This window comes from Zonotrichia leucophrys, chromosome 1 (genome assembly GCF_028769735.1).
Source record: "Zonotrichia leucophrys gambelii isolate GWCS_2022_RI chromosome 1, RI_Zleu_2.0, whole genome shotgun sequence".
Lineage (NCBI taxonomy): Eukaryota > Metazoa > Chordata > Aves > Passeriformes > Passerellidae > Zonotrichia > Zonotrichia leucophrys.
Genome location: NC_088169.1, coordinates 73,378,331 through 73,666,688, shown reverse-complemented (window position 1 = coordinate 73,666,688; position 288,358 = coordinate 73,378,331). Strand labels below are relative to the sequence as shown.

General features: G+C 42.4%; 4 protein-coding genes across 7 annotated transcripts; 2 read left to right on the top strand and 2 right to left on the bottom strand.

Moving 5' to 3' along the window:
• The first annotated feature begins 69,219 nt into the window (after nucleotides 1–69,219).
• Nucleotides 69,220–113,320, top strand: ZC3H12C (zinc finger CCCH-type containing 12C). Of its 3 annotated transcripts, none has more exons than XM_064717934.1 (6): nucleotides 69,220–69,251; nucleotides 89,472–90,238; nucleotides 101,515–101,654; nucleotides 104,335–104,569; nucleotides 105,449–105,555; nucleotides 106,300–113,320. In XM_064717934.1, exons 2-6 carry the CDS (start codon nucleotides 89,544–89,546, stop codon nucleotides 107,697–107,699), a joined length of 2,577 nt encoding a protein of 858 aa, XP_064574004.1. In that variant the 5' UTR covers nucleotides 69,220–69,251; nucleotides 89,472–89,543; the 3' UTR covers nucleotides 107,700–113,320. The 3 variants fall into 3 exon arrangements, with proteins under 3 accessions (XP_064574004.1, XP_064573996.1, XP_064573986.1); XM_064717926.1 differs by lacking the exon at nucleotides 69,220–69,251 and adding an exon at nucleotides 69,438–69,557; XM_064717916.1 differs by lacking the exon at nucleotides 69,220–69,251 and adding an exon at nucleotides 70,046–70,358.
• A 7,372-nt stretch (nucleotides 113,321–120,692) lies between these two features.
• RDX (radixin) lies at nucleotides 120,693–165,202 on the bottom strand. The gene is made up of 15 exons (XM_064717905.1): nucleotides 164,973–165,202; nucleotides 156,790–156,861; nucleotides 148,002–148,085; nucleotides 143,005–143,100; nucleotides 141,417–141,691; nucleotides 140,096–140,179; nucleotides 139,506–139,652; nucleotides 137,937–138,033; nucleotides 137,155–137,318; nucleotides 136,409–136,539; nucleotides 134,159–134,319; nucleotides 133,109–133,201; nucleotides 132,027–132,269; nucleotides 130,887–131,047; nucleotides 120,693–121,390 (listed from the first exon to the last, which is right to left on the bottom strand). The coding sequence occupies exons 2-15, from the start codon at nucleotides 156,799–156,801 to the stop codon at nucleotides 121,354–121,356; spliced, it is 1,785 nt and encodes a 594-aa protein (XP_064573975.1). The 5' UTR covers nucleotides 156,802–156,861; nucleotides 164,973–165,202; the 3' UTR covers nucleotides 120,693–121,353.
• A 19,751-nt stretch (nucleotides 165,203–184,953) lies between these two features.
• Nucleotides 184,954–197,604, top strand: FDX1 (ferredoxin 1). The gene is made up of 4 exons (XM_064717892.1): nucleotides 184,954–185,232; nucleotides 190,870–190,994; nucleotides 193,829–193,958; nucleotides 197,350–197,604. Exons 1-4 carry the CDS (start codon nucleotides 185,063–185,065, stop codon nucleotides 197,462–197,464), a joined length of 540 nt encoding a protein of 179 aa, XP_064573962.1. The 5' UTR covers nucleotides 184,954–185,062; the 3' UTR covers nucleotides 197,465–197,604.
• A 30,651-nt stretch (nucleotides 197,605–228,255) lies between these two features.
• On the bottom strand, nucleotides 228,256–287,039 carry ARHGAP20 (Rho GTPase activating protein 20). 2 transcript variants are annotated; one of them, XM_064717881.1, is made up of 15 exons: nucleotides 267,214–267,348; nucleotides 265,897–266,046; nucleotides 259,080–259,250; nucleotides 253,871–254,020; nucleotides 252,010–252,051; nucleotides 251,025–251,109; nucleotides 248,336–248,413; nucleotides 244,802–244,868; nucleotides 242,698–242,880; nucleotides 238,396–238,574; nucleotides 235,307–235,468; nucleotides 234,221–234,330; nucleotides 233,795–233,984; nucleotides 233,233–233,344; nucleotides 228,256–231,631 (listed from the first exon to the last, which is right to left on the bottom strand). In XM_064717881.1, exons 4-15 carry the CDS (start codon nucleotides 253,972–253,974, stop codon nucleotides 230,613–230,615), a joined length of 2,331 nt encoding a protein of 776 aa, XP_064573951.1. In that variant the 5' UTR covers nucleotides 253,975–254,020; nucleotides 259,080–259,250; nucleotides 265,897–266,046; nucleotides 267,214–267,348; the 3' UTR covers nucleotides 228,256–230,612. The 2 variants fall into 2 exon arrangements, with proteins under 2 accessions (XP_064573951.1, XP_064573941.1); XM_064717871.1 differs by lacking the exons at nucleotides 265,897–266,046; nucleotides 267,214–267,348 and adding exons at nucleotides 276,864–276,949; nucleotides 286,847–287,039 and having other exon boundaries at nucleotides 228,257–231,631.
• Between the last annotated feature and the right edge of the window lie 1,319 nt (nucleotides 287,040–288,358).

Sequence of the window (288,358 nt, the reverse complement as noted above, 5' to 3'; positions counted from 1 at the left end):
GCTGTGCTGGACCTTGCAGGGGCAATCCTAAGGATGTGAACCACAGATGCCTAAACAAGCATCTGGACCCTAGAAGCAAAGAGGACAAAGATGAGAAAGGGAGCAAACAGGCGGTGAGCAGTGAGTTTGTGGCAGAGTCAAGGTTTACCGAGCAATCTGATTGCTGTTCCTTCACCCCCCCCCCCCCCCCCCCCCCCCCCCCCGCCTCTCCTGGCTAATTTCACAGCCCAAATGAAATTGCCGGCGAGAAAAGCAGTGCAAGCGTGCACAATGCACTGTGATTAGAAACAGCACTGCTGGGGAGAGGAGCATCAGATCAACCAAGCAGAAGTTTTCTGTGTATTCCCTCTGCCTTTTCTCCTGAGAGGTGCTTGCCTTTTATTCTCGGCTCCTTTGCTTTCCGTTCTGTTGTTGCAGCTTCCACCTCCTCTGTAAAACGTAAAGTGTAGCCCCTGTCAGTGTGATGGAGGCAAAGCGAGCTGATGTTCCTTCTGCTCCTAGGAGGATAAAAATGCCACAGCACTGATTCTGCATGGCAGGGAGGGGACATTGCAGCTCTCAACAGCCAAAAGAAGTAATACAGTTACTGACATTTTAGTTACCCCTGCAAGGGTACGCATATTCAACAGCGCTGTGCAGCCAGCAGTGTCTGGATAGTCAGTGGGGAAAACAGGTGGAATTTGTTTAGATTAAAAAAAGCACTTTGTTAGATTAAAAAGCACTAAAAAGGTTGAAAAACACAACCTGCTCCTGTTCTGTTAAGGTTCCAAATTCCTCTTTTTGGGGGACAGGAGAGCAAGAACTTAGAAGACCAGGATTTGTGTATTTAACCCATTCAGCCTGGTGATGGATGAGCTATGTTTCCAAGCAGACTTTCAGAAGCTGCAACCACATCAGTGGATTGTCTGTATATTAATCCCCAATAAATATTTTCAGGATGAGTGGCACAGTTCAGACATTATGAAGAGGGACAACACTCTGTGAAGCACTAAGAAGTAAGAAAGCAAGCAGATACAGCATAAGATGCAATTAAAGACAGCTTTGAAAAGAAGAGAGACCTTAGAAGCCAGGGTTACTTTTGCCTGCAGTAAGGGAAGATTAACAATGAACATAGATTGCTCAAATGAATCATATCATAAAGGATGCCCTGAATGTCTTGTGATGGATGGCTAGACAGAATTTAGTGCCATGAACACTGGTGATTGAACTGGCATACAAAACAGGTAGGAAGGAGGTTTCGGTCAGAGAAGGGCACAGGCAGCATCTGTCAGTAGGAGGGCAGAACTCTCCTCCTGGAGAAGAGCCACAGCCTCCAACCTGTGATACTGGGGAGAGAAACCAAAGAAAAGAGAACAGCCAATGCTTGGACAAGGGCAGCCACGTCAGGCTGCACAGAGACTGATGGATGTGCTCAGGAGGAATCTTTATCACCTGGAGCTTCACCATGGGTAGCTGCAGTTATATTGGATTAGGAGCTTGCTCAAGACTGCTTTTCTGCCCTGTGGTGTGCTCAACCCAAACAACATTTTGAATTTGCAGTTTGGGTAGAAGCCTGAGCATTCCACACTGACTCACTGTAGACAGAGATAAAACTATAAATAGGTACTTTGTATATAATAATGCTTTCCTGATACAGCAGCGGCTCTTCAGTCTACTGGCTAAGGTAGCAGAGTTTGCTACCTGGCACCTGATAAATGCTATATCTGTGTCCCTGGGGCATCTGCCACTAAGTAAATTCAGTGCAAGCTGTTCAAACTTTGCTAGGCAGTGAGCGAATGTCATATAGGGCTGGCTGGCTGGACCAGAGCAGCCACAGAGGTTCAGAAACCTCCCACTCCCTCCACATGCCTCTACCAGCCCCACCAGCCCCAGCTGTGTTCCTCTCTCATGCCTCTAGACCATGAAAAGTCTAGTTGGTCCACTGGGAAAAAAGTCACAGTCTCTGAAATTGGTAAATTCTAAAGAAAACAAGAAGAAAAAAATAGCAAACCTTTTCCTGCACTGGTGATAGGCACAATCTGAGGGGGAAAAAACCCAAAAAAAAACAACAAAAAGCCCTCCAAAAAAGAAACAACAGAAAAAACCAAACCAACAATAACAAAAAAAAACCAACAAAAAACCCAAAGCCCAAAAACACAACCTAAAGCAAAACCAACAACAAGAAAACAAACAGAAAGCTAGTGCCTCTCATTATCCTCCTTGCTGGATAGAAGAAAAAGTAATTAAAAAAGCAGCAGGAGAATGGGGTGTGACACAAAATTGCACTGCACAAAACATGGTCCCTTTTTTCTTCTTTTTACCAGATTTTTTATATGTTTTCAAGTCCTACACAGCAGAAGCTGCAGGGTAAAAAGTCAAATAACTCCTAGACTTGGGACCAGTGTTTCTGCAAGTGTGAAGAAATGGTGACATTCCCAGCTGCACCAGGACTGCTCTTCCCCTTCTGACTGCAGCATAACCTGTTGGTGAGAGGGAGGGAGGGAGGGAGGGAGGAAGGAAGGAAGGAAGGAAGGAAGGAAGGAAGGAAGGAAGGAAGGAAGGAAGGAAGGAAGGAAGGAAGGAAGGAAGGAAGGAAGGAAGGAAGGAAGGAAGGAAGGAAGGAAGGAAGGAAGGAAGGAAGGAAGGAAGGAAGGGAGGGAGGGAGGGAGGGAGGAAGTTAGTTCTGTACTAAAGACATGGGAACTGTGTGTTAAACTGTATCATAAATACACCAGTAAATAGCATGATTATTATCAACCCATGGCCAAATGTTCTATGAATAACAGTAAAAATTTACCAGTTAAATATGGCTGCTTCAATTTCCCTGTTAAAAACTGTCACATACACTGGAAATGTATGACCAAAGTCTCACTGTGATCCTGTAACACATGTGAACTCATCTCTTCAAATCAGTCCTCAGTCTGATACAGGCTTCCCTTCAAGATTTGACTCTTTGTCACATGTGCTGTATCAAAGGTATGAAACAAAAGAGCAGCTGGAAAGAAATGTAAAGTCTGAAAACTTCACTCTGAAAAGCAACTCTACCAGACTACACATTCCTATATTCAGCTGATCTGCATCTATGTCAGTCAGATCCTCTCTCAAGTGATTAAAACAAGCTCTCGCTCACAGAAGAGCTGACACAGCCCATAAAAATATTTACATAATGCAGAAAGAGAAGAATTTCTTCATTATGCTACTGCTGTGATTAAGACTGCAATAGGAGCTGACCACTCAAATATTCTCCTCCAGATAATTAAGGTCTGAGACTTGATTATGATTAAGAGGGCCTTTTATTTTATATATATCAGGGCTATGCAGCAGCACAGGAGCTGCTTTCCAGGTATCACTCCAGGCCACTATCTTTTCCACAGAAGCAAAAATGTCCACCTTCCTCACTGGAAAAACAGCAGTGCTGGCACAGGCAAACATGCAGCAAACAGTCTCACACAGATCATAAGTCTTTATTTGTCTTCAGCTCTGCTTGGCAGAGCAAGTGGATTTCACAGCTTTAAAAGCCCTTTGCATCAGTTATCATTTATAGCCCTGGATGTATTTACAGGTTTCCTGACTCCTTCTGTGCACACTTTAAATGAATTTATTCCTGCGCTTCTTCCTTTCTTTCCTTTAACTCCTCCCCAAATCTTCCCCTTCAGCAAGGTTCTCCTGAGGAGACACCCATTTTGGGGGAGAAACCCTTGTCTGATTTTATGAGCATATTTTGAAAGCATACACAGTCTCTGCAAGTATTAGTGTGTCCACCATGTCCTATTTTAGTGGCATTTTGATGCTTAGAACTGGGCTACCTCATTGGCTTTTGGAAGCCTAATATGGAGTCTGAATTTCAAGCTTGTGAATCATGTAAATATATCTCTTAGTAGATTTCACTGGGATCTGAAATAAAGTCCCAGAAGTGTGGTCAGATTAGGATAGGATAGGAATAGAATAGAATAGAATAGAATAGAATAGAATAGAATAGAATAGAATAGAATAGATCAAAAAAGACCTTTAGCACCATCTACTCCAACCATTAAGCCAAGTCCCACAAAACCATGTCCCTCAGTGCCACATCTAGGTATCTTTTAAATACCTCCAGGGATGGTGACTCAAACACTTCTCTGGCAGCCTGTTCCAATCCTTGGCACACCGTTCTGTGAAGGAATTTTCCCCTGCTATCCAATTAAAACCTCCTCTGATGGAACTTGAGGCTGTTTTCCCTTCTCTTATTGCCTGGCAGAAGAGGCTGACCCCACCTGGCTGCACCCTCCTGTCAGGCAGCTGCAGAGAGTGCTGAGGTCCCCCTGAGCCTCCTTTTCTCCAGGCTGAGCACCCCCAGCTCCCTCAGCTGCCCCTCACAGCACTTGTGCTCCAGACCCTTCCCCAGCTCCGCTGCCCTTCCCTGGACACGCTCCAGCCCCTCAATGTCTCTCTGGCACTGAGGGGCCCAGAACTGAGCACAGGATTGGAGCTGTGGCCTCAGCAGTGCTGGGTACAGGGGGACGGTCCCTGCCCTGCTCCTGCTGGCCACACCATTGCTGGCCCCAGCCAGGATGCTCAGCAGAAGTATAATAGATAATATTTTAGCTTGGTCTCATTTCTAGGTTTGAGTTGTTTAACTGTAGCAGCAAAACACTGCAGTAGGGCCTCTGTGAGCCTCCTAGCTATAAAAAACCCTAGATGATATCTATTAGTGTTGCTATAGAGCCAGAGTAGCATTTTAGGATTTAAAGAGATAGGTGATATCACAGATATTTTCTGTCTGCCCTAGAAAGAGATATGGACAATAGGGCACTGGAGCACATTTCCAGGTATGGGAAGGTTTAGGGACACAGGGCTCAAGAACATGCTGATGCCTCTTTGCTGGCCTTGGGGTTTTACTACAACTATTTGGCAGCACCTTATGCTGAGGAAAGATAAAACGCCAGGATTCAGGAGATGGGTTTCCCACCAAGAGAGGCTGTGGAGATTTGCTGAACACATACACAAATCCAGCCTTAACAACATGCTGCCTACTTCTCAACATCAGAAGAGAGACCCTAGTCAGCTGTGGCAGAGCTGCACACCCAAGTAATTCCCTGGGAACACTGTTCTAAAGTAAGCACTTTAGAGTAATCAGACAGAAGAGAAAGAAGGATACAAGAGATGAGAAAGGTCACTGTGTGTGTCAAAACCAGTGCTTTTTTACACACAGGATTTGCACGTCCCAGAAACTGACAATGTCTAATAAGACAACCCAAAGACTGATCAGGGGACTGAAGCAGTCCTTGAACTTTTAATTACCCATCACAGAGGTAGATCCTTTCAGCTCCATGGCAAACATAACTGTCCTTTTTCTCATACTGCAGTAAGGCTGAGCTTAATACTCTGGCTGCTGAATTACTTTATTTGGCTTTGTTGCTTTTACATTGTCAAGACTTTATTTCTGTTCAGCAGCACATGCTCTTCGCCTTGTTGCACGCTGTACTAATCAAGCTTTTATTATGTATTTTTAGATCCTCCCCACAGTGTGCAAAGATCTGCGGGGCTCTTTTAGCTCAGAATATCAATAAAGCTTATTGCCAATGTTCCTGGTAGAGGTACTGCATCTACTTACCCTGGTCGTCCCTTGGAAAAATTAAATTGTTGCAGTGTAAGTGCAAGGTTCAAGGTCCACTGCATATGAAAATAGAATTGATTACTCCCAATGAAGAGAGGCTTGCAGCTCTTAAGAACATTATACGATAAATGTGTTGGCACACACTATGCATTTGGCATGCTAAGTAGTTTAGTGAACTACTCTCTGCAGCATATTTTAATGAAATGCTGACAGTTTGGCATCTTATTGGATAACTGCATTCAGTGGCATTGGTCACAAATGGAAGGCATGCAAAATACTCTGGAAGGTGGCAGCTCCTCCGCGACTTTTTGCTCTGTGTCATTACACTCCTGGAATTTATCAGAGTCAGCAATTAGAAATCAATAGTGAGCCCATGGTTTCCCCCCAGTTCACATCTAGAAACTTCTGCCTCTAAGCAACCCTACCCAAAAAAAAAAAAAGAAAGGGTGCAAAGTATTTTCCTAGAGAACTTGTCTTTATCTGCCAAAGGGATGCCATTAGCATCCTATGTTAGACAAGGTGTGAGAAAGAACAAGTTACTGATGGAGGGCCTCTCTGATGGCTGGTGCACAGGGCAACGTGGCCAAAAATGTGTGGGGCCACAAGAGCCATTCCTGCATTCCTGACTCCAGCAATCCCTGAGACATGGACAACACTGGGACTGGTTCTACTGATCCACTTCCTTTCTGTCTCGTTTTGTTGGGATTTTTTTTTTCTGTGCTTGAGGAGAGGGTTTACTTATGACAACAATATTTTAAAAAACCTTTAATCACAGGTGGGATTTTTTTTTTTTAGCTGAAATAGTTTCACAGTAGAAGTAATCAACTTTACAGAGAGTTTTTCCTATCTTATATCCTCACCTGCTCCTAATCCTATCATTACCTGAGGTTTTCTTCTAGAATAATGCTTTTCTTTCATCCCCTGCGTAAAGACCATAAACAAATAAACTGATAGCGCCTCACTCTCCCAGGGCGGCAACTCCCTTAGCGAGTCTGGAGACGTGGCCCTGATTCCTTATATTCCTGGTGCCACCCAGTGTTGAGAGGCTGGAAGTGGCCCTGCAAGGGCGCTCACTTGGGAAGTCACAGCCGACTGGCGCCTGTGGCACATGTCCCCCAGCCAGGACCTCGGTGCCACCTGTTGTGACCAGGCACTGAAGGCCAGAATCTTAAACCATCTTCATTCACACACAGCATGACTTCAGCTTCCTCCAGGCCTTTCCAGATAGTTCTTCTGCTCAGGTTCTTCTCTTTCCCTGATTAGTACTAAAAGGCAGAGGAAACTTTTCACTAGTGTGTTTCAAGGCTCTTGTTCCCAAATATTAAGGAGGACATATTATCTATCTCTTCAACAATGATTTTGGAGATCAGTCACCCCAGACACACTGTAACCCCACTGTGATTACCACACTACTCAAGAGGAGTAGTGTGGTACCTCCATCACACCGTCCAGAGCTGAGATGTGGGTCAGTGCATGTACATTTTACAGTATTGTGCTGAGTCACTAGAAGAAAGTTTTTTCTTTCTTTAGTGATCAATTGATGGCTTGTTGCTTTAAAGTATGAGATAATTATCTGACCTAAGAGAGGAATATAAGCATCTCTAAGATTAATACTGCCTACTTCCCAGATCCAAAATCTAACTTTTCCCCACCTTTATTTTCCTTTTTTTTCATATGGATCTCAGGTCTTTTAGTGGCTATGGTCTGCCTTCATGGGCCAGGGAATGTGGCAGGCCATGATGTTCAATAGCATTTAACCACCCTGTGACCAGCCAGACCCCACCCTCGCTCCTTTGTCAAAGGATTCCTGCTCCTCGCTCAGAGTCACAGAATATCCTGAGCTGGAAGGCACCCACACCCTGCTCCTGAGAGTGTTGTCCAAATGCTTCTCAAACTCTAGCAGGCTTAGTGCTGTGTGCACTTCCCTTGGAGAGTCTGCCCAACCACCCTCTGGGTGAAAAACCTTTCCTTCATATCCAACCTAACACCCACAAGACACGGATCAACTGTCTCAAGGTAGCTACAGAGGTAAAAACCAAGCTGGGGCTTCTGGACCACAGAAAGTGATTTCTTCTTGGTTTGCCAGGGCAATTTAAGTCTCCTTTCATGCGCACTTTGTGGTCATACTTTGGCCATAGATCCCCATTCTGCTAGTTATCAAAAAATCTCTTTCCTAGGTCTTCACAGAACAATCACAGAATTGTTACTGCTGAAGGAGCACATGGCTTTGTCCCATATCTGTTTTACTCTTTTAGAGACTGTTACATAGTGGTGACAGAAGTTAGAGCAGCTCTTTTACTGTGTTTCACAATTCTTGTTCCCTATTTCGTTTATACTGATTTTGACACAAGCCTGCCTCAGCAGTAACTCACTGCAGTGCCACCAGGCATTCTGACAGCATATATAAGCCTAGATTTGCCATCCAAAACCCCAGGCAAATGAACAGTCATGGGTTACAAGGAGTGGTTTTGACTGAAATGCCTTACATGCAGTTTGTTAATGTGTGGACACTGGCATAAACTCTCAGTTGCAGAAAGGCCTTTTCCAGTCCTGGCTCCCAGAAGGATGCCATCAGCAGTACAAAGCAGCAATAATTCAATCAGCCCGCCAGTCTATAAGTGCATTGCATAACCAGGTAAACAAACAAGTACTGGGCACCCTGAAACACTGTAGATATTTTCCCCTTGTCAGGCCAAGCTGTTCCAGAAAATCAATAGGGGGTATAGGAAAGGTCACCACTGCCTGGATTAATCTCATCAAAATGCAACAGCCAAACTACAGTGGCTCCCTGAGAACAGAAGGGCATGGTCTTTCAGGAAACAAACACAAAATTATAAAGATGCAATAAACCAATATTTAAGCATAAATACTATAAACTAAGTAAATGTTGTAGAAAAGAAGGATATTGGAAGCATTGGTCTTTTTTCTTGGTTTCTTACAGCTGCAGAGGTCTCTATTCTCTTTTGATATGTAGGAGTTCTGGAAGAAAACACTGATCTAACCTGATGGATACAAGCATGGGTGTAAAGTAATAGCTTCTCCCTCAGGAGAAGGACCTGGGGGCATGGTTGATGTGAAGCTCAACATGAACCTGCAATATACACTCACAGCCCAGAAAGTCAAATGTTTCCTGGTCTGCTTCAACAGATACATGGCCAGCAGGGTGAGGAAGCTGATACTCTCCCTCTGCTCTCTGGAGAGCCCACCTGGAGTATTGTGCCCATCTCTGGGACCACCAGCATAAGGAACACATGGACCTGTTGGACAAAATCCAGAGGATGGACACAAAAATGATCAGAGAAACAGAACTCTCTCCAATGAGAAAAGGCTGAGAGAGTTGAGGCTGTTCACATGGAGAAGAAAAGGCTCCTACCTTCAAGCAGCCTTCCCGGACCCAAACGGGACTCACAGGAGAAATGAAGAGGTTCTTTTTGCAAAGACATGTTAGGATGAAGGATGATGTCTCTACTCTGAATAGTGTAGGTTTGTATTAGATATTAGCAGGAAATTATTCACTGTCTAAGTGGTGAGGCACTAGCACAGATTGCCTGGAGAAGGCGTGGATGCCCCATCTCTGAAAGTAAGTGTTCAAGGCCAGGTTGGATGTGACTGAGCAATCAGTCTAGTGGAAGGCATCCCTACCCATGGCAGGAGTGTTGCAAATAAATTGTATTTTAGGTCTCTACAACCCATACCATTCTGTGATTCTTTGAGCTAAAACCAAGGCAGCAGGAGTGCTCAGTACATCTTTGTTACCTTGTTAAACATATGGATTTAAAGAAAAAAGGTTATGGTAGCAACAGCCAAAGTCTTTAACAACTCTATAACTATGAAAACAGGAGTTAGTAAGAGTAAATATGGCCAAGCAGATGGCTTTTATTTAGGAAACTAAATGAGATCCCACCACAGTCTCTTTATTAGCATCATTATATAAGTAAACAAGTAATTAACAGAAAATTACTGGAGTAGACAGTAAGCACCTGAGGATAAATTGCTCTAAGTGACAAATAACTTCCACAGAGACACATTAAATTAATTGAGGTGATTGGGTTACTCAGACAGAGAGGAGGGGAGTGCTAGATTGTAATTTTGACTTGGGACAGAGGTGTTTTGACCCTGTTGCCCTGTGATTGTCTGTCAGACTGAGGTGTTTTCAGCAGTACTCACTGAAACACTGATGGTATTTGAATAAAGTGCTTGTATGAAACTTCTGAAGTTTCCATATGGGGAAATTCTTGGTCCATACTGAGTAACTGCTAAGTTGCTTGGTGCCCTTGGCAGCAGGGGCTCACTTGCTTTTGGCAGCCTGCAGGAGGGAGGCAGCACTATGCATGTCTGTGCTGGCTAATGACCCCCTGCAGAAAAACTCACAGAGCTTTTAGGCTCACTAATTGTTGCACTTTCTCTGTCTGGAACCGTGGGGTGCTAAGCATGTCCCAAGCTACCTATGCACCAGCTGTGTAGCTCTGATTGACACCATCTAGAAAGACCTGAGCTGGCCAGCCTCAGGAACAGCCACTTATTCTGTTCTTCAGGGCAAAGTAGTGTGCAGTCACTTAGATTTGTGCAGTCACTTAAGACCAAACGTGGAGAAATATTAGCTATGCTGTAAATCCCAATGACAAAATAAATATGTACCCAAGTATAATAACTTAAATACAATCTGTGTTCTCTTGAAATTATCTGCTCTTTGAAAAGGTATTGCATTTTGCCATCAAAAAAAAAAATATCTACATGGAGAAACCAAAAATGCCCTAAGGGAAGGAAAAGGATCATTGGTCAGTGGTAAATGCAGAGAGACAATAATTCAGATTATAACAGAGGAGGGAAAGAGTTTCACTTTCTTCCTGATCTGTTCTTAATATGCCAAAATGAATTAACAGAGTCTTTAGATATATGAAGTACTTAAGACCTTATTTCTCCTTCTTAAGAGAGAAAGATTACTGAGGAGATGCAGCCAGGGGAGCATGCCACACTGAGACAATAACCTTTGCTAAAATACTTCGAAGAACAGAACTATAGCTTGGACTCTGTCCATTGAAAATGAAAGATTAAAGGTTTATTGCCCATTATAACTGCATGGTAAGAAAACAGAAGAACTTGTGTTGATATTCACATGGCTAAAAAATTATTTGCAGAGTTAGAATTTGAGACTTCTCTGAGTTTTATGGTAGTGAAGACAAATCTATATGGCTAAAGACCAAGCATAGCTCTTAGGTCTCCAGATGTGTAAATAAGTTGCACTCACAATTTATCAGATTAATATCTCAATTTGGCATATACATTTTGCTGATTTCATTTGGAAAACTTTGCAAAACTTTAGGTAGTGTTGTAAAGCACAATATCAGTGAGGAGTCAGGAGAGAAAATACTCACAATTAAATAAACTTCTGAACAAGCTCTGAAAGGTTTGCATCGCAGACTCCACAAGATCTTTCAGAAATGGCACCTAAGTCTTTCTGTTTGAGCTCTTCTCTTCTACTGCTTGAGAGGTGCCTCAAGGCACACAAATACATGAACTACTTCATTACCTGTGTGCACTTTCAGTCTCCCAAAAGCAAGGTGCCACACATCAGATGCAGGTTTGTTTAACTTCATCTTCTAACCTTAACCAAAGGAGGCAAGAGACTCTAGAATTCAAATGTGTCTTCTGTGCCCACCACGTAACTTTCACACAACCTCCCTGTACAGCTGTGTACTGCAAACCTCTACTTTCCTTCTGCAGAGGATGCCCCTAGACAGAGGAAGCATCTGCAGTTGCTTTGGCTTGCTTTCAGCATTTTGAACCAAATCCTGTCATTGTTTAGCACACATCCATTGTCTGCAGCACTTGGGACTGCAGTGTCTGGTGGCCTGAGGCAGAATTTCTAATTTGTCAAAAAAACATTCGGCATAAGCACCATATGATAATTAATCAATGGTCATTAAACCAAGAGATAGCCAGGATGTCTTTGATCTTGATTAAAGCCTCTTCATGGTGTTTTAATCACAGTATTGCAATGCCAGGATTTCCTATTATTTAAAACAAATGTTGTGCCTTGCAAAATGCTTTACAGTGGGTGTTTTTCCAGATTCCTGAGAATCCTAATGATTCCTAATGATTCTTTCTCTCTCTCAATGACAAAATGAAAGCAGCCCTGGGATTAAAATAGTACCTAGATCAGGAGTCTCATGAATGTCAAATGCAATGTTTTGGTTTGGTTTAAGCTTTGGTCCAGACATCAGGGAGCATTACTGCACCAGAACATTCACTCCCCAGAAAATGCAACAAGACAAGGATCTCTGCAATAATAAGACATAAAGTAAAATAAGAAAATAAAAGAAGGGAAGGAGAGAAACAAAATCTACCACCTCGGGGAGAAATAAAAAAGATCCGATTTTCCAGAAGTGCAATATCATGATTTAAAGCACAATGATTTTGAAGCCTATACTGACATTGAATTGAGTAGGATTTTAATTTTTTTATGAGGAAAATAAAGTGTTATCCTGCTGCATGTTTCAATGTTTTGAACATCAGGCTCTAAGGTTCATTTTCAAGACACATCTGGGTATCCTCAGTGATACTTAGGTATAAAACTTTGACTGAAATAACCAACAGTGAAGGGAAAGGAAAAGAAGCTCAACAGCTGTAGTGACTACTCAGCACTCTCAAAGGCTGGTGGGAGTAACAGGGGCCTGAGAACTGTGGTTTTTGAGCCCAACTCCCGACTGATGAGGACAGGGAATATTTAAGATGTCCATGGTGCATGGAGAAAGAGGTGGGTTGCTCAAGAAAGCAGAGGGTATTTCCCTTTAGGAGGCCTTATGTTCCCACAACAAAACATGAACACAGACGCATATGAGTTAATAATCCTGCATTTCTAAGTCAAAGCAGTTGCTCTTCATCAAGGGATAAAACATATCCATGAGACCAACTTTAGATCATAATCTGTCATGGCATGCTGGTACTCGCTACGTTTCTAAGACGGCATAGCAAAGTAAGCTGTAACTGCAGTGGTAAGCTAAGGGTAAGATTTAGAAACATATCAAAACATAGATATATATATACTTTCTACACATAAACTTTCACTTTCAGACGTTCTTTTTTTTTTTTCTTTTCCAAGCCTTCCCTGTTCTAGTTTTTGTTTTGGCACAACAGCATCTGAATTTTCCGGGTTAACCTCACACCCATGTCTCTCACATACATCATACCATCTTCAGCACTTCTTGACATTGTAGCAGCATTACTTTACAGCTTAAAGCTTCCACTTGGTTACTACCCAAAGCAATCCTCCTGAGTAAGCCCAAGCATAGTAACTCTACAGAAATGCCATGAATTCAAGCCAAACATTTTTCTAACAAGCAAAATCGCTTTAATCTTTTCTTGGTAAAACTACACCTGCTGCAAATGTCATCCTATTCACAATTCATTCACTTATTTTGGATGATATGGGCCTTACAAGCACCTAGTTTCTTCCAGTTGTATTTTTGCTGAAAACCTGAGCTGAAAACCTTTTAAGGGCTGACATCTACAATGACCCCATTTCAAGAAATGGTTATTTCAGTCAGCTAATTTGTATTTGTCATGTGCTAGTTTTGTCTGGGATGGAATTAATTTTTGCTTTACCTACTAAACTGCCCTTGTATGAACTCAGGAGTTTTCTTCACTTTTATTCTTCCAGTTCTGTCCCCCATCCTGACATGGAGGGAGCAAGTGAGTGGCTGTGTGATGCTTAGCTGCCAGCTAGGTTCAAACCATAACAACCCTTTTTGGCTCCCAATGTGGGGCTCGAAGGGTTCAAGATAATGGCAGTTCTGTTTGGAATGTGCTAGACTGAATTTATCACTGTTCTTGCTGTTCAGCTATTAATTGACAGACTCCGGTGCTTGCCATGGGGCTTGCTTGCCAGGCTGTAAATTAGAGCCTAGTGCTCCTTGGTGGCTGCTTTTTTGCTTTCACTGCTTTCTGTAGAGCTGTGCTGCTCATCATCAGCAGGAAACCTCTAGAGCAGTGCAGGAAAGCCTTGCAAGGAGCAGTGCAAGTGCAGCAGTGACCCGGCCTGAGCTGACTTTGGTGCCCAATTAACTCCATGCAACACATCATCCTCTTGTCTTGAGTGACTGCCGAAATAGAGGGAACCCAAACTCACAGACTAAATTAACACAGTGGACATTTGTGCATACTCTACATGCATTTTGCAGGGGTGTCCATAGACCAGGGGAGGGAGATCTGTGTATCAAAGGATGGGAAGGCAGGTGGGCTGTTACTAAGGATGTGTTGGATAGTGAGGGACATGAGCATGACATAAATGGTATGGGTGGAGAATGTGCTGATTCTGGCTGGAATAGAATTATTTTTTCATAGCTGGTGTGGAGCTATGTTTTGCATTTGTGCTGCAAACAGTGTTGATACCACAGGGTTGCTTATGAGCAGAGTTTAAAATAAAGTCAAGTTTCTGTCTCTCACCTCACCCTACCAAGAGGATGCTAGGGGTGCACAAGGAGGCTGGAGGGACCTGATGGATATCCCATACCATACAGCATCATACTCAGCATATAATATCTAGGGGAAGAAGAGGGAAGGGAGGACATTCACAGTGATGGCATTTGTCTCCTCAAGTCACTGTCACATGTGATGGAGCCCTGGAGATGCTGAACACCTGCCTGACCATGGGGAGTGGTGAATGAAAGCCTTGCTTTGCATTGCTTGTGTGGTTTCTGCTTTACTATTAAAATGTCTTTATCTCAACCCACAAACTTTCTCACTTTTACTTTTCCAATTCTCTCTCCAATCCCAACATGGGGGGAGGGGGTGAGTGGTTTTGTGGGACTTGGCTGCTGCCTGAGGTTAAACCACAACATGTTGCCACACAAATCATTCCCCACAGTATTGCTTTGGTGGTAAAATAAAGTGGCAGTTTCTAACAAGATCAGGAGAAGAGATAGTAAACTACATAATCTCTTTCCTCTGAAGGGGCTGAGACCTTTTGGAAGTACTTGTTTTAATATATCACCAGGACTAAATAACTTTGCTTGAAAACCCTGTCGGAAGAATTCTTCCTACTTGACTCTAGCCACATGAACATGGACAAAAGGATTGTTTAGGCAAGAATGATTTGAGTAAATACAAATTACATAAAAATGACAGGTCCTTCAGCTGAAGTGCTCATTGGCTACTACATGTGCTGCTTGGAATAGTGATAGGGGACTTAACATGATAGCTTAGAATATTTTCCTAGTCTTAAAATTTGGTACTGTGATGAAATTACATTAATAAGGCAATTGTCAGTTTAATGTAAACAGAGACAATGGTCTCCTAGATAGTATAATTTATGTTACAGACCCAGACTTTACACTTGTTTTTTGATAAAGAAGCAGGCAAAACATATCTAGTAACATCTGCTACTCTGTTTTCAGAATCCCTTGATGCAAAGAGCTTATTTAATATGATGCATTGTAATGCCAGTATCCATGGTTCTTAGCAGGATTTAGAGGTTCAAACACTGAAACTAAAAACTCCACAGGGAATTTTACCTTTCCAATGTCTTCTTTTGATGAGCTGGTTGGTTGGCTTAAAAAAAAATCAAGAAAAGGAAGAAAAGAATGAAGCTTAAATACAAGGTTTGGAAAAATTTAAACCCTAAATGATAAATCAAGCAAGTGCTTCAATAGAGTAACATAGACATATGTTCAAAGAGAACATGATAATGCTGTGGTTTTGTTTCAAGCTCAGCATTCTTCCTTTCTCAGCCATGCAGTTGTATAAAGTCGATACTGGCAGCTTTTCAGCGCTGTTTCTTTTAAGGTGCTTTCAGTGACAAACTGGCAGCTCCTCTGCTTTTCCTAAGGAGCCTGGAGATGCCTTTTCTCTGATTTTGGCTGACAGGTACAGCAGATCCCATTCTGGCAGAAGGTATTAGAAGTGGTGGTTGTTCTGCCAGAGGGTACCTGTGAGTCCTGGCACCAGGAATGGATCTCAGCAGCCAGGTCTGCTCGTGCCTTCCACTGCCCACCTGCCCGGGGCTGGGCACTGGCCACTCCGCACGTGGGTATGGAGCTCCAAAGTGAAGTGCATTGGGGGCAAGCCTAAGGAGCACAGCACAAAGCCCAATCACCCAGATGGACTGGCCAGAGCTCTGGAGAGAAGCATGAGCTGAGCTGGGGGCTGTGGCAGCTTGCCTGCTCGGTGAGGCTGAACAGGGCTGCAAGGAGCAAGATCCTCGCTGTCCAACAGCTCAACGCCTGTGTTACTGCGTGAGAGAAAAGTGTTGGACAGTCACTGCTTGCCCAGGGACTGCAGACCCTGGACCCTGCTTACACATGTCCTTGGCTCACTGTATGCCTCTGCCTGCTCATTTGAGACAGCACTCTCATCACCATGCTCAGCTTCATCCCAGGACTTTTCCTCCTGCTCAGAACACGCTTCCCATGGGTAGGGTGCTCTGCCTGGACAGACAGGGTCCAGCTGTCGTTCTGCTCTGCTGAATTTACAAATGCCTCATGTTTAATTCACCTGCTCCTCTCCCTCAGGTACTGAGAAATTTTCTTTTATTTCTTTCTGAGTCGCGTAAGAGGAAATAAAGTAAAACCTTGTGCTGCGGTGACTGGGGCATGAGCTGTGCCTGAGGAGGCAAGGTTTGGACAAACATTGTACCTTCTGTCTTTTTAGCAGGAGCCAAAGTAGAATTTTCCACATTCGGAGCTGTAGCTTGATCTGACTACACACAGTGTTACAGGATACGGACACTGTGTCCCCTGTGGAGCATCCCAGGCACTCTGAGGCAAGGCACCAGCCAGCTGCACCTCAGGAAACAGAGGATTCCCTATCCTCTCCCCAGCAGGCAGGAGGGGACCTAAGAGACAGCGGGGAATAGAGGCAGGTCCCTGCTTGAGGTGGCAGGCAAATCCCCTTCCTCTCCTTCCCAGGTGCCCCTGTGGAACAGGTATGAGGCTCTGTAAACCAGGGCCCAGGAAAATGATAAGGTACATGAAGGAAAATCTTGGGGATAGCCTAGAGTTAGTCAGCTTGGTTTAAGGGATACAATGGGAAGAGACAACAGTGCCATAGCAGAGCCATACCTGCCCCTCAGCCTGTTCCTCCAACACAAGAATAAAACTCTATGTCAGTGTTAGAGCAGAGAACACATGGGGTGTGGGGTAATTCAGCATGTTTGGACTGCAGTGCTCCACAGGCTGTGACCTTGGCCTTCATTTCAATGGGAAACTCCTTTTCCATTTCCCCCCAGCACAACATCTCCTGCATTGGTCAGATTTTCCTTGGATGAACCTGGTGAAGATAAAGACTGGCCACACCTTATACTGCTGGATGATGACATCTCCATCCTTGGAGTCATTGAACACTCAGTTGGCCATGGCTGATGCTGGCCATACTCACCTGTTGGAGGTCATCAGGACAGTCTGAGATGGGGCTATTTCATCCATCCATCCATCCATCCATCCATCCATCCATCCATCCATCCATGGCTTCATGCAGAGCTGCCACAGACGACTATAGTGGCACTTTAAAGGTAATTGCAGGATGTAGGTCAAGGTGTGCCAGAACAGGCTGACAGACTGGGAAATGCCTGAGCCTAGTCCATCACCTATTTCAAGGCCTTTCTTTGTAACCAGGGATGAGTTAAAGAGGAGAAAAGAAGAGGGGAGGATGGAACTTTTTATAATCCATCAGATTTCACCCAAGAGGAAACTAAATTCTTCCAATCTCACCCTAGGCAGACAACTTTGGTTTTACTAATACATCAAAACTTCCACTTCTTGCTTTGTTACAGATTCCCACCAAAACATAAAGCCATAAATCACAGAGCAGTGGGATGATTGATTTCCCTTAATGAAGCGAGACAGGAGGAGGAGAGGTAAATCATACAGATGGGCTTGATTTGCTGCTACAAAAGTGATGTCCCAGCCTGCATACACAGACAAAATGTACAACTTCCAGTTCTCTCTGCACCATTGCAGCTCAGTCCTGTTATTTACAGCACTCCTATAATCACTGCTGCTCAAACATCCTGCTGATACACCACAATTACTGCCAGTTCTTTTGCTCAGAGGAAACCTTTCTGTTCTGTGGAGGAGGGAAGAATCTCTAATGTCATTGCTAGTGCTCACCTACACAGGTCTCTGCTCAGTGTTACAACTTGCATGGTAGACCACACCTCCTTGTCCCAAAACTGATGGTGCTGGAATGAGATGTGGTCCTGAAGACCTGGTACCAGCAGCACCCATTTGTTTATATGAGCTGAGAAGGGATCATCAGAGTTCCCTCCACTGCAGCTGAGGATGTAAACTTCTGTCTGAAATCCCACTTGTCATCTTCTGAAGCCCTTGGGGGCCAATTCTCTGCACCCAAGACCCCTGAGCCCAGCTCTGATACAGCCCTTGTGGCTGTGGGGCTGTGGCTTGGGCTGCTGTGGCTATCAGAGTTCCCAGGAAGCCCTGGAACATCTGCAGAACAGAGCTGGGAAAGACTACAAAGGTGACACCACAGGCACACAGGGCAGTGGAGATGGCATCACTACCAGCTCAAGGGTTTGTGAGAAAAGCCCTACCACAGGAAGGTACAAAACTTTCAAGAAGCAAAAAGGGAGGTGAAATAAGGAAACTTGACACCATGGAGGATGTGCCCGGGGCTACAGAGCCCAGTTCTTCCCCTGAGGTGGTGGCTGTGCAGCAGCAAAGGGGTGAGTGCTCTGTGGGGTTGGTAGCTCCCTGTGTTCGTCTGGGCTCATCGTGTTCAAGCTTTGTTCTGCACAGGTCTGTGTGTCCTGCTTGCAGCACCTCCTTGCACATGCAAACCCCAGGGGAGGCTCATTTCCCTCTGGAGCTCCTGAGCTAAGCACCACAAACCAGGCACAAACAAGGCTGCTCCCAGGGAGAAAACAGGCACAGCAAAGTTTAGGATCTGAGTCATGCAGTACGAGCCTAGCCATAGCAGCTGGTGAACTGCATGGGTGAAAAGTGCTCCAGAGAAAGCAGAAGAAACATTTACAGTGCCAGGAGAGCACTAAAGTCAGGACTTATTGAGTTGTTGGCAATGGGCTTTGTGGAGAGTTGAAGCTACATTGACTACTAAAAATGATGAAGGGAAGGCTTGGAGAGAAACCTGCAGGTCTAGAAAAAGGAAAGCTGGATTTTAAATTAGAGACTGAATTACTAAAGAATTGATGCAGAAACACATGTGCCTCTGCAGCAGAGGTCCTCATCCCCACCCATGGGGGTGCAAGCCCTGGCAGGATGTGAGATGGCTTACAAGAACTAATGAAGCAGACACTTGAGATCAGGATCCAGCTTGGCAACAAGCACCTGTGAGTGCCAAGAGAGACTAAGTGGCATGGATCTGCATCTTTGGTTTGTCAGAGGATGACTGAGTATTTGGAAGAGCTGTCCAGGCAGTGGTTTGCAGCCCTCCAAGATTCCAGGGGGAATATTAATGCCTGGGCAAGGGAAAGGAGGTGGGTGGTCTGATCCCAGGCTGGCTCATGGCAGCCACCAGCTTCTTCTTTCCCCTCTGACTTCTCCTCAGCAAAGCCCTGGACCCCTGACCCTCCTCATGTCCCCGGCCACCGCTGGCACAGAGCTGCTGCTGAGGAGAGGCAGTAGCAGGTTTGACTGCAGTCAGAGCCTGGCACAAGCCAGAGCTGCATGGTGGCTGCTGGGACCACGTGTGGATATTGCAGGAGTGGTGGGACTTGCAAGAGCCCTGGGAATGGCTGGGAGTGATCACAACCCGACTGCAGCACTGTTAAACTCATCCCAGTGTTGGCAGCACTGGGAGAAGAAGCTGTGGGAGAACAACAGCTCCCCCTGCAGAGGACTGCAGAGGCACTGTTGCTCCCCCTAACACAGTGCAGGTGTTCAGTTTGGAAGGAGAAAAAGCTGAGCAAGGACTGGAGGGGGTGGTTTTAATCAAGAAAGCAGGTACTGAATACAAGAGCAGTTCTCATCCAGGAGGCACCAAGACACCAATCCTAATGCTGAGGCTCAGAACTGAACCTGCAGTGATGGATGAATTGGTACCAACTGCTAGGGCAATTACTGAACCTGTAAATCAGCAGCATTTGACTCAGCTCTAGCTTAAGAGCAAAATCATTCTGGCAGAACAATTTTACCAGGAGCAGATAGCTAGAAGACATAAAGAGAAAGAATAAGGTCTGTGAAACAATCCAAGCAGCAACAATGTCACTAATTTTGTGCTCCACAGAAAAGAAGGTTAATGGAGAAAACCCATATTTCTAATTTGAGACAAAGGCCAGAAATTTTGTAGAACATTGGAGGTAGAAACAGAAAGGGAATTTCAGAAGACCATGGAGGTGAGGACTTAAGGTGAAAACATAACTGCTGGCAGAGGGGCAAACTTCAGAGCCTTTTAAGAATACCAACACGAATTAACTAAACCACAAGAGCTGGAAAAGGAAAAACTGTAAAGCCTGACCCAAAAAAAGACCTGATGCCTGTAAGGATGCCCACCTGCTCAAAACCTCCAGCTACTCCTGCCCAGACCCATCCATACTTTATGTCAGGCAACCAGAAACTGAAGCACCAGTCACAACAAATTTAATGCAAATAGTCCCCAGTAAGATATGTCCTCAATCTTAGTTCAAGGTATGAGAAAATGTGCCCATGGGGGCTGGAGTGAGCAGGGCAATCTCTGCTCTGGAGCTGGGGCACATTCTGGTTTCCTTCTGAACTGGCCTGGGTGTCTGCAGGGCTGTTTCTCTCACATTTTCTCACTCCTCTCTCTGGCTGCAGTTATGCAGCATTTTTCCCCTTCTTAAATACATTATTCCAGAGGCAATTTCAAAAAAAAAAGTGCCATTTCTGCCTCTGCACATGGTGTTTGCTTTGCCTCTATCCACCATAATCTCTTTTGAACATGTAAATGGGCGTGTATCTTGAGCGCATAGAAAAGTGTGGTGTACCCATCCTGTTGCAGCATGAAGAATCCAGTGAGCCACAGTAGTGGCTATAGTGGCATATATTTTAGCAGGTCCACACTTTCCTGTGTCTGGGAACCATCCACAGAAGTCATTTTAATCTGTCACTTCATGGGAAGGGCTCAGAAGCCTGAGATTATCCCTGGCTATCTCCATGCTGTCAGTAAGCTGTTCACAGCCGCTCTCACCCTGTCAAAGGCTATCCTGTCTCAAGCCTGGCCGTGTGCTTTCTGCTTCAATATGATGTGTGAACCACTTCTTGTACTGAAGAGCAGCTCCACCACTGATTAACAAAAATTAAATTATAACATTCAGTGTGCATTTATCCTGCTGTGGTTGCTGGAGTATTTCTAAATGGGCAAACGTCCCTGTGATTGTGTCATTTGGGTCTCATAATGCTGCAGGCTGGACAAGGTATAAATATGCAGGAGCTGCTCCATTTCACTGTTGCATGGATACTAAGCAGATGGATGGATGAACAAAACTCTTTCTTGGAGAGGACTGCCTTTGTCAGTACAGACTGCACCCTTCTCCCTCAGTTCTGCACCCAGCTTGGGGAAAAAAAAGGTGAATACCATATTTAAACACTGTTGCATTTTTCTGAGCAGAGTGATAGGACTAACTGCTTGGTGCTCTACTTCCCTTTCTGCAATGGCACATTCTGTGTCCCACTGGATGATGATCCCTTCTGGTGCACAGAAAGACACTCTGTCCCCACTTGCCTGCCTGCCTCTTCTGAAAAAAATGGGTACAGCCAACACATGTGCCCAAATAATACCACAAACCACACCAGCAGAGGAGTGTTTGGGCAAAACCAGTGCAATCCCAAAGGAAATGCATTCTAAGAAGACAGAAATTTGGCCAAGATAGATGGTGATTTTTCTAACTACAGACCCCATGATAGTGCAGGTCACCACTCAGAGTGATCAGGACAAGCATCCTGAGGGAGCTCTGCCAGGGAGAACGAGAGCAGATTGTGCTCCCATGGCCAGATTAGCCCCAGAATTCAGGTGCTGCCTCCCTAGGAATCAGCAGGAACTCAGGGAAGGTATCCAGCTCAGTTTCAGCTCTAAGTACATGCTCCATGGCCTGGGTGTCTTCATCAGCATCCCCCATCCCACAGATGTGACTGAGAAGGTCTTACTGTTCACAAAACTGTGAAGCTCAAGCAAAGGAGTGAGCAGGCAGTTATTTTTCCACCAGGGACAAGTGTTTCTTTTAAGGAGGGGGAAATTGACCTTTTTGCAAAGTTCTTACTTCAAAAAAAAAAAAAAAACCACAGATGGGCAATCACCAACCCTATGACATTTAACAAGGCCAGGTGCTGAATTCTGCACCTAGGATGAGGCAACTCTGGTTGTGGGTATGGATTGGGGAATGAGAGGCTGCAGAGAAGCACTGTGGAAAGAGACCTGGGGGCCCCTTTTGGCAAATTGAACAGGATCCAGCAGTGTCCTGGTGTTGTAGTGTGTTGTTAAGTTTCTTGTGTTATTCCCCCAATTTATGTATTGTTCTCCCCTATTATGTGTAAAATGGTTTCGTTCCCCCAGTTTTTCCCGCCAGTGCTAGCCTGTCAGCTAAGTTGCTATAGTAACCGCTATTCATAGTTGCCGATATGTAATTGCTCCTCCCCTGGTTTCCCTCATAAGTGAAAGTTGTTTCCTCCCTGGGCCCAGTCAATCACCCCCTTTCTCCTCCCAGGTTTCGAGAACCTTCTCCTCTCTGGAGATGGTGGTTGGCTGGGGTCCCAGGACACCTCCTTTACCTTTTGATTATTGGTCTCCATGGAGTGTCAGTTCTGTGAAGTTCATCCCCTCACCTTTCCCGATTGGTTCCGCCTGTACCCACCCCCCTCCTTTATAATCCTGTTTCACCCCCTATGGAAAAACTTCTTCCCGGTTGGTTTCCCCGCGTTTGGATCCCGCAACACCTTCAATAAACCGATGTTTAACCCCGGGGAAATGGTCAGCTCCGTTCCTCCCCAATACCAGCGGTGTACGCCAGTCCGCAGCCAGCACAGCCCGAGGCCATCAGACGCCGAAGGGTGCTGGCCAGGAATTGCAGAGGGGCGTTGGCCTTTCACCCTCAGCTAGTCGGACTCTAAACTTTGGGCCACATATGCCCCCCTCTGCAAGATCCTGGCAGCCAGGAGGGCCAGCCCTGTCCTGGGGGCATCAGGCACAGCATGGCCAGCTGGGCAAGGGAGGGGATTGTCCTGCTCTGCTCTGCTCTGGGGCAGCCTCACCTCCAGTGCTGAGGGCAGTTCTGGGTGCCACATCACTACTGACTCACCATCACTCCTTTGGTTTCTTCCCTTGCCTACATGCAAACATGCTAAGTCCTTGCTCTTAACTCATATGCACTTACAGACCATTAGAGATCCAGGACTTCCAGCTGTGGAATTCTGAGTTCATCTATGCAGATGCTATTCCTCCTACAAGGAAAATGAGAAGTGCACCTGGGAGCTGGCTTGTCTGAAACCCACCAGCAAGAATCAAATCACTCTAAGGCAGGTAATTAATTATGGCTCATTCCCAATGGCAGGGAATTATTATCATATTCTGGAGTTGCAGTTGTCCCTTAATCTCCTTTTCTGCTGAAGATGTGAGGAATTTGTGTGCAATAAACACTTTCAGAAACTATTTGCTTCAGTTTAAAGCAATGAATGCTCAAAACACTGGTATTGAGCTGTTTATGAACAGACAGAAAGGCACAAGAGACATTACTATAATAAATATTCAGCAGGTGTCTGTGGAATAGAAGTATACATACGCAAAATTGCTCAGTTTTATGGTTATATTAGAAGGGACAAGCGAGTGCAAATCCTTTTCTTTATATTGCTTCTGAGGGAATTTCTTTTTAAAAATTCAGTTCTTCTCTTTCTTCTCCAGTTTTCAGTCTGGCAGCTCCCAGGGGATGCAGGGCCATGGCCCATGAGTCCAGCAGAGTCTGGCACTGGCACTGGGAACCAGGCACCAGTCTCACACCGGCTCCTTCCCCGACCCCCTTTGCAGGGGCTGCTCTGCCCTGGGGGGCACACGGGGGCATATGACACCCCAGAGAAAATCCAGCCTCTGGAGATCAAACGGAGCCAGCAGGGCTAGAAATGCAGTGTGGTTCTGCCTTAATACTTGGTGTGGCTTCAAATCTGGGCATCTGGGCATCTGCCATGCCCACATCACACAGATCTCTGCATCACAGATCCCTTTCTTCCTAAGCATTAATCATGTGGAAACTACTGAAGGGCAAATGAGTGGGGAGTGCCATGGCTGTGTAAAACTGCAGACAGCTCCAGACGTGGGTCCTTTCCCTCTCCCAGCCTCTTAGGCCTTGGTTATGCAGAATAATCACAACAGTTTCTTTTCCAGATGCCTCTATGAACTTAAGCCCAGACAGCTATTCCAAATTCTGCAGTGAAATGTGAGGAAGTGGTAAATCCCATACCCACTGTGTGCACAGGGGAGGAGAGTGGCACTGAGCAGGGCACAGTGGCCTGTGAAGGACAGCCCAGCCCTGCTGCAATTCACTCCTGTGTGCCTGCCCTGATCACTGCTCAGTCACTGCACCCTCAAATAGTCATGGGTAACCCCTAACCCCAGGGAACCAAATCTCTGGCAGGACCACTTTTTCAGCAGACAGGGGAAACAAACAAACAAAACAAACAATGTCACCTGCACTTTCATCTTTCAAGTTCACTGATCTCAAAAATTAACTAGGCCTTTCCTCTACCTATTGCTTGTGCTAACAGAAGACACTAACTGACCTTGCAGCTCTTTTTCAGAAGTTCAACAATTACTCACTGTAAGTGTTCCTGGAACATGCACTTGCTGTCTTTCCAGAAATCTGCACATCTTCTTGCTTGTATGGAGTAATACTACTGCTACAAACTCTGCAGAGCCAGGAAATATCCAGTGTGTCCTTCTCGCTCAGACTAAAACTGTTTCATTTCTGTCCCATGTGGGGCCAGTTTCATAATCAGCAAGTACGTTTTTCTACTTCTTAAACCATAGTTTCAGGAACGCAGTCAATGTTCAAAGCCCTAATTTGACAGCGGTACCCTGCAGTATAGTCTTTCTTTTCCAAAGCTGTCAGAAAATGTCTGTAATTCCAAGGAAGGGAGATGACCTCAGTAACACTTGAAATGTGCCATGCTGCAGACAGATCTGTCAGTACTTCAGAGAAGTAGCTGGTCAGTTTTATGAGGCTAACTCCAGTAATATGATTCCCAAAATATACATCAGTAAAGGAGAATTCTGTTTTAAAATGCAGACATAGAGCAAAATCAGAATCACAAAATAATTTGCACTGCAGTGCACCTGTGCTGGTCATGTAGTCCAGTGTCTACTCAAAGCAAAGACCACTTCAAAATAACATTAGGTGGTTCAGGGCTTTCCAAGGGGTATTTGTAGTGAGTAACTTTGGTCTCCTATCCTCTGGCCCTGAAACTGCTGTTCCTCATTCTGCCTAGCACCTCTGCAGATACAGGAGCACAATTTCTCCTCCCTCCCCTCCTCTCAATAACCAGAGCGAAGCACGGTCTCAAGCTGCTCTCAGCAGTACTCCCACGGCCCGCTAGACGGTGCCGTCCTACAGGACTAAACCCCTCACTGTCGGGATACAGCTCAGCATTTTCCCAGAGGATGCCCCGCCTGTGCCCGGGGGACCGGCGCTGTGCTGCGGGAGCAGCGCCCGGGGCCGCAGCAGGGGGGATCTGCATCCCTCCTCCTCAGCCCGGAGATGCCCGAATCCCGAATCCCACCCGTGAGACCTGCAGGAATGCCCCGCTCAGTCCCGAATGGATGCGGCCAGGCACGTGTCCTTCCTTGCAGAGTGACAAGTCACGACAAAGAAGGCACACCAGAGTGGCAAGTCACACCAGATGAGCAAAATTTCCAGGTGTACTTCCTCACCCAGATGCACCTGCATGAGCACAACCACTCCCAAAGCCGGCAGAGCACAAAGCCCTTGGAGGGTGCAGAGCTCAGCCCTGTGTGCAGTCCGGCCCTCAACCCAGGAATGCCCAACATTTCCACCTGCTACTCACCTCCTGATGTCTTGTCCCATCTCCCCTTGTGAAATGAGGGGCTCCTCTTCCCCACAGAGCACCAGGCTCCAGGGTAAGGAAAGGGTTTCACATCATCCTGACAGCATCTCAGAGTTGCAAGCACGTGAAACTTCGTTATCAAAGTGGTTATCACTTCATGGCAGGTATTTCCCACTTTGCACCAAATGAGCAAGTTGAGAGGTACCGCAGCCCTGCCCAAATTAAGGCCCTTGGCTCCCTTCTCCCTGAACCTGACTGTTTGGAGGGGCTGTGTTTTTTGGGATTTACCACATCTCCTTTTCAATGGCAAGTGGCTGTGCAACTGCCACAAGGCATCCCTAGAGATGTGCTGCCCTGGGAAAGCGTCACCGAGGCAGAGAGCACATCCAAGGAGGAAAACACAAGGGTTAGTCACCCAAATTGCTACTCCCATGAGGCACAGGTAATTTCTAGACCCTCAGAAGAGGTGCCAGCATCACTGCCAGTGAAATCTGAAGCAGGAATTAGGGAGTAATTTCCAAGAAAATGCTGCAGTTTACTCATTGGATTATCTCTTTTTGCTCGTATTTGTCACTCTGAGAAAATACTTACCGTTCACAGAAAGCTTCATCAAGTTACATTGCATTTGTATGCTTTTATGTGATGTGAAGGTCCTGTCTTGCATTTCTACAACCATGCAATTTACAGAAATGAGCAGGCTCTGAATGTTATGCTCTATACCACTATCCCAGTTGGAGTGACTTACTCCCTCACCCAAAACTCCAAGGTTTGCTTGGTTGTTTTTAACGTGGCACAAGCAAACTGAGATGGAAACACAATGAGTTAGAACATGGGGCTCAATCTCAACATCAGATCTTCACAGTAGTTTCAGGAAAAAAACCCTTTTAAGCCTCTTCCACTCCAGATTAAAATGTCACCTCGTGTCTAAGGAGGAGCCAGCAGAGCCTCAGACAAGGCACAGTCACCTAATGCAGTTCCCAGATGGGGCACCAACAAGGCTGTGTTTCCTTACTTCAACCAAAATGTTCCTCTTTCCCATTCTTTCTTTCTAATTTTCCTTAGTCTAGGAGCAGCCACAACCAAGATACTCCAGGCTTCTCTGTGAACCAACCCTACAAGAAATGGTGTAGCAGGACACACAGCTCTCAAGGCAGAGGAAGAAGAAAACCCTTTTGCTCAGCTGAGGAGCTATCAGTTCACATCCCCTTGGGCAGATGATTCAAAGTGAACTTGGGCCTCACCCAGAAGAGTTCAGAGACTGTAAATAGGAAACCACCTCATCATCAGCCCCAAAACTGCTTTTCGGGGAAACTATTTTGCAATTGGGTCATACTCACTAATGGCCTGGTGATGACCAACACTGTGCTGTTGCAAATGAAGCATTCACCAAAAGCAGTTCACCCAGTGCTACTGACAGGTCCAAACAGAAGATCAGGGCCTGAGGCTTTGTTTAAAATCAAAACTTTCTGTAATTTAATGGAATTCAATTAACAAAGCAAATTAATTAAACTAGTGCAAATGCCTGAGTAGGCTATCTAAATCTGCTGTGCCTTAAGGCTTATTTACAAACAGTTTTGTGCTGCATTGACCATTCCTGTATAGCTTCTTTATATCAGTGTAACTCATCTGTGGAGACACCTCATTATATCACACCGGGGGATGCCCTGATTTAGCCAGAGCAATTTCCAAACAGAGTTAGTGAAAACAATACAAGCATTGTGTGCGTGAATTCAAACAACTACCCAACTGATTTAAGATAAACTGAGTTTCAATAAAGTTAAGCTGTCCCTACGATATTGTGTTGGTTGTAAACCACTGCATATGCTTTCATCTTCTCCAGAGGAGAAACAAATGGTCTCATTAGTAAATGAGGCTGTAGGACAAGACGTGCTCTGAGCTGCCATGAGCAGGCTCTGAATGCAGCTGATGTGTTAGCTGAAGATGACTGTCATCAGCACAGCGTGCTCACAGCACAAATGTACTGAGAACACGGCCAGTCCTGCATGCTCCCGATTTTAAATCATCCTCATACTCAAACCACTTGCAGTTTGTTGCTGAGAGGCATTATCATCAAGCAGCAGCACCTCTTATCTTCCCTCCTCTGGGGCATTGCTCCACCATCACATGCTAATAGCCATAATCCACTTTTCATCCAGCACAACCAGGTAGCAAGATTAATGCAGAATCTTGTCTGCTTTAATGCTCTCACCTTCTCCCAGCACAGCCACAAGCTAAATGTGCCTGAGTGGTTTTGGCACCAGAGCTATGAGATTGTCTTCTTAACCATCACGTGACTGCAATTCCCAGGGAGAGACCTGCCTACAGTGCAGGGCTGCATAGCTGTGTGGTTTCTATCTTGGTCCTGCTCCTATTCCTTGGTCCTCCTGACCCTATGGTCCTAACCCTTTCTGTGACTTGGCTGCTCTTCTGCCTCGCTCTCTCTCCTGTTTGTGAAAGTCACAAATGTTTTGGGGCAGGAACCAACACTTCAGAGGTTTTCAAGGCTCAGCTGGATGAAGCCCTGAGCAGCCTGGTCTGATCTTAGAGCCAGCCTGCTGTGAGCAGGAGGTTGGAGCAGAGACCTCCCCAGCTCCCTCCCAGCGTGAGCCATCCTGTGGTGCTGTGATTCACAGCAAGCTGCACATAGAATCAGTGTGAGTCTGGGAGAAATGGTATGGAAAATGCTTCAATGAACAAATCTTTTTGGTTGTCACATCATCCCTACTACAAGAGAAAAAAGTATTTTCTCTATTCTTAAATATATGGAATTCATCAAATTAAAAGGGAAAGTCTACCTGAATATTCAACAAAGTATTTATCACATGGAGTGCTTTGGGAAACAATAGTAAATGAAAAATAAATTCTGTTGTCTGGGAGTCCAGGCCAAAACTTACAGCCTTGTCTGTAAAAGTTTTAACTTGTCAGTACAAAACCAGGAAAATTAAAAAACAGCTACTTTGGCTAAGTGTAGATTAGGCCATGGAAGTTTGAAACCAAACCAATATAAATGAAACCATTATGAAGGTCCAAGGTTAGCTCCTGTATACAGCCCCCTTCTTAACACAATCAATTAATTTCCTCTGAAGACTGAGAAGAATAGTATCAGTAACCACAGCAACACTGAAACGCAAGTATCATTTTTAGCTCCATAATGTAGGCTGCACAAAATAAGAGAACACATTTTGAAAGTTTTCATCACAACCTACTGTAGTTTTTCAGGGATTTATATTAATAACAAAACATGTATCTGGGGTTTTTCAAATCATTCTTAAAATTTGCAGAGGCAGATGATTGGTTTATACTATTGTAGCACAGTGAGGGAGTCAATGAAGCCTTGGCTTTTCTGCCTCCTGTGGCATTTTTCTCAGCACTGAGGAGATAAATTTGGTCACCTACCCTCAGGCTTTCTGGACACAAAACCGATTTTGAAACCTCTGTTGCAAACCATGGAAGAGACCCAAATGGTCATTTTGAGCCCAGTGGATCTCAAATATCCAAATCAGTGGCTTCTCTCCTGCAGCTGGAGGACAGCCTAGGCTCATGCATGAGAGCTTGTCCTATGAGCCCTGCAGCATCAGGAAATGTTGAGTCAGCCCTCAGCACTGGGGGCCTCTGCACCAGGTCCCCATAGTGCCTGGGGCATGGCTGGCCCTGCCCAGGACAGCACCCACCTGAGAGGAGCCTTGACAGCAGGATGCTCTCTACACCCCAGGTGCACCAACACATTGGACACACTCTGGGAGGTCAATGTGAGCCTTGAGAGGCATTATAACCCTTCATTCAGAGGGGTACAGGCCACCAGAGAAGTTTGCAGCACAAAGCTCCATCTTGAGAGGAGCTGCAGAGGTGATGGAGTCCTACAGTTCCAGAGGCACCCTTACAGGGCTCTTCTCTGTCATGAGATATGGGATTTATCAATACACACTTCTTATTGAGACACCTGGACAGCTCAACTTTTAGAATTACTGTATTAACCTTCAGGAGCCTAAATAGAAGCCAATAATTTATCAGCAGTCCTGGCTAACCATGTAGGTCCCAGGACACTGTGGTGAATTTGACACCCATCAATGTGGAGGATCAAAAGGAGGATCTAGGGAACTACAAGCCTGTCAGCCTAGCCTCGGTGCTGTGGAAGGTCATGGAACAGATTGTCCTGAGTGCCATCACGTGTCACATTCAGGACAACAAGAGGATCAGTACCAGACAGCATCAGTTTGTGAAAGGTAAGTCCTCCTTTAGCGAACTTCTACTGCAAAGTGACTTTTACTGCTTAGTGGATAAGGGAAAATCTATGACTGTTGTCTACCTCGACTTCAGTAAAGCCTTTAAAACTGCTTCCATCAGCATTCTCCTGGAGAAGCTGGCTGTTTGTGGCTTAGATGCATGCACTGTTCAATGGGTAAAAAAACTACCTGGATGGCCAAATGCAGAGGGTGGTGCTGAATGGAGTTATGTCCAGCTGGGGGGCTGATCACTAGTGGCATTCTCCGGGGATCAGATTTACAGACAGCTCTGTTAAACTTCGTCATTGATGACCTGAATCAAGAGCTCCCTCTGTCAGTTTGCAGATGTCACCACATTAGACAGGAGAGTTGATTTGCTGGAAGGCAGTAAGGCTCAGCACAGGGAATGAGGTTCAGCAAAGACAAGTGCTGGGTCCCACACTTCAGTCACAACAGCCCTGGGCAGTGCTGCAGGCTGGGGGCAGTGCCTGGGAAACTGCCCAGTGGAAAATGACCCGGGGGTGCTGGTCAACAGCAGCTGAACATGATCCAGAGTGTGCCCAGGTGGCCCAGAAGGCCGATGGCATCCTGGCCTGGATCAGCCAGGTGTGGCCAGCAGGAGCAGGGCAGGGACCGTCCCCCTGTACCCAGCACTGCTGAGGCCACAGCTCCAATCCTGTGCTCAGTTCTGGGCCCCTCAGTGCCAGAGAGACATTGAGGGGCTGGAGCGTGTCCAGGGAAGGGCAGCGGAGCTGGGGAAGGGTCTGGAGCACAAGTGCTGTGAGGGGCAGCTGAGGGAGCTGGGGGTGCTCAGCCTGGAGAAAAGGAGGCTCAGGGGGACCTCAGCACTCTCTGCAGCTGCCTGACAGGAGGGTGCAGCCAGGTGGGGTCAGGCTCTTCTGCCAGGAAACAAGTGATAGGATGAGAGGAAATGGCCTCAGGTTGCACAAGGGGAGGTTTAGATTGGATAGTTCGAAAAATTCCTTCATGAAAAGGGTTGTTGAGCTCTGGAACAGGTTGCCCAGGGAAGCAGTGGTATCACCATCCCTGGAGGTATTTAAAAGATACCTAGATGTGGCACTTAGGGACATGCTGGACGTGGCAGTGTTAGTTTTATGGTTGGACTTGATGATATTAAAGTCTTTTCCAACCTAAATAATTCTATGATTCTGTGGATTCTATGGAAAGATTCTTTTTTTAGCCAAATACATTAGAAGAAAAAAATAGAAACACCAGTCTTCACAGTGCAGAATCACTTTTGATGAAAGACTTGACAGGAAAAGAAGAAACTGAATGAAATCCTGTGAGGTCCTGACATGCTGCTGCTTTTATGCAACTAAGAGTCATTTGTTTCATTTATCACATGTCACTCTAGAAGGAAACGCTATTACATAAAAGTACAGCTATGAACTTCCTCAAAATACTTGTCTGATACCATCCCACCTCCAGTAAGAGCTTTAATAACTCCCACAAAGATTTGAAAGTCTTTGAATACCTCTTGATCCATGTCTTCATTTTTCCTTAGCTTTAAATGAGTTATTAATCCATGAGCAAATGTGTTCTTTGATCCTTGGCAAGTTATTATCTTTGAAGAGTCTTTAGTGTTGCTTTGTTGTTCCTGAAAGCCTTCTGGAAACCCAAGTATATGAACCAGATTGCCTTACACACCGTGATAATTTTTTAAGGATGATCTTACCTCAATCTTGAACCACAGCAGTTTGAAGGTGGGTTTTTTGTTAGTCTTCCTGGTATTGAGTGATCATGCATTTGTTCAAATCTGTGGTATTGTCAGACAATTCTTATATCACCTGTGAACACTTCACCCTTTCATTTGTTTCCTTTCAAATCTAATAGTTATATTGTTTTTTGTTGCTTTAGGGTTTTTTTTTAATTGACCATTGTGGCTTTGACTGTAGGATTTTAACTCCAGGCATGTGCATAGCTCCATTTTCAGTCTGGAGCTTCTGTTCCACCTGCCTTTTCTCTGACTAGCTCATCTGTGGTATATATGTATATATATACAAGATATACCAATATATTATAATATATACCAATATATTATTATTGGTGTGTATGTATATATATATATATAATATATATACCAATATATTGTATATATATACTGTATATATATATATACACAATATAAAATCATACTGCCCATACTTCATTTATATAAACAAGCCCATGAAGCCCATGTACCTCATTCTTATTGGGTTTCCTGCATTCTCATCATTGTACTCATTCTATCTATCCATCCCAGGCTAAAGTATATATATAGTCATAAAACTGCATTTTTGGTATTTAGATCTGGAGCTTTTATGCATGGCAACTGCATTTTGAGTCAGTCATTTAAACTAATTACCTGATTAGACTGTGTGTCTTCTTTAATATACAGATGCACTGTTAGAGCTGGGCAGCCACTCTTTCCTTTTTTTTTTTAATAATAATATTTTTTTCCTAATTGCTACAATATCCCAACAATTGTTGTTTTCCTTTATGGTTCTGAGGTGTCTGCTATGTCAACTTTCAAATGTAAAAGCAAACATAACTCTTCCATAATTTCAGCTTTTAGACTTCTAGTATTTCAGGGAAGCACACCCCCCTTGATACAGTTATCTCTGTGTGTCTCTATTGTGTGTGTGTGTCTGTCTGTGTGTCTGTGTGGGTCTGTGTGTGTGTGGTGACATGCACATGCACCTTGTTCTAACAGGAATTTTTTCCTCAGAATAACCTTCACTGTTTCTCTCCTGAGCTATCAGCCTCAACACTGCCACTCATCTGAAGATGTTGCTTTTCATGCCTTTCTACCAGAGGACATGCTTTTCAGACATTTTTTCCAGATGCTATAGCTCTTTGCTTTCTCACAGTTATTTATTTATTTTCCATAAAACTTTTCCCACTTTGAATATCACCTTCATTTCTAGCATTACTTAATGTAGAACCCACATTTTCAAAAGATTCCTGTGTGTGTCAACTCTGCATGATAATCTTTCCCTCATTTCCTAAATCACAACCTGAGAGTGATTTTCAGGCTTTCTGTGCTGACATGTGACACTGGGAGCATTTCAGCAAAGACAGCCATGGGAAAAGGCAGACCACTGTGCAGCTACTCCTTAAAAGTTAGTTACAGATCTACAAGATCTCCCACTGTTGCATTTGGCTGGCATCAAAAACACAGGTATCTACATGCTGGACAATTAAAGCATCTTCCATTTTTACTTTCCTCTTCCCATCCATGAGGAGAAATTTCCCAGGCACTCCCAAATGGAGTATCTCTGGTAGAAGTGGTCTACCAATGGGATAATTTCCCTCTCTGGCAGCTTGCTGCCTTTCTGCCATTCAAGTGTTTTCTCTGCAGCAATCTCTGTAGCTGGCCTAGAGGTAAGATTTTTTTATTATTTGCATCAAGGTCTTGATGATGAACGGGTGTTTTTTATTACTTCCAGGTTAGTTTTCTTTTTTCCCTCTTAGCCTCACTAGAGAGTAGTTTGTACTGAACTAAGCCCATTTTCACAAATGGAAGACTTCTCTCCTCTGATAAACTAGGATGCTCAGGGGGATGTAAATCTGCAATACAGTGAAAGTCAAACTATATCAATTATGTGTTATCCTACAGAAGACTGTTCAAGTACCGAACAAAGAGAATATGACAAAGCCCTAGAAGTGTTTATCAGATTTGAGAGATTGTATAATAGCAAGAGGTGGTGAACAGTAGGTAGGTAGCATTTATGCATGTCTTGTGAATCATAAGCTTCTTCAAAGCAGGGTTTAACACAAGAAAGTTATACCGAAAGTACACTCTGCTTGTCTTCAGAAGCAGGGAAGGGGTTTTCTTCAAACAGACAGCTACAGACCCTTTTATTTCATCAAAGATATGTCAAGGGAAAGAAGACAAGAGGCACAATTACTGAAAAACATTTTGAAAATTAATAGCAAAAACATATTTTGGACCTAACAGGCAGAGAGATGCAGTATTTTATCAAGATAGTGTTAGGATGTGTTGAGTTTGGGAAGTTCATCCCCACAAACAAAGTCTCTGATAAGAAAAAAGATGCAGGAATGTCCCTGGTGGGTGCAGGCTGGTGGAGCACTTGTCACCCCCATGCCATGCTGGGGCTTGTGCTCATGTGCCAGGGCAGGACATGAGACCCAGAGGGAGGCTTCGCTCTGACTTTGGCAGACAGTGTCTGCTCCTAATCAGCCTGTACAAAGGGGATGCCTACAAACAGGTTAGTCTCTCTTTGTGAAACTGGCTCCTTGATGATTAAAAAAAAAAAGCTCCAGTGTTGCAAATACGAAATTATAAGGGAACAGCAATTACACTCCCCTCACTGTAGCCCAAAGCAGGGAGGAAAGTTATTTCATTTTTCTTCTGGAGTTCATGTCTGCAATTCTGGGGAAATGGTGAAGCTCTGGACTGGTTTGATCAAAGCCTGCCTACACTGTCAAACTTGAAAATAATTCATGAAGTGTAAGAGACTGAAACCTGTCATAAAGTATGCTGTAATGGTACACTATTTTAAAGATGTTGGCTATATTCTTTATAGCAGCACTTGGAAATAGGCATATCCTTTAATTGCTTAGCAGCTGCCAGTTTAACGCTTAAAACATGATTTAATTCACTGAATCAATGAATCAATTCCTTGTGCTTCCATGTGCTTCCAAGGGATGTGCTCATTGAAATGCCTGGCAAAACATTTCTGTGACCTCTTAGTTCACATCACGATGAAAATTCCACAAGTAAGCTGAAACTTTAGGTTCGGTTAAGTGGTGCACTCTGAGTAACAGCAGACAAATCCACTAAATCATCTCTGAATCTCTTAATATTAATGTCTCTTCCACCAAATCTCAATTGCATACTCTGATCTCAATGTGAAACATCGGGATCAATGTCCACATTTTAAAATTAATGTGGGATTAATGTCCACGTTTTAAAAAGCAGATGCTGATTCTGGTGACCTTGGTATCTGAGGATGAGCTTGAGAAATTTGACATGAAGCTGGATAGAGGATCTGATTTGCACATGGCACAGAGCCTCCAACTCCAAAAATCAGAGAAATTCTTCTTGACTTTTCTGATCCAAGTCTAATCCTCGAGTAGTTGTTTCTGATTGATTGTTCTGCATTGTCACTTTTATTGCTGGATGGGTTACAGGCAGTGGGAAAAGGAAAGCTCAAGAGAAGAGAGCAGCCTGCTTTTACCTACCAGCCCATAAAGTCTCTCAAAATCTTCCAAATCACATCAACCCTTTCAATTTCTGTTCACTCAGGAGACAGCAGAGTCTCTTCATACCTTAGGGCAGGACACTGCCACATCTCCAAGGTGTTCTGTGCCAAATATACCCATCAGCCATGACCTCAGGTGTGCAAGGGAATGTCATCTAATGGGAGTGCTCAGCTCTCAGTGTTGTAGAAGTAGTGCCTGTCTATGGGCTTTGAGACAAGCAGCTCTCTGAGGATGACCCATCATCAAAGGAGAACAAAGCTCTCCCACAAAAACTGACACTGGCATTGAAAAGGTGACGTTCCCATCAGTTACTAGCAGCAAAAAGATGTGTTTAAAAGAATCAGTGTCTGATGGAGCTCTCAGACTTACACATCAAAATAAGAAGGCTAAATTATAGGCTCTATGTCTTTCTGTGTAAGATACTTTTTGGAGTCATCAGTGGTGAGTTTCTTCCTGTGCTGGTTTCAGCTGGGGTAGAGTTAATTTCCTTGACAGTGGATCTGTTTTGGATTTGTGCTGAACAGAGTGCTGATAATGTCAAGATAATTTTATTATTGCTGAGCAGCGCTTACACAGAGCCAAGGCCTTTTCTGCTTTTGTACTGCCATGCTGAGGAGGGAGCTGTGAGGTTGAGAGGGCACACAGCCAGGACAGGTGACTCCAAGTGACCAAAGGACATTCCAGACCATCTGACATCATGCTGTGTGTATCAACTGGGGACAAGAAGGAAGGGATGTTTGGAGTGATGACTTTTGTCTTCCCAAGTCACTGCTACACTTAGTGGGTCCCTGCTCTCCCAAGGATGCCTGAGCACCTGCCTGCCCATGGGAAGCAGTGAATTAATCCCTTGTTTTTCTTTGCATGTGTGTGTGGCTTTTGCTTCCTCTTTTAAACTGTCTTAACCTCAACCCACAAGTCTTTTATCTTTTACCATTCCAATTTTCTCCTGAATCTCACCAGTAGGGGCGTGAGTAAGAAGCTGCATGTGGCTTGGCTGCTGTCTGGGGTTACACCATAATAATTCATCTCATTAAAGGAAATCTTAAGTCTTGAATATGAGACTGTAGCATAAGCAGCTTTTATCATCTTAATATAACAACTCTATTCTCTGATCCTGATAAGACACAGCTTGTAAATACAAGCCCCCTGCTTCTTTTGTTTTGAGATAATCAGATTTCTTAGTGAGGCATTTGGAAAACTGAATTATTTTTGTTGATCATAACTGCAAATTTATGCAGTTCAAATTCAGTAGAACTGAGATGAGAAGAGGAAGTGCGCAAAAAATGTTGCAAACATACCTATCAAAAGGGAGATAATTTTCTCCCATAGGTTGAATTTTACATATTCATTGAAAAGGAGCAAAGAAATAATTCTGTAATAAAAGACTTTTTGGCACAAGATAAAGGGGACAAATATAAAAACAAATCTTGAAATTCCAAGTCTATATATATTTAAATCTGACTGGTGTTGCTTGTCAGAGCCAAACTTAATATTTAAGGTCAAAAGAAAACTTGTACAGAAAATACTTTCTAAGCCAAAATAGCTCATTAATCTGATTGATTGAAAAAATAGCTTGGGAAGCGAGAAGTGTGCCTTTTGCTCCTAAACTTAAGATCAGTACATTTAGCAGTCAATGTTTCTGGAGTTTTAGTTTGATTGAATGAAAGGAATTGATTTTTCAGAGGTTGAGAGTTGGCACATTTGTCAAATCCAGCAATTTTTGTCAAGGTGTTTACTTAGGAAATAAGATGTCTTAAGTGATTTGTCAGCTCTGAAGGATACTGGCCAATATCTGCATTTTAAAATTTGATCATTTCAATGACTCCTAAAATGCTTTGTAACCATAATAAAACTTATTGCCCAGTTGTTAACAATCACCCATTTTTTTGTATTTCTGTTATGTTTTCCTATTTAAAACAGTAATCCTGGGTTTATAAAAGGCAACTCAAGGTGGAAAATCAAGGTTCTTGGTGCTATCATAAAAAAGCCAAAGGCTCATATGATTGAAAATCAAGGTCCTTTTAGGAGATTCAAATCTCACTCTAAAATCAAAGCTGATGATCAAAATACAGTCCATTACATATGATTCATTGAAATGGAAAGTAAGTGTTAAAATCACACTTACAGAAAAGCTAATATCAGGTAGAATAAAGAATTGTAAGCTTTCTGCCTTTTGGCAAATTTTCACTGTCAAACTCAGTCTTCAGAGGTACCAAAGTCCAATCCAACCCCTCCACTAGCACCTCTAACACTAAGATCATTTTATTTGAAGTCCTGGAATGCAAGAGACAGGCACAAGTAATGAAACACAATTAAGGGAACTGCAGAAATGAGTGGCAGTGATTGATAATATTATGCACAGTGGTACTTGTCAGTCTCAAATTCTGGTCTAGATGAAATGAGTAATATAATAGGCTGAGTAACCTGCTATACCATGTGGAAATTAGTAACCCAACCAGCATTAGTTACTCAGTGCACAGACAGAAAGACATAGAACTTGAAATGGTCTTTCCAGGTCTCTCCATTCATTAAGACAATTTTAAATGTCAAGCTTATTACTCAAGCCTCAATTTTACTGACAAAAGACCTTTACTTGAAATCATAGCAGACACAGCAATTTTCTAAGTACAGAGCAAAAGGTTCCAGAGTAATACTCCTACAGCTTTTGGACTTTTGAGGTATTCATGTCACATAACTTCAGCTCTCTGAAAGTGAGGTATCTAGCCTCAGGTACAGATTAAGTTTCCTCTAGCCAAGGAGGAAGTGAATTACCTTTTGAAATGTCTTCCTCTGCCTCTCTGGCCATAGATGGAGGCTATTCAAATGCTTAGCCTGGACCTTACTTTTGTATGACTGGAGTTAGTCTGCCATGGCTTCAGGGCCCTGCTGGCACAGACCCCACACAGAGGGTCTTTGCAGTGTGAAGAAAATGTTCCAGGTGATGTGGTGTCCTTGTGACATTGATTTCTCTAGCATGTTAGCAGTATATGAAGGGTATCTGTCACTAATCAGTCAGCATTTTGGGGTACCTCATCTCCTATATTTGGGACTTCACAAAACACCATGTTGCCAACACTGACTTTTCAGCTGTTAGCAGCAGACAGAAATAACAATGTAATGGAAAAACTGGGTTTAGAACAACTTTTTGTTGGAAGAAACCAAGTTTCAGACTTAATAATATGAAGCGTAATCAACCTAGCAAGATAGACGAGACATATAGTAGTGAAATCATTTTGCTCAAAACAGTGCTTTGGTAACTTCTACTTTTTAAATATTGTCACAAACAAATCTATGGATGTTAGTCAATTTATCGTTCTCTGTGGTTAGAGATTACTGCCTGGGAAATTTCTGCAATATCTTAGCATGATTTCACAGTATTAAATAATTATTCAATATGAATGAATGCTCTTCATTACTGCCAGCAACCCTGAACATTGTTTTGCCTAAGTAAAGAATAAAAGTTCTGGTCTATATTCAGTTATTTTTGCCCCATTTGTTCAAAGGTAAGGAACTTGCACTCTACAGACTTAATTACCAGGGCTTTAGCAATACTGATGGGTCCAAAAGGCCTGGAGAAATTCTCTTTTCCACTCTTTTCACAGGTGCAGGGAACTCTCAAAGTAGATAGTGCCTGCAGCTCTCAAGCAGGAGACTCTTAGGTAAACTTTCCCTCACGTCAGCTCTTCTCCCCTGACCTACTCTCCTTTCCCATAGCATATTAACCAGTTGAGTCTTCAATACCCCAACCCAGTTTGACCTGGAAGGCATCTGCCTCTTACTCCACGTGCTGCAAAACTGAGCTGCCAAGGAGGAACAGCAAAATAGAAGGAGAGAAAGAGGAGGCATGTCAAGGAGTTGTTCAAGAGATTGATGACTCCACTAAATTCACTCTTGCTGTAATCCCACAACCTGTAATAAACTGCAAAGACAAACTCACTCCAAAGCCCTTGGGCTCTCATAAATTGTCTTCTAAGGGCCAAAACCAAAGGCTATGGAAAAGAATTAATCTCCTCTCCATGACTTTAATGATCTTCAAATGACCTTGGCATAATTTCTTCTGCTTCTCATCTTTTCTTCTCTATTTTCCTTCTGCTGCAAAATTTTACAGGCTCAAATATGCTGTGAATTATGACAACCAGCTACAGAAATCTAATTCTTCAAGTGTCTCTATTATGCTTTGCCAGATAATCCGTCTGTGCAAATCAGCCTTAAAACAAGAATTCAGTCCTGCTGAAATTAAGCTGAGAGGAAACAGAAAGGAACTACCTCTTGAAATGTAGGTCTGCTACTGAATTTTAAAAAGATATGGCCATTATCTCGGTTAGTCTGTTCCATCTGTGACACTCTCCTATAAATAATACTGTTCTCTGTGGGTGTAGATGTCTTCATAAATCTGGTGCAAGCTGACCATGTCAAGTTTTAGCTACAAATGTTAAAATTCTTTATTCATCTATTGAACCAGCCCCAAGTGCCACTTTCTATTATTATTTCAAATTTAGAGTGTCTGGACCAGGCTCATAAGTGAGTTAAAAGCTAAGTCACTTTCCACATTCCTCCTGCCTTGGGGGACATGATAGTTGATGCATTCAGAATGCATCCAGCTGATTTGTATTATCCAGGCAACCAAGAGGCATGGTAATGATGTTGACCTAGTACAGCTGGGAACTTTGCTATGAATTAACCAAACCAAGATAAGAAGTGCTGCCTTTTTTCCCAATCTCCTGTGCTGAAAAACAAGAGAAAAAAATAATATTTCTGGTTTTCCTTAGCATAATATTTATACTTCCATAGTTCCCATTTACAGATGCTATATACAGGCAGAAAGACAAAGGAAAGCTCAGGAAAGGCTAAAGCTAGAGAGAAGCATGGGATAAAAAAAAAAGTTAAACTCTTTCAAAGAGACATAAATCACCTCATGGGTGAATACACTGAAGGTGTGCCAGCAGGAAACCTGGGGAAGATGAGGTCTCTCAAGAGCAGGTGAGGTCTTGGCTGAGGCCTGCTCATCCCCATCATCCATAAGTACTTACTGGATAAACATGTTTCAGGGATGCCATAGTTTATTTTCCCTTAGGTAAGAGGACAAGTAGGTGACCTGTAGGGAGCCATCCAGCTCTGGTTTTTTTCCAGCTATAATTCTCAGTCGCATAGGAAACTGGCACAAGAAAAGGGGCCAGGGTGTCCAATATCACACCTGGGTTCCCATATGGTAATTTGGAGCGTAGTGTGTCCCACAGCACCCCCAGCTCTGACACTGCTAGAGAAACATCTCTTTATAAAGGTATTGATTCTGATTCCATTTAAAACAAACAGCACCTGGTTTCCTATGCTTTTCCATTTAATCTAACAAGTAATTGTTAAAGTGGCTTCTTCAATATAGTGTGAAAGATTTCTCTGCCTGAAAGCTGTTAAATACTGCAGCTGATTTACAATGAAAGGCAAGAGTAGAAAGCAAGTTTTGTTGCACTGATTTCTAAGCAGATAATAAGGCTTGTGTCCTATGACCAGGCTGAGAGTTTGCAGCCTTGAGAACTAAGGTTCACTCCAGAAATAAACTGCTGGATTTCCTGTTCTGCTGTACCCAGGTAAATATTTAGCAATTGCACTGAATTCAACAGAGGTTGTAGTTAACCTAAATAATCTGCAGAGATGATCGTATGTGGCCCGAAGTTCAGAATCCGACTAGCTGAGGGCGAAAGGCCGACGCCCCTCTGCAATTCCTGGCCAGCACCCTTCCGGCGTCTGATGGCCTCGGGCTGTGCTGGCTGCGGACTGGCGTACCTCGCTGGTATAGGAGAGGAACGGAACTGTCCATTTCCCGGGGGTTAAACATCGGTTTATTGACGGTGATGCCGCATTCAAAACACCGGGAAACCATCCGGGAAAAAGTTTTTTTCAAAGGGGTGAAAACAGGATTATAAAGCAAGGGGGGTGGGTACAGACAGAGCCAATCAGGAAAGGTGAGGGGATGAACTTCACAGAACTGACACTCCATGGAGACCAATAATCAAAAGGTAAAGGAGGTGTCCTGGGACCCCAGCCAACCACCATCTCTAGAGAGGAGAAGGTTCTCGAAACCTGGGAGGAGGAAGGGAGTGATTGACTGGACAGGGAGGAAACAACTTTCACTTATAAGGGAAACCAGGGGAGAAGCAATTATATATCGGCAACTATGAATAGCAGTTGCTATAGCAACTTAGCTGACAGGCTAGCAGTGGCGGGAAAAACTGGGAGAACGAAACCATTTTACACATAATAGGGGAGAACAATACATAAATTGGGGGAATAACACAAGAAACTTAACAACACACTACCACATCATCCATGATAGAGCATCTTCTGTAATGGATGGAAGTGCACTTCAGTAATTTCCTTGTTTTTGAAGGACTATGGGATCAGGCCTTTGTACTCTTCCAGAGTCAGGAACTGGCCAGGAGAGTTAAACTCAGATTTTATGCTCAGGATGTTGCACACAGCATGTATACTGCACCCCAGACACCTGTAATACAAATCTTGTTCTCTTAACAGTGAAAAACTGACCTTTTACTACCTCCTGTACAAAAAATAATGAATCATTTAATAAATTGTTGTTATTAGGGTTACCTGTCAAACAGGTAACAGAAAATGACTGAGAACTGGGGTTCTTTTGGCTTTGCATCCTATTTCATTCCAGCTATTCAGCGTGTGCCCTTGCATACCAGCTGAAGGAGGAACTGTTGCATGGTGTAGGAGCAGTGAAGTGTTGTTTGTTAAAGGGGACACAATAATCCCTGGAGGAATCAGCATAATGTCATGTACTTAATGACCTTGCTTTACTCTAAGTCCTCCCTGACTGATCTCCCTGATTGGCTTGGCAAGTGAACAAGGCAGTGAGTGGTTCTATGCTTCATCTCAACAAAACCTAGGTGGATTCTCTGGAAGGCTTCAATGAAGGGGTTGAGGACTTTTTATCCTCCAGGATAGCCCTTTTATCTCAGTCCTCTCAGGCTGAAGTAATTACCAAGTTTCTGATCCCCATTCTACTATTAATGGGAATTTATCTGCACCCCCAAAGCTGCCAGCTACAGTCAGCAGGCTGGGACAAAGGGCAAATGGGCAGCACAAGCCAGCACCTCTGTTACCCTGTTACCAGTACCTGAGAGAGCAGCCTAAAGCTAGCCCATCTTTAGCCCTGTATGGCCCTTACACCTCAGGCTGCTTGATAGCCAGTTTTTCAGGCAAACCAAAGCCATGACAGGCCCTCAAGAAGGGACTCTGTGAAATAAAACTTACGTGCTATGCATAATCTTTTGGACTACAAATTCATATTATTCAGGCTTTGTAAGTAAACAGAGAATGTCAGCCACTCAATTATGATTCTGCATCAACTCCTGAGCAGACAGTGCTTTAGGGATTGCCACTCAGTAGGTGAAACAGTATTGTTCACTAAGTTTAGTGGGAAATGACACTACGTTTTTCATTTGCTTACAGCACAAGTACATGGTGAACACTGCAATTGCCATTTCTCACTAATTATGTGGAAAAACCCACTGAGGGAAAAAGAAACCCTTGCTATATCTTTTAGCTTACAGGATAAGCACATTAAAGGCAAATGTACATTTCCATAAATAGATTGAATATTTTCTCCATCCGTATAAAAGCAGAACTATTACCAGAAAATTGCTTTTTGCCCTCAATTTCTCTGAAGAAAGAAAAGGAAGGTTACATTCAGGGCAAGGTACTGAGTCAGAGCACAGAGCATGGGAAATCATGCCCAAGGCATTGCCGCTGAGGCAAAGCTGCTGGTAGATAAGGTTGATTGAACAGGAAAACCAGCGAGGATATGCTCACATCTCTGGTTCCTACAGTATGTGGGTGAAGGCTGTTTTGGGTTTGTGTCCAGGAGGTTACACCAGAAATGTCAGTAGTTCTGCTTCAGAAAGAAGATTAAAAATAATATTAATTAAGGTTTTAGCTATGTTATTAACTTCTTCCTGTAATTTCTAGAATGAAATGTTCAGTTCCCCTCTCTTGCCTATTGTTTCTACAAATTAGTTCTGGGTATCACTGCAAGTAATGACCACAGGAGCATTCAGAGGTGTTATATGCAAGGAAAGTTCAGCCCTGCTGCTGGAACTGACCCACCAGGAGAGGAGTTCAGCTAATGAGAAGTTAGGTTTCATAACGGGGCAAAAATGATTTGTATTCTCTTTCTAGGGCTCACCCATTTTACATTTCGTTTTTACAATCCTCTTAACCAAAAAAACCTAAATGCATAATAAATTATAGTCTGATTTTTAAAACTTTTATTTTATGTACTAATTTTTGGCATATTTGAGGGATATATTTTGCAGAAGATGTGTGATGAGCACTGTTTTTATGCACTATTAGTTAGTGGAAAAGAAACATCCTGACATCTTTGGCTCCAACCACCACTGTTCCCTTCAAATCATGGCACTTCCTAAATTATTTTTGAGTTTATCCTAATGGTCTTTCAGGCCTAGATAGCAGGATGAAGTATAAAATGGACTCAGAGCAAGCCCATGCAGGACACCAAATAACAGCACTTCTAATCCTGACATATCCAGGCAAAAATGTCTGCAACAGGCTGACAGCAGTCATCACCAAAGACACGAGGAAAACCATATTTTTCTATGCATTTTAATTACTCTCAGGAAAGAAAATCCCAGTCCTGGACCAATTTTAAACTAACATAAGCACTTGCCATAGACAATCCCACTAGTGAGTTGGGAAGGCAGAGATGTCACAAATACCTTGATGCTGCTCCTTAATGCTCTTTTTTTTCTGCACAGAACTACAAAACTGTTCCTTGAGTCCCTCATTCTCAGCCCTGCTCCTCTGACCCTCTTAAAATACATTTTCCTGCATTTTTTGCCTTTTCCCCTCCGCCCTTTCGAATTTGCCTAAAGTCTGGGAATGGGGTCCCAGTCCATTCTCAGCTGTGGCTGAATTCTATGTTTCCAGCTGCCAAGCTGTTATCTGAACTCCAGCCCATTTCCAGCTCAAAGCTTGGTGCCAGCAGTCAGATGAGGGACCTTGGCCTTTAGGACAAATTAATCCAATTTCTAGCTTTTACTTTGCAGGAGTAAAGTATGGAGACACCAGCGGGCAGTGGGAAGGCAGGGCCGGAAGAAAAAATAAGTGTTTTAAAGAAAAAAGCAGCAAGTTGAGTGGGGAAGAGGGTAGGGAGGGGGGGTGTAGGAATCTAAGTCACAACTTTTCAAAAACTAATGTTAGCAATTTTGTGAACATCTTTCCAATCCTTAACCCTACCCTGCCTCCCTTGGGTTGCTGCCCTTCAAAATAATTACTTTACAAAGGCTACAAGGAGCTAGTCCCTGCTGAGTAAGAGGGATGGACAATCGGATGGGGAGTGTTCACAAGGAATACAGAGAGATGCAGCTCAGAGCCGTGGTGTCTTGTGGGACAGGAGAGATAAAAACTTCAGATCCCTGCTCCTCCATCCCATGCTTCATCTTGGGACAAGGTGCTTCAAAGATGTGATTAGTGGCATCTTGTTCTGGCTCCTGCAATTCTCTGCTGGCACATCTGACCTTTAATTTGGAAAGGTAACATCCAGCCTGGCCTCCTACCTTGCTGACACCTGCTACATATTTTCACTGGGAAAACAGAGTGATTCCTGGTCTCATTAGTACAGTATATAGCTGGGGTGACCCATGGGACAAGCTAGATGGATATCTTGGGAATGGTGACTCCTAATTAAAAGCTCATCTTGAAAGGGGTTTCCATATTTGTGAGTCTGCAGTTAGTTTGGTATTTATTTAGCTGCTAGCATGTGTGAGTTCCTCTGACATTAAACAAGCTCCAGCACACTTAGGGCTTGAAATAGACCTTCCTCAGAGCATGGCACTGCCTTTAATCTTGAGGAAGCTGGATTATGCCTGGCTATGGGACAAGTCCAGAATGCCCCCCAGAAGGGAACATCATTTTCCACCACACACCACCCCAGAACAGCAGGAGCAGGTGCCCAGGAGGCTCATGCTAGGGGTGTAGGGGCTTTCAGGGGATGTTGTCCATGGACCAGGCACTGTACTGGGAGGGCAGGCAGTACAGGATAGAGCACAGTCACAAAGCAAACACACTGTCACTTGTAACAAACAAGTGTTGCTGTCTTTAAGCTTCCTGAGACCCATGTAAGAGCTCTGGTGTATGGGACATCTCAGCTGGGGCTGTGCTCTGGGATCAGGGACAGCCTTTGGGACAGCAGGGATGGAGCAGCAGGCTGTATTCTTCTAGTCAGGCTCTGTGTGAAAAGTACTGCAGGAGAGACCAAAAGGACTCCTTGGATGCAGAAAGAGCTGCTTTTTTGGGATGGTAGCACACTGCCTAATTTTTTAAGAGGGCCTACAAAATGCTTTTCTTTATGTCAAAGAGAGTAAAAAAAGAGTCACAGTAGGTGAGAAAGACTCACACCTACAGGAATTGAAGCTTTCACATGATTTGCAATAGAGTAATATGTGCCTGTGATAACAAGGCTATTTTTCTCCTATCATTTATTTTAAGGAGGGCTTATATACCATCCACTTACTTCTCCATGCTTTCTGAGTGTTACTTATGCTGAGCATGAAAGAAAATTAAGATAGAAAAAGAAATGGCCGAGATTATTTAAATACTGGGCTTCACTTCATGAATTGTGCTTAGGCAGTCCTGAGCCAGGTTTTCTGAGGATCTCACAGCCTTTTCGCAATATATGCTCTATCTCAAAGCATACTTTCTAAACTTAATACTTTCTAAACCTAATACTTTCTAAACTCACATGACAGAGAATAATTATAGACAATTAATAAATACAGACGATGAGGCTCATGTGACTATCTGTTACAGCACACCTGTACAGTTAAATAGAACGTCTCAGGGACTCTTGTCTGACCAACTGACTATCTCACCCCAGCTGGTTTGCAAATAACTGCAATGAGCCTGTGATAACTTTGTTTTAGTTTAATGCAATACCCATTAGCATTTGAAGTGAACAAGGCTCTTCCCACAGCCACTAGTGCGAATCCTCTGTGATCAGTCATTTTCCCCTTAAATGTCAATATCATAATTCAATGCTTTCTCTGGACAGAAAAACACATCAGCATTTCATAAAGCCTGGCACAAAATTACCAAGCAGAGGGGAAAAATAATTCTCTATCAAAATTGTTCATGGTAAAACCACATTCCTCAAATATGAAAAAAAATATGGCAAAATAGAACAATTTTTCAAGGTATCTGTTAAGTACTGCACTTCTTGAGAAGGAAAAGTAAAAACTAGCAAATCAACAGGTGCAGAACATCACATGGAATGGGTTAGTAATGCCACCCTCCCTGATACTGCATAGCTATCAGAGCATAGTGAAAAAAAACATTTTAAAACATACCTTTGATCACTATTCAATAAATAAATTAGGATTTTAAAGATGAATATGCAGAAAGCATTTAATCTTGTTTTTTATATGTGTAAGTGTATATACATATATATATATATAAAGCCTCCTGCAAGCAATAGCTGGAAGTCTTAAAAACACACAAGCACCAGATGGAGTTATCACAGTTTGCAATAATGGAAATAAAACTTAAAAAAAAGACAAAACTCTAAAAAGGCTCCATTTCCTACACATCCCCTCAACAGAGCAGTGAAGTATGAGTGCCATCAGGCCAGCAATGAATAGTGAGAAATTGCACTATGAATCTCCTCCCTCAGCTGAACCAGGTACATCCAAAGTAAAGACTTTTTGACATCTGCTCAGTATAAAATGTTATTTCACGTGCAAGCACCAGCACAGAACTGTCAGAGGTTTTATCAATTTTTTAGTACACATTATGGTATCCCAGTGTTGGAAAACCAGACCTGGGAACCACAGGGAAAGAAGAGAGTTATTTGTCACCAATGTTATTGTTCCCAGATTAATTTTGGTATCCTCATAAGTTTTATCTATAGAGCACCAGTAATCACTTACAATTTTCACCTTTTTATAAACATAAACATTCTGTCCCTGATTAAATACTTAAATAATATGCTCACACAAAACTTCATTTTCAGTGACTACAGTTATAATTTTACAGTTATAAACTGTACTCCAGAAGTCCACAAATATATTTACAGAGGTTCTTTTGAGGGCTTCCTTGAATTCTTTCTTGTAGGCTTCTGGAGAAAAGCAGTGATATAAGTTTGAATCAGAATAATGAGAATCCATACCAAGACAAGCAAATGTGAGGATGAGTCATTGAAAAACTGGATCCAGTGAGCAACCTGAGAGCTTTGTAGGTGAACAAAAAGAAATAACCTCACATATTTCTGTATGATTTTAGGATAGCTGGAAAAGTAGAGACTAAAATGCACCAGAGTTAGGAGTGATCCTGAAGACAACAGATTCCCTTTCAGACTCCTTGGAAGCCTCATGGATGGTTCAAGAGTGGGAGGAGAGACATGTTAGCCTTCTTCCAAACACATAACTCTCACTCAGACAAACAATAAATCACCCTAGAGAAGGAAACATTTGTTTATTCTCAATTAAAAAGTATTACTCTCAAGGTAAGACATCATTTCAATCAAATTTAATTAATCCTCAAAATAAGAACTGATATGGGAAGAGTTGTTGAGACATTTAAGGTAAGGACCTGGCATTTTCCTAATACAGAAGATTGTCAAAAAGGGCAGGTGGATGATACCAATTAATTACAATGCAAATATACATGCAGTAATACTAGAAGGTGATATGAAAATGCTTTAACAGAAAATGAGGCAAGAACAGAAATGAGCAAGTTTGGTTCAGGCTCGCTGCAAGCTCTTCTTGGATAACAGGATACAAATTTAACTTTATGCAAACCATTATTGGAGTATCATCATCCTGCAACTGTAGCCTTCAGCAACACATTTGGAGAAGCCTATAAAGAGGCTTCCTTCATGCAGCAATATGTCTAGAGCCAGTCCTAATACAAATTATGCTAATTTTTTGGCAAGACACCTATAAATTGTTATAAAGATGGCTAAGCTGAGCCTGGGCTACAAGCATCTACTCTTTGGTTAGAAATGCCTCTTGCAGGAGCAGGTGAGACTAAACTCAAGGCCTGGCTGATGTCAGGCAACTATCTCTTACTTTAAAGTCTCGCTGCTCCCTACTAAAAAGCAGCAAGTATGCGACCAAATGATTCCCTTTTGAGTAAGACCTGGATGAGGCAAAGATCTTGTGATTTCTTTATAGTACTTGGTTCCCTCTCACGTGACAAGTTTGTTCCAGGAACACACAGCTCTATCTCTAACAGGTTATGGCTCTAAGAAGCAGCCTGAGGATTTGTGTTCTCCATGGTTGGGAGTAATTCTCCTGCTCAATAAACAGGCACAGTTTGGTTGCCAACCAAAAGCCAAGGAATCAAAGTGAACATAAATCTCATGCAGGACACCTAGGCAGCAGCTCCCTGAGCACAGTCCTGAAGCAGCACTGTTAGCTGTGGCAAAAGCCACCAACCAACATGAGCTAAAATCCAATCTGTTTAATGTTGCCATCAAGCAATTCCTCCCAAACCCAACAAGAGGATCCTCCAGCATCACATAAATCTGGAACACCATTTCTCCCATCTATCCCAGGAACAGAGCAGCTCTGTGCCCATCCCTTCAAAAAACATCAAGGCAGATTTACCTCCAGTAAGACAAATCCATTGAGGATATTGCAACAGAAGCCTGTCCGAAACTGGGCAGCATTTCTTTAAATTAGAAATACAAGTACTCAGGTGCCAAGGCAGATATACAGCCCGGCTCTTTCTGCTTCCCCAGCTCCTGCTGCTTCATTAATTGTATTAATGGTGTTTCATTACCAAGCTGTGTCACTCCCTAGGACAAAGTCTGGCTATTTCTGGTATATGATGGAACCTTCACTACGAGCTGTTGAGCTCTTTCATGTATGATCAATAAACAATTGTTGAACTCCATAACCCTTTGAAGTTGAGGACATGCTTGATAGCCAGTCCATGTTGTGCGATACATCTAAGGTGTATTGCTCTTGGGGCCATTGGCACAGTGAGCAGCATGGACTCATAGCTCTTCCCAGAATAGAACCCCTCAGAAGTGTTCCTTTTCATTTGAAGAGCTGCCACAAGCTGTGAGGCAGACGAACCTTCCCCCTGCTGTGCATGTTTATGTATAAATGTAAATCTTTCTTACCTTTCATCTGTGAAAACTGAAACTTTACCAAATGTTCTCGTTTACTGAAAACCCACATGCTGGGGGTTTTCAGAGAAGTAGCTTTCTGTCTAGCATTACGTACATTCCTCTAGACCTGTGCTAAATCAATCCTGTGTTTTAATAAACAATTGCACTATTATTTTTACATGAACCATGAAGGCAATCAGTATATATCGTAGGTAATGTGTTCTATACACAGTCAAATGCAGAAATACTTTTGGGGACTTGAAGATATTTGAAAGATTAATCATCCCTTTTTAGGGCAGGCCTAACATGGGACAAGGATATTTGGGTTAGGAAAGGATTTCTGAGCATTTTTTTCACCTCTGCCTAAGATGCCACCTTTTCAAATCATGTTTTACGTAAGTAATTTTGACAAATTGCCCACAGAGTAATCAAGCCAGCCAGCTAATTCTGCAGTAGGACATACTGAAACATCAAATTGGAAACGATTATGCCTCTCTAAGGTGTTCAGCTTTTCACACCATTATTTTTAAATAGATGGCAAGAATTCATCCTCCAACAGTGCGCCCAAACAATAAGAAATCTTCTGCTAACACAGAATCAACCCTACTAAGTGTCACTCTGCCTGAACATCAATAGCCTGCAGCACTCAAACCAGCTACAGACTGGGATAAACATCAAGTAAAAGCAATAGTGGTTACTAAAATTACCCTGACATTTGACAAGAAAATAAAAAATCACCAGGATCAGGGCCTTTTCCACATCCTACCTCTCAAATGCTAGGTGGTGAGCTTTAGTTTCAGTTTGTTTTTCATGGTGCTTCTCAAGAGATGTCCTTTAACACAGGTCACCTACAGCACAGTTGCCTTTAAATTCTGAGAAGTACTGGTGACATGCTTGATAATTGCTATTATATATTACTTGGAAGAAGTCAAAATCAGGGAGATTGACTATAAAATTGCTCAAAATTGATCCAAAGCTGTAGAGTTTACAGTATGCAAGCTTGTGTTTGTGAAGTCTATGCTACAAGACCCAAAGAGCCTTCCCTCATTCCTCAGTCCTCTGGGGAAGAAGCAAATTGCAAATTATTTTCCCACCTGAAAATAATTTTCAGGAACTGAGAAAAATTCTCCACCCCTAATCAGGATAAGCAGTGTTTGCATCAACTGGAAAAAAAATTAAAAAAAAAAACAAAACCAACCAAACCACCAGAGTTTAAAATAGATTTCAGTTCAGTTTTGATGATTTGGGGCTTTTTCATCATCAGTTTCAGTAGAAAAGTCACTTTCAAATGAGAAAAATGGAACTGTCTACATGTAAATCTTGAAATCTCTCATTTCATATGTCCAAAACCAATGGTTGGTCAGATCACATGCCTCTGACTGTGGCACTACTTTATCTTGTTCTAAGTTAGGTGTGCTATGGAGGGGGCAGAGATCCTATCTTCATTCCCTGTACAATACCCAGAACAAGTCCTTGTTGTACAACTATTAACAAGTGTAGCAATAATACAAACAATAAATAATAATTGAATAACTGGAAGAAACAGGTTGTCCTTTATGTCAGCAAGTAATGATAAATGTAAAGCCTTACAAAGACAAAACCCATACCCCAAAGGCCAGGGAGAAATGTAGAAGCAGTTGTACATCACAATGAGCCAGCAGTGCCCTGGCAGCCAGGAGGGCCAGCCCTGTCCTGTGGGCATCAGGCACAGCATGGCCAGCTGGGCAAGGGAGGGGATTGGCCTGCTCTGCTCTGCTCTGGGGCGGCCTCACCTCCAGTGCTGGGGGCAGTTCTGGGTGCCACAACATAAAAAAGACATTAAACTATAGGAGAGTGTCCAAAGGAGGGCAACAAGGATAGAGAAAGGGCCTTTGAGGGAAAGCCCCCCCTCACATCTGAGGTCACTTGGTGTTCAACCTGGAGAAGAAGAGACTGAGGAGAGACTTGAAGTCTGCAGCCTCTTCTTGAGGGGAAGACATTGGTCTTTTCTCTGAGGGAACCTCAGTTTCAGACCTGAGGGAATGGCCTGCAGCTGTGTCAGAGGAGGTTCAGGTTGGGTAGTAGGAGAAGGTTCTTCACCCAGAGGGTGGTTGGGCACTTCCACACCAGGGAAGTGGTCACAGCACCAGCCTGACAGAGTTCAAGGAGCATTTGGACAATGCTCTCAGGCACATGGTGTGACTCTTGAGGATGGTGCTGTGCAGGGCCAGAAGTTGGACTCCACGATTCTTTTCCGTCCCTTCAAACTTAGAATATTCCGTGAATCTGTATTTCTATGAATAAACTGATTCTGATTTGCTGATGACTTAATTTTAAAATTATATCAAGTAGCAGTAACGATAGTAAGAGATCACTGCAAGAGAGATTTGTTCATGAATAGCAATATGAATACAAAGCACTATGGTGCCAGCAGAAAATCTTAAATATTATTAGATAATACCACTAAGCAGAAAGTATTCTATCAAGATGTTGATTCATCTTTAATTTCAGAATCACAAAACCAAAGAATTCTCCATTTTTTTACATAACAGCCTTCAGTCCATGTGTCAGGTCCCATAGCTGTGACCCATCCAGGGTCTGCATCAAAACAACTGATCAAAAAGCTTATTCCAGTAGAATGTGCCCTAGGGATCCGGAGGTGCAAGGACAGTTTATTAGGGAAAAATTCATTCGTCTCTGTCTTCACAAAGACAAGTATGTCCTATCTTTCCTCTCAGACGACTTGGAACCCAGAATATTAAAGTAGCAGGAGCTAAATACGATGTTTCTAGATGAATAAACACAGGAAACAGCACATTAAATAAATTTTCTATCTTCAGTCTTAGTTTCTATCCTTGAAATTTTGATGATTTCTCTAAACCAATGACAATCACCTGAAATTCAGAATCGCAGGTTACATATGCCTTATGTTCATTATTAGTATCATAATGCTATTAAACTTAGGGTAGGATCAAAGTAGCATGGATTTATCCCAAATGCTCTTTGCAGATACTCTTGCATTCTCCCACAGTCCTAACATCAGTCTGGTCATTTGTATTTCATTTTCCTTTGTATTTTATTTGACTTCAGACAATTCACTCGAAGTTTGTTCTGTAATTCTCACAAAACTGTTCTGAGTTTCATATAGATTGATTGACAGATGAAAAAGTAGAAGATTCAGAAGCAATTATGCTCCATCATAGGATGTACTATAGTAATAAGGATGTTTTTAAAAGAACTAATATTTAAGCTGTTTATAAAAATAGAACTGAAAAGAGTAATATTTCAGAACACTTAACTAAATGGACCATATTTTTAGATGAAATTGCTTTTCAGATATATGAAAAAAAATCCTCTCAGTATTCCTCCCTCACATGTTAATTTGAATATTTACTCCAGAACATCAAGAATGAAGGTGATACCTTCTTAAACCTGCAATAAAGACAATAAAAGAGAACTTCTGGCATCTTGCTTTTGCATGCACCCTTCTTAAAGCAATGTAGACATAAAACACCAAGAAAGAGTCAGCACTCTTTTGCTGCTGTGGTGCCTGCTGATTACAATACTCTCCTACCAGGCCTTGTGGCTCACTGGTATGCAGTGCTCAGCTTCACAGCAAATACTGCCTGAAGTAGGCAATGCAGAGCTGCCTGTACTGCGTTTGCTCCAGTGGTGATGTAATTGGAGAGGGCTTTTCCCCTGATTGAATTCCCAACCCACCCTCGTAAAAGATAGGCTGAAGTTCTTGCAGAGGAGGTTTGATATCATGCAGTCTCTCATCCACCACATGCTTAGTTTCATGGATACTTAAAAAAAGAAAAAAATCTTTCTCAAATTCAAAGCCATGAAAATGCAGGCAGGCCATACGCCATCAAGTGCAGGCACATGCAGCAAAGCCTGCCAAAATTGATCCCGACTGAAGGCCAAAACAGTTAAGAAGGACGAACAAACACGCTGGAAAGGAGATACCATCAAAAGAATTGCAATTAGAGGAGAAAAAATCTTGCGAACCCAAAGAGAAAGGCTTACAAACACTCTGGAAAGGAGATAGGTTCAAATGAAATGCAACTGACAAAACCAGAGAATAGGGAATTTTAGTGTCTTCAAAAAACGGGCTGTGAGGAAAGCTGCTGCATTGCAAAGGACCCTAACATGCCAAAACTAAGCTCACAGATGTTGCAAAAGCAGGGGAAAAAGTCACGGAGGATGACACAACTTAGGGGGGAAGATATGAGGGACATGGTATTGATACTTAAAAAAAAGAAAAAAATCTTTCCCAAAGTCAAAGCCATGAAAATGCAGGCAGGCCATACGCCATCAAGTGCAGGCACATGCAGCAAAGCTTGCCAAAATGGATCCCCACTGAAGGCCAAAACAAATTAGAAGGACTTGCAAACACGCTGGAATGGAGATACCATCAAAGGAATTGCACTTGGAGGAGAAAAAAAGAAAATTTCGGAAATTTAGTGACTCTAAGGAAATGGCCCGGCAGGATATCAGGTGCAGTGCAAAGGACCAAAACATGCCAAAACTAAGCTCACAGATGTTGCAAAAGCAGGGGAAAAAGTCAGGGAGGAAGACACAACTTAGGGGGGAAGATATGAGGGACATGGCATGGACACTTCATAAAACAAGAAAAAAAAGGAAAAAATCTTTCCAAAGTCAAAGCCATCAAAAGGCATGGCATGCCATCAAGGCCAGGGATATGCACCCAAGATTCCTCTATTGGTCCCCATTGAAATCGCAAGATTCCTTTTCCCTTCCCGAAAGGAAATGAAATTTTCTTTTTGGGAAGGGAAAAGGAATCTTGCGAACCCAAAGAGAAAGGCTTACAAACACTCTGGAAAGGAGATAGGTTCAAATGAAATGCAATTGAAAAAACCAGAGAATCGGGAATTTTAGTGTCTTCAAAAAACGGGCTGTGAGGAAAGCTGCTGCATTGCAAAGGACCCTAACATGCCAAAACTAAGCTCACAGATGTTGCAAAAGCAGGGGAAAAAGTCAGGGAGGATGACACAACTTAGGGGGGAAGATATGAGGGACATGGTATTGATACTTAAAAAAAAGAAAAAAATCTTTCCCAAAGCCAAAGCCATCAAAATTAAGGCAGGCCATACGCCATAAAGTATAGGCCCAAGCAGCAACGCTTGCCAAAATTGATCCCGACTGAAGGCCAAAACAGTTAAGAAGGACGAACAAACACGCTGGAAAGGAGAGACCATCAAAAGAATTGCAATTAGAGGAGAAAAAAAAGAAAATTTGGGATATTTAGTGACTCTTAGGAAAATGGCCGGGATTATATCAGGTGCAGTGCAAAGGACCAAAGCATGCCAAAACTAAGCTCAGAGATGTTGCAAAAGCAGGGGCAAAAGTCAAGGAGGAAGACAAAACAGTGAGGGCAAGATATGAGGGACATGGCATGGATACTTAAAAAAAGAAGAAAAAAATCTTTCTCAAAGTCAAAGCCATGAAAATGCAGGCAGTCCATACGCCATCAAGTGCAGGCACATGCAGCAAAGCTTGCCAAAATGGATCCTGTTGCCTTCTTATACAAGGCAGGCGGCCTGGTTTCAGGAAACAGCACGGCGACCCATTTCCCCAGGGTCGCTCGGGCCTAAGAAACACGCGGACACCAATATGGTGGAGGATCAAAGGCCTTTATTCTCTCTTCCCGTGGGGTTTTATAGTCTAAGGGGCTTCTACGTCAGGTGGGGGTCTGTCTTTACCATCTATGGTTAGTAGGGGATGGAAAGTTACCTGGGCAAGTGGAAAGTTACTGGAATTCGGTTTAGGGGGCTACATTCTTATGTTAATTTTCTTATCTAAGGGGGCAGGGGCCCTGTCTTCCCGTAACATCACGAGATCTTCCGAACGCCAGGCCCTATCTGCTACATCTCCCCCCCCTTTTTCACAAATGAATGAGGTAGTCATACACTGAAATGAGGTATAAGGTTGCAGTTCAATAAGGAAAAGGGGGTTTGGTACGTCTGAGTAAGTTTTCGCCAGTCAAGGTTAGGACTTGTGGCTGGCAGTGTTCCCTGGTTGGATTCGCCGGCCAATGAACAGTATGTTGGCCCGTTCCAGGCGGGCCTGAACGAATGAGACCAGCTTGTTCATCAGGCAAGGTCCGAAGGTAACCGCTAGAAGCAGCAATGCCAGTGGACCTATTAGGGTAGAAATCAGAGTGGTTAGCCATGGTGATTGATTGAACCAGGACTCGAACCAGCCCTGTTGGGCTTCCCTGTCCTTCTGCCTCTGAGCCAGTCTGTTTCGGAGTTCTGCCATGGAGTCTCTCACGACTCCTGTGTGGTCTGCATAGAAACAGCACTCCTCTCTCAAGGCGGCACACAGGCCCCCTTGCTGCATGAACAGGAGATCCAGACCTCGCCTGTTCTGCAAGACCACTTCCGAGAGAGAGGAGACTGACTTCTCCAGGAAGGAGATGGATTTCTCGATCCTTTGCAGGTCCTCATCGATGGTCATTTGCAGCTGGGACAGTCCTTTGTGCTGTGTCGCTAGGGCTGAGACACCCATCACCGTTCCTGCTGCTCCTAGCCCGAGCAGCATTGCGATAGTTACACCTGTTAGTATTTCTCTTTTGTGGAGCCGGCTGGGTTCTTCAAAAAGGTGGTACACTTCTTCGTCTGAGTGGTACAGGACCCTAGGAACAATCAGAACTTGGACACAAAAGTCGTTAGAGTCATCAAATTTGGCAAGAGACACACAGGGACTCACTCCAGATTGCTGGCAAACCCACATCCCAGGTGCGGATGGGACTACCCACTTATTGTTTTTCCTGTTAGGCTTGACAACTTTGGTGCAGACGTTGCCTTTCCGCCTAGCTAGTGTTGCATTGCCAAAGCATCTGCCCTGGCCTGTGACCTGACTCAGGGTGATTCCTTTCCGAGGGGTTTCCCATCTGCACTGGTGAGGGGCATCAGCTGTGGAGTAACTGAAGGGAGTGTTTAAAGCAATTCCTTCATAAAAGGGAGGTTTGACATCATAGCAAAGCCAGCAGGATTCGGTTAGGTTAGGGTTGGATTCATTCAGGGATATAAAAGTAGCTTCTAACATACGAAGTATTGGGTCTGAGTCCGATCTGGCTGCGCGGTCTGTCTGAAAGACTTCCGCATGGCCGGTTGGGACTTTGCTAACTCTAGTGGGTAGGGTTTTAGGGTAGGTTGCGTTTTTCCTTTCGGCACGCTTTTAATCACTTTGTTTGGTCCGACCGCTCGGCCATTGCACCGTAAGCGGGGATGCAAAATTGACCGCTCTCTGTGAGGGCACAGGGCACGAGGGTCTCCTGCCCCCTGGGGGTCGCCGTGGCTGGGCCGCTGCATCGGGGTGTCTTACCGCAGCTCCTACAGATCTCTCTCGGGCGTGCCCGGAGCAAGGATGCTGCCAGGGAAAGCTGTGCCGGCTGGGGACAGCTCGCTGAGTTGCTGCTTTTCCCCAGAAGCCTGGGCTAACGTGGTCGTCCCGCCACCCCTGTTTAAATAGAATCCGCCCTGCCCCATCAAAAAGCATGCGGCTTATTCGCGTAATATCAAAAGTGAGCAGATCATTATTGTTAGAAAGGTCGTCCACAAACGTGGGTACTACAGCTGAATCGACCCCTCTTTCTGAAATCGCTTTGACTTCCCCTGGGTTAACTGGGGTATATGCCCCCCGTTGGTTTCCCTGCGCTCCGGCAACCCCCACCGGGAAAGCGTTCATGGAGGCTGCCAGTGTTTGGCTTCTACACGTTGCTTTTACTTTTCCCCAGTCGGTGAGCCCGTGTTGTGACCGTTTCCCGATATTGTTTAAAGCTTTATTCGGTTTCGCTCGAAACCGTATTAATTCTGCTCTCTCGGTTTCCGAATCCCAGCCGGGCTCGGTCCGACCCCGCTCCTCCCTTCGGGGGTGGTGCCGTTCCTTCTCCCTGCGCTCCCCCCGCCTGCTGCTGGGAGAGGTCCTTGCCCTATAAGGACCTAATTTGAATAGAACGCTCCGATTGGTCTCCCGCTCCACTGCAGGGGCCGCCCCTTCTCCCCCCTCGCCCGTGCATGTGTTGCCAAGCAGACTGACTGCATCTCCGCCCCCCGCCTCTTCCCTTCCGCCCTTGCCATGTGGTTCGGCGCCATCTTCAAACCCATACGGCGGCGGCGAGTCCCCGCCGGTCCCGGCGGGGTCTGACAATCTGGCCGCACTCCGCGCCCCCTCTGCCTGTCCCCGGCAGAAGAACTGCGCGTGCCGCTCTGTCTCCCGCGCTGGGCTGGCGGCCGGCGGGGAAGGGACGCATAGAGAAACCGCGGATTTTTTGGAAGGTTCCGCGGGGGGGCTGGGACCCGGCGGGCTCCGCGAGAGGGTCGGGGGGTCCCATGGGGGCTCCGGGGGGTCCCCTGGGGGCTCTGGGGGGTCTGGGCTCAGGCTCGGGAAGGGGTGGAACGCTCCCGGTCCCGGCATATTCCCGCATTCAATCCGATCACTCTCAGACACTGTGTGCGTCGCGGCCCTCGCCCCCCGCTTTACTGCAAGAAATAAACGTATACGCGCGACTTTCCACGTCTCCTGTTCTTCTAATGCCTTGCGTAGGGCCTCTTCTCCTTTCCCCCACGCTTTGAGGCTTTTATCACTGCCTGAGGACTTAGTATCCTCTGCTAAGGCGGCAGTGTGCTTCTCCCGCACTTCCCAATAAAATATATTTACCGGACGTTCAATCGTCCCGAGCTCTAGGAGCCTTGCAATAGCAAGATTAGAATTCCTGAGCTCACACTTAATTTTACATTCTATCCTAAACTGTGCATGCATATCTGATACGACCTTTGCATAGGATTCCATGTTCCTTGCTGGTCCGGGGCGTCCCCCACGCTGCAGTCGGAACCGGCCGCTGACAGCCGCTGCTTCCTGTCCAGGCGAATCCCGTTCCCCGGGCGCTGATCGGCTTCCCGGGGTTTCGGCACCAGAATGTTGCCTTCTGATACAAGGCAGGCGGCCTGGTTTCAGGAAACAGCACGGCGACCCATTTCCCCAGGGTCGCTCGGGCCTAAGAAACACGCGGACACCAATATGGTGGAGGATCAAAGGCCTTTATTCTCTCTTCCCGTGGGGTTTTATAGTCTAAGGGGCTTCTACGTCAGGTGGGGGTCTGTCTTTACCATCTATGGTTAGTAGGGGATGGAAAGTTACCTGGGCAAGTGGAAAGTTACTGGAATCCGGTTTAGGGGGCTACATTCCTATGTTAATTTTCTTATCTAAGGGGGCAGGGGCCCTGTCTTCCCGTAACATCACGAGATCTTCCGAACGCCAGGCCCTATCTGCTACAGGATCCCCACTGAAGGCCAAAACAAATTAGAAGGACTTGCAAACACGGTGGAGTGGAGATACCATCAAAGGAATTGCACTTGGAGGAGAAAAAAAGAAAATTTCGGAAATTTAGTGACTCTAAGGAAGTGTCATAATGCTTTTAATCTTCGGGTACGATCAAAGTAGCATGGATTTATCCCAAATGCTCTTTGCAGATACTCTTGCATTCTCCCACAGTCCTAACATCAGTCTGGTCATTTGTATTTCATTTTCCTTTGTATTTTATTTGACTTCAGACAATTCACTCGAAGTTTGTTCTGTAATTCTCACAAAACTGTTCTGAGTTTCATATAGATTGATTGACAGATGAAAAAGTAGAAGATTCAGAAGCAATTATGCTCCATCATAGGATGTACTATAGTAATAAGGATGTTTTTAAAAGAACTAATATTTAAGCTGTTTATAAAAATAGAAATGAAAAGAGTAATATTTCAGAACACTTAACTAAATGGACCATATTTTTAGATGAAATTGCTTTTCAGATATATGAAAAAAAATCCTCTCAGTATTCCTCCCTCACATGTTAATTTGAATATTTACTCCAGAACTTCAAGAATGAAGGTGATACCTTCTTAAACCTGCAATAAAGACAATAAAAGAGCACTTCTGGCATCTTGCTTTTGCATGCACCCTTTTTAAAGCAATGTCGACATAAAACACCAAGAAAGAGTCAGCACTCTTTTGCTGCTGTGGTGCCTGCTGATTTCAATACTCTCCTACCAGGCCTTGTGGCTCACTGGTATGCAGTGCTCAGCTTCACAGCAAATACTGCCTGAAGTAAGCAATGCAGAGCCGCCTGTACTGCGTTTGCTCCAGTGGTGATATAATTGGAGAGGGCTTTTCCTCTGATCGAGTTCCCCACCCGCCCTCCTAAAAGATAAGCTGAGGTTCTCGCAGAGGAGCTTTGATATCATGCAGTCTCTCATCCACCACGTGCTTAGTTTCAAGTTCCGTATTATGAGAACTGTGTGAACCAGCTGAAAGGATCAAAAGAGGAACAAAAAGGATGAGCTGGAAATAAACAGTGTTTAAAGAAATAGCAACTAGTTTAGCCTTTACAGGATGAGAAGCAACAATGAAAAAATAAGGGTAAACGGCACGACAGAGAGGAAAGGAATAAATTGCACTCCATCCTTGTTCTACAGATGAGACAGTGTAGAATTTTCAATACAGATGAGACATTAGGAGTGTCTTTCTATCTCAGATGGGTCTACAGGCCCATCTGTAGACAAACAAAGAACAATCCACATCTCCACTTCTTCTAGTAGAAACTCAGAAGCTTACCGTATATGTAGATTTATACCTATAGATACGAACAATTAGATAATTAATCCCAGGATAATTATTTGAAAGGCATTTCCCAGGGAAACTGTGAAGACAGTGCAGACCAGTCAGTACTAGAGAATTTTTGTTACAGAGTATATGGTGTCTCCATCAACACACATTATCTAGGAGTAGGACAAACACCTTCATTGCTAATTAACATGGAGATGATCCTGCTGTGGACTATAATGATGGGCCAAATAACATCTCTTCTCATACTACTTTCTATGATTTCTGTGATTCTGCTTATAATCACAAAATCATAGAACGGTTTGGGTGGGAAGGGACCTTAAACACCATCTACTTCAAATCCCTCTGCTGTGGGAAGGACACCTTCCACCAGACCAGGTTCCATCAAACCTCACCTTGAACACCTCCAAGGATGGGACATCCACAAATTCTCTGGGCAACATGTGCCACTGCCTGACCACTGTCACAGTAAAGAACATACAAAGGAGGCCAGGAATGGGAGAAAAAGGCTCCAAAAGAGACTCAAAGACTGGAGCAGAGTGAAGATAAGTGTCTAAAGTCAATATTGCCCCCCAGCTAAAATACAGACACTGGAAACTCTTCTGTTGGTTCAAAAATTGTTAAAGAAATCAAAGTGAAACAAAGTCTGACAACATGGATGCTCAGTCCCAACTATCACAGCATTTCTATCTCAAATATAATGAATTAAAAAATATAGAGACAATTCAATTGTCTTGAATTTGCTTGCTTAAAGGTCTTCATTCAAAACAAAAGGGCAGAAAATTATAAAAATGGAGGGAATAAAGAAAGTACAGATTCTCATCTCCAAGGAGATGAGGTCTAAAGAACAGCAATCATTATGAGAGAAGATATTACTGCTTTCTTATTAATGATATGCAAATCCACTAAGAAAATGGTAGCATGTTGTTAGCAGCTTTTGAGCAAATTGCACAGTTCCTTAAAAAAACCACTTATTTTCACTGCAACCAAAAGCCATTTGGTTCATTTGTGGTAACTGTTATGTTCATTTCTGAGCCATTATGAAACAGAACTTTATAGGAAATAACACTAACCCCACTCCAGGAAAACAAAAAAAAAAGCACAAGCATTGGTGTTTGAGGGGGTTTTTTCATCAGTAAGATCAGATTTCACCAGAATGAAGGAAACAAAATGGTATCACTTCACCTTAAAGAAACACTAACTTCTCACTATACTGAAGCATAAAACTTATAATAAAAATACTATCTGGTGAAGCAGCAGAACATGACTAAGAGCCATATTGGTTGCAGAAGAACAGAAATTCCTCTGTAATTCTCTGCCAATTTTTGCCAGTTGTGAAGAAAATAAAACATTTGAGTATCTGAAAATTATCTCCCAAGTGCTCTTTCATTTGAATCTTTAGCATTTAAAATATTTTCAGATAAACTAAAGGAAATTTCAGTGAAAATTTCTTCCTAATCAAGGACTCAAAACCCCAATTAAAGATGGAAGCACAATTTTTTTTTAGTAAACAGAAATTCTGTATAATGAAGGAACACTAAACTGCTGAATATTTTAAGGTTTTTGTTTCAAAATTTGAAATGCCGTAGCAACTACTTTTGCTTGAATTTTCTTCATTGCTTCAAAATACAAGTAACCAATACTAACTACATGGTATGTACATTTTACACTCCCATATCCTCCTCTCCTTAATCACTAAACCCCAGCATGACAGTCACAACAGATGAAGTATATGGGTAAATAAAGACCTCCTTAACTGTTTTTTTACTGCTGGATTACTCCATCACCCTCTACCAGTGATCTCCACAGGTATGAAGAATGCCTGGCATGCTCCCTCTGTCTGTACAGTCTCACAGTTTCCCAGTGAGCTGCTGCTTGAGGTGACTTACACCCTGCCTGGTCTCCAGAAGCCAAGACATACACACCCTACTCATTGGAGGCCTGCTTCATATTCCTGTCAGTCAGTCTTTTTCAAGCATCAAATTCATACTTTCCTGTGTTCTGCAGTGAAGAAGAATCCCATGTTAGTTTTCACTCATACCACTAGATATGACGACAATGGATACTTCTCCTTCTTGCTGATGCTCTGAAAATTTTGATAACAGTGAGCATGACCCCTGCCCTGACCCACTTCAGGGATGCCCTGTGATATCTCCCAGCTGCAGAAAGTAGTTTTGCATCTGCCTAAAAAGGCACAGCAAGGGAATTTCTTCACTCTTTCTCCCCCTCCCCCAGCATTATTAACACTTTTTGTGGCCTTAAAGTGCCTTAAGAGCTTGCTTGGCTTTATCAGGATGCAGGAGAAGGTGATAATGGAGTCAGGCATCTGTCCATGCTTGACTGTGTCCAAGAATGTGAGAAGCAATCTCTTATTATTTTTTTTTCTTTTTCTCTTTTTTTTTCCTTTTTTCTTTTTTTAGTTTACTTTAAAAAAATTACATATCAAAAGCAGATTCCCGCCTCCTGCTTATTCTTTTGATCACTTCTCAGGCTGTGTCTCCTGCAGTGCTGTAAGGTTGTAGAAGCACAAACCCACAAAATTCAAAGGGTGTCACACACTCCTCAGTCAGCAGGCAAATTAACAACAAAGTAAGAATGCTCACACTGGGGCACGTGTCTAAGTCCAGCCCACAATCTCTCTCTGATAGTGGCCAGATGAAGATTCCTTTTGCCAAACATAGGGATTAAACAAATGTATAAAGGCTCAAGCAAGGCTGGAGGTTGGGGCTGCCTTAGGGACATACTGAAACACAGGTACCTACACCTTAGATTTCACAGATCTAGCTGGATTTTTATTCCATGGGCATATACATCTGCATTCTGAAAAATAAGATAGTTTCAGGGAATTCCCCCTTTTCTATGGGTGAAAACTGCATCTGACAATTTTATTTTATGCTCCAGAGCTCCAATATAAAGACAGAGGAAATATGTTGTGGAAGACCTGTGTTCCAGTTGACATGACTTTTTGCAGCTGCAGGGAGCCTGGAGCACTGGGCTTTGTGCTTTTCTGAGCCCTAACCCTACATGTAACTCTAACGATGGGCAGAGCAGTAAAGCAGTGATGGGATGAGGCTGGGCCCAAGCAGAAAGGCGTGTAGGCAGCCATGTTGTGGCAGTTCTGTGTTCCCCTTGGCATGCCTTTTCCAGCTGCAGTGTGCTTGGAGCCCTGGGCTTTGCAGTTTTCTGAACCCTAACCCTAGGCATAACCCTAAACCTAGGCTGAACAGTAAAAGCAGCCATGGCTTGAAGCTGGTTCCAAGCAGAAAGGTGTGGAGGGACCCATGTTGTGGCAGTTGTGTGTTCCCCTTCGCATGACTTTGCAGCTGCATTTGCTTGGAGCTCTGATGTTTTTGGTTTGTTGAACCCTAACCCTAGGAGGAGCAGTAAAAACTGTTGTAATCTTCGCTGCAGTGTTGTTCTTGCCTCTCTGCTGGGGCTGTTCTCCATTCTCTGCAGCACAGTCCTTCCTGTCTTCTCAGGGGCTCCCCTTGGGCTCTTCTCCATTCTCTGCAGCACAGTCCTTCCTGTCTTCTCAGGGGCTGCTCCTGGGCTCTCGACCCACCCCTATTTATTTCAGTTACCTTCACGAGCTACAGCTGCTGCCCAACTAAGGACCCTGCAGCTGCACCTCGTTTGGAGCAACTCGGACCCACACAGGTCTTACAATACAACATATATTCAGGCCCCCACATTTCCCCCCTTTTCTTTTAACAATTATACAATTACAATATGCATACAGTCCCAGCTCTCAGGCTGCCACAGCTCTTGGCTGTCTTTAGATGTTCCAAGGCTCTTTTCCTTAAAGGCCATATTCTTACAGCTTTCTGCTGCTACAGCTCCTTAATTCAAAGGCCATATTATATTCTACAGTCCCAGCTCTCAGGCTGCCACAGCTCTCGGCTGTCCGAGGGATTCCATACCTTCTCTCAATGTTTGGCTGTGTGTTCTTCCTCACACGGGGCCACCAGTTGTTGTAATCTTCGCTGCAGTGTTGTTCTTGCCTCTCTGCTGGGGCTGTTCTCCATTCTCTGCAGCACAGTCCTTCCTGTCTTCTCAGGGGCTCCTCCTGGGCTCTCAACCCACCCCTATTTATTTCAATTACCTTCACGAGCTACAGCTGCTGCCCAACTAAGGACCCTGCAGCTGTAGCTCGTTTGGAGCAACTCGGACCCACACAGGTCTTACAATACAACATATATTCAGGCCCCCACATTGACACACACAGATCTTACAATACAACATATATTCAGGCCCCCACAAAAAACAGCCTTGGGCAGAGACTGGAGCCAGGCAGCAAGGTGTGGAGGGAGCCATGCTGCGGCAGTCCTGTGCTCTCCTTGGCACGCGTTTGCAGGTGAAGTGGGCATGGAGCTCTGGGCTTTGTGGTTTTCTGAACCCTAACCCTAGGTGGAGCTGTAAAAGTAGCCCTGGGCTGAGCATGGTGTCAAGCAGAACCGTGTGGAGGGTGCCATGTTGTGGCAGTCCTGTGTTGTGACAAATACTCATTTCCTGGGGTTTGTGCCATCCATGGTTTAGAGATCTGTTTCATACCCTCTCTTGGCTGTGTCATTTTCAGGCTAAATCTGTCTGTTCAGCCACACTTCATGGAAAATATGTCCCAAATCCCTGATTATCCATATTACTTTTTTCTGGTTCTACTATATCTCTTCTGAGATGCGAAGGCAAGAACTGCTTGTGGCATTAAAACCTGGAGCATCATAAATAAGGGCATAATGATACTGTATGTTTCCTATTCTTATCTTAATATGTATTTCTTTCAGCCACATTGACATTTTCAATACAATTCAAATATCCTTGGCCTTACATGAAGTCAATGGTTCTTCATTTTAGAATTTCATTTTTATGACCTTGAGAAATCCAGTATTATAGAGAAATTTTGTCACCTTTTTCCCCACCTGTTTCTTCCCCATCACCAATGAATATGTGCATCAGCACAGGTACATGGGCAATACATGCTCTGTGTAGAAAAGCACACTATTAATCTTTCAGAAAAAAAATCATTACAGAAAGAAAATTCTCATTCTCTGACAGGATAAAATGACTGTACAGTTGAGAAGCTGTCCTTAAGGTGAAAAAGAGTAGGTTTAAACTTTTGATGGGCATTCATTTTACAAGCTCAGCAAATAAAGTATTTAGCATTGGCATCTATTGCAATAGCTTTTTTTATGCCCAAAACAGACAGGAGTCTACTCTGACAGAGATTCTGATTTAAGGCTATAAATCAGAATATAGTTTTCTAAAAGTTTTCTAAAAACTTTTTTCAAAGTTTTTAGAAAAAAGTAATACCTACTTAGAAAACACGATCAGGAAAAAAACCCAGAAAACCTATCAGGAATGTTGGCCATTGAACAGAGCTGCCAAGTAAACAAATGCCAATTATTCTTGAGATAAGCTATTTATTTTAAACTGAAATGTAGAACTGAATGGAAATTTTTAAATTTACAACATTTTTCAAAACTAAATCATGCTTAAAAATAAATAACATAGTACAGTTCACATTAAAAATTTTTATGGGTTCCTGTCAGCGCAGATCAGTGAATTTGAGATTACATGCATCAGATCGGTCTGGAACACAGAACTGAGTAATTTTTTCTGGAATATGACTAGAGAATCTCAGATTTATGTTAAAATTTTGTATAGTTTATGTAGAACATGTCTGAACAGATTGACAACATTCATCTAAATAATTTTTATTGCATGTTTGACTCAGGTGTAATTATAATAGTTATCTCAGCAGTAAAATGCAATGTAACTCATCAGTTCGTGTCTATTGTGGGCTACCAAAAAAACCAGAAAAGCTTTGGTCTTTAACTGCACAGAAAGAAAAAAGGGACAAAATATTCCTTTGTCCTTCAGAGAACAGAGAGACGACCAGGGATCTGACTTAAAAAGAAAACAGAATGTACAATGGGACTGGATAAAGAAACAATGATTAATGAGAAGCCTCAGATTATATGTAATCACAGAAAAATAGGTCTGTAACAGAGCTTGATTAGTCACTTAGTCCATCCTCCAACTCCAATGCCGGATCAATAGTACTTAGTATTTGTCCAGTACATACTTAAAGACATCCGGTAACAGAGACACCATTACACCCTGCGATATAAAGCTGTGCCTCACTAATGTTACCATTAGAAAAGCTTTTCCTCCTTGATGCAATTTAAGTCCATTACATCTTACCCCACCTACCAAGAATAGATGATTCCCCTTCTCTTTGCAAGGGCCTTTTAAGTCTATGAAGAGTCTTAGCATGTTTGTCTTCTGCCTCCTTTTGTCTAGCCTGAACAACTCCAGCTTCCTCAGCCTTCCCAGTCCTCTGCCCACCCGGCACTGACTCCTGTTGGCTCATATAGTACTTGAGCTGTGGTGCACAAAATTAGCCCTTCCACTGATGTCCTACCAATATTGCATAGAGCCCACAGATTTCTCCCCACATCTATACCTTTCTGGAATGTTTACCATTTTTGCCAGGAAAACACATCACTGACTCATACTCAGCTTCTGGCTTACCGAAGACTCCAGATTCCTTTCTGGAAGATTTCTTTTTAACCCCTTGTTTGTTTTCTGAATTTGTGCCATTTTTTATACCTACGTATGCTCACTGCTTTTGTTCTCCCAGCCTGTGTCTTATGTTTTCTAGATCAGTTTTCTACATGTCAAAATCCCAATCCCCTCTTCCAGCATGCCTGTGATTTCTCACAAAACTGAACAGAACTGGACTGAGATTCCTACAGGATCCTACCTGGTAAGCTCATTTTGACAACCACTATTGATACCTAGTCAACAGGCAAGGTTATCTACCTAGTTAAGACCCAGCTCCATAGCAGCTGCACACAGACTATGCTCCCCTAGCTTTTTATCAGAATGCCAAAGTGCAATACCAAACAATGAAACACTACATTTTTGCATGACTCAGTTGCTGTGGTAACATAAATTAACAAAATGTACATTGTTGTAGCAGCTTTGTCATATAAGTACGTAAGCTTTTCCACACAAATAATGGCAGAAGCAGCACAAGATTCTCAGATGAAAAAATATCAGGATAAAAAAGGTAAAAAAGGTAAAAAAGGTAAAAAAATGCCAGGTGAAGGCTAAACAAAGGGCTGACAAACCACCTGGATATTTCAAGGATGTCAGTTTGGAATCAGGAACCATAATGGTGGTTCAGTGGAAGGAAAGGATAAGTGTCTACCTACGAAAGGTAGACATTCAAACAACCAATGCAGAAAGCCAACAAAAAATACACTTAATGTTCAGGATCTTCAAGTAAAGCATCTTCTTATTTAAGAAGATGAAAGCAACAGGCACTGATACTGATGACATTATACTGAAATCAGTTATCTGCTCTGGCATATCTGATATCTCAAGCACAAGGTGGATCAAGAGAGTTTGGGGGGTTGCCTTAGAAGCAGGTTGCTGTGGATAGAAGCACAATACACAGGTTTCCCAGCCTGAGAGGGTGAGGAGTAGGTTCAATTAGAAGGGCTGGCCAGTGCACTGGACAACTGAAGGAATTAAAGAGCCATTCCCTGTCTGAGGCAGAAAATATTCAAATAATGGAAAATGGCTAAAGTGCACAACAATTGAGAAGGCAAAGGAATTCTGAAAAGATGAATGTGCATTTCTTACACTAAAAAGAGAGATAACTGATGTAGAGCTGTTAATGGAAGTTTGACTTGATAGAGATTGACAAGGAAGACAAGGGAAATCAGTTAACACATACAGGCGATCAGTTTTAGAAAAAGTATCATTTATAAACTTCTGCTAGTCTATATTACATTGTAGTTATGCCAATACAAATTCTGGAAACAAAGGAAGTTCTGGTTTCCAAAGGGGGCAGCTGCTCCCACTTTCCCTTTTCTTGCTTTTAAGTACTGACTAATCCTGTGAGTATGTTCTCATTTACTAACAACTTTTTATTTCATTAGCTGACCAGGAAAGTGTTGTGAAAGTCCCAAAGAAGCCATGGAAATCCTGAGTTTCAGCAAAACCTGAAGGACAGTGATGTAGGAATGACTGGGGACATACAATGGGGAAGGAAGAAAGAGATGTGGGAAGTTCTGAAGGCATATAAATCCCCAGCCTCTGACTGTCCTACCCCGAGAAAGTCTTTTAACACTTACAATCCCTCCTTCATAAGAACTATTACCATATCGCGGGTGTGTGGTCACGGAACAGAAAAATCCTGGTTTCTGACTCCCAAGTCAGAATCCTGTTTCTATTTTAATTGAGAAGCAAGTTGTTTCCTAAGGCAATAAGGAGGAAATGAGGTTTTACCAATGAGCAGTGCAGTGACATCAAGCAGCTCTCTTCATTTTGATTAGCCCTCCCATTTGAGCAGACGTAACTCATGGCTATGAGTGTGGTGTTTTCATCACTCACAATGTACTGCAGGTTTACAGAATCACAAGACCTTCTAAACAGGAGATGAGGTCAAAAAGACCCTTTAGACAAACTCAGGAGGAGCTATAGTATACTAAGAAAAAGAATTTAATGTGAAATTCTCGTGATTTTAAGTAGTTTCAAAATCAATTCCATATTGCTCTGTTCCTTCTTATTCTGATAATTGAGAATCATTTTCTCCAGTACTGCAGTGCTTTTAACTGACTCATATGCTTCTCAATCAACAGCAAAGGCTTCCATAATAAGCAGCAAAGTCGCACTACAAGTGTCTCATTCTTTCATCTTGCTTTCACCAATTTCCCCTATTAAATTAATATTCACAGTCCCATTTGGACACCACTCTGGCTCTGAAACAGCATCAGCATATGGGACTGAGGGAACAAGCATTTTGATTTCTTAACTAGAGGCCTCAAATTCCTTTCATACAGCTAAGTAAACTAACCAGGGGTGAGAGGTGGCCTTTTGCATCATGAACTGAACCCTCCAAACTCGTGCCTAGGATGGGGATGAGATCCATAGAAAAATTCAACTGACTTTGTAATGAATGACTCAAACAAACAAAATCATGACGTCCTTCTACAGACTATGTCAGCTCTAAGAGGGAGGGTTTGTGGAAACATACAGGAAAGAAACATAGCCCTGTGCCTCCACAGTCTTTTGTTGAGACAAATCTATCGCATTGTTTTGAAAAAATAATCCCTTCAAAGTGGCACGTTGGGCTCACATTTCTGTGTAGAATTTGTGTAAATCGGATGTAAATTTTTTTTAAATTAGCCCATTTTTTGGTGGGTACCAGAAGAGGTTTTTATAAATTCCAATAGTAGAACAGCAGTGGGTAACAATTATATATATATACATATAAATATATATATATATACACACACACAGACACATTTGCAGCCTGTGAGTAGCAATGGCTGTATGTCTTATCTTGTATACGATATGCTCCATCAGCTACAAGCCGTAATCACAACACCAGACTTTCATTCATATCTTCTAAGCAGCTCCTGGCGCTCAGCCGCCTCGGCAGAAGCACAGAAGGCTGGGTGGGATGGTGAGAGGTAGATTACTTCAACTGCATAAAAGTAACTGCGGGGTGGGAGGAAACATCTCGTAATTAGAACACGGGACGGAAATTAAGGTCTCTACCAGCTCTGTTACAAAGGGAGTTCGTGATCCTTGGCGGAAAGCTTTCCGACCGCCCTCTCTCCACCTGCACAGCCGGGGCGGTGGGGCACAGGGACACTTGCACAGCGAGCGCCCGTGAGCACCGGGAGGTTTTCTCCGATGGCGGCAGGACCTTTGCGGGGCCGGAGGACCAGCTGCCCAGGCCGCGCCGCCCAGGCCCTCCCCGCTGGCCCCAGCCGGTAACGTAGCGGCGTTTGGGGAGGGGGGCACCGCGGCAACCTTGGCAATTCCCGGCGGGAACCCACGGCGCGGGGGGTGAGCCGCGTCTCTCACCCACCGAGGCCGGCCCGGGCGGTTCCCCCGCCGGGTTTCGCGGCGCTCCGGCACCGGGTGCCCCCCGTCCGTCCGCCCCGGCCGTGGCCGGCGAGAGGCGGCCCGGCGGGGCCCCGGGGGATGCGGGCGGCGGCGCCGCGGCGGGTGAGGTGAAGGCGACCTTGCCGCCGCTCCTCCCGCCCGCAGCGACGGCTGCCGGCGGGCCGCAGGTGGGTGGGTGGCTGCCGGGCCGCGGGGCTCGGCGGCACCGGGCGGGCCCGGTGATGGCGGCGGGGAGCGCCGGGCCGAGGCTGCCGCGCTCCCGCCCCGGCGCCGCCCATTGCCGGGGCCGGGCGTCGCGGCCCCGTGTTGACACACGCGCCGGCCCTGCCCCCGGCGCCTCCCCGAGGTCGTCCCGGTGGAGGTCGCCCGGGCGGCGGAGGCCGCGGCGCGGCGGCGTTTCCCGGTGAGGGAGGAGACAGCCCCGGCCCTCTGCCCCGAGGGGCCGGCGGGGTCGCCCCTCGCCTCGGCAGGCCCCGTACCTCCGGAAAGTTTTCCCCGACCTGTTCGCTGCCGACCCCGGCAGGAGCCGCTGGCCGGGGCGGCCGTGCCCCCTTGGCAGCGCCGGGCTGGCCCCGCCCGCGGCCGTGCCGGAGCTGCGGCCCGCCCGGGGACACGCGTACCCGCCCGCACCGGGAGCCTGACAAGGAATTTTAAACTTGTTTCAGGTACTCTACCTACCCTGCCGTTCCCCTGCTTCTAACTTTTGAGGTTGTTTTTGTGGCTGTTTTGTTTTTAATAATTCTGTGAGGAGGGTGTAGATTTATTTCCTCCGCTTTGTGTGAGAGGACAGGCTGCATAATTTGGCTTTCTCTAACCGAACCGCAATATCTGTTGGTTTCACCATTCTCAGATCTGGCTGTGGCTTCTAAGCAGTAATTTCTCGTAAGAATTAATTTTCAATCACCTGTGTGTTTGGGACGTAATTCTGCAGGCATGTCTGAGTAGCGCCGGGCGTGTAGGGTTGTATTTGTGGAGCGGTGACGCTGTTTTATAATGCCCCGGGGGAGGAAACTCCGCCGGGCTGCGCTTGTGCCGCTCCTTCTGCAGCCGGACCTGGCTCTGGCTTGGTGCATCTGACAGGGCGAAATAAGCGATGGTGTTGCCAAAAGTTGGGTTAAGTAAATGCATCCCGCTGAACGGCAGGCTACATTTCTTGAACAACAGATGTATTGAAATGTCGTGTTTACTGTGTCTTGTCCTCTTGATCTGTGTTTGCAAAGCAGAGACATAACTCATAGTTGCAGCTCTTAGGGTTATGCAATTAACAACATACTTAAGATAGCAGTAGCACGGTCTTTTGATCTGGAAGGAAAATAAACCATTGAAGTATGTCTGGGTTTTCAAACTGGCAGGGTACTTCCTCTTCCACTGTCTCCTTACTATGTAGCATTTGCCTATATAGCAGGCCAGTGAGCTGACAATAAGACTTCTTCAAGGATTATATTAGATATATCTTAGTGAACTGAATTTTTTAGCTGGTAGTGCTCCAGGGTGATACTACACTTCAACAGGGTGTAATCTGTCATTAATGAATCTGAACTCAAGCATGCTGGCATTTTAAAGAGAAATTGTTATATCAGTGTAAAACACATATGCAACAATTTTAGGGAATTAGGGGGAAAATTTTACATTTTCTCTGTCCCTCCTCCCTCTTCTTTATTTATTAGACCACTTACTCTTGAAAATTTGAAAACTTACTTTTTGTTTTTTCCTGATTGGTGCAGTTGAACCAATTCAAAGTATTTCATCTCTCTGCAAATCTTACCATGGTTATTACACCTTTATTACTACACCAGACTTCTGGGCAGCAGTCACCCAGGGGAGCTGCAATCACCATTACCATCTGCAGTCCTTTTTAAAAGGCAGTTATGATTTATAAGATCCTGATAGACAGAACTCCACTAACAGTATTTTTACACATCTGCAAATCAAAACACGCATTGAAAAATATTGTCTTAAAATGTGAATGCAGAGAAGTGGAGTTTATTGAAGGTATGCAATTTAAAAACAAACCTCATACTCTCAACCTGACAGAGCATGAAGGGATTATCCAGACTTGACTCATCTGTGCAGATTGTGCATTTCATGCTGACTGCTGTGCTGAACAACATTGCTGCAGTGATTTCACTGCCTGCTTCTCTGGGTTGTACCAACCTTTAAAAACACTGTTGGTGTTCCAGAGCTGTGGATACTTTTGAGGAAAACTAGGCTTGCAGTTGGTGAGACTTGAAAATATTGGAGATGCAGTTAGATATTTGGTGAAACCTGTTGACTGGATATTTACTGCTCAGTTTTACATAGGTAAATCAAAAACCTTACGAAATTTTATTTTGTGAGGTCTTACACATGCTACATGCAGTTGAAAGCACTCTTTAAGCAAGCTGGAGAAAAAGCAGTTCAAAGTCAGTGTGAAGTAAAATGAGGAACTTATTTGGCTCAGGTCAGTTTTTGTTGTACTTAGAAATGGCTACAGCTAAGCAACTCCATTTGGTAGAAAAGAGATGTATGATTTAGTTTGACTTCTTTCATTACAGGAGTCATAAAATCTTGTTCAGTATTTTCTGCATCATCTCCCTAACTTCTATCTTAAGCCAGTTATTAAAAAATTTCTGCCCAGAACTAAAGAGTCTGTTATTTCCCCCCCCCCCCAATTGTCCTTTATTTATTTTTTAATTAAAACAGAACATAATCTGGATTTTGGTAGCCTCAGCATCCAATGATCAATCTCTTCATAATCTCGATTTTAAATAATTCTTAAAAACTTAAATGCTTCAGAGGGAGTAACAGTAGTAAATAATGAGGAGAGAGATTTATAGTAACTTGGAGGAAGAGTAGAAAACGTGCGATGTAAAACTTCTGCTTTTCCTCTTCTGTAAATATTATTCTGCTGCTTTTGCTGTTCTCTGAAGCAATGTCTCACATGTAGCTAGGTAGCCATAGATAAGAGTTTTTCTAAGTTATTCAAGAGACATTTCATCATTCAGTCATTTCCATAGTGTTTGTTGCCATGGGAGCTAGCCAGCGGCCTTATTAGTGATCAAGGTGATTACACCTTGCTTTTTCACCTGGGGTACTGAAAACTGAGCTACTGTAAGAAACAGATGTTGTACAAAAACTGCAGTGAGTTGTTTCTATGAAGAGGCTGAGCCATTTCTGTCCTCGGACTGAAGTTGTAGAGTGATGCTTTATATCTCTTATCATATAAAGTTATGTGTGAAATGCCTCGTGTCTCCAAACTTGCTAAATATTTACAATAAATGTACTACTTCTACCATATGGTTGAATCAAGAAACCCATTAATTGAACAAGCCCAGATTTTTATGCTTGAAAGAATTGACACTTCGTTTTAATTGCTAAATTATATGTTAAAAGTAGACTATAAAAAAACCAGAGGTGAGATGGTGTCATAAGAATAATTTTTCTTACTTCCTGGCCTCAAAGTGTAGTTATTTTCTGTTAGAAAATAGATAGAAAATCAATTGTAATCTGCTCATAATTGCTTTCCTGGTAGAGTTATGAAGCATTTCACTCCCTCTTCTTCCCTTCTCCCCCACTCCTTTTTCTTCATCCTTCTTTTTTTTTTTTTTTTTTTTTTTTTCTCACTGTATGTATTTTTTCCTCTGTGTATCTTGTGGAATAGGCAGATCTCCAGAGCTAGAGGGGACTTTTCATTGAAAAGTTCTTCATCTTTAAATGTTTTTGTATAACAGCTTGAGGCTCTGTCAAAAAGCATGTTCCTTACCGAGTTGTTTAGTAGTGAGTAGAACTTGACAAAGGTTTTCATAACCTTGGGGATTTCTGCTTAGATGAACCAGGCATTTCTCTTTTACCTATCAGGATTGATTACTTAAGGTTAGATCACATGTCTTATGTAAAAAGCTTAGCTTGCACTGCCAAAAATCCAAATTGTGTTTTCCTTAGCATGGAGTGCTGGGCTTAACATTTGACACTGACTTTTCACATTCTGCTAGAGTGTTGTACTGCCCATTAAAGAATTATTTTAGGGCTTTGGTAAACTCAAGCTCCATTCATTCTTGAGTTATAGCTGCAAAATGAGAATGCTTTGAGAGCATACCTCAAGTTTAAGACTGGCACCTCTACTCTCCCAACTCAAAAGGTCCAGACGAGTTGTTTTCAAAGTTTCCCCTGAGGAGTAACATAGCTCACCCTCTGCAACTGTGAGATTCATCATTCTTCCAGGCTTATGTCATAGTGAGCACCAGACTACCTCTCCTGATGAGCTGACCATTTAAAGGTAATATTTGCTTGATTTATTATACCAGTGTAACACTTTAAAATTTGACATACATCATCCTCCTCCCTGAGAGTGTGGGTGTCTATTTATATATTTATATGTGCATGTGTGTGTGTACACATGTAGATGGATACAGAATAGAATGCTAGACCATCTCAGGTTCTGCTGTCCTTTAAATGTAGAAACCTTCTGTGTGCTCATAAATGTAGCTCCCAATATCTCTGTTTTAGACCAAAGTGATTTGGTTCTAAATTCTTTCAGGATAAAGGTGTTCTTTGCATAAAATTTCTGCAGTATTATACAAAGTATTTAAAATGTATTCTTGCTTAAAATTACAGTTTTCTTCAGGGTGGATAATGAGGAAACTAAAGCTTTGTTAAGAAGGAGGGGATTTTACTTTATGCGAGGTTGGTATTTTGAGAAAAGAGTGGGTAGAGAGGAGGGAGGGGCAAGTCATTCAATGGATGGGAGTGCAGAAAAGTTTAATGGATGTTATTAATCCTCCCAATGGAAGAAATAGAGTAGCTTCTTTTGGTATGAAAGGAATGTCTTGGGAGGAGGTTGAAAGTTGCTGAGGAGTGCCAGAGATTGGAGAATCAGAGAAGCTGGAGGTGTTCAGTAAATGTGACACAGGTTATTGCAAATACCTGAAAAGCATTTTCCTTGCTGTGTGTAGGTAAAGTTCAGAGTCTAGGGAGCATCTTAAAGAGTAAAATCCTTGAGCCCTTTACTGCTTGACAGAAACTCACATGATAATTCCTAAATGACCATTTGTGTGAGCCATGCTCTCCTATGAGCTGTAAAAAGTAACGTGCTAAGTTGTGAAATCAATGAATCAGTCCCATGAAACTTTGAAGTTTTGTGATGAACTGAAAATTTCAGTGTTGCTATGACTTAGACCTTTTATCTTAGGATTAATTAAATTTGGTGGTTTGGCAGAGATTGTCTGGAAAAGGGACAGATTGCCTGTCTTTTGGCAGAAGCTACTTTCCAAGTCTACTTTTGTTCTTTAAACTGTTAACGTAAGTAGCTGGTATCTCATTCTTCATCTCTCTGCTCTCATAGTTACCATTATAGTTGGTGCCTTGAGTCTCAACAGGTCTCTTCAATCCTTTGTTATCTGTAAAGCTAATATTTGAATTGATGAGATTCGATACATGGCTTCATTATTGATGAGGGACAGTTCTGTTATAAGAAGTGCCATAAACATTCGCATGGAGATCTCAACTTTATCTTAGTGGAGAGCCTTAGAGCCTCATAGCTTGCAGCAACATCCCCTAAGGCTTTTCCACCTTAAAACATTCAACTGCTTTGGAAACCTCAGATAATTTTTGCTTCAGCAATAATTCTAATACATGCTATTTGTAATGCCAGATACACCTCTGGAAATGGTTTGTTCTGGCTAGGGAAGGACTGTGATGTGCAAGTGCCCAGGGCTGTGCAGCTGGGTTCACAAGTCTCTGTAGCAGCTGCTTCTGGGGTTTGTACTGCCATTCTTGCTGCGTTGCCAGCTAGGCTTTTGCCATCCTTGCCGAGCTGGGAGTTGGTCTCATTAGAGTTACTGGAACTGCCACTGTTGGGATTACAGTCTGGGTTTCTTGAAGTTGTTGAGCATGTACAGCCCATGCTTTCTGGTGAAAGATTAAAATCAGAGTCTTCTGCTTCAGCTACTGTTTCCCCAGCCACTTGTTCACTTCTCTTTTCATAGTTTTTTACTGTAGCTGTTATGTGGAAGAAAATAACACCTGGTATCATGCATGCATTGATGGGATTCTCATCTGGTTCTAGCAAGAGTCTGTGTGGCTCTTAAGTAGTGCTCACTTCCTGGAGCTTGACCTTACTGCCAGGACTCATTCAAAGTCATGAGTTTTGTGTAGTATAAGTGAAACTTGGTAAATCATCCTTGCCTCATCATTTAGGAGAAGCTAAACTACAGATCTCACTGAGATTTTGTGTGTGTTTGCATTGTGAAATTATGCAGCCAGTTTTTTTCAGGAGTGAGAATAATTGTTCTTTGATAAGTTTTAATGGTGTTGGTAGAGTGCATGGTCTCTCCCTAAGGTTTTGTACAGTATTTGGTGGTAGTCTGCCATCTGATTTGTTCATAAAACTGGCCGCTCCAAGTTTTAGAAGGCTGTGGTAGGACTATAATTCACATGTAATGCCTTGATAAATTTTGGACATTAGTATTTTACAAATCAGTTTGGTTCTGATAAATACATATGTTGCAAGAGACACCTCAGATAAGCAAACTCATTAGTGTGAAATAAGCATTATCATGTTAAAGTTGATCTTTATTGCTACTTCTGTGAGCAGTTTGAATTGTTCATCTGCAGCTTGAATGCACTTATCATTGTGCCTGTGAGATCTCTGATGAGAAGATGTTTGTAGTGGGCAGACTGAAAACAGACACCTCCAGTGGGCATTGTAAATAGGGTTTAGTACATCTGCTGACATGAGATCCTTTTGTGGACTGTAAAGCCTCGTCCCTTGATGAGTGTAAGATGATGTTGCAGAAATAGATAATAAGGCTAAATAGGGCATATTAGCAAGAGGATCACCATTGGGCTAAGTGTAGTGATCATTAACCTTTTTGGCACTGGTGAGGTTGTATTTGGAGCATTGAGCCCAGTTTTGATCTCTAAAGGGCAAGAGAAAACATTGCCTTACAGGGACCAGTCTAGTGGGGGGCAACCAGGTCGACTGGGGGCTGGAGTACATTGTGTAACAAGGAGAGACACTGAGAGAGCTGAGTTTGTTCAGCCTTAAGAAAAGACAAAAGGGCATCTTGTTGCCATCTCCAGCTCTGTAACTTGTTTGGAGAAGACAGAGTACTCTGTGTGGAGGCATGCAACAAAAGGACAAGAGGCCGCAGTTGGCAAGGTATAGTGAGAAATTCTGGCTGAAGAGGAAGAAAAATGTCGCCATGAGAATACTTACACGCTGGGGCAGGTGTTTGGGGAAGTTGTGGAGTCTCCAGCCTTGAAAATGCTCAAAAGGAAAAGACACAGAGCAACCTACTGCAGCTGATCCTGTATTAAGTGGGGGTTTGTTGGACTAGTTGACCTCCAGAGGTTCCTTCCAAACTAAATTATTTAATACTAAATGTTAAAGCATCACCAGTTCTGAATAAAGTATTCCCATTTGCATGTCTTTATCAGTTCTAACTTCATGACAAGGACTTGGAAAAACAAAGTATGAGCACTGGGGGCTCAGAAGGGCTCAAAATGTTAGCCTAATTAAATAAATGTGTGCATGAATTCACAGGTCTAAAATCTAGCTGGCTTTTCAACCAAATACAAGAAAATTTGGTCAGCAGTATTAATTACTACTTTAAAAGCTGCAAACTTCTGAGCCCAGGATGACTCTGAGACTACAAATAGCTGGAAAAATTATATGAAGTCACAGACACAGTTTGTCTCTTTCTGATGTATTAGGTTATTAAACATGAGCAAGCTGTTTTATTAACGTGTAAGATACTAGGATTTCAAAGCCTGTATGTAGCTCAGTGTGGAGACTTTCTGATGGTCTTTCCTGAGTTCAGGAATACAGTAAATCTGAAGAAAAGCTATACTTAAATAACAGGTAATAAGATAGACCTCTGTGCAGCTCTTTTCTTTCATTCCAAGAATCCAAGTTCATTTGGAACTTTGATTTGCAGCTACAGTAACCCACTTTTTGTAAGATGTGGCTATTGTTGCCACTTGTGAGGTCTGTTAAAAGCTTCCTCAGAAGGTAAGAAACAGCTATGTGCCAAGTGTGTCTTTACAAACCACATGATCATCTCCGTCTTCTCTGATTCTTAGCTTACTAAATCTGGGTAAAACATTGAACCTTAACATGTTCTCTGACTCTTTCATCCCAGTAGAGACTAAATGGCAAGGCTGAAAGTCGTGCAGAAAATCCGCTGCTGGCAGCTCTCTTGCAGAAGGCTCCAGGCCAAAAAGACAACTGCAGCCGTGTGGTACAGGCATAGGAATTGTGTCTCAAATAAGCATAACACTGTGAAGCCATTTAGGGCGACACAGAGTCCAACCAACACCTTGAACTGTGTCCAGGAACCCTGGAGATTATGGGGCTCCATTGCCAGCAACATGGCCTGAAACACAACCTGGCCATGTCTCTAGACAGTTTGAGAAGCCTCTTTTTCCTCTGACAAACCTTTCAAATTCTTAACAATAGTCTGTGGCAGAGATAAAAGATATTAAGTTGACTAGCTAAGTGTATTTAAATGAAGAGAATACTTTTTTTCACATAACCATGTTAGTTTTGTAAGAGGATTTTCTTCTGACAGAACAAATTTGAATAAAAGTACTTTGCTAAGCATGATGGTATACACTTTGTACAGTTGTAGGCATTGTCTGGCCACCCAGTATTGTCACAGGGAAAGTTAATTAGACAGTTCAAATTTTCCTGCTCAGAAAGCATCCAGACAACGTGACTCTTTCTGGAGGTGGGAGGAGATCAAATCTGACATGTATGTACTGGTGGAAACTTTTTTTCCCTTGAATACTTTGTAGCTTTGTGTCTCCTTCAATTCATAAATAATAAAACTAAAAAATAAAAAAGCAGTTGCAATCTTTAAGTGAGCGCTGTTCCCCCATTTGTTGCAGAAATAGACAGTGCATTTCACACTTTATGAGATGGTGTTGATGAGAGCAGTTGTCCAACAGCCACCTTAGTGTGTAGAAAGGGGTTTCAGTGCTTTCTGGCTTGCAAACCCCTGAATACTTTCCAGCAGAGCTTTGTGTCTATTCCCAAAAAACCCCCCAAGAATTTCTGGCCATGTGACTTACTGTCCTTGGAAACAAGACTTCTGGGATTGTCCCTCTGTGTGCATGCTCTGGTGTGCTTGTGCAGGTGTGGTTACAGTGGCTTGTATGTTTGTGCTGGAGTTTAACCACGTTTGGATTGGAGCATCCACTTAAAGATGGGAAATCCTTGAGCCTGCTGTATGTCATTGTGCAGGAGGCAGCCTGGTTGTATGAGCAGGGGTTGTGTAGCAGGCCAGGGGAGGTGATCCTTCCCCTCTGCTTGGCACTGGTGAGATAAATCTGAGCCCTCCAGCAGAAGAGAGACGAGGAGTTATGGAGCAAGTCTAATGAAGGGCCAGAAAGATGAAGGGAGGAGAGCATCTCCTCTAAGAGGGAAGGCTGAGAGAGCTGGGACTGTTCTGCCTGGAGAAGAGACTTGTGGGTTTCTTATCAATGCATGTAAATACCTGAAGGATGTGTGCAAAGCAAACAGAGCCAGCCTCTTTTCACTGGTGCCCATGGACAGGACCAGAAGCAGTGGGCACAGACTATTCCTTCTGAACATTAGGAAATGCACTTTTTCTGTGAGGATGACCAAGCACTGGCAGCTGCCCAGGGAGGTTGTGGAGTGTCCATTCTTGGAGGTGTTCAGATGCTGTCTGGGGACAGCACCTGGCTCTTGGTAGCCCTGCTGGAGCAGGGGAGTTGGACCTGATGTCCTATAGAGGTCTCTTCCAACTTCAGGGATTCTGTGACGCTGTGAAAGGAGCGCATCTTAGGAATCCATGCCTACAGTGAATATCTGTAAGTAACAGTACTGAGGAAATCATCATCCTCCTAGGTAAACAGTGGAGGGGGTTTTTGTCACATCATCAAAACTATTTAATTTTAAAATAAAAATATGCTTCAGAAAATGTATTTCATTTCAGGTGCTACATCTCAGTGTGGTAGTGAGGGTGATGCCAGTGCTTTTTGGCGTCACAGAATGCTGCTTTATGCTTTCTGTGTAGCTGGCTGGTGTGGCTCAAGCCTCTTGGGCTCCTTATGTAGGCACACTGTGCAGCTGCAGGCTGGTGCTTTGTCATGTTGTGATGAACAACTCATGGTCACTGCCTTTGTCTGCCAACAGAAAAATGAAGACTGGATCTGTTTCACCCGTGGTTAGCAAAAAAAGTAATTGCTATGTATGATAACACTTGGGGTTTTGTACTTCTCTTCAACACCTCAGAGGACATCCTGATAAATGTTGCAGTGGTTTGCTCAGGTCTTGCATGCAGCCAATATACCAGTGACCTAATGGGATTATACCAGAAACTGTAGACATTCTGGCCTTCTTTAAGATGATGCCCTGCTGGAAAATGCATCTCTGCTTTTTTAATTTTCAGGATAACTAAAGAGAAATGAGTCTTTTTTCAAAGAGTTAAAGAACTCTTCAACACTTTGTGTTAATGCATTTGAAAGTGCATATTTTTCTGCAGAGCAATTGCACTGCATTTGAAAATACGATCGAAGCTTATTTTAAAATATGGTGATTTTGAAAGGTTAGTCATTCTCTAGGCAAAACATTACTCATCTTTATCATAATATCAGTTCTTTTTTTGAATTCTAGGCGTTCTTCACGGGTCATTTAATTCAGTCCTTTGTATGGCTGTAGAGTGGTGCTTTTTTGTCTGGTTTTGACTGTGAGTAGATCCAGTTTAGAGCACCACTTACCACTCCTCAAAACTAGGCGATCTTCTTCCAAGTGTTCTATTTAAGATAGTCTATCTCTTCATATAACTTGAAAGGAATTTTTTTTTTACATTGCCACCTTGTAATTTTAAAAATAAGCATCTCCCTTGCAGCTCCCAAGTCCAACATTAAAAATAAGTTTTTCACCTTTTTTTGGGCTGAGTTTTGTCTGTAGCCTATAACCTTAATTTCTACTTCATAAATGCAGTGGTACATGATTGATTTAACTTCTGCAGTGTGTTCTTGCAAAGAACATAATTTATTACAGGAGGCTTAGCACAAAGTTGTAAAATAAAAGATAATTAAACATGTTAATGGGACAAATTGTCTTTCTAATTACTGCAATAATACCACTGGAGTTACAGAATGACAGAATGACCATTTTGTATGCTTACATAAAATAATTTCTCTTTAAATAAGGCTTTGCTTTGAATGTTTGAAACAACAAGTTTTGGCTGGAGCTAGCAGCTTTTTTGGAGGGTTTTTAGAGGGTTTTTTCTGCTTTATAGTATTGCTTCCCTAATATATTCAGCCTCTGCTATCTAAATTTCCCAGCTGCTCCAGCTCTCCCTCCTTTGGTCTCTCTGGCCCTTCCATGTGTACTTTTCACACCACACTGGGCAGTGGGGGGGAGGATAAAGGGGATGCTCTCCTTCCCACCCCTCACCCAAACCAAGAGACAGCCTGGTCTGTGTCTCTCTGTAGCATCCCATCCCCTTCTGCTGTGCCATTCTGAAATCTCCTTCCACCACAGAGACTCCAAGCCCATCACCTCCAAGCAATTCAGGATTTTGTGCTGGCCTGCTGTTTAATCAAGTGGTACTAAGGACCTGATGAGCACTGTACAAAACGTCCCATACCTAGCAGCCGCAAATACAGGTTTTTATAGCTTACTCATCTTGCAAGACCAGAAATTTGAAGGAGCTGTTACATTTGCTGTGTCTGGATTTAATTTACTACCTCTTTGTATTTTGAGTATCATAATAGGAAGCTGTTGAACTCATTATTGGATTTGGAGGTTTTAGCACAAAAAGTGGAACTTGCTTTGTCCCTTTGTGCTGTGTGCCTTGTGCTTGCTTTGTACTTTCTGGTGATGCTGTTAGGCACATCTGCCTTTCACAGATGTGATGGCACAGCCGCAGGTGAGCTCATCATTCCCACAAGGAAGCCTCATGTACTTGATAAGCTTTAGTATGAATGCTTTTCTGTCATCACAAGCATGATTTAATAGGATGATCTGACACCTTGTAAACCTTCAACAACCCAACTTCTTTTAGGGAAGAGCTGAGAAGATGCTTCCAGAAGAGGCATCTGGTTTAAGTAACTGATGATGTGCACACAATAGAATTAGAAAAAGTCTTCCTAATTCACCCAACTCTAGCTTACTAGAATATCTTTTGTAAATTTAACAATATAATGTAAGTCTTCAGATTGCATCCATTCTCATTTTGGTCATAGTGCTGCAGAATGGTGTTTGTGTGAACTTTAATCTGCTACTAAAGTTTATCCCTGATTCCTTGAAGACATGCACTTGGTGTGTGGAGATTTTGGGGGCACATGAAACAGGGGGGTATTCTTATTGCTACTGTAAAAGACGTAGAGGGGCAGGTCTGTGCAAGTGAATGTCTTACAGCATTGTTTTTAAGGCAGTTTTCTAAGCTGGGTAATACACTTGCAGTAGTTGTGGTTGTAGAGCCACAAGTACAGCACTTCTATGCCAGAAAGTTCTCTGTTATAGATGTATATAAAGGGTATCATATGTGTCTCTGCAAAGCATGCATCTCTGTATTGCAGAAGAAATGCCTGGCTCTGATCAGGGAGATAACAAATGACTAGCCAAGTGATCCTGTTTGCATTTAAGTGCAGTTCTTGGACATAGGTGAACTGGACTGGCTTCAAATTTTGCCTACAGAAGTTTTAATATGCTTAACATTATCCAATACCGTCAACTGAGGTAATCTAAATACCACAGCAGGGACTGATTAGCTTTTTCAGATCACTGCTTTTATTCGCTGTTTGCAAAGAGGCTTAATCCAGTGCTGGGGATCAGGCGTCCCACTGTGCTCGTGGGTAGCTTTCTCTCAGTCTTTGTGTTCACAGTGGCAGAAATTAGTGTGGAGTCTCCTCCTGTCTCCGACTTAAAAGCTCCAAAATTGTGGTGTTAGTAGTTGTTTTTAGGAGTGTTTAATGGACAGTGTGGAGAAACTATAGTTGGGGTTTCTTCTTTGAAGTTTAATATCTGGGCACCTGATAAGTGCATCAGTGTAATAGCATGACACTATGTAATTTCATTTACTGTGTTGAATTGTTTTAATTTCACATAGAGCTTGGAAAGTTACTTGAAACAGTTCTAACAAACCTAGTCTCATTCTTCCCTTCTGTTAAATCACAGTAGATATTTCCCAGCAGTTTGCCTGTCCTCATAAGCAGAGGAGGACAGCTGCCTCTGTGGTTCTCATTGTTGCTTTTAGTCATGTAATGATGCTGAAGTTCAGTAAATACGCTTTTCTAGTAATCATTTAGATGAACATTTGCAAATGCAGAATCTCTTCCTTCTGTGTGTTGACCTGTCTTCAGCTGAAGTTATCAGCAGTGGCAAATTCTTATTTGAAAGTCCACAGTGCACTACCTTTTTTTATCAAGCATCAAACCTTGCTACAATTATGTTGCTAAATGTTTGTGCTGGGCAATGGAAATGTTGGGCAGTGAGGGAGATGTGGACTGGAGTTTGTGTTGCTTCTGTGGATTGCTTCAGTTGAAAATAAAAACAATAAAGAGTTGGCTATAGCCTAGCTCCAGACTTCTCTTGAAATATTCTGTCATCGAGAAGAGATGGAAAGATCTTGGCATCTAGAACAGATCTGTGAAAAAATAAAAGAGGAAAGAAGTTGTGTTGCAAACAAATGTAAGGGAGTCCAGAACAAAAGAGTGGTTTGTAGTTCCTTTCTGTCAAGTGCTCTAATGTTTCAACTGCTTAAAAATATCCATTATTCCATATATTAATATTATGTGGTTTTAGTTTAAAGGCTTTCACCCACTCCATTGAAATTACCCACAAGTACTCTTACAGTTGTGTGCAAATGCAAGTTTGTTGCAATTATTGACTAATGTAGAAAAGGGTCAGAAAATTCAGAAAGCAGTTTCTGAATGCATTTCAGTGTTTAGTGTGGGCTCCTTTCGTACCTCCTTGTGCTTTATACCACTATGATTAATTTTGCTAACAAGAAAAGGGGACTACAATAGCTCCTGATAGATTTATTTTTCTTTAATATTTTTCCTGACAAAGAACATTTTGTTTCCATAATAAAAGGGGTTATATTCCTTCAGACTGATATATTTTAATAGAAACTCACAATTTTTACTACTTAAAAAATAATTCTTTTCTTTGTTTCATGAATTAGAAACAATGAGGAGAAGCTGAAGTCTGCCCAAGCCAGGTGTTTCTTGTTGGCAGCCTGCTCCCTAATGACTCTGGCTCTCATACAGCAGCTGCCTGCTAGTCTCTTTTGTATGGCCTATTGTTGCTGCACACCCCTCGTTAATACACATGCTGCCCGGGGCAGACCCTGAGAATGACATCAACTTGCTTATCTTAGAAACCTCGGAACCTGATGCAGGATGGGGAGGTTGCCTTGCATCTGCCCAGCCAACTAATTGTGAGCTCTGCCGGCCGTGATTGGCTCCGCGGCCGCTCAGTAGTAGGTTAAGCAAAGACATCGCGGGTCCATCTGTTCGTCCATTCATTGTTCTGTTTGCTTGCCTGAAGTCTGCAGCTGAAATCGTGTTAAGGAGTTGCTTCTGGAGCAGCTAAGAGAAACCAATGTCTGTGTGTTTTCCAGCCAACGTGAGTATGGGGGCTTCTCTCTGCACAAGCGGGACGGTTCACCCTTCTGGCATTGCAGCCTTATCAATTTGCTTTTGGACAACAAGCTAGCCTGCATGTCGGCTGAGATTTGCACACTTTGGGTGTCTCTTGGAAAAAGAGGGATAGACAAACAGTTATGCACTAAGATTAGGTATATTAAAGAGCATTGTAACACTGCATTCTGTTAAGGAACTTTTGAAAGCATCAGTAATGGTGCATTTCCCAGAATTTGAAAATGGTAGGAGTAGCCATCAACAGAATGAATTCTCTAGTCCATTGGGGGAGAAGGAGAGGTTTCAACTTCTAAGTTAAAGGCATTTACCCTTTTTTGCAAATAAGCTGTTATTTAAATTGTGAGTAGTAGAAAAAGCTCTTAGAAAGAAAACCAGAATTAGGCACCTTTTTCATTATACCACACTGTGGGTGAAATTTGCCATGTTTGTGGAAGTAGGAAGAGCTCCATTATAGGCTATCTGAAGAGACTGACATGTAAGATTGAGCATGAGAGTGCTCTCAGATACAGTCAAAGGTTTTAAGTTTTTAAAACCAGTTATCAGTATGTCAGATCTAGTCCGGCTGTTTTTATAAAGTTTCTAATCTGTTTTGTTTTATATTTTGAGTTCAGATGTTAGGCTGAAGAACAAACACTGTGTGCTCACACATGAGCTTATGTTCCAAGGATCCTGTAAAAAAAAAAAGTCCAAAACAAAGACCTTCATATATCAGTTGAGAGGGAAAGAGAGCATATAAAAGGGTTAAAAAGAGGTTTGCATTTCTACCACATGCCCTATTGTGTGAACATATGCATGAGTCTATTGAAAGTTTTCAGAAGATGGGCAGGCCACCAGTTGCTGGTCTCCTGCAGTTCCAGTAGACATCTGTTGCCCCAGAGCATTAACCAATCTGTTCAATGGGACATCCCTCCTTTGTTGGATAGAATGATGCAGACAACAGCACTCGCTCAAATACAATGGTAATTAAATACATAGAAACTACAGCAGTAGGTATTTATTACATATTCATTATTTTATTTGCATTGTTGCAGTATCTTTATCATTTGGATAACAGATACGTTCTTTTTTTCTCTTTTCTGATCAACTCTGCACTTCTGTTTGTGACAAGCAGTGTTTCAACAAAATGATTTCAATATTTTACATTTTGTGTTCAGGAGACTTAGAAAAAGTCCACCTGTGTGAAAACATATTGAACTCTTTCCTTGTAGACTGTATCTTCAGAAACTTGTTGATGGTCTTTTGCAAATACACATTTTCTGTTATACTGTGCCACATGACACTACTTTACTCTGTTATTTTCCTCTGTGAACTAAATTTGCATAAAATGACTTTTTATGCTCAACTGTAAGTGGAAAGTATTCTGAATACACAGTAAAAGATTAGGTGATCTACTAGTCCACGTCCCTTTGAGAAATATTTCTGTTTTGTGTGGAGATGAACTGATGGGCTGATTGTTGCTAATGGTTAGTGGAAAATAGTGACAACTTCTAAGAAATGATAAAATATTATACTTCTACAATGAAGTGCTCATGTGGATTGCTATATTTATACCTGATAAATGTATGTGCAGTACTTTAAGCCTTTAACAGTGAACACAGTGTCAGATACTGTCATTTCAAATGGGCTACAGTTAAAACTTATGTTATCATAGGTATGTCTAAATTGGGAGTTACCTGTTTGATTAACTGTTTCATAAATACAAATTGTTTTACTGAGCTGTGGTGAGCATAACAAAAAAGGAAAGACATTCATGACTGTTATTTTTGGGATGATTTTTGTTTGTTTATCTTTCATTTAAATCAATTCATAGATGCTTTTCTTAGCTATTTTGAGTTGTATCAGTCAGCATACTTTAAAACCATATGTGTGTAATAAAAGCTCCTTGTGAATAAAGAATTCTTAGCTGCTGTTGCTCCTTAGATAAATGTGATCTTTTCTGGTTTTCATGAGCTCCGTTGTCCTTTATATAGGTACACTAGTGTTTATTTGGAATACAAATTCATTCAAATTGACTGCCTGGCGTGTTGCTCTTCACTAACCAAACCAAGACAAAATAATCAGCAGCATTCAATAGTGACATCTGATTTTCATGGTTCTAGTCAGTGAATCTCATAAAGGACATCATGATGGGAGCTCCAAGTGTAATGTTTCTAAGACATGCTACTGACAACAAATACGATATACAAAGTTTCCAGGCGCTGTAAAAATTTTTCTGTAAATAAGTCCAGTTTGCATGCAGATTTTAGGCCAAATGCCAGGAAAAGTGTACTGCTTATGCAAAATTATTTAAGAAATATTTAGCTTTGAATTTACAGTACAAGTACAATTTTAACTATGCTTTTAAAGCGATAGTATAATGACTATATATTATCTGTGGGAGATGTTAAAGCTCCTTCTATTATTCTGTTCTTTAAATAGTTTCTGAAAAACAGTAGAGTTCTTTGGAAAACAAGCAATTATATATTGAAGAATGATGGAGATTGACAGGAAAATTAAAGCACATAGATGTGAGGCTGATTATGTATATATTCCTAACAATGGACCAAGCTCAGGCTACGGTCATTTTTCATATGCAGTTGATGTGCAAATCATCTAAAGTATGTTTCGTATAATGCCTGATCTTCAGATACATTCATATGCTAGTGACTTCTTTGAATTGCACTGGAGGGTGTTATGATTGTAGTTGCTGTAAAGCACTTAAACTTCAAGAAAGAAGTGATTGGAGAATGACTTAAGTATTATTTTAACTAACACTAAAAAAAAAAAAAAAACTTCTTTCTAATCTATGCACTTCAGGCTTTTGGTATTTGATGCTGTTAATATGCAAACTCTTCTTCCCCCCCTTCTAAAAAAACCCTCCCTTCAGTTTTAGTTCAATACTAAAATGACATTTCACAGTACACGGATTTAGGCAGTGACCCATTATCTCCCTGTATTCTGCAGCAGCGGTACATGAGCCAGCTCAACTTTTCAGTCCAGCTTAAAAGTATTGCCCATTAACTAGACTTCCTCGAGTCAGAGCAGATTGTGGGGTTGGTGGAACAATGATGTCGGGGCTTCCAGATTGGTTTGGCAGCTGCATTGTTCTCCGAGGGGAAACCAGACACACTTAAGTCCCGCTCTCTTTCATGGGCTTTTGTTCATACCAAATTATTCTTTGGCTGTGCTAGTATTCATGATGGTATGTTAAAGGAGCGCATCCTAGCAACTAGAGGCTGGTTGCTAGGCAGCCTGGCTTCCAATAGGGGCTGCTTGTTTGCGATTTGTTTTAATTTTTGTGTGTGGGGTGTGTGTGTCAGTCCTGTGAAAGCCCCAGTGTTGGTTTTTTAACTGTATCTTTTTATTGGAATATTGTGATTTCTTACTACCTCTGTGCTATCAAGTGTATTATCTTAGTTAATAAATCACCGTGTGAAAAGGTCCATTTCCTAAATTCTTGTTGTCTTTTATCTCCGGGTTGCTAGAAATCCTTTACATTAAGAGAAGGCAATATTCATTAATACACTGCCTGAGAATTACAGCCCTACTGCCTTCTAACAAGATAAGATCTAAATAAAACTGTTTTCTTCCTTATCGACCTTGCTGTGATTGAGATGTTGGAGATGAAAGCACTGATGATAGATATGATCTCTTTATGTTAACTAGAAATGTTCAGGTAAAGTAAGATTTTTGTGGCCCAGAATGCTCTACCACAATGGTGATGTCTTGGTGCTCCCTGCCTATAGAATTTACTTTTACTGAGCCATGGATTGGACTGTTTGTTTGATTCTCTCTAATCTTAAACCTGGATTAATTGCTCTGGTGCACACTCTCAAATCTTTATTGCAAGAAGAGGAAAGTACACTGTATATTAAAAATACCACGCCAGTCTTAAATTCTCACCTGTAAGGGGATGGGAGAGTTAATGTATTTGCTGACAGAAATTTTAAGTTCAAGTGAAGTCCTTTGTCTCTATATCTTGCTTTATATTCTGTCTTACAAGATGGAAGTGTGAAAGAACTCTTTGTTTCATAGTCTTTCCTTAATTTAAATTCTTCTTTTTCATGGTAACCTTGCAGTACAATTGGTCCATATGGTCCATTTTTATTTATGAGAAATAATTTATGTTTCATTTTCTTTATTGAAGCAGTTAGCAAAGATTGCTGTTTCAAAGAACAAAGTAAGGGAAAGAGGTAACAATCTGCCTTTAAATGTAGGTTGTTGAAGTAATGTTTGTGATAAAATGGGTAACTAACCTCTGTATAACTATGGCTATGCAAAATTCCTCAAGAAAATCTGATATGGCGAGTATATGAAGTCCAGAAAATTGCAACTTCTTTCTTCCATTCTTCCTAAACGACTCATATTTATACATGCATAGTTTTGATTTATCTAAAGGCTTGCAAAAATCTAATGCAGGAGCTGAAACCAGCTTTTGGCTTTGTTGCCTTGTTGGCTTGATGAATGGTCTGTTGGAATTAGTGCAAAGACTTCCATTGGCTTTATGGGCCATTAGATCAATCCACGTCCCTAAATGCTGTATGTGTTAGTAGTACAACACTCTGTTGAGAGCAGTTAGTCTTTCTTGACTTAATTATTACTTTATAAGGGAATTCAGAAATAGTTTGAGTATATTCAGTTGAGCTTGATAGTGTCTTTCAGGGCCAATAAGTTTGTATTTAATCATGCTTTCTGTTACTAATAAGCCAGAGAATCTTGCACTATTATAATTTCTTTCTGTTCAACATACTGTAAGGTATTTAGTTTGAAAACCTTTTCTAGAGTATTTTATAGTCACTTTGTTGTTGTTTTTGTTGTTACAACATAGTCTTATGCTAGAAGAAATATCTCATTATTTTTAAATAGTTACTTTACTCCTGTCTCTACATAACAGTAGGTAAACTTGGAGTCTTTGGTTTCATATTCTTTCATAAATCCATTTCTAGAAATGTATATGTAAAACATTTGATACATTCAGATGACAGGTGGTTAGTTATTTATCCTCTTAGTAGAGATATTCCTTAGAAAGTTTTTTCCACAAAAAGCCTTCCATGTTTAAAAAAAGAAAGAAGTTCTATTTCTCAGCTGCAAGAGAATAAATGCGGTTTTGAGGAAGCAGCAAGAAAATAGAAAACAAGTAATGCGTGTAACCAGTTGCAACATTTTTGTTTTCTCTTTAGGAATACGGAACACTTTATATTCAGGAATACAAGAAAAACAGCAAAGTGGAGTCAAGTGCATGCAGCAGCTTCATGGGCTTGAAGGATCATCTGGGGCATGACTTAGGCCACCTTTATGTGGGGAGCACTGGCACACAAATAAATGCAATTGTACCTTGGTCGATGGCGGAGAAGCCAACAATGGATAAGGTTAATTCTAGGAAAGAAGACAGAGAAAAGGAGACATCTGAAGAGACTTCTGGAAGCTCCAGCTGTGACTCCGAAGAAAGCACAAATTCTGATAATGATTCAGAGAGACTGAATAATTCTGCATCGGAGTCACATTTATTGCCTAAGACTCATCGACAGCTGTGCCGATCTCCTTGCTTAGAGCCTCATATACTAAAAAGAAATGAGATCTTGCAAGACTTTAGGATAGAAGAGGCTCAGATAGTACCTAAGGAAGTCAAAAAGCCTCCTGATGTGGTGAAAGAATATCAAACCAAACTGGAGTTTGCACTTAAGTTGGGTTACTCCGAAGAGCAGGTTCAACTTGTACTAAATAAACTTGGTACTGATGCTTTAATAAATGATATTTTGGGAGAACTTGTCAAACTTGGGAATAAAACTGAGACTGATCAGACTGTAACTAATGCTAACACTAGTGTAATGCATGAAGCGTCTTCCATAGAGTCTCAGAGGTCAGAGTCTCCACTGCAGGAGGATGTGACAGAGGATGGAGACAACCTGAGGCCAATAGTTATTGATGGCAGCAATGTTGCAATGAGGTATGTGACCATGAAGGTTTTGCTTTTCTATTTAAATGGAAACAGAAGGTTCTTCCCCCTCAGTTCAAGCACTGATGTTTGATGTGACTTCCTTAAACTGTATGCAGGGTCTCTTTTAAGTGTCTTTGTAAACCACACAGAGTGCTGGTATTGCAATCAGGCTACTGTCTGTAGGACTTCAGTGGTGTGCTGCTCACTGTTGGAATAACCAGAGGTTCATGCTATTGTCCCTTTGTAGGCAGATAGCAAATCTCTCCTTCTTACTAGCACTCTAGTCCTTAATTTTTGGTAGTCACCATTGCTACAGGCAATTTCTGTATGGAGTTATGTAGAGAAAGTAACAGCAAATGTAAGATTCCTTAAGAGTATAAAATAGTGATGTAGAATTAAGCAGCTTAAGGGATACTTCTTAGTTGGCTCATCTGTGAGAACTGATCTGCCCATAAGATTGATCTTGGTTGTCAGTTTTGAAGTTAGGTTTTATTGCCATTAATTGTTGAGATTAGTGTGTGAAAGATGACTTTCACTTACATGGCACAGCTAGCACATTGACCTGCAGTGTTCACTGATGCTGACCCAGTCAGCTGGGTGCATAACAAGAAACTTGCCTGTGAAGGCGAGAGGTTCATGCTTCATCGGTGATTAAAGAGGGAAGGAAATGGCAGAGAGACATGCTGAGAGATTATGTTTTTATGGAGATATAAATTATTAAATGATAAATTCTAACTAACTGGTTCAGTAAGTCATAAGGATTTTCTGATTACTAACAGCAAGATTTAGGAGGTCAGTTTTTTGATGACTTGATGTGGTTTTCATTACCTTAGAAATATATGCAAGACTTTGCTGGGCTAAAGAAAACCCCTGGCATTTCCATGGGACTTTTTTTTAGCTTTTAATCAAGTCAATACTCTTTAAATGAAGCTTTTTAAAATGAAATTTAAATATACCACTTATTTATGCCAATATGATGGGGTTTGGTTTTTTAAGTAGAGGAGTTAGCACATAGGACAAAGATATTACTTATTTAATATGGTATATTCCTGTGAGTTCTTTTTGCTGGAAGTGTCATTCTTTATCTCTTGGTTCAACTTGAGCTGTAGAGGAGGCATGTCCAGTTGAACAAACACGATTGTGGCGCTCAACCAAGTTACCCAGTGACTTCTAAAATGGGTTTTTTTTGTACTTCACATAAATCCAAAATGATTGTGTGTTAGCTAGTTAGCGCAGCTCAGACTTGGTGAGTGGACTTAGGTTCAACTTCTCTTACAAACTATACTGAACACATTCCAGAATTAGCTCCAGATCTGTAATTTTTCCTTAATGTTTATTCAGCTATTAGCATAAATATTTAGGATCTGCCTTCGTATGTTCAATTTACTTTCTTGACCACCTGCGTCAAATGAACCAACTATAAATGCATGTGATGCATGCTGCAGGACCTTAATAAATAGATTAAACCTATTCATAGAATGGTTGTTCTGTATCTAAGAATCAAATTATCAAGTCTTTACTTGTTTTCTACCAAATATAATAACAGAATCATTCTATTTTGAAGGGGCCTTTTCAGATCCATACACAGAGCTGTGTCATTTCAAGGCCACGTCCAATTGGGTTTTAAATGTCTCTGAGGAGATGGGGACTCAGTGTATTCTCTGGGCCAGTGTTTGAATGCTGTTATTGTAAGAAAGTTTCCTTATTTTATGTTAAAGCAACATTTCTTGTGTTCTATTTTGTGCCCATTGCCTCTTGTTCTGTCATTGGACACCAGTGAAAAATCAGTTTCTGTTCCCTTTATTTTTTCCCATCAGGTGTTTAGACACATGGATAAGATCTTCCCAAGCCTTCTCCTCTCTAGGCTACACAGTCCTAGATCTCTCAGCCCCTCCTCCTTGTATGAAAGGTGCTCCAGTCCCGTGATTAATTTTACTGTGCTTCACTGGCCTTTCTCCAGTGTTGTCTATGCCTGTCTTGTATGCGGGAGCCCAGAACTGAGCCCAGCACTCCATATACATGAGTAGAGAAGGATCCCCTCCCTCGACCTGCTGGCAGTGCTTTTCCTAATGCAGCCCAGGAGGCTGTTGGCCTTCTGAGCTGCAAATGCACATTGGTGTCTCATGATCAGCTTGGTGTTCACCAGAACCCCAGTGTCCTTCACCTCAGAGTTGCTCTCCAGGTGATCAGCCCCCAGCCTGTAGTGATGATAAGTGTTAGACCTCTGCAGCTGGAGGGATTTCCCTCTGTTGGATTTGCTGAGGTACATCGTGGCCTGTTGCTCTACCCTGACCAGGGTCCCTCTGAATGAGAGTACACCCATCTGGTGTCCTCCTCCCAGCTGAGCATCCTCTGCAAACTTGCTGAGGGTGGACTCTATTCTGTTATCTAGGTCATTATGAAGATGTTAAGCAATGCATTCCCCTGTGCCAGTCCCTGGAGTACACAGATACTGATTGACCTTCAACTGGACTTTTTACTGCTGATCACCTTTGGGTGCAGCAGTTCAGTCAGATTTCAGTCCATCTCTGCTCTAACTTTGACAGACTATTGAAGTAGGAGCAGTGAGGCTGTGGTAAGAGAAGGCTGCTACAAGAACAAAGCTGTCAGAAGCTTTGTTAAAGCCACAATAAACAGTGTGTCCACAGCTCTCCTCATCCACTGAAGAAGTCATCTCACCATAAAAGGCTGTGAGGCTGCTCAAGCATATTTCTTCATAAATCCATGCTGACTGTTCCCAGTCATCTTCATCCAATCTTTGCAGGGATCAGGGTGAGGCTGACCAGCTTTGTAGGTCCCTGAATTACCCTTCTTTATCCCCTTAGAATGGGAGGGATATTTGCCCTTTTCTAGACGTTAGGAATATCCCCAATCACCTCAACCTTTCAAAAATTGCCAAGAGAGGCCATACAATGTCATTAGCCAGCCCCCTTAACACCCATCAGCCAGGGCCCAGAAGCCTGGCAACAACCCATTTCACTGTTCCCAAAAGTGACCTGAGGAAAAGTCTTGTGCTGTTACTTTTGCCCAACTTCTGCACTTTGCTTTGGGCCAGTCTTGAGTTTAGCATGAGCAAGCTTTCATCCTTGAAAAATCTGCCTTCTCTCCTGTGCACTCTTCTGCCTGGGATTCTCCTCGGTAGGCCAAAATCTGCTCTCCAGAATTCTGATTTTGTAATCTGCTTTTTACCTTGCTCTTTCTCCACAGGATCTGCCTCTCATGGTCACTGCAGCAGAGGCTGCCCCTGACCTTCCCATCTCAGTCTCTTTTTCCCTTGTTTCTAAGTATGAGGCCCTGCTGGTGCACTTGTTAGGTACTCAGTCACCCTTGTTAAGAAGTTACCGCAACAGCACTCCAGAAACTTCCTGGATTACTGATGCCTTGCTGTGTTGGTCAGGACAAAAGCATCTTTGCCAACTGGCTGATGGATCCAGTGCATCCCACCTTTTTCTAGAAATCAGTCCTTGATTAGGAAAGCCAGTCCCATGTATGTAAAAGATGAGTCTCAGCTGCTGACACCAGTTGTGCAACCAGTTGTTTGCCCACAGGATCTGCCCTTTCCCCTCCAAGAAAATAGGTACTAGTAACTAAGACCTTCAAATACTGGAAAGATTTCAGCTTTTACATGCAGGAGAGACAGGAGTTCACTTGCAGTTCAGTCTTCTTCAGATTTCTGTATGCAAATGTCCAGGGTCCTGTTATGTGTAGCTAAAAACTGTCACAGTTTTGTCTTCACTCTTCCAAGCTGTGGCCAAGGAGTTCACTCTGGAATAGCTAAAGGAAAATTGGCTTGTGCCCTAAGTAAGACTGTAGATAGTCTTTTGAGAGGTGTTCTTGGAAGCTTTCTCACACATTATCACAGGAATAGTTAAACTGTGATCTGTATTCTTACTCCCATATTGTTGTAATGCACATACTTGATAACATTTACTATTAGAATTATTCTAGATAAGAGCTACTAATTTTCATTTAAAGGATGTATTTGATGGGGAGGGAAAGTTTTATGGAGAAGGTAAGGATTCTGATCTCCAATAATTCGAGTAGGATGAGATAGCTGTCCTCTTCTGGAAGGCTCAAACACTGTGCTAGCCTGTGTTTCCATTCCATGACTAGTTAAGGATGCAGTTTCCCAAAACATCCGGTGAGTGACACAGAGTGATTTACTTTTAGCCTTGCCTCTATCCCAGTGCCAGGCATGCTTTCCTTTCTGTGTCTCATCTAGTGGCTGGGTGTCTGCAAAATGAGTTGATTCACCTTCCTAAATCAGAGAGCAGGGGGAAGGATCAGAAAAGATTATTTTTCCATCTGACATGTTAACATAACCTGATGTTTTTGTCACTGGGAGAACAACTCGATCCAACACAAAGGAGGAAGGATATGTCTGATTATGTGACTGGATGTTCATATTTGTGGAACTGTTTGCATCTAATGAACTGATTAGATTCATGAATTTCTTTTGAGCAGCACAGAAAAAGGCTTGGGTCAGAACAACTTACTCTGGCAAGCCAGAGCCCGCATGTATGCCAGTCGTCTGGCGACTACTCCTGTTACAGACAAGCTGTTTTAGCAAACTGTAGATTCAGAAAAACCCAACAGTCATTTTTTCTGCCTTTTGGTAACATTTGGAAAGCTTTCCTTAAACTTTCATATGACACTGCTTGTCATTTGTGCATTAAACTGTAAATGAGTCATCAAATGCATCTTGTGTATATCAAGTTTAAAGCTACAATATGGTCTAAATAATACAAATTGGCTGAAGTTTTAAAAACAAAGAAAACATCCTCTTTCAACTGAATAGCAGAAAGGAGGTTTTGCAAGCTGTGACTTGAAGAATTGCTATTTAGCTTCCTATAGGATACTTCAAGTCTGGTCTTGTTTTGTCATTCTACCTTTCTTGGTGTTGAGTTAATCTTTTTTCAGAAGAGGAAAGATGCCCGCAGTTTAGGCCTTAAACATCAAGGTTTTTTGTTAGAATGCTCTTATAGATGAGACTGATTTTTCTGTGTATATAAACTTAAAATCAGATCTGAACAGCAAATTAGATAATCCCCTAGAGCTATCGTGGACCTTGATAGTTTTCACTCGGTGTCCTGGGTGCCTTCAGACTTTATTTGTCTGTGGATATGACTGTGGATATGACTATGACTGTGGATAGAATGTTTCAAATATATATAAAAATTTATGCTGAAAACTTACTGGCAGAAAATAAGTTTGCTTTGCCTACAGAGAGTGCAACATGAAGACAACACTGATGTAAAATTATTTGATTACTTTACTTGCTTTATTATTAGTTTTAGACAACTTTCAGAAGTTTATGGGCAAAGAAATCAAAGTATTTTGGTCGTGTTGTTTGGATTTGCAGATTGAAATCAATTGATCTTGTTTTGGTCAATTAGATTCCTCTGAAAACTTTACCCTTGGGATTCTCAGACCATGGAGGTGATGCATTTCAGCTTCCCTTTCTGGAAAACCTTGGCCTGTGTATTTAAGTAATCCTTGATTGTGCATCATTGCACAAGGGAAAGCACAGCATGAGATAAACAGTGTACTCATTTTCGTTTGGGAAGAAGAAGATGCTGATTTGGGGAGTTGGTTTTTAGTTAAATACAGTCCCAGTTTTAAGACAGATATTTAACAATTTTCTTCTAGCTTTCATGCCCAGCCATCCTGCCAGTGTGGATGTTGTATGTGCTTGGTGGCACCAGAAACATACACCCAGGCCTGACAGTCATGGGCAGAGCCCCCAGTGCCATTCAGCTGGAGAAAGTGTCACTGGGGTGTCTAACCAGTGTTAGGTATCTCTGTTCAGACAACTGAGCCTCGGTCCCGGTGTTAACCCTGAGGCAGGTTATTTGGCTGTAGTAAAAGGTTCACTGATATTCTACTAACACAGAAGGTTCTCCACAGCTGCATCCTTTGTGGCAGGATGATGGCTCAGTTGTCTTGTCTATGCCACATGGAGTTTTCACGTGACAATTTAATTGCTCATTTATTTTAACAAACTAACAGTATAGCTGCATTAGCTTCTCCTCAGATTGTGTTGCTGAGTTTGGTAGATGCAGTTGTATCTTGATACCTTGATTCAGACATTCATCTTTCAGTATCACTATCTATCTATTTTTTTAGTTTATTTTGAGAAGTCTCTATAAGGAATAGATAAAAATATTTTTCCAGCAAGTAACAATCACATGGATAGGAGCTTGTCACTGGCAGCTTTGAGTGTAGTTTGTCTTTGCCTGTTTTGACCTCAAGTGCTGAGTGTGTGGCTCGTGCTCTGACAGAGACCCACGTGCAGTTCTGGCTGGAGACACTTGGAGAGTGCTCCAGCTTTGGAAGCCCTACAGGCAAACGGTATCTTGAAATATGTGACAGCTTCCAAGGCTTTTTTCTTTAAAACACCTCAAAGAATTGAAGTAATTTGGGCTAGTGGAAAAAAAAACCATTTGGCACCTGTTCTATCTGCTTCATGCCAGCACCAAAATATACATATATAGAGGGAGCAAATGCAGGACTGATAGAAGGCTCAGGTTAATGAGAAATGGTTTGGGACAAATGATTCATGTGATTAGGGAATTAGTAGAGCTCAAAAAAAAGTAATGAAAAAGGGATGAGGCTAGTTACAAAATCAGGCTGCAGGGTTATGAGTCACCAATATGATACAGGATGGAAATTCCTCTCTGTCTGTGCTATGGACTGAACACTCTTCCTCCCATGATGTGATAGAAGAAAATAGGTTGGTAACTCTGTAATAACTTGTAATTGGGAGGTATGTGTTTTGGTTTGCTCTTGCTTTCAGTCAATATGCTTTTACATGGTAGGTGTGTGGATGTGTCCAGATTTCAGTTGTATAACGACCTGTATGCAGCAGACGTTATTGTAGACCTTGCCTCTTGTCATCAATGGCATGTTTTCTGTAGCTTTCAGAATCTGAGTGCTGGTTTGGATATTGCATTGGAGGACACTAGAAGTCTTGCAAGTATTCCAAATAGTCGTTTAAGTGTGTATACCACAAGTCTTTCCAAGACAGTCAGTAGGAAATCTATTTTGGGGTCTAGGAAGGTAACAGAAAATGAAAGTGAAGTGTTCTCATCAGAAGTTTTACACTTTTTACTAATTCTCCTAGCTTAAAAAATGCTTGATTGATTTTTTGCTAGGAGACATGCTACTTTATTTTCTTTCATTTAAAAATAAAATTACAATTATCAACAGACCAAATATAAACATGATGGTAAAAGGAATCATTAATACATGATATGAAAAAGAAACAGGTACTTCTAAAGGAATAAACTTTATATTGCAACTGAGAGTGGTAGATGAAACATAGTCATCAAACAGAACCAAAGTACTATAAACCAGTATCTCACCCAGGGCTACAGCTGACTGGTCTGAGCTTTCTCATATTGCCAATGATTGGAAGGAGATTTTTTTAAAGAAAGTTTCTTGACAAAGAAGTACAAACATTTCTCATCTTTTTCACAACTAAGAAGAAGGAAAAAAAGTCAGAAGCAGCAGCATGATTTCAGTCTTTTCACCATATGACGTATCATAAAGCTGATGAAGCACAAAGATCACAAAATGAAGAGCATCAAATCTGCCTAACAACAAAACAAAAGAACAGATTTTAATTGCACATCTCTTTCACAGACTTTCTCACTAATTATTTCAATTCCTTGGAATTTGTATCCGCTCAGATCCGAGCTCAGGCACGTGTCTGAAAAGGAGCAGAAAAAACAGTAAAGATTTATACAAGTTATAAATTCACTTGCTCAGCAGTGCAGAATAGCTGATATGCATTGTAATGCATTCCCCACTTCTGTTTCGTACAGTTTAAGTGCATTTAAAACTTCTGTTCTGGATGAAAGAATTTTAATACTCTGTACTATGCAATAGAAAACTAAGGAGCTGAACTGCCTGGTTCTCCCTTTGCCTTTAAAAGCATGGCCTGAGCTACAACCTGATGGAAAGCAATAAGCAAGAACGTCTTTTTTTTCCAAGAGTCCAGGATTTTTTTCCTGAAATTTTTTCTCAGATTTGCAGAAAGAAACATAGCGCTGCTAAAACGTAGTCTAACACACCACTTTTTCATTGTCAGGAATGAAAAGTGGGTTTATCCACTTGAAACCATGGAGATTGTTTAGAGTAATCACAGTACAGTGATTACAGTGGAATTTAATAGCTGGAACAAAATCTTCCTGACTGTTTTAAAATGGATTACAATATGTTTATGATTGCACCCAGCCTGCTGATAGCATGAGCAGTAACCTCTTGTCTCAGGCTTTGCAAAGGAGGCCTTATGGCTGCCCCCTGGGCATTGAATGTGCACCAAGTGTCCCAGTCTTGTGTTGTCAAGGGAAGATGGAATTATACCATGGATGAAATACTATTGGCCATTTTTGCTATGTATTGTGTGCATGTGCACTTTAAGTGTGTCACATCTGTGTGTGGTTTGGTTTCCTGCTCCTGGTAAGTTTTGAAATACACAGAGATACCACTCTTGCATCCAAACAAGCACGAGAATAGTTGTATAGTATAAAACAATGCCTAGAAAAATATACTGGTCTGTATTCTATTATTACAGTATTGTTATGATGTGATACAGTATTGTGTGATGTGATCATGGAAAACTGGGGATGTGTTACTGCAGAGGCCTATAACTATAGCTAAATAGGATATTGAGGTACATAGATGTGTTGTTCCTGACAGTGTCCCTAGTGTAGCCCTAAAGGCACAGAGGATGGGCTTAAACTATCCTTTGAGTGCCCCATGGCAGCTAAAATCTACAAGCTTGGATCATTATGCCTGGCAACAATTGCAATATCAGAGTACATGCTTATGTTTGCAGGCACTGTCTCCAGTTTCATTACAAGAGGAAGTAGGACACTTTCTCAATTAAATCCAGTTAATGGTAGTGGGCTCTTATTTTCCTTTTTCCTTTTTTTTTTCCTCGTTTTGTTTGGGATCTATGACGTTCAACCCAGCCTTTGCTGAGAGTGATGCTTTGTAAGAAGTGTTAGCCATGACTCATTCTCTCTTGACTCAGGGGCAAGTGTACGCCACCTCCTTCACAGGCTTCTGAAATCAGAACATTTTTGCAAAAGTGTTCTCACTTTTTCTTTGGCACTTTGTCTATTGCACAATTACTCAAGTTCTCACAATGTCAAGAAAGACTCAGCAGTGCTATGTTTTAGAAAGGTGGAAAAAGTAGGTACTTACTTTCCTACTGAGGGGGAAAAAGTTTTAAAATAACTTTCTGGTATTTTATTTACCCAAAGACGTGCAAGGAGAAAGGGACTTCTAAAATTCCTGTGGCTATCTGTCATGATATTGTCCCCTTCACTAATCACAGACAAAGCATTGTCTTTTACCCTTCTGAAAAGCAGATTGTGGCATACCTGCTATTCATGACAAGCCAGCCAAGTGAAAGGTGATGGCTTCTTTCCATGCCCCTGTGTTTCTTCTGCTACACAGAGCTGCAGGATTGGGAGGGATGTCACAAAAGCTGTTTGTCTCCTGTGCATGGAGAACCTAGACAGGCCTCAGAGGAGCTGTCTACCTTCTTCTGCAAAGTGTCCCATGAGGAGATCCCAAAATCCATGGCCACACTGTCCCACAGATCAGGGAGAAAGCTTTTACTAACATAGTGCTTAACTGTTCCTAGCTCTAGTTAAGGACTTTTCTGTCCTTATCCAGTGGGACTGTAGTGGGTTGGCTGTGGCTCGCCTCCCAGCAGAATGGGAGAGAAAACAGGAGGAGCTGAAGCAAGAAAACCCATGGCTCAAAATAATGACAGGGAGATCACTCATCATGTAATTTTTTATGTCAGGCAGACTCAGCTTGGGGAATTCAATTTAATTTATAGCCAGTTAATATAAATATTTAATTCTAAATCAGGTATTGGGAGACAAAAAAGACAAACATTAAAATATTTAGGGGAAAGACTGTCTCTTCTTTTCCAGGCTTGCTTCACTCCAAGCATGTGTCCTTCTCACTGCCTCACCACAGCATCACTCTTACACCTTGTCACAGCTGCAGGTGGCAGTCAGTCCTTTTGGAGCAGCTGTGAGCAGTGCAGGGGACTGGGGTCAGAATGTCACAGTTTTTCTCTGCTGCTCCTTCCTTCTTGCACTTTTTCTGTTCTCTAGTGTCCAAGTCCCTCTGAGGGTGTACCTGCTCCTCATGAAGCAGCTCCTCATCCTCATGCCATGCTTTTCTCTCATTCCCATCTCCTGCACTGTGGAGCTGGCTAGAGCTGGGTGTGCCCATCATGGGGCAATCTCAGATTTTTCTCACAGCAACCACCCTGCAGCTCCCTGCTCCCAGAACCTTTCTGTGGGCACCCATTGGTTAATTGCTGTCCTCCATTTCAGTTATTTCCTATACATGGAAGATTGGTTTGTTCTTCCACAAGCTGCTTTTTTTCTCCAGATTAGCTAAATATGCTTCCTTCAGCCTTTCCCCATAGGTCTCCTTTTACTTTCTTTTGAATCCTTTCCATTTCATCTATGTCGTTATAATGCCATGCCTGAAACTAGATGTGGAGGTAGGGCAAGGACTTGTCTGCCTTTGGAAAATGACATCATTGCGTCTCCTGCCTTACCGCAGACAGTTATTGCACAACAGACACGTTTTGTTGTGCTTTTGTCTGATCACAATTAATTGTCTCAGCACAGTGTTTTAAATACACGTTAATTTCTCCTTCTGAAGTACATACTAAGCATATTCTTAGTTTTGCCAATGTTGATTTTGGACAGTCTCTCCAGTTTGCCTAATTTGTCCCATTGAGTGCCTGCCATCCCCTTGGGCTTGGAGGCCTTCTCCTCTCTCATTCCCTGTTCACACAGGACCTTGTGGAGCTCCTGTAGCAGCTGGCTTTGCTGTCCCTTCCCCTGCTGCTGTGCACACCTATGCTCCTCTGCTACCATTTCCTAAGCAGAGTGCACTCTCATGTTGGTATTTTGGACCTCCTGCTTTCCCTCACCACGTCTTTGAGCTGCCTGTTACACCCCATAATTTTGGTTGGGCTATGAGGATTTTTAAAAACCCCTACTTATATTTTTCTTTGCTTGTCAAATCTGTGTACAGGTAATAAGTATGTTTGGAAACTCTCTCCCACACTGTTTTAGAAATGATGGCAGTGTTTGGGCAAGGTTCAGACAGATTCCCAACTGCCTTTAGAAACCATGGAGCAAGTGAAGAGCATGGCTATGACATCTGCATTTTACTGAGCTCCATTTATGGTCACAGAAAAAGTCGTCTAATAAAGAATTTCCATGTGTGTGTTTCAGCCATGGGAACAAAGAAGTATTTTCTTGTCGAGGAATCAAATTGGCAGTAGATTGGTTTTTGGAAAGAGGCCACAAGGATGTTACTGTGTTTGTGCCAGCGTGGAGGAAAGAGCAGTCAAGACCCGATGCTCTTATAACAGGTAAGCTCCATCTTTGCTTGTTTGTTCAGTGCTTTGCCTGGCAGGAGTGCTACTGCTCAAATGAGCAAACCTTCAGCAATGAAAGGCTGTAACAGAGAGCACCTTTGGTGCAGTAATTGTGATCTATAGGCAGGGAAAAGACAAAGCAATGCCCTCACCAAGTCCTCCTGCTCTGTTCTGATCATCTGCTTAAGTTTCCATACCATTGCTACTTAGTTCTTGAAGAATGTAGTTGCCTTTTCTAAAATCTGCTATGTCTGTGCAGCATTAGTAGCAAAGAGGTTTGAAGTTAGTAATTTGTTGAGTATTATTTCTTGTGGAGAGCAGATTCTGCCAGGCTGGCCTGTCACTGCCCATGCTTTGGGTTATGGGAATTATCCAGACAGAAAAGGAATGGTTCCCCTCTTTGTCATTACTATTAGCAAATAGACAACTTTTGAAAATTTTGATTTTGAATGTGTTTATCCTAGATAAAAAAAATCTAATGTAGAAGTATTTATTCCTTCATCAAATTAACAGGTTCTTTGTGAAGGCTGGAGAGACATCCTCCAACTGCCCTAAAGTTGAAATAGAATGGAATTGGGGGTTAAAAAAACCCTAGAAGTTAGAGAGGAGGAAGGGTTTGTTTATTTTAGCAGGAGGAGGCTACACAGCTACCATTAAAGGAGGGGAAGTTTTTGAGACTAATAGCCATAGCTTCTAAAAGAATACAGAAGCATGTTTTGACTGCCATGTGCATTTTCAAATATCTAGAAAGATCCTCTCAACACTTCATTCCATTTGCTTGATTGCTGCTAGAATAAAGCATGTTAACACAAGGAAACATCTGGAAAGCTGCTGTTACCCTGTCAGCACTGGCAGTGTGGAGCCTTCATCTTGAAGCCCTTCTCTTTTGCTGTACTGGTGTTTGGGGTGTGAGAAGAGCATTGGCTAAGAAATAAAAATTTTACCACTTCTAATTGTGGCATCTGCTTGAAGTTTGTGTAGGGCTAAGTGCCCCAAAAGGTGTTTCAAGAAAGCAGCAAGGCAAGAATTGACCTAGAAATCAGTTTTCCATGTGTCATCATGGACCCTGAGAATGGGAGGAAGATCAGAGCAGGTTATTGTATCTTCTGTAAAAATATTGCATCTTCTGTTTTCCTCTAAGGATGCAGGAAGCCTGTGTGCCACCAGGCCTGTAAAATACCTGGTGCTGACACACTGTTTCCAGAGATACGCACCTAAGATACGCGGCCAGCTGGAGTTCTGAAAAAGCCCTAGGTGACTAACATGGGGATGGTTCTAGAATGTCAGCATTCCCGAGAAGCCTCTTGGACTGAACAACAGCCTCATCTTTCTTACCAGTGCCCACCAGTAATCACATGGCAGATTTTTTTTTATTCTTTCTTAGCAGGGAAAAAAATCACCTTCCATCTCATTCTCACTTATTGAGATGGGTTGAAATCAAAAAGGTTGCATTTCATTTAAAATCGTGTGCTTTTTCTACTAAGCAAATAAATGCTTGTATCAAATATATTGCTTATATGTAATATTAATGCTGTATTTCTCCCTGTTGGATTTTTTTTTCTCAGATGGAACATGTTCCCTGTCAAGTTTCTTATGCTACAAAACAGTTGAGTTGAGATCTTAACCATTGCTAATAGCCGTGACTCATATTCACTATGCAAGCATCTGCTGTTCTAGATGTAGCCTAGTTTATTTGTGCATTTTTCCTTCATAGTTTGTCTGCTCCAAGGAGAGTGATAGGTAGGAGAATCAACATAAGGGATAGATGCCCCATTACTGGGTACAATGTCCTTTGTAGCCTGAGGTCTGTCTTTCAAAGCTCCTTGGGAACTCCAGGTTCTATACAGAAAAAAGGGAAAATAAAATACTTTTGGGATATTTGAGTGACAGATTGTGTAGAACAAGAAGGAACTACATAAAATGCTAAATATGTTTATTTAGAAGGTTGAAGAGAAATCTGTCTGGCTTTGATAAGTACTTAAATATACATGTGTAAACCATCCAAGCAAAAATACAATCTAAACTATTACTGGTGTTAACAAAAAAAAAAAACAAACCAAAACAAACCACCACAATTTTTGCTGTTGGTTACAAAATTACATCAGATGCCGTTCTGGGGAATGCTGTTAATATTTGCAGAGAGCTTGCTTGTACAGAATATGAGTTTTCTAGTCCTTGTGGGTACCCCCTTCTGTTGATGGGCAGAGACTTTCATGAGACTGTCACATTAATATAAGCTACTGGAATTCTTTCAAAAGATGTTTCTTGCTGGGTTCTACCAAGGATCTTAGTTACAGGAAAACTGTGGCTATACTTGGATATAGTCTTTGTATTCAGTGGTGTTTAAAATGACCCCTTTAGCCAGAGGAGTTTTGCACAGGCATTTTGATAAAATGGCTGTTCTTTTGAGCCACAGGAACATGAACAAGATTCCCTGTGTTAGTCTTAGAGAAATGGTGTGGAGCAGGAGGCTTTGATTTGCTTTTAGGGTTTTTTGAAAGTATTGGCAGAAGACTTCTGACTATAAGTTCTGTTATCATGTGTGGGCTATAACGTATAAAACATTTTTTGTCCTAAATGCTTGGACTTTCTTCCTCAAGTCTAATATCTTTAGAGACTAAACAAACTTTTTTCTTTTCTTTCTTGTTTGGCTTTTGATTCTTATTCCTTGTAGATCAAGAAATCTTACGTAAGTTGGAGAAGGAGAAGATTCTCGTGTTCACTCCGTCGCGGCGCGTGCAGGGGAGAAGGGTGGTGTGCTACGATGACCGATTCATAGTCAAGTTGGCCTTCGAGTCAGATGGCATCATTGTCTCCAATGATAACTACAGGGATCTAGCTAATGAAAAGCCAGAATGGAAGAAGTTCATAGATGAACGCTTGTTGATGTATTCTTTTGTTAATGACAAGTAAGTCATTCTGTCTTTACATGTGACACTGAAATAATCGAGGAAAGGACAGTTTGAAGATTTGTTCAAATTTTTCATCTTACACCCAAATCATTAGGTATATGTAGGAAAACAGGAGGAATAGTCAATCATAAATTTGATCTTCTTATCATAAGTACTTGAAACTGTTTCTGTAGCAACATTTTTATGTCCTTTTATGCTGTTTTTTCCTCTTTGGTGTATGTCAATGTATATTTGATGTATGCTATGGTGTAATATTCCAGCTCTGTTGATATACTGAACCAACATTTCTGAGTGCCTGTGGTTAGACTCCTAAGTCCTAGAGTCATAGAAGAACCCAAATTGGAATGAACTTCAGGGGGTCTGTAGTTCAACTGTCTGATTAGACCCATCTATAGTAACTCTACCCCAGCCTACAGATCCAGTGCAGTTACTGCTGGTGTCTTTGTGTAGTGGGAGGCACTCAGTGCTCCCCTAAGCAGGCACTCATGTTGAGGTGCCTGAATGCTGATGCAAGAATCAGCACAGTTTTGCAAAGCTAGTAGTGGTGTTTTAAGAAATGGCTGCCTGTATTGCACCCTTACTTTTGATTTTGGGATGGGTTATTTGCAGCCCTGCTTTGCCACAAAGCATCAGCTGAGCTGGACCAGAGGTGTCCTTAGCATCTAGAGGTGTCCACACAGTCTGTTCCTGTGACCCACCTCTAAGGCAGTATCTGCAGCAGAAAGGTCGCTTTCCAAAACTGCTCTTGAGGTTCCCGGATTTAAAAACATCAGGATGGTAGGTTATGGTGTAGCACAGTTATGAGGTTCTTGGTCATTGCATGAGAAATATGAAAAGGCTTGTTTGCTTCCATAATACTTTGTTCTTTCTTTGTAGATTTATGCCTCCTGACGATCCTCTTGGCCGCCATGGTCCAAGTCTGGACAATTTTCTTAGGAAGAAGCCTATTGTGCCAGAGCATAAGAAGCAACCATGTCCATATGGTAATTTGATTTAACCCATCAATTTTTATGTACTGGGACTGGGGACCAAGATCCTGCTTTATTTTAGCACTGCCAAAACTGTTTAAAATGCTTTAACATTGGTTTTAACATTGTTATCTTAGCCTGAGATGGGTTGAAATGCTGAGCTGATGGTGGAAACTGGAGCGATGTTTTCATGTGTTACTTAAAAAATATTTCTGTCTACCAGTTGAACTAAAGAAGCAACTTAATTAATCATTCATTAGAATAAATCCAAATCAGCACCTAAATTCTGCTGGTTCCAGAAGCCCTTTTCTAGTGTCATGAAATATTGAGGTTTTCTTCCAGAGAATTAATTGAGTTATCTAAGTTTAGCTACTGAGCATTTCTCTACAGGCATCTTGACTGAGCTGAAACCTGCTGGCCTTATGGCTGTAGGACTTCCCAATTAAATTTTCTCCCTGTATATTGCCTTGGCTCAACACAGCAGGTACAGCCTCCCTGGCAGTGCCACATCCAGCTCAAAACTTGGCTGGTAGAGTTGGTCTGCATTCCCATCAGCTGCAGGACTCTGCCACTGCCTCTTTTTTCCCCACAAAACAGGAGAGCAGCTCTTAGAGCACACCCTGTGCTGCACAAAACCAATCTTGTTTGCAAGATCTTTCAAATCAACAGTAAAACTTCAAATGAGGGGCATTTCTGTTATTTGATGGCTAACAGATTTTGTTTGAAGTTTTTAAAATCTGATTATATTTGTACTAATAGGGAAGAAATGTACCTATGGACACAAATGCAAATACTATCATCCAGAAAGAGGAAATCAGCCTCAGCGATCCGTAGCTGATGAACTCCGTGCCATGTCTAGAAGCACAGCTGCCAAAACTACGAGTGAAGGAGGACTGGTAAAAAGCAATAGCGTTCCCTGTAGCACTAAAAGCGAGGGCACTTCAGAGCTGAAGCGGGCTGCTCCAAAGAGGCAATCGGATCCTAGTATAAGGACTCAAGTGTATCAGGACTTGGAGGAAAAGCTTCCCACCAAAAACAAATTGGAAACCAGGTCTGTACCTTCTTTAGTTAGCATACCAAGTTCCTCTGCTGGAAAACCCCAAAGTACTGCACCTTTAACTAACAGCCTTCCATCCGGAGTTCACTTCCCACCTCAGGATCAAAGACCACAGGGACAGTATCCTACAGTGATGATGGCAACCAAAAATCATGGAACACCAATGCCTTATGACCAGTATCCAAAATGTGAGTCTCCGGTGGACGTAGGGTATTACTCTATGCTGAGTGCATATTCAAATCTCAGCATATCGGGACCGCGTAGTCCCGAGAGGCGCTTCTCCCTAGACACAGATTATCGGATTAGCTCCGTAGCTTCCGACTGCAGCAGCGAGGGGAGCGTCAGCTGTGGCAGCAGCGATTCCTACGTGGGTTACAGCGACCGCTCCTACATGAGTTCTCCTGACCCACAGCTGGAGGAGAACTTGAAGTGCCAGCACATGCACGCCCACGGCCGCCTTAATGCTCAGCCCTTCCTGCAGAGCTACCACGAGCCCCTGGCTCGAGTGCAGAGCTACAGTCACGAAGAACCAAAGCACCACCACAAATCTCCCATCCCGTACATGGCTGTGCATCTGCAGCACGCAGCAGTCGGTGCTCGCTCCAGCTGTCCCAACGAGTACTCCGCGCCTCAGAGCTCGCCTCATTCGAAGGCGCTGCACCTGGGGAGAGCCCTGGTGTCCACGAGGATAGACAGCATCTCAGACTCGCGCCTGTACGAAAACTCCCCCTTAAGACACAGGAAGCCTTACTCTGGCCAGGAAGGGCTGGGAGGCTGGGATAGGCAGAGTTACGGCATGGATGCCTACGGCTACCGCCAGACGTACTCCTTGCCCAGCAACCCCACACAGCCGTGCTACGAGCAGTTCGCCTTCCAAAGCCTTCCCGAGCAGCAGGAGCAGCCCTGGCGCGTCCCTTACTGTGGAATCCCCCCGCAAGACCCCCCAAGGCTCCAAGACACCCGGGAGAAGGTTTACATTAACCTCTGCAACATCTTCCCCCCCGATCTCGTGCGCATGGTGATGAAGAAGAACCCTCACGTGACGGACGCTCAGCAGCTCGCTGCTGCCATCTTAGTGGAGAAATCTCAGCTAGGTTATTGAGAGATGACGCATCTTTGTGGTGTCTCGTAGTTTTCAGCTCAGCTCTAAGGCTGAGGGAGGTTTGCTACAATAGCATTTGGGATCTCCTTCTCAGCAAGGAGGTTATATAGTAATCCGTTTATGTGAAATACTGTATCATGGAGTCTGTATGTATAGCCCCATGCATTGGAAGTACCAGAAAAGTTTTGTGTTCTAGTTTGAAAATTTTTAAATGGCTATTTTCACATCTGGAGGATGTTCCAGTTTAAATTAATATATATATATATTAAAAAAAAATCTGTGGTCTCTGGTTATAATCTTTGGTGCATCAGGGGTTTATATGCAGCACTTTCTTATCATTGTTACATTTTGTTGGGATTTTTAGTTTCATTTTTTAACTTGCTGGATGGTTATCCTTGGGCTGTGAGATATTAATCTGCAGAATGAGGATTTTGCTACTTTTGGCAGGGAATTTTCAAGCCAATTTTCAAGCCAAGTTTCTGAACTTTTTAAACCACCACGAGTATGTCTGATGTATGTTTGTTTGTTTTTGTGAACTTTTTTGTGCTGTAATCACCTGTTTGTAGAAATCAAAGATTTCCTACAGCACTGACTTCATTTTTTGAAACAAATAACTAAGTTACCAGTTAACAGTGAAATGGGTAACAATATATTGGTAATTTATAGTATGGCACTTTTCATTGCTTTCTTTGTTTTGCCTAAATAGTTACATGTTTTTGTTGATGCAGTCAATTAGTAAGATCAGATGCAAACAGAGGGGGAAAAGATTTTTTTTTAATTATTTATGGATATGTTTAAAGCCTTATTGCCTGATTTTCAGAGGTACTGAGAATTTGCAGCCCCCTTGGGAGCTAAGAGAAACTGCAAATGCTCAGAACCACCCCAAGCCAGGCTGCCCTGTTTCAGTTCCCGTGTGTTGTTATTCAGCTCTGTGTATCTCTGGTCAGTAGATGGGGACCTGAAACAGTCGAGTCCTGTTTAGTTGTTTTATCTGTTTTTCTTTTGTATTGCTGCACAACTGTACTGGATAAAATATGCTTTTCATAAAGTATTTACCTGTTTTTAAATGAATTTAATTATCTCAATGCAAGTTTTGTATTTAAGATACTGTTTGATTTTTCTTGCTATTTATCAAGGCTGGCCTGAAAAGGTTTTGTGTGTTCAGGATATGCAACATTTATTATCTGCACTATGGTAATGATATTGTAGCTCAAAATGATAACTTAAATTTTTTTTTTTTTTTTTTTTTGGCTGGGGAGGGGAGGGTTGTGGGGAGAGAAGATACCATATGTGTTCCTGGAGTTAGTTTTTTGCTTTTTGCATTGTGTAGGCCTGATTCTTGCCACAAATAGTGTAGTTTTAGAAATAGACAAGCCAAGTCTGTTTTAGCATTAGTAAGGGATATTTCTGGTTTAAAGTCATGGGTTTTACTAGCACCTCTTAAGCTTTTTTTTATATATATGAAAAATAGAAATAGTTTTTGCAATTGACGTCAGATATACTTCCATGACATGATCAGTTGCCAACAGTTTTAGGTTTCCATCCATTGCAGTGATGTTCAGTGTTAAAAAAATGTCACTCGTTTACACTATTACAGCTGATAATTTTGGTACACTTGCTGGAGTTTTAAGTAAGGCCCTGAAGAACCAGAAAGTACCTTTTACTGTTGATACAAATTGTATCTTTTTAACTGAGAACTATTTTGATTTGTAGATTAGAAACACAAATGTAAAATTATAACTAGTCTTTTGGGCAACATTTTATCCCTTATTTAAAAATTAGAGATTTCAGACATAGAATAGATTTAGGGAAGTAAAAGTAGGTACTTATTTAGGTGTCTGTCTCAATTTCACATACTAAAACAAAAAAATAGACTATTGGCATCTTCTTCCTTCTAAAGTCTTTGTAGTGGAAACTCACTAAAATAAAGGTAAAATGCTGCCTGAAAATGATGTCCAAGCACCTTTGAATACGAAGACATTTTCACTACTTGTGTGACACCGTGTGTTGCAGCAAGTAGGGTTTGGGTATACAGTAAATGCTTCTAAAGAGCATTGTGCTATAGACATATCCAATAATCTGAACCATGTTCAGCAAACCATTTCAGTACATGGTGCTCCTGCAGCTTCCACTGCTGGAGCGCTGCAGGTTCTGCCATTGCCTGTCCCCATGGCATGGCCAGAGGGGCTCTACACCATCTGTCCTGCGTTGTCTGTTCAGGGAGAAGACCTCTTCACCTGTGGCAACAGTTTTTCCCTGGATTTGGTTGGTCACCATCCGTAGAGCATGTTTTAATGTAGAGATTGATGCAGCGCTGACGCTGAGGTTCGGACTGGGAAATAGGTTTCATCTTAGTTGTATGCTAAGATTTGGTTAAACTGAATTACACTGAAGTACTACACCATAGTGTAGATGCAGCTGTTTTAATAATGCAGTTATTGTGTTTGTGGTTTTAATGGGTTTCTACGTTTATTTTTTGTGTAGGTATTTACTTCTGCCAAAAGTTCAATTCCTTTAAGCATGAACTGAAAGGTGCATATATAATAGAAGTGTTTTGTGGTTTTTCCTGTGGTGTGGGCACCAGGCTGCTCCTGCCATGCACATGTCACAGTCTGGCCTAGAGCATGGGCTCAGCAGGCTTGGCCACTGGAATATCCGTGTAAGGAGCTGCCCAGGCCAGATTTACCAGTGTCCATTGCCTCAGCACACAGCCAGGGCAGTGCTGAATCCCCAAAGGGTGGTGATCCCTAGGAATTCTTGTGATAGGTTCTGTGCTTTGCACCCAAGCACTGAAAATGCTTTAAAAATACAAGAGCAGGAGTAATTTGGTGGATTTTAATGTTGTGCAATGATGTGCTAGTTCCCCTTAGACTCGCTTATGTTGGGTAAAGGAAATTTACTGTGGACAAAATATTTGCCTTGATACTTCCTTTTGTTTTGCTGTGGTAACGGAGGAATTGTGTGTGAACATCTCCATAATGAGATCAGTCTATATATGTAACAACTTCTGAAGAGTACACCAGTAACAAACATGGATGCAATGATTGATACTGGTCAAATACTACCTTTGTCTATGTACTTGCATTGATGCAAATAACTGAGCTGTAATCTCCCATGATCCTTAAATAGCAGAGCTAATTCAGTGATGCTCTCTTGGCCCCAGCTGAGTGCCAGAGATGCAATGAAGGATTTAGTACCTTCAGGTTAGAGCTGTTCCTCAGCTGAGAAGAGGGCAAAACTTCCCTTTGTCCTCAGTACGTGAGAGTTGTTTTGATACTTAGCAGAAACTCTGTATTTTTAGATAAAATCCCAAGCTGTTACAACTGCATCAGTAATAGTATATTGATATACAGTATTTTTAATGCACATACATTAGGCATCTCCTCACAACTGTTTTCAATACAACAACATGTTGCAAGTATTTAAGAGTTTTTAAGTATGTCCTGTAGGTAACTAACTTTGAGCTAAATATACCCAGGCTATGACAGTATTAATCACTTTGTTGTTTTTTATTTTTTCAAATATGTGTTATATATATATATATTTGTATATATACACACATATATTTGGCAAGTGGGTTTAAGATACTGCTAATGGTCTGAGGTAAGATCATACCTTTCCAAGTGTCCCATTTTCTTTGGTATGTCTGAATTGTAGCTTGGTCCTGCATTGCAGAGTAGCTCTGATGTGTTCATGTGACACCGAAGAGAGACGGCGAGGGGGGCTGGGGAAGCCCTCGAAGGAGACTCCTGCAGCCTCGGCAGGGGCAGATGTAGCTGAGATGTTGATGAACTTCTGCTGTGAAAGTTGTAGCTGATGGGGAACGCTTTCCACAAATACCCAAGCTGCCAGTGTAAACCAGAGTACCTCACTTGGAAGGGGACCCTGGGGGCGTTTGCCCCAGCAGGGTGAGCGCCGGAGGACTGAATGCCTTGGGGGAGAGATGCTGCAGCGTCTTGCCACAGTAAGAGACTACCAAAACATTTACCAGCTTTATCAGTTGATGGCTTGACCAAGGTATTTTCAATGTGTAGAGCTTGAAAAATGAGACACAATGCTTTCCTGCTCTCTGGGGCATTTAGAAAAATACCCAACTGACTTTTCATTGCTACTGAAAATTTAAAATACTGTGCAATTAAAAAGATGGTTAAAAAAAAAAAACCTTAGAAATTATTTATTTTTATTTACAGTGTGACTCGCTAATTTATTCCTTGCATTATAAGGCCATGGTGAAATGCTGTTTGTCGAAGTTTTTTTATCATAGGAACTAAAACTGCTGAGAAGAAAAAGCAGTAGATTTAAACTTAAAATTCTATGGCCTTGTTTTGTTTTCTGTAAAAGGGCTGAGGTTTTCTAAATGTCAAATCACGTTTTATATATTTTGTAAATTTTAGAGAGGCATAGTTTAAGAATTTTGTTCAAATTAAATATGTTTGGGCACATTGTTTAGGCTTATCATGTAACTGAACCTAGAATCACCTGTATTAAATGGTTTTTCCAGCTGACCTTTTGCTCAGTAACACAAGAGATGTTCACATTTCATCTTCAGATGTTCTAGAATATATTTCTTAAGGCTTCATCAGAAGTTACAGACCTAGGCACCCAGTCACCTAGGAAATGCACATTTGTGGAAATACTATGTGTGGTTCATAGTTATCAGTGTGCTTAAAATAATTTTCCACCTTCCATTTTCAGGTCTTAAAGGGTTGTCATAACTTGTTCTTGGGGTGTTCATCGCTCTGTCTACCCTTTAAGCTAAATGATTGCAATAGTTCTCGTTCCCTCACACACAGGGGAGGGCCCGGGCTCCCAAACACCAACAGCTGCACCCGACTGCAGCAGAAGCAGAGGTGTGGGCTGGTTCAGTGGTGTGGGAGAAGCTGGGTCAGAGCTGTGGGTAAGTGCAGCTGGGCTGGGACCTTGAGGAGCACAGCTGAGAGCCGCCTCCTGCCAAGCACAGGGGAGACCTCATTGGTGCTGACCGGTCATTCAGCCAGGATTGCCCTTGGCAGGCTTTGGGAACACCTACAAACCGAATTTACTTAGATGTTTAAGCACATCCATCCTCTCTTTTTCAAACTGTAACAATCTACTCTTTGCCTTATAAAACAAAACCTCTCTGCTTTTTTTTTTTTTGTAGAACAACCCATTTTCTTTTGGGTTTTTTCTCAGATAAATTAACCATGTGAGATTTTCTCTCAGATAAACTAACCATGTGAGATTGGCTGGTTCATTACTTTTTATTTATCTAAATGACATTCTTAATGAAACTGAAATTTAAGAACTGCTTTCCCAGCATACAGTAGAGTATCCTGTGAGGAAACAATGCAGATACAGCAGCAATAATTGTATTTTGTAGCTCTTTTCCAAGTCGTTATCTCTGTATTTGTGTTGAGTAGGTGAGATTTTAATATTGTCCTGAAGTCCACTGTGGCAAAACCATTAGCTAAAAATAATGTTTGGGCTACTTGATAAAGCAATTGTCAAACTGGCTCTTCATTCCCTCACTGGTTGTTCTGTACTGTTTCTGTGATGTGACTTTTCACATCTTAAAACCACCTCTAAACCATACAAATAACCATGTAAATGGATTCTGCTTTTAGAGAAAAAAATAAAGATTAATTTTCCTCATTGATGGGCTGGTTTTGTTTCATAAAAAAAATCTCTAGAGCAGTTAGCAGTGAGTTATAGACAGCTTTGTGTTCTTAGGTGCACAAAACCTGCAACAAAACTGCTCACTTTGAGTAAACTGGAACAGTTTCAGAAATAGAATCATAGAAAGGTTTGGTGTAGAAGGGACCTCAGAGATCATCCAGTCCCAGCCCCCTTGTCATGGGCAGAGACACCTTTCACTGGACCTGGTCAGCCTGGCCTTGGACATCACCAGGGATGGAGCATCCACAGCTTCCCTGGGCAGCCCATTCTAGTGCCTCACCACTGAGGAAGAATTTCTTCCTAACATCTAATGTAAACCTATTTTATTTTAGTTCAAAACCATTGCCCCTTGTCCTGTCTGCCCATACAAAGAGTCCAATCCCTCCTTTCTGTAATCCCCCTTAGGACCCTAGAAGGTGCTGTAAGGCCTCCCGGGAGCCTCTCTTCTCCAGGCTGAACAAACCCAACTCTCTGGGTTGTCTTCACAGGGAGGTGCTCCACGCCCTCTGATCATCTCTGTGCCCCTCTGCACCTGCTCATACAGGTGAGCTGAGGACCCAGAGCTGGATGCAGCAGCGTTGCAGGTGGGTTCTCACAAGGGCAGGATCCCCTCCCTTGCCCTGCTGCCCACAGACAGGATACAAGTGGCTTTCTGGCCTATGAGGCCACGTTGTTGACTCGTGTCCAGCTCTTCATCCACAAACAACCCCAGATCTCCACAGGGCTTCTTTCAGTAAGTTCTCCTGGTCTGTACTCGTGTCTAAGGTTGCTCGGACCTACCTTGCACCTGGACTTGTTGAATTTCCCTCTGGAGGCTTCCTACCCTCCAGGGATGTCAGCTGCACCACCCAGTGTGGTGCCACATGCAAACTTGCTGACGGTGCTGTCAAGATCTTAAAGAGCACCAGTCCCAGGAAAGAGCCATGAGGGACACCATCCATCACCAGCCTCCACCTGGACATTAGGGCATTGACCACTCTGGCTGCACCAGTCCAGCCAATTCTTTATCTCCTGAACAGACCAGCCATCAAATACACATCTCTCTAATTGAGAGAGAAGGGTGCCTTGTAGTAATTTGTACTTGCTAGGCTCTTTCCCTTCATTTTGCTTGCCAAGAAAAAAGGCTCTGGTGTTAAGAAGACACATCACTCATTTATAGTGGCAAATTTTGGACTTAGACATTGTGCCAGTGGACCTACTCTCCTCTTAGGTACTCCTCCATATTTATTTGTCTTCCATTGCATAATTGTTAGTGTGGCCTAGCTCTGGATAGTGCAGGGGTAATGAGAGCAGGATAGAATTTAGAATAGAATGGCTAAGAACTATTCTAGTGAGTGCAAAGACTGCATTTTTCTGATCTGCTGCTGGACACTGAGTACTGCTGTTGCCTTCTTGTCAGAATTCAGGCTGGGGCAGTGCTGGCCCAGGTGCTCCCATTGCCTCCAGTTCACCTGAGCCCTTATATTCTCCACATAGAAACACATAATTTTTTCTAAATTACGCTGTTTGAATTGTCACAGCTACTTTTCATTAAATCAGTGCTTGGAGCTTCAGCAGAAAGGAATCTGAGTGGATGATCACATCTCTGGTGGAAAGAGATGGATCCATGGTCCGAGGTGAAGTTTCCTTGGCTGCTGATCTGCACAGCCCAGAGCTGCTGGTTCCTTTGGCCAGGTGCTTAAAGTCTCTAAAGTATTTTTGTTGTGTCTCTACATGATGGATCCAGAAATCTTCTATTTGCAGTAGATGAGAAAATCAAATAACATCTCCTGTGTATCCTTTGTAATTCCTTATTATTTTTAAAAGTCATATTATTCACCTGACAAGAAAATGCAATTTCAAAGGGCAAAAATCCCTCAAAGTACAAGTAAAGGAAGGGTTCACTTCATGGGATCAGAGCTATGAATTACTTCTGCTGCATTTCCAGTCTGAGCAGAGCTGTCCCAAGATCCTACACGTCTCATGATGCTCTGTCCTGCTCCACTTGCTCTGCAGCCTCCACTCCAGCAAGTTCAGAAGATGTGTTGCTTTCCCTGCAAGTCCCTACTATTTCAAAGGCATTGCTTAGGGCAAAAGAAAAGGAAAAGCCACATCATCAGTTTCAGATGCAGAAGAAACTGACAGTGCTGCTGACTCTGTGCTGTTCCAAAGCTCAGAGCTGTAACTCCCGAGAGCTGAGGAGCAGATGGTGGGGTTGGGTGGATAACCAACAACAGCTCATGGTCCCTGCAAAGAGTGAGAGACAGCAGGGCCTGGGGAACGTCCAGAGTTTGGACTGTAAGACCAGTATAAAATGGAATGGACAGATTATCATCTGACATTATATTCTCTGTTACTAAGTTTTTTGGCACACTGAAGCGATTTTCTAAAAAATAGCTGGTCACTTCTCTGACTCTCAGCTGTAGGAGGCTCCAGTTCCTGAGCTGTGGGATGCTGGCTGACCATCATGCTTCTCTCTCTTGCAAGGGGGCCAAGCACCCCCAGAGCCCAGCTTCCAGCCACCAGTGATTGTAAAGATCACCCACTCTGTTCCACACAGGGTGTTCAGCAGCAGCAGCAGTGTTAAACCCTGAGGGAAGGGCAGTAGAAGTGCTGTGGCTGATCTTGAGTGAGGAACTGCTTTAAACATCCCTATTCCAGCTGTAACTCTGTCTTCAGTGAGACCTCACAGCCACTACCATGCTTACACTCATTCCTCATTTTGGAAGAAACTGGTGTGCTGGATAATTAGGAGTTACAAAGCCACAATTGTGATTTGCCATGTCCCTAAACTTGCTGGTTTCTTCATTGGTGATTGGATAGATTTCAGTTTTTCAGATTGTTTCAAGAATACCAGTTAAACTACAGTCTTTTTTTTTTTTTTTTCTTCCTCAAAGCATCAAGCTGCTGGTGTTTGTATAATCTGGTATGGTCTGTTTGGATGGTGCTTCTACCACCACCTGAGGCTTCCCCTCTATAGCTCTGCTTTCTCCCTTGGGCTGATCAAGGACCATGAGTTTCCCCAATTCAGTCAATTCTCCAAATCCCATGAGATCTGCCCACATCACCTGCAGGGCGGGCCTAGAGACTCTGTCACCAGTTTACAAATTTCTCTTGCAAAAGCTTTAACAAAATGCCCATGAGCCTGGCAGGCATCACAGCAGCCCCTGATGCAGGCTGAAGTGTTGTGACACTGGAGATGAAAGGGCTCTGTCACTCATCCTGGAGCGGAAACCTGAACTTGGCAACCTGCATGACCTTGCCTGGAGAAGCTAGGGAGAGGCTGCTGTACAAACACACAGGGATGCTCCTTGAAAGACCATTTCCAAGCTGGACAAAATGTCACTGAGCTGCTCTGGGCAGCATCCTCCAGCCTCACAAGATCTTTGAGCTCATTCTGTGCTGAAGAAATGGAAGGGACATGTAGAGATTTGGTGTCCTGCTGCATAAAGTGCCCCCTTTGCTGTAACAGTGAAGGAAAAGCTGGCACAGAACTGGGCCTGTTACGAGCACATGCATTAAACAGCAGCACCACCCTGCTGCTCAGTGTCACAGCAGAGGACCTGTGCTCAGTCACCTCAGCACCCACCCCTGGGACACCTGGCCTGGCAGCGCCAGCAGCACAAGTGTTGGAAAGGCTTGAAGCTGCCTCCACCAGCCAGCTCTGTCACACACCCTGTCTCACTCAGCCTTCCCAGCAGGCTCCCACAGTCCTACAACCAGCACCAGGAAGGAGCTGTGCCCTGCATTTCCCTGCCCATCCCTGGGGACATGTCCAACCCACAAGCCTGTTCAAGGAGAGCTTGGGAGAAGCTTCCTGCTGAGGAAGACCTGCATAAATCCAGCTTGTAGGAGACCCAGAGATCAGTCCTCCCTGGGGTTCGGCAGGGCAGGACAGGGGTGGCTTGAGGAGCAGGGGTGTCCCACTCCCAGCATGGTCACCAGTTGGGTGCTGGGACACAGGTGAGCACTCGGTGGCAGTGGTGCTGAGGATGTTCTGGTGCCACTCCATCTGATGGTCTCTATAGCAACAGTCAGGCTTTTTCTTTCCCAGCTGATCTGCCAGGAGCAGCAGGTAGATATGACAGAAATTCAACGCTGCTATTAATTTACATGAGCTGGGTGAAGCGTAAGCAAGAGGAGTGTGGGGGATAAGGAGCTGGCAATGTTCTCCAGGCAGGTCCCTTACGCCAGCCAGGCTCACCTTACAGAGATCCCCAACTGCACCCTGGAACAAGAACTGCAGCAGTGCTTTGGGTGACCCAACATTCCAGCCCTCAGGAAGTGGCCTGAAAGGGGGAAAATTGCTTTGGGGTCTGGCCAGGGTGCCTGGGAGAAGGAATTTTTGGGTTTCATCCAGCTCTACAAAACTTTCAGGCATGCACAAACCTGGATTTTAACTTATGTCTTACCAGTTTCAGGAATAGAAGGTCTATTTTCCCTGGTGGGGGAAAAAGAAAGTGAACTAAATTCAGTGACAGAAGTGCCTGTCTCAGGCAGTGCTTTGCTACCTGCTCTCCCACTGCAGCCACCTCCAGCAGTTGTTGGGGACTCTGGCATGAGTCACATGTTTGCAGAGTGCCTTTAAGCACAGAGCAGCTGAGACTCAAACCCAGTTAAACATTTTGGGCTTTTTGGGAGGTGCAGACCATGTCCTCAGTACTGAGCTGCCCCCAATGTTCTGCCCTGGTCTCATCATGGCCATGATGGCAAGGAGCACTCCAGGAACTGCAGAGAGGGATGATGTTATGTTTGTTTGTTCATTTATTTAATACCTGATTAGATGAGCTCCCCTTGGTTCCTCTGCGACAAAGCGATTTAATAAATGCTGAAACTGCGCACACGGGATGCGGCAAAGCTGTGCACGGTTGGCATGGGCTACATCTATAGAATGATTTGGGAAAAAGGAAAACGTCAGCATGATAAAAATGGAAAGTGTTAGTGTGCCATGTGCTGCCTGGAAGTGGGGCTGCTACCCTATTCTAAACCTGGATCAGACTTCTAATGAAAGTTAACTTGTTCACCCCAGCTTTTACCATTTAAAAGGAATTGAACGGAACACCCGCCCCCAGCTGAGGGCCAGCAAGTGCTGCCGTAGGAGGCAGGCAGGCTAACACTCTAACTCCTCAGTGCACAAAAACCATGGAAAGCCAGGCGGCAGCAGAACCTCAGTCAGACCACGACAAAAACTGGGAAGAAACCCCCAAATGGTTGCAGGTTTACAACATTGCCCTCTGCAGTGAGGGCAGTGAGGTGGCTCAGCTGTGAGACTCAGGGTGCCTGCACTCCATCCATTGCTTGCCCACCTGGCCAGGGCCACCTTCAGCCCGGCTGCTTCCAAATCCACACCCTGCTGCAGGCACAGGTACAAAGATCACTGGTGAATTTAGAGAAAAGACCCAAGATGAACTACAAGGAGAAGCAAAGCTGCTGGCCAGCCATCAAGTGTGGAAATAGCATGGAGGAGAGAGGGACAAGGAAGGACACCACCGTTTCAAGTGGCAGTCAAGTTGCTTCCTGCCTTACAGACCAGGCACAGCTCTTTGATGCCAGACATTCACAGGCACGACTGAATTCACTCTCTCCTGCCCTGCTGGATAGCATTTTTCATCGTACAACTCTGCTACAACATTTCAGACAGACCTTTACCTACAGGTAAACACCAATCTGCAATTCCAACAACATCCTGACCAGGGCAAAATCCCGCCTGCCGCGGAGGTGGCTGAGAAAGCTCCTGTGTCTGCCCAGAGGCAGGGCCGTGCCCTCGTCCCCTTCTCTCTCAGGGCAGACTGCAGCCATTCCCGGCCATTCAGGCCCATCCAAAGCGGCTGCTGCAGCAGGACAAGCGCTGTTCCCGGGCTGGCTCCTCCAGCAGCTGCTGGGGGAGCTGCCACCCCTTCCCAGAGCAGCTCCTGCTGGCTGCTAGCAGCAGATGTGAACCTGCATGTTGCAGCTAATGAGCTGCCAATGCCACCTGTCAGGGCCGGACCAGGCCAGCTTGAGCAACGCTACAATCAAGAGTGAGAGGAACCCAGAGCTTTCCTTGTACCAGAAACTCTATTTTCATGCTTCTGGTTTTAAACCTGGCTGCTAAGGTACACTTCATCTTGCCCAATTCCCCCTCTGCAGGGCATCCACCAGAGAACTTCAGCACTGACTAGAGAAGCTAAAAAGCATCCTAGGCAGCCAGGGCAGCACTAGACAAAATCCTCAAGAACATTTTGTGATGGTACTAAAGAAATATTTGCACAAAAGGGTTTTACTACTTTAACTGTTGGTACCTGAAGCAAGCACAGTCCTAACAAAGGCTCCTCCAAGCAGCAGCTATTGCAGAAACACTTGCTAGACATGAAACTCATGGAGGCCACTGTGCCTTGGTCCCCTGAGCAGCAGGAACATCTCTAAGCCCCTGCATGGGTCATGCAGGGAGAGGGAGGCTGCAGAAACAATTTTAAATAATCACTCACATGCTGAGCAAGGCAGTCCCAAGACCCCAGTGCTGGCCTATGTGTGCAAATCAGACCCTGAAAACTCCACAGCTTTGGATTTTACGTTCCTCTTGGCATCTTAAACTCAAAGTTTGTCTTCCAAGGGCAGAGCCAGGGCCTTGTTTCAGCTGGTGGCCCAGCCAGAGGCAGGGGAGGCTTCCTTCTTGACAGCCCCTGTCTCTGCAAGGGTTTCAGCAGGAGCCTGGCCACAACCCACTGCCCACCCCGTCCACCTGCAGCCCTGAGGTGTGGGGGATGTGGCTCCCAACCCTGGCAGGATGGCGGGCCCGGGGCACACAGCCCCTCCTCCCTCAGCCAGGCTGGAGGGTTCTGCCAGAGGCGCTGCCCACAGGAGGCACAGCAGCAGCTCCAAGGCAGGCCCCAGCTCCGTGGGATGCTTGCAGGGCCCCAGGGCAGCTTCCTCCTTGGGCAGTTATCATCCAATGATTTTGGGCACATGCCAGGGGCTTTGGCAGCTGCTGCTTCGGATCCAAGTCCTCCGAGGGATCTACTGGCACAGTTCCCAATACAGGAGGCCACTGTGCAAGAAGGCACTGCAAGGAACACAAAATTCTCACTGAGGAATATACCAAGGTTTGGTATATTCCCAGGGCTGCTAGCTGGATTTGAGAATAATTTGGGTGTCCATCTACTCATTTAACAGCTCCTTAATTACCAGCTGTCTTTTCCTTCAACAGTAATCCATTCTTTGTAATTAAAGCCTCTCATTGGCTTACCTGGTCATAGCACCAGATATTTACCTGCAAACTCCACTTTGGATTGGTGCTACAAAATCAATTAAACCTTCTCCGAGAAGTGAAAGAAAATCCATTAGCACCATTGATCATCAAATGAATGGTGATTCTCTGGATGAATGTTAAAACCCATTTATTCAGGCTTTTGTGCAGGGTGCACAGTCCAGCAATTACGTATACACAGTATGCACATCCTGACAGCATACAAAAAGGCAAGGAGCAACGGAGTGCTTACACTGGGAATGTATATACAGACATATTAAACTGGGATTTTTACATTAGAAAATTATCTGACACTGTTCAGGTATCATCAAGGCTATTAGAAATTGTGTAGAAAACCAATAAAACTTGGAAAGTATCTACTGTCATTTCACTTTACCCAGGTTGGATATAAGTCAGGCTTCCCACACTACATCACTTGTGGACAAAGCCTATAGGATGCCCCAAGCACTCTGGAGGGTCACATTACTCTAGCACATCCCATTACAAGTTAAAGATTAACACATTAGTCTTATTTCCTGTTTTCCTGGAAATAACAACAGCTTGAATATCTCAAATAGCTAATTTTCTCCTGGGAAAAGACAACAAAAGGAAAGATTTAGAGACCACAAGAGAATCAAACACTAATGAAATGTTGTAACAGCATTTCCTGGTCCTTCCAAAAACTCTTCACAGACCAGGCATCTAAGTTAAAGCACTGTACACTGTCCAGATTTACAGAAGTGCAATAGCAGGCCTCGGCAGACCCCAGGTCCTCTGCAGATCTTTACCTTGCTCCTATCCTAAGGGTTGCAAGAGATCGTACTTTTGTAACCTGCACAGAAAGACACAGAGAGATCAAATAGATTTAGCAAAAGGATACTAAACAATAGACAGAAATATGCAGCAACATCATATGAGCCATACTTCACTTCCTGCAGCTATTCCATCTATAACTTCTGACTGAAGCTTTTTCCTAAGGTGTCAGCAGAACAAGGGAGCATCAGAAACACAGTGATTTCAGAAACACACGATTCTTATGGCCAAGGCACCCAGGGACACCCAGAACCCAACTTCACAGGCTTTCAGTTTGAAGAGCAGGTCCAACTCTCTATGTACTCTTCCATGCCAAATTTTTGCACATGGCAGTTCAGTTTTGCTATCAAATTTCAGCATTACAAAGAACCTAACTGAAAATCCACCCAGGGGTAGTTTTAAAGGACCAATCCGCTCTTGCAAGTAACACAAACCCCATGTGAGTGCAACACAGATTCTGTTAAAACTGTTCCCAAAGACGGCTGAAATAAAATGCCTTGTGCACAAATACACCAAATATAGGACATATTTGTAGAACATTCAATCACAGCCAGTATGATTTCAGACATATTTTTGTTTTAGCACAGCACACATGCTGTTTGCTGCGTAAGCTATGGCATTTACTTTACTCCATTTGCTCCTTTGCATGCGCCTTTTGGAAAAAAAGGTAAGGACAGCATAAAGAATCTCTTTCAAATTCTTTTCTCTCCTAAAGTTTAAAGTTTTCTGCTGGAAATCTTCACAATGAGTCAAAACTTACTTGAGTGGAGACACATTTCAAAAATTTATATTTTCCATGTAGAGAAAAACATTGTTGAAGTGGCTTGAAAATTGTTTTCCTTTCAGAGAATGATTCCCTCAAATGTATTATGACTAGGCAAAGAATAACCAGTATTTTATATTCAACCTTCCTATGTGAACCTTCCTTTGTAGCAAACATCTCATTCTGGTTGTTTTAGAGCAAGAAACACTTCAGCTGTAAGTAGCAACATATCATAATACTCTTCAAAATTAATCAGTAAAACCAGTAAATAACAAAATTTTCTTTGATATTAGTAAGCATGGAGAATAAGCATCTATTCAAAACAAAGAAGCCTTAAATAGGATTTTTTTTTTTTTCATTTATGAGTGCAGGTACAGTATATAACCTGTAGAAACATCAAAATTCTATTCCACAGACTGTTTCCCTCACAGATCATTTTCTGGCACAGAAAGTCAGCAAGAACTTCCAGGGCTTGACCATAAGCAAAAGAGGCATGTGGTTAAGACTGGTGCTTTAAAAGTCTGACAGCAATTCCTGGACATGGGTGGGGAGAAGAAACAGGTTTCTGTCAGTGAGTGAAACCGTAGGCTGGGAAGGCACCACTGAAACCAGTGAAATGTTTCCTGGTACCAAGAGATCCCCAGGAACAGCTGGCCTTCACAGGTGGCTAAAATCAAACATGCAGATAAGTAGATTGATTTGAGATCAAGAACAGAACTGAATCATATTCACTCTGTCTGATGTGATATTTTTTAAATTGTATTTTAAACACAGTTTTAAAAAGTCTAATTTTTAAAACTATTCAAGACTGAAGTTCCTAAAAGTAGCAACTTGTACATTTCACTTTAATACAACCATTCATTACAAGGCTTGATGCCACATGCTGTATTAGAAATCTCCAGTTTAACCATGCTATCTATATATTTTTAAATACATATATGGGCATGTACATATATAAATTATCAAGCTCAGTAAACACAAAACAAATCATGAGACCTCTCCCTCAGAAAATAGTTTCTTCCATTAAGCTCCAGATTGCAAAGATAATTTCAGTGTCATAGGCAAAAGATAATTTTACCAAATTGCTGGAGAGGAATAAAAAGCATTTTTACTCTTAAATTGGTGGAATAAAACAAGACATAACAGAAGGAATTAAGTGAACTATGACTGAAGAAAGATTCAATATTTTCTTCTCCAGTGTTCTCAAAATAATCCAGCCAGTGCAAATAAATAAAAAAACCATATGAGTTTTACCAAAGTAGTTTTCTATTCCTGAATTTAGTTTGTGAAGTCTACCTTGTCATACCTAGCTGTCTGCCTCTATTTTACATCTTAGGTCTAATTAGTTAGCTCAGTGCACCCTATTTTTTTGTTAGGACTGCAAGCTTAAACTTACCCTCACAATGTTTTTGAATTCATAATTATGCAACTTCTTCCATCCCTATCTTAATTTGCATTCTCATATTGAAACAAAGTTATTTAATTGCATTGAAACTGTCAGTGATGTAAACTGAAATCTGTTCTTCAGATGAAATAAAAGACATGACACGTTAGCAAGAAGAAAAAGAAAACAACATAACAAAGACAAGCCCAAACCAAAACCAAAACCAAAGCCAAGCAGTAAAGCAGCAAAGAGAAGCAAGATGCAAGAACCAGTTCAAAGAAGACAGGGAGAAGCACATACGAAAGGATCATCCCAAAGCATACACAAGCCACTGTTAGAAAGAAGTAGAATTCCAGAATTTCTTTTTTCATGGCCCTGTATTACAAGGAATAGAGACAGGTATTTTTCCCCCACACCTGCCACTGTTTTTTACAGAGAGGTGTCCTGGGGTGACTTTATGATGCTCGTATCCCCACTTGTCTGTTTGGCCCAGAAATAAGTTGTGCACCTTTAAGGCTGTTCTGAGAGCGAAGCGGGGGGAGAGAAGAAGTGTGCACTTTGTTTGCAGAAGCTGCACTCACTCCACATTCCTGATCCTGGACTGGGTTGTCTGCCGACAGATGGACAGACAGCAAGACAGAGCTCTCCTTTTGCTTTTTAGTTAGTTTTAGCTAGTGAGCTACAGCCCACAAAGGGGACTTTCTAAGTTTGTCAACTCTTTGGAGTGGCAAGAGGTTTTATTGTTTAATACTGTTCTTTTTTATTTTTGTGCTGGCGAGTGCTTTGCCTGTTAAATAAACAGTTTTTTCCACTTTTCTCCAAGGAAATATTTCCCCAAACCAGCTGGGGGAGGGGCCACTATTTGCTTTCTAGAGGAACCCCTTAGGAGGTTTTCTCCCAAATTTGCCCTAAATCAGGACAACAGGGCAGGCTGAAGAACCATGGGATCCCTGACTCCTGCTCTCAGGTATCTGTGCCTATGCTATAGAGGAGTTCAGCTTTTACAAGAGTGACCTGCAGAGAAGCAGAGAAGGTTCAAGCCAGACAGGAATATAACAATAAATAAGCCTTATTTAGGACTCCACAGGAAAAGCCAACTATTTCATGGCTGCTTCTTTTTTCTTTTTTTTTTATTTTTACATCCAGGACACCTGTTGTGCAGAAAAGCAAAGCTGCAGCACCAGGCAGTTGTGCCTGACAGCTCTGCTGTTTGAGCAGGAATAACCACCCTGCTCCAATGCTTTCTCCTGCCTAGTCCGGACAGCCAGATGAGGTACATAGTGAAAGCACAGAATTTCTCTCTCTCCTACATACTCCCCTCTGCATGTGAGCAGAGCTAGGCTCAAAGCTGAACCTCATGGGTATAAACACCATGATTCACATTCTACATTAACATATTTGTTTTCTGACATTTTCTCCAGAAAGCTACCAGCAATTATTAACTAGTCTATGCAACTATTTATGCTACAAGGTGGCATATGCCATGCATGTCTGGTAAGCAAACATGCATGCAAAATTCATCCAAAGACTATTTTGAGAAGAAGCAGTAATAGTTCTAAATTTGAAGATGATGAGTTCACTGGCTTTGCTGAAAACAACGCTAAGATCCCAAATGCAAAAGGAGAAAGAGCTGTGTTTCCAAATGGTATGGAAAAGTACAACTGGCACTGAGCAGTGAGACAGATGCCCAAAACACTGTTGACAAGAGAAGAGATCCAAGAATTCAAAAGGTGAATTAAACTAAAGAAACACTATCAAGGACATGAAACAAAAGGTTAGCACCTCAGTCTCAATGCAAATGAATCTCTTTCTGGCAACACAACTGCAATTACCATATTCACAGAGATTATCAATTAATCAGAAGCGCTTTTGAATAAAAGTGTAGCTCATTGATATATTTTAAGAAAGCATTTGACACAGTAGTCAACCATTCACCATAAGCTTAGTTTAGCAGAACGTTACTGAAGCCACAGATGAAGAAGTTAAATACTGTATCAAGTTTAAAGAAGAAAAGGAGGGTGAATAAGAGGCGTGAAAGCTGAGGCTGTAGGGAGCTGTGGATACAAGATCCCACTGAGCTGAGTGCAGGCAGCCGCAGGGCTGTGGAGCGATTACTGTTTCACAGGGGCACACTTGGGTTTCGTGTTGCTGCACCAAGCTGTGGGGCAGCAGAACCCTGCATGTGCACGGCTCCTGGCCCTGCAGAAACGTGCTGGGGCAAAATTACCACACTGCAGAGGAAGTTACAGCTGTAACACAGAGGCCAGGCTGGGAGCATGTGGCCTTAAGAACTCCAAGACCTTTTAGTGCTGGGCAGGAGGCTTTCTGAAAGTCTTCAAATAATGGCAACTCCTCCTCTGTAAATAAGGTACCTTAAAAGCAAACCAAGAAACAAAAAAAAAAAAAAAACAACAAAAAACCACAAAAGAAAAACAAATAAGCACAAAAAGCCGTGCAATTGTCCTACCTCTGAGCTTGATCTCTTTTCACCTGATCCACTTATCCAGAGCACAGGAAAAATTAACTCTTATGCACACGTGCATTAGGAACATTTGCACCAAGCAGGCCGCCTCCTTTGATGTGCACTTCCATCTCCCCTGGTTTCTTCTGCTGCCTAAAGCCTACTGCTGTGAACAGAAACACTCTTGACATATTATTTACAAAAGCCAATACAGACACCTCATGGAATACCAGCAATTCAAAATGCTCTGTTTCCTCCTGCTAACTTTGTCTTTCCCTAAACTGTGAGCTATGTGGGCATGATCTGTCCCTTCCTGAGGCACTGCTGCAAGTATTGTGAACCCTTTTGAAGAAATTCTGCTTGGTGAGAAAGTCTTTTGGGCTTGGTGAGTCCTTCATTCACATTGAACAAAACATACACATTTGATATGGCAGCAATCTCTCGGGTGGAAGGAAAATAAAAAAAAAAAAAGCCAAGCAAAGCAAAGCTTCTTAATAGCACTCCAAAGTGGCAGTTCATCAATTCAGACAGTAAAGCGAACACAAGTGACAAACTCCATGAATCAAAACAAAACCAGGCAACTGGCCTATGCCTATGGATCAAGACTCAACTCAGTGAAATGAAAAGTACAACTTACTCCAGAAATTGACTGCTAAATTTGCTAAGCAGATGATTGGTCACACACCTGCCATAGGACTATACTGAAAAGGAGTCCTCCACACAAGTAAATAAATGAGCCAGTAAGGGCATCTAGTGGACATTTGCATTGGGGGTTTTCTCCCCTCACTGAGCCCTCTACCATCACACCAGCCCTTCAGCTTTAAGTTGCCCCTTGCTGCTGACTGGGCCCCAAAGTGGGAGAAGGAGCAGCCAGGCAGAACTCCCCTGCCTGCAGACCAGCACTGGACTGTGCTGCTTGGGAACGAAGCAGTGGGACAGTGCTGGGCAGGTGCTCATGGCCACCAGGCAGAAGCATCTCCTCAGCCTGCCAGGCAGCAGAGCATTCCCACTGGGAAGCAGGTATCCTCCACCTACAAGCACAAAGAGCAGAACGTGCCCCAAGGGGGTTAAAGAAATAACCACACTTTGTATGCTGATACATTGACACCTATTAAGATTTTCCTGGAAAATGTATCTCCCAGCCAAGAAAAACTGAATTATGTGTATGAGACAACTTCTATTAATAAGTGAACTTTACTCTTTTGTAAGGAAGCTTTCAATTTCATGTTGCCACTTTTACTCTAAGTATATTTACAAACACCAGGATCAAATACCTCAGCCCACTTGGATACATCATCGTTGTTAAAAACCCTGACGTCTTGGGCAGAACAACTTTTTAGATTATCCATAAGTAAACAGACATGGAAAATGCTTGCATAAAAGTTCCTCTTCAAAAGCAAAATGTTTTAATTAATTATTTTAATCTCCAGATTTTCTTTAAAAATTTAGAGAAAGTATTTGTGGTACCTTTTATTCAGAAGTTTGAAATACCTCATTTAGAACAAACCCTTTTCCTCAGAGGTGCTCAAAGTAGGTAATTTGAAAAACTGTAAAGAACATGTTTTAAGAAAAATGCAAAAGCACTATGCTTTCCAAACTGGTACAAGTGACAGAAAATGTAGGTTTGGATTTGTAGAACAGACTACTTCAAGAAGACAGAACATCTTGCACAATGAGGCATTCTGTTTGATTGTAATAGTCTGTAAATAGTGGCTCTATTTTGCATCTTTTTCTCTCCAACTCAAGAGCATATTTTTGAAAAAATAATCTTTCAAAACATTTGCCTCCCCTTTCAACCACACTGCTGGGAAGCCACATACCTATGCAGAAGCTCTCTAACCTCTCTACAAGTGAGAAACCTCAGAGCTAAGGCTTCAGCAGCAGGGGCTCCAACAAGAGGGAAGTATCAAACTAGAAATATGCATGTTTACAAGCATCAAGTTTTAATTCCTCATGGCAATTCTGTCCCATGGAGCAAGAGATAGGGTCATGTGCTTGTACTGACTGCAAGGCCAAACAAATTCAAGAGAGAATGGAATGGCACCTGAGAGGAGATCTAGTTCATGCGAGAACATTTTAGCAGATTATTTGTACACCTATTTACATGGGACTGTTCCTGTCTTTATCAAGTGTATTAGAGAAATGAAAAAGCCCATTAACTTGCCATTGTTTAAAGCACATGGCCATGCATGTGTTTGACAGCACTGTATATTATAACGCACAGTATCAAAAAAAAAAAAAAAACCAAAAAACAAAGAGACCAAGGTTTAACAATAATTAAGATATTGACCCATTAAACTAAACTTCACTTAACCTGGGGCTAAGCAATATGTAGGCAGTGATTGAAAGTTCTTACATTACCCACAGAGCTCTTCTATGGCCAAATTACCCTCTGTTCTCAAGAGAGCAAATTTGCTGTGATGATTCACATCCTGTTTTAAATCAACAAACACCAATGCTTCCTCCTAACTTATAACATACCATTCTCTAGGGGTACAATTTGATATTTTAAAATTTCATTCTGACCAGAGTGTGAAACAAAAAGATCAAAATTTCTACACTGCTCTGGAAAGAGAAGCTATTGGACTGTGCTCAGTAAAGTGGTCAGAAAAAAAAGGGCATTAAATAACAACAGTGGACCTCAGAGAAATTAACTGTATCTCTTTATTGTTAACCAATGAATGTTATCCAAAATAGTAGATGTAATTGTAGCTTAATTGTACAACACAAAACATGATGCTAAAGGAAAAAGCATGTGGTAAATTACTTCACTGAGTAATCATTAGATGTATTCTTAGTATTTCTGCACCAGTAAGTGTTCCCAACTGCTGGTGACAGCAGCTATTACCACTTTGTTCATTGTGAAAACCTGTATTACAAATGGTTGTTCCTGGTTGTTTGAATTAAAAAAAAAATCACACAGCTTTATAAATGGATCTAATCCGTTCAGTCCTACTCTACATGTTGTAGATTTATGAACAACAATCTTTACTGGTGTTTTCTCCAAACACTGAAACTGATGGATCAGTGTTAGTGCACACTTTTCAGGGAAAAATGAAAACTCACTGGAAGCACAGTATTTCACCTGCCATGCCAAACTGTTCAAATACTTCAGAAATTTGCTTAAGCTTCAGTGTATGAAGCCTGTGAAACAAAAACTGTTCTTACATTGCACTGCAAGTTGAAACACCAACTTCCACCAAGCAGCATTTTAAAGCATGTGCACAGCATCTGCACATGAGTCTTCAAGGTCAAGCAGATATGTTTAGCCCCACAAACCAAAAATATATTAATGCATCTTTATTTAATTTTCATGATGTCACCCCACATAGCCAAACTTTTACCCCGCAAAATAAAAAAACAAACTTAGTCGGACTGTTCATGAGAAATTTAGACCTATTGTGCATGAAAAAAATGTTTAATAAAATGGCAAATTTTAATAGATGAGTGTAAATTTATGAGTGCATAATATCAAACAGAAAAAAAGCTGAACCATCCTCAGAGAAACCTAGGTTCTTCCACTGTCAATATTTACTAGGGTATTCTAACATAGGGAATAACTCAAGTCCACATTAACTGTAAAGTTATTACTAAAGTTCAATTTCTAAGCAAATTTCTTAAAAGAGCAGGTTTCCTTTTCAAGAGGGAAAGGACTTAATAATCTGACATCAGATATGACAATTACAATACTAGCTTCACTGAAAACTGAAGCTACAAACGCTTTTTCTCCAATTCTGGGAAATTTCATTTTGTATTTGAAGCCCAAACTGACTGACACACACATTCTACACCCCTCCCAGAATATAGTATACCAGTGACAGGTTACACCTTAAAATACACCAGATGCTTTTACAATTTAAACTCAACAGAAGGCAGTTAGACAGTACTTAACATTATAAATCCATAATAAAGTAAAATAAAATTATAGGAGTAAGGTCTCCTAGCAATCTTTGATGTTACTGTGTAGTGACAGTAAATTTAAACAGTTATTTTCATGGTGTTTGAAGGACCAGTCATCATGTACATAGTAGTGAGGTAGGATACTGTCCCCTCCCTGGGACTGATGTTTTCATATGCTCCCTTGCCAGAAAGGTCCAGGTCTCCCTACTGCAAATAAAATAATTACAAGCAAATAGCACATTAAGCTTTGTTTATTTTTTTCCCTCTTTGATGTATTGGAACATTTTGCACATCTAAAAGAATCAGCTAGGAAAAGCAATACTTACTCAAGCCTATCAGCAGGCATGTGCTGCCCACAGGTAGTGTTCCATTTAAAAACATTTCCTGGAACTACCACCTGCCATCCAGACCTTTGTGAACAGGTAGGCAAAGAAAACCATCAATGATGACAGGACATGAAACACCAAAGAATTTCACTTGGGAAAAAAAAAAAAAAAAAAAAAAAAAAAAACAAAACAAAAAAAAAACAAGAAAAAACAACCAAAACTGAAAGTGAGCAGTGTTAAACTCTTAATGGAGTAGCTACATTAAAAACCAATTTCAAACTTCATGCTGAAATAGTACCTATCCAGTTTAGGTACATTTCCATTCTTCTTTCTATTTCTTAATGTTTAAGCAATATATACACTTGTCAATCATTAAATACTTCACATCTGTTTCCAAAGGTGGGGGGGAAACCCAAACAAACAAGGAAACTGAAAGCACAATGGGGAAAAAAACCTGCTCTTAACCTCCACACCCTCCCCCCACCCAAAACCTAGGGTTAACAGACTGCCTTACTGTTGAATAGCTTCCCCTAAATTTGTCTTCTAGTCACTGTAGTCAACCTGGTATTAAGTGCTTTGGCAAAGTGGGGTGCAATCCATCAAATCTGCAAAGGCCTGCTTTTTTTCTCTGTTGGTGGTTCAGCTTTACGAGGAACATATATGCAAAATACCAGCTCTCACATTGCTTCAAACTCATCAATACGCTGCTTTGTATTGCCTTGTCGGATTTGCCGGAGAGTCTTGTACTTATCGCGGCCTGCTTTTACATTCTCAGCATGAAGGACATCATTTTGTGTTTTCTTGGTTTCATCTCTGGCTTGAGCCAACTCTGAACTTAAAGCCTGTTGAATAAAATATTTGAATTTAAGTGCTTTGACTAATCCTTTAACAGTTCTGGAGTTTCTGATAATAACTATTCTGCAATCTGGATAAGAATTTCTTGAATGCCAACCTATGGAATGCTTGTGCTCCTCAGTAACTCAAGTTGTGAGGTCTATCAGAAGGAATGTAGAAGGAAAGATAAGGAGAGCATAGGATTCTTTCCTTACATGAGTGTAAACATCAAACTATATTTTTAAAAAGTCTCATACACCATAAAATCCAAGAAGAAAGGGACCAGCAGGATAAAGCAGGAAAAGCACCTCATTTTTCAATTTTTCTGTAACTAAAGACTTATCTCCCTCATCTGGTCAGTGACTGACCAAGCAAGAACACTACACATGCATGCTACTAAGATAATGCTGCCAGACAAAGTAGCAGCTTTCCTTTTCTTCTGTTTTCTTCTCAAATAAACATCTTGTAACCAGGAAAAGGGCTATCAGGACTATAGGTTATTATGCTTCGAGGGATAAGACTTAGCCTGGGAGGCATTGCTCAGTTTTAAGGAAATAAATAATCCAAAATGGGTGTAATTTGAGTTTTCACATTTACAACACCTATGAGTGACTACAAACAAACATAAATACTACCAAGCAAGCATCTGTTCATACCACTTAATTAGTTTTGGTATTGATAAAGGAAAGCATTGTGTTTTAACATGCAGAGTTCTGGAAATTATATAATTATTAGAAACATTTACTGGCTACTGTAACAGCATAGTCACACTTTAAAGCTATAAAGCACAATCTTACATCCAGTCTTGCTATATACTCCATTTCTAGAACACTGTGAATGATATTGGTTGGCAAACTGGTAATAAACCTATTAAATGATAAAGAAGCTGTTTCCTTGGCAGACCATAACATCAGTGAAATTTCTCACAAAAGAAGGATGAAACCCCAAAGCCTGAATTGTGCTGATACAACTATGAATCTTCATTACCTGGAGCTGTTTCTTAACACGTTCATTTTTCTGTGTTTCTGTTACCCGTTCTTCCTCACTCCTGTGATTCATTACACCATCAGAAGACAGTTCTGCACTGGCTTCAGCATTGTTCTCATCATGTTCATCGTGTTCATTCTCTGTTGGAGGAATAACTGGTGGGGGGGGAGGTGGAGGAGGAGCAGACATCACAGATTTCAGTTCTTCTTTGGTCTTTTCCAAGTCCTCTTGGGCTGCAAAAGCCTAAATACAGTAAACAGTACTTAGCGTCTTTTCCAATGATTTATCAAGAGTCAGGAAAATAAAAATTTGAGATGTTCTCAGACACATGAAACTGTTCTTTATAACTGACATGACAAGCTTACACACTGAAAACTGTCCAATAGAGACACAGTAAAAACCAGACATGGCTCAATATAAGCTGTACTAGGGGGTCCAGCTATTTCCAGCAGTAGACAAGAGAAGAGCAAAGGAATAGAGCAATCATACCAATTATTTTCCAACTTTCCTAGCCTCCTGAAATTTAAGACTCAGGAATTTCCTAGATCAAAGGTGATGACTTCAAATTTCATACTTAACCAAAACTTATGAAAATTTGTTCAAACCCTCTTGGAACTCACGTACAGCAACTACTCACATTCCATAGCTGATTATAGATTTTATGAAGAGATAGTATTTTGCTTTAAATTTTTGCCCAGCTGCATTTCACATGCCTTTGCCAACTGTTTTGGTTCAGCTTTCCGTCAAACCTCATGATTTGAGACATCTCCTGAGGTGTTTTCCTCTCTAACACAAAGCTCCAATCTATTTCACCATCACACAAAAGGAAGTAATTTCTAATCTTTGACCATACCTTTGTGATGAGTCTGCCCCCCCTTCTTGATTATGTAATATCAAGAAATGAGTTAAACAGAAGCATTGGCTGGCTTCAGTAGACTGAAGGACAAAAACCTTTAAGAAAGACTTTTCTGAAGCCTAACAGAAAGGGAGAGATTTGACCCCATGGACTTCTAGTGAGATTTCCGCACTCATTTCCCTTAGCCCTTTTGAAGTTCTGACTTCACACAGCATGGGCTCATTACTTTGTGCTGCCATTCTGAAGCTTCTTCTTCTTTCTTTTTCTTGGCCTCCTCTAGAAGTGCAATCTTGGCTGTGAATTCAGCAATTTCTGCGGCCTGAAACAAACAAAAGAACAAAGAAGAAGTTTTAATTTGGTATCACTATGGCTTTGCAGTAGAAGAAAGCAGAGCCTTTGCTCTGATCCAGCTTGAAAAGTTAGTTATCATCCACCACTTCTCTGTGAAAAATAGAAATTTTAAGCGCACATGACAGAGGGAATGAATCAGAGTACTCTTGCCTAACGGAGATACGTCCAGGAAAAAAAATATTTCTCTTCTGCACTTCCAAAGCTTGCTGGGAAAAGCAAGCTGTCATTACAAACCAGCATTTCAGGCTGTTTCAAGTCTAATACAACTTTAATGGCCCCACCATTAAGATTATGATTCTGGATCATAATCTCAGACTATTAAACTAAATCTTGCCATCAGAATTATGTGCCAAGTTTACAGAAGATCAAGAGCTCATTTATAGTTGAGAAATAATTTCTTCTATTTTCACGCCTTTCTTGATTATTATGCACAAATCTTGAATTAGAAGTAGTCTACCACAATGTGAGAAGACACTGCAAATACTGGCAACAGGAGAGGAAAAGCAACAAAAATAACCCAACAAATCCCAGTGTCACCAACTCTCCACCATCACCATCAAGCTTCAGAACAAACCTGCCTCAGAGAACAAGCTTCCCAAAGGGCTGCAGAAGGAAGCTACTCTGGTTCTCAGCTGCATAAGCCTAAGACTATTAGAAAGAGAATGTAATAAGTGTTGTCACTCTGAAATGCCATGGTCATCTTTTCATCTCCTACAGATTCAGAGCTTTATTTTTGCCTTGCAACATAGTGGCAAGTCTACGGAAGTTTTCTAAAACAGTTCCCGCAACACTCTGTAACAGTATCCCAAGTGCTTTTGTGTTTCAAGGTACTTCCTCATTTGACATAATCAAGGGTAAAGGCAAAATTTTCAACTGTCTTTTCCAATTTTAATCCTATTTTGAAGAAAAAAATAAAGTTTCTTACTAGCTGCTCCTGGTTCTTCATTTGATCAGCTGCCTGCTTGGCTAGAGCAGCTTTGGCTACTTCAGCAGCTCGACGCTCTTTTTCCAGGCGTTCTGCTTCCTCTTTTGCACGCTTCCGTTCTTGATCCAGTTCTAGAGCCTTTCGGGTCTGCTCCTCTAGCTCTGCCAAGAGGAAGGTTTGCAGACAAGGTATCACCACGTAGCTCTTCCTCCAATGTATCACAGATACCAGCTGTAATATGCCCAAAATAAAGTAACCTAGAACACTAACCAAGATTTACAAGACCATCTCAAGCTAAGAAAAGCTGCTGAGCACATTACCCAGAGCTCTGTTCCATGTCTGGTTTCTCTCCCACTTTAAGATATTCTTTGGATGTACTTCATCTCGCTTGACATTTCTGACAGCCTAGTGTTTCAGAAAAGTGTCACTCCATTGATAAAAGTAAAAACCCAAACACAGGTACATATACATGCACATGCTCCTACCGTGAGGATACTTCATGTACATTTAATCATTCTCTTAAAGAAAGCAAAAAAACTCTTCATATTGAAATGCCTGACAGATTCCTTAATTGCAGGTGAAAATTTAAGCACATGCCTCCAGCAAAATGACTTAAGACCCACTGGAAGGATCAGAAAAATTCTTTGTATACCAGAGGAAAATTTTAAATCAAGGGAGAGATAATAGCTGTCCAGCTGCCTGCACAGCAAAATATTGAAATCTAAAGGACGGAACCCTTAAGTGAAATAGGAAGAAGTAATAATCTAGAAGTACTGCAAGGGTACATTTACACAGACAAAATTATACTCCTCCCCAATGAGAAAAACTAGGTGACTACAAAAAAAAGTCTTTCTAAAGTTCTTTGCTGGTTCTAATGATAAGATTTCTGCTATGATCTTGGCTAGGCAGAGCTTTCATAGACTCCTCCAACAGAAAAGCTAAACAACTATTCTTTTTTTCCAACAATCCATTTGCCTTCACCATAAGATTTAATACTATAAAAGCACCTCCCCAGATATGCTGACACATGCTTCATCTTTGTACTTCTAGTGTTACGTAGTAATGTGACCATTATTCTTCAGTTGGTTTCCCAGGCCTACTACTACAGTTATAAAATTAAATTAACAGCATCACAAGTATGTGGGGTTCTACAAATCCAGTACCTAGAAATTAAATAAAATAAAACTATTTAAAAACACTACTCAAACAAATCTTCCTATGAAGATGGAGAACACAAAACTAACACAGACCATTTATATAAAGACTTTGCCATGTGTGCATAGAAGGCTAAAAAGACCAGCAACACATGAACATTTTGTATTGCATCAGAAATTCGGCTATATTGCTCACAAAGTTATGAGAAAATGCGTATTGTCCAAACCTTCAGAATGACTCTGACACTGTCCTGTCCTGGGCAAAATAGCTCTCTCTAAACAATTCCACAGCACAATTAGAGTGTTACTTGTCTGGATGTGTCCAACCTGTTCTGCATTGAAAAACTGAAAAATGCAGGTGTAGAGCTGGAGAGCAGTGCCAGGCATATGCAATTTATTTGCATAGAGTTAATAAGAGAGTCTCTCTATGATGCTTGAAACCAAGGGTTAGGAAAAGAAAGGAGCAACAAAACTTTTATGAATGTGAACCACACCTGAAGGAGGGGAAAAAAAAAAGAGCACTGAGAAGAGGGACTGGAAATCATGGAGGAAGGGACTCTACAGGGTGAATAAACACAAAGAACTGTGATTGGTGAAACAACATGTTTTGTCACTCATGTCTGACAATTTCTCAAATCTTACAAGGGAATAGGAAAGGAGGAGGAACAAGGAATTTCCAAATGAAAAGCTAAATTCAACAAAATCCTAGAGAAAGTACTTTGAATCTTCCCCTCTAATTTCCCTGCTCCCTTCAACTCCAGGTGTTCAGCACTTTGAGCATTTCATAATTCTGAGTTGAAGTGTGTATGCATTAATTTTCTTTTTACTAAATCAAAACTTTTGCTACATTAGAAATTAGTTTTATATTAAAAAGATGCACACAAAAGGACTCACACAGTCATTTAAACACTGAAAAAGAATATCTCTCATATCAAATAGAACACCACTAAATTCTTGCCACTCTTAGTAAAATAAACTTAGCCCCCCCCCCACCAAACTACCAAAACACACTTTTGACATAGAAAAAGAATTGTGGAATTGAAGGACCCAGCTAAACTAAACACTGTCACTAGATTTAAGAAATCTATGACCTCACCTTTCTGAGCTTTCATTGTTTGCTCCTCAATTTGTCTTAAGCGCTCCATTAATTCCTCCTTTTCACGCTCTATTCTTTCCTTTTCCTTTTCTGCTATCTCCCTTTTTTTCTTCTCATTTTCTAATTGTGCTCTGAAAAAAAATAGTGAAAAGGTTTTTTTTTTACTCTCCAACATATTAAATGACACACTTTGGGTGCAGGTAGCCAATTTTTCAGTTTACTCAGCTAGCAGGAAGGACAATTTTAAATACTTCTAATCCTTTTTCTGCTTTAAAATACTGTAGAGAAGAACAATTTATGAAGAGGACTGATAATCAACCTTGGTTATGGTTCAGTCAGGTAAATCTAGAATTATATCTGCATTTTAGGCATTATGTTTCATCTGGGCTAGAAATAGCAACAGTATTTTTTAAATACATTAAAGGTAAGCCAGGACATTCTTCACTGAACTTGCTTAAAGGGTTCACTCAGAGTATAAAACTCCCTATGAATCAAGCAACAGAGAGGTAAGACTTGCACAAAATACATAACAGGAACAAAGTACAACTACTATTACTGTGCTGGAAACTTAAAAAAGATACGCTTTTATATTAAGACAAGGGACCCGTGCCAGTTCACAAACCAGCTTACACAGTGCAGAAAGAAAAGCAGTTCTCTCTTTTCTACAATTCTAAGCTATACTATATTCTATGATTTCTTAAAAAGGTAGATTTTTTTTTTCTGTTTCATGGAAGTTTTTTAATTACCTTTCCAATTGTTTCTGATGTTTCTCTTCTCTAGCTTGGGCCTTCATCTGTTGCACTTCAATTGTATCAGGTTTCCTCCTTCTCATGTACAATTCATGATTTCCCATACACAGTGCCAAAATTCGCTTGTTAATTCTCAGACGGGGTGCATAAAAAACAAAATCCTAGGAAAAAAGTTATTCCAGTATATCCATTAACCTAAAAAACCACACTTAGACAGGATTCAAAGCATTACTGCATTCTTGCATTGGTTAAATGAAAACTTACATGTATTTTGATATTTTGAGCAAGTGAACACCATAATCTATAAACCTATAATCTATAAACCTAGTTACTGTCAGAGACTTAAATACAAAATTGCACCTTGAATACTCCAGGAATTAGCTGGTTTATATAAAATATTAATTTCTTTTTTTAATGATACTATTCTCTATTCTGAAGTCATTTGACCTAGAAAGTCTCATGAAATTTGCTGTTGGAATAAAAAAAAAAAGCAAAAAGAAAAGGTAGAGAATCTACCATCTTATGCTGTCTTTGCAATGCATCACAGATTATTAATTGACGTAAAACCTCGCAACAATTTAGGAGTATCAATGAGAAGGAAAAGAGAGAAAATAAACATACCATATTTGAAAATGAACATTTTCTTTTGATCACTGACTATTCTATCAGTAAAAGTAATAAATGTCACCAATATTTACTCATGCCTTAATGCCAGAGCAAGTCCCTGCAGACTTAAATCTCTTCATATATCAAGTGATGCTACTGTACACACTACTTACAGGGGCCTTTTTGTCAATTGGCTTTATGACAAATTTTTTGTCGTTAAAAGAGATGTTTCTTATTTCGCTCCAAGGAAAACCAATCTTGGGTGTCAGCCTTCAGAGAGAAGAAGTTCTCATTAGAAGCAGCAAGGATGTGCACTCTATATACACATGAATTCAATAAGGCTTCTGTCTGTACCATTCTCACTACTACACCTAGCTACATTTAGAATATTACATTTACAATATGATATTTTAATGTGAACACTAACAACAGTTCATTTTGGTAAGTTTTTCTTTTTACAAATATTCCATCAAATTAATTACATTTTTATAAATTACATGGCATTGTAACAATAGAAATTTTGATTTGTGACTTATTCTACTACTATTACCTAGATGCTAAACATCATGATCATGCACTCATTCCTTCCTATGTGCCATATTCCTAATGGCACTACTAAGTGTATTTTCACTTGAAGGAGTAACTACTGAAATGTGAGAAATTGCCATTCCAAATACTGAAATTAAAGTAACTTTCAGCCATGCTGTACTTCTGTTTAACTCAGATTTGTGATCTTACATTTTCAGAATTCAAGTTAAATTTATGTCCCTTGCATCTTAAGCAAAACACACTAAATTCAGAAATTGTTTCAATGTTACGCATCAACTGCAAAACAGTAAATATTTTTCTGTCAGCACAGACTTTTTTCAATTCATATTATCTTAATTATAAATATCAGAAAATATTTAAGTATTTGATTGCTAACATCAGGAGACAGGAAATACCAAAAAATTGCCTCTTAGCTCAATCTCATCTGAACATTTTGAATATTTCCTGCTTTCAGGAGTTATATTGCCATCTAATGGCAATTAAGGCTTACAGAATTTTGTTACAGAGTATATACATCTAAAGTTGACTGCTCCCATCTGGAATTTGACCTATCATGTGTAACTTCAAATCACTGTGAATGGTCTGTTGACACGAGATCCTACTAACAAGTGCTTGTAAAGAAAGAAAAGAGCAAGTCTGTTGTTCTATTTCCAAATTCTTCATATTTCCCACATTTCAGCTCTTCCCTCTTCAAGTAGAAGAGATGATTTAATCTCTTTATCAGGACACATGAATGACCTATTTTCTTTGGTGTCTAAAAGGTTTCACTTTTAAATATCTAAGTTTTTCATGCTCCAACATCTATACTCCTTGTTATGGCTCTTACAAATGTTTCTCATTAAATACATTGCTTAGCTTTAAAATGTCCTTTTCATCCTGACCGAAGGGAATGTTCTGAGTGAAAAGCATAGGAAGAAATCATACAAAGATGGTCTAGCGCAGTAATCCATATAAAGCAATGTAAATTTAAACTTCCATAGAACTGCTCTTCCTTTCCCTCCTTTTGCTTCTCTAATCTTTAAAATTCAAACATTCTGGCAGTTAACTTCTCTCTCTCTTTTTCTATCTCTTACATAGATTAGAAGGAGAACCTGTTTTGCCAGATCTTACTGAACACACAGTAAGGTGGGGGTTGTACAATCTCAGATAGCAACTCCCAGCAGAGAAGGGCAAAATGAGTATTTCCCACTTACTTATCATCGTGCTCATAAATATTCAGACCCAAAGCATCAACTCCTAGCCACAATTCAGTTCCTTTTTTATTCTTTATTTCAAAATAGTTGACTCCATACATTTCCAAGTCCTGTGCTATCTTAAGGTATTCCATCATAGAATCTTCCCTGATGAAGAAGAAAAATTGGTATAGTTTAGACAACAAATCATAAGTACAATTAAGAATAAGGGAACTACAGAAAAAACAACTGGGGTAAGATTAGTTATGAATTAAATCTCTCTCTAAAATAGTTTGACTCAGATACCTTTAAGAGCTCTACACCCTAATATCCAAGTAGTGTCCAATCATTGCACTTTGTCTTTCTGCCCCATGAGTCAAGCAAATAATAAATGTATTTTAGAGGCAGGCAACTGTGGATGAAGGCAGTTGACAGCCTTACCAGAAATCATGTAGGTAAACCAACAACCTAGCTGGAAACTCAACTCTCATGGAAGTCCTTCATAACTACCTACCTTGGTCAGTATAAAAGAAACATTTCCCAAACAAATACCTCCCAAAATACACCCTAATAATAATGAAAGGTGTCGTGAACATTTTTTACATAATTACCTTAACATTCCCCTGTGCTCTTCATGCCAGTTCTGTATTCTTTCTTCCCACTGTTCTTTTGTCAGTTTGTGCTGTTCTAACACACTGTGAATAGAAATTGTTGCTCTTAAACGACACTGACAACAAACTTAACCTCTTTTGTTGCATAGCACAACATATGCTTTAACTGAATAAACTTAAAAGATGACTTCCTATATACTGCTCATATTTTCAGCACAGAAACAGAAACTTTGTATTTCAACAAATTCCCTTCTAAATTCTATTTCCAAATTAGAAGGAAATTTGTTGAATTTGTACTTCCAAATTCCCACACTAAAATACTGTCAATAAAACTCACCTCTTTTTTCTTGGTATTCTATATTCTTTGTAATATAAAAGTCACACCATTGCATACCTCAGCCAAGTCATAAAATGTAATGTTTACAACAGCTGAAAATGCACACCTATAGAATCTTCTGGCAACAATGCTGCAAATTAATCCCTAGTACACTCAAGCTTTCATTCTGCTGTCATTTGAAAGAAAAGGTAAGACATTACAACAAATTGGCAGACAACCTTGTTGAGGGGTTTTTTTGTGGTTTTGGGTTCTTTTTATTTTTCCTTTATGAATAAAATCAATAGGGAAGCAGCTTCAGAAAGTTATTTAATGTTTAATCTACAAGAGGCTGCAATGATGGAATTATATTTTGGCCTACTGGAACTTTCAGCGTAGTACTGCAGTAATAAATCAAATGCATGTGATAACGTTATTATGCTTTCATTCCATGCACCCAGCATTTCAGGTGTTTGTGGAGAAGTTGTTTTAAAGGACAATTAAAAGATCATCTGAACATTTGTCTAGTGAAAAGGAACACCTTAAGTATACAAATTTGTGTTGTACTCAAGCACTGTAATATATTTTATTTGCAGTACACTTACTTTCAGGAAATTATTGTCATTCAAGTGTGTAAAAACAGGAAAACTGAAGAAAAGGAGAGAGTATCAAATTAATTTTAGTTACTTCTGAATTGGAGTATTTTGATTTTAATTTGGCAGAAGCAGGCCTACACTAACATTAAATTATTTTGGAATACTTTGGAAATGTGTAAAATTAATCTGCGCAAATGTTTGTGGACAGGACAGGAAATACATGTCAAGAAACACGTGGCTGTGATGCTTCTTCATTAAAGTCTAAATCAGGATCTCTAAATTTTACTAGCAAAAAGAGGAACTCTAAGAAAGCCACTCTTAAATGCATGTTATCACTTAATATTTTATTTATAAAAAATGTGCTTTAGTTAAGTTTATGTGCACCATTTGGTGCAAAACCCATCTCACTCACCGCTGGGGGAGAAGCCTGTCATTGGCTAGGTAGCCCAGCTTATGGATCTCCTTACTGTAATCTCCATACTTGGACTGGACAGCATAGGAAGCCAGAAGAACTGCAGTTTCTGGTGGGCAATATATTTCATCATTTAAGATTGACTCTTTGACTTGCAGGAAGAAAAGTCTCTGAGTTATTTCCTGAATTAATTCTTCAGATACATCCTCTGGAAAAAACTTGGCCCTGAACTTAAACTGCAAAGGATTTTCTTTCCGTACATCTTGCTGTGTTACCTGAGGGAGAGGAATAAAGAGAAGAATAAACAGAGCACTACATGGTAAATTAAATGTGATTTAATAGTACTTAAGTCTTATTTAACAGTACTTAATTCTTGAGCTTCTCTACACTGAAACCCACAGTTTCCACACAAGCGCACTGTGGAACCCACTGGAAGGCACAAATAAGTTTGTCAATTTGAATAAACCAGACAATTCTGAAATACTACTTAAAGGCTGATTAAGTTGGTTTTTGGGTGTTTTTTTTTTTGTAGGCTTGTGTGATTTTTTTATTTATCACAATAAAGATCTGGAAACTAAGAAGCTGCAAGAAATTAAAAAGATCAAACTATATCCAAGGATGATTTGCAGGAAGTAATAAATTAGGGTCTAACAATGGTTCTTCAGCAAGAACTACAGCACATTACTTCAGCGGGAGTATGGAGTTGGATTCCTTTAAAAGTGTTTCAACTATTGAAATAAATATATGTACTTTGTTCCTGCCTCTGTGTATCTGTAGCACTACAATGTTTATTGTGCATGAAACAAGACACATATGAAATTCTAGGAGACAGATTTGGTGGTTGGCAGGCTTAACTGACTGGATTTTCCACAGAGGAGAAGCCAAGATTACATAAGTGCAGAGAGTAGGACTTGCTCCTAAACCCCACCCAATTTGCCTCTTAATACTGAAGATAAAAAAGGTATTCTTGACTAGTTTGAAATGAAAAACAAGTATCTCCATTCTAATCAGTGGCATTAACAAATAATCTGACAGCCAATATTAAATAAGAAGGGACTATTCAAATTCACAAACACAATTTAAAGTAAAATGAACCAGTTCCCAGTAACTGGGAGATACAAGGCACTCAATGTCGTTTGGGAAAAAAAAATATTATCCTACAGTCTACCTATCAGATACTTAAATTTTAGAAACAGATTATTTTGCCTTATTTCATGATTCATAGCTGTATGCATACAAATTCCTGAAGCTCAAATACTTTCATAAACATGCCCAAACTGTAAAACAATAATTCTATTATGTTCTGCTACATGAAAATGAGACAATCATATGAATTCAACTTTTCTTAATGCATGCATGCATGCATTCCACAGTACTGGAAACTATCTGCTCAAATTAAATATTGATGCAGCTTTGCATATTCTTTATAACTAATCTAACTTAACACTATTTTGTCATTTAAAGCACACGAAAAGCAATTTTTCAACTAAATTTGAAGCCAGCCATACCTCACTTAAGATATTAAATCAGCAAAGCTTACACAATTTATTCAAACTGTACACTTGGCTAAATATGAGGGAATTGTTACCTTTTTATTTAGCTTCAGCCAAGTTGAGTAGCCTTTGCTGTCCACGTACTGCAGTCCAAAAAACCAGACTTCACGAAGACCAACAGTTTTCACCACCTAAAGATAAATGAGCCATAATCATCAGTCATCACTACAATATATTTTTTAACTGGCATTGTGTAGCTTAATAAAGCTACGTGAACAAACTGAAACGTCATCAAGTCTTACAAGAACAAAAAAAGATGAAATAGTAGCAAAACATCAAGTTCAGAGAACGCCAGAATTCTAAATAAACTCAAACGCTCCAAGCTGTCAGCTGGAGCGTGCAGCCCACTGTGTAGATCAGCACCTGAGGAACAGAAGGCAGTAACAGGACCCTGAGGTTATAAAGCACATCTGGGAAGTGACCTGCAGCCCTATGGGGAAGTGAGTACACTCAGCAGAAGACAACGGGCAAAATGATAATAAAGAGTAATATTTGTGAACAAGTATGATGTAATGAGGATGAACTGCTTCCTTCAAATAGTTCTGCCATCTTCTAAGAATTAATGATAAAAGGGGTAAGGATGATCTCCTAATTTAACATACGTGACTTTCCTGTAAGATTTCAGATCAGGTCTACCACCAAAAGCTACTAAAAAGCAAAATTGTCCTTGACTAGAGGAAAGGCTGTTTTATGGATACACTGCTTAAAAAGATGCACGAAAATCACAAGCTGTTTTCACAACAGAATTGTAGTGTAACCACAAGGACAGTCTCCCAGGACTGCAAAACAGGATAAAAATGATGTGACAAAAATCTGCTGCAAAAAAACCTTACAGAAAGATCTGTGAGTAACAGTAAAAAGATGAATCTCAACAAAAGATCGTATTTAATAAAAGCAAAACACTGTACATAAAAGATAATTTAAATTATGCGAACAAAGTTCTAGTTGTAAAGCAAAAGGCAAGAAAGCTATTACATTACTATACACATGTATGGTATTCACAAATCTCTAATTCTACATAAGGACTGATCACATCAACTTATAAAAAAGGATGCTGCAGCAGTGGAAATGTTTCACAAATGTTGAAAAGAATGACCAGTGACTTGGAACATTTTTGGCATAGCTAAGACAAACTAGGGCTACTGATAGAGAAATAAGGAAGGCTATGATAAAGCTCTATAAAATTTGCATGGCACGTAGAAGGAAAATAGAGAATGATTGTTCATTATTTCTTATAATGTAAGAATCAAGAGAATCAACAGAAATCATGACATAGCAGGCTCAAAGCAAACAAAAAGAAGCACTTTTACTAGAGAGTATAATGAAACTGTAGAACTGTTTACAAGTCTTTTGCACAGCAAAAGCATATCTGGATTTAATAAGCAATTAATCAGAAAGGTCCAGCAAAGATTATTAAATGACTGTAAACTCTGGCTCCAAAGATCATGTATAGTAGTACTTACATATGTCCTCAGGCTGGACCATGGTGCCAAGCTGCTTTACTGAAGGCTGTTTTATGGAAGCATTCAGATGAATGTGAAGTAAATAGAATTTTACACATAGATCCTCCTCCACTTTAAAGTAGTACTATCGGGTTGCAAAATTAAGATTTTGAAAATTAGAAAATGTCATAAGATAGCTATGCAAACTTACTTCAGCTGCCTTGCATATTTGAATAATCACTTAACAACCATTCGAGTGTGCATCTTTTTTCCTCCTTTATCATTTCACCATCAAACTCCAAAGCACAAAGCAGACAATGTCTGTGGATCCAACCTGAATGATGCCTTGACTGAGCATGGTTATTTCCTCTAGAATGTCCACATCATTTACTTTCGACCATAAGAAATGCTTAGAAAGGGTCTCTATTACTAGTATGGTCCCAAGCAGCATTAAATTTGGTGCCCCAACTTAGGAATGTCAGACCTGCTATTTCTTTTGGCACAGATCTCCTATACAACACTGATCAAACTACTTATGGCTTTATCAGATGGCTGAGAATGCTCTTTACCCAGCAGCTGTCCAAGCTGAGCCCTTGTACCTTATCAGCTCTCTGAGCTGCACAGAACTGCGGATGCTCAACAGCTCTGCCCGTAAGGCATAAGGAGACAAGAGCTTATGCTCACGTCACAACATTCTGCTCTCAACCCACTAACTATGGCCCCGAGATGCACATGATTTAAATACATACAACCTGGGTGCAGCAATGCACAGCCACACAAGTTTGCAAAATCAACACTTAAACCAGCAGAACCCACAAATAAGGAAAAAGCATTGCCTACACTGCCTCTCAGCTCAAAGGAAAGAGAAATAACCCTTCTGAAACTTTATACCAAGATAATACATGCACTTCTGCACTGCAGTAGCGTGTTAATGAAAAGTAAGTAGAGAATGAAAAACTTAAGAGTTTGATTCTGGCCCAAAATTCTTTTAAGTAGCTTCAGGCAAGTGTTCATCCCATCTGTAAAGCAGATTTATCCACCATCACATCCTACAACTTGACTATTAATAGGCAATAAAAACTTCTTGGAGAAGAAAAGCAACCTGAACAATGTATGTTTGGGCAAATCACAACATACACATAAGACAACTTAACAAGGATTTCATATCATCACCTTCCTCAATACTGTAAAGAAGGCTTTAGAGACATCTGGAAAGGACAATGGAAAAAGGATAAAGGAAAATTACAACATTAAATAAAGGAGACAACCCTCACATTCCTTCTGAATGGCAGCTACAGTCAACAAAAAGCTACTAATGCACAGTGCTAACAAAACAAAACAGAACAGCTCCCCCACAACTACCACCAGGGTGTGGAAACATCCCTCACAGGGCTCTTCCTCTCTCAAGGAAGCTACAGATGCTTAACTGGTTGACTAGAGGAGGACAGATCCCCTCTTGCCTATTCTGACCAGTGACAGGATAGACAGAGGGACCAATGATAAGTATGTTAGTACACCTTCTGAAATGCGAGTAATTAAACAAAAAAAAGCTTGTGCAATAAATAAGTTTACTGAGTTTGACAATGGAAGAGAAAAGAGATAGCCACAGATTTCAAAAGCTGCATTCTTGCCTGCTAGCAGATGAAGATGATGAGAATATACATAAGGAATGAGAAACAAATCAACAACTCCAGAAAATGCCAATTAAAAGCCTAAAGAACACTGGCTGGTAAGAGATTGAAAAGTCATTCACCAAAAATGTAGGGGAGCACTAAATAACAGTTGAATCCATGGAGAGGTTATTTTCTGCAAACAATAACCAACCTGCTTGTCATGTTCACCACTTCTGCATAAACCTTGAGGGCCAATCCTTTCAGTAACAGTGCTATTCAATTCTCTTTCTATAGAGAAACAAGATAACTTTTTTTCTGGAAATTTCATGCTGGTTTCACAATACAGTTCAGCTCTTGATGTTACATGGTGGGACTCACAGATGAATTTAAGATCAGACTAAAAAGTGTTTCGTACACACAGCTACCCTGGTTGATTTTTCTTGACCTAAATTTTTTTTTCAGTTTCTAACTCCAGAGGTAAGAGTTGGTGTGATGTCAAACACCACACAGAGAACTGAGGAACAAAGAAGAGGCATGACAACAAATTCCAAACTGTATCTTTGTTTGCTGTTTGCAAATGCTCCAATTTGGAGGAGCCTGATTACCTGGGCACAAGACATTACACAGCAGAATGTCACCCCACCCAACAGTGAATGGCATAAGATAGCAAAGGCTGGCAAAAGACAAGTAACAGCTTGAGCCTTCTATGCCACAGAATACCATACTTTTATTTGATGATGGTGATGCTGGTTAGACAAAAAGCAAGACAGCCTCTTTGTTCAAGAAGTCTTTTTAAGAGTCAGGATGTTTATTCTTATGTAGGGGCTGAAGACCTACTTCATAGGTGTACCCATATACTGTTACTGATGTTAGAGAAAAGGGCAGGCTGTAAGTGTTAAGACTCAGTCATTTCAAACAAAAACTGCAAAGCTGATTTCATTCATCTAAAAGTTCAGTATTAAAACAATAAACATTCTCTTCTTTTCAATTTATATAGTAAGACATTTAATTGACTCTAAAAGGTCAACTGAAAGTTTAAAGAACTTTTTTGATGTGTTGCTTTCTCTTAGTACTCATCATTACATATTTCAAGCATCTATAGTGGAATGGACAGAAACAACTACTAGGCAGAACTGTTGATCTACTTAAACTATTTTTGAAGGGTAATTTCAGGTATTTCCAGATTTCCTAAATAAAGGCATACATTTTAGATTTAGATAATAAAACATATTTATTGCTATCTTGTTGGAAAACAACATAACACATTGACAGACCATGACTATTTTTATGGTTTCCTCAAACACCCCACAACACAGGTCAAAAAACTTGTTCCAAGATTCTGAAGACTAATATCACGAGTGCAAGAACAGCCCTGTTCAAGAAATTGTTCACTTGGTCCATTTGACTGGTGTATAACACACCATCAAGTGACAGTGTGTAACTGTGATAGAATAGTTGAAAATTATGACCTTAATGTGCTTGTGGTCTGCAAACCTTTCTTCCTTTTCTTTTTGTTTTAAACATAAATTCCAAACTGGTTCATAGGACAACAGTATTTAGTTCTACCACCTGGGAAGTGAAAAACCATCTTACAGTATTTATTGCTGGAAAGCAATTGTGTTAGCTTTCATTAATGAACTTACTGTTACATACATATTTCTAAAATACACAATTCTAACAACTAGATTGCAGTAGCAACTAGAATATTATTAGACATAAAAAACACAATTAACTTCAAAGCAGTTCCATACACAATTTAACCAAAGCCTCACTGGTAACATATTTAGAGAGTTGTCTTTGAATTCAATGTGTTCCAGGAGAAGTAATGAGGAAATTCACACTAACTCAGAGCCCAGCTTAGATAACATAAGGAAAACAGTCTGTACATGAGAACACTACCACTTTTTCAGACTATGCCTTAATAACCACAATACTCCTATGTGCTTGCACTTATATACATGGAGACGTGTAAGTTACCTGGTCAAAGAGCTGCTTGCCTGTTGTATTGGGCTGGATGGCAAATTCCAACTCTGCATCCATTGTGGTTACTCTGACATTGATCTACAGAATAAAAGGAAACATTTAAATCATACTGTAAAAGTGTAATGCTTCCATAGCCTGTAAGAAACAACAAGTTCAACAATTTCAATGGTCTTGTGTACACACAGAACATAGCAGTAAGAAAACCAGAAAATTTGAATCTAAAATATTCTCATCATTATTTAGTCTAAAAGCATAATCAGCACAGTACTTACCCCTAGGCTGGAAGGTTAAATTAGAGAACAAAGCTCAAAATTAATTTTATGGGAAAGCTGACTTCACTACTGAACAGCTGAAGAACATTGGGATATTGAGCTACTGGGCACTATCTTTCAGAGGGCTTCTCAAATGCATGAAAAAGTTCTTGGTCATATATATGTCATTTTAAGGTATTTATGCCTAGCAATATAAAAAGAAAGCAGCCTCCTGCTTACCATTTCTAAAATCAAGCAGTTTGGGGGTCAAAGTAGGCACTTTCACCAAGCTCTAGCACTAGACCTTGTACATCTCAGGACAGACTAGAAGCAGGTTTTCACCAATGGAAAGAAAACCTACAGCAGTTAGCTCTCCTTAGTGCCAACCTCCTTCAAATCCCTTACAAGACTAAAAATTTGCCACCATTCAATGAACCTCCTTCTCCTGAAAGGGAGGATCATTTTCCAGATGACTCCTGACAATCACTGAGTTTATTTGTAATAAAACAAGAAGTCAAATACTGCAGGAGATAATTGGAAGCCTTACTTGGAAGTACAACAGTCTTTGCCAATTTCTCTTCAGCTGGTACATACAGAAGTGAGAATTTCCATGAAACAGAACAAAGCATTAAATCCACAGCACTGTCTTCTCAGTGTTAGAACAGTCCTCCAACTCCTACTGCCAGGGTATTAATCACATTTTATTCATCTTTAGTGCATAAGAATGTAAGTATTAAAAGGTCAAATATACCTTCCTATAAATGCAGAAAAACCAAACTCGCACAGATATATTTTAATTTCTCTCTACTGTAAAAAAGGGCAGAGGAATAAATTAGGACTTGTATTACAGGTTCTTACACTACTTGATCTATTCATGTGCAAACCATTTCCATTAACTATTTCCCTAATTTTGCCATCAGGTGGAATACTATGAGAAGTGATTGTCTGGAAAAGAAGGAAAGACAACACATGGAAGGGAGATCTAAGGCAGGGAAAATAAAACTGCAGAGCAGTTTGTCTTCATGCAACAGATGAAGCTTGATCACTGCTGCCTTCATTGTCAAGGTAAACACGAGGGGGATATACAAGACAAGAATAGCAGGAGCCTGAGGACATCAAGGTTACAGACTTGCAAACAAGAATGATAGAGGGGGCTTAGCCAACTTTATTGTGCGTGCAAGCACTGATAAAGAACAAGAGTTGAAGACTTTGGAGCAAAAGATAGTTTAGTTTTATTGCAAAAATAAATTTAAAAAAATAGAGGGTGTGTGTCAGGAAGAGGGAGAAAGATATTTTCTGTAAATTCTCAGTCTCTCTATTTCAAGAGAAGAAAAAAAACCCTTATGGAATATAATTCATCTAACAAAATAACTAATTTTAAATGGTAGCTCCAACTCACTTTAACTCACTCTGCCAGTTACACTAGTTTAAGCATGAGGGATTGCCCCTTAATTACAAAAGATTAACTTTTAAAACCAGTTTTTTACTCAAAAAATGAAGCCTTCTTTAGGGCAGTCACAAGTAAGCAAGTTACAAAGAATAAGGCCAAAAAATAATTTTATTAAATGCCAAAGTGCTCTGTTATATAACAGCACCGTTGCCAAAACAAGAAGCATCACAGATCTACAAAGCACAGCAAGTTCAAAACTAATTGCAGCAGCAAAAACTTCTTATATAAATATCCTTACTACAAATGTCATCTACAAATGCAAGAAACACTACCTGAGAGTTTATCCTTCCCAAGAACTAGAATACACAAACAGTAAAATAATAGCTGTAATACAGAGACAAACTCAATACAGCTCTAAATTCTGTTTGCTTCTGGATATTACTGCCCAAAAAAATCTGAGTGCTCTAAGAGTACAGAGCTTCTACACCTCCAACAGGTACAAACAGGCATTAAGAGTACCTAGCCACTTCTACACATTACAGTAACTGCTTAAGCCTGCAGCATTTCTGTTTATCTTTGTACTTCCAATTAACAATCACTCAGCTGCTAATCAATATTTACACATTCAGTTCTAATTAAAAAGTTTCAAATTAAATTATGGTAATGTTAAAAAATTACCTTTTGTGATATGAATTATTGAAGCAGAGACAAAAGTTAACACTACAGTTCATTTTCTTTCTGAAGGAATTTGGACTGACTTCGATTTTTGGCATACAAATACCAGGCTTCTACAAACCTGTAACATTGTTTCACACCTTCAATTATTTCTGGGCACAGAACATAAGAAAGTTACTTTTGTCAAAATCTGAAGAGCCCTGAAGGTCTACTTATCCAATTCAAACCTTGATAACAGAGCAGCCTCTCAACAAAAATCAAACCTCTGGCACCAGTTGCATTGCCTGTAAAATAAAGCTGGCAAACTACATTAACAAGAGTCATTGGGGAAATTTCCACATCATAAATATGGCAGGGAGTTGAGAAAACACAAGCAGAGAGAGAAGGTCCAGGAGCTTCAGCAATGATCTGTCACTCACAGAACCTCTGCTGCTTATCTGGCTACTTTGACACAATGCTCTTTAGGTGGGGAAATTATCTGAACCACAAATTACAAGGACAGTCACTAATCTGAACCAACTTTACCACACAAATACAGAAACAGGAAGGAGCTCTTGCAATGGTGACAAGAGAAATGCATGAAGGCTTCCTGTAGCAAGTATTGGGAGGCTACCACTACACACACCACAAGATCCATTCAGTGCCTGCTTTTCAAACTTGCACTCACCAGGATCCCACATCTTTGTTACAGAATCTGACAGGTCCCTTCCTCACACAGTTCAGCCAATTACTATCTCAAGTTTGCATATTAAATAGAATCACAGAATAGTTTGGCTTGGAAGGGACCTTTAAAGGTCATCTAGTTCAACCCCCCTGCAATGAGCACAGACACTTTGCCCTACATCAGGTTGCCCCGAGACCCATCCAACTTGACCTTGAACCTTTCCAAAGATGGGACGGGACATCTACCATCTCTCTAGGCAATTGTTAGTTTCACCTCCTGCATCATAAAAATTTACTTACTTTTATGTAGTTTGATTCTTTTATATCCTTTTAACTTGAAACCATTAGCTTGTCCTATTACAACAGGCTCTGATAAAATGTTTGTCCCCACCTTTCTTATAAGCTCCCTTCAAGTACTGAAAGGTCATAGTAAGGTCTCCCTGCACCTTTCTCTCCCCCAGGCAGAACAACCCCAAATTCTCTCAGCCTTTCCTCATAAGGAGGGATGCTCCATTCTGCAAACCATTTTAGTGATCCTCCTCTAGAACCGTTTCATCAGCACCATGTCCTCCCTGTGCTGGTGCAGCCCTGCAGGTGGGCTCTGAGCAGAGCAGAGGGGCAGAATCCCCTCCCTGGCCCTGCTGCCCACCACTGGATGCAGCCCAGGACACGTTTGGCTCTCTGGGCTGTGGGAGCACACTGACAGCTCACGGCCAGCCTCTCATCCTCCAGCACCCCCAGGTCCTTCTCAGCAGGGCTGCTCTCCCTCTGTTCACCCCCAGCCTGTGTTGACACTGGGGGATGCCCAACCCAGGTGCAGCACCTTGTACTTGGCCTCGTTGAACCTCAGGAGGTTCACACTGTCCCACTTCTCGAGCTTGTCCAGGTCCTTGGCATCAGCAGCAGACTGAGTTTATCTGTATTTTACCAGACTTGTTTCAGAATGATTAAACGTGGCCAAAGGAAAGGGAAGAACACACACTAAAGAATTACACGTTGATTATTCTTTGCCAAGGGAGCAACTGATGTTTTGGTAACAAGTGTTGCTAATGGGTTACGAGGATGTTTGCCACAGCTCACAAAATACTATTTATAGAAAATATTCCCCAGCAAATAATCTATTAAATAATTTATCAAAACCAATAAAGAGTACAGTCATTGAAAATATCTGGAATAACAAACACAGATGTGCACTTAATAAAAGCCTGCGCTTCATAAGGGAATTATATTTTTATTGCATGCATTCTTTCACCTTTAAGGACTTGAAAAAGTATGTCTACATTTTCTTGAAGTACCTCACTTCAACCCTTCACAATTTACAGGACTATTACATCATCACCGCATTTACCTTTGAACATCTCGTCAAACAGATATAGTCCATGAAACACACACAAAACCTGGCTGTAAGCTTAATAATCTAAAATTATTTAGATATTATTTAAATATTTATCTTACTGTACTTCAGCCATCCTTTGCAAATATTAGTTACGGCACTTCATCATGAACTCCAAAACTGAGTCGATACCAATACTGAGAAAAAAAGGCCATTTAAAATAACATGGAAATGGTTTCCAGAAGTTTTGCTTTGGCTTAATGAATGCAATACAAATTAGTCATTTGTAAAAGCCACAAAAACCAGTCTGATTTATAAGACAACTGCATATGGCAAAAAAAAGTTGGTTCAAAGAGCTCCCTCACACCAGTTCAGCCGTTTACAATCTCAAGTTTGCACATTAAATTGTGCTAAGAGTAGCATTAGTCCCACTGCTTCAGACTGCACAGCACTCTCTCAATACTACCATCAAAGTAGATATAGGAAGAGATGAAAGAAAAAAAACTTTATGAAGAAGGTAAGGTAAAAGGTAAGGATTAAACAGCATTAAGAACAGAAGGCTACAGAATAATGCCAAACAGATTTTACTAATAGACGAATCAAGAAAGCAGTCCTCCAAGCTGACATCAGTTGTCTATTTATACTACAGAAATAAATCATAAATTCAAGCCATAATTCAAATACTGCATTACACAGACTCAAAGATTTTCCTGTGTAACAACAGCACTGTAGTAAAAAAAAAATTATATGCTATTTCAGTTCAATCACCTTACAGAAATTAGTTTGAACTCGCAAATATTAGAATTTTAAACCACAATACTATTCCAGAATTTGTTATTTATTCCTTCTGAATACACAATATAATAAAATGTTGAATAAACCTAAACAAAAAAATCCTTTTTAGTCTTAATAACTTTGACATCTATCTGTTACTCCCCAGTGTAATGCTTGCTTTCTTTCATGCCTTGCAGTCTTGTACAAAAGTGCTGCAAATTATCACCAAAACCAGCTGATAATTTAACTCTTTCTACACCCTATAAATACAATATTTCAGTCAATTAAATCTAATCTTCTTAGCATATGAAATGATTAACAGTTACGTAACCCGTGATGTCTAATTTTAGCTTCTATGTTTCTATTTTCAGCGCAGATCTGTGAGAATGCCTAGAGCTGAGAAACATTTTGTATCTATTCTTTTAGGAAGAAAGCACTGAAAATAAGAGTCAACAAATATTCTGTTTTTCAGCAAGCTGAGAACTAAGCATACTGAGAACAGCACTTGCAACAGCTCAAATTTTGATTACAACAGCAAAGACTGCTGTAATCAAAATTTGTAATTAAACAAAGAAGTCATCAGTTTTATTCAGGTGGATCACATCATGCTACATGCAACTAAAATTCACACTGCTAGGCAGAACTGAGAACAGTAAGTCTCTTTTAGAAACAAACTATTTGGTTGTAAAATCAGAGTAGATGCTGAGTAACAGTTGAAAAACTGGAAAGCCACTTTGTCACAAACCCAGGCAAAATGAAGGAGCAGACTTTCTACTGAAGCAATCAAAAATGAAAATGTTTCAATTATGTATACTTTTTAATCACACACTACCTTAGTATCCCAGGGCAACATATTAAAGTTGCTTTTACCCTTTCAAAAGAGCCTTTTCACCCAAACTATTTAACCTACTATCCTCTAAAAAAGAAAATCCGAAACACATGCCCTTTTACTGCCATGTATAAGAATCATTCACAGTGGCATGAAACTTATTTCAGACTGAGACTTCCAAGAAAAGCGAAAGATGTTTGCTATAAAATTCCAGTACTCTAAGACTTTCTACTGGTCTTCATTTACTTAATTTTGTCTGGAATACTACATAACTTTACAATGTGAAACCAAAAAAAGTGAAACCAAAATCTATTTAATTGCCTTTTCTGTGGGTACTGAATTCATTTATATTGATTTATGGCTTATTTATTTGTTATTTTCTCAACAAAAAAAATTCATCCCAGAAACCCGGTAAGAATTTATAGTTGTACTGAACAGGTTTACATATTTACAAGATGTTTCTGAAAACTACCAATTGGATCACCACAGCAGAGTCTGAAAAAAGAAAACCTAAATAGGTCACAGTAACACAGAAGAGATAAAATAACATTGTCAAAAATCTCACCACTTATGTTAACTGGGTTTTCTTAGCTTTTACCCATGATATTTCATTAGTTTTCAAGTTAAATGATTTCCAGCAAGAAAGCGACAGAACACTGTCTTATTGCAACAGCTGTCAAAAATAAGCAACAAGGAGTTAAAGCAGAAATAGTTTCTGGACTAGAAGTGCATTTGGTTATTGTGGATTGTCCATAAAGACAGTTCCCAAGAGCTCCAGTAAATACCCATAGCAAGAGACCTCCTCCTGTCCAGTACTATCAAATCTGAGCAGAACAGCAAAACTCTTCAAAGAACAACATCAGATTCTTTAAACATAACCATGGCTAGGCTCTTACAGTCTCCAAAGAAGAAAGAAAGAAAAGAGGAGGGGGGAGGAAGAAAGCTCCAAAGCCACCTATCATTTAAGAAGCAACCAGAACAAAATCTGAGGTTTGACTTTTACAGGTAATACTATTTAACCTTTGGCAAGTGTGCTATTTCTTCATTCACTGATTACCAAATATAATTACAGCAACCTGCAGTTTACAGGAAGACACTGAGAAATGTAATCAATTTCATTTCATTTATAATGGCTCCTTTCACTTTGCTTCCTTCTAGGATTTCACATGCACCCACATCATCAAGAGACGCACGAACTCTTCATAGAAAGTCCCTTATTAAAAAAAAAATCTCTTTGACACAAGGCCAGCTTTGCCAAGATCTGGTAGCTAATATCCATTATTAGGGTGGATTGTGCACTCTTTCAACACCACTGCATTCTCAGTTCTAAGGATATTGCTCTCCTCGTGAGCAACCCTAAAATTCTTATTTCCTTCAATTTTCTCTGGTCCTTAAAATAGCAAGAACCCTGCCTGCCTAAATTTCATGGTTCCAGTCCCAGAATTTAAAGAGAAGTTACCTCACCCAGGCTTTTTTTTTTCCTAGTCACAACCTCTGTGGCTCCATGGGTCTCCAGCTGCATGGAACCAAAGGCCTCACAAGCTGCATGAGCTTTTTGCCTCATTCTTAAAACAAAGCTTTCCAGTTGAGAAGCTCCATCAAAGGCAGTATACTCAATTCTCATAGCCAGCATTCAAACAGGTCAGAAAATAGTATGCTGCTAATTCATTTTCCTGCCCTTTATAGTGCAGCTTTCTCCCACCAATGAGCCCGATAGAGACAGCTACTTCCAGCTCGAAAAAGTGCCAAGAAACTGCCCTTAATCCACTGGCAGGAAAAGAAGAAATTACAGAAACAAGGTATGACCAGTTGGTCATCAGACCAACTGCAAAGCTCAGAACAGAACTTTGAGCCCTTAGCCCCATGCTCACATTATTCACTGAGCTGTACTAGTTCCAAATACCAGCACACAAAACCGATTATTTACAGGGGTAATTTCTTATTAATAGCAAAAACCTTTTATGCATCTACATATCAGGATGTATGTGTATACACATGCACATAGACACATTTATTCTTAGCAACAGACCTGCCCTGCTCCTAATCTGCTACCAAAATGAAACATCAGTAAACAAAGAAAGCCCGAAGGCTATTACATAAACCAACCGAGTTGAGTAGAAACAATCTGACAATTCAGTTCCCTTTCTGAATGCTTTTCTCACTGGATACAAGTGGAAGAGACAAGCAAAAGTCATTAAACACATGGCAGATGAAACCCTAAGGTAGCAATATAACATTACCAGAAAAAGAATCAACCTACCGAATAATAATCTCCTCAAAGACTTCTAGAATTATTATCAAAACAGAAGATGATGATCTTTTTTTCCCCCCTGGTAGAAAGTGGATGAACCCTTATCTTAGCTGAAATGAGCAGAACAGGACAGAATAAACTCTGCTTATTTCCTCTATTCAAACCTGCTTTCTATGTGATACCCTCTACCATGGTAAAATTATTAACTTGGTGCAGACACTTTACACATGTTCCGTCTTCCCCTGCCAAATCCTGCACCAAACCCTTCCACTGATTCTCACAGATACTGAGTCAGACTCAAATTATACCTCCAATAACTACTGTAAGTAGCTCATTGCAAAGTCAACAATTCCTGAAAAGTCATTCCTCCTGCCAGCCAAGTGGGCTTCAGGTACTGCTCCCATTTCCAATTGTCCTCCATGCAATTTGCAGTACCAAGCTTTCTTGATCTTTTTCTCCACATGTTGGTATTAAACTGTCTCAAGTTCAATTGTACAAGATCAAATCTTACAAAATCTAGAAAAGGCAGAGTCAAAACAATTAGAAGAGTTAAGATTATCTCTCTAAAACATAAAAACCTTCCTAGATTTGAGATGAATATAAATCTGCTACTTACTGGTTTCGGCATTTTTGTTGTTTTCTGTAGTCTCCTGTCCGCTTAAATCTTCCAAAAACTCTTTGCCCCCTTCTGCCAAAAATAAAATTAAGAGGGTTGTTTTTAAAGGAATGAATAATCACAGTAAATAGTACAATTTCCTATACAAGTGCTCTACATGTACAAAATACACTTCTCAGTAGGTGACACCTAGAAAGGGCAACTAATTTAGCCAGAGTCAGAATCTACACGTCTCTAAGCAGAAACATCCTTCCTAGGTTCTGCAGAACATTTATGCAGCAATGTTACCATAAAGAGACAACAGTTTCCCCAAGTGCTACAAATTCTTTTAAAAGTTATCATACATAATTGACTATTAAAAACCTCTAACATTATTTACAAGAAACATCATAAAGACAGAAAACCCGCTCTAATAATTTTAAAGCATTAAAACTTTTATTTCCTGCCTATAAAATACTTTGCTTCTCTCAGCAAAAGAACAAAGGTAATTTTTTCCAAATGAAAATAAATGCAAATACACCAACAGTAAAAAAAAAGGAAGAAATTCTGCTGTGCTTAAAATAACACTGATTTTTTTTCTTTTTAAGCAGAAGGCTGTAAGTTATAGCTATGTGGTGATGAAAGTATTCACTATTTTTTCCATTCCAAAAAAAGTTTTTATGCCTTGAAAAAATATGCTTGCAAAGTTATTGGGAGATATCATCCTACCTCCTTTTCAACTCCTTCTAACTTCGAGCAAGCAGCTAGTCACCTTCCTGCACACATTTACAATAATGACCTCCACAAATCCGACTGTGGCTGGTTTGCAAGGAGCATCACAGACTGCATTGTCTTCAAAAACAATATTAACTGGAATTACTCTTATACTAAGAAAAATGACTGTGACATGCTCAGAATAATCTGAGATTTCAGTATTGTAACTCCACAGCTATAACAGATGAATAAAATCTTTAGAAGTACTTAAAAGAAAGCAAGAGAAAAACAGAATACTTGAGAGCGATCCAGTTATCAAAACCAAGCTTTTGTATAACTGATCTTTCATTCATAAGGAAAAATGAAAAAATGAAGTATTTCTACAAAAAAATTAAAGAAGAAAATTTTCCCTGCTTCTTGGCAATAAAAATACAGTAAATATTAGAAACATTTGCACAGCAATTTAAGGTGCATTAGCCCTTTATTTTTTATTTCTTCTTCTAATCTGTAGAGATATGTTTGAAAATGGACAAAAAAAACCAGATAAAGGATGAAAACAGAATTTAAGAAGCATAATTGTTGTTGGCTGGTGAAGAAAACAAACATTAAGACTACAGAAAGATTACAGAAACAGATCTAATGGCATAATTCGGATATGGAACAAAACTGGTGTTTAATGAAAAATCAGCCTGGAAACATTAAAACACTATCTAAAGTTGCATTAACTCCGCTATAACTAATCCAGCCCAACTCTAAAGGTATAATAATACTCTCTTTGCCTAGCATAAAGACAATTACATTCTAGTAGACTTTTTTAATTACAGAAGATACTCTAGAGAACTGGACAGTATCAGTCATGTCCCAAATGCAGGCTCGCTGCCTGATGTGCAGTGCCAATTCACACACTGAGCCAAGGCATTTCCATTGCTTTATTCTCATCTGCTCAGAGCAGGGAGCTGGGCACGAACCCACCAAAGGCTGGCACCCCCATCATCCAAACTTCACGCCTTTCATACATTTTAGCAAGCAAAGAAGTCACATTTTATTGGCTACAGGTCACATGGCTCTCTTCTCAATCAACATTTTACCTTCTACTGGTCCAAAGCTTCTCTCACTTCTGCCAATCACTCCACATGCTCAGCCATTCCCCTCTGGAGTCACGGGCTTAGGGAGCCAGCGGGCCCTGAGTTGTGGTCACAGTCACCCCTGCCAGAATTACTTTTTCTCCACTTGGAGGTGATTCAGCAGAGTTGCTGAGTTGGCATTGTTTGTTTTTTCCTTATCTTGGAAGTTCTGCCAAACGTCCTTGTGGCTCGTGAATTCCACATTCCCTGTGCCCACTATCAATGGAACATCCTTCTTCCAAACTTTGCTAACTTTCCCCTGGGTCTGAGATGGCTGAAGAGCGTCAAGCCCCAAACTTTAACAAGGCAATTCTACTGACAAGTCATTTATCTTTCTAACACCTGGACATCAGCAGTAAGACTACTGTTCTGAGACACTGTTAAATATATCCTTGAACATTATGAATAGACTTTTCCTCTATTCCCCACCTCTGCTTTTAACCACAAAAGCTTCCCGGGGAGGAAGAAAAAATTGGCTTTTGATAAACTTTGGCTTTTGATAAAAATTCAACAGCATGTTTCGCTTTCAGTGAAGAGACTGCCTCCTCTTCTCCCTTCTTTCCCTAATGTACACCTTGGAAAAATTCAAGAGAATAACAGAAACCAAAACAAGCTTGGCTCCAATGTCTGCTAAGTTAGGAGGATTCCAAGCTGTAGTAATCCCTGTGCTCACCTCTGACAGCAGAGGCTCAATGCTTGAAAAACTGAAGGCCGATTGAAGCCCTAGAGTTACACTCAGTTAATTAAGGATGCAAAAGCTAAATCAGATTCTCATCCACCATTTTGTGAGCGTGCCAACTCGACAGTACCAAAAGGAACAGAAAGTAGCACAGCTACCTTCCTGTGCCTTTAGTTACAGAGCACTGAAAAGAAGGGCTATGGTAAGATGACTGATAAGGGAGTCCAGTCTCCAGGAGAGCAACGACAGCACATGGCACAGGACCAAGATCTCTGCTATCAAATGATTCCTTTCTGAGGTCTTTCTAAGAGACAACATGTCTAGCAATTTCTACAATGACTGTCATACCCTCATACATTGTATCACCACAAATTCATTCATAAACATGTCCCAGATTTTTGCTTTGGGATCTACTCAAACATTTTGCTGTAATACTACCAACAAACCAAAAATTATTTATTTGAAAACTTACTTTAAAACCTTAAGGTAACTTTTAAAATCAGAAATGTGACTACAAAGTTTTACAGGTTAATCCTATGTCATCAAACCACAACTGGGAGACATGTTTTTGCATGCAAGAGAACAAAGTTATCAGCAAAAAGCAAGAATCCTCTTAAGTAAAACTCAATAGAAATGAAGTCTCACTGTTAGTCCCACAGACCTCATGGGCCTGAGAAATTATCACAGTATAAGAGAAACAGAAAAAAAATAAAATCTATGCAAAACAAACAGCATCCCATGTATTTTTGTTGAAGTGTCTGCTTGCAGTATCTTTTATAAATGTAAAAAAAAAAATCTATCATTTCTTTTTTAAAAATTTAGCCAAGTATAAATTTATAGCCAACTAGGCTGAACTTATTTCCATTGTTTTCATTTTACATATAATACAAAAAAACAACTTGTGTCAGTCTTACAATATATAATACAAAAAACAGCCTGTGTCAGCCTGAATATGCTTTCATATTGAAAACATTGTGCAATTTTGAAACAGTACAGTCACACAAATGCATTGTAACTATTATATTTATATACAAATCAAGAAGTTCACAGATCTTAAAACTGCAAACATTGACATCAAATAAGCACTGAATAAAAACCGAAAATCACCCTATCTTTCCCAATCATTGGCACCAGCTAACATTAAAAACAAAACAAACATGAGAGAAATACTGGGCCAAAAGAAACCAAAAATTGCAGCCAGGCAAAATATTGTGTATCTCCACTGTTATTACTGGAGTGGCAGTTTGCTTTTGCTACTAATGCGAGTTCAGATAAATTTATATTTAGCAGATGCCAAATTCTTAACTTTGAAGCAACTAATTACTTACACTTACTTTAATCTTAACACTCATGGGAAATGGCATTGCAAATAGGGAAAAAAAAAAAAAAAAAAGGCCTAGCAAAAAAGACCCTAGCCAGCTGGGATTGGGAATGATATTCCTTTTGATTCCTGCATTCTTAAAGCAGCTTGTGACCTACAAGGCATAAAGGCTCACCACTTCAGCATTTAAAATCCTAAAGGTCCCTCTTCCAAGTCAGGTTTAACAGGGCTGTGACTTTGCAGACTTCCTACTGCTATAACACTCAGGACCTTCAGAAGTGTATGCACTAATCTGGACTCCGGACCAAAACAACAAAAGTATCCGCAGGCTCCACAGCACAAACAGATAAAGTCATCCAGAATGTCAAGAACTCTCTTGAAATAAAAAGCTGTGATTTCAATTAGTTTCACTACAAAGCAGTTGAGATTTTTAAATCAGTATCAAGTTTTTTAACTCAAGTTTTGAGTTATGCCACAGAAAGCTACAAATAAAGCAATTGTTGAAAGATGACAATGAAAGCTTTCTTCAGAAAATGATGGTGCATAAAATGCCCGATGCCAAAATTCTGTCAAATAATTTATGCAGCAGCTGTTTTCAAAAGAAACATTCATAGACACAGCCCTGGCTCTGAGGTCAGGTGAGGATGGGACAGCAGGCAGAAAGCTCGAGCAGGATGCTTGGCTGGTAGGGAAGCAACGCTCAAAAGCAGGATCCCTGTCTGATAGCTTAGGGCCCTCTCTCAGAAGCAGCCCCTCCAGCAGCATCCCTCCTAATCTTCAGCAAGAGGTTTGCCATCTGTTTCCCTAAATACAGATAGATGTCAGGGACCACAGAGCTTTACCCACAGCAATATGATTCACTCATTTATTAACAGAAACTTATTTAAAATTAATATACTTTTTCTTTTCAAAGTCTTATCCCATTCCATTTTTTGTGGTACCTAAAAGTGTTAGATCTTTGTGGGGGAAGCAATAGGCAACTGACAGGCCATTGGACCTGACTAACAGGTCTCAGATTTCTACAAATATGTCTCTCCACTCCAAAGCAGTCTGTGAATGTCTGCAGGGCAACCATCTTTCTCACTAACAGCTCCCTAATGACACACTTGCTGCAATCCAATAAAGAAGTTCATTTGCCACAGACTTTACTTCTGCATACATCTTTTTCAGATGGACAGAGCGACCGCCTACACAGTTGTCTGCAATATAAGCAAACCAGGGCGGGAACTAACACAAGACATTTATCTCACCAAAAAAAAAAAAAAAAAAAAAAAAAAAAGAAGAAAAAAAACCCAACCAAAAATCCAATCCTGAATTGTACACCTAATATGCAAAAATTGAGATTTGATCAGTGCTAGACACCACATGCAGAGTTTTATCCACTTTTTTTTATATACTGTATCTTTCCCTTCTTAAAACCACTATTTCCGCTAACACTCCCCTCCCTGAAACACCCAAAATAGGCTTGCTGTGTCTGAAAAGTAACGGCAACAGAACTAGTACAACTTACGTATTCAATGTATCTATAGGAAAAATACATTTTGAAGAGTTAGCGTTTCTTCTAAACTGGACTTCCTGTCAACTTCAGAAGTAAAATGAAAATCTGGCAGTTGCCCACACAGTATTCAATTAAAAGCAGCTTCATACCAGTCAAAGAATACCTCTGCACTACTTGCAGTTTTGCCAGTTCATAAACTGGTATGTTTTAGACATGATACACGATTTACATACACTTAATATTTATTCAGTTTAGTAACCTTAACTTCAGGTACCCTGAAATGCACTATAGGAAATAATTCAAAGATTCTGAAGAGTCTGCAATGATAGAAAGGCCAATCTTACCATTGGATGCACCATCAAAAATGGAAATCATGAATATAAACTGATAGAAGTACTATAGCTTCCAAGTGCAATAATCCTCTCTCTAAACATACAGTTAGCAAAGAAATAGGACATGTACGCAGAATTTTGGGTATATCTCATCTCAATGTCAAGTACTGTATTTTCTGAATGATGCTGTTCAGTCTCTCACAAACAGCTCTATAAAATAAAGGAAACTTATGAACTGGCCACTCACCATTCCCCATATGAACTAGCTAGAGTTCTTAAACTGCAACCTTTACTCATGTAAAGATTAACTGCCTTTTTGGGCCAATGCCATATTTCTTTTTCTTTGTACTACATGACTTGAAGGTTTCACTTCACAGAGTGATTAATAAATATCTAAAGCAGAAAGGAAAAGAACATTTTTTATATTCAAAGTACAGCTAAGTATTAGCCTATTGGTACAGTTAGCCAAGAAATGCAGTTCTTTGGTGTCGAAAGGAAGGAGCTCACCTAGGCTTCTTCAGCTCTGGAGTAAACTTGCTGAGCATGCAGGATACACTGGCTCAGTAATGGATCAGTATCTTTCCACAATCAGTTCTTTCTCCAGAAGTTTGTATAAAAGCTTTGTTTACATTTACAAACTTGAAAATCCTCCCTCTCCTCTACTCCCACAGACTTCTAATGCAATATAAAGCGATAGGACAGCTTTGATGTCTTTAACACATCCAGCATAAAGACGTCATGCCTACAACAACTTTCCTCTTCACCTCTGGCAACAGAGGCAGCCCTTCTCAAAAAGTGGAGCAAGGCTGCTGAAGAAGAAAGGCCGTTCACCTATCCTGGCAAAGGCTACAGGAACTCTGCCAGGAACTGCCTTCTCGCGTCATAACATCTACATGTCTTACCCTCCTGGTTTTGCAGCTCGTAGGTGGATCTAAATCCTCATTCTCTTTACAGCTTTACCCAATTTTCTGTGAAACAAGCTTTTTCTGGCAGTACTATTACCATAGCCCTGCAATGGCAGAAACAGTCAGAGCAGAACTCTTTTTGTCATCTCTACACACACTTTCACCCCTTCTCTTTGAGTCAGCATTCAACAAAAATTCTCTGGACAGCTCCAGACATGTCACACCAAGTCATTTTTTCATGCATTTTCTAAAGATGTTTCGCTTTTTCCAGTTTCCCAAGCTAGTAGAACAACTGTGTCACTAGAGTACAAAGCTTGGAAATACGCCACTGCCTTGCAATTGCCATTTGCTGGGAGGCTGCTTATCTGGGAACACTGCACTGACTCGCAGTTTATTTTTCTCACAGTCCCTCATGCTAAATCAATAGATCAATAGAGGTAAGTCTTACAATCCAACAAACAGTTGCTACTTGTGCCATCTTTAAGGATTAAAAAACAACTCCATGGCAGTAGCCATCACGTTACTGTACACCAACTCCACATGTTCCCCGGGCGCACACGTTGCCCAGCAGCGCTGTGCCAACGCACCCGGAGCTGACAGCAACAACCGCATCTCCACAAGCTCCTCCATGTGCCAGGCGCTGCGCAGGCACACGCGGCCCCAAACCCGCTCCCGCGGCACAGGCACGGCGACAGGCAGGCATCGCTGAGGGACACAAACCGGAGCGACGAGCAGCGAGACACCTGAAGCCTGCCACGAACCGGCCACAGAGGCTGAACTCCTTGAAACTCAGAAAATGCCACTCCCGTAACTCAGTTTGAAAAACTGATTCTTTTTAAAAGCCTGTACTAGAAAGAGGAACACGAAATACTTGTCTAGGGTGTTAGACAGACTGGAAAAGACAGCTTAACAGCACCTTACAACCAAAGTGATTAGTTGTGCTGGCATGGAGTCCAAAGAGATTTTTTTTTTCGCGTTCAGCTTAAGAAACTGACAAAAGACAACTGAATTCCACAAAGTTGAAACTAAAACCCCTTATCTGCGCTAAACTTTAAGCGACAAGGTTAATTACAAATGCCCACGACTTGTACAAAACATTAATCCATTCAAAAAAACAATGCACAAAGGCTCATTCAGGGCCGCTGCGCCCATTACGTCGGTCAGTACTTAAGGACTCTTAAAAACGCGCATTTGTCGAAAACAATAGACAGCAACAGATGCTCCACAGCACTTGTTTATGAAGTAATTCCTTATTATTCCCCCACACCGCCGCACTCAGCTGGCCCGACCCGACTGCCACATGTCTACTACGGTGTAACCTGCCGAGCCGCGCCGCTCGGGGACATGAATAATGCAGCGCGGGCTGCGCGGGCACGCCGGGGGCGCGCTCCCGGGGCCCCCCGACACAGCGGGGCGAGCCGGGGCTCGACGAGCCGGGTCCCGCTCCCGGGCGGAGGCGGTGTCCCGCACACGAGCGGCGCCGCGCCGCGCTCCCGCCGCCGCAACAAGTCGCCCGGTGCCCCCCGCCCACCGAGGGCTGCGGGCGGGCTCACGCCTCTCGTTGCCGCCCCCGCGCTGCCCTCCCGGGGCCCCGCCGGCGGCCGCCCGCGCACCCCCCGCCCCCGCCTCACCTGGGACTCCGCTCCCTCCGCGGCGCCGAGCGGAGGGGGGCGCCGAGCCCCCGGGACAGGGTGCTCGTGGCGCGGCGCTCTCCGCTCTTGGCGGGGCGGTGTGTCCCCCCCGCCGCCCCCTTGCAGCGGGGCAGGAGGCGCTGCGGGGCCGCCCCGCGCTGCTTGCCGGGGATGCGGCGCGGAGCGCGGCGGACTCTGTGACAGCTCCGCAATATGGCGGCCGCCGCCGCCGTTCGGATTTTCCCCCCTATCAGATGTGGCTCCTGCGCAAGCACTGCGCACGCGCCGCGCGGGCGGGCGGGCATGCGCGGCGCGCGGCGCGAAGCCGCTGCCCTGAGGGGCGCGGGGGCGGCAGCCGCGAGGGGCTCCCATGAGGGACGGGGACGGCTCGGGGATGGTTTGGGGATGGTTTGGGGAGCGCGGCTCCTGGCGGCGGGGGACGGAGCTCCCGTGAGGGGACGGCGGGGCGAGCGCTTTCCTTCCGAGACCGCAGTCCTCTCCGTACGGGTTACGCGCCCCTCCGCGCCCTCCGGCGGAGCCGGTGCTCGGGGACCCCGCGCAGCCCAGCCGAGCGCAGCCCTGCCCGTGTCATGAGAGCCTGTGGCAGCTGCTGCAGCGGCAGAGCCGCCCGCCAGAAACCCCCTGCTCGCTTGAGTGAGGAGGGCATGAGGAGGAGCAGCTCTCCCGTTAGCGCGGGCGGGAAAGGACAATCTCAAAAAAGGCTTCAGCCAGCGAGGGGGAATTGGCGGCGTGGTTTGGGTGGGTTTTTTTTCCGTCCAAAGCCCCGCCAGGCATCTTGCCGCCTTTTAGGCAGGCGTGTGCTGCGGGCGCGGCGGGAGGCCGGGTGGCTTGGCGGATAGGGGGGCTCGGAGCTGGCGATGGCACCGCCCCGCGGTGCGGCGGGCAGCGCCGGGGTGGGTGAGCGGTGAGCCAGGGCTGGGAAGGGTCGAACTGTGATGGCTCATGAGAACAGGGATGCCTTCAGGGAAAGAGCATGGAATGCAGTCTGAGTGGAGCACTGACCCTCTTCATCTCCTTCGTATCATCGCAGTGATGGGCGTTCTTTTTTCCATCACTCAGTCGTGTGAAACAGTCACGCTGGTGGACGGGATCACACCTTTTTTTTTGATATTTTTCTCCTTTTTTTTGTATATAGTCACAATGGGAATGTAGAATAAAATAGCATTGAGGAGAATCCTTTTGAAGGACACAGAGGTTGAGGCAATCCCAGCCCCCACTGTGCTTTCTCAGTTTATTTTTGTTTGCAAGGAAGCGAAGGTGCTCCCGGAGATCAGTGGCAACCCAAGCGGGGAGGCCAAGCAGCAAAGCTCAGTGCAAAGGGATCCACTCGAGCTACCAACTCTGAGTCATGCAGCTGCTATTAATACACCTCACCCTCTGGCTGTCTGATAAAGAGAGGTTGGGGGAAGAACTATGAGGAATTTTCAATTTAAAGCTGCTTCAAGAAGAATAAAAAGAACATTCTGTGGTGAAGTTGAGATGGGGAAGAGAAGGAAAGCAGCCTGGCAAAGAGGGAATAATCTCCCAGAGAATATGTGGGAGCCTCACTGACTAAATATTTTAAAAATTTTTTAACAAAATTTAAAGAACATTCTGATAAGGTAAATGACCACATAATACAAACTGTTATAAAATTAAATATTGATAGAAGTTTGAACATAATTACTTTTTAAGGAGACATTTAGTTTAATTTGGTGACATTTTTATTCATTTTGTTGACTATTTCAATCCAGCATTTATCTTAAGTCTTCATCACAGAATCTGAACATCTCAGTCCATTAAAGGTAAGTTTAATTTCCTCACATGGGCTAAAATTTCACTTCCACCTTTGTCTGTGCTGTTTTGCTCCAACGAAGAAGTGACAGTGGCTGATTCCTTTTTGTCTCTTGTTCTTCATTGTGAAGAACATCCTCGTGTGAAACAGTATCTTGCAGAACATTAAACTTCTAAGGCATCTTGCAGTGTCTGCAGATACACAGTTTCACGGATCAGCCACCGTTAGTGTGCATTGTACTGTTCCCCCTTCAGATGGCCTTTACCTGCCGGTCAGAGCAAGGCAAATGAAACAAACAAACAAAATGCAGAAAAACAAACCCTGTTTCATTCAGCCACTTAAATAAATTGGCTATGATTCACTGCAGTGCACAGATAAAACGTGTTTACTTTAGTTGACCGAATTAAAGGCTTGCTTTCTTCTCAAATAGTCCGTTCTGAACTGGCTCAAATGTAGGATTATTGCACTAGGGCTCAGTTTCATTACTGGTGTTGATAGCATGTGGAAGCCAGTTCCTTTCAGTTTATGCATTATCACTGCAGGATATGCTCTATCTCTTATTCTGTTACATGAAGAATATTATTGCTCAGAAATGTCAAAGTAAATAATAGTCTTATCTTCCTTGTCAACAGTATAATGTGGTTTTCTTCTCACCTTGCTTCCTTAACAAGGTGTAAAATTGCAGTTTGTCTGATAAAGCAGGGCAGTAAAAACAGAAGTGTAGTTAGAGATCATATTCTTTGTAACCATGAAACTGAAACTACAGAAAGAACTAGAGGCAATAAAGAGAGCTTTCAGATACCCCTATCAACTTAAATTACACAGTTCTTTAAGAGGTAGGTTATAAAGATAAAGCTACTGATAAGAATGCCCTAAGTGCAAGACATAAAAGTTTCTCTTTCAGCAGTAATGCCAAAACCCAGCTCTTCATTAAAAAACAGATTTTAAACTTCTATTGCCTCATCTGAGCAATCAATCCTAGAATCCTTTTAGAAAGTAATGTTTTTTGGGCCAAGGTTTCTCTTCTTCAGTGCACCTGCAAAAGCATAAAGCATCAGTCAGTGAATACTCATTTGTGTGTTAGAATCTTCCTTTATTAAAGCCAAATGTACAGTTCAAGGGGCATTTACTAGAAAAGGCATTTTGAAAAGGAGAACTAAAAAAAAAAACCACCATGAGAAATTTCTGATTTTCTTTTTTTATTTTCAAACAGTGTGCAAAACACCTTGACCTTACCTAATTCAATTATGATTTATGCCAGCAGCCTGGACAGAAGTGTAGTGCTACCCATGCCATGTCCCTAACGTGAAGAGTTATACACGGACTCAGCCTCCATGCCTGGAAGGCAGCCATTCTGGGAATAATTATACATATGACTCAACACACACATACTCAGCTATTAATATGTTTACAGAAGCAGACCTAACATTGTCTAAAATTATTGCAGGGTAATTTTACTCTTACTAATTGCATGGTCTAAAACCAAATTGCTTTTTCTTTGGCTAGTTTTTGAATAACAATAAAAGGATACATTGCATTAATGGACATTAATAGTAATTATTTTTCCAAAAAGTATGTTAGATTACCCCTTAAAGTCTTTGCTAGAAACAAATGGAATTCAAAGCATCCTGTGGTCATCAGATGAATCTAGTTCACAGATACTTCAAATATTTGGTGAAATTACAATAAATGTCTAAAGTAATGGTTTTTATGTCTCTTGTTAAATTTGTCTGTCATTTAAAACTAAATGTATCTAATTCCAAAACATATTTTTCGTGCATGGTGCTAACATACCAGATTTCAATAAGAGTGAAAGGGTTCCAGTAGCAACACTGAGAATTCCAAGTTGCCTTTGTTCCATGCATATGCACAGTCTTAGCTTTGATCAAGTTCAAAAGGCAAAATATGGCATGATCCTGGGGAATTTGGATTTTCTCTCTCTGAAATACCATGGGTGTGTGAAGCTTATTTAGGTGTTCCCCAGGGCCAAGATCCTGCACTTGGGCAGCACCTCCAGAATGCTCAGCTCCAGTGAAGAAGTCCACGAGTCCATGTCCAGGATAATCCCCTGCACGAGTGTTGGAATGAGGGAGGACAGACCTAGTGTACAAAAAGCCATATGGAAGGGGGATGCTCCCTCTTCAGAGACACTCAGTGGACAGAAAGGATAAATCAGCACCTGAAAGCCTGGACAAAACACCTGGACAACAGTGGGCAGGGTAATCTACTGCAGTGTTGGCAGCTGGCTCTGTCCTTCACCCATTGATTTGATCACCCGGCTGAGGAGACAGCCTCTATTATTGACTGTGAAGCCTGGCTGGCCAGCACACACCTTTCCCATGGAAAATCCAAAGGGTTTTTTGAAAAGCTTTGTCCAGCAGCCCAATCAATTCCTGCCAGTGTAAGATTTAAGAACATTGTTTCTCTTGCTGACTGTGCTCACTGGAAGCCTAAGACCCAGGTGAGTAAGAAGCCCAAAGGCTTTATCACTGATGGGCTGTCACACGTGGTGACTTCTTCCACCAACAGATTTTTGGCTTTTCCCTGGTATTTAGTCTCTGGTACTACAGCAAACATACCATAGTGGTGTCCACCTATCACAGAGTCAAATCTTAATGCACAGGGAGTAGCAGAATCACTTGTAGAAGACTGTGTTTATTTAAGTGACAAATATGGATCTCAGCAATCAGCAATTCATTCTAAGTGAATCAGTATTCATATCACTTGGCAATAATTTGCTCATTACAAAGTGTGTATTATGCAGCACTTACATTCCATCTATTATTTCAATCACCTTTATAATGTTATGATTTTTTTGTTGTTTTTTGCAACTCGGTAATTGCACAAGAGACAGGTTAACAAATAAATCTGCTTGCAGTTAAGGCTGGGGCAAGCTGTCTGATTTCTTGCGTCGTGTCACCCAACATGCCTTCACTGCTACATAAGGTTGTCGTCTAACAGCTGACACTTAGCTGCACTTCCTGCTTGCGTCCACTTAATATTTTTATCTCATTCATAGTTATAATTATTATGACAAGTACAAGTTGTTCTGTAATGACAGCACTGTTTTTTTAGTGGTGGTGTTTATTTAGATAGATTGTGGCAGGAGCTGTGTCATGCCCATAGCACTGCAAATCAAAGTCATTGATAACCATATGCACTTCAGCAAAATAATGTTATAACAATATAAAATAGTATGTGAGGTATTAAACACTTAAAGGCACCAATCCAGACAACTTTTTTTAAGAATCTATTTCTGCAGGCAAAAAACCCTAAAAAATTAATATGATTACCAGGGAATTGAATGCAAGTGTTTGAAAACTTGAAAAATGTATAAAACTGTTCAAGCCAAAGCAAATGCTTTCAGGGGTTGTGTTATTGTTGGGTTTGTGTTTTGCAGGGTTATTTGCTTGTTTCTTCTAACGTGAGTGTACGCTGTTCTGAGAGACAGCCTTTAACTTTGTGAATAAATAAAATCATAATAAAAAGTAGAACTTTTTACTAGGAATCCATCAGTGGACTATTTTAAGGTCCTAGTCCCTTCTAATTTTACTGCATTTGCTTGCTTCTTTATTAACAAGTAGAAATAAGCAAAACCATAGAAGGAGTTTTACAACTTTTCAGGCAAAATATATTCTCAATATTTTGTCATCTCCCAGTTTTACAGAAATATAGATGTCAAAACCTCAAAATAGAAGTACATTTTTTTTCCCCAAATCCAGTCTCTTTTAAGTATGGGAAATTTTTTTTGAATACTTGTATGTATTGAGGGGGGAAGGAGGGGAATAGTGAAAATTGAAATAGGTTTGTGTTTTCCGGATATGGGACATTTTTGATGGCATTCCAGTAGCATCACAAAAGATGCAAAAATGCCTGGAGGAAACACTCCGTTGCTTCTTTAAAGGGGATGTTCCACAACAGTTTCCTCAACCCATTTTTGCCAAAGTTGTTTTCAGCTAAACCTTAGTCATGAAACTGCTTTAAAAAATAGCAAAAACCCCAAAAACGTCTCAACATTAACATTATGTAAAGAGATAGCAAGAGACTGAATACAATTCCTCTCTTATTTTAAATGTTCTATGCCTCCACCAAAATCACTGGCTTATTTCAGAGTTAATCTGCCAGTACTGAGTACAAGGTTTTAACTGCACAGACATTCTACACTTCTGAGGGAATTTAGGAACAAGAAGGCTGAGCTGATATTACCAAAAGCATGTGTCATTAAAGCCAGCTACAGCTCTATTGCTGAAGCAGATATCCCCCAGATTAATTTTTTCCACCTCACAAGCATAAAAAGCGAGGAATGTATCAAGGCACCTCGCTTGCTGAACCAGAATACCACAGAACTTTATCATCAGCACACCTACAAAGATGTAATTTGGAGGCATGAAGGTAATTTAGCCTTAAGAGGGCACATGCTTTTGCAGCAGCTATGTTGCCATCAAAACTTATCAGATCAAATCACCCTTCACTGGAGTTCATCAAAGAGAAACAAGGCAGGAAAAGGAGAAAGGTAAGATAATGCTGGGGTGCTCAGATCTTCAATGTGCTGTGTCTCCCAGTGTATTTTTAAAGGATGCTTCTTTTTCATTTCACTGTGTACAAAGAAGGTCTGAAAGACTTAAGAGTATTTATTTGCCTTAGGATAGGCAAAGATGCAGTCTTTGGCTACCCTTAAGGATACCTCAAAGGCATTTGAAGAACCAGGTGGGCTACAACATAACAAGTACCAAAACTATGACATATGATTAAACAGAAACAGGAAATCAATCCCCCTAAGAATTTAAATTCTGCTAATGGTTTTCTGTTACCTGGTGAACAGAGACTGAAAGGATGGTACATAAGGGCAGACTTGAGACTGCAGGTGCTGCTGAAGTCGAAATTACAAAATAGTGAAGTTTCTGCACAAAACTAGGTTGACTTAGGTTGTGTGTGCTTGGAAACAGAGCCCTGTGACTGACTGACTTGGAGTAGCTGAGATTCTGTCCTGCGGCTGAGGCGAACTTGAGAGATTTGCCTGGTGTGGATTTCCTCTGAACCAAGTTACTAGATTGCTCAGTCAGTCCTTCCCAGCTGGCAACACCTCAGTTGTCTTTTTCTTCTTTCCTGATGTATATTTACATAACATTTCTAGGATATGAATTTTTTTCAAGGCTCCTACCTTTTTTGCATTTGGTTTGTATTTGGCTAGCAGGTTTTGAAGTTATCAAGTAAACTTGCAGAGAAGCCTACTTTGATGACAAAATCTGGGCTGAAAATAAAGTTATAAAACTGAGATCCCCTACAAAGGCAGAAGAAATACCAATCCCAGCTATTTACCTTGTTAAACAATGAGCAGGTTTTTTTCTATACCCTGAACTAATGGTCTGATTAGACTGTAGATAACACGTTATTAAATCTGATATTTGGCATTAAATGCTACTTGCAGCCTACATTGTTTGGTTACAGTCTTTTCCATCAGAAAATTCAAAATTTTGTTACATCCCAAACTTGAATTCTGGGAATAAGTTGAACATCTGTCTGGTGCATGCATCTCTGTAGCCCAACTGTTCATCTTTTGAGTTTAATTAGATGAGATGGAGCATTCCTCCTGCAAAGATGTCTGGTTTGCTCACTTTTTGTTTCTTTTAAAACAAAATATGTTCCTTGCACCCACTTAACAGATCAAGAGGAGAGTTACTCTGGTTGCCCTGCTGATTGCTCATCATCTTCTCTATGGAGTTTATTCTACATGAAGCCAGTCAAAATCATTGAGGTTTTGCATGAAAATAAAGGTTTAGTACCTTGAAGATCTGCCCTTTCTTGTTTGCTTACATAATTCCTTTGATTTAAGTACAGTTGAGATTTTTTTCGTTCATTGCTTCAGTGGTGCCAGCAAACTTCATTTCTGTTGTCAATCTGCACATAAATGGGGAAATTTCTTCAGTGTTTGTGTAGAGGGAGCACAATGTCAAGTTCAGTTTGCACAAGGTAGAGAAGATAAAAAAATTAATTGTGCGCATTATATATTAAAATATTGTTTCCAGAAAAAGACAGAGCTACACTATCTGTAGACAGTGCAGTACTTGGTTATGATCAAGAAAATTTTTAAGATTCATATATGTAAAAATGATACAATCTCAGCTGATATCTGCACAGCTCTCATTGTGGCAGTCTAGAAGGCTACAGAATTAGGAGACATTTGGATACAGAATTGGCATGGAAAAAAGGCCTGTGACTGAATCAGAACATTTTGCCTAAGAAATTAAATAAATAAGAAGAGATTCAAATATGCAGGCCTGAGGCTTAGGAGAGGACAAAACAAACAAAAAAATACCCTTGAAAAAACCAAGCCAACCCTTCTCTGAGCAATGTGGAGGAATGGAAAATTAAGAGGGGGTGAGTGCTCCATTTGCATTCTGTGGATACAATAGGAGCTGAGCAGAAAGGAGCAGGCTTGAAACCTTCTTTTGGAAGGATATGCTTTGCTGCATTTCTGTTAACAATTCAGACACTGCAAGAGAACATGGTATAAATTTGGAATTGTGGTGTAATTGCAGTAATGTGTGAAAAGCCTGGGCAAAATAAGTCAGGCTAACAGTCATCTGACTCTAAAACCTAGCTTTAGGCCTGGGGTTGCAGCAGCTCCTAGAAAGGAAGACTAAAAAACAATCTTCCTGGAGCAACAAGGGTTATTTGTGTCTTTATGTATTATTTCCTATGAAAAAACACAAAATCTCTAACAAGTGACTAAGAGAAAGCAACAGCCATCAGGATGGTAAGTAGTAAAGGACAGCAGAGAACTGGGAACAACCAACCCAAATTACATGGTGTTGTTTCAACACACAATCCAGCCTGGATTGAGGCTGGTGGTGGATACACTGGACTTGAGCTTTAGTGCCAATGAACCAATTGGTATTACCTAAGGGGGTAAGTAGCTGTCACCTGCCCTAAGAAATCAGGGGACCACTCTTAGTTACGACTGCTGTCTTTAAAGGAAAGTATAATCGCTATCCTGTTTCCCTTCCTTTACTTTCCTCCTTTCTAAGTCCTGTTTGATTAAGCTGTTTGTGAATAGGAAATGCAGTATTTTAAGGTTACTTTTTAGTAAATATTCCCTTATAGATTCTTCTTCAAGGTCTAGCAAACAGATTGCAAACAAAAATAGCATAGAGAACCTGGTCTGAGAGCTTTCATTTTCTCAGTCTTGTAGTACAAGAGGAGGCAGGCTGCATAGCTGACAACTCTGAGTGTTGTCTTTTCATCAAATAATGAAATACACTGCAAAACTCGCTGCTCCAGGATGTTATTAAAGTCAAAACACACAGCAGGAGTCTAAGAGGGAGGACAATATTCTCTTGTCCCAGATTACTGTACTTTTGGATATTCTTGTTATTTACATAGGAGGTACTAAAAGAAAAAAAGCAGCTTGAAACACAAAGTTTAAACAAGTTAATAGTTAGGATGAAGTCTCCATCACTCCAGTTCTGTCGAAAATGTGTTTGAGTTTGCTTCAGTTTTGCATCTTCTCAAAAGCACTGGGAATCAACAACAGCTACAGATACACAGCTGGGCTAAATGAACATAATGCAGTATGGCAAGTTATATGCTTCAGCGAGCTCAACATTTTCTTAGAAATGAAACTAGGTTTAGCCCACAGAGAGAGCATGTCAGTGATCAAAGTATACATGCCTCAAGGAAAAGCAGAGGAAGGAATCTCTAAGGTTTAATTCTGTAAAGCAAAATTTCAAAGAGACTGCTGAAGAGCAAGTAATTGCTCCAAACTCTCTTTTTCTGAAAGGTCATTTTTCAGTTCCCTTTAGGAGCATGTACCCTTTAGGGGAATGTAAGAAATACATGTTACAGAACTGTTCAGAAAATCCTTCATTACCGTAGGAAGTCAGTTCTTTTAGGCTACTTAGGCTTTTGGGAAATTCATTTATTCAGAGATCCATTTCAGATGTTACTATACAACTATTTGGGCTTGGAAAACCTTGTTCACAAATGCAACAGACCATGAAAATGGTGAGGTGGATTTCTGTGTATAGCTCTTCTAAGAAATTTATACTTTTAAGTTAAACTGCAATAGCCAACTATTAAGATCCCCAAAAGTGCTACCATTCGTTCCCTGTGGAAGCATTTATCATGGTTCCACCCAAGATTCTCTATAGTTCACAGTATTTGCAAAGGCTCATTTTGATATTCATTCTCCCAGATATCCAAAATCTGATGGCAGGAATCCTGCTTTACAACTGTATGGAAGAAGAGAGTCCAGCTCTCGCTGTAACCTGCTTATCTTTCAGTTAGCAATGTGGTCACAATATTAATGCCAATGCTAGCTGAGCAGAGCACAACATTTTTGCTTATGTGTTTTTCATTAGTAGTTATATGATAAAACTGAAACACCACATCCTGCAAAATATAGCAAGGAAGGCTGTACTGTTAAGGTGGTTTTACAAGCAAAATCAAGATATGCCTGAAGTCTGCATAAGGGCTTTTAATCCAGATATTGTGAGTAAAACCAGCAGAAGTACTGTCACATGCACATGTAGGCACATTCTCTGCCCACTTCTTCACTTCTGCTGAACGGCTGCTGAAATTTCTTCATCAAAGCTAAAGCCTTCAGAGCAATGCTTTACAGAAGGTTCAGGCCTTCTTCAAGATGTTAGCATAATGAGATGCTATTTGCTTTGCATTACATTTTCAAAATCCCTGGAAGAGATTTTTAATTGCTAACACTTTTGTTCATCAGTTTAAGCTACTCAATGTGCTCATCTGCATCTTAATATATTCAGATATATCAGTTACAAAAATATTTGTGTAATAACGAATGTTATCTATTACTTAAAAGCCCACTATGTTCTATTGCAGCAAGATAAAATACAGAATAAAGTATGTCTCAAAAGAGCTATGAGTCTCATTAGTAGTACTGATCATTTTAGTCAAAGAACTGCTCATATGCATTTTGGTTTGCAGAACTCGTGATCTAAATTTTTCCATTTTTAGTGAAATCTAAACCACTGGACTGGTATTTTTCCTACAAAATAGGCAAAGCCAGAAAGAAATCTCTGGGGGAAAGAAGATAATTCAGCAAGTCAAGGAAAGATTAATTAAAAGATATTGTTTATCCTAAATTTAGCTGTGACTGTTATATTTCTTTACACAGTATATCAGAGCTATAGCAAAAGTCTGAGAAAAGAACCTAGGATTTTCCCTAGAGTTTCTTCCATGTGAAGCGGAGGCAAATAAACTTAAGACATTGATCCTGCGGGGAAAGATGTGGGTAATTCTGGTTTCATATTTTATCTGGGGGGCTGTACCTCAGCTGCCTTTTGAGGGATGCTCCACACTTATCCTGTAGAAGAAATGTATTCTGTCAGGCATAAACCTGACCATGCAGCATGAGAGAGAGCCTCAGAGAACCTCAGAGGCTGGTTCTGAGTTGGCTACTTGGCTTGGTAGCTACTTGGCTACCAAGACTGAGCTGCTACTGAGTTGGCAGCTCAGCCTTGGCTACCACTCTTCCTCAGTAGAGAGACAGGATGCCCATGGGCTGCCTGTGAGCATTTCTGCAGGTGTCACATAGGCTGACATCTCCACGAAGGACAGACACATCTTGATATAGGTTGTTTGCCTTGTGTTTGAATTGAAATATTTTAGCTTCAGTAAAATCTGAGTGTTTGTAATAAAACAGATGTAAAAACAAAAGTATTTTTCCTGTAGCTGTTGTGCTACAACCTGGTCTTTCATGCAGTTAGACTAGTCTTTTGAACGCAAGGGTTCATATGTTCACAGTGCCAGAAACTTCCATCTTTCACACCTCTAAACTATTAACCTAGAATAGGTATATACAAAGGGAAACAAATTCAGTCCAATTAATTGGATGTCCCAGCTAGAAAATAGTAGAGACACAAACATGGCTGTGACAATGGGGCCCCAGGAAACAGCCCATGCACTCCTACCCTCCCTCAATAAATAAACAGTAATTTCTGGAAAAGCATTTGCTTTTACATTATATGATGGCATAGTTCAAATTTCTCCCACCTTAGCAAGACAGCAGTCTACAAATAAAAGCTGACAAGTGCAAAAAACACCCGTCCTGAAATCACAACTGCGAGCAACTCAGTGAGACCAAGATGTTATAAGGAAACTTTGACAGGCATTTGCTTTTAAGGTTACTAAAAAAAGTATCGCAATTAATTCCAGAGGGCATAAAAGCTGGAGCTAGACATTCATTTACTTCTCTTTGCAGAGGCCTCCACAGCAGGACTGTAAGCCTAGCTCCAAGCTGGTGCAGCACAGCAGGACCCTGCTAACTCCACAGCCATGCCTGTTTAAATCACAGAATTTGGCCTGGTTTAAGACCTGAGAGCTGCATGGCTCTGTTACCCTTGTTCCCACATAGAGAGCAGAAGTGTATAAAAGAGTGACAGGGTAGGGCACTCCCTCAGCAGTGTGGAACCACAGCAGGACCACAGCTATGGGTTGCTAACTCCAACCTTGAGCCCGCACTTTGGCTAGCAGCCCTCGGAGCGGCGCGGGAGAAACCTACTGCATGCTGTGTATACACCAGCACAGCGCTCTGCCTTGAAATAAGAGCCGACAGGCAAAGCCACTGGAGGACATTGGAAACATTGTTTTATAGCTGCTTTACTGCTGAGATTGCTGAACGGTCACGAAAAGGCCTGGCGCTGCTGCCGCACTGCTCCGGCAGGACGTGACCTGCTGCAGGAGATGGCTGCACACTGCGTCTCTTTGGAGTGCAGCAGCAGCTCGTGTGAATGCTGAAGAACTGGAAATATCAGCAGAGTTCTCTCTATGCAACCGCGTTCCCAGCAGCTGGACTAGTGCCAGCTAAACTAGCACAATTTAAAAGTCAAACAGAATTTCTACTCCAGACAGAGTGTGTCAGCAGGATTGAATCCATATAGAAGCTGGTCCCATGGAAGCAGAGTGGCCTTTGGCTCCTCATCCCAGTCCTGCTGGCCCACACCACCAGCTGGGCCCCATGGCTTTGGATCATTTTGTTCATTTCCCATACTTAAAAGTTCTTGACTGCACGCAGTAATCTTGGATTACAAAGGGGCATAGGCTACATCTCAACTGTTTTAAGTGCTGCCAAGAAGAAAGGGAACTTGGGTCAAGCCCAAGCTAGCCAAGCACAGAATTGTCAAACCAAAGCTTTCAATAAGTTGCTTCCCAGAAAGTCATGAGGCTGGCATTACAAAACCAAGACTCATGAGGACTTAATAATAGTTTGGGGTTCTCTTTGTTTCTTTTCCATGTTCTTATATTCAGGTCTCTCTTCAAGCCTGGGAAGAGAACTTACTTGCTTGGGTTCAGATTTTCAATTCTTAGCTAATGATCAGGTTTTGAAATACGCAAAAGAATTTTACTACAGTACTTTAAAAATCACAAAATTTAGCAACTTTGAAAACACTACTGATCATATTCCTGATGTGCTATACATGCTTCTAGGATCAGAGAGAAGGATCTTTGTTTGCAATTCCAGTTACACTCTCAAAGGAGAACATAACTGATAAGCTTATCACAGCCTGTTTACCCATGAAGTCCCAAATGCACAAGTACTTACTGGTGAACTTCCAGCTGGTTTTGCAACCTCTTTTATATTGTTAAGATGTAACAGATATGACCATTCACACCCATAAATGTTTGCATCATCACATGGTGTGATTCCTGGGGCAGTCCTGTGGAGGGCCAGGATCAATGATCTTATGGGTCTCTTCTAACTCCAGATATTCTATGATTCAATAATTCTAACCCTGTCCTTCACGTATCCATCAGATACATGGAAGTATCTAATCTGGCCTCTCACACAGCTGCTGGTGTATACTTCAAGAAGCTCAGCCCCAATATTGCCTTACACACTGATTAGCATTTTTATTTTTGTCATATTTCTTATGACTTCCAATGACTGTGAACAGCAACAAAGTTTATTTGAAATTATAGCCTTTGACCAGACAAAATTTTTACATGTAAGCATTTCATTCAGCCTCTTGCCAATTCTCCACATTTTCTACCTCTATCTGTAAAAATCAGGTGAACACTTTTGCTCCTCTTTACTCCTGGTAGGCACTGCATGTCCAGGACTGTGAATGAGACGGAGCCCGAGCTCGCTGTGCCTCCTGGTGGACACACAACCCCCTGCCTCAGTGCACTCACCACCTTTGAGCAGCGCTCTTTCTCTAGGAATCTTATCCTAAAGCCTTTCTCATGTGTAATTGAGCATTCCAAACCAACAGACTGCCACTAGGAGGAAATTAACTCCTTCACAGAGGTTTATAAGAAGAGATATTTTCCAAAGGTAGGAAAGATCAGCATTGCAGGACCTTATACATCACTCATTCACTTGTTACTACTAGCACAGCAGGTCTTGCAGCATCTAGAGAAATTGACATCCTTGCTTGATGGAGAGATTTTACTAACACTTTGTTACATATGTTCTGACAAAACAACTGTATGGACTGCTGGGAAGAGAGTGGAAATGTGTAACTGAGAATTCATAACAGCATTATCCAGAGAAGAAAAGTGGGTAGCAGCAGACAAGAGGAGTGTATGTCAGGCCGTAATTCATTGCCAACACCAAACTTAGGCAGCTGGAAAGGTTTTATTATTTAATTGGAGACTTTAATTACTGTCCTGGTCATGATTTATGACATTGGTAGTAGTGGAAAAGATTGGGCCAGCCAAAATTTACTAGGGAAATTGTCATGGATTTTTGTCCTCAAGTCCTGTCCTCCAGTAACAACAAGTTCAACTTCAGGGTGTTATTATACATATGAAAATTAGGAAAGCATCAGACCAAAAGAACAGTCTGTTTTATGTTAGACCTCAAGCCTCATATTTTGTCTGCAGCAACTCTAAAAGTTGCCACCTGAGAAAGAAACTAAGAATGAAGCAAGCATTGGTTTCCTCAGAATACCTTCCCATCTACCAACAACATGCAGGTGAAGGATTTCAGACATGAGCTGGACAAGGTGCTCTTGTATTTCACAGTGGTTTTCCCTTCCATGACAGTGTGTGGTTGCATTTTGAACACACTTCAAGGTCCCCTAATGATGGAGACAAATAATCACAATGGAAATGTGGCTCTAGCTCAGTGCTGACAAATTCTGGTTTGTTTTGAAAATTTCACATTACACTGTCCTTGTACTTTTTCAGCTTATCATAGGAAGAAACTGTTGCTAAGAAATGTTATGCATAACATGAAGTTGAAGAATTTCAGAAGTTCAAAAGCATACAGAAAGTTTTCCTGTGGAAAAACTCACACATCTTTCTATTATAGAGTACCAAGACTTTCAGGCAACTAATTTTAAAATCAGAGATGCAAATTCTCACACAGATTTCACAGTCTATTATGTATGACAGAACCATGGCTTTGAAGCAATGGATTATTTACAGTTTAGCAGAATTTCTTGGCAGTAATTCACCTTCCTGTCATAACACAGACACACCTCCTCAGCTTTCCCCTCTGAGTGGATAACAAACAGCAGGCTCTCTGGCTTATTCCTGGAGTGCCACCTCTTTGAAAGACAAAACTCCAAACATTTCTATCTGTTTCCAGCTGTATTTCAGGTGCTATAGAGAAACCAACAAAGACAAAGCAATTGCAAACAGAACACGCTCCCATCCTCTTGCATCACAGTTACCAGATCCTCAACAACAAAGTGCCAAAATTCCCAGATCTCCCTTTAGCTCCAGAATCACTTGGCAGCTACAGACACTTTCATGATCCTTGGGCTACCTGCCCTTTACAGAAAGGCTTACAAGCCACAATCATTCTCAAATTAAAAACAACCACCCCGTAAGCATTGTGCTTGTCCATTAATCTTTCATTGGTTGATGATCTCTCCTTCACATTCCTGCCTTTTCTCAAGCATGGGTTACTTCAGACCTCACAGCTCTTAAGTCCTGTGCTCTAGGGTTGAGGGTAACAGAGCCTGTGTCCCACTCATTCAGCTACAGATGGACACTCCACAGGTTTACAGCTGGATGGATTCTTTCCTTTCTCTGGATCTCCCTGAATATTTTAAGTGAAAGGAATAATTTGACACAATTTTACTTCCAAGAAAATCCTGGTTAAAACACATGTTCACAGAGAACTTGATAGTGACCAGAAAAGCTAATGGTATATAGAAGTCTGATTATTTGATGGATTATTTTTTATTTTCAAAATCTCAAAAAAAAAAAAAGTTGGATTTCTATTTTGTAAATATGCATTTGTGCCATGTTTCTTTTAGATAGAAAAACAGCACGCAGAGAGACCCTCTGTTGTAATTTATGCAAATTATCCACTGATAATGATACACATATTTAATGTTTGTATCATCCTGAATCTTGAAATTCTGTTTCCAAAAAAAAAGAGTATATGGTACCTTTGCTTAGCAGCATAAAACAACCCAAGCTGGGACTGATTTTCTCCCAGGATACATCTTGTTCAGTGGGTCTCCAGACTGGCTGATGGAAGTGAAATGCCTGGAAACTGCTTGCTTTCTTCTTTTTCCTTCTTTTCGTAACATAATGAGGAACTGTGAATTTCTCCATAGTCCTACCTGGACAGTTGTTTTTTTTTCTTTTTAGTCTCTGCAAAAATCACCTGTATGAATCCATCACACACCTGACTCATGAATCGTACAACAGCAAAAGAGAGGGACAGGCAGGGAGAAGAAGGACTATGTCAGTATCAACCCAGATTTCCCAGGTCGAACTCACAAAGCTGGACAAGAAAAGGAATGATGAGGCTGAGGACAGAAGGTTGTGTCAATACCCATGCATTAATTCTCTTGCTGAAACTGTTTGCCATCTAGTGGTTTGTTGGCCTCCTATAAATACTATCTTAAAAATGGTGAAGACTTGGAGGATATAATTACAAATAAAAAAAAGTTCCCCAATGTGAAAGAACTTATGCCAAAACAAAAAAAAATTACAAGAAATGATGAAGTGCCTCTTGCAAAGTATTTGCCATTAGAATGAATACCCCACAGAGACAAGGAAAAGAGACTTGAACACAACTGAGATTCAGAGAGACAATAGGTACACATGGTTTTTAATTTTCCTCTTTTATTTCACTCTGCTACTCTTATTTCACTGAAAAGTCCTGACCTAAATTGCTCCATCATTTTCTTCAAGCTTGCCCACCCAAAATTGTGGGCAATTATTATATTGTGGGCAAAATTATATAGAAATTATGAGAAAATTGGGGGGGGGGCTCTGTGTTTAGGGGTGGTGGATGTCAGGAAGCAGCAAGATTTGGCTGCTTTGCAGTAGAAGGTGTGCCAGCAACTACAGACAATACCAAGGCAGGTGAAAGCAGTCACTTCATCAACAAGGAGCCAGGATGTAAAGCAGCAATCGAGGGCCAAGATTAGGTTGAGAGACAGTGGTCAGGGTCAGACACATCCCCATATGGTCACCCAGCAGGGCTACAGCGGCAAGGCAGGTGTGAGGCCAAGCCAGGATGCCGAGCCAGCAAGTCTGGATGGGGGCCAGACCCGTGGAGGTGCGAGCTGGTGCGAACAGAGCTGCTGCACAGCTGCCCTGTGGCACAGGTGAGGGCTGGCACAAAGCCACAGCTTAAAAGTGGTTCTGGAGGGACAGCCAGGCCCTGCTGCTGGCTTTTTTCGCAGCTGCTCTTATCACTGAAGAAACTGACCTTGGACTCTGCCAACTAAACTTCTGCAAAGGGGTAACGTGCTCGGGGTCACGGCAGTCAGAGGGTTAGAACAGAGCTGTGGAACATACCCAGCACAGGGGAAGCAGGTTCATGGAATTGGCCTTTTGTGTTAAAATGGAGCATGAGTGAAAACTCCACATGAAAGTAGACCGAAGCAAAGTTCAAAGACCTCACTCTGTTCAGTTTGGGCAAGCCAAGGACTCTTGCTGTTAATGATGGCTTCATTAATGAGAAGCAGGAAAGGACATCTGGATTATTAATTAATCACACTGATTTAAATCTCACTGATTTGAGGCTACTAATTTAATTTGTACATGAAAAAAAAAAAAGATCAAACACATTCCTAGGATATATCAGGGTCATGCTATTAGGGACGCTCAGACTCATTATGTACTAGGGACAGCCTATGAGACCTGAAGTGAATGTCCTAACTAGTCACCTGTGACAGTGTTCACAGAGGTTTTCAGGTGAGGGGAGAGACGAGAATGTTGACTCCATGTTCAGAAGGCTTGATTTATTGTTTTATCACATATATATTACATTATAACTATACTAAAAAGAATAGAAGAAAAAGTTTCATCTCAAAAGGCTAGCTAAGCTAAGAAGAGAAAGGAATGAATAATAAAGGTTTGTGTCTCAGACAGAGAGTCCAAGCTAACTGGGCTGTGATTGGCCATTAATTATAAACATCCAAGATGGGCCAATCACGAGGAAAAATCCTAAGAAAGGATTTTTAACGAAAAGATGTCTGCAACAGTCACCCATGTTTAACAATGGGGAACTCAAACTAACATATGCACAAATGGCTCCGTGGGATAACCAGGAGAACAGTGAGAGTTTCCTGAATTATGGAAGGAGACTAGTAACAAGAGTGGCTAAAAGAAAGGACTGGATGAGGCAAACAAATGATAGGGTGAATGTCACAAAGAACAGAAAGTGGTTTAATTAGTGAGCAGCCCTATCTGGGGAAAATTGACATAAATATTTCTATACTCAGAACTAAATGAATAAATTATTTGAAAATTGATAAATAATTAGGCTTTTTCCACTTGTTAGGAAATTTTGGGACTGTTTTTCAGTGCAATTAATATGAGAAAGAAAACTTCAAGAAATAGATAAATACTTCTTTATTTAGTTGCTTGAGTTGAATGTGACAGCAAAGGTTTACATTAGAATGTACAGAGGGTCCCTTTCAGCCTTATTTCCTGCATTAACCATTAATTTACAATGAGCAGCTGTCTGGTTGAAGTCAAGATTATGTGATGTGCTCTTTTGGCTTTACAACATTTAATGTTCAGCTGGGGCTGTATGTCTTTAGCTGTATACTGCCTAAAGATTATGCATATATAACTCCATGCTGTAATGACAGCATTGAAATAAACTGCATCATTCACAGCCACATTCTCTTGTGGTACAAAAGAGTGAAACCCAATGAAAATGAGATCAGAATGGTCACTTGGTTTATGCACAGACAGTTTGGAGGCTCTTGAAAATTCCAGCAGTACATTTCCACCAGAACCTACTATTCTCCTTAAAGAAAATACAGATGTTCAAGTTATACAGTATATTATCTCCCTCTTCAATCTTATTCTGATGCAACAAAATTATAAGGCATCTTTGCAAGCTCAAGTGTTTCAGAGGTATCATTCCCTCCTCCTTTTCCCCATTCATTTTCATTCCCATTTGAAAGAACTATTTCAAAGTAATTGCTGTATTTCTTCCTTATTCACTCAGAACTCTCCAGTCAGGGTGTGGTAGAACGAAGGGTATCTACAAAACCATCTGATCAAAGATCAGAGACAAGTTATGCCTGCATGTGCAGTTTGTGATTGCTCAGGAAGTTTCAAAATTTCCTGTGGGACATATTGGCACTTGAGCCATGAACCAAGAATGTTCACCCCCTGCTAGACCCTCTGACACCAGCACTGCTGCAAATGGACATTTGCTGATGCCTGTGTTTTAGAAGTTGGATCCTCTGTCATAAGAAACATAATGAGGAACTGGGAATTTCTCCATGGTCCTGCCTGGATAGCAGAGGCGGTCGGCTCAAACTCCTCAGCTGCCAGCTCCATTTCCCCGGGAGTTCCACATTATTATAAGCTGTTTCAGGGCAGTTCCAAGTAGCATCGACCACTTGCCCAGCCTGGAGCTGGAGCCCACTCCCTCACGGGCCGGGCCTCCCAAAGGAGCATTTGGGAAGTAGCAATGACCCTTTGGGTGACTCCAGCGCGTATCAACGCCGAGTCCTTGCTGTGACAGGAAACCCCTCGTGGACCCAGCCGGGCAGAGGGTCAGCACACGGTGGGCTCCATGTCTCCGCTCTCCCGGGAAGGGGAGAGCCGGCGCCAGGCTCTGAGGCGGGGCCGGTGACGGGCTGTGAGGGGCGGCACGAGGGCGGCACGAGGGCACCTGAGGGCACATGGGGGTGGGGCCTCGCGCCGGCCCTGCCCCTCCGCGCGCTGCCGCGCACTTTGCGTAACCCCACGGTCACGCTGGGGCGGGGGCGGGCCGTGTGCTGCGTAAACGGCTGCGAGAATCGCCGCCGCGCGCGCTGCAGGCGTAAGCGGCGGGACTTTGCCCCCGCCCCGCCGCCGCCGAGCTCAGCGCTCCCGTCCCGCCGCCATGGCTGCCCCGGGGCCGGCGCGGCTCTTCCGGGCCGCCGCCGCTTCTTCCCGCCGCTGGCTCTTCTCCTCCACCTCGCCGGCAGCCGGGCCGAGGCCGGGCTGCAGCGGCGCTGCCGCCTCCGGGAGGGCAGCGCGGCCGTTCAGCCTTTCTGCCCGGGCGGCCCTCAGGTAAGGGGGTCACGGCCGTGAAGTGCCAGGCGGGCTCCCCTGCGCGGCTGCCCGGAGGAGCCGGGCCGGGTCTCGGCGCTGCGGGCGGCCGGGGCCAGCGGCTGCCTGTGGCACGGGCCGGAGCAGGATGACTTTCCCGCCGTGGCCTTGACCGTCCCGGCCCTTCCGCCCCTCTCCGGGTGCTTGGCGGTGGCACCGAGGCGCTCTCGGGCCCCTCCCCCGAGCTGTGCCCCGCAGGGCTGTGCCCGCGCTGCGGGTTGGCTCCGGCGAGGCCCCGCACCGGCCCCGGCGCGGGTGAGGCTCGGGGTCGGTGTGACCTGGAACCACGCTGGCATGGCTTGCAGCGTTATGGAACGGTAAACCAGCGTGCCTGGTGCTTTCACTGGTTTTCTGAGAGGTTATGACCTTACTGAAGTTGCACTCGTTTATCTTTTTTTCTGTTGTTTGGTTTTGTTAGTTTTTTTTTTTTCCTGCGAAAGTGTGGCTGGGCTTGTGGTAGAAGTACAGCACATATCAGAGCAATCCTCATACTTAGAGTGTCTTCTGCCTTTGGTATAGTTTTTCTGTGCTGAAGAGCCCTTTTGCATCCTTCTTCGTGGAAGGATGGTGTGTGACACTTTGTGCCATGATTTAGGTGACATGGTCATATCTGGTAATAGCTGGGCCTTGATGATCTCAGAGGTCTTTTCCAGTATAGTTGATTTTGTGGTCCTATCTAAATGTGCAAAGTTCCTCCTCTCCCCACCAGTATGTATGAGTAGGTATTTCAGAATGCTGTACGTCTGTGGGCATGTAATATTACACAGTCCACAGCTGTAGTTTTGATGCTTATTACAGGTAGTCCCAGATGGTTTATGTACTGCCTTCTGGCTTGTTGTTTGTATATTCAAAGATCAGTCAGGTCTACAGCTAGCTTTCAGTATTTAAAAAGCAGAAGTTTTAAAACCTGATGTACTTGGTTGCCAGAGAAGTTTCCTAGATTTAGAACAGGACTCACAATCAGCAGCCCAGCATCAGGGGTGTAGCCTGGCCTGTTTCCAGAAGATTGAGATTAAGCGCCCTCGCCATCAAAGCTGTCTCAATAGTTTGCTTTTGAACTCTTTTGCAGGTGATCTTTGACTTTGTTGCAGCAGATACTTTTAATGTGGAGAGAGAGAGACTTAACTTTTCTAGCCTAGGACTGCCGTATGAGATGAGTAAGTCGCTAGTCAGATCTCCTCTCTGCGGGATCCTACTGGTGATCAGTTGATTTTGTGGTCCCTAATTTGCTATTTTTAATTACAAAAATTAAAGATGTGACAATTTTTTTTAAAAGGTATTAAAATAATTGAAAAAAGAATCCTGTAAAGGGAAAGAATTTCCTTACCTAATAGTAATGTAAGACCTGTAATCCCCTCAAGTCTTTCACAAACAGGCTGAATACAGAATGGCATTTATTTACATTCATTTTGCAAGCACACCAGCAAAAAAGCTTATGCATACAAGTATTTCCAAAGTTGTTTATAAACTCAGTGTCATAACCTGGCTGAGTGAGTTGGGAGAAAAGGAAAGTTCTTGTATATTATTGTTTTCTTCATTTACGCATAAGTTACTTTCTCTGGGCACCATATTTGAGACCCAGTTCCTGACCTTTTTATAATCCACCAGTGTTATTTCAGTAAAAAACATACATCATTGTTTGTATGTGTGAAATTAGCTATATTTGTGTCTAGAACATGAAGATATCACTATACAAAACATTACCTGGGGTGGTTCCTGTGAGCAGAGGTTTCCAAGGGTTTCAGTGGAGCATCAAGCATTATGCTTTCATTCACATTTCCTCCTTTCTCTTGCTCCTTTTTTATCCTTATCCTTCCTTTTAATTTCATGGTGAACAGTAGTTATTTCGGAATTATTTTTATATCAGTCTAGTTATCTGTGCAATGTTTTTGGTGCACAGCATAATACTTGCATGCTTTAAAGATTAGTTCAGATTTACAACTTCTGTTGATTGAGGTCTGTATAATAGTTTAATTAATGGAACTCCTCAGGCAATTAGGGCTGTTGGATTTGCTCTTTATTAAAAGATCTAAGAATAACAGAGCTGGTTTTACCATGTGCAATACCAGATTAAAGTTATGTTTTGTTTGGAGGAATGTAAGAGGTGATTCATAACTTGGAACTAATAGCTGAACATTCAAAAGGCTAATTCTTTTAAGGGGTAAGAAGTAGTTCTTGAGACTTTTGCAGTATTTACTGTTATTTGCATGAGAGGAGCAGCAAACAGCATTTACAGCTCTCTGGTTTTCCTCTGTGCCTTTGCAGGATGCCTGATTTAGGGTATCCTTGTCAAGCTTGATAGAAAATGTTGATAGGACTGTGGCAACCATGTGAAGAAATTAATTGTATTTTACATCTGGTGAAAAGCGTTTATCTGAGCATGGATTGGGATATTTACATTTCATGTGGATAACACAAAATAAATTGTGTTTTTCCTGATAATCCTGAGGCTGTTCATGCTTGCATGGACCTGGCTCGTGTTTCGTGTTGATTGCCTGTGACTGGTTCACAGCATGTGGGTATTTGAATAGTTGTTTATCTTGATGCAAACAATGTCTGAGCGGACAACCCCATGTTATTTGAAATTTATAAAGCCTAAATATTGTTTCATGGGGGTGAGATTTTTATATTTTTAATGGTATCCCCTAGTCATTGAGAAGATTGGCTCAGGATATGTTTTGAATGTCTGACTAGTCTGATTATTGCATATGCTCAGTTCTGAAAGTATTTCCACCAAGTAAAGCACCAGAGACGTTTTGAATGTTTTGGCTAAGTGATAGAAGAGTGGTGTATGATAGGAGAGTGATAGAAGGTGGCTATAGCAAAAAAACAGATCTACTGAAAGACTTAAGAAGGCTATATCTAACTTTGCACAAATAAATAAGTTTTTGTTTCAGTTACAAATCAGGGTGGATTAGGTCCTGTCAAAAGATTAAGGTCTGTGTCAGTTTTTACCAAAAGTCAGTGACCCAGTGGTGGTCCTTCTGTCTGTCCCCTTGCTGCATGCCACACCACGAGGCACGCCCAGCCACAGTGCAGGTCCCAGCTGGCTGAAGCAGATATCAGATGGCCCCTATTGACAAGGGGATCCCACTGCTGCTTCTTTGTTCTTGTGGTTGATTTTCATCCACATGAGCAAAAGGAGTTGACTTGTGGTAATACTGGTGTAAGGATGATGGCAGGATGATTTGGAGTGGGGATCACACAAACCCACATTTTTAATACTCTAAAGAGATTGATTTAATCTGATCATGAAACCCAGATTGTGTCATTGCAGCCGAAAGTTGCAGTAATACAGCCATTGTAAACTGGTGTAAATTTCATGCGAGGGTCAGATCTGACTCTGCTGGTTCTGACATCTGTGGGGTTGTTGACCTTGGCTTTCAGCCAGTGCATTCCCAAAGGGAGGTTACTGCAGGACAGTGTGAGTGCTGGAGTGGAGAGGGGAGGAACAAAGGAGCGGGGGCAGGACTGTTCCTCTCCTGGCACTGTGGTGTTCTATCGGATTCAAGTGTGACCACAGATGAAGCCAGTTTCAAGTGTGATTTGAAAACTGGGAGGGAGTTCACTTGTCATTTACAAAAGTTGCAGGGATCTAATGGATGCCCAGACATCTTACTGTTTGGTCCATGGTACTTGTGAGTGCCTAATAATATAATAAAGCATATGTTTAGGATATTGGAATAAATATTTAGTACTTCCCATGTCTATACCTTGGGCAGAGCATACCCAGAAATGCAAGTGCATATTGCATTGTGTCTCCTGTCAGCGTTGCTTTTGTCATGTTGATAGCAATATTTCAGCAAAGGAGAGTGTACTTTGAGCTCTGGAAGGGCTTTTTGAGGCAGTCTAGAATTACACTGTCAGACGTTAGCTTAGGCTCTCAGAATGTGGATCTGTACCTTTCCAGATGCAGTCTAAACCCATGTGTGCTAAACTCCCAGAGGAGGTGGGGAATTTTGTACTTGTTTGTCTGAGTGGGTGCTTGTTTCCTTGGTTCTGCTGTGGGAGGTGTTAACATAGCTGAGGAGCAAAATGAAAAGCAGAGTGCTTTCTTAAACTCCCACAGAAGGGTTTGCTGGTGGCCCTTGGATAGCACAGGTGACTGTGCAACATAAATCATATTTTGTAAAGATATATCTTTAAAATTTCTGAATTTTTTATAGCATGTGCTTCAATTGCATTCTGCAGGTCAGCAAGGTCAAGCCTTCATTATCAATTATAGTTTTGGAATAAATTTATAGTTAACAGTGGCTTGTGGCTGCCTTCTGGAGGGTGGACTGAGGGATGATAGGAGAAGAATTGACCATGACATCTTAATAAATAATCACAGAGCACACTGGTGCCAATGGATCTTAAGAGTTGTGGGAAGTGCATGAAATCTGTAGCAACAAACATTTGTTGTTGTTTCATAACAAGCCAGGACTCAGATTGCTACAAACACATTCTTTTACAGCCAGTTACAAAAATAATTTGTTCACTGATTTTTTTAGCATGGCCATTTTCAAAATTTTTCTTTAATCTTCAGATATACAGGTTAGAGTTTTCCAGGAGTGACTTGATTTTTGACTTGTCTTAAGTCATAAATCACTCAAGGCCCACAGTTAAGAAGAGTATGGGTAATATGAAACATGTCGTTCTTAAACATGGATTTCACATGGAAACATAATTTTTTGAATTGGCTTTTTAGTTGTTCTATTTTTATGTCATCTCTTGGTAGATTTCTTCACTGTCTATCCAACAAGTTTTTGTTTTGCTTGCTTACTGTAAGAAAGAAAATAATCTATTTAAAACTGAACATATTGTTTGTTATTAGTATATTTAAAGCTTTCCTTTAATTTGTGTGTGAAATAAAATAATATAGAATGCAAAAAAATATTTTGTAATGTTGAAAGCTCTCATCTTAAAACATTTTTGAGCAGACTGAATTTTGTATTAAGTAAACAATTGTCTGGAAAGAAAAGGCAAAAAAATGCAAAACCTTCTTTCCTTGAAACCAGTGTAAAAACCTTGTACTTCACTAGAATTAATATTTACAAGATGAACTCCTCAGAGAATCTGTGCCTAAAAACAGCAGAATGTTATTGGACTATTGCCATTTGTGGGAAGAGAGAAGAATTAAATTTTGGAATTAATAGAGCAAAGTATCCAAAATTCTAAGCAGAAATGGGAAAATTTAGAATTTATCTTAAATTATAATTATGAGAACAACAGAAAATTCATAAGTCCAAAGCAAGAGTTCACAGAAAGATGGTGAGAGAAACATTTAAAATAAGCTCATTTATTTGTTAAAAATACAAATATTGTGCCTAAAATAAACTGTCTATGGTGAAAGGCAAAACATCTGGATCCCATATTGCTTGTAGTGACAAAACAAACACCAAAGTAGGTTTTTTTTTATTTTTCATGGTCTTTGTTCAATGTACAACAATAAAAGCCTGTACATGTTAAAGCTTTTAAAAGCCAATAACCTAGATTTCTCTTTTCTTGGAGTTGATAGTAGTAGTATCAACTATTATTTAAGTAGTAGTCAAGCAATTCTGAAGTGCTAAAAAATTCTAGTATTCTATAATTATATTATATAATTTTATTTTTCAGCTCAGAAGATAAAATAACTGTTCACTTCATAAACCGTGATGGTGACAAACTGACAGCCAAGGGAAAACCTGGGGATTCACTGCTGGATGTTGTTGTTGACAATAATCTAGACATAGATGGTTTTGGTAAGCAGATTCACTGTGTATTTTATTCACTGTCTAGAAATTGTTTCTCTTTATGCATAAATATTTATAGTATAATTTAGATCGCAAAAGACCCTCAACATCATCGAGTCCCACTGTAAATCAATATTTAAATATAAAAAACCTAAAAACCTAGCTGTACTTCATTTGGATTTTCTCCCCTTTTTTTCCTCCTACAGGTGCATAGAATATTTTGTTTCAAGTTTTAAAAAATACTTGAGGTGATCTGGGCTTGAGTACTAAAACAGGGAATATGCCCAGAATGCTGTCAAAATGGAGTCTGAAAGTTGCCACCTGCAGATCTGTTCTGAGCTCAGAGGTTCTGTTCTGGAGGCAACACAGGCAAGGTGCATTTCTAACAGTGTCTGGTTACTTCTGTAGTGCCAGACTGTCTCAGTTTATTATCAGGCTTTTTGTAGCACGTCTATATCTGTAGCAGAGGAGTGCAAAGTGAAAGAAACAGCCAAATCCATGTCAGTTACCAGGGAAGAGCAAGGAGTTTAATTCTTATTAAAGAACTGGAGTAAAGGAGACCTTGTGGAATTCTAACTTGGTACAAGTTCTGTTTAAAATCAAAACAGGAGGAAGTTACAACTTCTCTCTATTTCTTCAGAATTTTTCACTTTCCATAGTTAGACTCATAGGATGGTTTGGGCTGGAAGGGACCTTGAAGATTGTTCAGTTCCAAACCGCCCTGTCATGGGCATCTTCCACCTGCCCTTGTTGCTCAAACTACAAGACCACATTGCTCAAAGGTATTAGGTAATTGCAATGAAATACCTTGGGAAGGTATTTATATGAACATGAGCTGAAAAATTAATAGATCTAAAGCAGAAAGTGGCAGTACAATTTTCAGAACTGAATGCGTAATGTGGAGCAATTGGTAGGAAAATAAAAAGACAGCAGAGTATTGTAGCACAGTTTAAATTTGATGTGTTTTAGTTAAGTGTGAATAAATTTTACTGCTAGTGATAAAATCTTTGCTAAGATTTAAAATTTTATACTTAATATCGGAGATATCTTTTATGTCTGGAGTTGCATATGTCTGGGAAGAAAAACTGTCTCAAAAATTTGTAATGCACCTGGCTTTATGTATCACTTATTACTCGTTTAGGTTTATGGCTGGTCTGCTTGCATTCTACAGTAAGTGTTCTATTGTCAATATCAGCTGTGTTAGAGCATTGTAGTAAGGTGGCAAAAAGCAATGCTGTCAATAAAAGGAAGTCAAACTGAAAAATTCAGAATACTGTTACAGTCTTTAATTATAATATGAGCTAGTCCCATTTCAATAACTGCTTGTTAATGAAACATTGTACTAGGGCAGAGAAATAATGTAGCAAAAATGTATGTTCTGTGTTTAAGAACAAAGTAATAAGGGAAAAGTAAAATGTAAATCCTGCTTATTTGCTTCTGTCACTAGGGGGCATCCCATGTGCATTAACAATAATAGATTTATCTTTGTATAAAGGCTTACAGATCTATTGAAAGATTCAGCTGCACTCAATTTGTTATTGCCAATTTTATGGTTTTATGTTTGTGGAAAGACCTTCCACTGTTCAAAGAGACTGGTCAGTGTTCTTTCCTTCCCCCCCTCACCCCTTCCCTCACTTCCCCAACATAAATGATCCCTAAGCTGCTGATAGGACAAATTTTATGTTTGGCATTTTAATTAAGCTCTGCTTTTTCATGTGTATTTGAAGACATGATATAATTTAAAAATGAAATGTTGTATTACAGTGTCATGCTCACCTTGAATACATGCTTTTGGTTCTGTAGCAGCATGATGCTTTCTGTGTGGTTCTCAAGGTCTAATGATGAATTCCACTATTTCTTTTCATAGCAGTGGTTATACATAAACCTTGCTTCTCTTATTTCCATGATTACAAAGGTGATGTGGTCACAGTAGATTTTGTCCTGCTCTCCCTAGAAATAAGTAAACAAGTGAAGATTGGCTGTGTTATCTGATTCTCTTCTATCAATTCAAATCAGAGTCTGAGGTTTGTAATCCCCACAGTATTTGGCTGTCCCACTCTTCCTGAAGTTGCATATTTCTTTTGCAACTTGGTGCCAGCCCAAGACACAGACCAGTACAGTGACAGAGACAAATTTGTTGCAGTTCAAACTTGTACTGTGCTGTGCTGACCTAATTGCCATAGCAGGTAGGTGGAGTTGGTGCCTGTGCTGCTCTGCCCCAGCAACTTGTTAGGTCCTTGACTCCTACAGGAGCACCTCACAATCCATGTAGGCCATCTCTTTCTAGCCTGACCACCTTTGTTGTTCTCATTTACTGTTCTCTTTAAGTGAGAAGAAATAAGTATAAAATCCTTCCTCCCTGTACTTCCAAGGAATTGTTCTTGTGTAGCAGGTGTCTGCTGTTGAACTTCTAGAGGAAATCTTCTCAAAACCTTGGGAAAGAGAGAGATAAGAGGAATCAGCATTGGAAATAAATGAAGTAGTGTTGATTGACAGCATTGTCTGTTTTTGCATTCTTATGGTAGAAAGCTATTCTTTATTTAAATGGCGGGAAGGAAATTAGTTAAATATTTTAACTGATTAGATAGCATATTTTAACTGATTACATAGCATTTTTAAAGTAACTACTTAGCATTTAAGTAAATCTTAGTGCTATAGTAACTGTAGAAATGCTATTAATAGTTGAATGCAGAGTAGGTATATGAATATGGGAATATACAGAACATTAATTTTGCTAATCAACTGAGACTTCTTGTATGAAATAAACACATATAGTATTTCTTCTGAAATTCAGCTGCAATTTGAAACTGGGTTTTCTATTATCTTGATTTATTTTTCTTTAGGTGCATGTGAAGGAACGCTAGCCTGTTCAACTTGTCATTTAATATTTGAAGACCACATATTTGAGAAACTAGATGCAATTACTGATGAAGAGATGGACATGCTGGACCTGGCTTATGGCCTCACAGAAACGTAAGGCGACATAACCCTTCCCTACATTACTACTTCAAAGAATGGGAACAAAGGTTTGCAGATGGGGCAATCCAATATTCTTGGAGCACCTTAATCAGCTTTTAATGAATAGATTGATTTTGTTATACAAATGGGACTGCCAAGTTTAAATGTTGTTTGTCTGAATTAGTATTAAGATGTCAGTGTTGTTCTTGTGACTGAAAAGAGTCAGTACTTGGTCTTCAGAGGGGTCTGGTGCAGAAATGTTAGTGCTAAAGTATGACTGGAAGCCCAGTTCCTTCCACAAAAGCTTTGCCACTGCTGTCCTGTGTGTGGATTTTCTTACTCTTGTTTCTCCTCACTATTTCCTCTCCCTTGTTAGTCTGTAGCTAGTTAATGTATTTTATTAATGTGTTTATGTCAGTGTTTTAGGTTTTGGTCAGATCTTCTTTACAGAGTCAAAGAACGTTGAGGTTGGAGGGGACCTCTTGAGGTCAACTGGTCCAACCCACTGCTCAAGCAGGACCACCTAGATCCAATGCCCAGCACCATGTCCAGACAGCTTTTGAATATATCCAAGGATGGAGACCTCACCTTGTCCAACCTCCGTGGTATTTATGTATCAGGGTTTGCTAAGATCCTTCCTTCTCTAGGAAGCCTTCTCTAGGACAAACAGCGTAGAGATGTCAGTGGCCTTGACTCCTGTCATAATGATCCTTGTGCACACAAACCACATTCCCTTTAGGAAGAAACTGATCCTGAAGTGTGCTCTGACTGCTCAGAGGCATTAGGATTAGACTAGTGGTGCTCCAAAGTAAGCCTCTGTTCTGCATCACCCCCACCATCACACATCTTGTAGTTAGGGTGTTAATCCTCATCACAGACCCATTCCATACTTGCTGGTGCACAAGTAGCCTTTACCACAGAACCTGCTCACACAAACAGTAGGCAGCTGCCTTTTGAGGTTTTACAAGCCCATTCCTTTGTGTTTCAACAGAACTGCTTGTTGAAGTTTTTGAGAATCTTTCCAATGATGTCAGAGGCTTTATACCTGGTCTGTATAGCATAGAGTTTGTCTCTGCAAAGAAGTACTCTGAATTAACTGATCTGTCTCCTTATATCAGTAAAAGGAATCCTATCCTCATCATTTATTTCTACATGACACTTTCTCACTTAAGCCAAATTTGAGCATTTATATGAAGTTGGAAGGGCAAAGAAGTCAAGCTATGAGAAACTTGTAGCTTCTTTTGTTTTATCATTTTTCCTGTCTCACAAAAACCCATTTCCAGTTTGAAAAAAAAAAACATAAGCCTTTTAAGCCTGCCCCCTACCATAATAAAAAGAACAACTTTTAGGTTCAGGGCCAAAATAATTCCTGAATAGCTCTGGAGGCATATGATCTAATAAAAACCTTTTTCTTTGGCTACCTTTTAAGTAAAGGTTTAAAGCAAGGAGATTTTACTGAGGAATTGGAAAACAGTAGCAAACCAGAGCTCTTTGTTTAAGTGTTTCTATTTTCTCCTCTAAGTTCTTCATACGGAATGAAGTTTTACACTCTCTGATGGTGTTTGGTATTTCTATTAGGTTTTCCTAGCTTTACATGTTCTTCCTATGGCCAGGGACTTTCCATTTATGTGAGGGCATGACTCTTCTGAAAGGTGGAGCTCTAAGTGGTTGGTATTTGCTGCACATTACCTGGACTCCTGTGCTGATGTAAATTTGTGTAATGGAGATGTACTTCTCTGTTCTGTCACAGGTATAAGCATCGCAGCTTATTCTTTGCTACTTTGTGTTTGGGAAAGTTTCAGCCAGCAACTGCCATGAAAGTTCATATTTTTGAAAATGAAGGATTAATTGGTTAAAATGAAATTCTTTTGATCAACTGCGGAACAGTAGAAAATAGTAAGATAGGGGAGTGCAAACCCTGGGCAGTTAAAATACTAAAGCAAAAAATAAGATGAGAAACAGCTTGCAAAAAGTAGGCAAATGTTTTTGTTTCTTTTGTTTGCACTTTTGTTTCTAACCTATCAGCAACAGGAAACTTTGTCTAGGTGCTGAGCCAGTGGGTGATGTAGAAAATGAACGTAAAATAGAAAAAGATAACATAATGCAAAACAAACTTGGCTTTTTTCTCTAGGGGTTTTATGAGCTGTCCGCGTACTGGAAGGTTTCTTTGCAGAGGGTGTCCTGGTGTATTCTGTGACCTTCTTTCAAACTAATGTGTCCACAGATATAGTGTTACTCATACCAATTAAAAAATGAAAAATTACTTACATTATTCAGCAAAGGCCCTGTAAAGGCTAAGTAATTGGTTAAACCACCCCCCCCCCCAAATCTTTTAATAAGAAGTATTAAGATGCCTGGTAAGAGTATGTGATCAACAGCATGATGTAAAAGTGATTGGTGCTAGGTTTTAATTAGTGTGAGCATCCTTGTGGAAGACTTAGGAAAACACAGTGAGGAGTAAGGGTTGTTTACTGGGCTGTGGTAATGTCACCTGCCTGTGAAAACAAGCAAGAGGATTTTATGCTCTTGAACAATAGGAAATGACCTTTGGAGTTAAAAGGCAAATGCAGATAAATGCATATGGAGAGGTGGATAAAAGAGTGGGAACTTTATATTCTTGAAACAGGCTGTCAGCTAGTTAGTGTCTGTGGTACTCCAGAAAATTGCCCATCCTTGCTGATGTCTTTAGTATTCTATACTTAAATTCTGAGACATGGACATTGAATTAAAGTTATCCCAGCAATAAAAGCAGCTTGTGATGTCTGCAGAGTTTTGTTGTAGTATTGAATCTGGTTTTAATTGCTCATGTGCAACATCTGGTTTTCTTGTGCTGAATGATAGGTATAGAAATGAAGGATGACATCTCCTCTGGTGTGTTGAGTGTTTTATCCTTCTCCTTCCTATGTTTCTTGTCTTTTCACTCTTGCTTTTCTGGCTTACACCTAATCTTGAGTTTTTTAGTTTAATAACATTGAATTCTGGATGGAGGGGCTAGGCTTTGTTTTTTCTGAGGCTTTCATTCAGAGTCATTGCCTTTATCTCTTCAGAGGTGCCAGATGTCCCTTGGGAGATCAAGCATCACTCCCTGCACTGGACTGACCTGTTAGTGACCCACTGAAAAAGGAAGGGTCACCCATATCCTGCATTGTCTCAGTGAGCAGGAAGTACTCAGCTGTGGGACTTCCCAGTGTGCTGAGCTCTCTTCTGGCCATAAATCCTGACTATTGCCACACAGATCCTTGTGCTGATGCACGTGGTTCACTCTGTGCTGGACTAAGGCCCTGCACAAGAGTGGCTGTTCCTAGTCCATGGTCTGTTTGGGGTGGCTGGGTGTTGGAGATGTAAGGGGGTAAATGCTGTTAGATTGCTGGGCTAGAACTAACAATGATGTCCTGTTTCCCCACAGATCACGTTTAGGCTGCCAAATCTGCTTGAAGAAATCAATGAATGATATGACTGTTCGAGTACCAGAAGCTGTGGCTGATGCTAGACAATCAGTAGATATGAGTAAAAACTCCTAAAAGAAAATATCCTAGGGGTTTTAAAGAAGCTTAATTATTTTTATAACTTATTTTTAAATGTGTAATTAAATATGGAAACTTACATAATTGTGAGTTATTTTATATGACTATCAATACTAGATTAATGCTATTTTAATTTTCTTTATAGAACCTCTTATATTTTTACGCTTAAAATGCAATAATACTTCTTATAAGTAATCATTGGATTATAAACAATAGCAAGTGTATTACAGATTTCATATAACATTATTCTGCCAAAACATTTAATGACATTTAAAAACTGGATCACTTGTACAGGACTTCTCCTAAAACAAACTCTGAGCATTTCTAGGTGTCAGACCTGAATGTGTAAGAGAAATGAACTTGTAGGACTGCATGGGGTCTTTTTGAAGTGTTGCCATGAAAGATGGTGTGCTCAGAACTAGTTAAAATTCTTGGTAAATATGATACTTCCTCAGCAAATAGTAGATTTTCAGGATAGGAATTTTCCAGACTTGTCCGGTTTATCTCGGCTGTTTGAGGGGCCTGGAAGGCCCGGGGTGGCCTTGGGGCAGCCCGCGTATCGAAGGACGAGAAGAGGCTTCAGTTCTTCTTTCTGGTTTTATGTTTATTAATTGTTTATCTAAAAGATGTTCTTTCAGCCGAACAAAGATCCGCTCAGCAGTCAGCCATGGGCACACTGTGTCGTCCCCCTGACCGCCACGTATCTTTATACCCCTTGCTACGTATACAATATTTATCACTTTTCCCCAATACCATCTATTGTTATCACTCGGTGTACTCTTAGTAATAACCAATCCAAAGGTGCCACCGTGGCCAAAGAAGATGGAGGAGAGGAGGAAGAAGAAGGAGGGTAGGACACACCCCAATTCCTCCATCTTACTCCTCTAAACCCCCCTGTACATAAATCCTAAACCCTGTTTCTCACCCTCTAATTAGCTAATCTTTCCACCCTTCACCCCGGTGAGGCCCTCTTATCTTCATAAAGGTGTCGTCTCCCGTGTAGGGTCAAAGTCCTGCCACCAGACACTTCTGGCAACATTCCAGGACTCCCGGGCCCCCCAAGGGTGGTCTCGGGGGCCCTGCATCCCAGGACTCAAATCCTGAGATCCCACACAGACTTTGGAATCTTAATGAGATGTGGCAAATGTTGTCTTGTGAAAATACTGCTAAATCCATGAGTTCTAGGAGCTGTGTTATGGTTTAACCCAGCAGGCAGCTAAATGCCATACAGCCATTCACTTGCACCCCACCACTGCCCAACCCCCCCCTTCCAAATGGGATGGAGGGGATAGACTTGGATGGAAACAGTAACATTGATATGTGGAGATAAAGACAGTTCAATGGGACAGAAACAGAAAGGAAAACAATAGTAATGATGACAAATAAAATACATAAAACTAGTGAGGCACAACACGATTGCCCACCACCTGATGACTGATGCCCAGCCAGTTTCTGGGCAGTGCCCCCAGCCAGCTTTTGCCCCAGCTGATATTTTGAGCATGACACCATAGACTGTGGGACCTCCCACTGGTCACTGGGGTCAGCAGTCCTGGCTTCGTGCACCCCCATGAGGTGAGGTGAGAGTCTCAAAAGGCTTTGACTGAGTTGTTGCTAAGCCGTGTTTACATTAAAACACCAGTGTGTTATCAACATTATTCTGATTCTACATCCAAAGCAGCACTGTACCAGCTACTGGGATGAAAATCAGCTCTCTCCCAGGCGAAACCAGGACAGGCTGATGCAGGATGTTGGCACCTGCAGCTTAACCCTGGCCCAAATAAGATGTCAGTAAACCTCAATAATATTTACATTTGACTACACCACAAATACTGTGGTTGACCAGGCTTAGAAGAATGAATCCTTGGAGCTCTGTAATGGGAGAACATGCCCAGTAGAATTACAATTTACACATCACAAACTCTTATTGTTCTCTGAATATAGCTGAGTTGGGATTGAACAGGGCAATGTTTGTCAACATCAGATTTGTACTGAAATCTTTATTCCTCCTGCACAAGTTGAGCTTGTACAGGAGGCAGTCTTGACATTCGCTAGAGTGTTCTGCTTGAAGAAATTACTTGATTCTGGGCCTTGCTCTCAGGATCATTTCAGTAATGGTTGATGCAAAATGACCAAGTTGATTTGTTTCATAAAAATGGTCTAGGTTCCCCAGAAGGTGTAGGGAAACCCCTGTGGTGAGATGTCTGCATTGATGATAAAGAACTTCCAGCTGAATATTGGTTTCGTCTTTCTAAAGTAGCTCAAACAAAATAATGTTTCTAAGACTGCTATTATCTCCAACTTTACATAAATACTTATGTGTACTGGTTATCACCAGTAGTTACTAACTTTTGATTTTTTGGGCATTTATATATATATATATATATATAAACAACCATGTTTGTTTACTTTTGGCTGATAGAGTACATTCATTAATGGTTTGAACTGGTAACAATGCCATCTGGACATCTTTTCTTGTATTATTATATGTGTGGAGAAGAGAAAAAATATTTTTCCAGTGTCAAATATTGGGATTATTTTGGGATTCATAAAGAGGAAAAAAAGTTCTTCATTATAAGAAGGAATATTTTCTAGAACTGTATTGAAAATAGTTGTGGGTTAGATTCTTTTATTTCCTCTCTTAGTTGCCTTGTTTCCTTATGTTACCTTTCAGCTTTGTTCTAATGCAAGATATACTAATTGTGGTCTGCTTGAAACTTAATCATGTAGGGTTTCAGAATACAATTCTGATGTAATCTGATTCAAACTGAGACTTCGGAATTAAAATTTCCAAGCTTTTATGAAGGACAGAGAGAGGAAGGTTAGGGAGAAGGGTGGGCATATGTTGAAGAAATGTTCTGAAGATGCTGCTGTCTTCTTTTTCTGCTGCTGTGACACTAACCATGACTGAGAGGTTGCCCTCACACAGTCAGACCTTAAGGTAAATCTCACCTTGTATTGCCTTTGTCCTGAGCTCATTTATATACAGTTATTACTATTGAATCTTGAGGTTTGGGGGTTTTTTACATGAGACAGCTCATCAGCTTCCAAGAGGGGAGCTGGGTCATGACCAGATGTGTTGTGCATTTGTGTATCAGAAAGAAATTTAAGTTTTCACTATACCTGTGAAGCTTAGGGGTAGATGTTGATATTTATTGAATTTTGGGCTCATCTTTTGTTTTTGGTTTGGTTTTAAGGTTTTTGGGTTTTTTTTTCCATTGGATTATTTGGGTTTTTTTCAATACAGCACCAGGTACTTCTTGTGGGAATCTTGAAGTGCTTAACACTGTGTTAAACAAATGTGGAACAGCTCCCAAGTGAGTTTTCTTTCTAAGCCAAGGTGGTTTCATTGTGTGTTTCCTGTGACAGCTTCTCATTACAAAGACTGACTCTCCTACAGTGTACCTGTGGAATGAATCTCTCATCACAGAAAGGCAAAAAAAATGACACTTCGAAGTTCATTTTGAATTCTAGAGGTATCCCATACTGCATGCAAATGGAAATCTCAGAACACAAAGGAACTGACTTGTCCCCAGAATGCACAGCTCAGAGATACTAGTTTATTGTCAAAATTATTTGCAAATAAATCTTATTTTTAACCTCTTTCTGACACCTCTTGTTTTGTGGATTTTTCTTTCTTTCTTCTCTAAGCTATTGAATGTATTTCAATACATTACCCATTAATGGTGGACTTTAAAGTGTAAGTATGAAATTTTGTGTAGTGACACACAATTATAGCATCAAAATTAGTTGAATACATGTTTATTTCCCTGTTCAAATAAAGATTACAGGTAATTTGCTTTCTAAAACCATTTCCTTTCTCTGTTAAAAGATGGGGTCAGTGGGTTTCTTCTGTCTCTCCCCTCTAAAAAATGAGGAGCAAATCAAAACTGACTGTTTCCTTTGTGTTGTAAACTAAACTTTAGAAGCATACTCAAAGTCTGGGGCTGGCACAGATCTTTACTTCACAAGCTTTGAGGGAGTGGTGAGTTGCAGTGTCATCTGTTGCTGGTGGGTAAAAAGGTCCTTTAGCTTGGGTTGTGTTTGTGAGAAAGTCAGGCCAAAACCATCCCTCTGCCTTTTCAGGAGTGTGGGGAAACTTGTCTGTGGCTCTACACTGTCTGTAGCAGATAGGGCCTGGCGTTCGGAAGATCTCGTGATGTTACGGGAAGACAGGGCCCCTGCCCCCTTAGATAAGAAAATTAACATAGGAATGTAGCCCCCTAAACCGGATTCCGGTAACTTTCCACTTGCCCAGGTAACTTTCCATCCCCTACTAACCATAGGTGGTAAAGACAGACCCCCACCTGACGTAGAAGCCCCCTAGACTATAAAACCCCACGGGAAGAGAGAATAAAGGCCTTTTGATCCTCCACCACATTGGTGTCCGCGTGTTTCTTAGGCCCGAGCGACCCTGGGGAAATGGGTCGCCGTGCTGTTTCCTGAAACCAGGCCGCCTGCCTTGTATCAGAAGGCAACATTCAGGTGCCGAAAACCCGGGGAACGGGGATTCGCCTGGACAGGAAGCAGCGGCTGCGGCGGCGGGTTCCGACTGCAGCGAGGGAGACGTCCTGGGACCAGCAAGGAACATGAAATCCATTGCAAAGGTCGTATCAGATATGCATGCACAGTTTGGGATAGAATGTAAAATTAAGGATTTATCTCTCGCATTGCCGAGATTGGTTAAGCTTGGGGCTATAGAAAGCCCCACGGATATCCTCCATCCGGAGGTTTGGGATGATTGCACAAAGGTCCTGGCCGAAGACACTATGTGTTCCGGCTCAGGGAAAGCCCTAAAATCCTGGGGCAAAGTTCTCCAGGCTTTACAGAAAGCTCGACAAGAGCAGGAAGCCTGGAAAGCCGCACAAACCTGCTTGCTAGCCCCCCCACAGCCCGGGGTAGGTGCGGCGACACAGACTGCAGAGATTCTTGACCCGGGCGGTCTCGCGGGGGGAGGCGCGGTCGGCGGAAACCCCCCAGAGAGTGGGCTCGCCATCGGGGGGGGAAGGACACGCACGGGCGTTCTGGCGGGGGTTGGCGGAGGAGGCGCGGAACGCGGCCGACCCCGCCGGGAGCGCCGCCGGGAGCGCTGCCGGGACCGGCAGGGACTCCCCGCCGCCGTATGGGTTTGAAGATGGCGCCGAAACACATGGTGAGGGCGGAAGTAAGGAGACGGGGGGCGGAAATGCCGTCAGCGCGCCCCAGAACGCATGTGCGGGAGAGCGGGGAGAAGAGGCGGTCCCCGCGGTACGGCGTAAGACCAATCAAAGCGCTCTATTCAAATTAAGTCCTTATAGGGCAAGAACCTCCTCCAGCAGGAGGCGGGGGGACCCCAGGGGGAGGGAACGGCCCGACCCCCGCAGGAGGGGGCGGGGTCGGAGCCCGGGAAAAAGGCAGAGCAGCCCGGAAGTGCGGACTCACTCTGTTTCCGGCTCTGACTCTGACTCGGTCTGGGACGAGGGGGAGTCAGGGAGTTCGGATTCGGAGAGTTTGGATTCGGATTCTAGCTTTAACAGAGGGAGATCAGCGGCATACAAGGTTTCTAGTCGCAGGGCTCCCGCATGGGTGAAGGGGTCATTAGAGAAAGACCGGACTCCGCTTACGGATTGGCGGAAAATAAAGATGTTTTGCGCGGAGTGGAGCCCGTCTGCTAACCTGGTGCTCCCGGTCCGCGTGAGGGGAACAGGCGATAACCAACAGAGGACTTACTCCCCTGTAAACCCAAAGGAAATCCAGGCAATAATCAAAGCGATCGCAGACAAGGGAATTAATTCTGCCATGGTTATCACACTTATTGATGGCGTTTCCGGAGGGGATGATATGTTGCCTTTTGATGTTAAACAGACGTGTAGGATGATTTTTGATGGCGCGGGGATGATAGTTTTTAAACAGGAGTGGGAAGATCAATGCACAAAGGAGCTGGCCCAAGTGACAGGACCTAACCATCCACTGCATGGCTCCAGCATACAAAGACTCATGGGCAGAGACCCCACAATGATCACCCCCCAGGCGCAGGCTGAGGGCTTGCAGGCTCATGAGGTTTTGACAACCACCCGTGCTGCCCGGGAAGCCATCCGTGCTGCGGCTAAAGTAGTAGCCAGTCCAGCCCCATGGTCGACCATCAAACAGAGTGAGAGCGAGAGCTTCACTCAGTTTGTGGACAGACTTCAGGCAGCACTGGACTCCTCTTCGTTGCCGTCGGAGGCTAAGGGTCCCGTGCTGGCAGACTGCCTGCGCCAGCAGTGTAACTCAGCCACCAAGGACATCTTAAGGTCACTGCCACCTGAGGCTAATGCAGCAGCCATGATTAGGCACGTTGCAAAGGAAGAGCATCTGGCTCCCATCCAAGCAGCAGTTCACACTGCAATAACCAGTGTGATGGCATGCCTTAAGTGTGGCCAGGCAGGCCACCTGGCAGCAAACTGTCCCCAGCCAAGGCGCCTATCAGCAGCTGCTCCGCCACGCCAAGGGGGACTTAAGGGACCGTGCTGGGCATGCGGGAAGAAGGGGCACTTGGCTAAGGAATGCAGATGCAGGCTTCAGGGAAACGGGAGGGGGGGGGCAGCCAGGCTGTGTCCAGCCCCCTCCCACCTGGAATATGCAGCGGCCCAGCTACAGCAACCCCCACTGGGGCAGGGGACCCTCATATCCTATCCCCCCACAGGGAGTAGCCAATTTTGCATCCCCGCTTACGGTGCAATGGCCGAGAGGTCGGACCAAGCAAAGTGATTAAAAGCGTGCCGAAAGGAAAAAACGCAACCTACCCTAAAACCCTACCCACTAGAGTTAGCAAAGTCCCAACCGGCCATGCGGAAGTCTTTCAGACAGACCGCGCAGCCAGATCGGACTCAGACCCAATCCTTCGTATGTTAGAAGCTACCTTTATATCCCTGAATGAATCCAACCCTAACCTAACCGAATCCTGCTGGCTTTGCTACGATGTCAAACCTCCCTTTTATGAAGGAATTGCTTTAAACACTCCCTTCAGTTACTCCACAGCCGATGCCCCTCACCAGTGCAGATGGGAAACCCCTCGTAAAGGGATCACCCTGAGCCAGGTCACAGGCCAGGGCAGATGCTTTGGCAATGAAACCCTAGCTAGGCGGAGAGGCAACATCTGCACCAAAGTTGTCAAGCCTAACAGGAAAAACAATAAGTGGGTAGTCCCATCCGCACCTGGGATGTGGGTTTGCCAGCAATCTGGAGTGAGTCCCTGTGTGTCTCTTGCCAAATTTGATGACTCTAACGACTTTTGTGTCCAAGTTCTGATTGTTCCTAGGGTCCTGTACCACTCAGACGAAGAGGTGTACCACCTTTTTGAGGAACCCAGCCGGCTCCACAAAAGAGAAATACTAACAGGTGTAACTATTGCAATGCTGCTCGGGCTAGGAGCGGCAGGAACGGCAATGGGTGTCTCAGCCCTAGCAACGCAGCACCAAGGACTGTCCCAGCTGCAAATGACCATCGATGAGGACCTGCAAAGGATCGAGAAATCCATCTCCTTCCTGGAGAAGTCAGTCTCCTCTCTCTCGGAAGTGGTCTTGCAGAACAGGCGAGGTCTGGACCTCCTGTTCATGCAGCAAGGGGGCCTGTGTGCTGCCTTGAGAGAGGAGTGCTGCTTCTATGCAGACCACACAGGAGTCGTGAGAGACTCCATGGCAGAACTCAGAAACAGACTGGCTCAGAGGCAGAAGGACAGGGAAGCCCAACAGGGCTGGTTCAAGTCCTGGTTCAATCAATCACCATGGCTAACCACTCTGATTTCTACCCTAATAGGTCCACTGGCATTGCTACTTCTAGCGGTTACCTTCGGACCTTGCCTGCTGAACAAGCTGGTCTCATTTGTTCAGACCCGCCTGGAACAGGCCAACATCCTGTTCATCGGGTGGCGGATCCAACCAGGGAACACTGCCAGCCACAAGTTCTAACCTTGACTGGCGAAAACTTACTCAGATATACCAAACCCCCTTTTCCCTATCGAACTACAACCTTATACCTCATTTCAGTGTATGACTACCTCATTCATTTGTGAAAAAGGGGGGGGAGATGTAGCAGATAGGGCCTGGCGTTCGGAAGATCTCGTGATGTTACGGGAAGACAGGGCCCCTGCCCCCTTAGATAAGAAAATTAACATAGGAATGTAGCCCCCTAAACCGGATTCCGGTAACTTTCCACTTGCCCAGGTAACTTTCCATCCCCTACTAACCATAGATGGTAAAGACAGACCCCCACCTGACGTAGAAGCCCCCTAGACTATAAAACCCCACGGGAAGAGAGAATAAAGGCCTTTTGATCCTCCACCACATTGGTGTCCGCGTGTTTCTTAGGCCCGAGCGACCCTGGGGAAATGGGTCGCCGTGCTGTTTCCTGAAACCAGGCCGCCTGCCTTGTATCAGAAGGCGACAACTGTCCCTTCCCTCTACTGCCCTAAACAGCAGTCAGGCCCAAGCCAGTGGAGTCTGTGACATTTTGTGGCATGTTTGTGTGGTGTCTGAAGGGGGAAGAAGGGCGCGCCTTGCATCATTCCCACACCACCACATCTTCATCTGTCAGAAGTTCCCATTATCTGGACTGCAGGCTGTTGTGAGAGTGAAAAAGGCAAGTTCTGTAGGCAGTTTGTGACTTCTCAGACAAAAACTAAATCTTGAAAGTTCATTTTTTTTTGGCTATGGGGCTCCAGAGGATTTAAGACAGCTGTGTTCAAACCTAATTCACATCCCAGTTGGGGGCCAGTTGAAAAGGCTGTGTCCAAAAAAGCTGCAGGGAAGATGCAGTGTTTGTCCTTCTCACAGGTCCAGGCTAGAGTGTGGAGGAGATTTCCTACAGCCTATATTTTGCCCTTGCAATGGACAATATGGTATGCAAAGATAGGCCATACAAAAAAAATCCGTATTTCTTGGGAGAAAAAAGGAGAAATAAATCTTAAAAGGAGGAGAAGAGATGCTCAAGCTGAGTCAGTGAGTTACCAAATAGTAGAAAACACTAGGAAGAGTGCAGCTGCTTGAGATGATTTCTCCTCAAGTGACCTGAAAAGATGGGAGAGTGGGAATTTCCTGCATGGCTGGGGCTGTGGCCTTGCAGGGTGACTGTGCAGCCCCACGTCCTGCTCTGGGCTGCAATGCCTCGGCGCTTTCTCTCCCTGTTGTGCTGCCAGGACAGGGACAAGAGGCACGGTCCATCCATAAGCAAACAGGCATTAAAAGTATAAACGATGGCATTAAAAGTAACCCTGAGATTTACTGTCTAATCCACTGGCCACCACTTTTGCTTTTTATGGAGTTAAGCAGAGGTTTTTGATGTGAAGTAGTCCACTTTTCAAAATGTCTTTAAAAAGTCATTTCTAGCCGGCAGTGGTTTAGCATTTGCAGCTTCAGCTCTTCATCAAAAAGCTGTTGGCTTATTGTGCTTGGCCAAGCGTCTCTGGGGCTGCCCTTCCCAGTTCTGGAAGGTTCTTGAAGTTCATTCCCTTGACTCCAGCTTGGCCAGAAAAAGGCTGTTCCGTGCATTTACACTGCCCCTGTGCTTCCATGTGCACAGGTCCAGCCGAATCCCGTTCCCTGCGCCTACCCCCTCCCCGAGCCGGCACTAGGGCATCTGCGGGAGATGAGAAATTCTGGTATGGGGTCTGAACAGACTCGGTGCCGCCTCCTTCGGGTCCGCTCAGGAACAGCGGAGCCGTCCCGTTTGTGGCTCTTTCAGATTGCCTGTGTTCCCGACATCACCTCGGCTGGTGCTGACCCCAGGCGGTGCATCCCTGCAGCACAGCGCTCCAGGTATGGAAACTCCCCATGGGAGTGGAGCAGCCGTGTGGGACAGCCCCGCTCAGCGCCGCCCTGGAGGGAGCTGCTCGCTCTGCAGCCGGGCAGTGCAGGGAACGCGGGGCTGGCACTGGAAAAGCGCCATTGCTGCTTCAGGCCGGGCTGCGGCAAGGCTTGGCTGTGAGCCAAATCAGCCACAGCTGATAGGAGACACACAGCCATCGGACACACAGCCATCGATCACACCACGCGGAACGCGCCGCCCGCCCTGCGCCCCGTGAGCCCCAGCCCCGCAGCACCCGCACCTTCGGCCGTGAGCTGCCGGGGAGCTGGTGTGGGACCGGTGTGTTATAGTGCACTAAATAGTTTATTTAGTTGTTGTTTTGCACTGGGTGGAGATTTGCGCTGACCAGTCTTTATATTGCATTAATAGTTTATGTTATATCACACGGCTTGTTCTTCCCGTTTCTTATCACATGGTTTTTTTCCCCTCACCCATCCTCTCCCCAGTACCCCCTGGTAGTCTCTCCCCACTTGTATCCCATTGCTTGTGGTCCTCTTCCTCCACCCCTCCCCAGGTATAAAAGCTTGTCACAGTGTGTCTGCTTCCATGTCTTGGTGGCACTGATCCATCAATCACATAACACAACACTGCTCAGTGTGGGACATTTGTGCTCCTGGTTTCTCCAGCACTATGTTGTTGTTGTTATTATTATTATTATTAATTATTACACGTGATAAGTGGTAACAACTGGGGATGCTGGTGCCATGTCAAGTAATTCTTTCAATGCTCCAGAGCAGTCTGCAGGTACCTGTGGCAGCTGTACCTGCTGCCAGCTATGGCTGATCCAGTTCTCCTCCTGTTGGCAGCAAAATGCCACTGGCAGCTGGGGGGCTGAAATCCCTGTTTCTGGAGAAGTCTGACATCTCACTGAAGGAAATACCAGGCCATAGACAGCATTCCTTCTTCAGGATGTGTTTGATGAAAAATGCCTCTTCTTAAGGATCCAGTTGTCACCCTGGTTTTTAAGATTTTCTAAGCCTTCTGATGTTTGCATTCTTGTAACGAAGTTTCTCACACACTTTCTGTAAATAGCTTATTTTTCTGCATTCTTTTATAGAGGAGGAGAAAGTTGATGGACTGTTGGTTTGTCCAGTGTCATTGGAGGGGTGGCACTTTCACGCTCCAATCCACTGTCACTTTTGAAAAACTATAAATGTTGGAGTCAGAAAAATAAACTTCCCTTTTCTTCACCTTGAGAGCAGTGGTGTGTACACTCATGTTGTTTCATGTCCTATAGTGGCATCCAGTTTTGGATCAAACAAATATGCAAATGAGTTGGATGTTCTTACTCCATCCAAGTGCATCTGAGCAGACTCAGGGGCAGGTTAGCAGCTCCCTTTCATTTTACTCTTCTTCAAGGAGCAGCCCTGCTTTGCACAGGTAAGCTAGCACTAGCTTTTGATATGGTGAGTGCTCAGAGGCTTTACTGGGAATGGTTTGGAAGAAGAAGGGCATTCCCTTTCTGGAAAACTCTGACTTGAGGGAAGAAAGAGTATGAGACAGGACACAAGATCACAGTGATGCAGCTGCAGCCTCTCTGATCCAGGAGAGAGGCAGACATGTCCCACCCAGGGAGCAAGCAATGTGTTTTGGCTGCAGATTAAAGGAGAAGGTGTCATTTCAGAGGAATGTTTAGCAACAGATGAAAATAGCTATAAAAGAAAACAAATGGTGTCACATAGACAAGGAATATGGTAGCTCAGAGTGACAGGGAAGCTTGTTCAGGCTGTGTTTCAGTTCCAGGGACTGATGACTGTCAAGAGGGGGCACAACAGGGGATGGCTGGAGCAGGAGAGTCTCTGCTTCAGATTTCAGCACTTTTTGGTTTTTTCTTCCAGACTAATTGAGTTGTTATGATCATCACAGCTTTTGGAATTTTGGAATCAGAAAATCAGGAAAAACATGTTTTGTCCTGGCATGGAGAAATAAAAGCAATCAATGTCCCTTGTCTTGAAGTTTCCTGCCCTTCTGGGGCTGTCCTTCAAGGAGGAGAGCAACAACAGGAGTCTCTGAGGCAGAGGCCTGGGGAATAAGAGCAGAGCTGCCCTGAGGGTGAATGTTGTCCTGGTAGGGAAGCTCAGGAATCTGGGGTCTCCCCTGCTGAGTGATGTATACAGAAAATGTTTTTACAGCTTGAAGAGCTTGTGTCTGAGCATTCAATGTGAGTTTCACATTAAATATTACCTTCATTAAACACCTCATCCCTGGTCTTTTATTCTCTACTCTTTTGCCTTTTATCAAATATTTGGTTAAAAAGGTTGGGAGATACCTAGCTTCTGAGTTGCCTGTTGTAGTCCTTACTTTTGGAGGTAAAAATGCTTAAAGGGGGCACAAGACACCAGAGGTCTTTACAGCAGCACACAGAAATGAAGGGAAAAGCTAATTACTGGGGAATGGGAGTTAATTCTTAGAGTAAAAATACAGAGTAGCCACCAGATATTTGCTGTGGTGTTTCACTGCTTATATGACTGGTTAATCAGTGCTGCCAATGGCCCAGCACTGGGCTGCTCCAAAGCCACCATATATAATACTTTTAATCCATTTCTACTTCCTTCCAGCTCAAAAGTCTCCATAATGGCTCTAATCACAGGAAATTTGTAACATTAACATTCCCCTGAGGGACAGGTACCAGAAGTTCTTACTCTCTGGCAAAATAATTTCCCCAAATCTTTGAGCCAGCGAGTGAAAAATCAGCTCAGCTTGAGCTGCAGTGTAACCTGGGCTGACCCAGGACCTGATGTACTGCCCAATGCAGGCACAGGCAGCAGTTTGTGTTTTCTGCAATGAGGTGCTGTTTACCAAACCAATAAGGATTTTTTAGCTCCTTCAAGTCTAGAGCGCGCTCAAAAATACACAGGGAGGTCCTCTTGCTTTAAACTGATCTTCATCTTCAAGCCCGGATGGAGACTCATGTTAATTAAGGAGTTCATTCCTGCCAAAAATTTGGGTGGATGCTGCTCTGACAGACTGTGTGAATTTGACCCAAATCCACTGAGGGAAGGAAAAGACCTTCTGCTACTCTTTGCCACTAGCTCCCCATCTCTCCAAAATAAACAGGCTGGTATATTTTGGTTTAGCAAAAGTGTTTAAACAAATTGCATTTGACACAAGTCACGGTACTATTTCAAAAGCAAAAGCCACAATATTCCTTCAAGAGCACACTGAATATTTAGATAAAAGCCCACCTGGTCAGGCCCCACTGGGGCATGCACTGAGCTCCCAGCCCTCTCTGCTGTTCCTTCCCACACTGATTGTGCAGGAGAGCCTGTGATTTATTGACTGTTCCCTCCCACTCTGTTGCCTGCAGCTTCTCGTGACTTCCACTCACTCAGAGGGTACATCTGTTAGGTTTTCCTTCTGCTCAATTTATGTCCTTTTTATGGTGTTCCTTTGTCAGAGAGACACCAGGTGTGCTGCAAAACTTTTCTTTATACCACACAAGTCAATATTTGCATTGAAAGCGAGCTCTGCTCATTCCAATGATGAAAATCTTCAGCTCTGTCTTACTTTCCAAGTAAGAGAGCCATGATGCCTGGAATCCCAGTGGGGTAAATGCTGATAGATGTACAAGTTCTGCAGGAGCTGCCAGAGGAAACAGGGAAGGGGTGCATGAGCAGCTCCTGGCTGCAGTGCCACATCACTGGCTGTGTCCCCTATTCCATGCCCAGGAGCTGCAGGAGGAGCCCAGGCTTTGACCCCAGCATGACACTGCTGCACAGCTCAGCACTGGAGGAGCTGCCCAAAGGAATTTGTGGAGCAGACACTCCCAGAGTCATGCAAAGCCAGAAAACCTCATGTCTCTGCTGCCTGGCTTCTGTCAAAGCTCCTGCTGGAAGTGCTGGTGCTGCGTTGCGTGGCTGGGCAGAGAGCTGGAGACAATTTAATTGGTGATTGCACAAAAAAGCCACATCCAAGCAGCTCCATCCAGCCCCACAGCCTCCATACACTGCCTCTGCCAGGCACAGCTCTCTGCTCCTGCTGCTGGCTTGGATGTGCTCCTTGGAAACATCACCATCACTTCTTCTGAAAAGATGAAGCAGTAAAAGTGTGGACCTACTTCTCCACTTTCTCCCAGGTTATCCATGGCTCTGAGGCCATCTATAATGTCAAAGTGCTCTTTTTCTAATTTCATAGCCTTGGTAGTAGGGATTTTGAAAAAGATCCCTTTGCTGACAACTTCTGGAGGTCCTGTCTGGGAGCTTTTTACCTTCCAAACTGAATTTCAGGCTACAGAATTTTCACAATTACCATGTTTATCTTCTTGCGGAAAATGTAAATTATCTGCTGAAATTTTCTAATTCTTTTTTTCCTAATTCTTTTTTTTTCCTTGGGCAAAAAAGTGTGGAATCTGGATATTTTTCTTTTTGTATTGCTCTTCACACATGCTCTTCAGTGAAGCAGTAAATTTAGAACGTGTGTGCAGAAAATCAATTCTTGGTAATCATGGTTAACACATGATACCATTTAATTCTGGTTAGTGTGTTCATAATGGTTTCGAAGTGTTGGTTTCTCTGGGTCTGGATTGAAGGCACTTGAGGCAGTAGTTCATGTTTGGACCCAGGTGGTTTTTATTTCTTATCAGTGAAACAGCCTCACAAATATGACTTCTGCAGCCTTACATTAGCAAGGCACAAAATGGCTAACTGTCTCTTGTTACAAGGTCTTTTAAGACTAAACTATCCAATTAAGAAATGACACCTGGATTATTTGCCCTTTTAACCCAATAACTGATCCCTTGAAGCCCACAATGAGGACTTTTCTGTCCAACTACAAAACATCACCCAAACCCAGGAAGGAGAAAGAAGAAGAAGGTGAAGAACAACCTGCCTCCTCCCTAAAACCTCCATCTTCCTTCATGTTTATTTCTATATTCGAAAACCCCAAACTCTAAGTTTTCCACTCTCTGATATTACACACTTCTGACCAACTACACACCCACAATTGCAGTGCTATTAATCAGTTTTGGAAGACTTCTCCACAGCCTCAGGTCAAATGCAGTGCTCTCTTGTGGGTCTGTGCCTTTCAGCACAGAAAGTTTAAAATTCTCAGCATCCAGGATTCCAACATCCAAATCTGGTAAGTACTGAAATTATCACTCTGCAGCACAGGATCTAACAGGTCTTTTCTAATGTTGCATTATTTCTCAAAATGAAGAACAGAGGGGTATAAACCCAGGTATCTGACCCCTTGGGAGTCACACAATCTCAGAAGAGTTTGGGCTGGATGGGATGTTCAGATATCTCCAATTTCAGCGCCCAGTGCACTTGATTAGGCAACTGCATAAACTTTGTGCATCTGGTAAGTTTGTTGCATGAAATTTCCAGTGTATCTGATAAGTTTATTGCTGAACTTGTCCTGATTTTTTTGAGGAAATTGATTACTGAAATTTGGTATCTTTTCACAGACTTTATTGGTTTAATATGTTAAATAATTAATGGTACATTATAAAGCAGTTCTTCTTAACAATTTTTTTTTACTCCAGAAGTAAAAAAAAAAATACTCATGGATACCAAGACATTTTCTCAATGGACTTTAAAAGCGGTTTTATTGCTGTTTTTCATAAATATAAATACCAAAATATTTTCATAAATATAAATAGGAATAAGGATTAAGTTGAAGAGTTAGTTCAAAGGTTATTCTTAGTGTAGAGCTTCTGGTGTGACATATGTGAACCCAATGTGTCCTACTCTGGCACGAGTTGAGTAACCACCATGGGGATAAGTGGCTTTGGAAGACAAAACTGTTCTCCTAGCAAAAGAAAAAAAAATCCAGAGAAAGCTCTTCAGAGATCAAGGCTGAGAAGGAAAAATGATAATTGTTAGGAAATCACTCAGCTGGAAAAATAGACATAATTTTTCATATCTGAAGTAATCACAAATTTCTCTTTGAAGTTTTACCTTTTGAAAGCAGCTGGATCCCTTGAGAATCAGAAGCTGAGAGCTTTATCAGCTCTCCCTGTAAGTCAGGTGTGGTGATTAATGGTCACTTAGTTTTTACCCAAATAATTTCCAATCTTATGTATCTCACTTCTGGTGATGAGACTGGAGTGGGTGGGAGGTGCCTGGAGGACCAGAGAGATTGTGGGTAAAAAAACCCAACACAGGTCTAAGAAAAGTTATTTTTAAGTCTGGTCTTCCAACTAGGTTGTAATTATTCAACATTTTTCGAGATACACCCAGAGGAAGGAGAAATCTTTGTGATCTTGGGTGGATTTTTTTGTTTTCCCGTCAGTCTGCACAGAGTATGTAAATACCCAGATGCTATCATTTCTCTTGGGAAATTAAGGAACTTAGAGTGGGAGGATTAGAGAGAGTTTTAATCACCCCTGGCTCTGCATCCAAGGAGTTTTTTTGTAATTCATCTTTATCATGGGCAAGGAACTTCTGTGCTGTGCCTCAGAAGGTGCAAACCCTTAGGTCCATTTCCCCCTGCTGAAAGGTTGACTTTTAATCCCTCCATTTGTGGCTCTTGGGCTGGTTTGGTATGGAAGGGGGTTGATATGGTGCACCTCTGCTCCCAGGGCTGTGTGCCCACTCCCTGCCTCACTGGCCCCTTGTGGCTCAGGAACAGTGTTAGGGCACTCTCACAGCCCTGTGACCACCAAGGCAGAGTCCCTGACAGTGACACAGGATAGGGGGTGATCATTTCTTTCCCCTTAATCTCTGCAGGCAGGCTTTTTGGTTGGTTTTTTAAAATTGTTTGGGGAGTTTTGATGAAGGTTGACAGTCAAGTCTAGCCCAGTGCTTCATGACAGATCGTCCTGCTCCCTGTGTGTTTGCTGTGTCTGTGTGTGGTTTAGGTGGGTCTGTATTTTATATTTAATGGAGCTTTATGCTCAAAATATTTGCTAATCCCAGTTTTATCAGGGACTGTGCAAGCAAGTGGCTTCATTAATCCTCTCTACCTAATCTTTGTTGTTCAAATTGAATTTGAAGCTCAGATGGACTCGTAAGCTCTTCTTTTTTACCATGTACATTTTCAATTGATCTCTGGGTTGAGTGTGTATGTGCTACTTTCTTGTTTTCCAGGTTAGGATAGCCCCCTTCACAACAGAGTACCTTTCTATCTTAGGAAGTTTTCTTTGGAAGGTGTCCTGAGAGTGTCTAAGTACAATGGTGTTGGAAACAGAAATGTGGCATTTATTTCTTGGGCCAAAAATCAAGAGGCAAGCAGGGAGTTAAAAGGATAGACAGAAACTGTGTTATTTAAATGTATGTAGTGGGTAATGCTGATGAGTGGTGAGGACATTATTGAAAAGCTTTTGTTACAGGGAAGGATAAAAATAGAATTAATATCTCCCACAGGCAATTACTTTTAAAGATCACGGCTTGTTCCCTGTCTCAGCAGCTCGGTGGGACGATGGAGCTCCTGTATGGGAACAGAAAGGACCAAGATGAGAAAACTCAACTCCTGCTTTGTGCCAGGTTTCTCTGTGCGAAAATTTCCTCTCCCTACCACAACTTGCTCTTACCTCTGCAGGACCAAGAGGAGGGCAGCTGGAGGGGTCCAAAGGGCCCATGCACACACAGCAGCCCCCTTGGCAGCCCAAAGCACGGGGCACGTGGTGCTGCAGCCAAAGGGGGGGATGCAGGGCTTCTGCCAAAGGCACCTCTGGCTTCAGGCAGCCTCTGGGATGAGCAGGGCACAAACCCCCTCCCACATCACCCCACCACACCCAGGGCACGTCTAGCAGGTTTGTGACTGCCTGTCAGTGCACTTCACATGGTAAAATAGAGGTAGCCATGGCTACAGCTGGTCATCTAAATCCTACCTACAATGGGATTTAACCTAAATCCACCTACAGGCACCTAAATCCTAGAGAACCACTTAGGCTCCTGCCTAGACCTGTGTGGCATGGCACCTGTGCCATGTCTCTGTCATGGGGTAACCCCAGCCAGCAGCCAGGCCCCACACAGCCACTCACTCACTGCCCCAACAGGGATCAGAGAATCACAAGGTGAAAGATGGAAAAACTCATGGGTTGAGACAAAGACATTTTAATAGGCAAAGCCAAAGCCATGCACACAAGCAAAGCAGAACAAGGAATTCACAGCTTCCCATGGGCAGGCAGTGTTCAGCCATCCCCAGCAGAGCAGGTGCCCACCACATGTAATGGTGACTTGGGAAGACAAAAGCCATCACTGCAAATGTCCTCCTCTTCCTCCTTTCCCCCACTTTAAGCACAGAACATGATGTCAGATGGTCTGGAATGTCCTTTGTTACTTGGGGTCACCTGTCCTGGCTGTGTCCCCTCCCAGACTCACAAGCACCCCCAGCCCCTCCCCAGCATGGCACTACAAAAGCAGAAAAGGCCTTGGCTCTGTGAGCCCTGCTCAGCAACAACAAAAGCATCTCTGTGTTATCAGCCCTCTGCTCAGCACAAATCCAAACCACAGCCCCATGCCAGCCCCTGTGATGACAATTAATTCCACCCCACACCCTGCCCTCTGCCAGGGGTCTGTCTCCAGGCTCAGCCTCAGCTGGTTGGTGCAGCACTGTGGGATTGCTGGCAGGTCTGTTCCTTGCTCAGCCACCCCACAACCTTCTCCCAGCAGAATGCTTGGGCTGCAAAGCCCTCCAGATTTCCCAGCAAATAAAAAAAAGTGGAGGGAAATCACATGGAATCAAATGGAACCTCTAATTCCATTTGAGACTTAATTTTCTGACTTCTTTTCTTGACATTTCCAAAAGTATGTCATTCGTTGAAGCAAGATCTGACATAGAATTTCATTTTGCCTTTTTCATATAAAATCTCAGAGGAAAATGTGGTCTTTCATGGATAAAGAGAACAAGGCTTCAGCACTAAAACAGAAAAAATAATTAAAAAATCAATGTGTATTTATGAAATATTCCAATATAACTTAAATCCTTGTCTTCCAACAGAAAAATATTTTGACCAAGAATCTCCACCCAGCCTTTTGTGTGATCTACAGCATCACCTGCCAAGAGCACAATGTGACAGATGAAAACAAGCTCTGTAACCACCCAGCACAATCTGCCTGTCTCCCCTTCTGCTTGCAAAGAGCTGCTGCTCTCTAGTCACTACTGCAGCAGTAATAATAATTGCCAAGAATTTGCATTTCTACTTATCCTAAAGCTTGATATTTCAAAGCAGTCACTTCAGAGAACTAATTAGCACAGCAGTTCATTAAATCTAAAACATGCTCTGGATGGAGCATCCAGACTCTTAACCCATTTCCCAAAGGCAAACGCCTCCCTGCCTCCTTGGGCTTTTAGCAGGCTGAATCCCCGAGCTGCAGGAGCGTCGGGAATGCCGGTTTATGTCGTGTGCCAGGCTTCTGCAGCCGTGCTGGGCAGCAGGGGGGCAGGAGGATGGATGGATGGATGGATGGATGGATGGATGGATGGATGGATGGATGGATGGATGGATGGATGGATGGGGCAGCTGGGGGGACAAGGAGGGATGGATGGGGCCGGCCCAAGCCCAGCGCCGGGCAGGATCCCCAGCACAGATTCTGCTCATCCATCGCTCCACAAGGAGCAACCTGCCTGTGCTCCAGCACAGGGACAGCGCTGCCAAAAATGCCCTGGAGAGCAAAGCTCAGCCTGCAGCCAGTGTGCGTCTGCAGAGAGGAAACCAAAGGGAAATTGCAGCAGCTCTGTGCTCACATTCTCCTCTTATTCTTTCTCAGAACCCAAGGAAATGGTTGTGGCTTTGTGTGGAAGTTAATTAATGATAGTAAATAATATTCCTTTGTGCTAGGAGTGAATAGCGCCCTTTATTGGGGGCTCTCAGCGTGCCTAATGCTCTGTATTTAATCCAGCTTCCCAGCTACCGCTAGCTGAATTATTCATTGCAAATAAATTATCTGAAGAATACAGTCCTGTTTTTCGCTGCCTGCGAGCCCAGCCTGCGCTCTTTGATGCCCTTTTCTGCAGCCAGCGCTGTTTCTGCAGCAATTGGAGCAGCTGCCCTGCTGTGCAGGCTGGTTCGGTGCCGCCAGCTGATAGCGTGTGCCCGCCCCGGGATGAGCGGCACCATCCGTCCCGATCCTGCTCCTGCCCCGGGATGAGCGGCACCATCCATCCCCATCCTGCTCCTGCCCCGAGCCGGCCTCAGAAGGGAGAAGGAGGCAATGAGCAATGCTGAGCGTGCTGCTCCTCTGCCCACACAGATGGATACACACACATGCATATGTATATGTATATGTTATATGTTATATGTATATGTTATATGTTATATGTATATGTATGTGTAGCTTTCTGTATGCATTTTCTCACCAAGCGCCCAGACTCCATTTAAGACCAATCTCATATAGTAAATTGGCAAGTAAGGGGTTCAGTTGCCATCCTTCTGGGCTGATTTTTGGTATAAAGCTCAATGTTGCATACAGAACTGTGGAAACCCAGGACATCCCTCTGGCTGTCCTGAGCAGCCAAACCCCTGCCAGGGGTCTCAAAGACCCTGGCACAGAGCCCAAAATGACTGTGGTTTTGATTATGACCCGTGGAGCAAGTTACCAATCTTAGATGAAGATCTGCAAGCCACGGCAAATTAAGTAGAATGACAGTGAATTTATCACAAGGTGAAAATGTAGATTTTGGGGTTTTTAGAATGGGGGTTCAGGGGGCAAGATGGAGGGGTCTGGGCGTCCAGCCTTTCTTCTTCTTCTTCTTGGCCTCCATCTTCTGCTGTGATGTTGGCACTTACAGATTGATTTAGATTAGAAGCTCACTGTGTAACATAGGTGATAGGTATTGGGAAGTAATTGTAAACATTGTATACCTAGTTTTTAGTATAAAGACATAACACTGCCCCGGGGGCAGGCAGAGTGCCTGGAACTGTCCTGCTGGATGGACTTTGGCAGGGCAGGAGAAAATTTTTTATAGATAAGATACAATAAACAACCTTGAGACCGAGAAATGAAGAGCCCTGACTCCTTCTTTGAGTGCCAGGCTGGGAAAAGAGACTTTCGAACTCTTCTCGGGGGTCACTCTGACAAGCTAAAGATGCCGACACTGAACTCATCCACTCCATGATATCCAGGCAAATAAAAACCTCACCCCTGCACTCTCAACCAGTGAAGACCTGATTGCTCAAAGAGTGTGAGCTCCATTGCTCCAGGAGAGCAGCAGGCTGTGTGTGACCTGACTGCTCGGGGTCCTGCATGGTGCTGCAGCATGCAGCTTCAGGCCTGTCCCCTTCTGGATCCCAGGGCCTTTGGGATGCCCTAGGCCTGGGGAGGGGGCAGGTTTGAAACCTTGGTTGTGGTTTTAGCCAACCCTTCATCAGCATTTTGTTGCAGGCAGCAGGTTTGGAACAAAGCCCCCAGAGACCTTTCTCATGCAGGCAGAGCTCAGCCTTGAACTCACTGCTGCAGCAAGTCCAATATGCCAAAATCTCATGCCAAAAGCTTTTTGCAGCATTCCCCTGCATGGAAACGTGCAGGCATCACCTGAGCAAGGAGGCAAAGCCACCACCACAGTGTTGCTCCTCTCCCATGTCCTCACTGCCTGCCCCCAAGGAGGGAGAAGTGGGGCAGAGCTAGTGCTGGCACCAACCCCAGTGTTGCAGGGAGGCTCTTCCCACATGGAGATCCCATCATGGAGCAGATGCATGGGGCAACCCTGTCCTCACCTTCCCACCTCCAGGAGCAGGTGCTGCTCTGGGCAATTTTGTCAAGAGCATTGGCTACTTTAGTATTTAATGTGTGTCTGGGCATTCTTGAGCAATGAACCACCCAGATCTGGTGGCCACTGGGGAACCTTTCCAGGAGGCTCCCTGTTAGGAGCTGGGCTGGACATGGATATTCCCCAATCAGCAGCTGAAACCCCGGGCAAAGTGTCACCAAACCTCTAGGCTAAGTATTGTGGTAAATAAACACATGACTGAAAATTATGATTTCCAAGCTTTTAACTTAAAAACATCTGCTTGCTGGTTTTTGTTGTTTTGCCTATTTCCTTTAAAAACTAAGCTCACCTTTGTGTGAACTGTTTGAGTTTTTCTTTAAAAATATCATTCTGTACAAATTCTTTCCCTTTGGAAATAGCTAAGCCAAAAAAAAAAAAAAGAAAAAGAAATCATAGGTGCATGTTTTTGTCAGTTTTTTGCAACCAAAAACACGCACCTAAAAAAACCTGAAATCAGCAAGGGAATGGGCTGAGTCTGTAATTGTTGGGCTGATATTTTGTAATTGTATTTACTGATAGGAAAATAAATGGAAGTAGTCCTGCCTCAAACCTGATGGGTTATTTTGGGTTTGTTGGGTGGTCACCCAAAGGCCCTCCAAGCACCGAGCAAGGAGAGCTCAGACACCTGGGCTGGGCTCAGTGGGGATGTGATGCTCAAGGGATGACAAGAGCAAGGATTCTCCATGCCAGGAAAAGGCTTCCCAAATGTGCTCCATTCCTGAATTCCCTTTCCAGTTGATCCATGTAGGATGTTTTCATTTTGACTTCCAAATGTATGGAAATCCATGGTAAAATAGCTCCTCCTCCCCAAGGGCTCACCTGCTGGAATTGAGCCCTCACCTGCTGGGTTTGATACATTCTATGCTGGGGACTTCAGTTGTTCCAGTGCCACCTGGAGAGGAGGTAAAAGAGATTGGCAAAAACAAAGGAGCTTGGGCTTGCCACAACAGAATGATGGTGAGTTCTTCCAGCAGGGGTGACAAATGTGTTATTTGAGCCACTTTGTCACTGGGCATACAAGGAGCATCAGGATCTGGTGGTTTACACTGCTGCTGGCTCATGACTGCAGGTGTGATGGACTCTCTCTCCTATGAGCTAAATGATCCACATGCCAAGAGACAGCTTTTCTCTTCAAGGATGGGATCTGGTCCCTCACACAGGTTGACAATTCCCAGAGTCCTCCTTTCTACTGTCTTTAAAGGTGGGTAAATTTTTTTTTCTTTTTCCAGTTACCTGGGATTTCACCTGACTGCTATGACTTCTTAAACATCATGGAGAGTGATGGCAACTCAATTGGCAATATCAGCCAATTCCCTCATGAGGGGATGCACCTCATAAGGTTCCACAGATTTATGTACATTCAGGCTCCTCAGGTGGTCGTGAACCTGATCTTCTCTTACAGTCGGAATCTGTTTGCTGCCCCAGCCCCCATCTTGCAGTCCACCCCTGTGAGAGACATGGGAAGAGAGGCTGCCATTGAAGAATGAGGCAAAAAAGTTGCTGAGTACCTCAGCCTTGTCCCTGTCCATTGTTCCCAGTTTACCAGTCTGGGGTAGGGTAGATAGTTCCCCCTTATGTCCTGCATGGATTGTACACCTAAAGTGCAGTCAGGAAACAGGTCTGGCCATGCAAGCCCCATAAACCTTTCCTTGGGTTTTTGTTTTTTGTTTTTTTTTTTTCAGAAAACAATTCAGAAGATGTTTCTGAATCACTTCTCTTAGAAACAAGCAGCAAAATATCTCCTGGGATGCTTCACGGACAGAGAAGAATATGAATGTTTGTTCTGGGCCTGAATCCAGATTCCAGGCATTCCCAGCCACCTCTGTCCCTGTCCTGCTCCAGAGGACTGTCCTTTCCTTGTCCCTCCTCAGAAGGTGTTTCACAGCCAACTGGTGACACAGATCTGAAGAGCAGAGAGGTGTTGTACCCTGCTTTTGGAAGTTTGGCAGCCAATTCCACCTTCTCCCATTCAATGCAATAAACCCAAATAAAATCAATTTGTTATAAAATAAATAGATTTCAGGGCCTGCTTCTGCAACAGCCACAGCAGAAAATCAGATTTGAGAGCGCTTATCTTTTTATGAGATGGCAGTCTAAGCATTCCTAATAGAAAGGGAAGTATGGGGACTGTATTGAGACCATAAATACCTTGGAACAACTCAATTTACAGTGAGACCTTCTCTGCACCCATATCATGTGGGTCTCCTCACCCTGAGGCAGGGCTGAGATTTTGTTCAGTGAGACCTGTTTTCAGAATTATGGCTTTTATGGCCTTTTTGAATGTGAGGAAAGTGAAGAATTTACACAGTAAAAATTCTTGGCAAAGTCCAAGGCTTCAGTTTCTGCATAGTAAACCAATTACTGTGTATGTTGAATTTACATACTTCAGACAAGTCGACAGTAAATTCATATCCCAAGGTAAAAAAAAGGAAAAAAATTCAGACTTTGGCTTTGCCAAACATTTTATTGGACAAATCCTTCTCATTTTAAAATTTTATTGTTATATCTAGACAGGATGCATAAGTATTGAATACTTTTTATTATTTCTTACACCATAAAAGAAAATTTTGGAAGTCTCTACTTTATCAAATAGATAGATCTCTGTAATATAAATTAAAATTTTAAATGGAAGCTTCATAGGAATATTTTTTTTTCAATAAAACAGGAACATCTGGTATGGTTTCTAATTTATTTAGAAAATAGGCATGGCTCCAGCCCAGTAAGGAATTTAAGTGCATAAGCAATTTTATTGGATTTCTCTGGGACTATTTACACATAGAAGCTAAACCCAAGCCCAGGAACTCTACTGAAGGTGACCTTCCAGACTCCTCATCTATCTCTGGATGAAAAGCATGACATCATTTAGATGCTGCACATTTCTGCAAGTATTTGGGCATTCCACAGAGGTATAGCAATGCCGTGGAAGCATTCAGTTGGGCCTGAGCAATGAAGACCATCTTTCAATGACAGCCATCCGTGGAGACCAAGTCCTTCTTGGAAAGGTGACTTTGGGCCATGAACTTCCTTGTCTGCCTGGTCACCTCAGGTTCCTCAAGTCATGACACCTGTGGTGTCAGATGTCCCTCTCCTGAGCAGTTGTGCCAATAAAACAATGAAGCTCAGCCCTGCCTCCTTCCTGCCACCCCCAGCCAGTCAGGCCCCAGCTCTGCTAAGGGAACTTCCAGTGGTGCTTTCAGTGGTGTTTCAGGTAAAAACCATCTCTGCAGGGAAAACAAAAATTAAGTTGTAGCATTAACAGAGCTGCTGTTGCCTTGTCAAGGTCAGGCTGCACATGAGCTGCTCCCTGCAGCAAATGGTGACTGACTCCTTGGTGGCTTTGACTGGATTTGGGGAGGGATTTCAACTCTCTCCTGCACTAGGTCATTTCAAAGCAATTTACACTACATCTGTGCAAGCTGTCCATGGAGCACTTTAGATTTTGAACCCCCTTCTTGTTCAAAGCTGCTCTCTCTGTTGTGAGGCAGCCGCTTGCACACATGTTGCACACATGTGTGAGCAGCACACGTGGCAGGTGCTGCTCCTTCCAGCTCATCAGGATTGACATCCACCAGGCAAATACACACACACACACACATGGAAAATGGGTCTCTCCAGTGTCTGGCATTGGCTACTCAGCGTGCCCCAGAGACAGCACTGGCACCCTTCAATCTGAGGTTTGTGGTCTCATTCCAGCTGCTCACACTTGGCTCAGTTGTAGCTGCCCATTTGTCCGGCTTGAAGGCTGGTGCTGGTGTCTCACATGGACTCAGAGTAGAGGGTGTGCTCACACAGAAAGGCAACTGAGAGAATGAAGCAGTGATTATTACTAGTAATATATAGTTAGTTACATCATTACCTCTGAATATTTAGTAAGAGTAGGGCAGGCTGTGGCCATGAGGTACAGGCTCAGTCAGAGGGTTGTGTTCTGACCAGCCAGCTGTCACCCACCCCAGCCCCTTTAATCCTGTTTTCCCTCTATTTTTTTGTGCTGGTTCCTCCCCTGTCCATTCTAATTCCTCCCTGTCCCTGCCTTTGATCCTTACCCTAAACATCCCATAATGAGCTGGCACAGTGCTACAGCTCACTTGGAACACCTCCTAAGAGGCTGTCCATCCAGCATCCTCAAACACTTCTCCCACACAGCCCCCCATGAGCCTCATGTTCCTGCAGGGTCCCACTAATGCCTTGGTGGTGTTCACGCAGGAGCCCTGAGCTGCCCACTCTCCTCTGACGGTCCAAGAGAATGGGATGGGGCCCCCTTGGTGTAGGAGGAGTGACTGGGATCCTACAGCCAGCATTGCCCTTTGACTCCTGTGGGGATCCCCTTGAGTCCAGGCTTCAGCCACCAGTGGGTCCCTCTCCACTTTCTTTAAAGGCAGGTCAGACTGTCTTTATCAGCCCTTACCATCAGGTCATTGGTCAGTCTGTCTTTATCAGCCCTTACCGCCAGGTCATTGTCTGAACTCCCAGCTGGGATGGTGTGGCCTCAGCTGTGCACACTGGCAGCACATTCCTGTCCCTTCCCTCCCTGGCTGGCAGACCACCCAGCCCCCCCTCACTCATCCCAGCCTCTGGGGCAGCAGGGAACCCTGTGGAAACTCTAAAAAGTCAAGAGGAGGAGCAGGAGGAGGAGCAGGAGAGCCTTGCCTTCAATGGTTATATCAGAATTATTGCCGAGCCTGAGAGCAGATTTGTAGCACATTGACAGAAATAGTTTGTGACATGAGAATCAAGTGCAGAGAAATAATTTCTGTACTGGAAACACCTCTCCCATGCAGGGTCACAGAATGGCTAAATTCTGAAATATTTAACTTAATGAAACTGGCAGCAGCTACCGAGTACTTGTCCTGGAGGAGCTGCTGACATTTGCAGTGAAGCCACAATGAAACCGACAAAACAGGGCCTGGAGCAAACCTACTATCAAGGAAAAATGACAGCACAGACTGCATTGTACATATTTATAAAACACAAATGATGTCCAAAGCCTTTAGGCCTTGTGTGGCAACCACACTTTAACAGAAATATTCAACACTTTTAACCAAAGAATCTTCCCCTTTGGACACCAGGGGGTCAATCAGTTTAGCTTGACAGTGGTCTCAATGCAGGGATGTTGGTAACTAATCCTGGGAGCAAGTGCAATCATGCAAGCAGGTCTGTGAAAGGGAGAGCTGGCTCCCTCCCCTGATGTTGCTGTGAGGCTCTGCTCAGCTGGCAGACATCATGCTCCAGTGCCTCTCACACTTGGCAGGAGCCAAGGACTCTTCCAGGCAGAAGTGGCCTTGCACAAATGCCAAAGATGAGGCTCAGTGCAGCCACGGCCCCTTGCTCAGCCTCTTCCCACACCAGACCCTGGAGAGGGAAAAGCCCCCAGCATGTCTGGTGCCTGGGGTCTCCCTCCAGATGTGAGTGCTTGAGGATGGCCACTGGTGTCTGGACTGAGGATGGCCACTGGTGTCTGGACTGAGGCAACGTCCTTAGGCATGTTCAGGTATTCCAAACACAGGATATGGAGAGATGCTAAATATAGAGGGAAAATTTATCTTAGTCTCTGCTCCTAATATGTGTTTGTTGGGATAACCTGAAGATTGGATGTAAGACTACAGCTTTTGCTGGTTTCTTAGACCTGTATTGGGTTATTTAACGCATCATCATCAGTACTCTTGGGCACTTGGTGTGACTCTTGGGGACTGTGCTGTGCAGGGCCAAGAGTTGGACTCATTGGTTCTTGTGGGTCCCTTCCAACTCAGTATATTCTGTGATACTTGATTCTGTAATCATTGTTCCAAAACATTGTGTTTAATTGTCTGAGGCAGCTGCTTTTAACTGGATTTCTCCAGCTGTGATGATCATTGCTGTCTCTCATCTGGACATGAACTATATGTCTTTGACACAAGCCTTCAACACTGTCACCTGAAGCATTCAGCTGGAGCAAACAGTCTTGCTCGTGGCTTGGGCAGGTGAACTCTGCTGAGTGAGAACTCTGCTGGTTGGATGTGTGGGGCCAAAGAGAGGAGGGGAATAAAGATAAATCCAACAGGTGGCCGGTCACAAGTGATGTTCCCCAGGGATCAGTTTTGCAGTTAGCTCTGTTTAATATCTTTATCAATGATCTAGGTGAAGGAATTGAGACCTGCCTCAGTAAATTCACAGATGATACCAAGTTGAGTGGGAGTGTTGATTTGCTGGAGGGCAGGAAGGCTCTGCAGAGGGATCTGGACAGGCTGGACCACAGGGCCGGGGCCAATTGCATGATGTTCAGCAAGGCCAAGGTTGGGTCCTGCACTGGGGTCACAACAACCCTAGGCAGTGCTGCAGGCTGGGGGCAGTGGCTAGAATGCTGCCTGGTGGAAAAGGACCTGGGGGTGCTGGCCAACAGCAGCTGAACATGATCCAGAGTGTGCCCAGGTGGCCCAGAAGGCCGATGGCATCCTGGCCTGGCTCAGCCAGGTGTGGCCAGCAGGAGCAGGGCAGTGACCGTCCCCCTGTACCCAGCACTGCTGAGGCCACAGCTCCAATCCTGTGCTCAGTTCTGGGCCCCTCAGTGCCAGAGAGACATTGAGGGGCTGGAGCGTGTCCAGGGAAGGGCAGCGGAGCTGGGGAAGGGTCTGGAGCACAAGTGCTGTGAGGGGCAGCTGAGGGAGCTGGGGGTGCTCAGCCTGGAGAAAAGGGGGCCCAGGGGGACCTCAGCACTCTCTGCAGCTGCCTGACAGGAGGGTGCAGCGAGGTGGGGTCAGCCTCTTCCCTCAAATAAAAATAGGATAAGAGAAAATGGCATCAGGTTGCACCAAGGGAGTTTTAGACTGGATATTAGGAAAACACAAAGGGCTGTCAAGCTCTGGAATAGGCTGTCCAGGGATGTGTTGGAGTCCATCCCTGGAAGTACATAAAAGGTGTGTAGATGTGGTGCTTAGGGACATGGTTTAGCAGTGGACATGATGACCTTAAAGGTTTTTTTCAACCTAAACAATTCTATGATTCTATGATTTTACATGGATGTGCAAGCAAGAGATTGAACCAGGCATCTCTCAAGGCCTCTTGCAGCCTGAATTCCCCCATTCCCCAGTGTTTTCATGGATAAAAATGAGAGGAGGTTGACAGGTCCAACTCAATGAGATTGTTTGGGGTGTTTTGTAGATGCACAGGCTCATCTGCAAGACATGAAACAAATCTGTTTGCACGGGTTATGGCAGCCTCACCATGTGCATATGTGTGTGGTTGCTCTTCTTCATGTGGTCCCCAAAAGCAGCAGCCACCTCCCAGCCCCCTATGTCTGGGTGAAGAGCTATGTTTAGGATGGGAGGAAACACCACTGTGACCCAGCACACCAGGATACTCAGAGCAAAGACAAATGGTGCAAAACAGGCAGCAGAGGAGGCAAACAAATTTGCCCAACATCACAGAGTAGATCATATCTGGAAATGAGATGTCAACTACCAGGTCCTGGGACAACATATGTCCCCAGAACAAAAAAGGGTGTGAAACAGCCGCTATTAACAGAAATCCAGTGATTTGGAGTTTTGGATAGAGAGACACATTCAGTTTAAAGGTCATGCTTCATTTCCTGGATCTAAATCCATTTTGCTGCAACTCTACAAACTTGTTTAGACAAGGATTAGATGGTACATATCTTCCTGCTTCCTGAACTGGGCTATGCTAGAGAGATAAAACTTGCAGGGATGAAGCAAGAGCATTTATGAGATTGGTGAAGAAGAATGGAAGAGCCCACAAAAAACCCCAAATCAAAAATACTCAAAAAACCTTCAAAGCAGGCTGAGAACAAATTGCTCTTAATTTACATTATAGTAATCTCCGAAATTACCTGAAAGGAATGATGGCTAGCCCTTGTGAAACAGAGGCAGGATGCTCACTAACAATGAGAATATTAACCCTTGTGGGACAGAAAGTCCAAGTAGTGAGGTAATTTGTCAGTTTGCTTCCTTTTCTGTCTTTGACAGCAGTAAATAAGATGCCACTGTTTCTTCCCTAACTCAGAAATATTTTTATTTTATGTTTTCTCTGTGAGGTTTTGGTACTTAACCAAAGTAAGCATTTGGGAAACATCTCGCCTACCATTTGTCACAAAAACTTGAGCAACTGCTCCAAAGCAGCCACCCTAGTTTATGGAGACAAGCTTACATGGACTTTATGGAGACAGGTGACCCACAGTGAGCAGGATGTGTGGAGGACACTCAGCTGGAGCCAGGGCAGGAGAGTGGCCACCTCTAGCCCACCACCTTCTCACAGAATGTATTGGATGTACATGGCAGGGTTTTGGTGGGGGGGGCTACAGAAAAATGTGGTGGGGGGATGTGTGTGTGTGTGGGGGAGATGCTGTCAGAAGCTTCCCTGTATCCAACAAAGCCAAAGCCAGCCTGCCCCAAGATGGTCCTGGCTGAGCCCAGCAGCATGAATAACAGAGTTAAAGTAAGGCCAAAAAATGCACAATGGCAATTGGAGAGAGGAGTGAGAATATGTGAAAGGGATGGCTCTGCAGGCACCCAGCTAGGTGCAGAGGAGGGGCAGGAGGTGCTCCAGGTACCAGGGCTGTGATTCCCCTGCAGCCCCTGGAGCAGACCATGGGGATGCACAGATCCCCTGCAGCCCTTGGAGGAGACCCACAGCAGAGCCAGAGGATGCTTACTGCAGTGCTCAGAGCTGCATCTGACACTCTAAAAAGGTTCAATACGATCCATTTTGGGTCTGAGCTGCATTTAATTCCTTCACTGTGTGCTCCCAGCCCAGAGGTGTTGCAGACAGCGATTTTCCCCATTTGTGCTCTTTTTGTGATTGTCACAGAACACGCCTCGTGCAGCAGCAGGGTGTATGTCTTGTAAGAGTGCATTTCAAATTGTGCTGGGTCTACATCCAGCTTGTCTGCCATACATTTAAAGCTGAAATCACTCCAGCATTAGCTACAGCTCAAAAGGAGACACATAACTCACTTTACATGGAAGTGTACTTCAATATACTCTTTCTTCAGACAGCAGGGATAAATGACTTGTAGGAAGACACCATTTGCAGGACAGAAAATTTATGTTGCAGAGACTAGAGATTTTCTAAAGCTTTATTATTGATGCAATGAATCAGTATTTGCTACTCTATGTAATCTTGGCAGCATGGCAATACGCTTTTTACTGTTTTGAAAAGAAATGGAAATGCAGAGTAGCTGTTTTATTTCAAAATAGCATCACATCAATCAGCCTTTCCTTTGTTTGTTTTGAAGGAGGTGTATATGTAGGGCTGTTAGATGACAGGTCTCAAAATGCATACCAAGTATTTTACCTTTGGAAGGTGACTGTTACAGATCAGATTCTGCATACTACTGTTTTCATTAAAACAGCTGAATATGAAAAAGAAGAATCAGCTAATATTAAAGAATAAATCTTGCTCTCATTCATTGATTTACTCCCCTTCTTTCCTTGCTCCCAATCCTAATAGGTATTATCCCATGAGATCTCTCTTCACCTCCATATTGTTGACTGAATCCCATTACCTGAAAACATCCTCCTACCACTGGATGAAGAGAAAGAGTAGGAATTCTTGCTTGAGAATTACTAGAATTTACAAAAATCAACAGGATGATGACATGCAGTGGGAATGATGCCACCCAAAGTGGAAGAAAAATGCTTCAGTCCTTTCTCACACAAGATTTGCAGTGCTATCATTGGGAATTCTGCTTCAGCAATAGCTTGTAGAACTGGCACATAAAAAAAGTCCACGGAATATAAACTGAATTTATGACATAACAAATAATATTTAATATAGAGCATTGAATGCATACACATCAATACCAGTGCCGTAACAACAAAACAGAACTTGTAAAATTAGCAGCAGTTTTTTGCAAGTACAAAAATACACATTTTTTTCAGAACATATATAATAGCAAAATTTAACAGGATATATTATACAAACTCAAAGCATTTAGATAATGCATTACTCCAATATATTATATGATGTACGACACAGACAGTGAGACTGAGCACACCCTCGGCAGGTTGGTAGGTGACAGGATGCCGAGAGGTGCAGCTGACACAACAGAAGGACGGGATGTCACCCAGAGGGACCTGGACAAACTTGAAAAGTGGGCCCATGAGAACCTCAGGAGGTTCAACAAGTCTAAGTGCAAGGTGCTGCACCTTGCCCTGGGTCAGGGCAAGCCCAGATGCAGGTACAGACTGGGAGAGGAACTCACTGAGAGCAGCCCTGCCAAGAAGAATTTGCAGGTGCTGGAGGATGAGAGGCTGGCCATGAGCTGTCCGTGTGCTCCCACAGCCCAGAGAGCCAAACGTGGCCTGGGCTGCATCCAGTGGTGGGCAGCAGGGCCAGGGAGGGGATTCTGCCCCTCTGCTCTGCTCAGAGCCCACCTGCAGGGCTGCACCAGCTCTGGGGCACCAGCACAGGGAGGACAGGGACCTGCTGGAGTTGGTACAGAGGAGGACCACAAAGAACATTAGAGGAATAGAAAAGCTCCTCTGTAAGGAAATGTTGAGAGTTGGGATTGTTAAGCCTGGAGAAGAGAAGGTTTCAGGTAGACCTCTCTTAGGCCTTCCATTACCTTAAGGGGGCTTACAAAAAGAAGGGAGGTGACTTTTTATACGGGCAGATAGCAGCAGGACAAGGGGCAAGGTTTTAAACTAAAAGAGAGCAGGATTAGATTAGGAAGAAATTCTTCTCAGAGAGTGATGAAGCACTAGAACAAGTTGCCTCAAGAAGTTGTGGATGCCCCATCCCTGGAAGTAGTCAAGGCTGGGTTGGATGGGGCTCTGAGCAACCTGGTCTAGTGGGAGGTATCCCTGTCTCTATGGCAGGAGGTTGGAACTGGATGATCTTTAAGGTCCTTTCCAACCCAATCCATTCTGTGGTTTTATGTTTTAGATCTTGCATAATAAAATTACGTGTGTTCTGCTTGCAATAATACATAATGCCATTTACAGCAATGTTAAGAAACTATTCACAACTTAAACATGAACAAAACAGCCAACAAAGCACAATAAATGAAACATAGAGTTGCAAGGTGTTAGTTACAAGATTCAGCATTTCCCTTTACATATTTTTGGGCTTACTTTTTTCTTTCTTTTGCAGCGTGAAAGAAATAACTACACCTATTGAATGTACCGTATAAACATACAGAAAACAACACACTTACTCCTTGGAGGACAATGAAGGTCATATTTATCAGTTTCAGAACAGTAGTATAGTACCACAGTTATGGAAGCTATGCTGACTTTGCACGCTACATCAAAAGCACAAAGGACTGGGACTCACATCTGCAAGGCTCAACACTCGAGTGCTCAAGGACAGAGGCCCAGCAGGCAGCCCGCTGCCCTCGCAGGGTCAGGGAACAGGACACTGGCCTTAGTTACCTCCTGGGTCCCTTCCACATTTTCAGGAGATTTCTGTTTGCTTGCTTTTCAGCAATTTTTATTATTCCTGCAATGTTCCCGCAAAGCTTCATATTGGAACATTACTCAGTTTCCTAAAAAAAGAAAACCTGTGAGTCCGGGGACTGCTCAATTAAATTTGAACAATCTGGATGTTAAACTTAAAATGAACACACATCAACACCAAAGGCATTTTCTTTATGGTGTTTATTTTAAGCATTAAAATTCCTCTGCAAAAAGCTTTGGTCAGTCTCTTCAAACTTTGGATTGCTGTAATGCTTTTCTAGACCACCTCATTGCTCATGAAGTCCGTCTCTCCCAGTGACTTTCAGAGGCAATGGCTGAAGGTCGGGCTTAATGCAGCAGCCATGGCCTTCATCAGTAGGTTTCAGGGGTGCTGACCTGCTGCTGGGCCCCACCAAGCCCCTCTCAGCCCCAGTGTCAGTAGGTTGTGGAGATGGTGGCACTGTGGTGGATGGAAGGAAACAGTCATCAGCCACAGCAGCAGCAGCAGCAGCGTCCTCGTGTTTCTTTAGCAACTGGAAAGTGCTGTCGAAAGGGGAGGAGGTTTCACTGAAGGTAAACAGAGCCTGGTCTGAAAACTGGGAGAAAGCACTGTCCAGGGAGCAAATTGACGACACAGATGGAGATGTCCCAGAAGAAGACTGGCTAAAAGAGCTAAATCCTGAGCAAGTATTTAATCCCTCTGGTGTTGGAGGCAGGAGACAATGAGACAGGTCTTTCCTTTCAACGTTTTTGTTTGTGTTGTCACTTCTACCGACATCAATCCCTACAAGCAAGCTCTGATTGCCAAGCTTTTGCCTCTCCACCTGCAGCGACCGGCGCTGGCAGAGACACTCCTCATTTCCGTGAGGCAGGACCACATCACAGCTGGCTTTGCGCGTGGCCCTCTCGCGTGGCCCGGTGTCCTCGGCGCGGCCGGAGCCGCGGCCCTGCAGGCCAACCGCGGGCTCGGAGGAGCGCCGCTGCCTCCGCACAGCCTTGGGAGCACCCGAGGGAGCACCCGGGGGGAAAGCACTGGAGTAGGGAGACTTGCTTGAGTTGTCTTGCAAGGAAAACTTCGGGTGTGCGTCGTCAGAAATTTCCAACTGCTTCAGCTTGGTTTGGCTTTGGATTTCGTCCACCTCCGTCTGCTCCGAATCGCCATCGCTCAGAGTGAAGACAGACTCCCTGCTTCTGTAATCCTGATCACAGGTTTTAATCCAGTCACTGGAGGAAGAGTCAGCTTCATCATTTGCCTCATTTTCCAGGCTGTCATAGGAAGAGTCGTTCTGATGGAGAGAAGCAACATCTGCAAGGACAAACCAAGGCTTAACACATCAGTGACTGAACCGCCCTCTTGACAAGCAGCTTTTTTTTTGTTTTCTTTTTTTTTTTTTCTGGCAAGTATCCTTTGCTTTCAGGAGCATTTGCCCATTAAAGATTCTTCAAGCAAAAGTACTAAGAATTTAATAAAAAATTGCTCCCTTAATTTTGAACTGGAGAATCTAAAGTGAGTCCTAAACTAATATTCAGTCAAGAAACACAAGATAATGGCACAGATAAGGGTTGGGGGGATTTTGTTGTGATTCTGCTTTGGTTTGGTTTTTTTTAAATGGATAGTAGCAAATCCAGCTGTAAACAATAATTTATATACATAGATACATATATGGTATACATACATTGGTAATTTATTTATTTTTTCTATTCATTATTGGACATTGAAGGCAACATTTAATCTTCCTATCCTTCTTTTAGACAAATGAAGAGAACAGGGTATATACTTCTTACCTCTACTTCTTCCAGAAAAGACAATATTTTTAAGAGCAACACTGTGAAGCTTTAGGCTCAGCTTAAACAGCCACCTCATTTGCACTGAGCAGTGCACACCTGGACCCTATCCTGCACCTGCAATAATTGGAATTACATTAAATTTCTTTTGCTCTGGGTTAGGCTAAGCTGTCTTATCTCACATTTGCAGCAGACACAGCTCATGCACGGGCAGTCACCATGCCTCAGTGCCTGCCTGAAAGCTCATTCAGCTGCTGTGACCCTGCTGTTGTGGGTCTGAGCTCTCACTGCCAGCACATCCCAGCACTGCAGACCCCACGTGCTTCACTCCTGGGGAGGGGACAGGCCAAATTTCACCCAATCTCTCTGGAGGCAGAGCTTGGGGAGTTTGAAACAGCCACACACAGTCAGTCAGACATGCTGACATAAGTGCCATTACCACTTTCAGTACAGGCCACCTGTGACAAAATTTATTTTACAAAAATGCTGCTTCAGAAATACTTTAAAGAGAGACACAAAACTTCATCAAAATCAGAGGGCTGGAGAGAAAAAAAGCATTAATGATAATCTGGAAAGCTCTGTCAACTAGTCTGCCAAACACCTTCAGTCATCAGTTTCATGATTTTTCTGTGCTAGCAGCAAAATCTGGATGTCCCATTGAAACTCTGGAGATCTCTCTCTTTTGATAATGAACAGACACTCTCAACCATAACGTAATGGTGTGACAGCTGTATTATGACCACTGTTGATCACTGACCTCCTGATATTTTGAGAAGACACAGGCTGAGGCAAAAATTACAGATTTGAAAGGAAACCTTCACAAAATTTTTTCTTTTTTTTAAATTTTCTTTGCTTCCCCTCCCTTCTTTTTTAACTGTAGTGGTTCAGATGACCGGTACAGGAGCAAGAGTCTTTGTGAAAGCATTTTGTGATATGATCCAGGTCTATGGTAAGTTGAATCAGTGATTATGACCAATTCTTTGGGGAACTGAATGGAAAGAGAACAGCAGTATCTGATAACACCCCATGAAGAAGGTACAGCATTCTTCCATGGAATACACCAATCTTTTTTCTGGCTGAGTTTATCTGTCTTAATAGGATCAAAACATCATTCTGCATTACCTGAGCTGTTCTCTCTCTTGCATGTCATCAGTATTTCTCCAAAGAGGGAGGCAATTTCATCTCCAAAAATCCTGCAGCAATTCTCAATGAGGAACTGTACCAGACTAGAAATCTGCAACAAAGCAAAGGGAGAGAGGCGTCAGATCTTCTCTTATTCAACTCAGGACAAGCTCACCATACAGATGAGGAACAGGAGCAAAATGTCATCCATGAAGGCAGCCAGGAGCTACTCTCTTGGTCTCCTGGACCCAATAAACTGTCCTGGTACACATCTTTGTAAACATATTTTCCATTCTACTGTGTCCTGTTCAGGGGTCACCACAACCAGAGATCTTCTTGAAGAGAGAAGCATTTTGATGACACACTGGGCATTGCTTTATGACCTCTCTCCTCTTCTCCCAGGAAGGTTATGAGAATGGATTGATGAATGTTGCTGGAGCCCTGATAATAGGACAAGTCCTGATTTGAAGAGGTACTGAGTGTTCTCATGTTTGCAACCAACAGTCTGGTTGAATGGGATGAAGGTTGGTTGGGTTTTCTGCTACACCAAAGTGTTTCTCACCTTTTTAATAAATTCACTTTCTATATCAGGAGTGGAGGATACAGGAGGCCAGAGCAGGCTAGGTGCAATGCAGACAGCTAGATTAAAGGCATTCATCTGGTTCTCTTCAGATCGCATTTCTATCCCATGCAGCACTCCAAAGATGTAACGCAGGAGAACGACATTAGCTCTGGGGAGATGCTCTAGTAACCTGAAAACATATAAAAACAGAGTTCTTCACATCAGTGACCACTTTCCATAGATATACACAAGTCAAGATAATGGAAATGGAGAAACAGGGTAATATGGTCCACTAATTAAACCAGCGAGAACGTCAAAGAGATGTTCTTGTTCTTGTTGAAAAAAAATTGTAAGTTGAATATTTGTGATTCTGCATTCTGGGATATGCATTTGTAGGAAAAGAATGTAGAGAATATAAATAACCACCTTTGGATGCTTTTTATCTTCTCTTCATTATTTCCTTGATCCAGCACAGAGACCCACTTATCACACAGCTGGGATGATAAAATACTGCCTGGGATGTTGCGAAGAAAATCCTTATCAAGAGAAAAGAAAAAAACACGTGAGCAGCTGTTCTGGGGCATGTGAGAGGGTAGGAATAAGATACACAGATATAAGAGGATGTATCAATAGGACAGCACTTGCTGGCAAGTATATTGTTACACACAACCACCAAAACCAGAAGAAAATCATCTGAGATAGAGGCACTTTAGATTATGCTTAATTATTTTCCAGCCTTTCTCTACCTTTTCCTGTCAAAATAGAGGTATTTGAATGCTTCACCTGATATTGCTGAACTAAAAAATCTGCAGTGAGACCAGTTATTTTGATGTTGCATAATGTCTGTCTTATCACTTCATCTGTAATGCCTGTTTCTTCTCCTCAGCTGACAAGCTCAAATACCTCCCAACCATAAGCACTCCAAGGCATCAATACCTTCCTTCCTCTAATCAATGGAGTAGTTAAACTAATCATTGATTGTCCTGCTATTCCTCTTTCCTAACACTTCAACCGTGAGCATGGAAATTGTTGCAGTTTAGGAAGAAGGCCAAATCCTAGCTTCCCAAACTAGTTAGGCCGAGGGAAGCTATGATGCTTTTTTTGCACAAGGAACATTGGTTTTGACATACAAGACTGTACAATGCATGGAGAAAATAATCAAAATACTTCTGGCAGCACTATAAACTCACTAGGATCTGCCGTGTAGGGTAGTACTGATGTGTAAGGAGACAGGTCTGCAAACATGCTTTAGTATTTCATATGCAGAGGGTAAACAGGACCAGGATATAGCACAGACCAGGAAAGCTGTCAGCAAAACAAGCTGGCTACTCCTCTTCCTCATGCTAATTCAGTGGTAGCCTCCTGTGGAGATCCTCACAAGGTTAATGTGCCACCCATTCTTGTTAATTCATTCCTCTCTGGGCCTGTCCCTGGAAAAAAGCCCTCCCTGGTCGAGCACAGGATCTGTGCTGCTCTCACCCAAAAAGAGAGACAGGAACAGTCTTCACATACCTTAAACAAAGATGCTGTCACAAATATGGATTCACGGGCCAGGTCCACTTCAGTGCCTGAATCAAGTTTCTCCTTTAGCTCTTTGAATGTTTTTGCACTTCCAGAGCGTCTGAAAATACCCTTGGTGGAAGGCCCCTCTTGGTAAAGGAGGGAAAGCATGTCCTAAAAAAATTAAAAAGGCCAAGAGGATTTCCCATAAATATATTTTATTGTCCAGTGCCACTAAAATGTAGTTTTGCCATTTTTGCCAAAACCTTTTCATCCTAAAACATATCAGAAATCAAACACAATCTAGGCTCACTCTCCAGATCTTGCCACATTGCACAGCAAACCTGTGATTTAGGGATCTCATTTTGGGAAACATCCCCTCAGAAATACTGTGCTGCCACTGCTGAGCACTAACTTTCTTCATGACCTTCCAGGACCTGTGCAAGTTTCAGCCAAGTCATTTAAGCATATAAATGCTGTGGTATGGGAAAAGGAGAGTGGTCTATCTAATTCAAAGCTTTGCATTTGACAGGGGCCTCAGTCAGACACTGCCTTGCAGAAAAGTGTGAGACCCTCACTGCTCATCACTGTAGTTAACATTATCACCAACCACAGACAGAATTCTGTTTCACTGTTGATATCTGAAAAAAGGGAGATTTTTATCTAAACTAGAAAGTGCTTTGTTTGTTAACACATATCTGCACTTCTACAGCAGATCAGAGTCAGGTTTTTAAAAACCCCTTTGCTGCTTGTGAGCAGTATCAGACTCTGCAAGCAGCTCAGGGCTGTCAGCAGAGCCAGCTCTGAGGCAAGGTGCTCCTGCTTGGGAGGTCACTCCAAGGGGGATGAAGCTCAGCTTGTGGCTCCCCTGAAGCCAGTGAGGCTGCACAGGATTAAACAAGTAGACAGCTTATTACAGAGAAGGGAAAACAAGCAGATTCCTGCCTAGCCTTTAAAATAACAGGAGTGACTGATATTTTCTGTTAAATAATAAGAGGAAAACAAGGAGAAAAAGAAATGCAGAAATTTCTCCTGAGATAACATATTCAGGATATTTGCCAGATGCTTAGTTTGATGCTTAGTTCTCTGCAGTCTCCTGAGGGCCATCTCTCAGACATGCAGGTGAACTCCTGCAGGCCTGCTCATGCCATGGAGAATCTGTCAGGGTTATCTCTTTGAAAGGGGAAACACATGCAGACAGACCCTGGGATTATCTGTATGCACACAGTGGCCTGAGGACCAAGTTATCCAAAATGATGGCAAGGGAAGGGACAAGGAGTGGGGGTCCTGGGACACTGGTCCATCATCATTAAACTGAGCTAGTGAACAGCAATGGATAAGGAATGGAGTTTGGGGACTTTACTAGTCTGGACTGTAAGGTAGGTTTTCCTACCACACAGCAGAGCAAGTAAGTCTAATGGAAGCTATTACTTGTGCTTTTATACTTTTATGTTTCTTTCTCACTCTTGCAGAAGTCCAAGATCAAGAATTAATGGAAGTGCAGATGCTTTGGAGGAGCACCTTCATGGCAGCAGAACTCAAGTCAGCATTTTCATTCTCTTTGCAGGAATTTATAGCTCTCCCATCAAAACAAGCTGAGTCTCACAGCACAGGGTGTTAGCACATGAACAAACCCTTTCAAAATACATTTTGAACAAAATATTCACAAGATAAAAATGGGAAGCCCCTATTAAACTAACAAACCCAGATGAAATTGCATGAATGAAGCTATGGTGCAAGACAATTCAGTGTGACAATGACTAAAAGAGAGTCCGTCAGCTGTGAAAGCAAGCTGCAAGCTCTGAAGCAGTTATCCAGCATGCCTGCAGCATTCATCCCTGCTATTTTTTCTCTTGCAAGTAAATCCCATTCAGTTCCCCAGTATTCTATTCTCCAGAGATGCTGCATGAATTCAGAAGTTCTATTTTGTGGTATAAACACAATGTTTAAAATTCAAAGCACAAAGTCTACCAAGCTGTGATTCTATGCTTAGTAACTTTGGGGATTTTTTTCAAATAAAAATTTACTATTATTTATGTGTTGGAGAAATTTCTGAAATGCAGCATTGGCTCATTTCTTAAACAGAGAGAAGGGGAGATCAGGTGATCATAGCCACACAGAGTCCATCTCTGGAGCGCTTATTTAAATAACCTAAATAATAAAAATGCACACTTCTTCAAAAGAAAACACTATTAAAAGACCTGAAACATGGTATGATTCACTATTCAGGCAGTGATAAAGCAGCACATCAAGCACCAGCTTAGAAGACAGAACACCTCCTCTTGTAAACTGGTGTGACCCCACTGATTTCAGTGGGGTTCTGGCAATTTCTTCCAGCCAGAAGTCAGGCTGCTAGGATGAAGGGACCTCATTCCCACTTTGTAACTACTTCATCTGCTGTACTGACAACAGGGCCTTCTAATGACCAAAAATGCCACATACATGCCTTAGTTATGCCTAGGAATGGGCTCTAGGACAACCTTTTTCATGCTCCTACGCTGGTTTTGAGAGCACCCACAGCACCAGAGCTCCCTCAAGGCAGGATGAAAAGATGATACTGTAGCCTCCACATTGCCACCTATTTTTTGCAGGAGTGCTGTCAGACCAAAAATGAGGACTCAGGACGCTTGCCTGCCCTGGAATGACTTCAAGAAAGGCTCTGAAATTGCCTGGTTATGGGCAGGTGGCATTTTATGCATGCGTGGGCTGCCTATATGGGACAGTGGATGAGACATTTATGGATGTGGGGATTTTACAGAGATCTTGGGAGTGGTTTATAAAGTATGTGTGAATGTGGCATTTATTTACACTGTGTGAGTGAGGATTAGGGAACCAGCCTTATAGCATGGGCTATAAAGGAGAAATAGCCCAGAGCAGCAGACTGATCACATGCATTTCTCAAGCTGTTATTAACTGGGCCTGACCACAGAATATGTAAAAAACCAAAGTTCTTGCTGGGACTCACAAATGAGGTTTCCCTATGGAAACATTTCTGGTTTCTTTGCTTGGGTAATTTCAATGTCCCATTTACAAACATATCCTCATTTACCACACAGAGAAATTCCACCACTGTAAGACTCAACCCTGAGCCTGGGACTCACCAGGAGGGGTTTGGGCAGGTTGTCATCCTCACAGATGGTTGTTAGTAAGAGGCCAAAGAGCTTCCCAGGAACAGCAGATGTTGAGGAGAGGGGTGCATTGTCCAAGTGAGTGCCTGGGCCACGCCAAAAAGCCCAATTTATGATAGATCTTTTCCTTTTAAATGACTTTTGGCTTAAGTCTGGGGAAAGAGAAAGGTGTTTATTACGAGAAATGCATTTCAATTCTAGTTCCAGTATTTGAGTTTTGGTGGTTGCTATGGTTTCAAAGGAAAAAATGTCATGAACTCAACCAACTCCTTGCATCCAGCTAAGCCTAATCCCCCATGCACATAGCTCTGTGTGTGTGTGTGCAGAATGTGTTGCCTCACTCAGGCCCTGAAGGGAATCACCAGGATCTGCCCTGCACTGCTGGAGCAATGCCAGCACTCTCCACCAAATGCAGGATGGCAAACTTCAGCCTGCTGACTTCACACACAGCTGCACTCTGCTAAATAACTCATTTTCCACCCACAGGGGCAAATCCACTGCCCTCACCTCAGCATGCTGTCCAGGGCCATCCTAGCTCTCCTGACAATGTGGGAGACTCTCCCCACAAACACCAACAGAGAATCAGCTAATGGGATGGGGCATTTTCAGGCCAGGAAAAGCCTTTGCTCTCTTCTCCACAAAGCAGGAGTATCATCAGTGTCCTCACTCCAAGCATTTGCTGACTGTGGCCCAGGGATGGTGCCTGCCCTTCAATCACTGCCTTCCAGATGGCACTGCAGCACGCTGCCAGCACACTGATGGGCTCTGCTTGTCCCCACTGTCACACACCTCATCAGACATCAACTAACTGAAACTCCTATCTGGAGGGTGAGAGAAGGAAATACTGGTATTGGGACAGAGAAATGGGGGTTTTATATGACCTTTCTCAACATCAGCCCCTGTGAAGTCTTCTTAACAACATGGGTTATTGCTAAAGAGGAGTGCAGACTGTTTATGACAGAAGTGCTAACTGGGAAAAACTTAATCTGATATATTTTTCCTTTCTGAGATGTTTTCAAAGCCAATCAGCATTGATTTAGTCGCTTCCCTACCCCATACACATTTTAATTAGCTGGTTCTCCCAAACATTTTACTTTCTGCTGTTGTGGAGGCCAGAACCAAGTCTTGCAGAATTAAGGATTGTGATACAATACCAGATTTTTCTCTCCAATACTTTATTCTCTCCTATACTTTATCAGAATTTGGTTTTTAGCTCAAAGAGTGATTTTCATTATAGGTCATTCCATTCCAGATCATGCTCCCTTTGGGAATGGGTGGAAGTCTTTTCATTAGATGCTTACAGGATGAAAAGTTACAGTTTAACTCCAAACGTGAACATATGAATGTGAAAGCCTAAAGAAAAATGCTTTTCATAAAAAATAATGAGGATATACATTTTAGGCAGGCCAAAGCTTCAAGAAATGCAAGTGTCTAACATTATGTTTTGGGAGACCATACCTGACCTGTAACTTTGAAAAATGATATTTTTTCCTTCAGGTGAGCTAGATATTGACACCTGAATAAGGTTTGCTTCACAAACAAAGGTTTGCCAGCGTTCTAGTGACACAGCAGCAAATACATACTGGTGGTTTTTTCTGTACACCCTGTAGGTCTCAGTGGAAGCAAAAATGAAGAAGTTATTTTGGAGAACAAGGAATAGAAAAAAAAGAGTTTTAAAATTAGGAACTCTTCTCAGTATTTTACTGATTGTTCCCCCCTTATCAGCCATGTCTCAAATTGAGAATGTGAAGAAGGGGTCATTGCAAGGAACTGCAGCTCTCTCCTGGGACAGGAAGGAAATCTCAGCCAGTTCTTCAGCACACCAGGGCAGACACCAACAACTGATGTGTGCCAATGAAATGCCCTGTCCCTTAAAAACTAACATTCACTGAAAAACAGGAAAACTCATCCTTTTCATACCCCCTTTTAAAGGGTGTTCACAAGTCTTAAGCTGAAGAGATGAGAAGGGGTGAGTGTTCACTTTCCTTCCTTGAACCTCGGCAAAGTGATAATACTAGGACAAGGCCAGACTCCTCTCAGCCAAGACAGATGCCAATTACTGCTCTGCAGAAGTACTTCCACACAAAGTCCTCATGGCCTCGCTCTGGTGGATTATTCTAAGCCAGAATCAGAAAAAAGTAATACCAGTTTGCTGGAAAAATTTGGTAAGAGCTCACAGCAACCACCTCTTCTTGCTCATATTTTACATGAAGGGAATGTCTAGTCATAGTTAATGTTCTAGCCATGGAAATGACATTTCCTCTCCTTGAAACTAATCAGAAACTTCTAAATAAATCTTCAGCTCTATTTAACCATGTGCTCATCACCATAATTTATTGGCTATGTTTAACTGGTAGGTGACCATTCCTGTTACACGCTGAAAGGCTACAACAGAGGCAACAGAAGCATCCCATTTCTTCCACACAGAAAACTCTCCTGTACTGCTTTAACCATCCTGCCAGGACACCTGATGCAATTTGGTGTCCACAGAGCCACTTACATGACCTGAGGGCCAGCTCTCAGTCACATCTGCCTGTCAGCACCTGCACTGCTGTCCCACACTGCTGGAGCAGTCACACCTGCACTGCTGTCCCACCCTGGTGCACACTGCTGGAGCTGGCAGATGCTCCCTGATGCCTCCAGCAGGGACAGCATGTCCTGCACAGCGGTGTCCCTCTGCAGGGAAGTGACAGCAGGGAGGGTAGCACAGCATGTGGCAGTGAATTGTGGGGTTATAGATACTGAATTTACTTTGTATATTCACTCTGTATGTGGCAGTGTGCCCAACACAGATTTTGGCTTGCTGATTTGAAGCTCAAAAGCCAAACCATAGCCTTGGCTTGCATGCAGATAATTTTTGCCATTTTCCAAACCCAAAACAGTCAGGAAAAGCACAAGGAACAGCACTGTATGTGAGATAACCTGCTTAGTAAGCAGTTACACCTATACATCACTTCAACAGGTTTTGTCTGACGAAAGAAGGAAAGGTGAATGCACTAAAAGCCTCTTTCTCCCATTAGCACAGTCTCTGTGCATGACCTGCAGGCTGCCCCAGGCTGCTGCTGCCCCAAGCCAGGCTCACTCCACTCCTGCAGCTTGCACAGCACTGATGATAACACATCTGCATTAGAACTCTACAGGCCTGATTTGCATTTCTATTTTCTTTTGCCAGTCAACATCAGCTGCCAAAGCAGGGCCTGTAAACCTAATTACACCCCTTTGCTAGATTGCCTCATTCTTAAAATATGCCATGAAGTAATATATGATAGAAATTACTGGGAGGGGGGGTGGATGAATGCATGTGGAAAGGAAATTAATTTATATAAAATATAATCAATTTCCAAAATAATTTGTAATGGACTCTGGTATAGCCTCACTGTACTTAATTTCTAAAACCTTTACAAATGGATTCTATTAATATTAATATATTGTGGAAGATTTTAAGTATTGGGGAGTGCCCAAGATAACAGTGTGGATGTTATTTTTTTATGATGTGGTTATTAATGGTGAAGTGAGGCACCTAATTGAGCTGAGAATGCTAGGGTGTTAAGAACAACAAAAACACACCATGGGATGTATCCTTGCCCTAAGTCTAATTTCCCAATCCTGTCACTATCTCCTTATTTGTTTTATCATGAGCAGAGCACAGTCATTGTGTCATTGACAACAGAGTGCAAAACAGAGAGCAGGTGCTCCTATTTTTGCAGCATCAAGGCCAAAGGCAGAAGAAAATATTACCTTCTTTATTTTACTCAAAGAGCACTGAAATAAAGTTCTATTCGCTCAGTTCTATTCACTTTACTTCATCTAGGCACTCAAGTACCTGCCTAGGCTTTGCCCCTTGAGGGTCCCAGTGAGGCAGAGTGTTGTCCTAAGTACTTTCCCAAATGTTGCATGGGAATTCTGTGCCAAAGCCTTGATTCTTGAACTGTGAAACCACCCTGCCTTGTTACAGAGCACAGCAAGGGCTGCAGAGAGAAGCTCAGCTAACAAGACTCACAAAAATTGCAGGGGAGAGAGAGATTCTGTCTTTCTTTTGCTGACTTTAGAACAATCACTTGACAGGCAGCTTGTCAAACTGCAACTTCCAAAGATGACATGTGTACAACAGCACACTCAGATCAGTGAGAGCTACAGTGTAAACCCCCCCAGAGCAGCTGGAAGATACACCTGCACTCTCCTCTGTGCTCCCCAGCCCGGCACATGTGCCTTCTGCAGCAGAGCCAGGTGGCCAGGCTGTGGTGGGGACAGAGCTGGGCTGAGGGGACAACGTACCGTTCAGCTGCTGGCACACGGCCACCTGGCTGGGCTTCAGCACAAACTGGCACTGCAGCTCCTGGGGCAGCTGCTCCGGCAGGAAAGGGCCCTGGAGCTGCCTGGGGCAGGCACAGGGCTTTGATCCGTGGGGCATGGCGTCACGAATGTGGCTCATTGTGATTCCAAAGGGATACTCGTGGCCTGTTCAAAGAGAAATAGAAATCATCTCTCTTGGATTGGCTGGAGACTTGCAAAACTCCATCTGCTCTGGAGGAAAAGCAGATTTGGCATGCTGGCCCGCAGCACTTTCTCAGTACTCTAAGAATTGTTGCTTTTCTCCATATTTGCATGGGCATAAATCATACACTGGCAGATAGGGAGTTACCGTGTTTGGTGTAGTTAAACAGATGTAAAAGTAAAATCTGATCTATTACAGCTGTATCACATAAAAAAGCCTGTCAAAAAAAAATAAAAGTGACTATTTCTGAGTTCAGCGTTTACTCTTTCTACTGCTTTTATTGTGGCACTGAAAGTTAGGTACTGCTTGCTCACATCATTCTGGAGGGAAATGAGATTTTGGGATCAGACATGTCAAATTTCTGCTGAGCATGCAAAACCAAAAAATTCCAGTATGGAAGTGGTCTTCCCTCCCTTAGTATGTTAAGTTCAACAGCCATCAGCTCAGTCAAATGAGACACAATTATGGCTCCTGTCTGAGGCTGAAACAGGAAGGAAACGTTAATCACAGGGCTGATGCAAATGAGCTCTGTTGGCTTTAACCAGCATCTTTGGGGACTACACAGAGGCAATTCATGTCTGGAGGAGCTTTCACAAATGCCACCGGAAAGATGCTTTTCCAACTTGTCTAAAGACCTGGTGGGTTAAATACATGAAATGTGGATGCAATGCTAAGATGTTTTTGTTAGCTTGCAGTTAGACTTGAACACTAAGAGAATGGAAGAGGTGTTATTTGAGATTATAGTATGAAGCTATGGCACAGGCAAACTCTGCTTCTGACATGCACCTGTAATAAAAGTTTGCCTTATCTAATAAACCTTTGCATAAAAGTATCAAGAAAAGCATCACTTTCATGTCAGATTCTTCTTTTCCAAGGATTGCAACTTGAATTTGCAGCGAGAGTCAGTCAATTAGAAAGGTCTTTTCCATTTCTGAATTCTCTGGTTCTATGTTTAAAGCCATGGATGTGATCTGAAGAAGATACACAGTAATGGCCAGAAACCCAAAGTCTGGTATGTGTCAAAGGCAAAACAGTTTGCACTCTCTGTAAGGTGCACAAGTTAGACATTTTATAAATATTAATGTTGTCTGACTCCAGTGAAGCATTTGTAGCTAAGGTTACTTTGAGAAGGAATGCTAAGATTTACTGGGATTAGATGTGCAGGAGAAAAAAATAGAAAATCCACAAGTTTTTCTTGTTCTAATCATCTGCAAACTGAGGCAGCACAAGTAATGCTGGGCTTCTAAAGGAAAATGTTCTTAGTAATGGAAAGGGATTTGTTCTCAGTGAAACATGGGCCGAAATCAAATCACTCCATCCAATCACTTCTGAGATTTGTGTTGATTCCTGGTCCTGAAATGTTTTGAAATGCATTTTAGAAATTAATAAGCACTAATTTGCTCCTAATCAGAGGGGAGCTGTCAGCTAAAATGAGAAATACAGGATTGGAAAGGATGGAATCAGTTAACTTGAGCTGTGGAAGGAAAAATCATTTCTCAAAATTCTGCTGAGTTTTGCTGAGGAGGGGACAATGCTATGGAGGTGTAGGAAGAAATATGGGAAAGCTGGACAACCTCCAGAAGAGGAGTGACTGGAGAGGCCAACCCTGCAGAAACTCTGGGGCTCATGCAGCAAAACTGGGGCAGAAATAAATGAACTTCTTCAACCTCTTAGTGACACAAGCAGACATCTGCTCTTCAAAACAAAGGATCACCATTTCCCTAACTCCAGAGAGGCAAACTCATGTGATAGGGAAGTAAGAGAAAAAACAGGAAAAACAAAGCAAAAGAGGAAGCTGAACTTTAGTCTTCTCTCTATTTCTTGCTTCCTACAGCAGTAGTAACTGAGTGAATATTGAAAAACAAAACAATGTCAACAACTTACCAATAAGAGGGTAAGGAGCATGCTCTCTTCCTGAAATCACCCATAGCTTGTAGTCTTTTTCAGAGCCCTTTAAAACCAAAATTAAGAATCAGCTTGTCAGCCATTATGGACAGGTTCTCAGATAAAGTTTCTCACAATATAAGGATAATCTGCACCTTGCCAGCAGGGTGAAAGGAATCCCCTTTACTTCTGCAGTGCCCAAGTCTGCCACTAGCAAAATTCCTGCACTGTGTCTGTCATGTGCAATGTGGTTTATGCGAGCTGGGCTCAGCTCTGAGCAGTGAGAGGTGCTGGAGCCCATCATCTCTGAAGAAAAAGGGGGAGATTTGCCCCCAGTTCTTTCCCTCGGACTGCAGTGCCTCCTGGCAGCAGAGGGATGGATGTCAGACCCCCCTCACTACTCTGCTCCACCCTCTCCACACCTTTTCCACATCTCTAAGCAGGAGGAGCTCAGGCTGGTGAGCCGAGAGCATCCTGTGACTGACACTGGAGCACAGGGCAGGAGCACCTCCACCTGAGCCCACCCTAATGATGCCAAGGCAAGGGTGGCAGCCCCAGTCTCCTGGCACTCAGTGCTGCCCCAAAATCTTGTTGTAGGGCTGCTGGCAGCCTTTTTGTGCAGCCCTTATGTGTGAAAGGGCTTGGGACTGCTGGATGGTGTTTTAAGACTACTGAGCCCTCTTTTAAAGTGTACAGCAGAGAGGACAAATTTACATCAAAAGAGACCATTTTCAAAAGACTGGGGAATATGATCTTTTTGGGAAAAGCTGTGAAAACCTCTCATTTAAATCAAACCAAATTAAAGCGAGCTCTAAATATTGCCTTTAGTATAAATGTACCAAAAAAAGTGGATAAATACACTGCATTAAAAGTTATCTATTTTACCTTAAATCCCTTTTTGGTGAGACTACTAAATCAGAATAGTTAAAATTATAAAAGTTTTCTGGCTATAAAAAGCAATAAATACCTCATGACAGCATTTACTTAGATCCAAAGTTAATTCCTACCTCCTTTCAAACAGACTTGCCTACTACCCTGCATTTTCTGGACCTTCACCCAGCGTTCCTAAGGCTTTTGAGACTCTTCCTACTTGCTGCATGCACCTGATGTAATGCTGATACACCCAGCAAAGCCTTTGCAGTTTGCTCTCTGACTGACAGAGCTTTCTGGCCCATATTAGCACTGCTGTTAAGTCAGCTAGCAGGGGGCAGAAGGAAAATAAATAGGCTTTGGAGACATCCCTGATGCCTTGGGGCAAGCATCCAGGAGCAAATAAATACAGCTGAAGAGCACAAGAAAGGGTATTTGCTTTTCCTTTCACAGACATATATGAAAGGGTTCGTTGCTGTGAAGGGGAAGCAGGGAAGGGAAGGGCCAGTTAAGCGTGGTTGCAGGAGGCAGATTGCTCATCTCTGACTACAAATCCTGTCCTTTATGGCTTTATGAGGCCATTTGTCAGGATAAATGTGACTGTCCCAGAAAAGTCAGCAAGTGTACTTACAAAGCTGAGAAACCCAAGGCCCTTCCTTCTGCCCCACTTGATGATTTGGAGCAGATGATCAATGCCATTTTGCATGAGCTAGCTGTCATTTCACCAGAGAAACCACAGACGAAAAAACCCTGATGTGTTAAACCAGAGTGAACTCAGCCAAATAGCCCCATTAATCACACAATATGTGAAATGTAGTTTTTATAAGTGCCATTGAAAAGTCATGGAGCTCCTTTCAAGTGGTTCTCTGTGGACAGAAATAAAAAACCTCGATACAGCACGTAAGGCAGAGCTTCCTTACAGCCAGAACAATCCTACCAGGGGGCTGGGTGTTTGATTGATGTGCAAGCTACAGCTTAATTTATTTAGCTTGTTTGATTTTATTGCTAATCTTATGATACGCCTCTAATGAAAAAAAAAAAGCTTTCTGCTATAAAGAAGCAGTAAAAAAATGCAGTATATTAGCTGGGCAAATAATTCTGCAGGCAAGGTTTTACATCTTTCATATGGCTTTCATTCTTTTTCTACTTGAAATAAAAATGTAAAGAGGAGGAAAAGGTTGATTGTGATACATACAAAAGAACACAATGCTGAAACCCAACGAGCTCCTTGTCCTGTTAATCTCCAAGTATTCTCTTTAAATATTACCATTTTCCTGGTTTTTCTGTACACAAAGTGAGGAAGCGCAAATGACACCCGTAAAATGGGTAAAAATGAAGCACATCACAATAAAGACTTGCAGCTGTAACAGCACTCAGTCTCCTGATTTTTGGTGCAGAGCAGGGGAGACAATCTGCAATTAAAATCCTAATTTTAATTCACCTTTTATCCTTTTCACCTTGCAATCCCTCTATCGACTCCAGAGATTCCTTAATTAAATGGACTACTGGATTCTAAGCCAGGGCCCCAGCCCTGGTGTAAATGAGATGTCTGAGCAGTAACAAGATGGGCAGACACAAATTGCCGTGCCTGGGAAATGCCAATCCAGCAGAATAGACTCCTGCATTAAAAGCCTATGTAAATTATGGATAATGGATGCTGGGGAAGGCAAATCCTGAGGTTACTCCAACTTTTGCTGTGAGTCTCCAGAAGCCCCAGGGAAGCATAACAGTGGCATTTTGCTCATCATATTCGACTCTTCACACTCAGGGCTGTGGTAAGGAAAGACTTGTCAGAGTCCATGCAATGAGATCAATGTATGCATCATGAGTAAAACATTTTAAAAAATCCTGTTACCCAAACAGCAAGCTGATAGACCAGCTAAAAAGCTGTCACCAGGAGCTTCTGTGTGATGATCACTGGTACTGGTTGGAGCATGCTGTGAAACAGAGTGAGAAGCCAGAATTCTTGTCCCTGGCACTGATCCTCTATCACACCTGAGGCACTACCTAGTCTGGGTTAGGGCAAAGGAAGCCAGCTGAGGCAGGACTTGATCTAGCAGGGATCACTGCATCTATCTGGTACACTACCCTGCATTATTGTAAGTTCTGTAAAAGCCTTTTTCCAAAACAGTTTCAGGACACTGTTTAAATTCGGTGCATTCAGATTTCATGCACGCAGTTACATTCATGTATCACATAACTCCAAAGGTCCATGGATATTCAGAGTACCTGACTGGGACACCTGGGAGCAGTGCAATCTGGGGACACAGCTGATCATGCATGTCTGCACACTCTGAAACCAGCTAACACGCTTCTTCTTGTTCACACTGAAGCATGCTAAAGGACTCTATCAAACTCTCACTCCTTGTGTCAAGGTATCTCCTCTTAGGCATCAGCAAAAGCAACTTGATTTAAAAGTAACTTGAAACATGACTGATCCCTTACAGGGATGAGAGGTTCACTCAAAACTTTTAAGGCACTTGATAATCTATGGAGGTCTATATGTTAACAAGGCACTTCTGCTGCATTTCAACAACTCTAGACTACTATGTTAAAGGATTTGATAATGTTCATATCCTAACACTTGGAAAAAGTGCAAGGGAAGATCTGAGTGTTAAAAGTAACTACAAAGAAAGACTCATTAAAATTGGTGCAAGGACTTACATTAATTCCCAGCTGCTGCAATGCCATCAGAATGACATCATTTGCTGTATCAACATTGGTTACATTTAGGGTTTTTGACTGTGAACAGAAAAAAACAGAAGGGGAAAATGGCATTAAAATTTTGGATTTGCAAAGAGTATCTGAGTAGTGCAGTAGCTCTGCATAATTCATTGTTAGAAAAAATGAGAATATCCTGTTAAAATTTTACTTGATAAATAAATTATACTACATAGATAAAGGTCCAGCTGTCTGAAACCAAGGTTTGATTCCTCTGCTTTGTCACACACTTTCCATATTTGCTTCCTGCTTCCCCAACAGCTCAATCAGAAGAGAGTATTACAATTACTGGGACATGACTTCCACATTAAAATATGCAAGAAGTCAGAACCACTAACAGCACTTTTAGACACTGCATAAGGGAAGAATAATGGTTTGATTAATTTAAAAGCATGGAAGTTTCAATGAAACATTTCAGGGAGTTTTTTTCAGTGAAATATCAATTGTTAATTTCTGTCCTTTTCAACTGAAGATCTCTGTGGTAAGAAAGAATTGTGCACAGGCTGTTCATCCCCATAACCTTTCCCACATTTTATATAGATTTCTCAAAGCTAGATTTGGCTTAGTACCAGAAGCACTTCCTGTTGGAAATGTTCCATCCAGTTAAAACAAGACCTTTCCAGCATCCTCCAGAATCTGCAGATAGGCAGTTTGGAAAAGCACAGAGCAGCAGAGATCCCACTTTCTAACCAGTTACAGTGACCTGCACAAAGTGCCAAGCTCTGTGTCAGCCAAAGTGCCACTTCCCACAGCTGTCCTTCCAGAGGGAGATTTCAGCACCTGCAGCCTGGCACCAGCATGGCTCCTGTCCCGCAGGGCAGGGCTCTGTGCCTCACTCCATGGGCTGCTCCAATGCTTGCAGCACCACACCCATGCTGGCCTGGCCTCCCATCCAGCTCCCACTCACCAGGCACAGGTCACTGAGCCCTGGTAGAGGCTGGCTTGGCTCTGCCACCAGCACCACACAGCTTGTGGACGGCAGCTGCTTCATGGTCGGACCAAAGGCTTGGTAGAACCCACTGCAAGGCAAGCCCACTGCAGGAAACCACCCAGGCCCACCTTAAAGAACAGAAGGCAGCAGAGCTGGGATGTAGATGTTTACTGCCAGTCCCAGGAGAGTCTGCAATGCCCTGTAGCACATCACTTTTATGCTGGCCATAAGAAGTTCAGGTGAAACAAACCCCTGACATTTTGCATTTTAAAAATATCTAAGCTGTACCTTTGTGTAAGACCCTGGCAGTAACAAGCTGCCACTGCAATGAAAGGAAAGTAGTGAGAATACTGTGTATCTTGCTTCAGGACAGATCTGAACGCTCATACCATAAAAAATTTAACATTTGCCTGAAGCAATGACATCTGGCTCTCAGGAGTAGGTCAGCACATTTGCATAAGTTTTGCTCTTGGCTAGAATACAGTTTGTGCCTTGTGTTCAGCCTTCCCTACTGTCCAAAAATGCAATAATTCTTGGGCGTCTCCAGCTGCTGTAGCACAGGAACCACAGCACCATAAGAACTACGTGCATCACAAAATTTCCATCTGTTCCTCTACTGTTTTATTGCTGATAATATCTAGACTACAGAGTGTTGTTCCTAGGACTGTCAGTGTCAAGGGACCATATATGGCACAAGAGCTAATTATAGCTAAGGAGAAAAGACACTGCAGAAAACCCCAACAAACCCTGGCACAAGACTGCAGCACCTGAGTGCATGTATGATTTATGAACTTTTACACCTGAGCAGACCTTGATCTGCAGCCCTGCATTTGAACTGTCCCAATTATTAGTATTGCTTATTAACTTTTATCTTAGCAACCTGGCAATTCTGTCATTGTTTACCTTAATGATGATTTTCTGGGGGAAAAAAATAGAAAAAGACAGACTCCTTTATGCTTACATCTATGCAAATATAGAGTTCTAAGCGGAGAGTCATTTTTGGGCAAAGACTTACAGTGAAATCTAACTTCTGTGAAAATTTCTTATGCCCTTGTCCATGCTCCTTAGGATTCTGAGCTTGAAATACAGATGCCACAAGCACAGTTAGAAAGAAATTACAAAAAGCAGAGGAAAAATGGTTTAACTATCACTGAATGCTAGAGTATCTCTATGGAACTGGCTACATACAAGAATTTAGATTAAATTAGTTAAAAATTATATAGTCGAAAAGGTACAAATCATATTATGGGTGGCCTTCCTTTACTAGCTACTCTTTGCCTATAAATCCACCAAAATCTATTATTTGATGATTAACATGCTTAAGGCAATTTCAGGGTGCTCTTATACACTGATTTACTGACTTAAGATTATTATAAACAATATAACAACTGTAACTGACATTTCTGGAGATGCTTATGGATAAATTCTACTAGAGGTGTTTCTTGGGACTTCACACTGCACAGTCTTTAGTTCATGTGCCAGAACCAGTATTTCTTACCAAGCACACAGCCCTTAAAACAGAAATTGTGTATTAAAGATATGGAACAAACAGGGCTGTCTATGCCAAGACTTTTCGAGGGGTTGAATCCTTAAAGGAGATAGCAAACTAAAGGAAACCTCTCAATATCCAAAGGATTTGCAGGTGACTAGCACTGCTAGGTGATGTGGATTTGGAGCCCAGTTTAGCTCAAGAACACTTACATATGCACAAGTCCCCACGTCCTTTGCAATTATCGTCAGGCGGATGCTTTTAGGATTGTCCTTTTCCTTCTCTTCTCTTATCCGACTGACAAAACAAGAACAAAACAAGTAAATTTTTAATATTGCACACATAAATAGCAAGACATAGATTTATACAGCAATCAAGCAGTAACTTGGTAAGAAGGAGATGGTTTGCAGATGTGCTGCAGTAGAAAGATCTCTGAGGACAAGAGAGCATCCAGCAGTGTCTGGAAGGGAGGCTGACTGTGGCTCCCCCTAATGCCCTCTTGCACTGAAGTTCATTGCAGAAATCAGAGTAAGCAGCAGAGAAAGAAATGGGAAAAAAATCAAGCTAAAACTACCCATCATTGCGATGTCTGAGTCTGCACTACGGACTCCTACTGGAATCAGTTCCATCAGTACAGACCAGTTCCAAGGACTGAACAGGGGAACAGTGAACTGGAAATCATCCCAGCAAGGATGATCCAAACAACCCAGCTACTCTGAAGAAGCAGGTAAAGACAAAAGCCTCAACCAGAAGAACTGGGCAACCAGAAAACAGAACCCTCCAGCACTGGGCATGTTTTTTCAGAACAAAATACATCCAGCCTTGAGCAGCAGACAGGTTAGAGCAGAGGTTTCTGAGCTGGGCTTGCCTGAATGCCACCACCATGGAAAGAGCTCCAGGCTCAACCTGAGCCACGGTGGCAGAGGCTCCTGCTGCTGTGTTGGGAAGGAACAATGTGTGATAGGAATTGCTGCAGTTTTCTGCTGAGCACAGAGAAGCAATTCCCTCCTTGCACAGGGATTGTTGCAGAAAGCACACATCTTCTGAGGGAGGAGACATGCGATTATTTTTCTTAATATTTGAAATTGTATTTTTCTTAATATTATCTATCATGATGGCATAAGCATCACAGCTTGGGAATCACTGGTCTAGACCAGGACTCTTTCCAGTGTCTTTAGAGACCATAAAATAAAGTACCTTTGCAAAACAGACAGCCATGTTTCCTTTTGTTCTGCAGACCTGAAAGAATTAAAGGAAAAACAGGACAAATCAGCCATCCTTCTAAAACCAAAACAATCCTTCTACAAACCACAATGGAATGGACCTTCTCTTGGTTGCAATTTCATAAATATCTACAAAAACTAAAAGGTTTACCCAGATTTGAATGAAAAGTCTGCTTCCCTGCAAAGTCAGCTGAGAAGCCTGCCAGGGAGATCCAAAGCCCCAGTTACCATTTTTGCCACAGAAGATAAAGCTTAACCAGTGAATTTTGTAGGAAATGTGTTTAACTCTGAAAGTAATGTCCAAATAGAAGAGGAGGGCACTTTAAAAAAAAAGCTTAATTCAAAAGTTTAAAGGTATTTCCTCAGGTACACAGATTTCTTCCCACTCTAATTCCTATTTATTACTTGTTTTATCAGCACATCACAAAGTACATAAAAGCCCACTGTACTTAGTAGGGTTTAACTTTGGACACTTTGAGGCTTATCTCATTTATCTCATGTGTATACTAGGAAGGATAAAAAATAGTCCATTAAAATATAGCTAATAATATGACAGTTCAAGGAATCTAACCTAATTTTGTTTCAACTTTCTTGATTTAAATCCCAGCCCAAATGTAACTGCAATTTCCATTGCTGCTTTTGCAAATCTAGTTTTTCAAATTTACACAGCAGGCATTTAGGGAACTACAAACCTACTCACTGATGCTGTGAGGAAAATGCACTTTATAATGTTAAAAAAATGATTCTGATTTGATTTTTTCAGTTCTGCTGGACAGACATCTATGCACTCATGCGTGGCCCTTTAGATTTTTCTTTGTACCAGACATCAAATAATTTCACTTCTGTAAATCTCTAGCTGTTTTTGACTGAAGCTATTGCTTTCTTACTCAACTACTTTCAGTTATCTATAAAGGATCACATACTGTCTTTAGAGCAGAGCTCCTGAAATTCTGGCAAGACTTCAATTGAAAGTCAACAGAAAATTTCATCTCAGCTTCGGGACTATTATGTGTAAAAAACAAACAGCACAACCAGCTCAGGAGAGTGCAATTTGTAGACAACATTGTCCTTAGATATGGACAATGGGACATAGAAATTAAGCCAGATACTCCAGCTTTTGCTCTGTGTTGATAAAGAAGAAAATGTGATTCCTGAGACTCAGGCAAAGCAGCTGGGATTTCAGGGGGATGGTGCCCTCCCCTCATCCAAAGCAATGAAAGAGCCCTCCTGCTGAGACTAAAATTATCCTAATCACTGAAATTACCTCTACAGCCCTTATGTGTCTTACAGTCAATGCTGCAAAGACAGCCAAATTTTTTTCTTGATATTAAAATTCAGAGATTCTGCTTTAAGAGGAATTTTGACATTTTCTCCGGCACAATTAAATCAAAAAAGAAAAATAGGACAAAGGTCATTATTTCACTGTAAGTTTTCTGCTGCTTCTAATACATGGCCTTCTGTTTAAAATTGTCATACAGGAGTGTCTTTGATCCTTTCATTAGCTTGGCTGTTTAATATTTGTAGTTCATCTTATTAATTAGCCAAGGTATTTGCCGAGTAACAGCAAAAAAAGGTAATTTCCACTGAGCAAGTCTGTAGCACAGAAAGTGCTTTGCCAAATCATGTATTTTCTCAAATTTTAAAATGATAAGTGAGATGGAAGATGAGGTATGGAGGGCAGCTCGCTCAGAGCAGTAGAAGGAATTGGTTTGAGAATCAGTAAGTTCTTGCTCCCCACATTCACTGGTGCTGAAATCAATCTGTGATAGTCTCATGACCTGCCAGCCTAGAAACATCTACACAACTTGTTAAATAAAATCTATCTCAACTCTTACCTGAAGTTTGCCACACAGTTTGTGGTGGGCCAGCCCAAAACAAAGGACCTGTCTGGGTCTGTGCTGCCTTCACACACTTCTTCTGTACAAAATGCTGTCCACATCTCACAGAGACGCGCTTGGCACTTCAGCTTGAAATGAGAGTGTGACCTGCAGGTGGAAATTCACAGGTGTGTCACACACATGAAAGCACACACAGCAGGTTAAACAACTAGAGTTCTTCTTCCTTCAGGCACATGTGAGGCTTGCACTGGAGCTGATAGAAGAAGCACTTCTGCTTCAGTTGAAGAAAATGTTTTATTGGGTTGCTTATAAAAACATACCAATTTTTCATTTCAATGGGATCAACAAATCTCTTATTTATGGGATAAACAGATTGCTTCTGGCATCCCTGGCATCCCCCTTCTTGGGGGAAAGCTGTCCATGTCTAGAGTTGCCCTCCAAATCTTGCTATGAGGCAAAGGTTGCCACTTGTATTTGACTCTGCTTTCAGTGACTTTAATGCCATTGAGGAGTTCACAATACAATTCTATTGCTTAGTCTCAAGGTCAAAAATTATGATGAGTTTAAGTAGTGACAACTAGGCCAGGGCAAATGAAGCAAACCTGAAGAAAAAACAAGCAGAAAATTGCTATTTGTGTTAACTATAGCACAGGTCACCACACAGCCCTCACAAACTTCCTACATGGTAGCTTTAGGAACATATCACCTGGAGAATGAGCCATGACCTTGTGCATTCTCAAAATAATTACTCATCTACAAGGAAGAGACATAATCTGCCCAATTTTTGAAAACGTGGCCCTTCCTATGTTTTATGTAGCTAAAAATTGAGTAAAGGTCAAATTTACAGAAATTCACATTTTAACTTCAACTCTTCCAATAGATTTCTCTTTATAAGTGTCCTTCCTTTGTAGGATTAGTGAGTGGTAGTGCTATGTGAGAAACAAGTAAAAACTCCCAAAGTCAATCCAGCTCTGTAACACTGCTAGAGCCACTCACTTCAAGCCCTGCAGAATTACCTGAGCTATGGTTCTCCTGGGCCAGCAGGGAAAGGCTGGAGGAGAAGTGTCCCCTCCCTGAAACCAAGAGCACATCAGCTCACCACTGCGCTGCAAATGTGGACAGGGACAGTGCTGGGCACCATGGTGATTAGTGCTCTATAAATAAATGTGCCAGGTGAGCAGTTTCTTAGGGCTTTGGCACACATGGACTACCTTCTCTGAGATTAGCCTCGTTTACAAGGTATTTGATTTGGGACAGACAGAACTAACACAGCCTGAAACATGAAAGCACCTGACCCTTGTGGCTTTAAAGAGGACAGAGATGAACCTGGCTGGTCTGAGTTTTCCAGCTGACACTGTGCTAACAGCTGTGGTGGGACAGAGCAGCACATTCAGAGGAAGGTCAAGAAAGAACCATCAATATTTATCAAACCTAAGGCTATGGTGTCTCCTGATCAGCTGAACATTTCACCTCTCTTTATTACATTTTGCTACCCAATTAAAGAGAAACTTAAAGAACAGGAGCACCTTTCAACATGCTTGTTAGCAAATGAGTTTATGATGCAACAAGTAAGGTCTGTCAATAATACAAAAATAACTGTATTCTGGCTGACCACTGAATTAATTGTGAAAATGTAGATTTACAAAAAAATACAGCTGTGAATTCTAATGTAGATGTTAATAAATGGATGTCTGGTCTGACTCCACCACCAAAACAATCTGCTGACCCTCCTTTTCTCCTCAACTTCTTTTTGCCATTACCCAGTACATTGAACACTCTACATGCTGTTTCATTTTTTAATATTTACAGTCCATAAAGCCAGATCCCTACAGTGCCAGTAGCAGGTGTCAGCAGGGTGTTGGCAGAAACACAAGGATGTTCTCCAGTCATGCTTGATGTATATTCTTCCCTGTTTGCCATGCCTAGTCACAGCTTTCAGCTATTATCAGTATTCAAGTGGCCTGGTTTCCAGAGGTGCTGAAACAGTAGCCTCCATTAACATCTAAAGAGCCTGAAGTATAATTTTATCCCTATCTGCCATGTCCTTTATGCAACCCATGGCTTCTTAGCATTTGTGAAACATGTGTCTTCTATTTAAATGCCAAAGTATTACCTTTAGAAATTAATATATTGCTGACTAAGGAAGAAACACGACAGAACATTTAAAAAACGGGTACAGTAACAATTTAATGAGCATTGTATATTTTTTAAAGAAGTCCCTAGCAAATGTTATTGTGAATATCAGGCAGATTCCAAATCAACTGAAATCAACAGAACAATCATGAAGGCCAGTGCTGTAGCTACTGGCCCACCCCAAGTTATGCCACCTCTGCAGAGTACACACAGTTCCTTTCACTTACAATTGGATTCCTTGCAGCCGATACCAGATGGGAGATTAATTTCTCTCCAGATTTGCTAATCTCCTTAACTGAATTCTCTGACAAAAGCATTTATGGATCCACTGTGAGACTGCTGCCATAATTCCATGTATGAACTCAGCCATTCATTTCTATGTCCAGCCACTTCAGGAAAATACCCTTAAAAGGCACGTATATGTATGCAGGTGCACATCACAAAGGAGAAAAAGGAAACAATTTCTCTGTGTCTGTCACACATATGTGAGACACCTTCATCACTGAACTAACAGATCCTTGTAATATTTACTCTGCCAAATAAAGACATAAACTCTCTGTAAGAAATCTAATCAATACATAAAAAAGAGCATAACATTTTACATACTTGACTTCGGTTTAGTTAGAAAAACTCTTTCATTTGTGACTTAACCCTCACATGAAGGTAGTGATGGACAGGACAGCAGAGGAGCACAGCATGTAAGTATCATTATTATTTTCTATAAACTAGTCTAATGCATCATAGGAAACCGTAGCAGTTTGTATTTCAGATATTATTAGAAAGCAGCAAAAAAATGAACCCACAGGTCCCTTGTCCAAAGTCATACATGGACCAGTTATGGACAAATTCCAATGGGAGCAATGCCAATTTGTTGCCTTTAAGCAGGAGCTCAGTCCTGTACAAGCAGTTTACTCAGCAAGCTCAGAGGACACAAGATACTTGTTCTCTTTAGCAAAAACTTGTCCCCATTTGCTGGCCATCCAAAGCCTGACTGTACATGAGCTGCATTTGTGCAGTGGCTGGTCACCTGCAGCTGAGCTCCCACCCAAATGGGACCAGATGGACCAAAGATACCGTAGGGGTTCATATACCCTACTGATGAAAAACTACTTAAGACAGAATTATTCACAAGGAATAATTCTGAAGTTAAGTCAGATTCAACAGTATCACTAATTCTGTGCTAGTCTTACTGCTTTGACTCCGTATCAGCTATTAAAAAGTCAATGGCAGTGAAGAGTCACGGCCACATAGCAAAATACACACTTGGGTTTTCCTTCTAGGAATCAGCACTGGCATTTTAGTGTGAGACAGCTTTAAAAATGCTGATTTTTAAGTAGTATTCATTAGTGACAGCTCTGATGCTTTAATTGCTGACAGGGCAGCTGTAGAGAGAACATCCCAATTAGTTATTCAAAATACATGAAGTAAAATCACTCAAAATACTATTTTTGCCATTCCTAGCAAAGACTTGCTCCCCCCTCTTTTTCACATGCAAAAGCACAAATTGTTCTCTTCCACCTTTTTTAACATTGTTTCTCTTCACCACATTAAATCACATGCTGTAGGAGCTGTTATTACTCCCTGGGGAGCAGATTTTTGTGCGGTTACACCAACTAGTGCTTTCCTATGCAAATAGTCCCACTGGGACCCAGCCAAACCTGCAGTAATGTGCAGCTCAGGGCTCTAACACAGCTTGTGCTCAGCAGGCTGACCAGGGAAGGGGGCTTTGTCCCTCCTGACTGTACTTCTCTACAATTAAGGAGCTAAGCTAGGGGACCATGCCCACTGAATGGCCAGTGGACAGAGAGAGAGACTCCCAACTATCAATGCTCTCTCAGCACAGGTGAGTTTGCCACAGTCAGGAGCTGGTTTTGCCTCAGTGACTGTAAGAGGAACCCAGAAGTGTATGTAAGTTGCAAGTATTTCACTTTACAGCTGAAATTAGGTGAGGTGAATTTCACCCTAAACCAGCAACAGACAAAAATCAATGCAGTAACAATGCTGCTACTGCTGGTGCTGGTAGAACACCAAGATTTCCCCATAACATCCTTATGCTCTCCACCCACCCACCGCGGAACGTGTTTTGTGTAAAATATCCTCTGTGTTGTCACACCACATCAAGTGAGGCAGTTCAGCTGGGGGGCTTATGTTTACTATGTGTGATTCAAACAGACACAGCTCGGATTTCTACAGAAAACACAGACTTCTTCTGGCTTTTCCCAGAAGCCCCTGAAACAATTGCTTAAGCAAAATGACACATTGCGAAAGCCCAGGATTCACGTTGAGACTGCCCACCCTGTGAAACCACAACACATTGCCTAACAGAGAGTGAAGCTACATCAGGATTTTTTATTATTATTTCTCCATAACCCATAACAACAAGTGAAAGCACCCTCTAAAACTGCCTTAAACCACAAATGCCGCATGAAGCTGGCATGCTCGACACAGCTTGTAAATGTGATTTAATTGTGAATGGTAGAGTGAATAATCAGAGCTCAACAGCAAGCCTGATTACACATGAACACTACCCAGATTGCTCAGCATGGCTTCCCCTTCCCCATGCTCCTTCCTTCTGGCACAGGACAACCTACAGAGCCAGACACCGCAGTGCCGCCTGCAATCTCTATTTTTATACAGCTGCTCATGCCTGGTGTGTATCAAAGCAGCTTCCAGGTAAGGGTTAAAACCTCTAATCCCTCTACAACACAACCACTGGTGTTATCCAAACCCCACAGGATGAAGACGACCTGTGTAAAACAAGAAGTTGAAGTTAGCACATTGGACATAGCTGAGTGCCAGTGAGTCTTTTGTGACACTGCACTCCCAAAGTGGAGAAGATGACAGAAAACAAGAAATACATGAAAGAACATCTGATACTTCCATAAAATGTTGCATCTTGAAATTCCTCTATAGCTATGAGGCTTTCAAAGGTCCCTGGAGAGGTCAAAATAAAATGTTTCCTGATGATTTAGGGAAGATTTGCTACTATAAAAGCATTCTGGAAATCCATGCTATGTTCCACTGAAGAAATGGTCTGCTCTGCAGGAGCAGCACCTGAGGGGGCCTTACTCACTTGGACTTGGCAACAACCAGAAGGTCTGTGAAGAGGAAAAGGTGTCGCTCCTGGGTTTGCAGACTCGTCTTCAGCTGCACGTGGCCGTCCAGGATGAGCACTCGGTTGTGGCATATGAAAGACTGCACAAGGGGCCATGACTCTGGGCTGATGGGGGACAAGCAGCCTTCCCTGCAAAAGGACATAAAATAAATGGAATAAAGGAAAGCAAATCAGCTACTTGCCTGAGAGTGAGAATCAGGCAGTGACTTCCCATACCTGCTGCCAAAAAGTAATTTATTTGACCACATTTCAGTGAAAGGTGAAAGGCACTTACAGGATAATTCAACAGTCAGATTCTAACAAAAAATCTGTTAGGGACTGTCCTCACTAAACATTTACAGCCCAAGCTGTAAAACCTGTAGCATTTAGCATGAGTAGCATTTAGCAAAGGACTATAATATAGACACAGCCCTCCCCATTTTTGCTATTTGTATTTGTTTCCCTTTGTACTGAAGTCTTGGAGAAAATACTTCATCTCCTGTAGGCTCTCCACATAGAGAGGGGACACATAATGCACGATGAACAGTGAACTGCACACCCACCTTGATCAGAATAGGACTCATACTCAGGGTTAAAAGCCATTTACAGAAATTACTGAGAAACAATGACAAATATAAGGTGTTACTGAACCTTGCTAGAGACACACCACTTACTAGATCAATACGAGAAGGCTGCTCAGCCTTTCTCTCTCCCAGCACACAACCCAGAAGCACTGAATAAGCTCCTGCTCCAGGGTTTGGTTATGTGGCTGGAGCATAGCTATGCTCATCTGAGGCTGCTGGGTAATCCAAACCCAAGCCTGTGGGGGAAATACCAGGCTCTCTCCTGGAAGACACTGATCTTTTCAAAGGAGGTATTGAGTAAGTTGCAGCACAGGGTGGAGACATGATTCTCTCAAACTCTCCTGATCTAACTGTTCTACATAAAGTAGCTGAATAGTTATTGAAGTAGAAACAGATTTTCTCTAGCATGATGGTCAGCTTACTCACCCAGCCAGGATATCCCTACCTTCTGAGCCTTGCTGTAACAAATGGCCATTTATATGGAGCCAAACCAAATGAATGTGAGGGTCTGAGAGGAGGACACTCTTTCTCTAGGGTTCCCTAGAAGCTTGTAGCAGGTCTGGAAAGCCAGAGGCATGGCCTCAAGTTCTCATACTAAGCTGAGAGAACTGAACCTGGGTCTCCTATACCCTGGTGTACCTTAAATAATAATTTCTGGATTAAATCCAGGTACCATCAGTATCTTTACTCATGATTTTAAAATCCAACTTTGCAATTATTTGCTTTCCCAAGAAATGCCTCCAAATGAACCATTTCCCTCTGGCAAAACAAATCAGTTCAAATTTTATCCAAATACATTTACTTTTTTTTCTTGTTAAAAAATTAAGCAAAAACACTTGGCAGGATCAGCTCGGCAAGGGCAGGCTGAAATGAACAACTTTGCAATTCCAGTTTATTCTTGGTCCCATTGGAATGGATGCCAAACACCTAAAGACTTTACTGGGAGAAGAAATGGAGCTTGTATGGTGAAAGTCACAAAACAAATGGGAAGGAAATGAAAGAAAATAAGAACAAGCACAGGAAATCTTCAAAGAAGGTCATAAACCTTGTACCTATGTTAGAGCCTGGATGACTCATGACCCTCCTCTCCTTGATACTTGTGGCTGGATTATGCAGAAAGTTATTTAGGAAATCCTGACAGCTGGGAGAGAAAGGATAAGCTCCAAGATTGGCCTACATTAGCAGGACACACTTTCACTGATGTATAAAGAGCTGGCAAGGATCCCTACCTGCTGGGAAGGGCCTTGGACTCCCCTTTATGGCTGGAAGTCTTCAATTTTTTAAAAGAATTCCTCAACTTATTTTGTCTTAAACTGTGTCTTAATCTTGTCTTTCATTACCTACCCCTTCTGGTAAGAGGGAAAGAAGAGGAATGACTTGCAGAATGAAAAATGCAAATGTAAGTTATTTGGTCACTCCTGTGCAGAAGGGGTGTCCAGGAGTGTGCAGGTTAAAGCAGAGGGAGGAATGTTGGTCCAGCATAACAGGGATACACATTGTGTGGCCAGCAACAGGAGCCAGGGGAACAACAAGCACCTCTCCTACCCTGCCACCCCCATGGGATTAGAAACTGCCACCTCACCAGTTCATCAATGAGTGTTAGGTAACTGGACACCAACTCATTAACTCCCTAGCAGCACTTGGCAAGGAAACTGAAGCAGAATTCAGGAATGATGATGAGTCCACCTGCATGAAAGCCATGCATGGCTTTTACCTCAAAGATTAAATCAGGAATACACTCACCTGTACTTGAACCCAGTAACAACAAATGTGAGGAAAACCCTTTTCATGTTACACTGCTGTAAGCATTCTTACAATCTTACAGAACCTTATGGTCTGGCTTTTATGTCTCCATATAGGCAATTCTGTTTGATTATTCATATTTGTACGTTTTCTACATCATGATTCAAGCCCAGGAGCCTCTCAAATTAGACCAAGCAAAATCTTTGCCATGTTGGTACACAAATGAAGGTGTGGTAGGTTTAATACTGCCAGAAGGGTCAAGTGATTTGAACTGTCTTTTGAGCCAGTGCCTTTGTCAGCTGAACTCCAATAAGCAGTCTTATATACACTAATATTAGACCTTACCTGATAAGGCTTATTAAAAAAAAAAAAAAAAGTGCCAATATTTTCTTCAAAGTGGAAAAAAAATCAAAGCCATTAATTTAGCCAGAATATTCTAACACCCCAGGAACAAGCAACATGGAGGAAATTCATGTCAGCAGTGACAAAAATGTCTTTTGGAAAGCAGGCTTTTGATCCTCTCAATTAATGTTCCTTTGTTACAAGACATGAATGAAACCCAAGTGTTGTTACATTGAAAATGCAGATCAGCAATATCCTCAGGCATAGGAATTTATATGAGAGAAGTATTTTTGCAGTTCAGTTTTTAATGGCTCAATGATTTTTCTGGCCATTAAATGGGTCTAATTCTGACAAAGTGCTAAGTACGTAAATACTGATTCTTTGAAAATTCCTTTCAATAAAATTAGACAAAAGCCAGGTCAACATGATTTCTGATATAAATAAAAATGAAAATCAGTGATGTAGGGCTCTGTCTGCCTTTCCTGTGTTTCCCTTAAAATCAATTTATGATTAGCACAAGTAAAAACCCACACAGTAACATCTTTCCATTTTGGAAGAAAAAAAGCTGTCATCCAGGTTTGTTAAGAAGGAACTGAGAACTGATTCCTGAAAGATGGGGTTAGATGGGGATCCTGTAGAGCCAGCAATCAACCATGTTCCATTTTGTGAAGAAGCAAGGCTGACACTGATGTTTTGAAGGTATTGCCATTACAAAATTCCAGTCTTAAGTGGACATTTTTTTATAAGAGGGCTATTTTGGGAAGTCTGAAATTTCCATGTGTGATTTTAACTATGGATAAAATTTTGTAATTGGAGGATATATACAGAGATATTCTTGAGCTCTTCAGGAGAAGACTAAAATCACTGTGCTGGATGAAATTAGTAAAAAGATAATTGAAGATTTCTCTCTGGATGCTTCCAGAACATAAATTTTTATACTTCTTATTTTGCAAATTAATCAAAATAGTCATTTTGTGCCTATTCAAAAGACACTACGATTTAAAATACCACTGCAAATTTGTAGGTGAAATATATGAAGGTGAAATCTACAGTAGTCAGCCAAATACTGAAAAACACATCCTGGCTGCATTCAGTGTGAAAGCAAATATCAGAGCTCACTTCATTGATCCTGTATTTACCAGAAACCACAGAAACACAAAAAAATACTTCTTCCCCCTGAAGAGCTCCTTGGGGTTTCCAATAAAGCTGAATGGCATCACCCACAAAATGTTTATTCTTGGTGTTAATGGAGATGTCAGCTTTATTCTATGTTTGTAGCGAAAACAATGAAAGAAAATATGTTTTGAAGGAGAGCTAAACAGTCCATGCTAAGTGGTTACTAAATCCATGATCCAAATGTCACTTATTCCAATAGGAAGCTTTCCCCTGACTTCAGCTGATGATGAGTTCAGCCTATCATTGGCCTCAGGGGAACAACCTGTTCCAAGGTAGCTAAGCTGGAATGAGCTGCTGCAGGTATCTCAGGTATATGACATCCTTCTCACAGACTGCTCATGCTCCACCCAAAACCCCACTCCATTGTTTGGTTGTTGCTCTCTGCCAGAACTTTCCTCACATGATCTCTCTGCAGACACAGAAGTCGATTTCCTCTTATGATGCAGCACCAGTGCTCTCTGCATGACTGATACCTATTGAAATAAAATAAAATGCCATTTCCCTTTTTAACCTCTGAAGGCCTTCTCAATATGTAGGTGAGAAATTCACCTTTTCACCAGCACACCAGTCAAATGATAGCTGTTCAAAAGGCTGAAACCTGAACTAGCCCAGCCACGTGTGAGGCTGCATTTGGTGTGTCTAACACATATGCAATACCTTTCCAAATTCCTCTTACAGTGAACAACTCAGCTTACACTCATTTCACAAATATGTACTGTAGGTATAAATCCTGCATGCCTCCAGTGGTGCTGAAGCTCAAGTAAGGACCAAAAGTTCTTTCCAGTTTTCATACAATCAATCACAAAAACACAGAATGTCCTGACGTGGAAGGGACCCACAAGAACCATTCAATCACAGAATAGTCTGGGTTGGAAGGGACATTTAAAGGTTATCTAGTCCTACACCCCTGCAAATAGCAGGGACAGCTTCCGCTACATCAGGTTGCTCAGAGCCCTGACCAACCTGACATTGAATCTTTCCAGACATGGGGTATCTTAGCACCCTTTAAGGAAACCTCTTTCACAGGCCACCTTTAGGTACTGGAAGGCTGCTCTAAGATCTCCACAGAGCTCTTCTCCAGGCTGAAGAGTTCCAATTCTGTTAGCCTTTCCTCTTAGGAGAGGTGTTCCATCCTTCTAGTAATCATCATGGCTTTCCTCTCCTGGCTCCAATAGGTTCATGTTCTTTCTGTGCTGAGGACCCCAGAACTGGACACAGAACTCCAGGTGGGATCTCACCAGAGTGGGGTAGAGGAGGAGAATCTCGTTCCTCGACCTGCTGCCCTTGCTGCTTTTGATGCACCCCAGAACATGCTTGGCCCTCCTGGCTGCCAGGGCACTGCTGACTGATATTCAACTTGTCATTGACCAGGACTCCCAGATCCCTTTCTCCTGGAACTTTCCAGTGTCTCACTTCCCAGTCAATCCATACATCCACAGTTGCCATCCCAGGTGCAGAATCCAGCGCTTGCCCACGTTACACTTCATGCAGTTGGTAATGTCTTTAATTTGCCTACGTCTCTCTGCAGGGCCCCTCTGCCTTCCAGGGAGGCAACAGTTCCTCCCAGTTTTGTATCATCAGCAAAATGATGTAAGTGTAACTTCAAGTCCTGTGTCCAAGTCATTTATGAAGACAGTGAAGAGGATCTGCCTACAGGTGTAGAGCTTGCAGCTTGCAGCATAAATCTAACCTTGCTTTGGCTACAGGCCAGAGAAGCCACCAAGCAGAGCACCTGTCAACCTTCCTCACCGTGTTCAAAGACATCAGACTTACTTTGTATACCTCAAAGGCCAGTTTGGCATGGCTCTAAAGAATAAGCAATTTATCCTTTAGGAATAATAAAGCCAATGAATCAACTTCAGTGTCTCTCAGTAAAATACTTTACCGTCACTGAATCACAGCTTTGGGCTAGAGCAGCGCACTGAGAGAAGCAGGAGCTACCCACATGCTTTCAAGGCTAGTGAAAACAGCTTGCTATTTAGCAACTATCTGCACCCTAATGCCTACAGTTCAGCCCACATTATGTATTTTTGCCAAAATGGATTACCAGTCAGGGAAAACATGTCATTTGTGACCAGCAGAGATACCCCCAAAAGCAAGCAAGATCTAGAAGGTAAGTTCCTCCACTTTCTTAAGAGAGCTTATATTGGAAATGAGGTAACAGTCAGCATTTGCACTTTTTTTCTGTGCCTCCTAGTCTGACCCTTAAGCTCCTAAACAGTCCTGTGAGAAGGAACTTCAACAGGAGCTTAACAGATGGTTTCCTTGTTTTTTTGCTAATGATTCAGGACGGCAAGATAGTTTACTACTGAAAATCAGTTAACACTCAGAGATGTTATCCATCCTGTGGCTAGAGGGTGTTTTGCATTCAAGATAATTAACTTACTAAGGCAGTGAGAACAATTCTTTAAGTAACCAAAAGCAAACAGGTCCAATTTAGTGTGCAAGAGCTCACCAAATAAGGGGGGATAAGGTGGAACAAAAAACCTAACCAAACCTGTAACTCAGCAGTGAGTACTGACTCACACTGCAGCAGTCCTAACTGTGCACCAAAGGGCGATGTCAAGGTTTCAGAACTTCAACATACATTGAATTTCATCATAAATGGCAATCTGGATGTGACTTGAATTGCATTACAGCCAACTTGAAAAAATCATCCCAGACTTTGCCAAAATAATCACACAAAACAGATCATTGTGTTCTGTACGCTAAAGGAGAAGAGTGAGAAACTACATGAAAAAAGAGCTTTTCTTGTACACTGAAAACAACTGCCCATGCTCGGGCCTGAACACAGGACAATGGAGATAGTCCTGCTCATGCTCCTGAAGAATTTAGTTTCTATCATGCTGGCAGCTTATTAAAGCACATGGCTTGAAGAATCATTCCTCAGGCTAGAACAGCTGTGAAGAGAAAGGAGGCTACAACTGCACTACACCCATTTGCAGACCTACCTCCAAAATCCGTCAGCAAGGGGCTTTGTCTTTGAAAAAGAGCTGAGGAACAAGCAAAGCCCTGTGTAAGTTCTTGATCATTCCCTCAAATGTTCTTGATCATTGAGCTGTAGATGGAAAGTTCTTGATCAAGTTCTAGATCGTTCCCAGCTGTAGATGGAAAAGGGAAGAAACAGGGAGATAGAACATGGTACTCCTCAATAACACTGTCTATCTGGAGATGTCCTTGTGACAGTTCTGGCTTGGCGCAAACTATCTATAGATGGAAAAGGGTGCTGAAAACAGGGATGCCAACAGCCATGCCCATTTCCCATGACCTGCTCAGTCCAGCCTGCTCCATCTCCACTGCCTGTTCAGCACAGCCACACAAAGCCCTGCTGGTCTCAGGGATGAGCATTCACAGCCCCCACTGCCACAAACGAGGTAACACAGACAAGGCTCACCCACATGGAGCAATCTGCAGCTCAGGGCCCTACTTAGGCAGATATATATAGCTATAGATATATATAGAGATAGAGATATAAAATCCTCTGCATTTTTAAAGGTGCTAACTGCTCCTTTCTGTCACTGCCTCTGAACCACAACCAGTGCCCTTGGTGAGTCACCCACGTGCTCAGGATCTGCCCACTTCAAATCTTTGTGATCCTGAATATGCACTTCATCTACATTTGTATGGTACTTATTGTAATAAATAATAATTGGACTTGGAGGGCAAAAGAAAGCACAAAAAATATGGGCTTGGAGGGTAGGAGTGTTTTCCAGGAAGGTGGTAGGTAATACGTGGGCCAGCACAAAGCTAGTATGCAGTTGTAAACTTACACGGACTATTTATAGAAGGGACTTTAATAAACAAGCATGAAACTCTCTTAATCACATGGGCTGCCAATCCTTTTCTGAATCTGCTGTCAATTGATCCCTGCTATGCCAAGGCAGCTTCGTTCTGAGGATGCTGGGCATGTTTGCATGCTGTTATCTTTGCTAAATTTTATGCAGTTGAAGCAGCACTTTGTGAAAACAGTGCAGCATTCCAGAAATAGCAAGTCTATTTTCTGCAGCACTCCTTTAAAGTCCCCCAGGCCATCACCATTGTGGGTACAGTAGCTTTTGTACCATGCAAGAAGTGAGATCTGCTTGGATTTTCAAAGAGCATTAGTTGCTAAGTTTTACAATGCCTGATTCTACTTTACAAGTGTTCTTTACTGGTTGCAGCTTCTTTTTTACAAGTAATGTGTTGGAACAAATAGGGGGCAGTCACCCCTCACCCCTGCATTTTCCCTTATGGACTGTGCCTCTGGATCTCATAGGGACTCCTCTGACCTGGGGAAAGTATCAGCCTCAGTTCACAGCCTCCAGCACAGGGTTGTCCTCATTCTATGCAGGCAAGCAGCTGGACTCCAGAAAATTATACGCAAGACCAAGCAGCGTGTCCCAGCAGGGTCACAAAGACTTCCCACCAAAATGTGCTGCAAACCACTCTCAGCACTGGCAGGACAAGCACAAGCCTGGACAATGGAAGGAAGATATATGTTAATTGGGACTGGGAGCAAGCTTTACTCAGATAAACAGACTAATTTACATTTTAGGGCAGAAATCAAGGTTAAAGCTCATATTTATTAAATTGGATATGACTCCTCTGCTTCTAAAACTCAGCGTGCACATTGTAATGCAATATTTATTGAGAAAAATATTCCAACTTAAATTATAATAGGATTCTAAAAATTGTCTTGTATCATCTCTGCATGATGTCAAAACCTTATGAAACATAATAAAAATTACTATAGAGAATAAGGTGGTGGTTTGCACTAGATGTTTCAGGTGCTGAGGCACATAACAGACTATTTTTCTGTAGTCTGGCAGTAAAATATCACATAGCTGTAGGGTAAAATGCATCATTAAAACAAAATCCTCACACTTTTCAGGCTGGAAGCTTGGCAGCTTAACTGTAAACAAAGCTGCACTTAAGTAATTTTTACATAGCCAAAAGGACACAATCCTATGCAGAGCAAGCATGCACCACAGCGTGGAGGCTGGAGACAGGAAACACGTTTGTGGTTTGGTTTGCTTCCAAGGCTTTTTGTTTTATTTTAATAAACAGCTGCAAGGTGTTTACTCTGAAAATTTAACACAAGGGCAAAATTTTCTATTGGTATAAATTAGCACCACACGTTTTGGTCATATTTTGCCTATCTCCACCAGAAAACAATTTAGGGCAAGTGATGTAAATCCTGTTGAAAAGCTCTTGCAGTGTGGGTGTTTCCAGTCAGTCAGCAAGTTCAAGGGGTTTTGGTCTATGGACCCCTGAGCAAGGGAGACGTTTGGGAGAGGACACATTCACATGCAGGAGTCAATAAAAGCTTTTTGGCCCTTGGAAGAATCAATCCTCTGTTCCCCACTGCAGTTCCCACTCACTTTTACTGACTGACATAGCAGCACCACCTTGAGTTACTGTCTCTTTGCAGCTGCACCAGGGAAATGACATTCCAGGCACTGTCTACCCAAACAGAGATCTTATTGTTCAGACCAAAAAAAAAAAGGTCACAAAAAAAGTGACCTTTGTGGGGAAAAAATAAAGAAAACAAAGATAATAAAGAAAAAAAAAAAAAAAGGAAAAAAAGTAGGATGAACTAAGGCGAAAGAAAAGTCCAAAACCTAACAACCCAGTTCTACAGTTCTGCACCATGGATGTCTGGGCTTTTAGAGCTTCTCATGGCCTACAAGAAGCCTGGATGCACAGGCTATCTTTGCTACTACCAACGAAACTCCTTCCTACCCATTCTGAGGAGACATACAGAGGAGCACTCTGGGATCTCAGTCCCACTAGGAGATCCAGTATTGTTTTACTTAGCTGAAGAGATACAGGTTTTGTCCTACCTTAACTTTTTTGAGAAGGAGTAATTTCAATTAGGATAATTAATCTTACTTAATCACAACTGGAACATTTAAAAGCCTGGCTCAACTCCATTGACTTTGACTTACCTCATAGATGAAACTGATCTTTTATTCAAAAGGTGTTTTCATACATCTTCTTGTAAAGTGTATTACAAGAGTTCAGCACAGGTCATGCAACAGCCAGGAATCCTGGGTGACCAAAAATAGCTAGGACATCCTGCAGATCTTTACAGAAACAGGCAATTTAAAGCTGACGTGCACATGAGGTAAAAAGACTGGTGTAGACATCTTTAGAAATCCCTTCTGGACGATCATGAATGACTGTCAGTGAGCCTACATGTTTCTGCTGACCCTAACATCTCCAGCTCTGTGTCACACAGGCTGCAGATGGGCAAGAGCAGGGCAATGGTGTGACCATGTCCTTTCAAAAGGGAAATGGCATTTTCTAGTTGACTGCCTGGGTTTACTGCCTGCCAGTCACCCCACTCAATCATTGGGCAATACCAGTAGGGCTGCAATAGCCTTTCCCTTCAGAGTCTGATTTTCCCATTATTGAAGAAGCAATTCAGATAGGTAGGTTTGGATTAGATCTTAGGAAGAATTGTTACTGTGATTGTGGTTAGGCACTGGCACAGGCTGTCCAGAGAAGTTGCAGTTACCCCATCCCTGGCAGTGTCTAAGGCCAGGCTGGATGGGGCCCTGAGCAACCTGGTCTAGTGGAAGGTGTCCCTGTCCATGGCAAAGAGCTTAAAAGCAAATGATTTCAAGGTCTCTTCCAACACAAGCCATCCTATGAGTCTGTGAACTGTGGAACACAGAGGGGTGAACTCCACAAAGCCCCACCACAGACATGCAGAGAGGATCTGCTCAGCCCCTGTAGTGGCTGCAGTGTGTAAGAACCACTTCTCTAAGTGAGATGACCAATATGAGTGCCAGCATGGAAGACCGGACTGTCACTTCACCTGTCCAGTTGTAACAGGAACAAATCTGGCTTTGCTGTGCCTCCAGAGCTTTGAATTATATTTTGATACTTGTACTACAGCACAGGAATTATCCTATTACAGTGAAGAGATTACTTAATATGTCTGCTGCTGCCAGCTATGGCAAGTGTAGTGACCCAGATTCCTTATGAACATGCATGGAGCCACATGCACCTGTTTGCTCTCCCATAACTCACTGCCCACCTATTTATTCAACAAGTTTTTCACAGAGCTACTCAGGCAGATTAGTCAGAGGTTCCTACTCCACAAGTGATCTGAGCTGGGGAGAAAAGCTGTTAGAGGCTCGCCCACATCTCTGTGCCTTTTGTGCCTAATTACCTGTTCAGTGCTGCCAACAGCTATGCTCTACTGGCATGTGCAAAAGCAAAACTCCAGGTGTTTGGTAAGCTGTCTGGTCAGCAGGACAGTGTCTAAACAACAGAGGCACTTGAGAGGTCAGGAAGCCTCTGAGATAATGTCTTGCTGTCATGGGTTTAGAGCCTTGCCCCCAAGGCTTATTATCCTTTATTAGATCTAGCCCCCCGTACCCAAATACTAAAGAGTGGGCACAGAAGATACCTAAATACAGACTGTTACTCCCAGGATGTGATTACAAACCCCTCACCAGCAGCTTTGTGCACCACAGGGACACAGCTGGACCAGGAGAAGCAATGCCATGGAGAGACCAAAGGGTTTTTAACGCTGGCCCTTGTCAGAGGTGGGAGCACCAGAGGCTGCACATCAGCCTCACATCCTTAGAGCCTTTCTGCTTGTTTACAGAAGATAAATGATCACAAAGCAGACTGAGCAAGTTGGTCTGTGATTTCCTCAGGTATGCTGTTGCCCACACTGCTTGGCCAGACTGTCGCTTGGCAGAGATTTTACTGTCTAAAATCAGCGATACACAATGGCTGGACAACAGCTGCATTCTGCCAGACCTCAAGGCCTAATACAAAAAGTTCTTTAAATGGGCTGCAGCCAAAAGCACATGTGGACACTGAGACATCTGGACAAGCAGAGCCCTGCACTCATCCTGATGAGCACTGCCCCTCACTGTCTTCATACTGCCACAATTCTCTCCAAAAGGGAATTGGCTTAAGGCACTGGCGTTAAACTATTAGCCATTTATTGTAAAATTAATCCCCTATTTAAACTCCAATCCCTCCAAAACCCTGATTCCAAGCCTTCCTTCTTACCTCCAGTCCTTTCCTTTTAATAAAAAAGCAGCATATCTCTGAAAGCCGCAGCTCATTTCAATCTCCAGATGTACAAACATCGCTAAAAGCCAGTTTGTAGGTCGTAAATGAAGAACTGAGGAGTTTTATCAAAAACAAACATATGCACACATATACTCACACAAAACAAAACAGAAAAAACACAGCAGAAGGGCAGGATTGCCAGTCTCTGAGTTAAAAGGCCATCTGAGGCCTCAGAGAGTTCACCTTGTTAACAGCTAATAAAATTTTATCCTCAGCTATTATTATGTAAAAGTAACTTTTGTGTTCAAACACATGGCTTAAGGAAGCAATACTCCAGTGTTACAATTAGCTTTAATCAAGCATGAATTAGATATACTAGAAACTGACAACTTGTAGAATATCATCACAAGCTGTTTTAATGATAATTCCATTAAAAAGGAAGAGCATTAAATACAAAGTAGCAATTTTTTAAAATTACAATTTTTCTACAAATTCATATGTGACCGTGTTCACAGGGGTCTGAGGATGAGGGAAGAGATGAGGATCTGACTCCATGTTTCAGAAGACTTGATTTATTGTTTTATGATATATATCATATTAAAACTATACTAAAAGAATAGAAGAAAGGATTTTCGAAGGCTAGCTAAGAATAGAAAAAGAAGGAATGATAACAAAGAGTTGTGGCTTGGAGAGAGAGTCTGAGCCAGCTGACTGTGATTGGCCGTTAATTAGAAACAACCACATGAGTCCAATCATAGATGCACCTCTTGCATTCCACAGCAGCAGATAATCATTGTTTACATTTTGTTCCTGAGGCCTCTCAGCTTCTCAGGAGAAAAAATCCTAAAAAAAGGATTTTTCAGAAAATATCATAGCTACATTCATATATGTTTACCTTACATAGGGAAACACGACGTATTGAGGGGAGAAATCCAGGGTAGTTCTCATACAGAGATTTCTGCACAAAATGTTAAAACATCAAAACTTTTAATGAAATAAAAAACCTCAGAAAAAAAATCCTGATCAAGTTTTTCGAGGCTGAATTAAATCTAAATTAAACCCAGAAGCAAAGACACACCTTCCTTTCCTTTGGTGACTGAGTCTCTAGGAATAGGAGACTCAGTTTAGATGACTGGCTGGAGCCTGGAGCCAGCCGGGATTGTACCTGGCCTTGCCAACTCCCGCTCTGCCTCTGAGCCCTGCTGGCGGCGTGCAGCTTCTCCCGAGGTAAATCCCCACCGACCACACATGGGGAAGGCACACCTGGAAACTGGCAGGCACACATAGCCCGGCCTTTGCCCCTCTCAGCTCTGCAAACTCTCTGGCGAGGCACTGCCCAGCCCAAGCCATGCCCTCACCAGCAGCGGCGCCATCGGCCGGCCAGGCCATGGCGGCCCTGGCCCAGGGCGCCGCTCCTCCGCCTGGGACGGGCGGCCTCTGCCAGGGAGGTGCCATCCACAGCCCAGGCTCCAGCAAATGCTGCCATGGTGCCTGGGGGCTGTGCAAGAGCAACACCCACCTCGGCACAGGCAGGAGAGCTTCTGCATCAGGGCCTCAGCCTGTGCCAGGAGGTAAAAATGGCCGTGGTGCACGCCAGGGGCCTGCGCTCCCCCTCCATTGCCTCACCAGCCAAACCTGCCTCACAGAGATTACACTGCCAGGCAAATTATTCACCAGCATGGAAACGACTGAAGAACAAGCAAAATTATCGCAGCTGGAATATCTATATAACAAGCTGGTTACTCGTAATGAACTTTCGTCCCCTTCATCCCTGCTGTCAGTTTTGCCTGAAACACCAACTACTCATCTTCCCCGTGAAAAAGAGACAGTTAAGGCCTTCTGGCAATTTACATTTATTAAAAGTCTCTATTTTTTTGTCTTCTTCTAGTCCCATAGCTTGGATCATCCACATTTCTTCTGACTAAAACCCTGGAAACACAATGTCCAAGGCTCTGGGAACACGCTGTATTTGCCTCGCGCCAAGTGGAATGTATTACTAGATTACACATATGATCTTCGTTATCTGGGATATTTAGCCTTTGGCACAGGACCCCTAGAAGATGACATGCCAGAATCACTTACTGTGCACTGGAAGAAGGAAGAACAGACTCTCTGTGAATGGCATAACATTACTTCTATGTAAACAAGGGGAGGAAACACCTTGGAAACTTGTCGAATCTCCAGTTTTTACCTTCCCCTTCTCCAACCATAAAAGCCATATAACAAAATTGAGTAGAGGTAACATTTTAGGAACTTCCTTTTCAGGTTCTTTAGGGATTTATTCATAAAACTTTCTAAAAAATATCCTTTGGGTTTTTTGTTTTTCAAAACAGCCTGTGCTTCCAGCTTACACCAAAATAATATCATAAACACTCTTCATACTGTAAAAAAGAGTTGTTACATTTTTAGTATTTTAACACCTTTAATGTGTGGAGACACAGATCTATAAATGGTCTTCCAGACTTAGAAATTGTGAGATTATATTACTTGGTTTCAGCATGTAAAAATATCACTTCCTAAGATCTGTTGAGGTGTGCAATAGAAAAAGGGAAGCTGCTGGCAGCTGCAGCACAGACTTTGGCTGTCCCTGTGAAATATTAGAGATGCAAGCAGAGGACCACCAATGCAGAGCAAAAACTTGGGTTTTGTCACATGTGAAAATTGTTTTGAGCAACAGCAGAACAAAAGCTGAAAATTTTACTTGAAACAAGTCTTTTATTATTCTGTGTCAATTATTTGAGATGACAATACCCATTGCTTTAAATCTGGGCCTCAGACATTTCTGTTTCAAGCATGTAATTTGTATTGCACTGAACTGTATCATTAAGTTGTGCAGGTTTCACTAAAAGACACCAAGAAAAAGTAAGAGGAAGATTACAACCGTGGAACAAGTCTGTGGACAAATATAACTGACCCAAATCCCTTGTTGATTTCATACACATTAATGGAGTTAAAAATCAAATTTATTTTTTCTGCACCTGAATATGAGCCAAGAAAAACACCAAAAGTTGACTTTTCCAATGTATTTCTACAATAACCTTGCTCAAAGTGCTTCGGAAGAGTATATCTGATGATGTGAAGAGTCTCTACATGGCTACTCATCACAAGTTTGTGATGAAAAAGAAGCTGTAGAAGGAAAAAAAACAAGAACAATGTGGCAATGGTGGCCTGCATATCATCCTCTCTTGGATGTAAGGGCCCAAATTCCACTGTAATATCTGTACTATTTACTATGTTTCTCTTCTGTGTGCAGGTACAAGTCAAGTGAGGCTTGGATCATAGCAAGGTTTCCCTTCTGTGCACCACCATGCCATACAGCCATTCCAGAATTCTTCTGTACGCCAAATATCATGTGCCTCCTTCTATGTGATTGACAAGGCGAGGAAAGATTTGTAATGAAAGCTGAATGCTCATTAACCCAATGACACAGCTGGAGAAAAAGATGACAAGCTTTTAAGCACACCAGACTTTCAGACTTGCTTCTCTTTCAGGACTGATAAGAGGACAATGGCACAAGCAAGCACTGGTTTTTCCAGCTAGATCCTCTTGTCTTGCTCACATCCTTGTGTCATCACAGCTACCATAACACTACCAACAAAAACCTTAGTCCTCTGAATGCTAAATAGCCATCTCCAGATGTCACAATGGTTTCTTTGAATAAATAGCATTAGTAAACTTTAAAATGCCCCAGAGTAAGTCTGTCCAAAGTGCCACTACGTTTTATGAAAGTGCCCTGTATATAAACCAGGGACACCTGACATATAAAGTGGTATAAAAATACAAACTGACTCGGCTTCTAAGTATTTCCTGCCCTTTTAAACTTTGCACTTGTTCATTAATTTCAACAAATATTGAGGTGAGCCAGCTGCTGAGGTGAGAGTATTCAAATAAATCCCTCACAGATGTTTGTTAACCTCAGATAGGAGCTTTATTATCTACAAATCATTAATCAACCATTAACAAGTAAGTGTTATGGAGTCCCAGTATTAAGGTTCACTGCCAGAGAAGAATGATAGATTTCGCAGGCTGGCTGTGTCTATAAGAACTAAGAGCAGAGACAGGTCTGAGGTAAAACATTTGGAGGAGATTAGAAAACATGAGAAGTCATTTTGTTGCTCTTCAGCTCTCCTTCAGAGAAAGCACTTCACCAGAGTTAAGCATTTACACAACAAATGGAGTGGAAAGATCAAACTCATCCATCAGTTTGGTGATGAAGAGGAATGTACTTTGCACAGCCAAACAAGGAAGTCAGGCACAGGTGAGAATTGCTGCTCCTGAGAGCAATAATAAACACCATCAAAGTGCCACCCTCTAAACTGAAAGACTGAAGCTACAAAATCGCCCATTCTGACTTCAGAGTCCTCAGACTTCACCCAATACCTCTCACAAAGGCCACAGACTTCTGTTGGAAACAACAGAAGCAGTTTAATTGTTCCATGGCACACGCAGAGGACAGACATGACTGAGGCAGCATCCATCAGTTGTTGTGCAGGATATGCATGGCTTACTGCAGAACAAGGAAATGCATTCCTCTCTTTGGTCCTCTCCACCACACAGCTTCTGCCAACTGGCCTTAGGAGAGAATCCTTTCACACACTAGATTTGGAAATAATTCTGATCTGGGCTATACAAGCAAGACACTTCAGAAAGCACAAAATTCTTAGGTGAAAATGTAGTGTGTATTACACTCAGTGTCTGTCCAGCTATTTCTGATTTCTGATACTTATGGAGCAGGCAATAAAGTAAATTTAAAAAGTAGAATTGAAGAAAAATGTTGCCTGAATACCAGCAGGTAAATGAATTTTGACTTTCCTATTTTGCAACTCTGATTTTTTCACAGAATACTTTTACAGGTTTCTGAAATACTGTGGAATTCTAAATTATGCAAACCAGATATTAATTAGATCAAAGTCAGAAAACTTTCCAAAGCTCATGTACTGATTACTTAACACACCATAGAGTGGGAAAAAATATTCCTTACAAAGCCATACTTTTATTTCCCTCCATAACGTTTCTTCATAAAGAGCAGTACACAGCTGGAAGCATTAAGAGCCGACCAGATGGTTCACTTCTCGACAAACACGTTTTGTAAGTTTAAAGTCTAATGAACTGTAGTGCAGGGAGAAAAAAAGTTATATATGCAGAGTGGTTCAAATGGCAGGTCAGGGCTGGGGCTGGACAGGGGACTGGCTCCACAGAAACTTCCACTTCTATAGCAGCTTTACATGGGAGGAGGGAGGGAGGGAGGGAGGGAGGAAGGATGGCCAGTTCTGGCAGAAGACAAAGGACAAAAAAGGCTGAATGCTTAACACCCACAAATTCAGCCCCACAAGTGCTAATACTGGACAGGGGAAGGTTGTGATCACCAGATCCTGGCCCACAGCATTGTCCTGAATTGGCAGGTGCTTCCAGAGCCCTGGAGAGCCTGTACCAGGCAACAGGCAATGACAGAAGAAACTTAGCTCAAATTAAATTGTGCAATTCTACAGTGAACAATCCTGAGCTACACCTGACACTGTGGAAGTGTCCAAGGCAGCAAGCACTCATCATCTTCTGCCCATGCCATCTCCACAGGATGCAATCACAGCCAGTCACAAACTGTTCACAGCTGAGCAGCCCAAACGTCACATGCCTGGTTACAAACTGCAGAGCAGCCCTGCCCACCCAGCCAGGTATAAATGGGCAGCTCAGTGGGGCAGCACTGGGGAAACCCCTTCTAGGAGACCACCAGGTGTCTGGGCTGGTTCTGTCACATCTTTCAGCAGCCTTTACAGCTGTGCAGCTACCGAGGAGTCTGAATTGTGTTCAACAACCCGATGCAGACAATAATTCAAAAGCATTTCAAGCTTTGGGCTGAGAAACTGCAAAACAACACAGCCAGCAAAAGTCACTGACTCACCTGGAGGCCGATCTAGATCTGCTGAGCGCTTTGACAAAGATCAAAGATGGTGCAGACTGACGTCTTTGGGCCAAACTCTTCATCTTCTGATTAGAAAGAGAAACAAAATGAAGTCACAGGTGAGATTTGGAACAGTAACTGCATGCATACAGACTGGGCACAGCCAGACTCTAATTTCAGGCCATGGGAAAAAGGCTGTTAATGCCCTCAGCAACCCTTGAGGGGGAAAATATCACAGGGAAATTCCCCCTGGAGGGGGAAAATATGGTAAGAAAAGCAGGAGCATTACCAGAAAGCCATAGAAAAGCTAAAACTTAATGTCCATACACAGATACTTGAGGTAAACTGCACACATGAAACAAACACCTAGAGCTGGTCCTCAATCACTTTTTTGTCCCTATTTTACTATTAAATGTAGTAATTTATTGTACTTTAAATTTATCAAATATCCAGGTGGTGCTTTAAATTTCAAATACTTCATACATTTCTGTGTCACATCTGACATCTACCATAATTTAAGGTTTGGATTCTACCCACCTGACCTTAAACATTATATTAGGCTACTCCTTTTTAACAAATCTTTAGATATGAGACTATTTTCCTTCCCTACTACTCAATCTGGAGCATATCCTGCCCCTCAGTAGCCAACAATGACATTTTTTTTGTTGCTAATTATGCATGAGAAAAATAAAATGGAGAGAGAGGACAGTTGTTAGCACAGAAGTAGAAAGAGAATGGGAAAAAGGAGACACTCAAAGACAGAGAACACCGCAGGGAAAAAAAAAAAGAAAGCACAAGGAAGAGATGAAAATGTCAGTAGCTAACAAGAGAGCATGGATTTCCAGTCAGTGAAGTTGAACACTACAATAAAAATCCTGAGCAAATACCACAGTTTTCCCCAGAGGTAGAAATTTTCAAAAGCACCCACAGGAGACAAAAACACACATTTTCCTGAATGCACATGTGTTCACCACAATGCATTCAGTCTCCCTCCTGCAGCCAGAAGCAGGACTAGCAGAGCAGTCCTGGCCCTAACCCTGGAGGGCTGTCTTGAACCGGTTGTGCAGCCTGCTGCCAAGGTGCACGACCTCTCCTCTCACTGACCCTCCCCCAGAAGGGTGACTGTTACCTTATTTAGCTCAAATACTTTTCAGAATAAACTGGGGAACAAAAGAACCAGGGTCAAACTCCTCCTGAGAGCCTGACAGGAGAATATCCAATAGTGCAATAATTACAGCACCACTGAGAGCCCACAAACAGGTGAACCTCTGACAGCCCTGAAATCCCTGCTCTCAGCTAACGACAGAGCATGACTCTCTTCCTTCAAACCAGAAATAACCTCTGACTACCAGGACAAATATGTCAGGACAGTGGGAACAACTGATTCTTCTGCCAATGTATGTGCTGGACGTGGCATTCGTTCTGTTTGGGCAGGTGCACAGTGTGCTCCCCTCGGAGAAACTCTGCATATTTTACTCACTTGTGACAAGTGCATTTATTTTACTCACTGCAGTCCATCTGTTATTGTGTCAGTTTTTTGGTTCTCTCTTTATTGATGTAGAGCACGCTTGTTTGTTTTGCCACTCAGTTACAGCTATTGTGCAGCAATTGTTATAAATTCAACTGTGTAATTTCAATTTGCCTTTAAAAATTATCTCCTCCTCCGTATTTTATCAAAAAATAACCTTCTCAAGACTGATAAAGTAAGTCTTGGAACATTTAGCTGCCTCCAATTGGACTATAACTGGATAATAAGAGACTACTAACAAAAGAAATGCCCATTTTTAATAGTTTTTAAAATAAATAAGTAAAATAAATTGTTCTAGTGAATTAAATTTGTCTTACTGCCAGCTAATCTGACAAGCTGTTAGAGGTTTTAAAAGAGCACACCTGCAAATACAAAGACAAAAAGAGATTTGTGTAACAATGCAGTGTAACATGCTACAGAAGACCAGCCACATGTTACACAACAGGCAGATTTCAGAAGTTAATATAAAGCATCACCTCCCAGTGGGAAATTTACTGCAATTTACACGTTACTGGGCAGGTGGCTTTTTGGGGGGGTAAAAACTGGAGCATCTCAGCTCCTGCAAATGCAGTGAAACTTTGATTACATTTTCAAAGAGATCTTCAGGTCTGAAAAGAAAGCCACTGGGAAAAAACCTGCAGTATTTTAAAATCTATGCCAATTACAGCATTATTTTTCATGCTTGGGTTAGCAGTGCTGAATAGCACCTGTGCCAGCGAGATTCTAGTCTTGACTCAAATGTCTGAAGACCAAAGCAAAGTCTAGACTACATCAAATTTAGGAAGAGCTCCAATAACTGGCAGAGATTATCTTGGTTAGGGGGATCCCAGAGGTCTGTGACCCAGCCTCTCTGAACCTGCTGACAGCAAGACCCATTCAAGCAGGCCACCCTGGGACACCTCCAAGGATGAGACTCCACAGCCTCTCTGGGCAACTCTTAGCACAGCTACTAAGGAAATCTTAACAGAAAAAAAATTAGCCTCAAAACATAAAAAGATCACTGATGAGAAAAGGAAAATTTTCACAGCACTAAAGTGAGTCACGTCAGCTGTATGCAAATAAACACATTACACAGAGACATTGATTACAGACAGAAAGGGGTGTTTTATTTCTGTTTTGCTACGTACAGAGTTTGGGAAGAGAAAATAAGTGACCATTATGACAATTTGAATTGATTCACTTTGAGAAGGGAGAGGATAAATTCACTTTTCCTTAAGTTGGATCCAGTTGCCTACTATCCTCATTTATATTGCTTTTATTATGTGCAAGGATGGCAATGTGGAGAAGAGGAGATATATCCTGAACAGCTGTTGTGAGAGCAGATGTTTGGGAGGAAAAGGAGATGCACTGACCAATTATCTAAGCATGGGACACAGAGAAGCATTTCTCAACATGTGTCCCACATCATCACCTCCCATTTTTTCATCTAAATATTAGAAAGGTCAACACAGACAGAAATTCTCATACTTGCTGGCTGAGTCACGCCCATGTGAAACGTATCATAAAATCAGTATCTATGATGAATGTTTACAGTGTGCCAGATGCAAAGATGATAATCTTGTGTCAGTCAGGACAATCTAGAGTTACTTCTGTCTTCCTCACATCCAAAAGCTGGAGTTGCTGCCCCTTCCCCTCTGATTCAGGTTTAACTTCATACTTTCTGCATTTCTGGTTGTGGTTGTCTTCACTTCTTAACAGAAACAAAAAGGTTTTGCAATTTCAGTTGTTGGACTGGTGGCAGTATTTGGCCAGTTTCTCATGTGGTATAAAAAAGTCATACGGCTGTAGACTGGAGAAGAATGAATTTACACCAGATATCGATCAGACCTACAATCTGACACACTGTTTTGTAAACTGTGATGGTAGGCTGTTTATGAGCAGACCAGCCCACCATGCTTAAGACAGAAAGCTTGCAAAACATCACTGAAAATATGCTGTCTCTCCTCAAGAATCAGAGCCCCTCTGGACTACATAGTAAAACTTGCACAAGTATCTCCCAAGTCATCAGCTTGGGGAAAAATCTATTCCTGGATGCCAGTATTCAACTAATTTTGCCTCACAGTTGAAGTGGATGATGGCACTATTTGAAATTTATATAAATGAATATATTGCCAAGTTACAATATTGATTTCCACTGTGGAAAAGGTAACACATGGTAAGACCAAAAAATCTGGAACTGTTCCTGCACTTTACAGGTATCACTTTACTATATCACGCTTCTAAAGAGAATGGCAGAGTGTGAATTAAATAAAAAATGTATGAAAAAAAATTAATGGTATTTACTATTTATTTTGTGATGTTAAGTAAGAGTGCATATAGAGTGTTTATAATATTTTCAAGTGTCTAGAGAAGTTAAAAATTATGCACTAAGCGGATACCCTGCTGCAGCTACTGGTCAGAGCAGTGTGCAGTGATTCCCCAGGAACACACTGCCCGCATTGCCAGGTTGTGCTGCCTGACCCATGCCATGGTGAGACACATGCAGAAAGATTCCTCTCCCCAGCCTCTGACTCACACACCTGAGCTGTCTGCCCTGTGCTCCTTTTAGAGCTGACAGAGAGAAAAGGACAATTTAGGGCACAGCTCATCTTGTCTGAAGTTTTTCTCCACTGACTGTAAAAAAAAAGCAAGGTGACCAAGAAAATAGAGTTAATCATCATCAATCCTCTCCTTGCTATCTGAGCAAAGGATAGGGAACAGAAAAACATGTATGCTCAGTAACTCAGGGAAGAACTGTCTTCTTGCAGTGGTTTGAGCTTAGGATGAGAAAATGTTACTTAATGTCTGTTTAAGAACAGACACACAAAACAGTTGAAAAATTTACTTAGTTCCGGAGTGACAGGTAAACACAGCAGAAATGCCTCCTCAGCAATGTGCAGATAACCTTGTTAAAGCCTCCCCAGACACTGAAGGATTTCAGGCTCCTGATTTACAGGCTCACTCCAGAAATGGGTCAAGGCTGGGACATCTGCCTGGGTCATTTAACTGGGTGACAGGGACAGCCCTCAGACGTGCCAATGCCTCGAGCTGAGGATTGCTTTCAAGTGGCTAAGCTCTCCCTTTCACTGCTTTATTTTTCTAATGAAAGGAAGTCTGATTTTAACAAATCCTACTCTCTAAATGTATTTAAGTTAATAACTGTGAGGGATTTCACCCATGCAAACTGGGCTCTTGTTGTCTGAGCAACAAAACATATCTGTGGCACACACTCCTGGTTTAGCTAGATATCAACCAAAGCACTGACAACAAATCCTTACCAGAAGCTGTGGGGCAAATTTCACCTAAATGCCTGAAAATCAGAAAAATCACAACAACCCTCAGCATATAGCAATTAATTCTGCAGAATAACTGGGCATCACTCTTACCCCTGTATCACTGAGCCACTTATGAGAGGCAATAGATTATATTTTCCTACATACTAAAATCCAGTATTTGTTAGACTTACAGACTAGAGTTGTCAAAAAGTACCAAAAACAACAAAAATTCTTATACTTTGTTAAATGAAGAAATAGACCTATGCTGACCTATAGCATTCTTGAGCCCTCAAAAACAGGGTGAGAAGATGACTGCATTTGAACTGCTGGCTCAAGCAGCAGAGATGTAGAGAGACACATTTACCATGAAGGCAGAGCAGGTGACAAAACTATGTGCTTTTGTTTATTATGCTGGCAGAATACTTGTACTTACAAGGACCTTCCTAGAAAGAAAGCCATTTTTGGATGGATAATTATGGAGAAAACAATTGCAGGGGCACAAGACAAAAGAGCTACCAACACAGTGGAACCAAAAGCACATCCTCATGGAACAGCAGCTGCCAGAGAGCACAGCAAAGGCTGAAGGCTATCTCGGAGTAGAAAGAAAAATGGATAAAAGAAGCCAGGAACAAAACATGTTTCACCATACTTCCTGAAGTATACAAATCTTTGGAAGCACTTATATGGATCTCTTCAAAAGATTCCACTCATCTACATCACAAGATGAAGATGTGAAAGATCAGTGAACACATCACAGAGGAGGGGAACATTGAGCATGCTGCTTGTGGGTCCTGCAGTGAGTCAGGGCACTGCTCAGACCAGTGACTCTGTTTGTGATGGCCTTGCTGAAGCCCAAAGTTTCATTTCAAGCTTGCCACAAAGCATGAAGGTTAACACTTGGATAAAATTCTGCCCCAGTTTCTGCACCTACAGACTTTCTCGGGAGCAGTTTAGAGATGACAGAGAGAGGAGATTCCCCCCACTCCACATCCCTACTTCAAGCAACATTAAGTAAAGAGGCAATAATTTTTTATTCGTGGTTCTTGGGTGTTACATCCCACATGACCTATCGTGCCCTTCTCTTTCCTAGTGCCACCAGGAGGGGCAAATATAAAAAAAACAGGAATAGGAAACTCAAGAACTAGCACACATTGTTTTCTGCATAATTTTCAGGTTCTCTCATGGACAGAGAAATGAAGGATTGCTAACACTAGTTAGTACTTAAATCAGCACCAGGAGGCACATCACCACAGGAAGTTACTACAAGCCAGCACACCCTACCAAGGTGGTTTTAACCTAATGACCCACTTTGCAGGTGATTTCATTAAAGTAGGAGCTTTCTCAGTCCTCATCAGAGACAAAATAGCTACAGGATATATCTGCAGGATGATAGGAATTGTTCATCACTTCACTAAACAGTGCCAGAAGTGTTTCTATGTGTCTGAAATTTCCAGCACTACCAGGTGTGATTTTAGAAACAACCCACCAGATCCTCAGCCAGGACAGAATCTTGCAGGAAGAAGAAATCCCTGCTTAAGGAGATTTATCTTAAAAAAGATAAATCTCTTGGCATGAGATCAAGGTATCATACCATATAATGGCAAATACATACTTGATTCATCTTTTCAGAGTAAAACAAGGGATGAAGATTATGAATTATTACTCTTCCAATGCCATTAATTTGCTTGAATTTGTCCATTTAATACACTGTTGAGGAACACTAGAACTCTCTTTTCCCTGCCAGTAAACTGTTGCTGCATTTGTGACCAGAATCACAAAGAAACACATATTTACAGTGATGGAATTGCCAGATTTCAAGTCTCAAACCATAAATGCTACTTTGATTAGTATTCAAAATGGTTAATTTTTTGCACACTTTATAGATGTAAATATTAATTGTTGAGCCTCCAAAACATTTTAAGAATTTACTTGAAATCTTCAAGGATGCAGCAAAAATCCTAGGACTGACTCTTTGCGCTACCAGATATTGTTCTGCATAAAATATTCAGGGTTGGTTGGAATCTAGCCCCTCTGAGAAGAGAGAAGTGAAACACCAGGAAATTATAAATATGGTTAAATGGCCCAGCTGCTACTGCTGACACATTTACATTGGCATAAAAGACATCTCTGCTGCATGGTTTGTTTTGACAAATTTGTAGAAATAAGCTCTATCAGTATAATCACTTTTACTCATGCTACTGCAATCCACTTCAGTTGCATCAATTTATTGGTATTGGTTTCTAAGCTAAACCATCAATATACAAAACTTCTCTGTAGGTCAATCACACATTGTGACTCCAGTGACTCCAGTAAGTCCAGCAAAGGAGGGAAACTAGCCCAGAATTTTCCAAAAGCATTAGCTAAAACACTGCACTTCAATGTCACCTTTTAGCAGAGTGTTGTAAGCATTTAACAGAGAGAACCTCCCACAGACTGTGAGGTAGGTTAGCAGTGCAAATTATTTTGCATGCCAAGAATAGGCACAGAAACATTTCCAGGATATTAGTTTAAATGGTCACATAAAATACACGAAAAAAGCCCTAGACATTTTCTGTCCCTGTTCTGGTTCTGTGGGGTGGTCAAGAACGTGGTCCTTCAGCTTGGTTTTGACAGCCAAGTGGAAGATGAAGTAAGAGTTCAGAAACCACAGAACAATGCAGCAAATCTCAGCTAATTTGAGCAAACATAGTCACAATGATAAAAAGGAGAAAGGTTCAGCGGTCACCAGGCATCACATATTTAGGGGTAGCTTTTGCCAAAAAGCAAAACAGTTGATGTTAAATACATATTTGCAACAAAATTGTTGAACTTGACATGCTGTGTCACCAGCATCAAAACTGATTTCTTGCCAACACATTCTTCCATTTCACTGTATGCAACCAATACAAACAAGGTAAGATCCCTGTTATCAAAAAAGATTTTCCGTGTTGTGAAAAAATTATGCTTTGGCACTGAGTAGAAGACAACAAAGAGGCATATATAGAGTCCAAAGGACCCAAACAGTAATACTTGAACTGTCACTGAGATTCAGCTTCAGGCAAAACTGGGAATACTCCCTTCCTGTACACGGATAAAGGTAGGAATCTTCTTCCCCAGAGAGACACAAAGAGGCGACATGCTAGCATCTCAAGGAAGCACCACAACTGTGGACAAGTAGCTGAGCTGCTGGCTGGATGTTGGTGGCTGCCTGTGTTGGTTGTGCACGGTGTACAAAGCTGCCATATGCTGCAAGGCCCAGCCAGGGTGTCAAGCTGCTTCTCCACAGGAGGATCTCCATCTGTACCCCCGCTGCATGCGCCTCCACGCTGAGGAATTCCAAAAGGGCTGCCAAGATCCGTAAAAAGTAATATCCCTGCTCTCTTGTCAGCGTTGGCAAAAACAAGGTCTGCATTCCTTCAACTGTGGGCTCTCTGGAGCAGGAATGGGAAACACAAGTGCTACCATTAATATTTGTCCTCAGAATGCTGAATAATGAAGTGGAACTTGCACGATAAAAGTGTTCATCTTCGCAGTACTCGAACATAACTTCTCATTTCAGGTGGGTGCCTAGCATCAGGGCTCTGCCAGGTTGCAAGGTACAAGGTGTTCTGTCTTCAGCAAAAATGAAATAAATGTTTGATAAAAATCAAAGCTGCACATGTAGTCATCTGAAATTAGATCACAGCACTTGGAAAGGGTGAGTATCTTCTCCATCATTTTGCCCAGCTGGGCAGTAGAAGGTACTCCACCACCTTGTGTAGGTGTATCACATGCCCAGTTCAGAAACCACTCAGGTATTAACTGCAGTACTTTAAGTGTAGTAGAAATCTTGGCAAAACTCTCTCCAGGCAACCATTCCACCACTGACAGCAGCTGCCATAAGAACAGGTCCCCAGGGCTGCAGTCAGGCTGGAGCACTATGTGGCTTGGTGGGACACAACCCATGGAAACACACAGCATCACCTCCCAGCCCAAAGAGACCCATCAGCACTGCTGTGCCACAGCCAGCAAAATCCCAGGGACTGCTTAGCCACAGCGCTGGACACAAGCTCAGACTTTACTACCATCCTAAATTGTCACCAGGTGGACAGATTTACTAAGGGACACTGAAACCTGGCCAGTCATTCTAATCCTGCCAGCCTATTTGGCAGTCGTCTGAAGTGCACCTCTAAAGACAAGGCAGTGAATAGATTTAAATGTCATTGTAAAGCAAAATCTGCAAGGCAGCAAGGTACCAGCTCTACTTTGGATAGAAAAACATTTCAGCACTTGCTAAACCCTAGAGAAAAAGAGAATTCCTGTTTTATACAGCAGGAAGAATCTGGTTATCACAGCTCGTTACAGCTAAGTAAAAGGCAGAAACAAATGCTTGGCTGTATGCAGAAGACAGCATTTTGCACTTGATTGTGTCAAATGCTGAAAAGTAATCTGAGACATCAAACAGATTTTACAACCAGTTTTGAAGACGGGATGAGATTCCTCTGCTACCAATTGTATAAACCGTGCACAAGGTGCTTCTTCAGGGAGCTTCTTATATTCCTCTTGCACAAAGCACGTGTGAGAGCAGCCACCAAACACCCTCATCTCCAAACCCTTCCCTCGCCCTCTCCAGGCACACATGCAGCAGATCCCTCCTCGATCCCCTGGATAACCGCTCTGCAAACCATTCTCCAGCTCCGATACCCACCGAGCAAAACCTCCAGAAATACATTCAGCAAAACGTCCTTTAGGTATCCCCACGAGATCCATGTAGCAAACCCTTTTATCGGTCCAGCACATCCGTGCAGCAGCGCCAGCTCCCCGGGAGATCCCTGCAGCCCAGCCCAGTGCCCGCACCGCACAGCACCCGGCAAACCCTTCCGAGCTGCCCGGGACAGCTGAGCAGCGGCGCTCCGGACCTACCCCGGCCACCCCGGAGCAGCCTCCCCGTGCTGCCGGGACCTGCGTGCAGCCACCCCCGAGGTGCCCGCTTATCCACCCGTCACCGGGCACCGCCGCACTCCCGGCTCCCCGGGGAGCACGAACCCTTCCCGCCGACAGCCCCGGCTCCGCCAGCGGCTCCCCCGAGCCCGGTTCCGACGGCGGCGAGCAGGACCCGGGGAGATGGCGCGGCGGAGCGCGTGGTGGGGCCGCGCTGACCGGCGGTGCCCGCGCGGGAAGCTCCGGGACACGGACGAGGACCGGGGGGCGCTTTCCCGTGCGGTCTCCGGGGGCGGCCTCACCTTCTTGCTGTCGGCGGCGGCGAAGCCCCTGCTCTCGCCGCTCACCGAGGACGAGCGGCCCGGGCCGAGGTGCTCCTGTTGCGGGGACATCACGTCCATACAGCCCCGCGCGGCCGCGCTCCCGCCGCGGGGACACCCGCGCCGCCGCCGCCGCCGCCCGCACCATGGACAGGGCGCGCCGCGCCGCGCCACGCCCCCCGCGCGCGGGACACGCCTCTGCGGGACACGCCCTCGCAGGCCACGCCCCCTCCCCGCGCCGGGCCCGCTCCGGGCAGGGGGGTCCTGCAGAGGCAGGGAGGCGGCGCGCATGCGCGGCCTCCGGCGGGCGCGGGGGGACGGGGACGGCGGTGAGCGGCGGTGCGCGCGCTCGCGTCCCGCGCCTGCGCGCGCTGCGGGGCCGGGGGCGCGCGGGGACGGCGGCGAGCCGGGAGCTGAGGGATCCCGGGAACGGGACGGGTGTGACAGGGACTCAGCACTGCGGGGCATGGCGGGGGTCACAACGTGACATGGCGCTGCACGGTGCCCGAAGTGGCGCGGGCGTTGTGGGCACAGGGCGCTGTGGTGGGCGGTGCGGGGTCAGAGCACCGGGAGCTGCTGTGGGGTCCCGGGAAGAGTGGGGCGGGTGCTGCCAGAACTGTGGTGCCCCGTATGTCCCTGCACAGCCGGTTCTGCGCCAGGCATGGCTCTCCCCTGAGCCCTCCCGTCTGAGGAGCGAGCAGTGGGCTGGGGGCAGCTCTGGGGGTCCCTGCGACCACGGCACCAGAGGTCCCGGTGCGCTCCCAGCGCCAAGGGGATGCCATCGCCAAGGGGATGCCATCGTGCTCCGGAAAGCCGTGAGCAATAAGGAGGAGGAACCACTAGTTCCACTAATGGATGGTATTGGCTCAAGAACAAATGGTTGTAAGTAGGCTATAAATAAATCTCAGCTGGAGAAGGGAAGAAAGGGTACTGATCGTACTGATCCGAAGGGGAGGAGGATCCCTGCCAGCCGGGAGCAAAAGGTGTAGTCCTCCAAATGGTGGTGGTTTGATACGGCCGTCCATTATTGTATACCTTCATTAAATGTGGTGACTTCAACAGAGAAGGGGGGCTACTCCTGATCACCTAGGAGGTTCTTTTCAACCCTTCCTACGTGTTGTGAGGGATATTTTTATCTCCAGCCTTTCTAGCTGTTACAGACTCTAAATGCATTTTCTCCCACGTTGATCACAAAAGGAAAAGCAGAGAGACCCTACCATCTCATGTGCAGCATTTCACTGCTTTCCTTCTGCAAGATGAATTTTTACATCCCCGTGGTGAATTGGATTGGGAAGAGATTCTGCTTTAACAAGATTACTTTACATCTGGAGAACCCAAGCTGGTTCTCCTCCCGGAAGCACAAATGGATGTGCTGCTTCTGCAGTTTGGTGGCGGTGGCTCTTGCCATATATGACTAAAATAGTAGTAAATGATGAATTTGGTTCCATGTTATGTGGCTACCCTGGATGCGTTATTTAGGCTCAGCATGTCCAT

Excerpts from the sequence above, each read along its gene's own strand:
- ZC3H12C (XM_064717934.1), top strand. The coding sequence starts at position 89,544 with ATGGGCTTGAAGGATCATCTGGGGCATGACTTAGGCCACCTTTATGTG. Across the intron at positions 104,570-105,448 it reads TATTCTTTTGTTAATGACAA|ATTTATGCCTCCTGACGATC; the intron begins GTAAGTCATTCT and ends CTTTCTTTGTAG. Across the intron at positions 105,556-106,299 it reads GAAGCAACCATGTCCATATG|GGAAGAAATGTACCTATGGA; the intron begins GTAATTTGATTT and ends TTGTACTAATAG.
- RDX (XM_064717905.1), bottom strand. Across the intron at positions 133,202-134,158 it reads TGAAGAACCAGGAGCAGCTA|GCCGCAGAAATTGCTGAATT; the intron begins GTAAGAAACTTT and ends TGTTTGTTTCAG. Across the intron at positions 132,270-133,108 it reads CTTCAGAATGGCAGCACAAA|GCTTTTGCAGCCCAAGAGGA; the intron begins GTAATGAGCCCA and ends TACTGTATTTAG.
- FDX1 (XM_064717892.1), top strand. The coding sequence starts at position 185,063 with ATGGCTGCCCCGGGGCCGGCGCGGCTCTTCCGGGCCGCCGCCGCTTCT. Across the intron at positions 185,233-190,869 it reads TCTGCCCGGGCGGCCCTCAG|CTCAGAAGATAAAATAACTG; the intron begins GTAAGGGGGTCA and ends TTTATTTTTCAG. Across the intron at positions 190,995-193,828 it reads TCTAGACATAGATGGTTTTG|GTGCATGTGAAGGAACGCTA; the intron begins GTAAGCAGATTC and ends ATTTTTCTTTAG.
- ARHGAP20 (XM_064717871.1), bottom strand. The coding sequence starts at position 286,945 with ATGGACGTGATGTCCCCGCAACAGGAGCACCTCGGCCCGGGCCGCTCG. Across the intron at positions 244,869-248,335 it reads TGCAGCAGCTGGGAATTAAT|GGCTCTGAAAAAGACTACAA; the intron begins GTAAGTCCTTGC and ends TTGGTTTTAAAG. Across the intron at positions 233,345-233,794 it reads AAAGTGAATTTATTAAAAAG|ATTTCTAGTCTGGTACAGTT; the intron begins GTGAGAAACACT and ends GCTTTGTTGCAG.